This window comes from Hyperoodon ampullatus (genome assembly GCF_949752795.1).
Source record: "Hyperoodon ampullatus genome assembly, chromosome: 18".
NCBI classification, from domain to species: Eukaryota; Metazoa; Chordata; class Mammalia; order Artiodactyla; family Ziphiidae; genus Hyperoodon; species Hyperoodon ampullatus.
The window spans coordinates 54461719-54745210 of record NC_136931.1 but is presented as its reverse complement, the minus strand read 5'-3'; the positions used below and the strand labels follow the sequence as shown (position 1 = coordinate 54745210).

The 283492-nt window shown below is 51.6% G+C and overlaps 10 protein-coding genes across 14 annotated transcripts; 5 read left to right on the top strand and 5 right to left on the bottom strand.

Moving 5' to 3' along the window:
• Positions 1 to 50216: 50216 nt before the first annotated feature.
• On the top strand, positions 50217 to 75598 carry ZNF541 (zinc finger protein 541; the record flags this gene model as incomplete). 2 transcript variants are annotated; one of them, XM_079724442.1, is made up of 15 exons in its annotated part: positions 50217 to 50523; positions 54854 to 55097; positions 56742 to 58608; positions 60350 to 60408; positions 60612 to 60771; positions 60929 to 61096; positions 61989 to 62313; positions 68096 to 68159; positions 68752 to 68894; positions 69299 to 69402; positions 70636 to 70711; positions 71270 to 71358; positions 74864 to 75004; positions 75188 to 75369; positions 75487 to 75598. In XM_079724442.1, 15 exons carry the CDS (start codon positions 50217 to 50219, stop codon positions 75596 to 75598), a joined length of 4041 nt encoding a protein of 1346 aa, XP_079580568.1. The 2 variants fall into 2 exon arrangements, with proteins under 2 accessions (XP_079580568.1, XP_079580569.1); XM_079724443.1 differs by lacking the exon at positions 60929 to 61096.
• Positions 75599 to 81202: 5604 nt separating this feature from the next.
• Positions 81203 to 106711, top strand: NAPA (NSF attachment protein alpha). Its single transcript, XM_079724238.1, has 12 exons — positions 81203 to 81363; positions 92065 to 92144; positions 95129 to 95245; positions 100272 to 100318; positions 101786 to 101863; positions 102057 to 102112; positions 102200 to 102284; positions 103141 to 103245; positions 104426 to 104494; positions 104940 to 104990; positions 105947 to 106139; positions 106470 to 106711. The coding sequence occupies exons 1-11, from the start codon at positions 81245 to 81247 to the stop codon at positions 106046 to 106048; spliced, it is 909 nt and encodes a 302-aa protein (XP_079580364.1). The 5' UTR covers positions 81203 to 81244; the 3' UTR covers positions 106049 to 106139; positions 106470 to 106711.
• A 2675-nt stretch (positions 106712 to 109386) lies between these two features.
• On the top strand, positions 109387 to 116817 carry KPTN (kaptin, actin binding protein; the record flags this gene model as incomplete). 2 transcript variants are annotated; one of them, XM_079723848.1, is made up of 12 exons in its annotated part: positions 109387 to 109609; positions 110002 to 110084; positions 110188 to 110272; positions 110367 to 110421; positions 111647 to 111722; positions 111844 to 111917; positions 112131 to 112240; positions 112341 to 112418; positions 113209 to 113284; positions 114045 to 114180; positions 114267 to 114449; positions 116405 to 116817. In XM_079723848.1, 12 exons carry the CDS (start codon positions 109387 to 109389, stop codon positions 116531 to 116533), a joined length of 1308 nt encoding a protein of 435 aa, XP_079579974.1. In that variant the 3' UTR covers positions 116534 to 116817. The 2 variants fall into 2 exon arrangements, with proteins under 2 accessions (XP_079579974.1, XP_079579975.1); XM_079723849.1 differs by lacking the exons at positions 110002 to 110084; positions 110188 to 110272.
• A 6493-nt stretch (positions 116818 to 123310) lies between these two features.
• On the top strand, positions 123311 to 149529 carry SLC8A2 (solute carrier family 8 member A2; the record flags this gene model as incomplete). 3 transcript variants are annotated; one of them, XM_079723684.1, is made up of 9 exons in its annotated part: positions 123311 to 123988; positions 128780 to 129444; positions 135291 to 135713; positions 140302 to 140405; positions 140554 to 140571; positions 141968 to 142092; positions 142396 to 142495; positions 147125 to 147403; positions 149153 to 149529. In XM_079723684.1, 9 exons carry the CDS (start codon positions 123311 to 123313, stop codon positions 149527 to 149529), a joined length of 2769 nt encoding a protein of 922 aa, XP_079579810.1. The 3 variants fall into 3 exon arrangements, with proteins under 3 accessions (XP_079579810.1, XP_079579809.1, XP_079579811.1); XM_079723683.1 differs by having other exon boundaries at positions 128765 to 129444; XM_079723685.1 differs by lacking the exon at positions 140554 to 140571.
• A 13220-nt stretch (positions 149530 to 162749) lies between these two features.
• MEIS3 (Meis homeobox 3) lies at positions 162750 to 176323 on the top strand (the record flags this gene model as incomplete). Its single annotated transcript, XM_079724120.1, has 15 exons — positions 162750 to 162946; positions 163288 to 163465; positions 163567 to 163617; positions 165392 to 165573; positions 165796 to 165955; positions 166052 to 166102; positions 168395 to 168445; positions 168626 to 168775; positions 171841 to 171952; positions 172139 to 172287; positions 173228 to 173304; positions 173530 to 173601; positions 173692 to 173778; positions 174128 to 174197; positions 175857 to 176323. The coding sequence occupies 15 exons, from the start codon at positions 162750 to 162752 to the stop codon at positions 175875 to 175877; spliced, it is 1608 nt and encodes a 535-aa protein (XP_079580246.1). The 3' UTR covers positions 175878 to 176323.
• Positions 176324 to 181082: 4759 nt separating this feature from the next.
• Positions 181083 to 204465, bottom strand: DHX34 (DExH-box helicase 34; the record flags this gene model as incomplete). The annotated part of the gene is made up of 16 exons (XM_079724330.1): positions 181083 to 181639; positions 182370 to 182508; positions 182723 to 182899; positions 183902 to 184183; positions 186547 to 186671; positions 187868 to 187985; positions 188346 to 188519; positions 188780 to 189022; positions 190583 to 190684; positions 191395 to 191588; positions 192932 to 193106; positions 195598 to 195815; positions 196752 to 196854; positions 199536 to 199790; positions 201041 to 201352; positions 203761 to 204465. 16 exons carry the CDS (start codon positions 204463 to 204465, stop codon positions 181506 to 181508), a joined length of 3456 nt encoding a protein of 1151 aa, XP_079580456.1. The 3' UTR covers positions 181083 to 181505.
• Positions 204466 to 211221: 6756 nt separating this feature from the next.
• C5AR2 (complement C5a receptor 2) lies at positions 211222 to 216821 on the bottom strand (the record flags this gene model as incomplete). Its single annotated transcript, XM_079723847.1, has 2 exons — positions 216795 to 216821; positions 211222 to 212250 (listed from the first exon to the last, which is right to left on the bottom strand). The coding sequence occupies exons 1-2, from the start codon at positions 216795 to 216797 to the stop codon at positions 211222 to 211224; spliced, it is 1032 nt and encodes a 343-aa protein (XP_079579973.1). The 5' UTR covers positions 216798 to 216821.
• A 9534-nt stretch (positions 216822 to 226355) lies between these two features.
• C5AR1 (complement C5a receptor 1) lies at positions 226356 to 227827 on the bottom strand (the record flags this gene model as incomplete). The annotated part of the gene is made up of 2 exons (XM_079724119.1): positions 226356 to 227405; positions 227807 to 227827. The coding sequence occupies 2 exons, from the start codon at positions 227825 to 227827 to the stop codon at positions 226356 to 226358; spliced, it is 1071 nt and encodes a 356-aa protein (XP_079580245.1).
• A 27650-nt stretch (positions 227828 to 255477) lies between these two features.
• INAFM1 (InaF motif containing 1) lies at positions 255478 to 256363 on the bottom strand. Its single transcript, XM_079723614.1, has one exon. It carries the CDS (start codon positions 256283 to 256285, stop codon positions 255725 to 255727), a length of 561 nt encoding a protein of 186 aa, XP_079579740.1. The 5' UTR covers positions 256286 to 256363; the 3' UTR covers positions 255478 to 255724.
• An 862-nt stretch (positions 256364 to 257225) lies between these two features.
• On the bottom strand, positions 257226 to 269304 carry CCDC9 (coiled-coil domain containing 9). The gene is made up of 15 exons (XM_079723379.1): positions 269254 to 269304; positions 267474 to 267547; positions 267235 to 267339; positions 265484 to 265585; positions 265052 to 265300; positions 263525 to 263608; positions 263262 to 263435; positions 262485 to 262666; positions 260766 to 260812; positions 260518 to 260650; positions 259970 to 260060; positions 259451 to 259880; positions 259020 to 259112; positions 257922 to 257971; positions 257226 to 257358 (listed from the first exon to the last, which is right to left on the bottom strand). The coding sequence occupies exons 2-15, from the start codon at positions 267474 to 267476 to the stop codon at positions 257341 to 257343; spliced, it is 1761 nt and encodes a 586-aa protein (XP_079579505.1). The 5' UTR covers positions 267477 to 267547; positions 269254 to 269304; the 3' UTR covers positions 257226 to 257340.
• Positions 269305 to 283492: the final 14188 nt, after the last annotated feature.

The following is a 283492-nucleotide window of genomic DNA, read 5'->3' as shown; positions in this document are numbered from 1 at the left end:
TGGTCATGAGCTGCGGAAAGCTCCTAACTGGATCCACAACACCCCTGAAATCCTCCGCCAAAGGTTGCGATGTAGAGTCAAGCGTGCATTTCTCTGGGGGAAAGGTCGGAGGCCTCCGAGCAGGTTCCCCAAAGGACCTGAGCCCTCCTTCCCCCACACTAAGGACCACCTCGTGCTCTTAAGACCTTGCCCTGGAAAAGATAAAAGGCGGCTGCCTCTCGCCCTCCCAACAGCTGGCAATACCACCGGCCTTCCGCTCTCTTGCCCCCCACCTCCTGCCACCCCCTCCTGTCTCCAAGCAGGTTTGCACCGGTCTCCTGAACTCCTTCCCAACTGCACAAACATCTTTCTTCTGGCTTCACACCCCTCTCTTCCTCACCTCCTGACCTGTAAGGAAGCTTCACTCTTGAGCCCAACCCAGCACCCCCCCTCCTCCCTCTTCTTCTAGAATCTTCCTTCGCTCCTTTCCTTTTCTCTAAGCCTGCTCAGATCCTAAAACTCTCTAAGCCTGGTCCCTCACTCATGCAGTGAATACTGAGTCTGGACGCATTCCCAGTCAGCTCCGGGGGATGAATCCTCACACAGAAACAAACCGCGTGACATGGAGAAAGTTGGACAGGGTCGTCAAGGAAGGCTTCCCAGAGGAGGCGGTATTTAAGCAGAGGCCTGCAGGACAGGACGAGGAGCCCAGAGACAGGAAGGAATGGGAGAAGTAGAGGCAAGGGCAAAGGTGGGGAGGCAGGAACAAGCTGGGTGTGGGAAGAAAGCAAGGTGAAAGGGCAGGAGATGAGGTCAGGGAGATAAGCCCAGGCCAGACTAATGGGGCTCTGTGGGGGGAGGTGAGATTAGACTTTCACCTGAGGGCACTAGGGAGCCATAAAGGGTAGCGAGATTTTTTTTTTCAATCTCTGGCTGCCAAGAGCTCCATCTGCCTGCCTTCCGTCCTTCCATCCATCCATCCATCCATCCATCCACGAAGCCATCCTTCTCTCCTGACTCCTCACCATATTCCAGTCTGGCTTCCGCCCCTGCATACCCATCAAACCCAGGAAACCTTTGCTTCCAGAACAGCCTCATCCAACCCAGGAAGCCTGTCCTCAGGTCCATGGAAGTTAAACCTTTCTAAAAACTCTCCCCCTTTGTTCCTGAGACGCTGATTGTGCCTTATCCTGCTCCTCCTCCCTTTCTCTGTTTTGGCCAAAGCAGCTCCCACCCCTCCCTACACGTGGGTGGCCGCCTAAGTTGATTCTCCACCCCCTCCTGTCCTCTCCCTGGGGAATCATCCCCATCCCTGGGACTTCAGGGATCACTCTTGTCACCGCCTCTCACTCATGGTGCTTCCAGTTCATTCATTCATTCCGTCTGCACCTCACCACCAGCCGAGAGGGTGCTGGAGCTTTACTCTCTGGGGTTTGTGTTCCCCAAACTATAGACACCACTACAGCATCTCAAGAAAGGGCACCTGCATCCACTCAGTTGCTCAGGCCAGTGACTTTGGATCATCCTGGACTCCCTCCTTCCCTTACCTCCCATCAACAGAACCAAAGCACCCCAGATCTCAGCCCCAGTGTCCTGGGTCCTCTTTCCCCGTGAAGCTTCAACTGGCCTTTGTGCAAAGCATCCCAGGTTTCTCTCTGCTAGAAATGGCATGGAGCCCAAAGCCTGCCCCCAGAAGCCCTCTCCTCCAGGAAGCCTGCCCTGATGCACCAACATACCCCAGAAGCAATGCCTCCTCCTGGCCTCCACCAGCCCAGCTGACACTCCTGAGACACTGATCTCACCTTGCAGGGAGGATGGGTGTGTTTTGGGTTTACCGCCCACCCCTGTCCCGAGTGCAGAGCTCTGAGGCCCGGCACAAGGGAGGCCTGCTATGTGGGTCTGAATTAACCAGTACGATGCACCTGGATTCAAATCCCTGCTCTGCCAGTAGCTAGCTGTGTAACCTTGGACAAGGTACTTCACCTCTCACTGTAACTGGGAAAGGAAGGAAACCCGGGGGTCTGGCCCTGGGGAAAATTCTAAGCAAACCATGAAAACTGCACCGCACGGAGTCCCACAGCCAGGAGAAGCAACAGACAAGATGCACAAGTAGCAACCCAGGAGGCCTGAAAGCGGGTGTTGGGCGAAAAAGACTCAGAAGGAGAAATACAGCAGGATCCTCTGTAGAAAGCAAAAATCCACCACACAAAGCAAACAATTTGCCAGGGCACAGAACAATTTGCCAGGGCACTGGGCCAGGGGAGGGAATGGATGGGAATACAAGGGAATCTTATACAGATATATATATATATACACTTGCATATATGTGTATATAATATATACATTTACTATATGCCTATTATACTGCTAAGTTTAAATATACCACTAAATTATTACATAAAGTATAATAATATGTAACGTATATTAATGTATGTGTGTGGGTATATATATTTTACTGTTCATTTGCTTAAAGCAGACTTCTGTTAGGAACTCCCTTAAATAAATCTCCCTATTCTGCTACAGAGTCTGGCCGGGGGCTCTTCAGGCCCAGAAGTTGGCTCAGTGTCCCCTGTGACCAATGCAGACACGACTCCCTGCCCCTTAAAGGTCGCAAAGAAAAAATAGGACTGTGGAAGGGGGACGGGCTCGGGGACGGGCTCGGGGACGGGCAAGGGCTGGGCAGACGTCAGGGAATTCTGCTGGTCCAGCTAAGGAGACAGAAATCTGACAAAGGAAAACAGCTCCTCACGGAACAGCTTTGAGACTTCAGGTGGCAAAGCACAGGCAGCCCGGAAGGGCCGCAGAAACCAGAAGGCAAAGACGGAGCAGAAGTTTCCCGGACATTTTTATCAACTTCGAGACCTGAGTCTTTGCCCATTTTGGCATCTCTGTAAAAGGAGGCGTAACTTACAGCAAATGGCTTGTGTGAACACAGCATGTGTGGCTTCCAGTCCTGGCTGAGCTGAGGAGGGCAGCACCTGAGCGCCCCCCTCCAGCCTCAGTCTCCCTGCTGAGCAGTGGGCAGTCCTGACCTGTCCCATGGGCCCTGATTCACTCGGTCTCTGAAGACACTTAGGGAGCGAGTACTGGGCAGTGGGGAGGTGGCTAGGGCAGGATGGGCAATGTCCATGGACCAAGTGTCAAGTGCAGTTGGGAGACCCATGGCTGCCTGTCCTGGGTGAGGGGCCTGCCGGTGGAGCTTTGCCACTGCAGGCAGAGCCCTGCAGCTTTGAGGGCTGGGCTTCCTGAGCCAAGGAACCACTCAGGGGTCGGGCTTGATAAAAGTGGTGGGGGGATGGGCCCGGTGGGGGCGGGCAATGAAGGCAGCTGAGCCTGGCTGGGGGCCTCTCAGGCCCTACCCACCAGGACTCCCAGGAGATGCGTGGCACCCCGAGATTGGCATTTTTGGTGCTTTGGAAGCAGGTGGGTCACACTTTTTAAGAAACAGAATAGCGACCGCAAGCACAGGCTCTCTGCTCCCTTTCTCCATGCCTGTGACATGTCCATCCTTCAGTCAGTCAGTGCGTCAGGCAACAAACATTACAGGATTCCTACTGCACACCAGGAGCTGAGAACACGGGGCACATCATTTCCCTCCTTCTGTAGTTTATAGAATCTAGTGAGAAACCCAGGCCTGAAGAAAAGCTCACGGGACACCTACATCCCAATGGGGCTACGAGGGGTGGAGCAGTGAAATGGGAGAGCGTCCCTAGGCCGGAGGCTGAGGCTGGGAAGGGCACCCAGGGGAGGGGCAAATGGGATGATGAGACTTCAAGGGGGGGCCAGGGGGACAGATTTCTCTCTCCCGAGAGAAAGGAGTAAAGCCTTCCCAAGGACTCCTGCTCAGTGATAAAAAGGCTAAATCTCAAAACAGTGATGCTGAGCTGAGGTGCTCAACCCAAAGGACCGCACACGTCTGCGAGATTCAAGAAGAGGCAAGGCAGATCCACAACAGGATAAACAAGCAGCGGGCCAGTGACCCGCTGCTCTGGGAGGGGGTGTTGACGGTGAAGGGGCACAAAGGAACTTTTTGGCTGCGATGCGAACGCTCTGGATCTCGATGGGGTGTGGATTACACAGGCTGCTATGGTTTGGCAAGACTCATGGAGAGGCACCCTTAATCTGTGTATTTCATTGTATGCCAATTACACTCAATGAGAGGATGGGGGAGAAATACATATACACACACACACAAAACTTTCTGTGAAAGGGGATGCATGGGGGCTTCCCTGGTGGCGCAGTGGTTGAGAGTCTGCCTGCCGATGCAGGGGATGCGGGTTCGTGCCGCGGTCCGGGAGGACCCCATGTGCCACGGAGCGGCTGGGCCTGTGAGCCATGGCCGCTGAGCCTGCGCGTCCGGAGCCTGTGCTCCGCAACGGGAGAGGCCGCAGCAGTGAGAGGCCCATGTACCGCCAAAAAAAAAAAAGGGGGGATGCATGTCCACAAAAGCAGGAGGGCACTGGGTATGTTCTGGGGAGAGAAGTGAGGCCACCGTGGCCAGAGCCTGCTAGGCCGAGGGGAGCCTGGCCTGAGAGGGTAAAGAGCTGAGAACTCTTCCGGGGGCCCCCGTCACCTAGCCTGGAGGGCTTGGTGTTCGAAGATGGGTGAGGTGCCTTGAAGGACAGGAGGGAGGTTACAGTCTAGCCAACTGCCACAATCATCCCGTGAGCATCTGCGAGCAACAGCCTGCCCAGTACCACATAGTGGACGAGAGGCAGGGCGGCATCCATCCTCTGGAAAGGGGGCTCCAGGCACCTTCGATCTGCAGGTGTCCTGGAGGAATGGACCGCCCTTTACCTCCAAGCTGCGGAGGCCACCGGGGCTCCCTCCAGGGCCCCAGGGGTCATTAACGAGGGTCCCACAGCCATAGAGATGTTCCTCCCTCACTCCGCACCCAAGGCTGCCAGGATGGGACATAGGGGACACAGGAGGCTGGGGGGGGTGGTTACCTAGAAGTCAACAGCCCCCTCCAGCCCCTCGAAGGACAAGAAACACTTTGAAGGAGAATTATAAAGGATGGAGTGAGCAAAAGGAGGGGATTAAGACAGCCAGGCCTGGTCAGGGGCTCCAGGGATATAACCTTTCCTCTGACCCTCTTTACCCCTGGAAGGAGCATTTGGTTACAGCCTCCACGGAAGTGATAACTAACTACAGTGACAATGGTGACTGCTACCTTCTGCAGAGCGCTTACTCTGAGCCAGGCACTTGCAAAACATTTTTTCCACTCAGGACCTGATTTAACTGATGCAAAAGCTCTTGAAAGAAGCATCGATTTATTATTCCTGTACTTCTGGTTCTCTAATCTGGAATTAGAGAAAGGAAGTAACTTGCCCCCAAGTCACAAGGTTAGAAGGGGCAGAACGAGGACTCGAATCCGGGCGGCTGACCCAGTAACCCCTCACTGCCGGGGTCATCTGTCCATCCCCCGCCACTGGCCCACCTTCTCTGACTGTGATTTCTGCACAGAATATCGGAACCCACATCCAGGCATAAATCCCCAAGCCCGTGTGATCAGAAACAGCCACCAAGGTGCAAAGCCTGGGGTGGCCAAGACAGGATGGGAACACAGATCAAGGACAACCTGACCAAAGTTTACTGCCTGCAGCCTCGATCTCCCCAATCTATGAAATGGGCCTAATGTCTCTTCCATCACAGAACAGGATAGAATCCGGAGGTGATGAAACAGATTCTGGATACCAAAAATAATAACACCATTAGTAACGATAAAGATACAATTGAACTGATATGATATCTGGAATTTGCTTAAATGTACTCCAGCAGAAAAGGGAAAAGAAAGTGCAGGGTGGCGCGGGGGGTGGGGGTGGGGCGGGAGGAGGGATCAGCGGAAAATTGGTGAAGCTGGCGATGGGTACACAGGGGTTGATTATTTTATTCTCTCAACTCTCGGTGGGTACTTTAAAATTTCCGTGATAAAAAATTAAAATAATAACAAGTGAATTTTCACCGCACTCCTGCAAGCCAGGGCCTGTCTTAAAAGCTTTCTACATCTTCACTCATTTAAGCTTCACAAAGACCCCATGAGTTCTGTTACAGATGAGGAAACTGAGGCCCAAAGGGTATTTGATTGCCTTGGAACCTTCCCTCTGATTAAAATGCCAACATTGACTGCCCGGGGTTTTAGGGGAAGGAGGCAAGGACGCAGGTATCTAATTCCACGGGAGATTTCTCTCCATCATCATCATCATCATCATCACCACCATCATGACCATCATCACCACCAACACCATCACCACCACCACCACCACCATCACAGCCACTGACATTTTCTGAGCACTTGTGATATGTCAGACACTGTGTTAAGCACTGAACATCCGTGAGCACACAGGTAGGTCTCCCATCACAGCCGTTCTTCCAGATGAGGAAAGCGAGACCCAGAGCAGGACAGCCCTGTCTGTCCCCAGGGCCATGCCGCCGCCGCAGCCTGCCCTGTGCCCTCCACTGCTGTGCGGTTTAGAATGCCAACAATGTTCCCTATGTGCCTTTCAGGAAGACAATGGAGAGCTTTCAGAGTGGCGAAGTCAGCGTGGGGCCCACAGGAGAACAGTAATCATAGTGAAAATGACAGCAACATCAGATGCTCCTTCCCAAACGGCTACTGCACGCCCGGCTGGGGAGGGCAGTGCCTCCTTCGGCCCTCACAGCCCACCTGCCAGGGAGCCATCATGGGCCCATTTTACAGACAAGGAAATCGAGACCCAGAAAAGGATCGCTTGCCCAAGGTCACGCTGCAGGTAAGTGGAAAAGCCAGCATTCCCTCCCCTGCCTGCCAGTAAGGGGGCTCACAGCCCAGAATTAAGGGGTTCCTGACCCCAGGAGACAGAACTGCCATAGAATGACAGATGACACCTCCACTGAATGACTCAGCTAGGCTACCCATGCACCTTGATGGGTATTATTTAATCCTCACGACAAGCTTTCCAAAAGTAGGTACTGAGGTGAACCCATTTAACAGAGGGGACAACTGAGGCCCAGAGCCAGCAAGCCCCCTGCCTGCATCCATTCAGCCAGCAAGCGGCAGAGCCGGGATTCGAATCAACAGCGCCCCCACCCTTGACCTCTACACCAAGTGGCAAGCACAGGGTGCAGGCCACAGGCAGGAAGGAAGGGGCAAGGAGGTCACAAGAGGCAAAGACAATGGATGGACGGGTGGGATGACTTGAACAGGAGGGGAAACGATTTCCTTCAAGATACAGCTCCACAGGTGCCTCCCAAGAGTGACCGAATGACAAACCGCAGGCTCTTGACCCAGCAATCCCGCCTCCAGGAGTTTACCCCGCTGGCATACCCACTTCCCAGTAAGACAAATGGATGCATGCCCTCTGGCTCTGCACGCTGAAACTTTAGGAAACACCTCCATATTCGTGTTGAGTCAAGGAGGATTTGCCCACACTGAGGAATACAATGCAGCTGAGAAAAAGCCAAAGAAACCTCTCCACGTATTGTGCACATCTCCCAGGGAGATGAAGTAAAAAAAGCAACGTGCAGAACGACGGGAAGAGGGTGCTACCATCTGTGCAAAATAAATATTTTTTAAGACATACACAGGTATATAAATGTGTGCGCACAGAACATCAGGATTGAGGCGGTGCTCTGGGGAGGCGAGTTGGGGGCCCAGGGGTGCCCCAGAGGGTAAAGGGGGAGACTTACTATGTTTGAGATTTTGAATTTGTCCCATGTGGATGTATCACTTAGAAAAAAAGAAAAAGAGAGAAAGAAGCTGCTTCCCCCTTGGAGCCTTTGCAAACCACCCAGACAGAAGGCATCAAAGTCCCCCAGCAGCCTTGAAGACAACACTTCTCTCTAGCTTTCTCCCGGATCGGGTCCCAGTATCATAACTGGGCCCCTGGTCCGTGGCACACAATAGGCCCCCAGGAAGTTTAATCGGGAACAATTTAAGACAGATAGGCCCTCTCTCCAGCTTCTCCTGCCAACAGATCCCCCGCCACCATGATACCTGCAAACTCAGGACACAAAACTGTCGCCAAACAAGAAATGTCTTAGAAAACCTTCTCTTTTCCCGTTGGGGGATCTTGCATGCCACTGAGACACAAAGGCTTCAGTCAATGGGGATAAAACTCTATTGGTGGTACCCCAGGCAGGGGAGAAGTCTAGGGAAGGAAGGAGGAGGGAATCCTTGGGGACCAGTCAACCAAACATTTCCCATGTGTCTCTAGTGTGACACATCCTACGTTGGGGAGCCAACTGAGACAGGCCCTCCACCCTCAGAGAGCGGGGACAAACTTGGATATGGCCCGGTGAAAAAGGGGGGCAAGTCATTCTGATTGGGGGGAGAGCATTTTACATCATGGACGTAAAACAGGCAACTTGCTGTTTCCACTAAGAGTCAGGGAGCCTGGTGGGGGAAAGACCCCGAAGAGACAGAGGTGAGAGAACCATGCTCCCCCCCACCTCTCCCCTGCAGGGCGGGAGAGGGAGAAAGGCAGCCCCTCACTGCTTTCCAGGCCCAGGCCAGCTAGAAAGGAATGCCATGTTTTCCTGTTTCCAATTAACTTCCCCCCACCAGCAGCCCTCCGCATTCTTGAGACCAGGAGTCAAGACAGCCACGGGGGAGAGCTGGGAGAGCGGGCAGGAACTCTGATGGTGGCTGGGCCTGGGGCTCAAAGGTGACCCCCCCAGGACCCCGGAGTACCCACACCACACCCCAGGACCCTCCTGCCAGGCCCCCTGGGCTTGGTGCTGACCCCTGGACCCTTTCACAGCCTCTCAGAGGGGAGAGGGGGAAGACCCCACATCCCCAGGGAAGGTTGGGGAAGGCCCCTGAGGCCTCTGGGAAGGAAGCGGGCAAAAAAGGGGGGCGGGGCATAGGCCTGTCACTCTTGGGCCTCACACTTCCCCCCTTTTCCACTGCCACCCTGCCCCCCCAAAATCAGTTCCAACTTTCAGGAAGCACTCACCCTAGAGAGACCTACAGCCCCTCCCCTCCTGCCCCCACCCCACAGGAATTATGATTACTTATGATGCCTGTCACCTCAGGAAGGTATTTGCAGGGTGTCCCTCAAAGTGTTAGCCCCTCTCCAATCACACCCCCGTCCCTGAAGTCTGGGCTGGAGTCCCCTCTCAGCCATCGAGCAGGTTTCCGCTGGACTCAGTTTCCTCATCTGTAAAATGGCAAGATCGCCCATATTGCCCCCCTCAGTGGGTAAGCTGGGCCCTCCCCAGCCCTTCCCCCTCCTCCCCCCCCCACCAAATGTGTATTCGGCACCAGTAAGTGCTGAAGGGGTGGGGTCCCAGAGAGCTGGAGGCTGCTTGAAGGGGTGGGGTCCCAGAGAGCTGGAGACGGAGGGTCACCAAAGTGCAACTCCTTACTGCCTGCCCTCACCCACCACCACAGGGAATTCCTCCAAGGTAGATGCCTTTTGCCATTCACCCTAAAATACCCAGCACCCAACTTTCCTCCCCACCCCTACAGGCCCGCCATATCCCCCTATGCTGAAGGAGAAATAAAAATAACACGCTTGGATAAAACTTTCAGTCACCGCAAGGTCAGTTAAGGAAGCTCTACTGATCCCCACCTGCAGATGAGGAAACTGAGGACTAGTGAGTTGAATCTAGTGCCTGAGGTTACAGAGTGGGACAGGGAGTCTGCCACCCAGGCCGAGGGGAGAACGGACAGGGGAGTTCTCTGCCAGCTACATCACGGCGCCACGGAGGGTCACAGGGCAGAGCGACGACGAAGGTCCCCGGCAGCTCAGATTCCCTCCCAGCGGGGCTGAGTCCCAGCTCAGATGGAAGAGGAAGAGGATGACAGAGGGGCCACCGACCAAGTGCCCCCCAAACCCCAGCCAGCGAGGCCTGGGGCCCCCCTTCTCCTGACTCCACACCTCCAATCCTCAGCTCCTGCAGGCAAACGCTCTGCTCCAGCCACAGGTGAAAGCATCCTGCCCTCAGCCCAGCTTCCAGATGCTCCTTACTCCTTCCCCAAACGATCACTCGGGGGGGGGGGGGCTGGGGGGGGGGATTCGGCGGCTCCTTCCTGGTATTATCTACATTTGAGACTCAACTGAAGTCAAAGGGACAAATTGCCAAAGAGGGGTACAGGAGAACCTAAGAGTTTTGAGCTGAGTTGGAAAAACTTGAGACGATTACAGATTGGGGCTGTGTGACCCCGGGCAAGTCACTTAGCTTCTCTGAGCCTCCATTAGCTTGTCTGCAAAATGGGAATCACATAACTGACCCAACTTCCTCCTCGGGTGGTGGCCAGTGGGTAGCGCACCTAACAGTAGCCAATCCCTAATGCTCTCTGGGTAGGAGATGTTATTTCCACCTTCCAGGAGTGGGGGAGGCGGGGTGTAGCTAAGCACACCCCTTAAGGCTCACTGGACGCTGGCACATGGGAAGGGGGTGGCTCCTCAGCTGTCCTCCTCCCCTGTTCTCCCACCACCCTAGCAGGTCGGCGTTGACTGAGGCCCCCACCCCAGGTGAGGGGAGAGGTGAGGTGTGAAAGCACAGAGTACTTCTCAGAAATCTCAGGCCGTGAAGTCTGGGGGTGTTTCTAAAAACTGTTTCCCTGACAAGCGCCCTGGGAAAGGAGGTGTGAGGGAAAAGCAAACCCTCAGTACATCCCCAGATCTAGACTATCGGAGGGCTGTGTGACAAAAGGGGCTGCCTGTGCGGGCAGAAGGCCGAGCACGGGCAGGAGCCCCGGTCCGGGTACACCAGAGGGCTGGGACCTGTCACCCCGGCCTCCGGGGAGAGCTGACACAGCGGCCTCTGACCCCACCTCCCGGGAAGTTCAGCTGCTCAGAACCACAAAGCAAAACAAAGGGGTGCGGAGAGGAAGGAGCCGCCGTGCCTTCCAATCACCGCTGCCTCCCGAGCCCGCCCGCGGCTGCTCGCCCCGCTCGCCGCTGGCCGCGGACCAAGGCCTGGGCAGCCCGCGGTCCCTGGTCTCCCCGCGGCCGCCCGTGACAGGAGCCGGAGAAGCAGCCGAGGGGCAGCGAGGGATGGGAAAACCAGATGGCTCCATCCCTCCGCCCTCCTGCTCCATCCCTCCCTCCGGGTGCCCGCGGCCCGGCCGCCCTCCGCAGGGGCCCGGGGAGGCCTCGGGCCCGGCTCGTCCGGGCTCACCACAGGGAAAGGGCTGCCTTTGTCTAAAGGTCACCACCCGAGCGCGGTGCCCGGGCTGGGCCTGGTGCCTCCCATTGCTAGGCCGAGGGGGTGGAGATGGGGGGCCGCCCCAAATCTCGCAGGTGACAGGGGTAAGGCTCACCTCCCTCCTCCCCCCATCCCCCGTAGCGGCCCCCTCCGGGAACAACCAGCTAGCGGGGGCGGGGGTCAACTCCTTTCATTGCTGGGGGGTGGGGGACCAAGTCAACTCCTTTCATTGTTTCGGGGCGGTGGGGAGGAGGAGACCCAGTGGCTTCCTTCCGCATCCATCCCTCCCCAGCAGGCCGGAGGCCCCGTTTCTCTCCGGCACCCCCGGAGGGATCTGAGAAGGGAGCGCAGGGGACGGGCGAGAGGGGGAGAGGAAGGCTCGCCAGCTCCGGCCGGGAAACCACCATCCGCTGCCCCATTGCCCTCTTCTTCCCCAAAAGGCAGGCAGCAGGGCGAGGGGAGGGGGCCCCCCGGGCCGGGGGAGGGGGTCTCCCCACCCCTCCCCCCGTGGGACGTTAGGTCTCGTTTTTCCGCCGCTCCATTGTATCCCCGGCAGCCGGCGGGAGGGCCGGGGAGGCACCGGGCGCCGGGTTTGGGCAGGGGAGCCCGGGGTGGGTGGGTGGGGGGGTCCCCGCAGAATCGGGGCGGCGGTGATGGAGAGACGCGGGGGGTGAGGGGGGGCTGCCGGGGGTGGTGGGCGCCGAACAGAAAAGGAGGCAGCGGGCGATGCGCCCCGGTTGGGGGGCTAAGTGTGTGAGTGTCGGGGGGGTGGGTTCGGCCCCGGCTCCGGCTCCCCCCACACACACCCTCGCCGCCAACCCCCACTCCCCCCTCGCTTTTGCGCCCTGTCACAGCCCCGACTCGCAGGTAGAGAGAGTTAAGAGATTTAAAGAGAAATTGCTACATTGTGAGAAACTCACCCTGATGTTTGAGCAGCCGTCGGCGCGGGGTCTCCGAGACGGCCCCGCACGGGCTGCAAAGGGAGGACCCAGAAGGGGCCGACCGGCCGGGCCGGTCAGCGCACTGCCTGATCGCATGGCGGCCGCCCGGCAGCCTCCGCCAGGCCCCTGCCGCCGCCCCGCGCCGCGGCCCGGGCGCCCCGGACCCGCGCCCGCTCCGGGCGGGACCCCTCGGGTTTGCAAAAAAAAAAAAAAAATTATTTTTTAATTACATGCAAAAGAAAAAAAAAAAACCTTGCAGGTTTTGTGTTCCGCCCCCCCCTTTCCTCCTCCTCCTCCTCCTCCTCCTCCTCCTCCTCCTCCCTCCGCCCTCGCCGAGGGACGGGCTTGGGGGAGGCCCCGCCCCGCGACTCAGCAAACCAGCTTCGGCTCTGGGCGCCGAGCCTGCGGGCCCTCGAACGAATGGGAGGCTGCGAACGCCCCGGGAGGGTGACCTCCGCACCGGCGCCGCCCCCTCCCCAGCCCTAGTCCCGGGGGTTCAGGGGCGCGCCTTCCCAGGCTACGTTGGAGTCTGCCGACTGCATCGAGCGATGCTCCGGATTAGGGGGAAAGGCTAAAGGAATTCGCCTTCCCGTATCCCGGGCGCCCAGCCCGTCTGGGGAGCGGGCGCGGTGCGCCCTGGGCGCGCCCCGACGCGGGGGATGGTCGCCGGGCGGGAGGACGCGACCAGGGGGAGCGCCGAAGGTTCGAAAAGGTAGCGAGAGTCACGGCTGGAGGAGAGGGGAGGCCCCGCAGGTGGAATCGCGAAGGAGCCGGGAGTCGGAGCCAAAAGGGTGGAAGGCGCGGGGGCGGGGGGTGCTTTGGGGCTACTGGCCGGGACTCCGAACGCGGCTCGCTCACTCACCTCAATCGGTCTTTTGAGCTGCTACGCCCCGGGGAGGGCGCCGGGGACGTGGGTCCGACCTGTCTTAGAGCCTCCTCGAGGCCTCTCGGGCCGCGCAGATGGGACTCCCAGAAGCCCCGGGACGCCTCGGTGGTGTTGGGTCTGTTTCCGCCCCGCGGGGCCGTGTACGCCTTGCGGGCGTGACACTTCGATTAGCGCGTTCGTTCAGGGAACGCTTGCTAAGCGCCTGCTGTGTGCCCTGCGCCTTGCTCGGGGCCCATCGAGCACCCAGACAGCTCGGAGCTACCCTGCCGGGGCGCACAGGCCAAGGGGACTTACATTCTGGTCTTTTCTTACCTTCTGTTTCCCCGGTGCTCTGGAAAAGCCACGTGTATACCGAAGCAGCTCAATAAATGTGTGTTGAATAAATGAGTGATTGAGATCTATGTGTTTTAAGCTTTAGAATTGACCCTGGCATCTTGGTGGCACTACGCATGTTATTTAAGAGACCACAGAGGTTAAGCGTGCTGACTCAAACCAGTGAGCCTGTGCTTCACATCCTGCCACTTTCTTTGCTGTGTGACCTTGGACAAATTACTTCACCTCTCCGTGCCTCCATTTCCAAGAGGAAATAATTAATAGGCCTCATTTCATAAGGTCATTAGGAGAAAATGTTCTCATGGAGAGCAGCATCTGACAGGAACTGCCAGATAAGTGCTGTTATTATTAACTATTATAGAAAAAGGAAACTTTATCAATTCCAGAAGTGAACACGTGTTGCCCCAAACATAAGACAGTGGTCAATCTATAACTCATATAGTAGTCATCCATGGCCCACTGAGGTATGTGACCCTTCCAGGAACAGCAACATACAAGGACATTATTTTTGTGCAGCTTGTCCTTCCATTTGCTAAGATTGAGCCACTGGGCTACACCTTGGGTATTCATTTACCTGGATGCCATTTTTCCAGTCTTCACCAAGAAGAGACCTCCAGGAACTCCCATCTAGAGACCTTTAGTTATTCCCACCTTGCAGTGTAGAAAACTAAATTGGCTCAGAGAGGAGAAGCGTTTTGCCCAAGGTCACACAACCGGGAAGTGGGACCTGATCTGAGCTGGGTGGCACTGATGTCTCTTTGTTATAGCTGCCAACCCTGGGGGACTCGGAACTAGGGAACTGACTGGGGTTCAAAGGTAGCAGACCTGAGGCATTGCGGGGGGTGACTGTCCAAGTTTATTCATTCATACAGGAAGTATTGTTTATGGGTATCTAGTGTGTGCCAGGAATATAGCAGTGACCAAGAACACCCTGGTTCCTGCCCCATCGCTACCCCCCACCCCCATTCCGCAGCTCACAGTCTATTAGGGGACACAGACAATGAGCAAGTAAGCAAATCAGTTTCCCCTGCCCTCTGTAGCAGGTTCCAGGCTTCTTAGGTGCATTATGGTATCTACCCCCCCCAACCCCCCCAACACACACCCCAGAAGAGTGCTTGGCACTTAATAAGGGCTCAAGAAAGATCTGCTGAGCAATGAGACAATACCCACCCTTCCACAGGCATACCTGACCTCTTAGGAGATGGTCTTAAGGCCAGGCGGCCTGGAATGGGCATGGGTGTGAAAGAAGCCCCCAATCTAGCCATGGCTGGCAAAGCCCTGGGAGGTCAAATGTCCAAGGCCAGAGGAGGGGTCTATATGGGCCCAAATGGGAAGAGACCTGCTATTCTTTAGGGGGTGACACACCCCTGCCTTTGAAAATCAGATGTAAGTTGTAAGTTCCAGGTTCAGAATTGGGTTGGCAGTGAGACCCAGATAGGTTCAGCAACTTGCCCCAGGGATACCCAGCCAGGGGAGGGACTAATCCCAGATGTTCTGTTACGAGCCACCAGGTGAACCTGGGGCAAGTCACTTCTCCAGCTCCTCCATTTTCTCATCTGTAAAATGGGACCGTATAGTCAGACACCAAAATCCATCGCCCCCCAACATTTTATTCTGAACATTTTCAAATATGGAAAAGTGGAAGAAATACGATAAATACCCACCACCTAGATTCAACCATCAGCATCCTACTCTACTAGCTTAATCACACATCTGTGCATCTATCCATCCATCAAATCCATCTCAGTTTTTGATGCATTGCAGACATCTGTTTATCTCCCCCGAACACATCATTAAGCTGGTAATCCTAACTAACTCTTCGCTTTGATAAACACTCTGACAACTGTTAATACCAACCCCCTGGGCCAGCCGCTGACTCTCACTTAAACTTCAATTCTAACTTTTTTGTGTGGAGAAACCAGTACAGAGAGGGTAAGAAACCGGATCAATGTCACACAGCCGGGGAGTCAAACCCAGCTCTGTTTGTCCCCAGAGTCCAGACGTTATGAAGGCTATGGAAAGGATGAAATGGGACGAGGCACATAGAAGCTCTTATGGGACAGGGACAGAGCAGCATCCAGATGTGAGAAATTAGGACGGGAGAAGATGCACCCACCTTTTCCCATCTACCAAATACGCTACACCTCTGTGCTCAGCTGGGCTCTGGACACAGGGTCCTTGCCTGCCAATATGGAACTGAATCCCATATAGGTCATGATATTTTCTCTCTCCTAACATAGGTCTGGGCAGGAGACAGACACCTCACAAATATTTGCTGAATGAGCTTGGATTTCTGGGCCCGTCATCTCAACGTTTAATGGACTGTTTTAATTATAACCGTGCAGCTGAAAAGGAACAGTAGGAAACCCATTTGCTGTGGAAAGTCCAGGACACTGAAGAATTAACCTGCCCTCTCCCAGGGGCTGTGTGTGATGCCTTGTTTCACTTTTAGCCCAAGCGCCCCTGGTCCTCCCAATACTCCAGCCCAGAAACCTCCCCTCTCCCACCCCCAGTACCAGCGCATTTTCTAACCCCTCAAATGTCTAGTCCCCTCAAATTTCTAGTCCTTCCCCACCCCACCCTCAGCTCTCCCAACCAGATCCTAATACCCTTTATCTCGGACTCCTACACCTCCTACCCGTCCAACAGCCCAGTTCCTACCCTGAGGGAGCCTGACCAGAGCCTGGCCTGATTCCCGTTTCTCTACAGAGGCGTGGTTTTCCTTTTTCTTTCTTTCTTTCTTTTTTTTTTTTTAACAAGTTGTTTGTGCCTCTGAAAGTCAAAAGAACGGCCATCGCGGCTCCTCCCTCGCACCCGCAACTGCAAAGTCTAAAACTTGGCCAACCCAAGTTCTGTTTCTTGATCTGGCAAGATGTTTCCACGGGTGTTTTTCGTTTTCAGTTGAGCAGCACGCTTAGGATCCGTGCACTTTTCTGGAGGCATGTAACACTTCAATAACAAGAAGGAACAAAGCAAGAAAAAACCTTGTCCAAAACACCCCTGCGGTCCCTCCACTTCTCGTTCAATCCGACTTCAGGGGAAAGTTTTCATCAAAGACCTCTCCAGGATCCGAATTCTAGCCGCCAGGAGGGGAAAAATAGGAGGACTAGGAGAGCACAGACTCCGGAGCGACCTGCGCCCTCTGACCGCGCCCTTTAAATATGGCTCGTACAGCGGGCCACTGCTACCCCAGCACGCAGCTACGCTGGCTCGCCTGAAGCGCCAAGACCGCGAGCGGCGGCAAATCAGGCAGCTACAAGCCCACCCCGACCTTGGGTCCTCAGAGCGGCAAGTGCGGGGGGCGGGGTCTAGTCGCCCATTGGCCCACGCTGGTGGGCGGGGCCATATCTCCGTTCCGCCCCCATCCCCCGCCTAGTTAAATAGGCTTCTCGCCGGCCTGGGGAATTATTCATCGTGGGGCGGGGCCTGGGTTTGTTTACACGCTACCATTGGCTGGATTTGAATCGGCCCGACTGCGGGCCGGCCGCGGGGCGGGGCGCCAGAGGGCCCCGGCCTGCGCCTGACAGCTTCAGCTAGGCAAACCACATAAAACGCGCCGCCCAAGCACTGGAACCCTGGAGATGGGTATACCCTAAGTGGAGGCTGGCAGCGGGGGCGGGCAGGTTGAGGCTTCCGCAGGTTTCTTGATAAATGCTAACCAAGGGGGTAGGGGACATTGTTTTTGTTTTCATAAAAAAGTAGTAAGGATAAACAAACCCGAAAACAACCTAGCTGTCCATGGATAGGGGACTCATTAAATAAGCTGTGGTCTGGCCCACAGGGGGACATGAAATAACCGTAAAATGAGGAAGTAATACATGAACCGACGCGGAATAAGCTATGAATTCAGTTAAGGGGAAAAGGCAATGAAGGAAGAAGAGTGTATAATAATTTAAGGGGGAGGTGAGAAAATATAAGCTTCTGCTTGTTAAATGCACAGAATATCTTCGAAAGCAGAAACAAACTGGTAACTGCAGCGTCTGTGGGGAGGGAGACCGGGGTGCGTGGAGGGTAGATCTATTTGGACCTCTGTAAAGTTAGAAACTTGTAAACAAATATTAAGTTCTGAGAACTCTCCCTTTTCATCCACATATCTCGAAGCAACAGCCCCTAGGAAAATTCTTGACTTGGCTATAGAGGCCATGGACCCCGGCCTGCGCCCCCTACAACCCACAATGGTATTTGGGGAATTGAGCTGCTTCACGTACTCAGGACCAACAGAAATCCAGATTCAATGAAGAGTGGCTTTATTTATTAGTAATCACTGCAGGATTTAACATCCCAACGGAGAGGGAGGGGCCGCTTCCTGAGAGATGCTAAAAGGGGGATGAGGAGGAGAAACCAGCCAGGCCCTCTTAGGAGAAGAGAAAGTCAAAACTAGGAGAGGCCCCTTTAAGAAGGGAAGCCTGCCTCCTCCGGAAAACGACGCCGACGGAATTGACCTGCAGAAGGGAGAGTTGTCCGGGTTTTGACTTTTATTATTACTCTCTGTTCCAGGAGATCTGGAGCAGAGAATGAGAACGACTTCCTGCAGCTGAGATTTGACCTGTTATGGATCTTACTTGTCAAGACTTCCTCTGTATAAGTTCGCTACAGGGTTTCTGAAACATTGTTTTTAGATGGCTGGGAAAGTCACCCAGGCCAGGAGTGAAAACTTGACCGGCTACGAGATGATGTAGTTCTAAGTTAACGCCTACCAGAGCTGGCGCTGCCGGCCCAGGTACATAGATAAACTCGGTGAAGCCCAGAAAGATCCTAGCAGGTTCTAACAGCATCCCGTTTTACGCCCGTGGAAACTGAGGCACAGAGAGTTATAGAATTGCCCACATCAGGCGTCACAGGGATTCGGACCCAGGCAGCCCTTCTCCAAAGTTCATACTTTTTTTTTTTTTTTTCGGTACGTGGGCCTCTCACTGTTGTGGCCTCTCCCCTCGCGGAGCACAGGCTCCGGACGCGCAGGCTCAGCGGCCATGGCTCACGGGCCCAGCCGCTCCATGGCATGTGGGATCCTCCCAGACCCGGGCACGAACCCGTGTCCCCTGCATCGGCAGGCGGACTCTCAACCACTGCGCCACCAGGGAAGCCCCAAAGTTCATACTTTTAACCACCATATTACACTTGCCCCTAAAAACTTTTTTGTCTTTTGATGCATTGTTTTAAAAGCTATAAGAAGCTTAATGCAAATTTTTTTTGAATCTTATTTATTTTTTTATACAGCAGGTTCTTATTAGTTATCTGCTTTATACATATTAGTGTATATATGTCAATCCCAGTCTCCAAATTCATCACCGCCCCCGCCCCGTGCCTCTTTCCCCCCTTGGTGTCCATACGTTTGTTCTCTACATCTGTGTCTCTATTTCTTAACGCAGATTCTTAATGAAGGTGAACTATTTTGTATGCTTTCTGTCGTAGAGGAGTTTTGTGGGTTTTTCTTTTTGTTTCCTTTTTTAAATTGAAGTATAGTTGATTTGCAATGTCATGTTAGTTTCAGGTGTACAGCAAAGTGATTCAGTCCATATATATATATATATATATATATATATATATATATATATCTTCTTTTTCAGATTCTTTTCCCTTGTAGGTTATCACAAGATATTGAGTATAGTTCCCTGTGCTATACAGTAGATATTGAGTATAGTTCCCTGTGCTATACAGTAGATATTGAGTATAGTTCCCTGTGCTATACAGTAGGTCCTTGTTGGTTCTCTATTTTATATATAGTCGTGTGTGTGTGTTAATCCCAGACTCCTAATTTATCCCTACCCCCCTCCCCTTTCTCCTTTGGTAACCATAAGTTTGTTTTCTATGTCCGTGAATCTCTTTCTGTTTTGTAAATAAGTTCATTTGTATTTCTTTTTTTCTTTTTAGATTCCACATATAAGCGATATCATATGATATTTGTCTTTGTCTGACTTACTTCACTTAGTATGATCATCTCCAGGTCCATCCATGTTGCTACAAATGGCATTATTTCATTCTTTTTTATAGCTGAGTAATGTTCTTGTGGGCTTTTTTTAATAAAAGAATTTCTGATGGTGTTTCCTAAAATTCTGTATCAGGGCAAGCTTTTAAATTTTATTTTATTTTTTCACCCTCCAGCTTTTTCATTTTTTTCAGTACCTTTCACGAGGAAATGTTCTGCCCTCAGCCTTCCTACTCCTCTCACCATTAAAGAATTCCCTGATCGTTACTATGTAATCATCAGGCACACTTCTAAGCTCATTGAATTGTTACAACAACCAAGAAGTCGAAATAGTTAGCGGTCTCATTTCACAGATGAAAAAACCTAGGCACAGAGAAGTTAAATAACTGGCCCAAGGTCCCACATCTCTCTCCAGAAAAAGAAGAGGAAAACCAAGAATGGGTAGGTCATGGTGGGAGAGAGAGGAAGGCATCCAGAGTTGCTGAGAGACAGGAAAAAATGGGAATTAAGATAAGCCAGTGGATAAACAACAAGGTCCTACTGTATAGCCGAAGGAACTATATTCAATATTCTGTAATAAACCATAATGGAAACAAATATGAAAAAGAGTATATATATATAATATATATATATATATATTATATATATATATCACTTTGCTGTACAGCAGAAATTAATACAACATTGTAAATCAACTATTTTTCAATAAAATAAATTTTAAAAAAAATTTTTAAAGGGAAGCCAGTGGACTGGTGAATATGGAGAAAATGGCTTTAGCAAGGTGGTGGGAGCTGAGGTCAGTTTGCAAAAGGTAGTGAGAAAATGATCAAAAAGCACATAAAAAGATGTTCAAGATTATTAGTCGTTAGGGAAATGCAAGTCAAAACCATGAGAGGCCACTTCGCCCTTGCTAGAATGGCCATAATCCAAAAAAGGGACAATACCAAGTGTTAGGAAGGATGTGGGGAAATCAGAATCCTCACACACTGCTGGTGGGTAAAGGGGCCACCAATATGGACAACAGTTTGCTGTTTCCTCCATAAGTTGCACCTGGAATTACTACATGGCCACACCTATGTGTATACCCAGAATAGTTGAAAACAGGTGTTCAAACAATAACTTGTACATGAATGTTCCCAGCAGCATTATGCACAATAGCCAGAAGGTGGAAACAACCCAGATGTTCACCAGCAGATGAATGAATCAATAAAATGTGGTCTATCCACACAATGGAATATTATTAAGCCACAAAAAGGAACGGATCCATGCTATGACATGGAACCTTGAAAACATGATGCTAAGTGTAAGAAGTTAGATCCAAAAGGCCACATATTGGGTGAGTCCATTATATGAACTGTCCAGAAGAGGCTAATCCATAGAGACAGAAAGCAGAGGTGGCCAGGGCCTGGGGGGAGGGGGGAGTGGCTATTAACTGCTACATGGGCATAGGGTTTCCTTTGGGGGTGATGGGAAATTTCGAGAATTAGATAGTGGTGATGGTGGTACAACACTGTGAATGTGCTTAATGCCACTGAACTGTACATTTTAAATGGTGACAACAGTCAATTTCATGACACAAAAATTGTTTTTAAATTTTAAATGGTGAGAAAGCAGTGGTGTTAAGCACACGATTTTAAAAATAATACACATGGCAGTGTATATGAGGAGAGGATCCAAAAACAGCTAGGGAGGGGCTGGTGGAGGAAAATAATGGAGGGAGATCTGGGGACATGGCAGTGGAGAGAGGTCCAGTCAATGCACCTGCTCTGGAGTGGCTCCTGAGAGCCTAGGGCAGAACTTGTGGAGATCTCACAAGTCTCTGGAGGATACAGACCCACCCCCAGGGTAGACAGGGCTGGGATGGGGGAAGGTGGGGGATTGTGGAAGCCCAGAGCAGGCACCTGACCCAGCCTGCAGTTCAGGAAGTCTTCCTGGAGGAGGAGAAGGGTAAAGAGGAGTCTGATAGGAAAGGTCAGAGGGGGAGGAATGTGGATTTTCCGGGTCCAAAGTAGAAAGGGGGCCTGGAATTTCTAAAGCACAGATCAACCTTGACACTCTCCTGATTGAAACCCTCCTAAGGCTCCCTAGTGCCCTTGGGGGTAGTCCACAGTCCGGAACAGCTTGGCCTCAGTTTATTCAGCACACCCTCTCTGAGCACCTGCTCCGTGCCCCGCCCTGCGCGGGCAGTGCTAGGGAAACAGCGGGGAAGAGCCAGGCCCAGCCCTGCCTTCATGGGACTCACACCCCAGTGCGAGAGACAGACATAAAACAAATCATTTTGCAGTGTGACAGATATTAGCCTGACGGCTGCTATGGGAGGTCAGGTGGAGTTAACTCAGCCCCCCGGGGTTTCCCCACTTCTATTATTCCTAAAGGTCTATTTCACAACTTTTGCCGAGTACTGCCTCTATTGTCTGTACCTTGAAAACGTGTTCTCTCATAAACAACAAGGTCCTCCTGTATAGCACAGGGAACTATATTCAGTATCCTGTGATAAACCATAATGGAAAAGAATATGAAAAAAATATATATGTATCACCAAATCACTTTGCTGTACAGTAGAAATCAACACAACATTGTAAATCAACTATACTTCAATAAAATAAAATAAAATTTGTTCTTTCAACCAACTTTTTTTCTTCCTTTGATGGGTTCCCCTGGGGCTACCTTAGGCTGATCCCAGGGAACAATAGTCATGAAGTCACAGGTGTGAAGGGCCAGTTCCTTTTTTCCCCAACGTGCTTTAAAATAAATGCATAACAATTAAAATGTCACCTGGAGGGCTTCCCTGGTGGCTCAGTGGTTGAGAGTCCGCCTGCCGATGCAGGGGACATGGGTTCGTGCCCCGGTCTGGGAAGATCCCACATGCCATGGAGCGGCTGGGCCCGTGAGCCATGGCCGCTGAGCCTGCACATCCGGAGCCTGTGCTCCGCGGCGGGAGAGGCCACAACAGTGAGAGGCCCGCGTACAGCAAAAAAAAAAAAAGTCACCTGGAAATCATCCCAAATGCTACTTTGGGAACCCGGTGACTTAGACTCTGGGGATTAAGGGACAACATCGTGAAGGAAGTCAATTGTAAGCTAAGACTTGCAAGATAAATAGAGTTAGTCAGACAAGGTTGGAGGGGAAAGGCAGGTGCAAAGCCCCAGAGGTGGCAGCGGCAGGGAAAGAAGGCAGGTTGGGCTGCTGGAGTCTTGAGAGCTTGGCTGAGAGAGGCTTAGGGACTGGGTGACCTTACACCGGGGATTTGGGGTTTGATCCCAAAAGCCATACACAGTCATTGAAGGGTTTGTTGTCACTGTCGTTATTACTTTTAATTGCTATGCAATTCACATACCATAAAACTTATTCATGTAAAGTGGACCATTCCATGGTTTACTGTATATTCACAAGGCTGTGCAACCATCACCACTATCTAGTTCCAGAACATTTTCATCACCCCAACAAGAAATCCTGTACCATTAGCAGTCCTTCCCATGTCCCCCTCCCCACCAACCCTAGGCAACCACGAATCTGCTTTCTATCTCTATGGATTTGTCTATTCCAGACATTTCATGTTAATGGAATCCTACAATATATGGCCTCTGTGTCTGGCTTCTTTCACTTAGCATGATGTTTTCTTTTTGGCCACCCCTCATGGCTTGTGGGATCTTATTTCCCCAACCAGGGATTGATCCCAGGCCCTTGGCAGTGAGAGCGCAGAGTCCTAACTGTTGGACTGCCAGGGAATTCCCAGCATAATGTTTTCAAAGTTCACCCATGCTGTAGCATGAATCAGAACTTCATTCCTTTTTATGGCTGAATAATATTCCACTGTTGGGTCTCCCAAGGCAATAGAGATAAAAGCGAAAATAAACAAATGGAACCTAATCAAACTTATGAGCTTTTGCACAGCAAAGGAAACCATAAACAAAACAAAAAGACAACCTATGGATTGGGAGAAAATATTTGTAAATGATGCAACTGACAAGGGCTTAATTTCTAAAATATACAAATAGCTCATACAACTTGATAACAAAAAAACAAACAACGCAATCAAAAAATGGACAGAAGACCTAAATAGACATTTCTCCAAAGAAGACATACATATGGCCAATAGGCACATGAAATGATGCTCAACATTGCTCATTATTAGTGAAATACAAATCAAAACTACAGTGAGGTCGGGGACTTTCCTGGCAGTCCAGTGGTTAAGACTCCACACTTCCAATGCAGGGGGCGTAGGTTCGACCCCTGGTTGGGGAACTAAGATCCCACATGCCACATGGTGCAGCCAAAAAAAAAACTACAATGAGGTATCACTTCACACTGGTCAGAATGGCCGACATTAAAAAGTCTACAAATAATAAGTGTTGGAGAGGGTGTGGAGAAAAGGGAATCCTACACTCTTGGTGGAAATGTAAATTGGTACAAGCAGTATGGAGAACGGTATGGTAGTTCCATAAAAAACTAAAAATAGAGCTACCATATGATCCAGCAATCCCACTCCTGGGCATATATCCAGAGAAAACTGTAATTGAAAAGATACATACACCCCAATGTTAATTGCAGTGCTGTTTACAATAGCCAGGACATGGAAGCAACCTAAATGTCCATTGACAGAGGAATGAATAAAGAAGATGTGGTACATATATACAATGGAATATTACTCAGCCATAAAAAAGAATGAAATAATGTCATTTGCAGCAACGTGGATGGACCTAGAGATTGTCATACTGAGTGAAGTAAGTCAGACAGAGAAGGACCAATATCGTATGATATTGCTTATATGTGGAATCTTAAAAAATGGTACAAATGAACTTATTCACAAAACACAAATAGGGTCGCAGATGTAGAAAACAATCTTATGGTTACAAGGGTGGAGGTATAAATCGGGAGATTGGGATTGATATATACACACTACTATATATAAAATAGATAACTAATAAAGGCCTACTGTATAGCACAGGGAACTCTACTCAGTACTCTGTAATGACCTATATGGGAAAAGAATCTTAAAAAGAGTGGTATATGTACATGTATAACTGGTTCACTTTGCTGTACAGCAGAAAGTAACATAATATTGTAAACCAACTCTACTGCAATAAAAAATTTTTAAACATAAAATAGATAAACAACAAGGTCTTACTGTATAGCACAGGGAACTATATTCAATATCTTGTAATAACCTATGATGGAAAAGGATATATATATATATAAAACTGAATCACTTTGCTGTGCACCTGGAACTGACACAACGTTGTAAATCAACTATACTTCAATAAAAAATATTTCTACTGTTGGGATACACCACATTTGGTTTATCCAGTCATCAGTTGATAGACATTTGGGTTGTTTCTGCTTTTTGGTTGCTGTGAATAATGCTGCTTTGAACCTTCGGGTACAAGTATCTGTGTGGACATAGATTTTCCTTTCTCATGGGTACCTACTGAGGAGCAGAATGAAGAGTGTTTTTGCTGATTTGTTTTTCACCTGAAATAAGATCAAACTACAGAAAACTCTTTTACAGTTTACTCTTCTCAAACAAGAAGAGTGACAAGAACTCCATTCTCCCAGGTTCATCAGTCAATAATATTTAACCACATGTGTTTTATCTCACTCTTTTCTGAACATTTGAGAGGCAGCGGCAGACATCCTGTCCCTTGATCCCTATAAATACTTCAGCATGGAGCTACAGAACAAAGACATTCTCTTCAAAAACCCCAGGACAGTTATCAAAATCAGGAAATGTAACACTGATACAGTAATACTGTTGTTTAATCCACAAATTCAAATCTCTCGCTTCCCTTCAGTAATGTCCTTTATAGCCATGTTTTCGCCAGTATAGGATGCAATCTTGGATCATGCATTGGACTGAGTCATGTTGCTGAAAAATCTTAGGAAGGGGGAGACTTGATTAGCTTGACCCCTTCTTTGCCTCCCTTTGGCTGACTGGGGAGCAGAGACTGGGGGGTCAGAGGGGAAGCGGGGAGACAAGGGAGAAGCTGGTGCTCACAGTCAGAAAGAGAAACTTAGGAATCAGATGGATCTCACTTCAAATCATGACCCAGTTATTCAGTAACCGTGACCTTGGGCAACCGTGACCTTGAGGCTCTCTGAGCCTCAGTTGTCTCATCGGGAAAATGGAACTAACCCCTAGGCTCACTGGGAGGACCAGTGACATACTGAGCAGAGACCTAGCACATCGGATGGAATCAATCCCCCCACCCCCATCCTATCATCGCCATTTATCCCTGTCAATTTCCAGGACCAGAACAGTCCCAAGTGCTTCAGATCTTCAGATGAGGTTGCTTTTCGGATCCTTACAGCAAACAACCTTATAAGCAGATACTATTATCATCACTAATCTATAGAAGTGAGGTGTCTTATAGAAGAGGTATTTTAGTCTGTTCAGGCTGCTGGAACACAATACCATAGACTGGGTGGCTTATAAACAACAGAAATTTATTTCTTACTGTTCTAGAGGCTGGGAAGTCCAAGATCAAGGTGCTTCCTGGTTCACAGACAGCCATCTTCTTGCACGTCCTCGAGTGGCAGAAAGGGTGAGGGAGCTCTCTGGGGTCTCTTTTCTAAGGGAACTAATCTCATACATGAGAATGCCACCCTCATGACCTAATCACCTCCTAAAGGCCCCATCTACAAATACCATCACATTGGGGATTAGGTTTCAACATATAGAGTTTGAGGGCTGGGGGGGAAATAAACATTCAGTCTCCAGCAGGAGGAAACTGAAGCACAGAGAGGCAAAGTCAGTTCCCTGAGGTCACCCAGCAGATCAACAGCAGAACCAGGATTAAAAACCAGACACCGGGCTTCCCTGGTGGCGCAGTGGTTGAGAGTCCGCCTGCCGATGCAGGGGACACGGGTTCGTGCCCGGCTCCAGGAAGATCCCACATGCCGCAGAGCGGCTGGGCCCGTGAGCCATGGTCGCCGAGCCCGCGCGTCCGGAGCCTGTGCTCTGCAACGGGAATGGCCGCAACAGTGATGTTAGTCTAGGGCAAGAGATAATGGTGGGGCCTGGACCGGGGTGGAAACGTGGGGATGGAAACAAGAGGACTGACCCACAGGGAGGTAGAAGGGTGACTAACTCGGGGGTGGGGTGGGGGGGAAAATCTGAGAAAGTGGGAGGAGTCCAGTTTGAACCCCTCCCTCATGAGCATTCGAGAACAAACACCTCCCACAGGAGATGGAAGAAATAAACAAAAGGCAGGGAAGCTGGAATCGGCCTTATCCTGAAGTAGGAGGGGGATTCATCAGCCTCCAATGACGGGTGGAGGTGGGGTTGGGGGCTTGGAGAGTAAGGAATGGGTTAGAGCTGCCCCAAAAGAGACCTAAGGGACTCACAGAAAGAAGTGAAGGTTAAAGTCAGAAAACAGGACTGTGGGGCAGATGAGGCAACTGTGGACAATGGGAATCAGACTTTCGTTGGCTCATGGGAGAAGCAGACCATTCTTCCCTGCCTTGAGGCTGCCCTTCTCCACCCCTCCCTTTATCCGGGCACTTTGCAGTGTGCTTTCGCAGCTCCTCCCATCAAGACATGGAGTCTCTTGGGACTTCCCTTGTGGTCCAGTGGGTAGGACTTCACGCTCCCAATGCAGGGGGCCCGGGTCCGATCCCTGATGGGGGAACTAGATCCCAAATGCATGCTGCAACTAAAGATCCCGCATGCTGCAGCGAAGATCCTGCATGCCGCAACTAAGACCCAGCAGGGCCAAAATAAATAAATAAATATTTTTTAAACATTAAAAAAAAGAGAGATGGAGTCTCTTTTCCCATCCCCTGAACTGAAATTTACAACTTGCTTTAGCCGGTAGAATACAGCGGGAGTGTACAAATTCCAAGGCTAAGCCTTAAGAGGCTCAGATTATTTCTCTTCTCTCTCTTCTTCTCCACCTTTGCCATGAGAACATGCCTGGGCTAGCTTGCTGGAGGGATGTGGGGGAGAGGTAAAGAAGAATTGAGTCATCCCAGCTGAAGTAATTTGAAACCAGCCAGCCTCTAGTTAACCTGCCAGAGGATGATGGCAGATTCACGAGTGAAACCAGCCAAGGTCAGCCAAGCCTGGCCCAGATTAGCAGAACTGTCTAGACGACCCATACACACGTGAGAGAAAAAGAAAAAGTTGTTGTTTTAAGCTACTAAATTTCAAGATGGTTTCTTACACAGCTGTAGCTAACTGATACAAAGGAGAGGCTAAGCGCTAGGATAAACGTGTGGGCATCCCCAACACCCAGTATTTTAGTATTTATTGAATGACAAAAGAAATCCAAAATTATCTCTCACCTTTCCCTCAACAACTTCCTCTTGAAACTCTTATTCCGATATTCAGCTCGTAGCTTGCTGCTAGTAATACAAAATATGTCCCTTCCAGGGATCCTGAATTAACATTTCAAGAGAGAATGGCACGGCCAAAGAATAACAGCTTTGAAACTTGGACCATGTTTTGGTGAGAGCTATTATTATCATTGAAATCAAGGAACAATGGTCTTGATTTCAGAGCAGTTGATGATCTTGCTGAATCTCAGGAAATAAGGTGAGAGGTACTAGTGGAAGGGAGAGAAGCACGGTTCTTCAGCCACCCACGTCACCTGCACAAAGATGGCTTTGGCCAAATTGCCTTTGTTACACCCTTTCCTCTTTTCTGGACCCCACACAGGGAAACTTCAACGACTTTGGTAAGGAAGGGACAGTATCTGTGAATCTGGATTTTTCTGTTAGGAAAATGAATATCCTGGGTGGCTTCAGACATAGGACACACTTGAATTTTTTTCTTCATGGAAGGAGCTGCACTTTGGAATCTTGGAGCCTTGTGCCCTAAAGGACCTGGCATGGCAGAGCAGGGACCCATCTGTCAGGCTGGCCCAGTGCTACTCGTGCTCAGAAAACGCATTCTGTGAAGGCTGGACGTTTCCCATCATTGAAAAAAAACCCAGCAAACAAGACAAAAATCCCCCTTTAAAGGATTTTAAGTAGAGGGAGCTGAAATGACCTGGAACACATTTCCCAAACTCCCCACCCCCAATCCTCTCCACACCCTGCAGCGTTAACTCATTCAATAAATTTTTACTGCAGCTTCTTCTGTTATTTGTTTTGTTTTGTTTAAGGAGAATATCTTTATTATTATAGTCTCAAAGGATTTCTTTTTTTTATTGAAGTATAGTTGATTTACAATGTTGTGTTAATTTCTGCTGTACAGCAAAGTGATTCAGTCATATATACATTCTTTTTCACATTCTTTTGTGATAAACTCTTATGGTTTATCACAGGGTATTGACTATAGCTCCCTGTGCTCTACAGTAGGGCCTTGTTCTTTATCCATCCCATATATAATAGTTTGCATCTGCTAGTTCCAAACTCCCAATCCTTCCGTCCCCCACTCCCCCTCCCCCTTGGTGACCACAAGTCTGTTCTCTATGTCTGTGCATCTGTTTCTGTTTTGTTGATAGGTTCATTTGTGTCATATTTTAGATTCCACATATAAGTGATATCTTATGGTATTTGCCTTTCTCTGTCTGACTTCATTTGGTATGATCACTTTTAGGTCCATCCATGTTGCTGCAAATGGCAATATTTCATTCTTTTTATGGCTGAGTAGTATTCAATCGTGTATATGTATTGATACCACCTCTTCTTTATCCATTCATCTGTTGATGGACATTTAGGTTGCTTCCATGTCTTGGCTATTGTAAATAGTGCTGCTATGAACATTGGGGTGCATGTATCTTCTCGATTATGGTTTTCTCCAAATATATGCCCAGGAAAGAGATTGCAGGAACATATGGCCATTCTAATTTTAGTTTTTTGAGGAACCTCCATACTGTTTTCCATAGTGGCACTGCAGCTTCTTTCTTTCTTTCTTTTTGAATTTATTTATTTTATTTATATATTTTTTGGTTGCATTGGGTCTTGGTTGCTGTGCGCGGGCTTTCTCTAGTTGCAGCAAGCAGGGGCTACTCCTCATTGCGGTGCACAGGCTTCTCACTGTGGTGGCTTCTCTTGTTGCAGAGCACGGGCTCTAAGCACGTGGTCTTCAGTAGTTGTGGCTCATGGGCTCTAGAGCGCAGGCCCCGCAGTTGTGGCGCACAGGCTTAGTTGCTCCGCGGTATGTGGGATCTTCCCAGACCAGGGCTCGAACCCGTGTCCTCTGCATTGGAAGGCAGATTCTTAACCACTGCGCCACCAGGGAAGCCCTGCAGCTTCATTCTGAAGCCAGGGAGTATGATATTGAAGAGTGCAGGCTCTGGAATGAGACCTCCAGGTTCATATCCCAGCTCTGCCACCTACTGGCTCTGTGCCTTGAGCAAGTTAGTTTCCTCTCTGTGCCTCAGTTTCCTCATCTGTACAATGGGCATAGCAGCAACCCTCCTTGTTCAATGAGGGAGTGGATGTGACATGCTAGAACACTACCTGGTGCTTTTATATTATTGTTACTGGAAGGTCCTCTTAGGTACTGGAGACACAGTGACCAAGACCTGCATGGCCCCCCATCCTCATGGAACGAGCAAAGGAGATGCGTACTTAGTCATTAGTTACACGGTGAGGGATTGATTTCATTGCAATTAAACCCAGAGTCATCATCTTTGACCACCTCCATTCTGACTACTTGAGTTCAGGCTGCTATCATCTCTGACGTGGTCAACTGCTGGGAAACGTTGTTCCAGGCGAAGGGCAGAATGAGATGCCAACATCCCTGGGGAAAGGTTGGTGGGGTGCAGGATGCTCACACGGTCTCAAAGCATCACGTCTCAGATTGCGGTTCGCAAAGGAGAAGAGATTCCTTTACTACGGAGGGAGTCACCACAGTCACCACCTAAACACCTTTAGACAAGAGAGTAGTAGCTAAATCTGTCTGCAGTACTGTGACCCTTCTTCCCACCAAGAGGCGGAGGGTCCCCATCTGCCTTTTAGAAAGGATTGCAGCAGCTGGCATGGGGCCAGATTGTACAGGAAGCGGGGAGGAGGAGGAGAATTAGAAGGAGGAGAAGTAGAAGCAGCAGCAGAAGAGGAAATGGGGAAGGAAGGAAAGAAGGTAAAAAAGAAGGAAGAAAGGAAATAACCTCAGTCCTTGAGAAACAGGATGGAACCCAAGGGTTGCGGGACTGGTAGCCAACGGGAAAATGAGGGGGCTTGTGCTCTCGGGCTAGGCAATGAGAGGGTTCCCTACTGTCAGCTTCAGTTTGCACAGAGAAGCACGGGACATGGCCATCAGCTGGATGGCAGGGGTGGGTGGGTGGGAGGCCTGGAAGGAAACAGTCCTATTGTGATGGAGCGAAAGCAAGCTCCCCAGAGACACAGAGAGAGTGCCCTGTGCCCCCTTGAAGTCTGTGATTTCTGTGATTCAGGTAAAACATGCCAGGCTGGCTGGGTGGTTTCCTTTCGCTGTGTTCAGCTGGCTTGGAGAGGCAGATGGCAGAGTTTGGCCACGTGCCTACTGCAGATTGTGAGGGGCATGGGCTTTGAGGATGCTTGAAGGAAGTGATTCAAGGGATGAATGTGAGGAAAGGAAAGCGGGGTGGAGAGGAGAAACCGGTGGCCAGGGTGGACCCCTCATTCCTTCTGGAGAGCATCTTTTTCCTTTGCTTCACCAGGGCTTAATTTTTCATGGTTTTCCTTCCACTTCTCTGGTTCTTCTTTTTCAGTGTCCTCACTGATTGACTTCTCTTCAAATGCCTGCACTTTTCCGAGTGCAAATCCGGGCACCCCACCCTCATCCCCCCCCCAACCCCTTGACTCTCCTTTTCTGCCTGGGCTTCCTAAGCATTCTCACGCCTTACAAAGTTTCGGTGACCAGATAACCTTCCTGATCCCAGTATCAGAAGCACTGTCATGACCTGTTGAAAAGAGCAGGTGGTGTGCATGCAGGTCAGGCAGTGGTGGGAGGTGGAGAGGACCCCAGGGGCAGCTTTATCCACCAACATCCCAGGGAGAGCATGGTGAGGATTTGACTTCTGAGACAGGCAAGTTTTCCTGCAGCCACAGCAGTGATTCCCAAACCAGGATGTACGCTGGGATCACCTGGGGAAGCTTTAAAACCAAACAATGCCCTGGTCACGGGCTTGTCAATTCATTCACAATCTCCAGGCATGAGACATGCATTTCCCATCACACCATTCCATTTAGGGCTGGTTGTGTAAAATTTGGTCACTCCAAGGGGAGAAACCATTGGAAGATGCTGTTTGCCACCCCTAACAGATTTTTTTTTTTTCAATTATGTATGATCAACCTTAGGACAGCTCTAATTGTCACCGGGAATATTATTCATATTAATATTATTAAGGTGAGATATTTGGACGATGATTGGGAAATCTGAATATGGGTTAACATTAGATAAAAGTCACTGAATGAGGGGCTTCCCTGGTGGCACAGTGGTTGAGAGTCCACCTGCCGATGCAGGGGACACGGGTTCGTGCCCCGGTCCAGGAAGATCCCACGTGCCGCAGAGCAGCTGGGCCCGTGAGCCATGGCTGTTGAGCCTGCGCGTCCAGAGCCTGTGCTCCGCAACGGGAGAGGCCACAACAGTGAGAGGCCCGCGTACTGTAAAAAAAAAAAAAAAAAAAAAAAAAAAAAAAAAAATCACTGAATGAATCTTAATGTTGTGTGGATTTCTCCTCTGGCCAAGCCTAACCCAGACCATATATGGAAGGGCATTCTGAGAAATGTGGTTCCAGCTTAGCTAAGTTGTCACAGTATGAAGTCCCTCAGGCCCAGAGGGACATTTTTGTAAATGCCCATCAAATTGTGTCTCTCTTCACATATAGCTCTTCAGTGGATTCTGTTGATTTCACATGCTACCCAAACTCCTTCCCAGGGCCCACCAGGCTCTGGTTGGCCCTCATCCACTTCTTTAACCACATCAGTATCCTCAACTTGCTTTCCATAGCCACACGGGTCCTCTTTGAGCTCCTCAGACCTCTACTTGGTATAATGACCTTTGTACTTGAAGTTCCCTTTGCCTGGAATTCTTGCTCCAGACCTGTGCTTGACAGCCCGACTCTTAACCTTCAGGTCTCAATTCAAATGCCACCTCCTCCGAAAAGTCTTCGTGGATCATGCGTCTAAGGCAGTTCTTCTCAAAATTCAAGGTACACATGAATCCCATGGGAATTTTGCTAAAATGCAAGACCTCCTGCCTTAGGAGGTCTGGGATAGGGCCTGAGCTTCTGCATTTCTAACAGGCTGTTGATGCTGCTGGTCTGGGTACCATGCTTTGAATAGCCAGGTTCTAAAGCACCCAGACCTTCTCTAGCACACTATCGTGTTCATTTCTTTCATAGCTCTCATCTCATTTTGGAGTTAACTTGTTATCTCTTTCCTTGTTTATTGCTTGTCTTCTGCACAAGAACATAAATTCCATGAGACCAGGGAGATTGCTTGTTTACTGCGGTATTCTGGCACAGAGCAGGTGTTCAATATTTGTTAAATGTTTGACTGCAGGAGACTCAAAGATAAAAAGAGATGGTGTCCATCTAGAAGATACTGAAGGGCAAATGCACTTATAAGATGATGGAGGTGTGGTAGAGTACAGCAAAGACTTGCCTAGTGTTATTTTTAATCATGGCCAATCCTAACCTTGATAATTGTTCTTTATTATTTTATGTGTCTCTTTTTACTTCTCCAACCTTATCTGACAACAATTATGAAGTTGGTAAGGGTGTGTCTTAGTCCATTCAGGCTGCTATAGCAAATATACTACAAACTGGTGGCTTATAAACAATAAACATATACTTCTCATAGTTCTAGAGGCTGGAAAGTCCAAGATCATGGTGCCGGCAGATTCAATGTCTGGTGATATTGCTTCCTCGTAGACAGCTGGGGTTTTTTTTGCTATAACATCGCATGGCAGAAGGGGTGAGGGAGCTCTCTAGGGTCTCTTTTAAAAGAGTACTAATCCCATTCATGAGGGCTCCACCCCCATGATCTAATCGCCTCCAAACATGGATGAGCCTAGAGATTATCATACTAAGTGAAGTAAGCCAGACAGAGAAAGACAAATATACGATACTGCTTATATGTGGAGTCAATAAAAAGATACAAATGAACTTATATACAAAACAGAAAGAGACCCACAGACATAGAAAACAAACTTATGGTTACCAAAGGGGAAAGGAGAGGGATAAATCAGGAGTTTGGGATTAACATGTACACACTACTATATATAAAATAGATAATGAACAAGGACCTACTGTATAGCACAGGGAGCTATACTCAATATTTTGTAATAACCTACAAGGGAAAAGAATCTGAAGAAGAACATTTTATATATATATATATATATATATATATATATATATATATATATATATATATATGTATATATATATATGTATATCTGAATCATTTTGTTGTACACCTGAAACTAACACAACATTGTAAATCAACTATACTTCAATAAAAATTTTTTTTAAATAAAAAATCAATTAAAAGGGCACTAATCCCATTCATGAGGGCTCTACCCCCATGATCTAATCATATCTCAAAGGCCCACCTCCTAATACCATCACATTGGGGGTTAGGTTTCAGCATATGAATTTAGGGGGGACAAAAACATTAAGACCTAACAAGGTGGGACAATTTCTTGGGTCTTTGTCTATAATCTCCTTTGGTGCTTAGCTTACTGGAGATATAGTAGAGACTTAGGAAATACTTGGTTGAATCATTTATTCAGTAAAATGGCTGAATGTCAAACTTAAAAAAAATTTAATAGCACGGCGGTTGTTGTTTACTGTCAAGGCAAGCACCACCCAATTCTCCTTTAGTGCAATATGGCTGGCAGCTCCCCTCCCCTGCTCCCATCTGTGCAATTCATGTGAATACCCAGACACTCCCATACACAAACCTGGGGGAGAGGAAAAAGCACAGGTCCAGGAGTCAAGATAGCTGCATCTGGCCCTGTTTCTGCCACTGACTTGCTGTGTAACTTTAGGCAAGTCCCTTGCCCTCTCTGGGCCTCAATCTCCTGATCTGCGTATATTGAAAGGGTTGGACCAGATGACATCTCTGGTCCTTTCCAGTTCTACAACCTATTTCACTTTCCTAAATTGAGGTGAGTTTTCTCTGGGGGTTTGGGGGGAATTCTGAGACTCCACCAGAGATAATGGGACATGTCTTCAGGGTGGGAGGCCCTGACCCAAGGAGCTGATCCCCTCAGAGTCACACTGCCTCCACCCATGGGAACCAGCATTACCAGAAAAGTGCCCTGCCCTGTGGCCACCAAGTGGCACATTCACTGAGCACCAGAAGGAAAAAGCCTGCTCCAGGAGGCATCCAAGATTCAGGCACAAACACACCTCACTCCCCATCTCCTATAGCAACTTCCACACAGCCATACTGGCCCGGCCTTCAAGGTGAGGCCTCAGTACCTTTGCTCCTGCCTTTTTCCCTGCCAGGACTGCCAGCCTCCCTCCTGGCTGTTTAATCATTCACATATGTTCAGCATATGTTATGATTCAGTGAGGGCTTTCTTCCAAGTATTCCCATTTTCTCTTTGTGACCTCCAACGCAGTGGGTCGCTGTCCTCAATCTGTGGGGCAGAAACTGAGGTTCGACTGAGGCCATATAGCTTGTGGGTTAGGCTGGGTTCAAATCCAGGTCTTTGGATCCTGACTCCTCCATTGATTCGATGAGTGTCTCTGTGCCTCAGTTTACTCATCTGGAAAACGGGGATAAGAATAGTATCTGCCTCATAGGGTGCTTATAAGGATTCAAGTGAGTTCATATATGTAAAGGGCTTCAAACAGTGCCTGGCACATGGCAGGTATGCTGCTGCTTCTGATAAATATTTGATTCAGAGCTCATGCCCCTTCCACCATGGCATGTGGTCTCTGGCAAGAGGTTAGCATCCCCAGCTTCTAAGCCTGAGCTCACATCCTACCTCGAAACTCACCCATCAGAACATCTCCCATGTACCAGGCCCTGCGTTTGGTACCTTCACACACATGTTGCATGAATTCCTTTCATTGTACAATTAAAATTGTAAAACATCATCTGCAGAAAATGTAATTTTATAATTTAAAATTTAATTTTAATTCACTGTTTACTTTTATTTACTACATTTTAATCAAAATTTAGTAAAAAAGTATAATCTAATCACTAACATTTAAGTTTAATGTGACTACCGAATTTTAGTTTAACTTTCATCAATAATTTAATTTTTTTTTCTTTTTTGGCTGCGTTGAGTCTTCGTCGCTGCATGTGGACTTTTCTCTAGTTGTAGTGAGCGGGGGCTACTCTTGGTTGCGGCGCGCAGGCTTCTCATCGCGGTGGCTTCTCTTGTTGCAAAGCACAGTCTCTAGGTGCGTGGGCTTCAGTAGTTGTGGCACGTGGGCTCAGCAGTTGTGGCTCGCGGGCTCTAGAGCACAGGCTCAGTAGTTGTGGCACACAGGCTTAGTTGCTCCGCGGCATGTGGGATCCTCCCAGACCAGGGCTCAAACCCATGTCCCCTGCACTGAATTTCAGTCTTTAAGATTTCACTAGTTTTTCCACTAATGTCCTTTTTCTGTTCCAGAATCATCCAATCCAAGTTGGTTTTTTTGTTTGTTTTTGTTTATTACAAACCTTGCTGCTTATGACTATTCTTGTGCACATCTCCTAGTGCATATGAGCAAGTTTCTCTACCATCAATCCCTGGATTGCTGGGGCATGGGACACATCACATCTTTAATTTTATTCAATATCTTCAATTTGTACTCCACTGTGATTGTACCAAGTTTACCCACGACCAGTACTGTGAGTTCCCCTTGCTCTGCGTGATAGAAAAAATGTAAAAATTTGCCAAACTGGTGGGTGTGACCTAATATCTGTGGTTTTAATTTGCATTAAAATCTCGCTATAATTAGGCCCCTTTTCCTATGTTTCCTCTTGTATGAAGTGCCTCTTCATATCTTTTATTTGTTTATTGGGCTGTCGCATTAACTTGTAGTCTTCTAAAATAATTTCTGAATGCTACTTCTTTGTGTTATGTGTTGCAAGGATCTTGTCTCTGTCCATAAAGTGATCAATGTTTGTCAAAGGACAGGAAAATGTCAGTTTCCTTCAGGAGCTTAAGTCCTGTTCTTTAAACTCTCATCTACCCATTGGCCAGGGTCCTCATTTCTTCCACCACTGCTGAAACTCAGTATTTTTTAGTGTTTGCTATATAAATGAAGGATCCCTCCTAAAACGAAGGCAGGTTTTTAATCCCTGTCTTTGCATAACCTAAAAGGCCCTACATAATCTGCCCCTAGTTTACGCTTTCCTTTACTCACATCGTTCTAACCACACTGGTCACTGCTGTTCAAATGGATCCCACATCTTCCTGCCTCAGGGCCTTTGCACTTGCTCCTCCCCCGGATATTTTTATAGCTCCCTTCCTCATGGCTTTCCAGTCTCTGCTCAGTGTAACTTTGCCAGAGAGGCTTTTATTGACCTATAGAAAATGGAATCCTCGGACAGTCTCTACCTTCTTTCCTTACATTTTTCAAAAAGGATAACCACATTGCATTCTAAATGTATTTGCCTGTCCCCCACTAAAGGTATGCTTGCTGTTCAGTACCAAAGCCGTTAGCTGCGTTGGGCTATGGAGCCTTTGAAATGTGGCTGGTCTGAACTGAGATGTCCTGTAAATGTAAAATATTCACCAGATTTTAAAGTCTCCCCCAAAGTAAATTATCTCATTAAAAAATTTTGTATTGATTACCTGTTGAAATAATATTTAGGGTTAAATTGTATTATTAAAGTTAATTTCACTTTTTTTTAACCTATAAAAAATATGCCTACTAGGAAATGTAAAACTTTGTGACTGGCACTTGGGGCTTGTATTATATTTCTACCAGACAGTGTTGCTCTAGAACATAAACGAGAGCAGGGATGTTTGACTCATATACTGCGGTATTTCAGAACAAAACGGAAACTCAATAAACAATATTTGTTGAATGAAGGAATCCAAAAGTGGAATGCCAGTCCTTTTCCTCTCCTCTCTGCTCTACTTACCCCAGGGATCAATTTTTTAAAACATCAAAACTTTATTGGGATATAAGTTACATGAAAGTCACCCATTTGAAGTGTAAAATACAAGGATTTTTAGTAAAGTCACCACGTTGTGCAGCCATTGCTACAACCCACTTTCAGAATATTTCCATCACCCCAATCAGATCCCCTCGAGTTTGTTTACTAGTCGATACCCATCCCCGCCCCCAGGCAACCACGAATCTGCTGTCTCCATAGGTTTTCAGTGCGCAATTTCTAAGGAATGAATTCCCCTTCTAAGTCGCTCCACGGTTCAGACTTCTTGGCCGATCAGCACGCCCCCACCTTCCACCCCGGGCCATTGCTCTTCCCGGTTTCCTTCTGTCCGGCAGCACAGCTCAGGACATAGCCTGACCCACAGATGGTTCAGGGTTTGCTTAAAGAAAGGCGGGGCAGATCGCGTCCCGCTTTGTGCTTCTGCAGCCCCACATCTTCCCAACCCACTGCCAGGAAGGCCTCGGTGGCCCCTCTGGAGCACGGGGGACTGCCCCGCTAGGCCCCACGACAATGCGAGGGCGGCCCCTACTCTCAACCCCCTCCCCTCCATCTTGGGAGGCTGCAGCTCAGAGCGGCCCGCGGGGAGCCGGAGCTCCCCATGCTGCGTCCGAACGACGCTCTCAAGGAACAATGGCCGGAGCTGCCCGACTCTCGGCCTCGGTGTGTGGGTCGTGGGGGGCCGGCCCCTCCCCCCGCAGCTCCTTTCCCGCTGCGCCTTCACACTCTCCCGCCTTCAACCGCCCTCCTTCCAAAATGGCGACCAACCGCCTCCTTTCCCGCCCGCCACTGGTCACCTGACCACGCCAAGCCCCGCCCCTCGCGTGGCCCCGCCCCTCGGCGGCGGCCTAATAGCCTCAGAGCATGCGCGGCCGGGCGGCACGCGCCGGAAGCCCGGGCGGCGCGAGGCGTGCGCGCGAGGCCTCTCTGGGCGGTGCGAGGCGGCCAGCTCGGGCAGCCCCAGGAGCGGGCCCGGCAGCGCGTGCGCGCCCGGCCGGCTGGCGGGCGGCGTGGGGGAGGCGGGGGCCGCTGGGAGGCCCGCAAGGCACGAAGCCCGGCGCGCGAGACCCCAGGGTCGGGTAAAACCCGGTTGCTGCTGCCCCTGCCCCCCTCCCCTTCCTCCCTACCCCGTCCTTTCCCGCCCCTTCCTCATTCTTCAACCCCTTCCCCCTTTTAAAATCTAATTCGTTTATATTTTTTCTTCAGGGGGCCCCAATCTCCCTTTCGAGGGGCGCAGCAGGCGCGGCGGGTGCCCCTCGCACCGCGTCACGCACCTTCTGCATCCCCTCAGCCCCTTCCCCCTTGGAGAAGACTCTCCTTAGAGGCCCGGGCCGACTTTTCTTTCCTCTCCCGCCCCCCCAGGCCCCAACTGCCCCCTCACAACTCCCCAGCTCGCGCCGCGGGCCCTACCCGACCTCCGCACTTTCTGCATCTCGGCCTTGCATTCGCCCTCTGCTTTTTAGGCCCCTGGTGCTAAAATCTCCTTTCCTCCTGAAGAGACCCCCCCCTTTAGGGGACCCAGATTTGTTTCCTTTTAGGATCTTCCAGCAAAACCAAAAAGCCCTCCCAGACTCCTTGATTACGCCCCTCCCGCTCCTTTTAGGAGCTTCCTCTGGCAAAAAAATTATTTTTTCTTTCCCAGATTTCTCCTCCATTGAGGATCACTTTCCAGCAAAAATTCTTTCTTCCCACCAAGAGTCCCCCTGTTTGGAAGATCTTTCCACTGATAACAAACCAGCTCAGTCCTTCGATTTTCTCTCTCGTCTAATATTTATTTTTCCAACCGCCTACCCCAACTCTCCATCGAAAACCCCTTTTCATCACCAGTTCCACCCCTATTAGGCTTCTCCCAGCAAAGCTCTCCAGGTTCCTTCCCAAGGGAGGAAAAATACGGAAAGAAAGAAGATAACTCGTCTAACAACAAAATCCCTTTTCCTACCTAGATCTCCCCAGTTCAGTATTGCTTTCTTCTTTCTTCCAAAAATTGCCAATCTCCCCCAGTTTTACACCTGTGCCCTTGCTTTGGCGACCCAAGTTCTGATTGCCCCTGCCTTTCCACCACCTGCTTTCAGGGCAAAAGAAGTTGGATGAGTGTCCCGAATTTATTATCCAGCATTCCAGGAGGAAACATCTAATGGTCTGTCACCTGAACCCCCTTCACTGTGCGACCTAAACTGGGCCCTCCTGTCCCTCGAGGTTCTTTCACTCACTCGCACTTCTGGTGAGTTTCCTCCCTTTGCATTTGTCTGAGGACATCCACTTTGTCAGATGGATTCCTTTCTTTCTCAGAAGGGTTTCTCATCAATGCAAGGGTCTCTGTACCAATGGTGAAACCATTAGAAGTTGCTGCTTTGGGAGGTCAGATGAGGAAAAGGGTTATTTATTGTACATGTTGACTGCTCTGTAGGAATGCAGACATTGATTAGATTGGTGTATGTTTTATCATTTATTGCAAAGAAACCCTTTTTTTTTTCTCTAGCTCAGCAACTTAGATACCTGCAGGGGATGGGCAGGTAAAGGCCCAGACTGGCGAACCTAAGATTGTGTTCCCCATCTAAGCGATGCCATCCAGTGGAAATGGCCAAGTGGAAATGTCAGGGCAGTGTTGCCAGAACTTTTACTTTCTTTTTTTTTTTTTCCAGAAGAAACCAGAACACTGTCTTTATGTGAAGCTTTTTGATCTTTAAATGTTGACAACCAATTTAATAAGTATTTAAAGACCTTTATTTAAATATAAGTATTTAATATATTTATTAAAATTATTAAATTTTAAATTATTAAAGTATTTAAATATAAGTACTTAAAGACCTTATTAAAGACCACACCAAGGTGTGGGACCTTGCAAAACATGTTACTGGCCACCAGTTTGGAATTTGGGGTTTAGGTTAGACACATATACACATCTGTTTGGGCCCATGCGTACATGCTGGACTTTTTCTCTTCAGAGCAGCAGTTCTCAGACTTTTTTATCTTAGGACCCCTTTACACTTAAAAATTATTGAAGACCTCAGGGTCTTTTTGTGCATGTGAACTGTATCTGCTGATATTTGCTGTATTAAAAGTTTAAACATAAATTTTTAAAAATTAATTCATTTAAAAATAGCAATAGTAAACCCATTATATATTAACATAATTGACATTTTTATTAAAAAACTATATTTCAGAAGATAAAAAGTTTAGCAAGAATAGTGGCATCGTTTTACTTTTTTGGGGGGGTGCTGCGTTCGGTCTTTGTTGCTGTGCGCGGGCTTTTCTCTAGTTACGGCGAGCGGGGGCTGCTGTTTATTGCAGTGAACAGGCTTCTCATTGCAGTGACTTCTCTTGTGGCAGAGCACGGGCTCTAGGCACATGGGCTTCAGTAGTTGTGGCTCACGGGTTTAGTTGCTCTGCGGCATGTGGGATCTTCCCGTACCAGGGCTCGAACCCGTGTCCCCTGCATTGTTAGGCGGATTCTTAACCACTGTGCCACCAGGGCAGTCCCGTTTTACATTTTTAGAGTCATCTGGAGTCTTATATCTGCTTCTGCATTCAGCCTTTTGAGATAAGTCCTGTAGCCCCTGGAAAGTTTCACTGAATAGGAAGGGCAGATAACATCTAAATATTGTTATGAAAATAATTTTGACCTCACAGGCTCCCTGAAAGACTCTCGAGGACCCCGGGGGTCCTCTCATTGTCCTCACTACGAAAATGTCTATTCTAGATTTTAACGATTATCTGCATTTTCTGGTAGGAAGAGCTTGTGGAGTGAGAAACTTTGATGTCTCTTTTCCTCATTTAGTTAATTCTATGTAAGAAGTCTCTCTGGCAAGTGCAATCATAGCCTTCTGATTCCTCTATGTTGTTCTGTTTTCCAGCATAAGCTTTATATCTGCTTTTTAAATGAGCTATCAGAGGAAATGAGTTAAACTTATGGTTAAAATTATATATTGGTTACATGGCTAGAGGAGGAGTTTTCCTTGGTTGTTCAACTGAAGAATGTAAGTGCAGAGTATAGGGCAGGAATCCCAGCGTCAAGCGTGGAATCACAGCACAGTGAGTGGTTAAGGGTGAGGGCTTTGAAGTCAGACTTCCCAGGGTTGAATGCTAACCTTGATTTGGGACAAGTTACTTAACTTGTGTGGACTTTATTCACCTCATCCGTAAAATAGGGTCAATAATATAGTTTATGCCTCAATGGGATGTTATGGGAATTAAATGAAGTGATATATAAGTGACTGCAGTGATGCTTGAAACATGATAACGCTTTGGTAACTGTTTGCTGCTATTCTTAGTATTATGATGGTGGTTATTATGGGGGCCAGGCCAGAAGGTAAGTGGGGACTGTGGGACCTGGAGGCCATTGCCCCATCCAGAGATGGCCGTTGTCCCTCACTCTATCCTATTATTTATTACCTATCCGGGAATATCAAATTAATCATTTTCAAGAGAAGCCAGAAATTCATATCTCTAGGTGTAATCTCCCCATTAAAAAAAATGTTGGTGGCTGATCCAATTTTTATTTATTTTTTATTTTTTGGGTATTCAGGCAATCTGATCCAATTTTTTTTTCTTTTCTTTTTTTTTTGATCCAATTTTTAAAAACACTGTGTAGGTTAAACAAAACAAGCCTGTAGTTTACAACAATGTTTGGAGTGGGAAAATAAGGAAAGAATTGGCGTCGGCGGGGTAAAAGCTGCAAGTCTCTCCTACCTCCCAGCTCCCAACAACCTGATGTTACTGAGACATGATCACTGTCTCCCTGGTAACACTGATGCAGAGAGAGGAAGAGAAGGTGGCTCTTGGTGGGGAGGTGGAGGTGGCAAAGCTGACACACCAACAGGTTAGGGCTGCTCAAAGAGGAAGAGAGGTGGCCCAATGGAATCCTGTCACTCATAAGGAAAGGGATGCTGAGAGCCTTCTTTGATCAGAGTTCTGTGACCAGCAAGATGCTATAAGAAGTATAGACACATAAGGCAGAGTCAAAGTCATCCTAGAGCTTATAGTCCAGGGGAAAATAGAAGAACCTGAAAGATAATTAAATTTTGAAGCCATTCAGGATGAGTGTTACATGGATTTTCAGACAAGTGCTTATCAGAGTTCAGAGGAGGGGGAAATAATCTCAGACTTAGTTATGTTGGGAGTATTCTCTGCAGTAGAGGGGGCGTTTCGGTCTGATTTGGAAGCGTTTCATTTGGTAAAGCCGAGTAAAGAGAAGGTTGTCAAGGGAAACGGCACAAATCAGTGTCATAAATTCAGATGTCTCGAGGGGCTGGGCAGGGCATATAGATGAGTGGTATGGCCAGGTGTGAGAGGTTAGGGAGTGGTGAGGACTGTGGCAAACTGGAGAGTGCATGCTGTGTCTAAAGGCAGCTGTGGCTTCTCAGCTCCAGCCAGTTGTTGCTTTGTGGACTCAGTGTTGACAGAGCATCAGATATTTTTCCCCAGGTTTTTAAATAGAAGTTGGATAACCTTATTTTCAATGCAGTGTCCCAGGTGGTAGCCACAAGCCATTTGTAGCTAACTTAATTAAAATTAAATAAAATAAAGAACTTAGTTTGTCAGTTGCACTAGCTGCATTTCTAGCTGCTCATTAACTGCATGTGCTGAGTGGCTATCATTGGACAATTCAGATTTAGAACATTTCCAGCAGTGCAGAAAGTTCTTTTGGACAGTGATACTCTGTCCAAAAAAACTCTGACAGATTTTTCAACTTGGTAACTAATTGAAAAATATTGAAATTTACTGCAGGCTGAGTAAAACATTTTTATAGAACAGGTAAATATTGAAATTGTTCTCTCCCTTCCCTCCAAACAAGGCCTCAGTAAATATTATTTACCTAATTGTGGATTTATGGCTGCGGTCTAGAATCTATGGTGGGTTACTTTCCCAAGAGGTTGTAGCATTTCACAGGAGAATCTCTTTCTCCTCCTACCCCACCAGTCGTGGAATGATAGGCCTTTTTATTATTTTATTTTATTTTATTTTATTTTTTTGCGGTACGTGGGCCTCTCACTGCTGTGGCCTCTTCCGTTGCGGAGCACAGGCTCCGGACGCACAGGCTCAGCGGCCATGGCTCATGTGCCCAGCCGCTCCGTGGCATGTGGGATCCTCCCGGACCGGGGCACGAACCCGTGTCCCCTGCATCGGCAGGCGGACTCTCAACCACTGCGCCACCAGGGAAGCCCCGATAGGCCTTTTTTAAAAGAAAAAAAATTAAAATTGCTTTGGTTCCCCAGTGTTGACTTAAACTGTTTTTTAAACTATTAAGTAAGGCCTAAATGATGATAAAATGAGACACAAGTTCCTAAAGCTTACAGCTCTCGTGCCACCATAAAGCCAAAGTCAATTTGCCAATCAAATAGAAACAAAGCAACCAAACTAATGTAACTCAAATTACAAACATTAATTTAATGAGAGGGCTGCTATTTTGCTGGAATTTAACTGCTTCCTTGAAACAAATACTTTGCAGACTGCCACACTGGGCCCTTTTGGGTTTAGCAGACCCTGTGGTATCTCAGATCTCCCATCCCTTTTTTAGTTTGAACTGCAGCAAAACCTCCACTTGTACCATGATGTCTGCTGGCTTTAGTTGAGCCCAAAAGCATTATCATGAGCTAAATCCACCTCTATCCTCTTCTCATTAGCCTGCAGCAATTAAAGTAGTCCTAGTCAGCGTTAGTAGCATTAGTGCAATTATAAACAAACCCAGGGCATTGAAACCAAATGATAGTATTACTGGGTTATAAAGTGGTAATCCAATAATCCAGATATACAGATTTTCTTGTTTTAGATTGTTCTCAAAACGAAAGCACGAAATTACAAAATTCTTGTAAAGAGTAGTTGGTCGCTTGGGAATGTCTCCAGGGGACCAGAAACCCTGCCCTACAGGGACTAGCGGGGAGCTCTGTGCATAGAAGGTGCTAAAACTTGTTGAATTGAATTGATCTGTTGACAGAACAAGAGCAAGTTCAGTACTGGTTGAGCGGGGGGTCGCTTTACTATCTGGAAAAGGATGTAAATATCAAAGCCCAGCCTTTGGACTTCTGGCGTGCCTGCCTGAGGTTGTAACCGGACCAGTTTGTTCTATGGACTGTAGGAGTATGTTGGAAGGAAGGCAGTTTCGGCATTGGGGAAATCCTGAGACATAATCCTGTCTCCCACCCCGCCCCCATTGGCACCTTTTGTGTTTTCTAGTATAATTGGTGCAGTGCAGTCTACAGATTAATTTATAGGGAATCAGTATTGTGCAGCGGGTAAGAACACACGCTCTAAAGTAAAAATATCTGGGTTTGGGCTTCCCTGGTGGCGCAGTGGTTGAGCGTCCGCCTGCCGATGCAGGGGACACGGGTTCGTGCCCCGGTCCGGGAAGATCCCACATGCCGTGGAGTGGCTGGGCCCGTGAGCCATGGCCGCTGAGCCTGTGCGTCCAGAGCCTGTGCTCCGCAACGGGAGAGGCCACAACAGTGAGAGGCCCGCATACCGCAAAAAAAATATATATTTAAAAAATATATAATAATAATAATCTGGGTTTAAGTTCTGGTTCAACTACCTGTTAGGTGTGTGACTGTGGACAAATGATTTACCCTCTCAGAGTCCCTTTTCTTCTCTGCAAAGTGGGAGTAATGATAGAATTGACCTTGGGGTCGTTGTGAGGGGTGAGTGAATTAAGGCCCGAAGAGCACTTGGTGTGCTACCTGACAAGGAGAAAACGCTTACAGTTTTACTTTATAAGATGTTGCTTTATGTTACTTTTAAGTAATGCTTTATGTTTTATATGATTTGCGTGTTTTTATAGTTGGGAGGTGAAGGAGATGGGTTCTTTTCCCCTTGGAGTGCTGGGAACACTTTAGAGCAGCACTGTAGAAGAAACTTTGGAATTGGCAGAGAAATTCACTTTGCCTTAAAATATAAACTTCTGTCATCCACGTTCCCTTGTCTGCAATTTAGAATCCCCAGAAGCTCTGAAAATGCTGAGGTGGCTCAGACCTCTTTGTGGCCACACCTGAACTCACATATTGCTCTTTCCTGTCTTTATTTATTCTGTTTACTCTGAGCTGTCAGGGTTTCAATGCAGAAAGAATGATTTGGTCACCAGGTGCTGCCCTGGACCCACTGGCGGTTACTTACAGTGTGGCGTATGCATTGATGTACCTTTCTGAACCCCTCAGATTGTGAATTCTGAAACTCACTTGGGTCCCGGAGTTCTGGTACAGGATTTCAGACCTGCACTGAACTTTAATTTGAGCCCCCTCAGTAGGCTACTTAACACAGACCCACAGGTGGACACATAATGTGACACTCAGACATTGCACTTGCAGCTAGTCTATTCCATTGCAACATGAAAGGTTTAAAAACAGTCGAAACCTATGGCCTAGGAAACTAGCCCAAACTCCAGTTATTCTAGGATCCACTCGATTTATCAGTGAGTCGTCAAGTGTTTATTAAATGTCTAGCTATGGACAGAATTACGTGTGATAACCCAGAATGGAAACAACCCGAATACTCATCAGCAGATGAATGGATGAAGAAAATGTGTTCTATCCACACAGTGGAATAGTGTTCATCCATAAACGGGAATAAAGTGATGATATGTGCCCCAAGGGGGGGATCAAACTTGAAAATGCTATGCTTAGTGAAAGCAGCCAGACAGAAAAGGCTGCATATTGTTTGATGCCATTTATGTGAAATGGATGGCCCTCTCCATACTTTGCATACGTCATAACTTTTTGTTGAAAAACTGGACATTTTGAATATTATAATATGGTAACTCTGGGAATCAGCTTCTGCCCCGCACCTCCACCCCAGGCTTTGCTGTTGTCCACTGTGGGTTCTAATTGTTTGTTCGTTTAGTGACTTCTGTAGGCTATTTTTATAAAGACTGTATTTTTTGTCATGCGTGGTCAGTGAAGTCTCTCTTCTGAGATTTGACAGAGATTTCCTTAAGTGTCCAAAGAGACATTTGACAGAGATTTCCTTAAATGTCCAAAGCAAAACAAACAAACAAACCCCACATGAAACAACTCACAGTCTCTGCAGTTGAGATCTGGGTGAGTGTTGGGACAGGCCTTCAACATTCAGCAGGCAGCTTACAGCTTACATTGGGTCTTCATTGCTGTGCGCAGGCTTTCTCTAGTTGCGGCAAGCAGGGGCTACTCTTCGTTGCGGTACACGGGCTTCTCATTGCGGTGGCTTCTCTTGTTGTGGAGCGTGGGCTCCAGGCACGCGGGCTTCAGTAGTTGTGGCACGTGGGCTCAGTAGTTGTGGTGCACGGGCTTAGTTGCTCCGCGACATGTGAGATCTTCCCAGACCAGGGATCGAACCCGTGTCCCCTGCATCGGCAGGCGGACTCCTAACCACTGCGCCACCAGGGAAGTCCAATAGCTCTTTGCTTTTTATTGCTGGATAATATCCCATTATATGATGTACCGCAGTTCGTTTATCCATTCTTCTGTTGAGAGACATCTTGGTTGCTTCCAGTTTTGGGCAGTTATGAATAAAGCTGCTATAAACATTTGTATGGACATAAGTTTTCAGCTTATTGGGGTGGATACCTAGAAGTGCGATAGCTGGATGGTATATGTATGGTAAGGCCCTGTTTATGTTTAGCTTTGTAAGAAACTGCCAGTGTGGAGACCTTTCAGAGCCCTTGTTCCACAAAGCATCTCACTCTCCAGCTTTTCTCCCTGGCTTTCAGTGCTGTCTGTTGTCGGCCTCAGTTAATATCCTTTGCCCCAGGCTGCAGTGACTGGTTGACTGCCTTGATGTTTTTGACAAATGCCTTCCCTATGGCCACTCTCTGCTCTGAGCAAATTCTGAGTTAGACACAACTCAGAAGGCAACTCACAAAGGCAACACCTTTTCATTAGACCTTCAGAAGCTATTTGACAGGTCAGGACAGACAGCCTCAGTTCTTTGAGAACAAGGTCCTGTCTGCTCCCTCCCACACCAGGAACCCACAAGAGAAGGGGGGTGCTGTCTTCAGAATCACTGCTGAGCTGGAGAGTGGGGAAGTGGGGGTGGTTCATTCACCTTTCTCTTGATAAGTGTTTGCTTGGTTGCTGTAAACCTTACTATTTTCCACAGTTCAGACAAGGTAGATTTTTTTCACTGTTTCTATGCTGGCATGGGTGGGAAGTTTTTAAATTAGTAATTCAAGCTTTTTACCCTTATAGGTCTTTTCAGATAGTCTGTTTCCTCGAGTCAGTTTTGGTAATTTATATCTTTCTAGAAATCTGTCCGTTTTTCTCTGAGTTGCCTAATTTGTTGGCATGCGGTTGTTTATAGTATTCCTTTACAATCCTTGTAATTTTGTAAGATCATGAGTGATGTCCCTTCTTTAATTTCTGATTTTAATATTTTGAATCTTTTCTCTCTTTTTCTTTTTAGGATAAATTCTACTAGTTTACATGTTACATAGTTTATTCCTTTTCTCTTGTGGTTACGGTTAGATTCTTACGGTTACGGTTAGTGTGAATACTTAAAGTATGAAGTTAATCTTCATCTTTCTTTTTGTTTTTACTAAATGATTCAAAACCTGTGGTAGTGTTTGAGCCAAAGTCTACAAGGTACAGTCTTATGCCTTGTCTGGAAAAGTCTGTGTAGACTCTTGAATACTGGTTTTCCTGTGCATTGAGTTCTGCGCTGACTCCTGCCTTTCCTCAGTCTGCAGGTGGTGGTAGTCCTTGTCTTCTAGCCTCGTTTCTGTTGAGAAGTTGTAAATGATCTGCCTGGTCTTCCTGGTAGCCTTTAGGGTTTTCTCTTGGTCTTTAGGGTTCTGCAGTTCTGCTTGTGTGTCGAGGAGTGAATTCATTTTTTTTTTGTCCTGCTCTGGCCTTGCAGTGCTTGTTCATGATTAACCATATACCTTCAAGAATCATATCTTTAAGTCTGGAGTCCTGTGTTTCTGCAGTTCTGGAAATCCCTCCGCCATCCTGAGATACCATGTCTTCTCCATCTTCTCCTCTGCCCTTTCAGGACCCCTTTTAGGCATATGTTGGACTTTTGCATTTGCTTCTTCATTTGTATTTTCCATTTGTTTCTCTCTCTGCGCTGAATTCTGGGGGGGAGTTATCTTCAGATTGCTCTGCCCGTTCATTATTTGTCTCTTCAGCACTGTTTATCTGCTGTTTAACCCTCCCAGTGAGTTTTAAATTTAAAAGTCTTTCATTTCTACAAGTTTCATTTGTTTCTTTTTAAAAATGTCCTTGCCCCTTGTGTCTTCTTTTCTCTGCTAGGTTTTGTTGTCTCTCGTCCTGTTTTTAACTAGTTCTTGTGATGCTTTTTTTTTTTTTTTTTTTTTGCGGTACGCGGGCCTCTCACTGCTGTGGCCTCCCCTGTTGCGGAGCACAGGCTCTGGACGTGCAGGCTCAGCGGCCATGGCTCACGGGCCCAGCCGCTCCGCGGCACGTGGGATCTTCCCGGACCGGGGCACGAACCCGTGTCCCCTGCATCAGCAGGCGGACTCTCAACCACTGCGCCACCAGGGAAGCCCCTTGTGATGCTTTTCAAGGCTTGTGTGCGGTGTTTTTCTTTCATTTATTTAGTTTTCCTGTGGATGGCTTGGCTCTTCCAGGGTCCCAGGTCTCCCTTTCCTGTGAACTCAAGTCCCTGTTTCCTTTTCCATGTGTTTGTTACAACCTCAGGTCCCAGCCTCCAGGGTAGTGCTCTTTAAGAGAAATATAATATGAGCCATGTATATAATTTAAAATTTGCAAATAGCCACATTAAAAAATAAAGAGGTAGATGAAATTAATTTTAATAACATATTACATTTAAGCCAGTAGATCCAAAATATTATCATTTCAACATGTAATCAATATGAAAATGAATTATTTTGGGTACTAAGTCTTCCAAATCCAGTGTATTTGACACTCACAGCAGGTCTCAATTCGGGGCCACATTTCCAGTGTGTCATCACCACATGTGACTGGTGGCCACCATATTGGATGACAGTTCCAGGCCCTGTATTGGAGTCTGACTTTCCCCTTGGGCCAACTTGTGCTCGCACCTGTGGCTTTGAGTTTCCTCATCGTTGCTGGCACTTGGGGTCTTACCTGTCTCTTGAGCTTGACTCTGTATTAAAAATGGTCTTTTCTCATATCTCTATGTGTTTATAGTTGGAGAAAGAGGTCAGTTTAGTCCACCATGTTGCCAAAATCCTTTCATTTATTCCTTACAACAATCTTTTTTTTTAAAATTTTTATAGGGGTATAGTTGATTTACAATGTTGTGTTAGTTTCAGGTGTACAGCAAAGTGAATCAGTTATACATATACATATATCAACTCTTTTTTGAGATTCGTTTCCCATATAGGCCATTACAGAGTATTGAGTAGAGTTACCTGTACTATACAGTAGGTTCTTATTAGTTATCTGTTTTATATATGGTAGTGTGTATGTCAATCCCAATCTCACAATTTATGCCTTCCCCCCACCATCCCCTGGTAAACATAAATTTGTTTTCTACATCCATGACTCTACTTCCGTGTTATAAATAAGTTCATTTGTATCCCCCCTTTTTTTAGATTCCATATATAAGTGATATCATATGATATTTGTCTTTCTGTGTCTGACTTACTTCACTCAGTATGACAATCTCTAGGTCCATCCATGTTGCTGCAAATGGCATTATTTTGTTCTCTTTTATTGCTGAGTAATATTCCATTGTATATATGTACCACATCTTCTTTGTCCATTCCTCTGTTGATGGACATTTAGGTTGCTTTTTCCTTACAACAATCTTATGATGGAGGTACTCTTACGCTCAGTTTACAGATGAGGAAACTAGGGCTCATGGAACTTAAGTGACTTGCCCAAGGTCATGTGGCTGTTAAGTGGCCGAGAACAAACCCCCATACAGGTCTGTTTGAATTCCAAGTCCACGCTCTATCCACCATGTGTGTTGCCATCTCATAATTGTGATTCCTCCTCGTTCATTCTCAGGAAATAAACACCACCAAGAGCTCTCTCCTCCCTGACTCCTTACACAGCCTTGCTTGTCTAGAGAGTAGCTCTTGGCTGAGACCTGGTAGTGGAGAGCCATGGACCAGTGCAGCCTGGGGGACAAGGGCACCCTTCCATCCGAGATGCACCTCCCTTCGTTTCCCAAGAGCCAGGCGCTCAAATGCAGCGACACCCTCAACCAGGATCTGGGGCCTGGCTCACGAGACCTGCTGTACGAGAGCCTGAGCCGCTTGGACCTGGACCCCAGCCTCCTGATACCTGACGCGCCCAGCGAGATGCTGGAGGACAACTTGGATGCCCTGTCCGTGTATTCAGGGAAGGACAGTGACTCCATGAAGCTGCTGGTGGAGTATGCAGATCCAGAATCTCAGACTGCCTTACAAGGTGAGGCTGTCCACCAGGGGCCCCGGCCTGGCGGGCTGTTTGAGAATTCCTGTGGCTGGTGAGGGGTTGAGTGTACCCGGAATGGTTAAGAACATTTTTCTCTTCCACAGGCGAATAGGGAACAGTCACTTTTTTCCTACTTGGAAATTGTTCCCAACTTCCTAGTCAAGGGAACTGAACACTGATCCTGGGGAATAACGTTGAGAAACTTGGACGTTTGGGGGTATCCTAATCTCGTGTGTGGTGTGGGCAGACCTTTGAGTTGATGGGACACTTTCCCATCCATCACCACATCTCAGAGGCTCCTTTCGCGTGTCCAGAATGACCCAGTATCCTGTCCACCCGCTCCTTGGCTGTCTCACCTTCCTACACCTCATTGTCTCCATCTGTAAAGTGGGGGACAATAATACCCACTCTGCTTTCCCCCCAGAGCGACAGCAGTAAGAAGCAAAAGAAGAAATGAAAGTAAAAGCACTTTGCAGGCTGTGAAGCACTGGACAGATGGTAGTGATTTTTACCAATACTGTTAGAATACCTTCCCACAGTCCATTGATGCAGTTCTAAGTCTTTCTCTTCCGCAGTGGAGGAGCAAAGGGAGAACTAGTGGAACAGTCAGAGACCTTGGTTACATCACCTTTTGGTTTACCTTCAGACTTCCCCCATAGGATAAATTTGATTTTTGTTTTTAACCCACTTCATGGGTTCTTGGGTAAGTTGCTTAGACGAGTTGACTTAGAGCTCCTTCATATTTATAATCACCACACGTGTGGAAGGCCACATCCGGAACAGCCCTGCAGAACAAATGTCAATGTTAATTGGTATCAGCAGCTCAAGAAATGTCCTGCATACTCGCTAGAATGAAAGACTGCCGAGGCCCGCACTCCACACAATGTAGACAAGCCGTTAGCCTTGTCCCCGTGTTGGAACCATGGCTAAATGTGAAATCCTAGAAACCAAGGACATCCTTGGTATTGCAGGTGCTGGGCCAGGCCTGGCTACAGTAATTAAGGTTCTCAACCTGAACCACAGAAATTACCTAAAAATGCTGCTAGGGTGAGTACGTGTGCGTTTTGCTGGGCAGAGAAACTGTGATATTTCACCAGATTTTCATATGGGTCTGTGCCACCCAGCGAATGTTACAAAGCATTAATCTAGTTCAATTTTTCCTAATTTGTTTTAAACTTGAGGATTTTTTTTTTTGGTTACCTTATTTAAAAAAATCCACTGAACGTTAAATTTTAACTCTTTACACTTCTCTAACTTAAATTCAGATTCATACAAATGGATATGCTTATATTTTTAATTAGAAAAGTAATATATATTTATATAGAAAACTTAGAAAATAAAGAAAAGTAATAACAAGAAAAATCCCCACCATGGCTCCCACACGTGGATTTTTAAAAAACGTAGGTGAGGCCACTAGGGTACACGTGGTTTTGCAGAGATGTATTAAGTGTCTAATTCATTTGAAGTTTCTAAAACTTAGTGAGTCTGCTTTCTTATATGAAGGTAGACTATTCGGTTGTCATTGTAATGGTTATTCCATTGTATTGTCGGACCATATTCTTGCCTGATAGACTGTTACAGTGGATCTGTGAATAACTTTTCCATTGACTTTTCTCTTGGATGAGTTCTTCGCACATATTCCTCCCTGTAGGCTTGCTGGTCGGAGAACACACACAGTTTTAGAGCTTGTGCACATGCTTTCTGGGAAGAACAAGTGGCTTCCTGGGCCAGTGACTCAATGTGCCTGTTTTTCAGTGTCCCTGCCAATTTTTTTGAAACCACATTTTGTTTTCTAGTTTAACAGTTGCTTTAATAAGCATTTTATTTATTTATTTATTTTTAGAGAAAAACTTCTGTTTATTAGGCTGCGTTGGGTCTTCGCTGCTGCACGCAGGCTTTCTCTATTTGTGGTGAGCGGGGGCTACTCTTCTTTGTGGTGCGCGGGCTCTTCATCGCGGTGGCTTCTCGTTGCAGAGCACGGGCTCTAGGTGCACGGGCTTCAGTAATTGTGGCACGTGGGCTCAGTAGTTGTGGCTCGCGGGCTGTAGAGTACAGGCTCAGTAGTTGTCGCGCACGGGCTTAGTTGCTCCGCGGCATGTGGGATCTTCCCGGACCGGGGCTCGAACCCGTGTCCCCTGCATTGGCAGGCGGATTCTTAACCACTGTGCCACCAGGGAGGTCCTAATGAGCATTTTATTTTATTTTATTTTATTTTATTTATTTTAAATACTCATCTTTTTTAAAAAAAATTATTATTTATTTATTTATTTGGTTGCACCAGGTGTTAGTTGCGGCAGGCGGGCTCCTTAGTTGTGGCATGCGAACTCTTAGTTGCCACATGCATATGGGATCTAGTTCCCTGACCAGGAATCGAACCCGGGCCGCCTGCATTGGGAGCGCGGAGTCTTATCCACTGTGCCACCAGGGAAGTCCTCTAATGAACATTTTAAAGTAAGTTAGCAAGGCAAGGACTTTCCCACATGGGAGTCCTATTTTCCCTCATTTAAACTGTTAGAATCATTCGACCACTCGACACAGCAGCTTTTCATATGAAGAAGATGTAGACCAGACAGGTTAAGTGACAAATGGCCAGAGACAGAGTTGGGATGAGAGTCGAGGTTCCTTTCTGCTGTGTCTCTCAAGCTACATCTCAGCCACAGAGAATTAGCATTTGGGGTCCTTTAGTGCAGTATCCATGCCCTGACCTGTTGGATTCTTGGGTCCAGGCTCTGCTGCGTCCTAGATGAAGGGCAGTTTCTAAACTTGCTGTCCCGTGAGGCAGTCTAATCCATCTTAAGGGGTAGAAAAATCTTCCAGGATTCATCCATCCAACAGTTACTGTGTGCCTACGAGTACAAGAATGGGAATCCCAGGAGCTGGGAACACAGCAGCAAGCCTGCAGAGTTCTTAGGTCTTGTATCCACTGTCCTTATGTTTCTAGTCATTTAAAATCAGCTTCCCTATACTTTTTTTTTATACATCTTTTTAATATAAATTTATTTATTTATTTATTCTTGGCTGCGTTGGGTCTTCGTTGCTGCATGTGGGCTTTCTCTAGTTGCGGCAAGCGGGGGCTACTTTTCATTGCGGTTCACGGGCTTCTCATTGAGGTGGCTTCTCTTGCGGAGCACGGGCTCTGGGCGCGTGGGCTTCAGTAGTTGTGGCTCGTGGGCTCTAGAGTGCAGGCTCAGTAGTTGTGGCACACGGGCTTTGCTGCTCCGCAGCATGTGGGATCTTCCTGGACCAGGGCTTGAACCCATGTCCCTTGCATTGGCAGGCGGATTCTTAATCACTGCGCCACCAGGGAAGTCCCTCCCTTTACCTTTATTCATCAAATCTAGCTCTGCCCCTTGTAGCAAGACACAAGCAATGTGCTCCCTCCTCCACATCCTGGCCCTTCAGCTACTTGAAGACATCTCCCTCTCCCACATGGACATTCCCAGCCTCTTCACCTGTTCCTCTGATGACGTGATTTGTGGAAATACCTTTTATCATTTACCCAAGGAATACAGAAACATGGAAAATTCAGATATACAGGGAAAGGAAAATTAAGTTGATCCATGATACTACCAATCAATCCCATTCTGTTTGTTTGTATTCAAATTTATTTTTCCCTTTTAAAGACTAGATCATTCCGTTTTTCAACAATCCTCTTGTTAGTGGCACAGCACTTAGTGGTACGGCATGAACATCCTTTCACGTCATCGGATATTTTCCTACAGTTGTATCTTAAGTGCCTGCGCCATAGACCATTGAGACCAGAATGCAGTCATCCACCTGCCCTCGTGTCAGTTATTAGGTGGTTTCTCACATTTCACCAGGAAAAACAATGCTACAGTTAACTCGCTTGCAGTTAACTGCGAGATCTCCGTTAATTTGTACAGATCTGCGTTAAATTCCTTAATTAAAAAACCCAGAGTGGAATTGGCTGGGAGAAAGGACTTAAACTTTTCTAAGGTTTTGCATTGTGCATTTCTGGATTGCACTTGCAAGTGTGCTGTTGATGTTACCGTCACGAAGTCCTGCCTGTCCAGTCACTCTGTCCTGGAAGCTCTCAGACTGTTGCTGTCCCCTCCCTTACCCCCCAAGTGTGGCTTCAAGATTGGGTGCCGCCCTGGAGGTGTGGCCTGGCCAGGGTCCCTTCTCCCCCTCACCTGGTGCTAAGCCTGGTCTTCTCTGCGAGTGAAGCTGCTGAAGTTGGGGTTCTCGGCCAACTCCCTGAGTTGGACTCAGCTGCTGAAGTTGGTCTGAGGGTGGTAGAGTGCTTCCGCCCGGGCTCCGATGTCCCCGGATGTCATAACCTGTGCTTTCTCCCTCTGTCTAGACCTGGGGCTAGGCGTGCTCAAGGTGCCCAAAGAGGCTAACAAAGGAGGCAGGGCCACGTCTGGGAGCACAAGGAAAGGAAAGCGGCAGCACAGGTCCCCTCAGAACCCACTCCTGGACTGCAACCTCTGCGGGAAGGTGTTCAGCAGCGCCAGTTCTCTCAGCAAGCACTACCTGACGCACAGCCAGGAGAGGAGACACGTGTGCAAAATCTGCAGCAAGGCCTTTAAGCGTCAGGACCACCTGTATGTAGGAGTCTGGTCGGGACGTCTGTTGAGGGGGCTGCTGGGGGCTGGGCGTGTTCCTGGTTCTTTTGCATCCCCTCCCATCCACCTGCACCGCCCCCCACCGTCGGGTGTCCCAGGTGTGTGCAACCTGTGCTCCTCCCACGGCCAGTGTTTGGGGGAGGGCAGGGCCTACACTGCCCCGGACAGCCCGCCCTCCCCAGCCTCCAGATTCACTCCAGTGAGGAGAGCGCCGCTGCGATTTGCAGACAGGACCCGTGTGCTTTAAAAACACACTCCAGAGGCAATTTTGTCATGGAGGGAGTTGGGCTAACTCTGTAGAGAAAGTTTCAGAGTCCCTGGTAGGTGCTGAGCAGAACAGATATGCACTCCATGAGGAATATATGTTGGGATAACACCAGGGCGTGAGGGGTTCTGAAATGCCTGTTTCTAGAACATGGCAATGCAGTGTTCACTCTTTTTTTTCCTTTTTTAATTCCCTCTTTTATTAACTCAATTTTTTAAAAAAACTTGACTTTAAAAAGCAAGCTCAGTGTAAGAGGAGCAGAATTCCGTTTGTTCTTCATGTCTTAGAAATGATAAGCTTTCCTTGCTGCCGAGGGAGGAGAGACAGACTTTCAAACTGAGAGACTCGTAAGCGGGAGAGGACGATCCCTTGCATGTTTACAGCTCGCCCAGCCTTTACTGAGGCTGCGATGGATCCCACTTTCATTGTATCCTCTCCCCTCTCGCCATTAAGGATGGGAAATGATTTACTCCTGTCACAAGCTGGTAACACTTAGGGCTAGAAAGTGGGTCTCCGGATGCCCTCTCTGCTGCTTCCCTCAGATGGAGGCCAAGGGTCCACGTTTGGGAAAGGGTTTCATTATTTACTGGGTCCCATTGATTAGAACCATCCGGAGTAGGATTTTTGGGATCCAAAGGGTGATTTACCCATTTGTTTATATGTATAATATATTAATGCAGGTATAAGTATGATGTAAATATAATACATACTTGCATTCTTTTATATTTGCAGAAATTATAGGCACATTTGGCTTTTTGTTGTTGTTGTTGTGGGGCTCCCAGGTAGCTGTCTAGAGGACTCCTGTGGGAAGGCAAAGACTTCTTTGTTCAAGGAAGGATCATCCCCAAGTTAGCATTTCCACAAGTGCGTTCTCAGAACTCTGGTTCTCTGGTTCTCGGGGATGCTAAAAGGGTCTATTTAAAAAAATGGTTTTGTGGGCAAATAAGTTTGAGAGACATGGAAAGTTCAACAGATCTCTCTTTATCTGCTCTGTGGCTTTTCAGTTTGCTACTATGAACCTCCAAGAAGTAAACAGTGTTTTTTCCAAACTTCTTTGCCAGCTGAGCCCAAGTCCTCAGGGAGCAACTCTGGAGACTGGTGTTCCTTAGGAACCCACTTTGGGGAACTCTGACTTGGCTCCCACTGATTTTTTTAATCTCAGACTAGGGGTTTGCTTAGGGGTGAGGGCAAGAGCTCCCCCTTCCAGACGGCTTTGGCCATAGCAGGGGTCTTTCCTCATAGGGTCTGAGCACAGTTTCTGAGTTGCGATGCTGCTGCCCCCTGGGGACACGCCTGGGTTCCTGCAGTGGGTGACCCACGCCGAGACACCCGCTAACTTCCTCCTCATGTGATTCCAGGACCGGGCACATGCTCACCCACCAGAAGACCAAACCCTTTGTGTGCATTGAGCAGGGCTGCAGCAAGAGCTACTGCGACTACCGCTCCCTGCGCCGGCACTACGAGGTCCAGCACGGCCTGTGCATCCTCAAGGAGGCCCCCCCGGAGGAGGAGCCCTGCGGGAACTCACCCCACGCACACGAGGTGGCCAGCCAGCCCGCACCCGCGAGCCTGTGGTCCCTGGTGCCCCCGGAAGCCCCATCCCCCAGCTCCCTCTTGCCCAACCGAGACCTCCTGCGCCGTATCGTGAACAGCATCCTCTGTCAGAAGATCCCTTCTCCCAGGCCAGCCCCGGGAGGGCCTTCAGACAGCGGCGAAGGGAGGAACACGGCCTGTTCCTCTCTGCGCTCGTCAGGGTCCTCCTTCTGCGGCCCAGCCAGCACTCCGGCAGCCCCAGGAGCCCTGGGCACTGAGGTTCCCGAGGAGCCCCGGCCCCCACGGAAGGAGCCTGCCACGGACGTGTTCACAGCCGTCCAGTCGCGGGCAGCGGAGAACAGCGGCCCCGACACAGCCGAGCCGGAGCTGCCGCTGCTCCAGCCCCCGTCATCCCTGGAGGGCTGGCCCGAGGGCGCTCCCCTGCCCGCCTGCCTGCCTCTGTTCCGTGGCCAGACGGTCCCCGCCAGTTCCCAGCCATCAAGCCACAGTTTCCAGTGGCTGCGAAACCTGTCGGGCTGCCCTAAGAGCAAAGGAAACAGTATGTTTGTCGTCCACAAGCCCTCTGCAGTGCCGTCCCGGGAGGGCTCCGAGCCTGGCCCCGGGCTCAGCAGCGACTCCCCTGCGGGGGAGCCCTCATCCAGCCGGGGCACCGGTCTGGAGGACACATCGCCCTTCCCTCCCACGCTCCTGAGGGCACCGGGGGAGGCCTCGGGTGACCCCAGATATGCCAGCACCAGCGGGGAAGAAGACTCCTGGGCTTCCAAGAAGAGCAAGTTCGACTGCGACTCCTCGTGGCAGAACCCTGGTGAGCCTGGCCCCCAGGACGGCCAGAAGTCCAGCGGCCTCCCGTCAGATGCCACGCCGCTCCTCCGGCAGCTGTTCCTGAAGTCTCAGGAGTCTCTGGTGAGCCACGAGCAGATGCAGGTGTTCCAGATGATCACCAAGTCCCAGCGGATCTTCTCCCACAATCAGGTGGCCGCCGCCTCCTCCCAGCTTCCCACACCCGATGGCAAGCAAGTTGCCCTGAAGTCACTGCAGGGGCCGTGGCCGCAGCAGCCCCCACCTGTGGCGCCCACTGTTGACTCTCTCCATGCTGGCCCCGTGAACCCTGATCCAGAGGGATCCCTAGCCCGCAGGAGAAAATCCACACCCGCTTTCCCCACAGAGGCCTCCCCCAGCAGCGTGAGCCGGGACACAAAGGGAAGACCAAAAGTGGCTGCTGCTCCACCTGCCCTCACAGCATCGTCCCTGGACCCTCCTTGGAACCCAGACATCTCCTCTCTGACCAAGCAGTTGAGATCCTCGAAAGGGACCTTGTACATGGGGGACATCTCCCACAGGGTCCTGCGTCAGACCCAGTTAGGAGGGGAGGAGCCATCCAGAGCCCACCTCCCAGGGACGCAGGCCCAGGCTGAGAATGGCACGGCTTCCGGGGCCACAAAAGTTGAAGAGGGCCCGGCCTGCTCCCGGGTCGGAGGCTACAGGCTCTTCTCTGGCAACTCCAGGGCCCAGCGCTTTTCAGGCTTCCGGAAGGAGAAGGTGAAAATGGATATGTGCTGTGCGGCTTCTGCAAGCCAGGTAGCCATGGCCTCCTTCTCGTCGTCGGCCGGGCCTCCAGCGGATCCCCCCTGGGACTTCAAGTCCAAGCTGACGATACTCAACAGGATCCAGGTACCAGGGCCCTCTCACGGGACCTGACCATGCGGGAGGCAGAGTCTCGTCCTTACCTGTGTCCGTGTTTCTGACTTGTCCAGGCACTGTATTTAATCCTCAGATGCAGTTTGTTTACAGAGGGGGGAATGAAGGTCCAGAGGAGTGATGGTTCCTCCCATCACGCTCCGCCCTGCAACACACACACACAAAACAGAACAGGGCTTTAGAGTTGTCAGAGACACTTTGCGTCACGTTTCTTCACTAGACTTTTTCTATTTGCTTTCTTTCTGCCTTTCGCTTCCTTTTGGATTTGCCTCCTTCACTTCTTCAGAGAATGAAAGGCAGAGCTCCTTTGCCCTTGATATTTGTAAATGAAATGCTGTGTCTTTTCTGGTTGTGAATCACAGGTCCACAAGTCCAACTTGGCCCCTGCTGCAGGCCTGGCGCTGGTCCGCCCTTGTGGAGCAGCTTGGGTCCTCCCACATCGTGCCCACGAGGTCCTGGGCGCAGAGAGCTCGGCCACGTCTCTTCGTGATGTTCCGAGGTCCAGCATCCTTCCTGTCACACCACCGCTACCTCCTCCTCTTTTTTTTTTTTGAACAGCTTTAATATTCACGTGCCTTCTAATTCGCCATTTTGAAGTGCACCATGAGTGGTTTTTAGTCTGTATACGAGGTCATGCACCCATCGCCACTTTTGCCAAAACACTTTCATCACTGCAAAATGAAACCCCACACCCTTGTTTGTCACCCGCAATCTCTCCATCCCTCCCAGCCCCTGGGAACCATGCATCTACCTTCTGTCTCCATGGATTTGCCCATTCTGGACACTTGATGTGATTGGAATCATAACGCTGCGTGGCCTTTTGTGTCTTTTGCTTCTTTCACTTCACATGATGTTCTCAGAGTTCCTCTGTGCTGTAGCATGGGTCAGAACTTCAGTCCTTTTTATCGCTGGTAACTTGTCCATTGTATGGATACACCATATTTTATTTATCCATTCATCAGCTGATAGATATTTGGGTTATTTTCCCTTCTTGGCCATTGTGATAACGCTGCTATGAACACTTGTGTGCAGATTATTATTTAGACATATGTTTTCATTTCTCTTGGGAAATACCTTGGAGGGGAATTGCTGGGCTATAGGATAATTCTATTGGAGAAAGTGCCAGACTTTTCCAAAAAGCTGTGCTGTTTTATATCCCTACCCAGAGTGTATGAGGCCTCCAGTTTCTCTGCATCCTCACCAACCCTTGTTATTGTCCAGTTGGTTCTTTTTATTACAGCCACCTTAGTGGATGAGAAATGATAATCTCATTATGGTTTAATTTGCATCTCCCCGATGGCTAATAATCCTGAGCATCTTTTAATGGCCATTTGTATATCCTCTTTGGATAAGTGTCTATTCAGACTCTTTGCCCATTTTTAAATTGGGTTGTGATTTTACTTTTGAGCTGTGAGAGTTCATTATGTATCACAGATACATAAATATACATAGTCCCTTATCAGATACATGATTTGCAACTTTTTTCTCTTATTCTGTCTTTTCACTTCTTGATGATGTCCTTTGAAGCACAGAAGTTGTAAGTTTTGATGAAGTCCAGTACGTATGTCTTTTGTTTTGTTTTGGAGTCATCCAAGAAACCACTGCTTACTCCAGGGTCACCAAGAATTATACCTGTGTTTTCTTCCAAGTCTTATAGTTTTCACTCTTGCATCTCATTTCTGATATGTTGGCTCAGATGTATTTTCGTCTTCAGGGTGGAAATATCTACCGGCTCCCCCACCCGATGAAGGAGGAGAACATGGCGGGTGGCTGGTAAGTTCAGAAGCCCCTCGGGAGTCCTCTGGAGGCTTTGATGTGCTGGCCCTGGGTGAGCGAGCTCTGGATGCTTCACTCCTGAAGGGGCGAGCACCAGGCCACGGAGAATCGGGGGCATCATCTTTAGGGTTCGTCCAAAGCTGTCTGTCAGAGGATCAGTGTTTGGGGACGGAGTCCCATTCTCCCTTTCTTCCCCACAGGAACCAGCACAATGGTGGTCCCACAGACTGGGCAGAGCCAAGGAGCACTTACGTCTGCAAGAATTGCAGCCAGATGTTTTATACAGAGAAAGGGCTGAGCAGCCACATGTGTTTTCACAGCGACCAGTGGCCGTCACCTCGAGGGAAGCAGGAGCCGCAGGTGAAGGGGCGCGAAGCTGCCATTCATCTCAGGATGGAGCCGTCCTCCTGCGGGGAGCCTGGCTGGGGGCCGGGAGTCAGGGCTGTGCTGCTCTGGAGGGGCCCCTTGCTCCCTACCTACTGTGTCTCTTGAAGGGCTGGCTCTTCTCTGTGTGTAGGTGTGTGGCATGGAGTTTTGCAAGCCACCAAGACAGGTGCTGAGGCCGGAGGGGGACAGGCAGAGTTCCCCGGGAGCCAGGAAGTCCTTGGACAACATGACCGCAGCCCCTTTGGTGGTCCCTGTGTCGGTGCCTGTGGCTCCAGCGAACCATCCCCCGGGGAGCAAGGTGGGTGCACTTCCTTCCAGCTGCTTTCCAGCTGCCAGTGGGAGCTGTGAGAAAAGCCCCCAAATCCTGACTCCAGAAGAGCTTGATTTGCGTGTTCATTCATCCGTTCAACCTCCAGTGAACTTCCTTTGTGTCTGGCCCTGTGCTGGGCAGGGCTGGGGACACTGCAGCGACCACAACAGGCCTGCCCCCGTCTCCTGGGGCTCCCATCCCAGCGGAGTAGATAGACCCATCCCCGGACACTGATGACCCAGCACGAGCCATGCTGGGAGAGGGAGCTGTGGGAGCCCCGGGGGCACCAGAGACCCTGGCTGAGGAAGGGGGCGTTGCAGCTGAGAGCTGGAGGATGAGGAGGGGTAAGATGGGCATTGAGGAGGGGAGATTGCGTGGTGGTAAGAGAGAGTGTAGCAAGGTCAAGCCGTCGTCTCTTCAGCCTGTGCTGGAAGGCCCCACCTGGAGACGTTCATGCTGGACTCGGGTACGGGGTGCATGGAGCCCACTGTTTGTCTCGCAGGAGCTGCTGTCATTTTGAGGGCAATAGGTTTTCCTTTTGTCATGCTGTTGCATCCGTCTGGCCCCCACACTTTAAGTGCCAGTCACTTTAACAACGGACGTGAGTTTCCAAAATGGTCTGAGTGAGGGCCTCTCCTTGGGGGGTGTGGGTGCCTGAGAAGGCCCCAGCATCAAATGTCGCCCGGCTTAGGGTCTGGAGTCTGGCTCAGGCGTGGTGGCCCTGCCCGGCTTCCTGCGCTGAGGACTCTGGGTGCGGCCATGCTGGGTGTGCGTCTGGCTGGTCAGTACCCTTTCCCACTCTCAGGCCATCTTGAGGTCTGAGCTGTGGGGCCGGTGGCCTCAGGTGACCCCCGTGGTTCTGAAGTCTCTTCTTCTCTAGGGACAGGAGAAGGAGGGGGAAGAGAGAGACAGTAAGGAGAGCAGCCAACACAGGAAGCGGAAGAAGCTCCCCCGGCCCAAGGCACTGCTCATCCCTCCTCCGCCCTCCATGTCTGGGGAGCCGGGCCCGGGAGGATGCCGCCAGAGCTGCCTGCGCTCGCCCGTGTTCCTGGTGGACCGCCTCCTGAAGGGACTGTCCCAGTGCCCTCCCTACACGCCGCCCCCGATGCTCAGCCCCATCCGGGAGGGCTCTGGGCTGTATTTCAACACACTCTGTTCCACATCTGCCCGGGCCCGTCCTGATAGGCTCATCAGCACCATGCTTGGTGAGTGAGCTTGATCACCCCATGATGGGCCTGCGGGGGGCCAGACCCCCACCCCCTGTAGAATTTGGTCCAGCCATTCTCTCTGGCCTTCGCCTGGGTCTGGTCTGGGGGTCCCGTTGCTGTTCAGAACTATCCCAGGACCATCTGGGACCAGCAGCCTTCTAGGTGCTTATAACTGTAGCCAGAAAGAAAATAGACGCCATTTATCCTAACCACCCTTCTGCCTGCCCTTTCGAGTAATTGTTTAAACAGCTTTATTGAGATATAATTCACATGCCATATGAATCACCCACTTAAAGTGTACAGTGATTTTTTAGTGTATTCTTAGGATTGTACACCCATCCCACAATCTAATTCTAGAGCATTTTCATCACCCCAGAAGATTATATCCACGAGCGGTTACACACAGGCCCTGTAGCCCCCAACTCCTCAGCCCTGGGCAACCCCCAGTCTACCAACCTACTTTTTCTATGGGTCTCCCTATTCTGGACATTTCATATAATTGGAATCATACAATACGTGACATTCTGTGTCTAGTTTTCACTTAGAATAATGTTGTCAAGGTTCATGTTGTAGTATGCATCAGTGCTTCATTTCTTTTTATGGATGAATGATATTCCATTCTCTGAGAGACAACATTTTATTTATCCACTCATCAGTTGACGAGCATTTGGGTTGTTTTCGTCCTTTGGCTATTGCAAATAGTGCTGTTAAGAACATTTATGTATAAGTTTTTGTTGGACATAAGTCCTCATTTCTCTTGGGTATATAACTCAGAGTGGAATTGCTGGGTCAAAGGGTAACTATGTCTAACCGCTTAAGTTACTGCCAGACTGTTTTCCAAAATGACCGGGTCATTTTAAATTTCCACCAGCATTGTATGAAAGTTCCAGTTTCTCCACATCCTTGCTAACACTTCTTAGCTGTCTTTTTTATTACACCCATCCTAGTGGGTGTAAAGTGGTAGCTCATTGTGGGTTGTTTGTTTGTTTGTTTTGTGGTACGTGGGCCTCTCACTGTTTGTGGCCTCGCCTGTTGCGGAGCACAGGCTCCGGACGCACAGGCTCAGTGGCCATGGCTCACGGGCCCAGCCGCTCTGCGGCATGTTGGATCTTCCCAGACCGGGGCACGAACCCATGTCCCCTGCATCGGCAGGCAGACTCTCAACCACTGCGCCACCAGGGAAGCCCTGTCTTGCTACCTTTGTGGAAAATCAGTTGACCATCTGTGATTTTTCTTCTTTTTTAATACAGACATTTTACAGCTATAGATTTCCTTCTGAATATTGCTTTAGCTACATTTTGTAAGTTTTAGTATGTTGTGTTTTTATATTCATTCAGCTAAAGTATTTTCTAATTAATCATTCCACTTCTTATTTAATACACTGATTATTAAAAAGTGTGTTGCTTAATTTTCACATATTTGTGAATTTTCCAAATTGCTGCCTTTTATTGATTTGTAATCTAATTTTCTTGTTGTCAGAGAACATACTTTGTTTCTTTTTAAGTTTAATTTATTTAATTTATTTTTATTTTTTTGGCTGTGCTGTGCGGTTTGCAGGATCTTAGTTCCCCCACCAGGGATCGAACCCATGCCCCCTGCAGCAGAAGCGTGGAGTCCTAATGACTGGACCGCCAGGGAATTCCCTTAAATTTATTTTAAAATTTAAAATTTATTGAGGCATGTTATATGGGCTAGAATCCGGTCTGTCTTGAAGAATGTTCCATGTGAATTTGAGAAGAATGTATTCTACTGATGTTTGGTGGAATGCTGTATTTTGTCTGTTTTGTCTAGTTAGTTTCAATTTCCTTGTTGATCTTCTGCCGAGTTGCCCTATCCACTGTTGAAAGTATTGAAATCTCCGACTATTATTATTATTATTATTATTATTATTTTTTGCGATACGTGGGCCTCTCACTGTTGTGGCCTCTCCCGATGCGGAGCACAGGCTCCGGACGCGCAGGCTCAGCGGCCATGGCTCACGGGCCCAGCCACTCCGCGGCATGTGGGATCTTCCCAGACCGGGGCACGAACCCGTGTCCCCTGCATCGGCAGGCAGACTCTCAACCACTGCGCCACCAGGGAAGCCCTCCAACTATTATTTTTTAATGGTTTATTTCATCCTTCAGTTCTGTCGTTTGTTGCTTCGTGTATTTTGGGGGTCTGTTTTTAGGTGTGTATATGTTTGTAATTGTCACATCTTCCTCACGGCTTGACCTTTTATCATTATGATGTGATTGTGACATCATTTGTCGTTATTACAATAATTTTATCATTATCTCTAGTAATATTGTTTTGTTTTAAAGTCTAATGTGCCTGACATTAGTATAGCCATTCCATTCTCTTTTTTGGTTGTTGTTTGCTTGGTATATATTTTTCTCTTCTTTTACTTTCAGCCTATTTGTGTCTTTGAAAATAAAGCATGTTACCTCTAGACACCATTAGTTGGATCATGTGTTTTTTATCCAGTCTTAGAAACTCTGCCTTTTGATTGGTTTGTTTAATCCATTCTTGTTTAATGTTATATTGATATGGTTGGATTTACATCTGCCATTTTGCTTTTTATTTTCTGTACGTTACATGTCTTTTTCTCCCTTTGTTCCTCCTTTCCTGCTCTCTTTTGTATTAAGTGAGTATTTTCTAGTGTAACATTTTAATTCCATTAATTTTTCACTTTTTCTTAGTCATTTCTTAGTGGTTGCTCTAGGACTTAAAATATATGTCTTATCAGAATCTGTTAGCATGTGTAATAACTCATTAACAATGAAATATAGAAACACTGCTCCTATCTAGCTCTATTCCTTCTAACTCTTTTGCTATTATATGTGAGAGACCCAGTAATACCTTACTGGTCATGTTTATTGCTTTATATAATTTTATTTCGTGTAAAAACACTGAGAGAATAAAGGAAAGCAAGCATGATTTATAGAGGTTATTATATTAACCTTCTTATTTACCATTTCTGATCTCTTCATTTATTCTTGTGGATTTGAGTTACTGTCTGAGGTGATATTCCTTTACTCCAATGCAGCTGTGCTCCTTGTGCAGTTACTGTCACATATATTATATTTCTGTATGTTACAGGCCCACAATACATATTGTTTTATGCAGTTATTTTTAAGGCCCTTAAGAAAAGAAATATGTAATCATAGTGATTTTTATAGTTACCCATATTTACTAGCGCTTCGCTTTTTTTGGTTTGGATTCAAGTTACCATCTGATGTCATTTGCTTTCAATCTGAAGAACTTTCTTTAGTATCTTTTTATTAGGGATATATAATTCACATGCCATGCAATTCATCCCTTTAAAGTATATAATTCAATGGTTTTTAGTATATTCACAGAGCTGTGCAACCATCACTACCATCAGTTTTCAGAAATTTTCATCATCCCCAAAAGAAGCCCTGTACTTATTAGCAGTCCCTCCTTTCCATCCTCCCCATCCCCAGCCATGGGTAACGACTAATCTACTTTGTCTCAATCGATTTGGCTATTCTGCATATTTCATAGGAGAGGAATCATACAGTATGTGGTCCTTTAATGAATGCCTTCTTTTAGTTAGCATGATGTTTTTAGGTTTCATCCACGTTGCAGTACGTATCAGTACTTTGTTCCTTTTTGTAGGGCTGAATAATATTTCACCTTTAATATTTCTTGTAAGACAGGTCTGCCAGCAACAGGTATCCTCAGTTTTTATTTATCTGGGAGTGTCTTTATTTTACCTTCATTTTTGCAAGATACTTTGCTGAATATAAGATACTTCGTTGACACTTTTTTACTCTCAGTAATTTGAATATATTATCCCATTGCCTTCTAACCTACATCGTTTTGTTAAGAAGTTAGCTGTTAATCTTACTGTGGTGCCCTTGTATGTAACAAATTGTTTTTCCCTTTTTGCTTTCAAGATCTTATCTTTATTTTTGCTTTCCACATTTTGCCTATGTTATGTCTGGATGTAGAGCTCTTTGTGTTTAATCTTTCTTGGAGTTTGTAGAGTTTGCTGGATATACATATTGTTTTTCATCAACTTTGGGAAATTTTCAGCCATTAATACTTTAAATATTCTGTCCCTTTCTCCCCTCTTTCTGGTACTCCCACTACATATATATTGTTGCATTTAATGACATCTCACATTTCTCTGAGGCTCTCTTCACTTTCCTACATTTTTTTCTCTCTGTTCTTCAGATTTCATAGTCTTCATTGTTCTATCTTCAGGTTTGCTGATCGTTTCTTCTGCCAGTTCAGATCTACAGTTGAGCCTTATTTTGGTTATTGTACTTTTTTAACCCCTGAATTATTTCCATTTGGTTCTTTTTTTTTTTTTCTTTTGGCTGCATCGCACAGCATGCAGGATCTTAGTTCCTCGACTAGGGATCAAACCCATGCCCCCTGCAGTGGAAATGCGGAGTCTTAACTCCTGGACCGCCAGGGAAGTCCACATTTGTTTCTTTTTAAAAAATAATTTCCATCTCTTGATGGCATTTTCTCTTTGATGAGAAATTTTTATTTTATCTTACTTTAATTCCTTAAGCATGGGAGCCAGGGGAAGAAGAAGCCCCCATCTCCTTGGCTGCACCTACCTGGGTAGAGCTTCCATTACAAAGAGCTGGGGGCTAGGTGGGTAAGGGAGTGGGCCATGGCTCCAGTGCCACAGACTCTCACTGTTCTTACCAAGATTTAGTAGATTTTCTTGAATGAGTATTTCTTAAAATGCTGTATGCCTTTAGGACAACCTGCAGAGACTTTAGCTTACTGTTCTTTTTTTTTTTAATGATTTTTGTCAGTAAATTTGTTGTTTTGCCGAGTTCCTTACTCTACTTTTTCAGAAGTCTTATCCCCCTTCCATGCAATCTTTTTATTTTATTTTATTGTGATGTGAACAGGTAATCTGTGATCTACCCTTTTAACATATATTTAAGTGTGCAATACAGTATTGTTGACTATAGGTACAGTGTTATACAGCAGATTTCTAGAGCTTGATTAATTGAAACTTTATGCCCATTGATTAGTAACCTCCCATTTCCCACTCCCCCAACGCCTGGTAACCCCTATTCCACTCTTTGATTCTATCAATATGAATTCAACTACTTTAGATACGTTATATAAGTGGAGTCATGCAGTATTTCTCTTTCTGTGACTGGCTTATGTCACTTAGTATAATGTCCTCAATGGTCATCCATGTTGTTGCATATTGCAGAATTTCCTTTTAAGGCTAAATGGTATTTCATTGTATGTTTATGTCACATTTCCTTTATGTGCTCATCTGTCAGTGGACATTTAGGTTGTTTCCACATCTTGGCTATTATGAATAGTGCTGGAGTGAACATGGGAGTTCAGATATCTTTTTGAGGTCTTGACTGCAGTTCTTTTGGATGAATACCCAGAAGTGGGTTTGCTGCATGATATAGTAGTTCTACTTTTAATTTTTGAGGAAACTCCATACCATGCAATCTTTTTTGTTAATTTTCAATTTTATATTGGATTAGAGTTGATTTACAATGTGTTAGTTTCAGGTATACAGCAAAGTGATTTTGTTATACATATTCACATATCTATTCTTTTTTAGATTCTTTTCCCATATAGGTTATTACAGAGCATTGAGTATAGTTCCCTGTGCTATACAGTAGGTCCTTGTTGATTATCTATTTTATATACAGTAGTGTGTGTATACCATGCAATCTTGAAGAGCCTGCTTTTAGCTGCTCTGGAAAGGCAGGCAGAAAGGGCCTCATGGGTCAGTTCTAGCCAGTCTCCTTGAGGCTCTTCTTTGGGTGTTTTCCAGATCACATGGACGGCTCTTTCGGCACCTATGTGGTGAAGGACAACACAAAGATCAGCACTGAACCGTAAGTTGGAACAGACTTAGAACCTGAGGGTCCTTCCAATGTGGGGATGTTTTTACCCTCCTTGCATTCCAGTGTCGGTTTTTCTTAAGGGAGCCTTCAGCACGGGAAAGTCAGGTCTAGACGCAGAGCCTCTAGGAGAGAAGTGGTGGATTTTTCCAGGTGTTTCCCCACTATTCCTTCTGTCCAGACATACCATAGTTGGATCTCTGTGGACAGAATGCCCAGCACCCTGGGGTTCTAGATAGAATTGGTGATGGCACAGTGAGATACTCTTTTGTAGCTTGGATGTTACCTTGGATACAGAAGAATGCCAGGTATCAGCACATACCTCCCCTGTCCTAGACCCCAAGCGCCTGAAGCCAGAAACCTGGCGATAAAGCAAATTGGAGGAAGGAAGGAAGTATCCCTCAAGAGGTCTCTGGAATACCTGCGCGTGTCTACTGGGCTGATGAGCACTCCCTGTGTCTGAGAGATGGCCAAAGGGTGGGTTCCACAGCCCTGGTGAGCAGGGCTCACCGCACATCTCTCTTTTATTTCCCATCTTGGTCACACACATATGTGTTTTATGTCCGTGTGTGTGGCCTCATTTCAGACACATCAACATAGGAAGCCGGTTTCAGGCTGAGATCCCAGAGCTCCAGGACAGATCACTGGCTGGAAGTGACGAGCATGTAGCTACTCTGGTCTGGAAGCCATGGGGAGATGTGATGACCAACCCGAAGACGCAGGATAGAGGTGGCTGGACTTTGGGGCCAGGTTCCCGAGGGCCCTCCTCCATCTCCAAGGGGTTTCTCCTCCCAGTTCTCACCTTGACCAAGAAGCAGTGATCCCCAGGCGGGGGTGGGGTGGGCAGAGCTGGCCTTCAGCGCAGGACTGCTTTGCTGTGCTGCAGTCCCTTGCCCCACCTCTCCTCTCACCCAGTAGCTGGCCAGGCCATCCAGAGCAGGTGCCAGGAGCAGGGTTTCTGCCCGTCCTCCTTGTCCCTCCCTTCCCTCAGCCTGCTTGTAACAGAGAGGTGAGGGAGATGGCGACAGGAGCCCCCCGCCCCATCTGTGCTGTTGGGGAGGTTTCCTCTCTGGCACTTGCTGACCCTCTGTGTCTCCTCTCCTTCCCGCTGCCGGGCTGCCTGCTGGAAACAGTGACCGAGCTCTGCAACGTGGCCTGCTCCAGCGTGATGCCGGGCGGGGGCACCAACCTGGAGCTCGCTCTGCACTGCCTGCATGAAGCCCAGGGCAACATCCAGGTGCGGTGCAGGCGAGGGTGGGCTCAGGAGCTGTGGGAAGCTCTCTGCTCTCTTAGGGCCAGGGGCTCTAGGTGCAAGACACGTGCCTTCTACTTGGGGCTTTGCAGCTCACGAGAACCAAAGGCTGGCCACCCACCCTTCTCCCTGGTCGCTTTGGGACTGGTGGTGTCCTTTTGAACGTAGGGGAAATGCACACATACGGGCTCAATCAGTTATTTATCTGGGGTGACAGCAGAGCACCAGGGTTCCTCCAGCGTTACTTCATCTCAGCGCGGCACTGGGGAGGCGGTGCCTAGCAGAACCAACTCAGGGCTTGCATTAATCTGGTTTATTTACTGAACATTGACTTTTTGACTAAAAATGGTGTATGAAAACCTCTGATGCAACAGAAATACCTCTGCCTCCTCCAAGGACCCTCCTCACAATCCTGAAGTTTAGAAAATGAAGAAGTCGAACTCTATGTAGTGGGAGAGGAAGTCACGTCACCCGAGTTAGAGACCCAAGAGTCAGGGCTACATGGTGCTTTTTCTCAAGCTGAGAGGCAGTGGCTGGCACGTGGTGGGTGCTCAGCAGAGTAATCACACATTTACTGGGTCCTCCTGATACCTGGTGATGTCATGGTATCAGGCTGGGGCCAGCTCAGGGGCCCATTCTTGGTTGAATGCTCTGCTGCCACCATCTTGAAATTCTTAATAGTTTCTGAGCACAGGGCCCCGTGTTTCCATTTTGCGCTGGGTCCTGCAAACTGCATAGCTAGTCCTGACCGGGGTTACGCTGTTGAGCAAGACAAATGCCCTCTCTTTGCAGGGCTTACATTTTAGGAGAGTGAACACATGAAATACATTTTTTAAAAGTGATAGATAATGTTTAGTGCTCTGAGGACCATAAAATGGGGTAGGGTGGGGGCAGTGCCACTCCAAATGCTGCTCCCTGAAGAAATAAGGAGCTTGTGCCAGAATAAGTCCACACACTGTTTCCTCATCAAGTAAATCTTGCTATGAAAAAGGTAACGTCAGCTGCACTCAACAGTCCGCTTAGTGCTGTAGGCAGTGTGTCCCAAGTGGTTCACAGCTGGTGGCCAGTCCACAGACGACCACACTTTGAGTCGCCCTGGGGTAGGGGTGGCTTTAGGGAGGGCTGCATATATTTTCTGAATGAATGAAAGAATGAAGGCGGGCCTCTACCTCACCTTCCCTCCCATCAGAGAGTTGCCCACCACTCCTCTCGTTCCAGGTTGCCCTGGAGACCCTCTTACTGAGAGGACCCCAGAAGTCACAGACTCACCCTCTCGCCAACTATCACTACACAGGTAACGAGCGTGGCTGCCCGTGTGGTTTTGGCCTGGCTGAGGCCCCTGCGAGCCAGTGAGTTGCCATGGCAAGCTCTGCACGTGCCTCCCGGAGTTCTCTTGGGGCCTGCACCTGCCCTCCCAGAAGGGCCCGTCCTCTCTGGGGGACTCAGTGGGTGCTGTTCTCTAGTTGGATCCAACCTTCCCCTTTCCACTGGTTCCCTCGTGGGCTCTTCGTGGCCAGAAGGGGGGTGCCAGGTTGGGGTGGGCTCAGGTTCCACAGCTGAGCACTCCAGCGTTGGAGTCAGGCAACCAGGGGCCCACGCTTGCCCTTGGCAAGTCTCTTAACCAGAGGAAGCCTCAAGTTGCTGCACCTGTCAAGTGGGGATGGTAATAGCCCCTACCTGCTAAGGTTTTTGTGAGGATTGTGTGAGATAAAGCAAGTAAGGGGCTTAGCAGAAATCTTGGCATATAATTGGCGCTCGGTGGCCTGAAAAAGGAGGGGAGTCTGCACTTCAGCCGTGGCTGTGGTCCCAGAAGGAGAAACATCCTTCCTCCTCTTGGCTGTTTCTCCAATAGGTTCGGACATCTGGACCTCCATGGAGAAGAGGCTCTTTAAGAAGGCGTTCTGTGCCTACAAGAAGGACTTCTACTTGATACACAAGATGGTAAGGCGAACATGGCAGGCTGGTGTAGACAAGACTCCTTCACACGGCTGAGGCGCTAGAACTGCAGGGCCTGTCAGGGGCGATACTCTGCTCATGCTGTGAACAGTTGACAACTGAAATGCCATTGCTTTGAACAACCCCAAACAGTACAGAAATGAATCCCATGTTCAAAATAAAGCCCTCCAGGCCCCTCCCCACAATCCTACTTCTGATTGATAACCTGACAGGTATTTACTGCCCATACGGATTTTACACACCTATATGCACTTTCTCAAAGAAGGATGACATCATATACTTAATATCCTGCTGATTATTTTGCTTTTTTTTAACTTGATGTATGCAAAATTGCACATAATCAAAGTGTAAGATTTAATGTTTTTGACATATTTATACACTTGTAAGACCACCACCATGATCAAGATAATGAGAATATCTGTCACCCCCAAAAGTTCCCTCCTGCCCCTTTGCAACCCTTCCTTCCTGCCACCCGGGTCCCTAGTCAAGTCTTGTCTACTTTCTGTCACTCTAAATTAGTTTGCATTTTCTAGAGGTTTATATAAATGGAATAATCATACAGCATGTGATCTGCTTTGTCTGGCTTCTTACACTCAACCTAATGATTTTGAGATTCATCCATGTTGTCGTGTGTACCCATAGTTCATCCCTTTATTGTTGAGGAGTATACCACTGTGTGGACGGACCACCGTTCATTTAATCATCCACCTGTTGGCGGTTTCCAGTTACTGATGACTACAGATAAAGCTGCTCTGAACATTCACGTACAAGTCTTTGTACGGACATGTACTGGGTTCTTTTTTTTTTTGCGGAGATGGGGGTGGGATTATAAATACCTAGGAGGGGAATGAGGGTAACTTATAGTAGATGTATGTTTAACTTTTTAAGAAACTGCCAAACTGTTTTCCAAAGTGGCTATACCACTTCCCATTCCCACCAGCAGGTTATGAAAGGTCCAGTTGCTCCACACCCTCGTCGACACTTGGTATGCTAAGTCTCTTTAATTTTAGCCATTCTAATGAGTGTACAGTAGCATCTGACTCCATTTTCCTAATGACTAATGATGCTGAGCATCTTTGTGTTTTTTTGCTATATGTGCACCTTCTCTGGTGAGCTGTGTGTTCATATCTTTTGCCTCTGTTTTTATTGGAGTGTCTGTGTTTTTATTGAGCTGTAGGAGTTCTTATTTTGTTCTGAACACCAGTCCTTTATCCAGATATATGCTTTGGAAATATTTTCTCCCAATATGCAATTTGTCAGTCTCCTAACAGTGTCTTTTGAAGAAAAGTTTTTAATTTTGCTTAAGCATAACTTACTAGTTTCTCTTTTATAGACTGTGCTTCTCGTGTTGTATCTAAGAAATCTTTGCCTAACCCAAAGTCACAAAGATTTTCCCCTATGTTTTCTTCTGGAGGTTTTATAGTTTTAGGTTTTATTTCTAGATTTATGATCCATTCTAAGTTTATTTTTGTATGGGGTGCGAGGTGAGTTCATTTTTTGCATATGGATATTTATTGTTCCAATACCTTTTGTTGGAAAGACCATACTTTGTCCACTCAGTTGCTTTTGTACCTTTGTTAAATATCAGTTGGCCATATATATATGCATCTACTTCTGGACGCTGTATTCTGTTCCATTGATCTGTTTGTCTTTTATTAAGCTATTCCCATACTGTCTTTATTACTGTAGCTTTATTCTAAGTCTTGAAATAAGAAAATGTTAGTCCTTCAACTTTGTTATTCTTTTTCAAAGTTATTTTTTGTATTCTAGATCCTTTTTATTTCCCTATGAATTTTAGAAATAACTTGTCAATTTCAAAATAAAAATTCCTGCTAGGAACTTGATTGGTACTGTTTTTGACTCTATAGGTCAACTGGGGAGAGTTGTTACCTTAACAATATTGAGTCTTCTGACTCGTGAACAGGGTATATCTCTCTATTTCAATCTTTTTCAGCAATGTTTTGAAGTTTTTAGTGTACAGTTGTTGCATACTTTTTGTCAGATTTATTCCTAAGCGCTTGGTTTTTTTCTGTTGGGGTTTTTTTTTTGCGGTACGCGGGCCTCTCACCATTGTGGCCTCTCCCGCTGCAGAGCACAGGCTCCGGACGCGCAGGCCCAGTGGCCATGGCTCACGGGCCCCGCCGCTCCATGGCACGTGGGATCCTCCAGGACCGGGGCACGAACTCGTGTCCCTTGCATCGGCAGGCGGACTCTCAACCACTGCGCCACCAGGGAAGCCCAGTACTTGTGTTTTTTATGATGTTATAGAGTTCTTTTTTATTTCAGTTTTCAATGGTTTGTTGCTACTATGTATAGAAATAAAATTGATTTTTTTATATTGATCTTGTGTTCTGAAATGTTGCCAAACTAACTTACTAGTTTTGGTAACTTTTTTGTGGATTCCACTGAATTTTCTACATAGACAGTCATATCATCTGCAAATAAAGACACTTTTATTTCTTCCTTTCCAACCTGGATGCCTTTACTTTTTTTCTTGCCTTTTTGCACTCTAGAACCACCAGTACAGTATTGAGTAGAAGTGGTGAGAGTGGAAATCCTTGTCTTGTTCATGATATTTGAGGGGAAACCACTCCACCGTTAGCTGTAGGGGTTTTGTAGGTATCATTTATCAGGTTGAAGAGAAGTTCCTTCTATTCCTAGTTTGCTGAGAGTTTACATCAGGAATGGACATTGGATTGTATCAAATGCTTTTTCTGCACCTATCAAGATGCTCATATGATTTCTCTTTTTTAAGTTTAATATGATGAATTACATTGATTTTAGATTGTTAAACTAACTTCACGTTTCTGGGATGAGCTCCACTTAGTCATGGTATATTGTCCTTTATATATATATATATATATATATATATATATATATATATATATATATTGTTGGATTCTGTTCGTTAAAATTTTGTTTAAAATTTTTCATCTATGTTCATCAGGGACATTGGTCTGTAGCCTTGTTTCCTTGTAATATCTTTGCTGGCTTTGGTATCAGAGAAATGTTGAACTTATGGACTGAGTTGGGAAGTATTCCTTCCTCTTCAGTTTTTTGGAGGGCTCTGCCTAGCTGTCGCATAAGGCTATGAGGTATCCACCACATAAGGACACTCTGCTTTAATTAGTCCCAGTCGGTAGACATGTGGCTCCACGTGATGTCACAGTGAGCGTCCTCGTGTGTACCTTTGTGTGCGTTTTCCTGGAGAGAAGCCTTCCTGGGCCAGCCTTGTTGCTCAGAGCGTGCAAAGCTTAGATGGTGTTGACTCTGGTGGCTTCTCTCTGAACTCCTTCATCCCCAGGAGGACTTTGTGATTCTCTGTCCCCCGTAGCAGAGGAGCATACCAAGCCGTAGGAGAGAGACGTTTCAGGAGGGCTTTCAAAAAGTGGCGGCTGGCCCCATGGGGAGGGGATTTAGGGCGTCAAGGCCATACTCACTGCTGCTCCTGAGGCACTGTCCTTAGCCGCCTTCTGTCTTCCTCCACTAGGTCCAGACAAAAACAGTAGCCCAGTGTGTCGAGTACTACTACACACAGAAAAAAATGATCGAGTTTGACTGCGGCCGAGCCCCAGTGCCGGAAAAGAGGGTCAAGAGAGAGCTGGATGAAGCAGACAGGACAGAAGCGAAGGTAGAGGGTCTCGGGGTAGGGCTTCAGGAGTTCAGCACGGATCTGGATGCCCGGTGCCCATCCAAGCTGGGTGGCGGTTGGGGGGTGCACCCCACGACGTCTGGACGCTCTGGACACCTGCTTCTCCCTTAGAAGGGCGGTGGGGCGGTCAGCACCCTTTCATCATCTCTGCCCCCTCTGCAGGTCACTCGTAGCCCTCGGAGGAAACCCAGCCACCGTCCAACCCCCGAAATACAGAGGACTACTGAGAGTTACAGGAGGGAGTCCATCCCCAACTCCAGCCCAAACACTGGCTCGAAGCGGACCCCTGAGCTGCCGGGGAGCAGGAAGGGCCAGGGCTTCTTTCCCTGCCGGGAGTGTGAGAGGTACCGCCCTTTCCCTGGATGCTCCCACACCGCCTGCCCTCAGCCCCCTGGGGTGCCCCCCTCAGGGCTACCCGCCTCCCCCTGCTCTGACCCCTGTGTCCTCTGGTGCCTCCTCAGGGTGTTTGGCAAGATCAAGAGTCGGAATGCCCACATGAAGTGGCACCGGCTTCAGGACCACGTGGATCCCACCATCAGGGCAAGGTGGCCCGTGGAGCCCTTCCAACTGTAGGAGGAGGAGGACGAGCTAGGGGCTGGCATCGGCCCTCTTCGTGGGCAGCTAGTTGGGACGGGCACCTCCAGCCCTGTTGCGTCTCCTTTGTTTGGTTGTTTTTGTACGTTTTGAGTTGTATGTCTTATTAAATTGGGTTGTTAAGCAGCTGTCTTCTGGCTTCCCTGCCTGTTGATCCAGCGAAGGCTTTTGAGCCCCTGCCGCTCCCAGAAGCCACAGTGACTGAGTCCCTGCCCTGGAGGAGCCTCATACATTAATGCAGCCAGCATTTATCAAGCACCTGCTGTAGCTGTGCCAGACAATGCCCAGTCCACGTGATGGGGACATAGTGATGGAGGGACAGGCCCCTCCCCTCACAGAGCTTACATTTTAGGAGCGGGAAGGTAGCAGTGATAAAGCAGCAAAAAGGTGAGTTTAGATATCTATAGTGCATATGCTTTTGGCCGTAATAACAGAGGAGTCAGCGTAGGTTTAAGCTCTCAGGACACGTGGTGGTGCCAGTGGCTCCTCGGTGAGGTCAAGGCCTGCCAGCAGTGGCCAGCGTCTGCAAGTCGGCTGCAGCAGCAGCAGCAAGAATCCCCTCTTGTACGCCGAGCACCCAAACCTTCGGAGGGTGCAGGGCAGAGAGCAGCTCCCTCCCTTCCTTGTTCCCCTTTTTAAAAGTGAGGAAGGCTTGTAGCAGCGCCCAACAGAACGCCCCTCACGTCTCCTCGGCCAGAACTGTAGCCCGTGCTCTTTCTAAACTGATCCCTGGCAGTGGAAAGGGAAGTGGCCACCGTTATCCCGGACCCTCAAGATTTGTCTCCAGGACAAAAGCATAAGTTGTGTTCCCCCCTGGTTCTCCCCAGTTCCAGGACTGGGCAGAACCAGTGTGTTCCTTCAAATTTGTTGTCACCCGATCCAAACTGGAATCCCATTTGCCAGGAAAAGAAGAGGAAGCAGAAAAGGCCACTGGGGAGTCAGACCTTGTGTCCACCACAAAGCGACATGAGGAAAGTACAGCAGGGGGCCAAGTCCGAGGGAGTGACGGAGTGACAGACGCTGGCAGGTGGATGGCGTGGGGGTGGGAAGCCACACTGAGGAGGCTGCTGAGGCTGAGACCCACTTCCAGGCCACGGTGTGGCAAAGCACAGACTCTGCCACGGGAACCAGGGGAGGCTGTGCAAAGCTCTAGCTGCGGTGTGGGGACCGTGGGCGGCAAGACAGGAATCCTGGAGAGTAGCTGGAAGGCTCTCAGCGGAGATGGTGGCCTGGGCTGGAGTAGCAGTGAAGAGGCCAGAAGCGCAAGGATTAGGGATCACGTTAGAAGTAGATTCAGACTTGCTGATGGGTCACACGTCACAGGGAGAGCTGGTAAGGAAAAGGACAGATGGAGGTTGGCATCGCAGGTTGGGGTTTGAGCAACTGAGTAGATGCTGTTAACTGAGATGAGGAAGAGGGACACCTCAGAGGATTGATGGCTTAAAGGCGTGACTGTGTCTGTAACTGTGTGCTGCCTTCGGAGGGCCTGGCTAGGGGAGCAGGGCAAACGGTGGTGTCAGGAGGCTTCACAGAAGGGCCAGGTTGCAGCTCAGTACATCTGAAAAGACGGGGAGGGGGGAGGAGCAGAGGAGGAAGTGGAATCGGAAGCGGTGCGGGCACTGTGCTTGGGGAAAGGACTCTGGCCTCAGATGAACCAGAATCTACAGCCTGGCTCTTCTTCCTTCTTTGCCACCTTGGGCAAGTCATTTTCCCTGTTTGAGTCTCAGTTTTCTCATTCTGTAACTGGGATGGAAAACGCCTCCCCCCATATATCTGGTTGGTTGGTTTGTTGTTAATGCCCTGTAACTTTTTTTTTTTTTTTTTTTGCTGTGTTGGGTCTTCGTTTCTGTGCGAGGGCTTTCTCTAGTTGCGGCGAGCGGGGGCCACTCTTCATCGCGGTGCGCGGGCCTCTCACCGTCACGGCCTCCCGTTGCGGAGCACAAGCTCCAGACGCGCAGGCTCAGTAGTTGTGGCTCACGGGCCTAGTTGCTCCGCGGCATGTGGGATCTTCCCAGACCAGGGCTCGAACCCGTGTCCCCTGCATTGGCAGGCAGATTCTCAACCACTGCGCCACCAGGGAAGCCTTGATGAGAAAAATGTAAATCGGATATTGGCAGGTGCCCCGTATGACCTGAGCACTCATGCTGTTGCTGTCACCGTGTGGGTCCCACCCTCCATAACAAGCGAAGCCCAATGACACTGGAAATGAAAGTCTCTGGCTTCATGGTCGGGTGGTATATTAGTTATCTATTGCTGCGTAAGAAATTAAGCTGAAACTTAACAGCTTTAAACAAATGGAAACTTTTACAATAGTGCTGCTTAGAGGGGCAGGGAACCCAAACTGTTTGTGGTTATCCAAACTCACCCCCATCTTATCTGCGGTCAGAATACAGTGGCAACCACAAGTGGGTGGTCCAGAAGAATTTCTGAATGTAAGAAGAGAGTTGGGCAAAGGTTTCTTGTGAATTACCTCCCCCCAGCCAAACTCCACCCCCAGAAAACAGTGTTTTCTCAACCCCAAATTATCTGCATCGTAATCATCTAGGGGTACTGTAAAAAATGCAAATTCCTGTACCCCACCACAGACTTTCCTAATCTGAATCATTGGAGGTAGGGCCCTGGAACTTAAATTTTTTAAAGAAACTTTCTTAGAAGACTAGTTTTTAGATATGCATAAAAGTTGGGAAGATGGTATAGAGAATTTCCATATACCCCACACTCAGTTTCCCCTATTATTATCTTACATTAGTATGATACATTTGTTACCATTAATGAACCAATATTGCTATATTATGATTAACTAAAGTCCATCCTTCATTCAGATTTCATTAGTTTTTACCTCATGTCCCTCTTCTGTGCCAGGGTCCTCCCAGGACACCACATTACATTTAGTTGTCACATCTCCTTAGGCTCCTCATGGCTGTGACAGTTTCCCAGACTTTCCTTGTTTTTGATGACAGTTATGAGAAGTCGTGGTCAGGTATTTTGGAGAATGTGCCTCAGCTGGGGTTTATCTTATGTTTTTTATGATCAGAGGGGGAGGAAGACCACAAAAGTGAAGTGCCACTGTCGTCACGTGGTATTAAGGGTGCACAGTATCAGTGTGACTTGTCACTGTTGACGTTAACCTCCACCACCTGGCTGACAATGTTTGTCATGTTTCTACGCTGTAAACTTAGTCCCCGCCCCCAATACTGTCATCTGTGGAAGGAAGTCACTGTGCACAGTTCATGCGTAAGGTGTGAAGAGTCATGCTTCAACTTCTTGAGGGCAGAAGAGCCACATAAATTATTTGGAATTATGCACGGCCATTTATTTATTTGTTCAGTCATTCATTTATATCAGCATGGGCTCACGGAGATTTTATAGACTGGGTTATTATCCAGTGCTACTTTGTTGTTCAGATTGTTCCAGCTTTGACTATTGGGAGCTCTTTCACTTGGCTCCTGTGTCTCTTTGACATACCCCATTTGTGTGTGTGTGTGTGTGTGTGTGTGTGTGTGTGTGTGTGTGTGTCTATGAGAGAGAGAGACAACGAGATGGAGGCTGAGAGACTTCTGTTCTGGAACTACAAGATACTCTAAGCACATCCTGTATAATTTCCTGCCCAGTCCTAGAACCAGCCATTTATCCAAGGAGCCCTGGTTACTTTGATTGGAGAACAGTATTAAAAACTAAGATCTGGGCACTAGGTGTGTTTGAACCTGAATTTTTAACACAGTCTCACCAGTTATTTCTTAATGAAACCGGAGTTAGAGAACCTCTGCTCTCAGTTTTGACTCCCGTCGCTCAAGTATCAGCATACCTCAGAGGTACTGCAGGTCCGGTTCCAGACCACCACAATAAGGCCAATCATAGGAGTTTTGTTTGTTTCTTTCCCAGTGCCCATAAGTTATGTTTACACTATACTATAGTCTATTCAGTATGGAGTATCATTATGTGTAAAAAAAAAAAAAAAAAAAAAAAGTGGGGCTTTCCTGGTGGCTTAGTGGTTGAGAGTCCGCCTGCCGATTCAGGGGACACGGGTTCGTGCCCCAGTCCGGGAAGATCCCACATGCCGCGGAGCGGCTGGGCCCGTGAGCCATGGCCGCTGAGCCTGCACGTCCGGAGCCTGTGCTCCGCAACGGGAGAGGCCACAGCAGTGAGAGGCCGGCGTACCACACACACACACACACACACGAAAGTACATATCTTAATTTAAGAATACTTTATTGCAGACTTCCTTGGTGGCGCAGTGATTAAGAATCCGCCTGCCAATGCAGGGGACACAGGTTCGAGCCCTGGTCCAGGAAGCTCCCACATGCCGCAGAGCAACTAAGCTCATGCGCCCCAACTACTGAGCCTGCGCTCTAGAGCCCGCAAGCCACAAATACTGAGCCCGCGTGCCACAACTACTGAAGCCCGCGAGCCTAGAGCCCATGCCCCGCAATGAGAAGCCACTGCGATTAGAAGCCCACGCACCACAACAAAGAGTAGCCCCCACTCGCCACAACTAGAGAAAGTTCGCGCTGCAATGAAGACCCAAAGCAGCCAAAAATAAATAAATAAATAAATAAAAGAAAAAAGAGAAAAAAGTCTTCAAGTATATGGAAACTAAATAACACTCTTCTAAAATAACTCATGGGTCAAAGAAAAAAATCAAAAATGAAATTATAAAAAAAACTGCTAAAAAATGCTAACCATCATCTGAGCCTTTAGCCAATCGTAACAGTAACATCAAAGATCACCGATCACAGGTCACCCTAACAAATATAGTAATAAAAAACTTTAAAGTATTGCAAGAATTACCAAAACCTGACAGTGAGACATCAAGTGAGCCGACGCTGTTTGGGAAATGGCGTAGCTTGGACAGAGTTACTCAACACAAGGTTGCCACAAACCTTCAGTTTGTAAAAGCCATAATTTCTGCGAAAAGCAAGAAAGCAAAGCACGATAAAATGATGTTCGCCTACTTCACTGGCCTTCCGAAACCAATTTCAGCATAGGTCGACAGAGGGCGCAGGAAAAGGGATACCATTTTCCGTCTTACCACTTATGCCTTTCGAAGTGAAGGAGAACGTCAGGAGGTAAAGAGCGAAGGCGGGGACTAAACTCGGCGCAGGGGAACTGTCAAACCCCAGGCGTGGATTGGCCGTGTCTTCCGGCATGGACCTGTCACGTGAGGATCAACGGTCAACTGACTACGGTCCAAATTCCGCCGGGTAGTGCAGACGGAGCCAAGGGCTGATGTTGATTGGTGGAGGAAGATCCAGCAAGATAGCATCTCAAGGCGGGTCCTTGGCGGTGAGGACTACGATTGGCTTATGCGGAGTCACGTGGTCTGTCCCGGTAGCACCAGGAAGAGAGTAGGGTGCCGTACGCGGATGCATACGCATGCGTTAAAGCATCGGGTCGCCAATTGGAGGCCGTGACTCACGGGGCGGCGTGCGGCCGTGGGCGAGGGCGTGGCCGACGGGGCGCGCGCCGCGCTACGACGCCTCTGGTTGGCCAGTGCGAATCACGTGGTTCTGGGCCGCAGGAGGCGCGCGCCGGTGCGACGTCAGCGGAGACCACTAAGCTCACCTGACCTGTGTATTGCGGCCCGGCCGCAGCTGAGTCCTCCGAGGGCCCGGGTCGGGCGGTTTGATGAGTACCTTTGCGGCCGCCATGGACAACTCCGGGAAGGAAGCGGAGGCGATGGCGCTGCTGGCCGAGGCGGAGCGCAAAGTGAAGAACTCACAGTCCTTCTTCTCGGGCTTATTTGGGTAAGAACCGCGCCGAGGGGTCCGGCCGGGACCTAGACTGAGAGAACAGAGGAGTCATAGACTGGGGCGGCGATAGAGACGAAGGGCTCGAGCCTAGAGGACGGGGGGGGGGGGGCGGGATTACGTGACATGGTCTAAGGCAGCAGAGGTGACACCGGCCGAGGGCCAGGGTGCCCGGGTTGTGGCATTGGCAGAATTGTTTGAGGAGAGTCTGTCCAAGATGGTAGAAGGGCCCTGGGCTGAGGACACCCAGGCCGAGGCGACACCATCTGGAGGCAGGAAGGGGACCCATGCTGAAGGTGGGCCAAGGGGCTGGAGGAGAACCTGGGCCGAGGGAGTATGGTCTCAGGCTTTGAAGGGGACCTGGCCTGCGGGGACTGAGGGAGCCTGGGAGGGCAACCAGGTCAAGAAGCCTTTTGGAGCTCTAGGAGAACCTATTTGAAGGATCCCAGACGGCCGTCTTGGGTCCCTGGGACTGAGGACCCCTGCCCGTGGGCTTCACCTTTCCAAGCCCTGGGGCGGTGGATTTGTGTGAACGCAGGCTCAGGGCTCAGGGCTCAGGGCTAAGGTGATCCTGGGAATGATGAGCCCAAGTCTGAGATGTGTGAGGTGTCTGGGATGGGTATGGCCTTGGTCACGGGTGAGTAGTGTAAGGGGACCTGACACCCTGAGTTCTGAGCAGAGGAATCCCTGGGGTGATGGAGTTACAGCTTCTGAAGAAGCCTGGACTGGGAGGCTGGAGACTAAGGTGGGGTGAGGCTTGATTTGGGAACTGGAGGGATAAAAGGGAGAGATGAGTGAGATGAGAAAACCAAAAGGGGCCGAAGGCCTGCTGTGTGATCCTTGAGTAAGGATTGGGTGGGCATTGTGAGTAGGATGAGAGTGGCGTGCCCAGGATACCGCTGAAGGGGTCTGGGAGACAGAACCAACACCTGCAGTGTGGCAGACATTTCACATAAAGTTCATGTTGGCTCGTAAAAGTTGTTTGGCTGGCCATCCTTTGAGGAATTTTAGTGGCTTAGGAGTATCAAAAGCCCTGGTTTGAAGTGGTCTCTGCCATTTCATGACCTTGGGTAAGCTGTTTAATTTCCCTGTTACAGGGGGGCTTAGTGAAATCTGTCTCAGGTGTTTGTTACTAGTATTGAATAAGAATGCAAGTAAAGTGCTTAGAATTGAGCCTGGGATGTGGTTATCACTCTGAGAGTGCTAGCTACCATCAGTGTGACTTACAGGAAGGAAACAGGTGTGGAGCCTGTACGGGGCTGGTGGGGATCAAGGTAGGGGTCTGAGGGGAGAAGTGGGGATGGGGGGTCAGAGCAGGGAGAAACAGTGTGATGAGAGAGGAGCTGAAAGAGGTTGGGAACGGAACTCCGGGCCGTGGGGACTTAATAGGGTGAGGGGAGGGGGCTTGAGGCCCCGGGTGGAGGGAGAAGAAGGCCGCGGAGGACTGAGGAGGGTTGTGTTGCTCATCGGCCTGGGAGGAGAGCTGCAGCGGGCCGGGTGAGCTTGTAGTGAGCTAGGGGGAACCGTGAGGAGGGGGCCGCCTGGAGCCTGGCAGCAGAGACAGGCAGAGGTTGGGGAGGGCTGTGAGGCAGGGAGAGTCGTCCAGAAGGCTGGGGAAGGGGCTTGCGGGGAGGACCAGGGATTGGGAGAGATGGTGTTAGGAGGTTGGTAAGAAATGAAGTAGGGGAGGGTTCTTTCCAGGAAAGGAGATGGGAGCCGCTCGTTGTTATTTGAGGGTGGATTATGTTTAGTGAAAGAACTTGAGTAACCTGGCTGAGAATTGCCTGGTGTGGAGAAACATCCGGGGCTGATGGCCTGTATTGATTAGGTGAGAAATGTTTTATTTTGGAGGCTAAGAGTGGGGAGAGGGTATATGTGTGTCTGCTTCCTTCACAAGGGGAGAAATTCAAGTGCAGTGTTCTGGGGTGGGGCTAAGAGCTCAGTTTTCGGTAATGGTTTTCCTGGGTGGCTTTTGGTGTCTGGTCCCTTTGGACTGGGGGTTAGTGTACTGTTGGGCCGTGCTTGGAGGGAGCAGCTGAGTGAGACCCTGAAACACCTGCCACCTGGTTGGGAAGAAGATGAACGCTTGCTGAAACACTAGTAAAGCAGAATTGTCAAATGTGACTAAGGGCTGGATTCTGTCGTTTGTGGGAGGTTCCTGACCTGACAGGAAGCTGCATGAGCTGAAGGGAGGTTCTGGTGAGGTGTGAGCTGGGCCCCAAGGAACCCTAGGTCATGCTAAGCGAGTGGGAGCTGGGGAAGGTGTTCTAGGCAGAGAGAATTGTGTGAACAGAGGTCTAGTGTGAGGGGAGGTTCTGCCCGAAATGATGGGGAACCAAGATCTAAAGGGAACAGGGATGACTCCCCAGAGGAGAGACCTCCATGTGGGAGGATGAACAGGAGTTCCAGGGGTACCCTCTGGCGGGGGAGCACTGCTTCAGGCAGAGGAGACAGTTTGAGCAAGGCCCAGATGAAGGTTTAATGCAGGGGGTTCCGTGTTAGCCCATAAAGGTAGAATGGGCAGAAGGGGGTGAGACTGAACAAGAACCAGGCCCATTCCTGGAGGGTCTTCTGACAAAGGGCTTGGATTTGAGGAGGTGTTGGAGAGTATTGAGGATTTTAATGGGGGCCTGTCTTAGTCTGTTTGGGCTGCTGTAACAAAATACCATAGACTCGGTGGCTGATAACCAACAGAAATTTATTTCTCACGGTTCTGGAGGCTGAGAAGTTCAAGATTGTGGTGCTGACAGATTTGGTGTCTGATGAAGACCTGCTTCCTCATAGACAGCTATCGTTTCACTGTGTTCTCAAATTGTGGAAAGGGCGGTGGAAGGGGTGAACTAGCTCTCTGGGGTCTCTTTTATAAGGGCACTAATCCCAATCATGAGGGCTCCACCCTCATGACCTGATCACCTCACAAAGGCCCCATCTCCTCATACCATCACCTTGGAGGTTAAGGTTTCAACACATGAATTTTGGTGGGGGACCCAAATATTCAATCCATAGTAGGGCTAGTGCTGGAGGGTTCCCATCTGCCTTGTAGAAAGGACTGCAGCAACTGGTGTTGGGGAGAGTGAAGACAGTGACAGTAATAATAGCTGATAACGTTTATTAAGTGCTCACTCTGAGTCTGAGTCCGGCCTGGGCCAGGCGCTTTACCTGCGTCCTCACATGTTGTCCTCACGACATCCCCGTGGAGGTGGACAAATGGGGGCTTAGAGATGTTGGTATATTTGCCCAGTCCTCTGGTGAGTGGGAGATCGTGTTCACACACAGGCCTGTCTGATCCCAAAGCCCTCTTGCTGCCACACGAAGTTTCTTCTTGATGCTCGGGCCCATTTCTGGGCACTCCATTTAGGGAAGATGTTGGCAAACTAACTAGGCGTCTTAGGGAGCTTCCTTCCTCTGGTTCCCCCATCTTCCCCACCCACGTGGCAGTTTTCTCCAAACATCTGAAAGAAAAAGCAGGTGCATTCATCCCAGACCCTTCAGCTCTAAGAGCGGTTGCCATGGTGCAAGGCTAGCACACAGGACAGCGATGTAGACGGAGACCGAGACCCGCCTGACCAGAGCCTGTCTGACCAGAGCCGGAGGGGCCAGCCCGAGAGGACTTGCCTCATGGGCGGGAACCATTCCTGACCCCTTCCCTCTGGAGCCAGGGTTGCTGGGGTTCAGCGTTTCACACACCCCTGTGGCTTCCAAGGACTGGAGGGGGGAGTGTCGGGGCTCAGCTTGTCCCTCTTGCTCCTCCTTCCCCTTTCAGGAACCTCAGTGATGACAGCAGCCCAAACTGAGAGGTCTCTGCTCATGTCAGAAGGACCAAGGCGGGTTGCTCCCGCCTGGGATCGGGGGCAGCCCCGTCACCTTGGCTGTTAAGGCCTTCTTTGCTCTTCGTTGTTTCTGGGCTGCCAGACACTAGGGGGCTTTGGTGCACCAGCAGCCTGGGAGGGAGGCTGTACCAGCCGGCTCGCAGATCCCAGCTGCTTCTGTACCTCCCTCCCCTCCTCAGCTCCCCAGCCGGGCTCAGGAGATGGGAGAGCAGCCCAGACTTCTGCTCTGGAAGCAGAAAGGTGGCGATTTCCCAAAGACGATGCAGTTGTGGAGAAGGAGAGGGGAGATGCAAGATGCGCTTTTTCTTCCTTCCTGCTGCCTGTCTCCCGAGGGATCCAGACTTCTTGCTGTACCCCTTCGGGATTGCGCAGATTCCAAACGGTGGTTCTGTTCCCGGTGCTTTTCCTCGTCCCTGACATCTCCCCCGTGACCCCTTCCCCCAAATCCAAAATAAAAACAACTTTCCACTCAGATACCAGTGTGTTTAGCAAGTTTTTTCTTCTGTGAACTGAAGATCATAGTAACACCTACTTTGTAGGATTGTCCTAAAGAGAGAATGAGGTTATGCACGTGAAGCGCTGCGAGCTCGGTGCCTGACCATGGTGAGGGCTTGTCAAGTGCTTACTTTTACCAACAGTATTAGTATTAGGTATTATGATTGGAAGTTGAGCCCGAGGCGCTGGAGGACTAGAGGTAACGGGGTGCTTTCTGTGCACAAACAGCAGCCTGCAGATCACATGTTGACACGGTTCCTGCTTGAACCACTCTTGGGCACCAGCAACCCCTGGGAGCCCTGGAGGCTGGCTTTCCTGAGGCAGAGATTGCGGCCAAGGTCCTCCGGGTAGGTGTCCCCCATCCAGGACCCCCCCGGGCCCTCGGCTGAGGAGTGCCGGCTTCCAGACCACCCTCCACCTGCAGAGCACGCAGGACCCCGGGGTGCCGGTGAGCTGGGCACCGAGGTGACTCGCTGTCCCTTGCCAGCTGCCAAGATCCACAACTTCAAACTCAGCCTCTCTTGCCCGGGCTCAGAGTGGAGGCTTTCCTGAGGGGACACAAGGCTTCCAAGGAAGCCGGCCGTCATCTCGCCGCAGTCTGAGGGTTCTGCCTCTCTTTTTTTTTTTTTTGTTTTGCGGTACGCGGGCCTCTCACTGCTGTGGCCTCTCCCGTTGCGGAGCACAGGCTCCGGACGCGCAGGCCCAGCAGCCATGGCTCACGGGCCCAGCCGCTCCGCGGCATGTGGGATCTTCCCAGACCAGGGCACGAACCCGCGTCCCCTGCATTGGCAGGCAGACTCCCAACCACTGCGCCACCAGGGAAGCCCCGATTCTGCCTCTCTTGATGGATGGGACCCTGCTGTCTGCTCACACAGAGGTTTCGACACTCCTGTTTGGAGTGGGGCTACTGAGAGGCAAGGGTCTTTCCGAAACATCTTTTAAGAATAGGAACCGGGCTTCCCTGGTGGCGCAGTGGTTGAAAGTCCGCCTGCTGATGCAGGGGACACGGGTTCATGCCCCGGTCCGGGAGGATCCCACATGCCACGGAGCGGCAGGGCCCGTGAGCCATGGCCACTGAGCCTGCGCGTCCGGAGCCTGTGCTCCGCGGCGGGAGAGGCCACGACAGTGAGAGACCCACGTACCGCAAAAAAAAAAAGAATAGGAACCATTGGGCGCTCTGGCTGAGATGAAGGAATCCTGTTGGGTTGCAGAGGGCATCCGTATAAGAACCACGGGAAGGCCTGCTGGTCCATGTGGCAGGCGTGGCCTCTGCCTTTGAGCTCACGGGCAGGAGGGCGATGTCCCGGGAACCAGCCCCATCAGTGTGGTGTGTAGGGGGTGGGGTAGGTGGGAGGCCCCCGGCTCTGTGGAAGCCAGGGGAGGGGCGCCACTTAGCTAATCTGGAGGTAAGGCGATGAAGCCCACACTGAGATGCGAAAGGAGAACATTTCCAGAACCTGCACTCTCCGCCCGCCTGAAGCGAGTGATGCTCTCGTTGGCTGAGCACCTGCTGTGTGGCAGGCGCTCTCCTGGCTGCTGCCCGCAGGGGCAGGGGGTGTTCCTCGTGCCTCCAGCCCGCCTGCCGGCTATGGCGTCTTATCCCCACTTAGAGCTGAGGAAGCAGAGGCTGGGGCGCCACGAGCCAGCACTGGAATCCAGGCCTGGCTGACTGTGGTCCTCGATTTTTCCACCCACCCCGAGCGACTCTAGAATTCCCATTGCCGGGTGGCCGGCAGCCCTTGGGGTGTATTTCTCCTCCTTCATATAATAGCAACTGTTCGAGCGCCTGCTCCAGGCCTCATTGTGCTGTGTGCCAGGTACTGCGCCTTCTCATCCTCACGAGGACGCCTCCCAGGTCAGGCTCATTGTCTCTGTGTTACAGATAAAGAAACCAAGGCTCAGGGATCACTAGCCCAAGGCCACACAGCTAGCAAAGTGCCCAAGGCTGACTTCAGCCCAGGTCTCTCGGCCCCCAAGTGCATTCTCTCTCTCCCCATTGGGCAGCATCTTCCTGGCAGCATCGGCTTGGGCGATCCCCTTCACCACTATGAGCCCCAGCTTCCTCCTCTGTAAGCCAGGGTCATACCTAGAGGGTGACTGTGAGGTTCTCTGTGCTGCTTCAGGTGGCACCTGGCAGGCCGCTGTAATGAGTCGTGAGGATGCACAGCAAAGGAGAGGAGGTTGGGGCTGGACCAGCCCTTGGGTCCATTCTTCCCCACCCAGGGCGTGGACGGAGAATCAGGGCGGGGACCTTCAGGCCGAAGAGGGGGCTGAGGGCAGGTGTCTATGGCACCGCAGAAGGACGGGTTTAGGGAGTGTCGGGGACCTAACATGGGAGTTAATCCACCTGCCTTGCCTTCTGAGGCCCTCAGGAGACTGCAGGTTGGGTGGGGGGCTTGTTTCTGGGAGCCGAGAAGTGCCCAAGGGATGGAGAAAGGAAGGAGGGAGGCTGAGACTCTGCCCTGCAGACCCCCTGGCCCGGGTCCCACCGGGCTATCTGTGCATGCCTGGCACCGCAGCCTTCCCTCCTCCATATGGCAGCCGCTGGAGGATGGTGGCTGTGCCTGGGAGACCTGAGACTGCTTCCTCCGCCTTGCGGAGGGGAGAAAGCAAAGCTGAGTGGGGTAATTATAGACAGCCCTGCACCAGCCCGGCCCAAACCAGTTGCCTCTATTCCCGGTGTGGCTCGGAGCTGTGTGATGGGAAGGGCGGAGCAGAGGCAGCTTGGGGGGATCAGTGCGGGGAGGGACAGTCAGCTGTCACAGGCGCTGCCACCTGGGCTCTTCAGAAGATGCAGGGCCAGCTAGCCCCTCTGGCCCTTGTGCAGGGGTCCGAGGGAGGCCTGGTTTCTTTCCCTCAGTGAGTTTGTGGGTTTTGTTGGGGAGGCCACTCTTAGATAAGTGACATGAAGTGACCTGACCAAGGAGAGAAATCCTGTAGTAAACCATGCAGGTTTATCACATGGGGAGACAGCTTGGAAAAGCAGAGAAGCTGGGCTCTTCCTCCTTCTGCCCATTCTTTCCTTGCAGAACGCTCCTTATTATAAGGCCTAAACCCTTCTCCTGGCTTCCAGCATGGGGTCCCCCGTCCACCTCTCCTGCCTCAGTGCCTGCCACTCCCTGGACCATAGCCATCCTGGTCCCCTTCTCTTCCTTGAACTGGCCAAGTTTGTTTCTGTCTCAGGGCCTTTGCACATGCTGTGACTGCTGCCTAGAATGTGCTTCCCGCTTCACATGGATGGCTCCTTAGTCATCTTTGGGGACTAAGCTTAAATCTCACATAGTCACAGCAGCTTCCCCTGACCTGCCCATTCAGAGAAGCCCCTCGTCCCCCAGTCCCTCTGCAGTTGTCTTGCTGATGTCCTGTTTACTGAGGGTCAGGTCCTTCTCCTTTGTTTGCTGCTGTTATCTGCAGTGCCTGGCACATAACAAATGCTCAGATATTTGCTCCCCAGTTGAATAAATGGCTATGTGAATGGCTTCTGCTTCAGGATTTGCCAGGGACCTGAGCCATATTACTTTCCCCTTTGATGACTCCACTTTCATCTCTAAAGAAAGAGGCTGGAGCTCCAGAGATTCTCCTGTCATCACCTGGTCATGGGAGTGGCCAGGACCCGAGCTTTGAGGGGAAGGAGAAGGCAGGCCTGGAGGCCTGAGCAGATGTTAATCCCTCTGGCTTTTCACCCGAAGTTAGAATCAGTGAGCCAGCATGGGGTTGGCCCAGCTTAGTGGGATCATAGGATTTCAGCCCAGCAGCTGACAGGCCTTGTGTTCTGAGTCCACCCCGTCCCACTGAGCGGCGACAAGCCAGCCGAGGCTGACTCTGCTCATTGTTACCACCCGGCTTTGGGCCTCTCCGTGGCGGGGCGGGCCATTCCTGCTCCTCCGGGAACCTGAGCTTTTTCAGAGAATGTCTGGGTCTGGAGAGGATTTAGTTGTACCCACGAGGAAGGGAAGGAGGAGCCAGGGGATCCGTGGGGCGGGCAGATCTATGGTTCGGCCTGTGAATGCACCTGACTCCTTTCAGAGAACCTTCCAGAGAAGATCCCCCAGGGGGTTTTGTAGCCTGGCCCCCAGGGACCCTTCTGAAATCTCTTCTGCCCAAAGCTTGTGAAAGTCCCTCACCTCTCCAGGGCCGGGAGTGGGTTCTGAGGAAGTCACTCCAAACAGGGGCCCCAGGCCCAAGGCGTCTTGTGCAGCTGTGGTGGGAAGATGGGGGAACCCAGCAGGGTGAGTGTGGGAAGTGTGCATCACCACATCCCTCAGGGCTGCTTCCTGGGGACAGCAGAGGGTGGGTGCAGAGTGTCAGCACAGCCCCAGAAGGCAGAGGGGAGACTTTTCATCTAAAGAAGAAGCTTACCTGGTGCGATTTGGATTCAGGAAGCCGGGATTCCAGTCCCAGCCACCCTGCCAGCCCGCCCTGGGGGTATTGCCTTCCGAAGTTACCTGACATGGGACAAGTCACTGGTGGCTGCTTCCCAAGAGGTCAGTCTAGGTCAGCTTTTTCCCTCCCAGACTCGCTTGATCATCTGAATCATCTGAGGCCATTGTTACAAATCTTGATTGCAGGCCCCACCCAGACCTGCTGAGTGAGATCTCCAGGGAGGGTGGCTCCGGGGCTCTGGTTTGATTATTATAACAAACATCTGATGTGCACCGAAAGCATGGGCAAGCTGGCCCTACCTCACCAGCAGTGCAGAGGGCAGGGGTGCTCCCCATACTGTGTCCAGAATTACATCGGAGGCCCTCACCCTCTGTGACTGGTGTCGGCGAGGTTCCAGGGTCGCTTGACACAGGGCTGAGGGGTAGGACAGTGAAGATGATTTATTTGTGTGGCTTTATTTTTTTGGGGGGGATAGGGGGCCAGTGAGCACCCTCACAGCTTGCGGGATCTTAGTTCCCCAACCTGGGTTGAACCTGGGCCCTGGCAGTGAAAGCACCGAGTCCTAACCACTGGACCGCCAGGGAATTCCCATTATTTTGCCATTTTAAATAATCTTGTGCTGAACACCCTCGTAGCTTCTCTGCTTAGTTTCTTTCTTTGTTTTTTCTTTTTTTTTTTTTTTTAGTGTATTTATATATTTTTATTTTTGGCTGCGTTGGGTCTTTGTTGCTGCGCGCGGGCTTTTCATTGCAGTGGCTTCTCTTTGTTGCGGAGCACAGGCTCTAGGTGTGCAGGCTCAGTAGTTGTGGTGCATGGGCTTAGTTGCTCCGCGGCATGTGGGATCTTCCCGGACCAGGGCTTGAACCTGTGTCCCCTGCATTGGCAGGCGGATTCTTAACTACTGTACCACCAGGGAAGTCCCTCTGCTTAGTTTCTTAGGATAAATTGCTAGGAATGTAATTCATTGCTGGATCACAGAACCCAATGTAAATGCTAATATTTAAAATATATATATAGTTTTTCTTGAATAGGTAAAATATGCAGACGATTTTAAAATCCAGACAGTACTAACAAGGGATATGAGTCTGTCTCCCACACCTGGCACCCAGTTCTACAGACCCCACCTTAGAGAAAAATACTGTAACTATTTTTTGTGTGTGTATTTTTCCAGAAATCTTCTATGTTTACATTATGTTTCTGTTCTCACCCTCTTTTTCTGTTTTGTTTTAACACAAATGGGAACTTTCGGTGTACACATTTAAAAACAGTATTTGTTCATACGTCTGTATTATTATATGTCTGCCTAGTCGTGAATTGGCAGCAACGCGCTTTTAGGGTTGAGACGTCTTCATAGGACAGCTGCAGTGTGCAAGGGACAGGGTTAGGGCATTGAGGAAAGGACAAGGTGTCCAAGGATGGACTCTTCCCCCAGAGTGCTTTGCAGTCTCGTGGGGAAAAGGGATTTGCAGAGAGCCTGGGATCCAGTGGTCAGCACCGAGCATCTGAGCAGGAAGTGGAGGAGACTGTCAGAGGCAGGGCCCCTGGGGGTGGTCGGGAAGGGCCCCCCCCCGCAATGAGGGTCCAGCCCAGGCCTGCCCAGCGAGGGCCTAGCCAGCCTTTGCTTGGGGGCTGGGGGCCACCGACTCCATCTCCCTTGAGCCCAGGCAGAGGCCTGAGCTGTAGCTGGACTTGGGAAGCTGGCTTCACGGGGACATGCTGGGGCTGGGGCTGGGGCCACCATCCAGCAGCGATGTAAGGACACATCTCCACTGTCGCTGGGGCAGAAGGCTTGCTTTTCCCTTTTTGTTTTTGGGCCTCACTGTGCAGCATGTGGAATCTCAGTTCCCTGACCAGGGATCGAACCAGTGCCCCCTGTATTGGAAGCTCAGTCTTAATTAACCGCCAGACCCCCAGGGAAGTCCTGGCTTGCTTTCTCTTTGATACCAGATTAGATCTTTTTCTTACCTGTCTTTCCTTTCCTTTTTCCCAGAGGCTCATCCAAAATAGAGGAAGCATGTGAAATCTACGCCAGAGCAGCAAACATGTTCAAGATGGCCAAAAACTGGAGTGGTATGTGATCCCTGCTAGAGCGCCTCCATGGCTCTTTCTCCTCTTTCCCTTCAGCTTCCAGTCCCAGAGGCCTGGCTGAGGCCTCAGCCTTGCAGCTCCCCCACCAATGCCATCTCCAGCTTTACAAACCCACTGGCCTGCCATCTGGTCATTCCGAGCCCACTGGGTTATTTTACAACTTGGGTCACAGGGCCTTGGAATGAGAACTTAGAGGATAAGGATAAATAGATTATTGAATTCAGATAGACCCATGTAGATGATGAGCTCTCTGAGGGGTTTCTCCTTAAATTCAGAATTTCAGGTTTCCAACAAGGACCTACTATGTAGCACAGGGAACTATATTCAATATCTTGTAATAACGTATAATGGAAAAGAATCGGAAAAAAGAATATATATATGTAAAATTGAATCACTGTGCTGTATACCTGAAACTAACACAATATTGTAAATCACCTATACTATTAATAAAAAAAAAAAAAAGAAAGAAAGAATCTCAGGTTTCCCTGGAAGCAGTTCCCTAATACTTCCATCAGAGTCTGAATTCTGGGCTGGGGATCATTCAGGTGGTTCCAATAATAACATTCATCATGGCTCCATTTATTGAGCACTCTCCTAAGCACCAAGCTTGCATTATTTAACTGAATCATCACAGCAACACCATGAGGGTCAGTACCATTAACATCCCCATTTCACAGATTTGGAAACTGAGGCTTGGCCCAGCCCTTTGCCCAACACACCACGACTAGTGAGTGACTGAGGCAGAATTCAGAACTCTGACTCTGGAGCTGGAGGGCTTAACCTGCCCCATGTAGCTTCCTGACCTTTGGAGCCAGAGTGCCTTGGATCTGTGTCACAGCTCAGGCTGGCCACGTGACCCCAGGGAGGTTACCTGGCCTCTCCAAAACTGTTTCCTCCTTAGCACGGCAACAGGGAAAGGAACGGTCCTGACCCTGCGGGGCTGTCATGTGGGTTCATGGAGATCAGTCGTCCCCACGCAGGGCAGTCAGCACAGCACAGTGGCAGCTGCGAGCTCCATTTCCCACTCCTATTAGCAGCACCCCTCCCTCTAGAGTGGGAGGGGAAGCCCTTAGAGGACTCCAGTCAACAGACTGGCAGACTGCAGGAGCACTTACAAGGTCCCCAGCCATCTGTGTGCTCTCACTCCAGTTGGGGCAAGACAGACACACACACAGACAGTATCATAGTATACTGGAAGAGCCTCTTCCCGGAAGAGGGCATCCCAGGTCACGTGCCTCCTGAGACGCTCACAGGCTGTGTTGGTGGGCGGAGTGGCCCTTCTGACTTGGCCAAGAGGGGTATGGTCAGACCCTGGCAAGGCTGGAGCTTGGGCGGCGTCCACCAAGGAGAGGTGGGTGGGCAGGGAGGGGCTCTTTTTTTAATCTTTTGGCCGCACCGTGCGGTGTGCGGGATCTCAGTTCCCAGACCAGGGATTGAACCTGTGCCCCCTGCAGTGGAAGCACAGAGTCTTAACCACTGGACTGCCAGGAAAGTCCAGGGAGGAGCTCCTGGAGGTCCAAGGGGCCGAAGATCTGTTTGGGAGCTACCTGCAGGCCTGGAAGAGAGGTTCAAAAAGCCAGTGCTCGAGCCCTTTGGGGGCTGACTTCATAACATGGCTTCAAACATCAGGAAGATTGGATCAAGAATATCAAGCAAAGACAGTGTTGAAAGTTCCAGGGAGGAACTTTCTGACTACAAAGGAAATGAAACCTGGGATGGGGCTGTGAAGGCAGGGTGTGGAGGCACAGGGCAAAATGGACTATCGTTTTCTGAGAATATTTTTGGTGTCCTGAAAATTAGAAGAGCTTTTTCCTAAGCTTTCACAGCATGTATTGTGCCTAGAGCCAGATCCTATGTGTATTTTTATATGCTCCTAAGGTACCAATACCATTAGAGAAAGAATATTTATTTTTCAATCGCATAGATGGTGCTTCTCTCCTAAAATTTGTCACCTCCCTCCTTCCCCCAAATATTCAAACAAAAGTCTTAGTCCTTTTTAACTTTTCTCCCAATGATACTACTTTTCTGGAAATTCTGCACTCAAGTTTGGAGCCCTTAAAAACAAGAAAGAAATCATACATGGTGAAAACCTGGGTGGCTTTGTCTAGCCTCCTGCTCTAAAGGTACAGGATGGGGGCCAGGCCCTCTTGTCCTCTTCCAGCTCAGGAATTCTGTGACTCGGACTCAGCTGGAGGAGGATGAAGGGCAGGGGGCTCAGGACTGAGCTGGCGTTGGCCACTGGAGCTCCCAGTTAGCACAGCCCCTACCCCTTGAGGAGGAGGGGTCCCGCTGTCTCCCACAAGTCAGATAGATTAGGAGCCGGAGACGTGGGAACAGGATGGCTTGGGGCACCTGGAAGGTGGCAGTTCGCAGCTGAGTACAGGACAGCCTGGGCTTCAGGTGTGGTCTCCGCCTCGCTGCACCCATGCGCATTGGTCCCCATGCTCTCAAGTTCGTGGCATCTCCATCCTGTTTCCCCTTCTGGACGTGAAGCCCTGGGGGAGTGGACCTCGTGAGGCCTCCTTGCCACTCAACCTGCCACGACTCTGGACGAGGGACCGGCATGTGGACAGAGGCAGGGGAGCCGGGGAGTTAGATTGGAAGGGCTGGGGGCCGTGTGGGGAGACTTCAGGCTTGGAAGGGGAGAGGCAGTGGGGGATCTGGGGTAGCTGCATCCTGATCGCCACTCTCTTCCCCAGCACCCCCGAGCAGCCCCATCCCACGGTTCAGCCGGCACTCTGCCGGGGATGCTGTTTGCAGGCTCCCCTGGGCCAGGGATGCGGGCAGCAGCTCCGGGTCAGGAGGCCCGAGGTCTAGGCCTGCACCTCGGCTCACCCCGGCCAGGCTCCTCCTCTCTCGGGGACTCTGTCTGCCCCTGGAGAGCTCGACCACCTCCCCAGGCCCTGTCTGAGCGACCTAAAGCGTGGAGCCCCCCCTAAGACGGGGATCCCCCTTTTCTGTTCCAGCTGCCGGAAACGCCTTCTGCCAGGCAGCCCAGCTGCACCTGCAGCTCCAGAGCAAGCACGACGCGGCCACCTGTTTCGTGGACGCCGGCAACGCGTTCAAGAAAGCCGACCCCCAAGGTGAGGGCCTCTGTGGGCCACTGGAGCTGGCAGCCCAGAGCGCCAGCTGAGCCCCAACCCAGAGAAGGCCTCAGGTTTCCGGCCCAAGGTAGTAGGCAACAGGCTGGCCTGGAGGCGCTGGCGCTCTCACTTCAGCGTTGGCTCCCTTCTGGCGGCGTTTGCATCCCGCTCCGAGCCTCCGCCTCCCCTTCTGCTCTGTGCCTGCAGCTGATGGCTCCCCTCCCCTGCTGGAGCCTGCGAGCATTTGGGAGTGGGAGTTACATTTCAGACCCACCGCATGCCAAGGAGAGAGGAAAGTCTGTTCTGTTGTCAGAATTAACACGCGAGCGGGGGTGGGAGGGGGTTCAGAGACCAGCCAGGTAGGAGTTGCTGCCGAAAAAGGAGCGGAAATTATCCTAACCTGGCTTCCCTACCGCTGGGCGTGGGGGATGGGGTCAGAGAGAACCGATCCCAGAGATGTAGCTACAGAGAACAAGTTCCTTAAAATGAGGGCGTGCTGGGGACAGAAGCCCAGTTTGGGACTAACTCACTGTGAGGAAACCGTTTTTGTCCCCTGGGCTCATCCTGAAGTAGAAGCGCAACCCAGTGGGTACCAGACTTTTGGATTTCGTGGAGCTGGAATTTTATTTTATTTTTTTGCGGTACGCGGGCCTCTCACTGCTGTGGCCTCTCCCGTTGCAGAGCACAGGCTCCGGACGCGCAGGCTCAGCGGCCATGGCTCACGGGCCCAGCCGCTCCGCGGCATGTGGGATCTTCCTGGACCGGGGCACGAACCCGTGTCCCCTGCATCGGCAGGCAGACTGTCAACCACTGCGCCACCAGGGAAGCCCGGAATTTTATTTTTTAATCATGGTGCCAGACATCGGTTGCCAACTTTTAATTTTAAGAAGCTCATTTTTTTTAAATGACCATGTACTATCACTATTCACTCATAAGAGAATGGGAAATATATGAATATTAATTTTTTTTAAAGAAAGGAGATGCATCACCTTGGAATAAAGGCCTATCCTTCCCAAGAGAGGGCAGTTGGCACCAGTGCCCGGGGGTCTCTCCAAGGATCTGTGAGCACTGGTTCACACACCAGCGCTGGGGAATTGGTGGCAGATTCGTTATCGCCATCAGGACATCTAGTTCCCAGTGGAGGATTTGACGTCTGTGTGGACCAAGTAGCTGTTCTCTGTTCCCAGACTTGACAGGTGGCTCCTGTGCAGCCGGGTGTCTCACACATGTGAGCTCAGGCTCAGCAAGAACCGAGGGGAGGCCTTGTGACTGGGTGGGCCGTCGTCGCTCTGCACAAAGCCAAGTGCGCCTGGCTGGCAGCGCTGGGCCACGGCAGGCCATGTGGTGATGTGATGATGACCCGGGGTGACCTTGGGTTTGTTTTCAGCTCGAATCACCCAGGGAAGTCTGTGCGTCCCCCGCAGAGGGCCCCCACCCCCAGCCTGCCTTCTCTCTGGGGAACTGGTCGACCTGCAGATGCTGCCCTAGCATCTGTGATGTTCAGCTGCTGCTCCAGAGTGACTGGAAGGGCAGATGTCTGGGGCGGGAGCTGAGGCCAGGCTTCATGGCACGTGCACAGCGCCACTTGCTCTTCAAACAAGCCCCCGCGCTTCCGGGGGACAGGCCCCACCTGGCACCGTGATGTCGTGTCCTTCCCCAGCTTTTGACCTGAGCCTTTTCAGCTAGCAGCAATGCTCTGCAGGGTGTGTGGGGGGTGCTAGGGCCCGGGTCAGGGGTGTGGCCTGGTGCCTGGCCTCCGGAAGCGTGGAGGGTGGCTGAGGCATCGGTGGGAAGGCAGTAGTGGTTAGGTGTGGTGACGTGCCCATCTTGGGGCTCAGAGGCCAACTTGGTTTCTCTAGGGATCAGATCAGCGAGCCTGGTTCTCTGCCCTGGATGCTGAGGGTGGGAAGGGGTGGATCTGGTACTGGCGGTGGCTCTCAGGGAACAGGAGGCACTGTGGCACAGGGGAGAGCCTAGTGTGGGCAGAGCCGGGAGCGGTGTTGGAGCGGCAGCGTCCCGGCACCACCGCATCTCGACTGCCCACCCCAGTCAAGGAGGGTGGGGCTCACTGTGGTCTCTGAGGCCCGGGGGAGCCTGCTCCCCTGTGACCTCGGGGAGACACCTAATCTTTTGGGTCTCCATTTCCTGGTCTGGTAAAGCAGAGACCACACGTGAGATAAAGCACAGACGTGCCCAGCATGGCCCCTGGCATGTGATAAACGTCTGGTAAGGGGCAGCCCTCGGCTCCCATCAGATGGGAGCCTGGCCTGGACACCCCCTGCCTCCACCCCTGGCCGCTTGCCTTGTGAAGCAGAGCCGGAGGGCCCAGTGGATCACTGCCCGCTTTCCCCAAGCAGGTGGCCAGCTCCCTGGGGCCTCGCTGCTTGCCTCACCTGCCTCAGAGGCCTCGCCCTGTGTCAGCACTTCGTACAGGAGTCCTGGAAACGCCCCCCTCCCCACCACCGACAGGCAGCTGAGCCTGTGCCTGGGACTGCCAGGGCGGAAGGAAGCGATTGGGCTCCTGTCACCGCTCTCCCTCTGCGCGTCTTCCCTGAGTGTGGGCCGAGGGTGGCCTGCTGCCTCCTTGGTGGCTGAGGGCAGAGGCGGGAGGTGATGACCGCAGCTGTCACTGGTTCCCAGCCACTGCCGGCCGCTATGGGTAGACTCAGGCCAGGGAGGCCTCTTACCCTGCCCGCCTGATAGCTGGGCCCAGGGGTGCGTGTGTGCGCACACATGCACCCAGGGCAGGGCAGTGGCCAGACCCCCGCTTGCCCTCCCCCGTGTGCTCCCCCAACCTCACTGCCAGCCTCACTGGGTACCTGCTGTGTACCAGACACGTGGCGTCTTCCTTCTACCCATTCCGCTTCTTCGTAGGGTTCTGCGATTTGCCCCCTTGTACTGAGGAGACCTGTCTCCCTAAGCCAGCGCCTTCCCCTCTCTGGGCCTCAGCCCTCCCCGCCCACCTTCTGGGGCTGGATCATTCCCAGAGCCCCTTTCTGGCTCCCGGTTTCTGCAGGTGACTGGTCGGGGGCTGGTGTGCCAGGGTGCGCGGGCTGTTCGTTCCTGGGGTCTTGGTGACCAGAGATAAGCTGGTTGTAGCCAGTATGTCAGCAGGTAATCCTCTAGTGCTCTGGCTGGGGTGGCAGCTGGCAGCCTGCCGCTTTCAGGGACAGCTGTCCTGGAGCGAGGGGACTCAGCCTTGTGAATCCACGCTGCTGCCTGTGGGTAAGCCTTCTTCCCCTACTGCCACCGCAAGGGCCGTCTTGCTGACGACACTCCAGGCCAGTGCCAGCAGGCCCGGGGCGGCCGCTGCAGGGGAGCCCGTCCTGCCAGGGGAGCTTCCGGCCTCTCCCCGTCCAGGGCTGCGAACCTCACCGGGGCACCCTTTGCCACTCTGCCTGTAGCTGGCTGCTCGTGTGCCCCTTCGTTCCAGGAGAGGGAGCCTGTGAGTCGCTTGCAGGGGGGACCTGCTGGCCGCATCCCCACCCCCCACCCCCCACCCCCGGGTGGAGAATGCAGCAGGGTGGGGTGTACACAGCTCACGCACTGCAGCCGTAACCCCGGTTCCTTCTCCTTACCACTGGGTTGCCAGCTCATCAGTTACTTCCAGAAATGCTCCGTCACAAAACCTGTGTGTCTGTGTTAAAGTAACACTGCTTCAGGCCGTATTTGTTTGTGGTGTTCTCTCCCTTTTCTCCTTCTCTGCCCCTTTTTGCTTTCTTTCCCTCTTCCCTACTGCCTCAGGCTTCCCCCATCAGCCTCAGAACCTTGACCCAGTGGTGTACGCTCTCTGAATATTTTAGGGGTCCCGAGGGGCCTTTCAGAATTGGACCCGACCTACCAATCCTCCCTCCCCCAGAGTAGTGCTCACAGGCACCCTCTTTTGGCCTGTAAATTTGGGGAGGGGGCTTGTGGACTCCCTGAAGGGCCAGCCAGGTCTGGGCCTAAAAGCCTCTGTTCACATGTCTCCCTGCGTGGTGAGACCATTAGCCCCTTGAGAGCAGACACCGGGCCTGCGGCTTCTTTGCAGCATCTCAGCCCAGTGGGCCCTGCTGACTTTGGAGACCCCGGCGGCAGACCAGGGGGCTTACGAATGCCGGACTGCGGGGTGAATTTTCAGCCTTGCCCCAGCTCAGAGCCCACCTGCTGTGGTCTGTCCAGGCTCTCTGTCCGTCTCCCTCCATCTCCCCCAACACTGTTTCCTCCTGAGATGCATTAAAATGGTGTTTAAAAAAAATCCACCCGAGAGCTCATCTCTATCTGCTAGAAAATGCCACCCACTCATGCTTCTCTCTCTCCTCCAAATAACTTATCAAAAAAAAAAATGCCTTTCCCAAATTTCCAAATTTAAAAACTTGCAAAAGGTGGTACAACAAAGGTACCCCAATTCTTCCTCCCAGGTGCCATCCCAGTGTGTGTGTTTTGTCGGTGAAACCTGTGGCTTGAGGAGCCAGCAGGCAGCAGTGCCAGGTGGAGGAGGGTTCAGAGGGCTCTGCTGCAGGCTGGGATGTGGGCAGAATAGTGGAGACCCCAACCGCACGGGCCGCAGCATCACGGCACCCAGACGCCTCCTGCCGCAGACGGAGGCCGGGGCATGCAGCTGGTTCAGGGTCCCACCATGAAAGGGTGGCAGAGCCCAGGTGGGACCTGGTCGTTCCTCTGATGTCAGCCTTTGCCGCCTCTGCCGGCAGCTCATCCTCAAGGGCAGGGCCTTGGCAGGTCTGGCCCAAAACACCCACGGGAGTCTGGCCACCAGCTGGCTATGCCCTGTCCCAGGGGTTGCTGGGAAGGTGGTGGCCCGAGGGAGGGGGCAGCTGTATCAGCAGGGCTCCCCCGAAAGCATGTGCCCGGCAAGTCACAGTCAGCAGAATAAATTAGCCTGACCAGGTTTCCTGCGGCTCACGGATCCCCTCACCTTCCCTCCCGCTCAGGAGCGTAGCCCTGCCCCTTCCTCCTCTCCTCCGCCTCTGCTGAAATGACTTCACCTTCTCATTTCTCCTCCTCGCCTTCCTTTTTCTCTCCCCAGAGGCCATTAACTGCTTGATGAGAGCAATTGAGATATACACAGACATGGTAAGAGTCACTGCGTGTCCTGTCCACCCCGTTCCAAGTCCTACCATGTTGCCCCAGCCTCCCCTCTCCTCCTCCGGCCCTGAGAGCAGGCGGGAGACTGGCAGGGTGAGGGGTGTCACCGGAGCCGGGCTGGGCTGTCTGGGTCCTCACGCAGCTCCTCACCAGCCTGGCTCCTGGTGTCAGCTCCCAGCATGTCACAGGGGCTGACGGCCCCTCCCCAGGTCCTGCCTCTGGCCCCCCACAGGCTGTCATTGTCCTCACTCGTAGATGTCACTGCTGTTGGGGTCCTCGCGTATCCGGTGCATTTCCCCTTACCCAGACACCCCCCGCCAGCATCCCATTTGATTTGGGGAGGGTAGGCAGGGCCCAGAGTCAGCTCAGCCCCTGCCCTGCCCCAGGGAGCATCCCCGTCGACAGATGAGGTCCAGAGAGGCAGCTGCTGGTCTGAGGCCAGGGAGCCAGGCCAGTGGACCAAAGCCAGGCCCTGGCTCCTGTCGACTCCACTTTTTGCCCCTTCGCACTCTACCTTTATCAGACCCCTCCCTCGGGCAGGAGCATGGGCCCTGCCTCCTGCCGGGTCCAGGGCCGTGCTGTAGTAGTGTCGTTACAGCAGTGGTAGCAGCTGCCATGTGTTGAAGCAGATGCTCTGAGCTGGATGGTTTAGTCTCCCCTACAGCAGCCCTGTGAGGTGGGCACTGTCATCCTGTTTGACAGTCAGGAAAGAGGGTCCCAGACAAGAGACCTGACTCGCTCAGGGCCCCACACCTACCAACAGGAGTCGCTGAGACCCAAAACTAGTCCTGGCTGAGCCCAGAGCCTTGCCTCTTCCTGCTGCCCTCAGCAAGGAGGTAGCCATGGACCAGGCTCGTGTGTGAGTGGCGGGCCAGGCATCTGGACCCCCACCGGGTGGAGGCAGGTAGGAGGTGCTCAGCCCCTCTGGGAGCTGGAAGGCATCCTTGGGGAAAGCGCTGGGCGCCTGTAGGGGAAGCTGGAGGGCAGGGGTTGACGTGTGAGAAGGGCTGTGTGGCCACATGGGACAGGGAGGCCGGGAGGGAGGCTGTCTCTTAGGCAGCGGGGAGCCTGTGCCAGGTGACTCTGGGCTGGTCCTTCCGCCTCTCTGGACCATCTGTCACATGCCTCCTTGGGCCAGAGCTTCTGGCAAGTCCCTGTGCAAACGTTACCTCGGTGTTGCTCCATCTGCCTGGGCCCCCATGGAGACTGGATATGGAGGGACATGCCTGCCATCACCCAGTCAGGGCAGCACTCGGACCCAGGCCGCTCATGCTAGAGCCTCCCTTTTAAGCCCCGTGCCCCTCTGTCTCTTGGGACCTTCTGCGCACCTCCCCTCCCAGGGGCCGCTGAGGGCTGAGGATCCAGCTTCGGGGACCCGGAGGGGTGTGGTTGAGCTGGGACGGGGCACTCAGGACGCCCTTCGTCACTGAGGGCTCCTTCCCACGTCTCACCCAGGGCCGGTTCACCATCGCGGCCAAGCACCACATCTCCATCGCTGAGATCTACGAGACGGAGCTGGTGGACATCGAGAAGGTCAGTGGCAGGTGGGGCCCGGCCAGTGGCCGGGGAGGGCTGCCTCGGCCAGTCCTCTGAGACGAGGACAGGAGCACGGGGCACCGCCAGAGCCTGGGGAAAGGGCTCTGGTGAGTCCCAGGCCATATCGCGCCCGAAGGTGATGAGGGCTGCATTGGCCCCTCGCCCTCCCCCCCCGCCCGTGTCTCCCCAGGCCATCGCCCACTACGAGCAGTCTGCAGACTACTACAAAGGCGAGGAGTCCAACAGGTACCCCTCCTGCCCGCCCCGGCCCCTCGGTGAGGGCCCCGGGCCCGGCTCCCACCGACCTCCCTCCCCTCTCTCTGCCCCATTCAGCTCTGCCAACAAGTGTCTGCTGAAGGTGGCTGGGTACGCGGCGCAGCTGGAGCAGTATCAGAAGGCCATTGACATCTACGAACAGGTGGGGGCAGGCGGGGCTCCGAGCCCTGCTCTCTGGGGCGGGCACGGTGCCCCATCCCGCCTGCCAGTGCCCCTCGTCTGTCTCTCACCCTCTCCAGTGCCCCGCCCTCCGCCCCCATTCTCTGCACTTCCTCGGTCATCCCCACGCCCTCACCATGTACTCAGCCTGGATGAACACTCTCCACCCACGACCCCATGCGGTGTCACCGCCCTCTTCCTAGACAGGCCCTTCCCACACTCCTCACAGGGCACTTCCCAGGCGGCCCCAGAGTGAGGCCAACTCTGAAGAACCAGAGTCAGGGAGAGAGTGGAAAGAATTGCGAGGCCCGGGGTAGCCAGAGGCAGCTGAGGAGCCTGCTAGAAGGGGCCCGGGAGGGAGCGTCCCCTGGGTATGCAGGCTCCCCTCTGCTGGGCGGGGAGGGCTGGCGGGGGGGCCCGGCCTCCCTGGTGGGCTCAGCCTGCCCAGGAGAAAGGCAGGCAGCTGGCCTCGGAGGAGAGTGGGGCGGGCACCGCCTCTCATGTTCCCGCAGCCTGCCACCCCTCTGCCCACCGATGTGCCAGCCTCCTGTCGGGCCTGACAGCAGGGCCGCCTCTCCCTCCACCATTGTGGGTGCTTTGGGAAGCCCACGGACACCTGGCCTCAGCCCTGTGGCCACACCCCCACTCCCCATCATGCCCTGGTCCTCGGTCACTCACAGACCGGTTGCTGACTGCCCCAGGGCTGGTCTCTCTTCTCCCTGCCCTTGGGGTCCTGGGTTAACAGGGCCCCACTGGAGAACAAACCCACTTCCCAGCTGGCCCCCAAGTGCCTGGCAGTGGCCCTGGCCCTCTGGCTGCCCGCCTCCTCGTGCCTGCAGGTGGGGACCAATGCCATGGACAGCCCGCTGCTCAAGTACAGCGCCAAGGACTACTTCTTCAAGGCGGCTCTCTGCCACTTCTGCATCGACATGCTCAACGCCAAGGTGAGCCCAGGCCCAGGGGCCCACCCAGAGCTTACCCCACCCCCACAGGGTGACTGCCCTTGGAGCACAGTGTCTGTCACTAGGCCGAGTCACCTCTTAACCACTTTGGAGGGTAAGCCCCTCACTCATGTCTGGCCCCTGGCATTTGGCCTTTGGGCAGGAAATGCTTGTTTCTATCCCTGATTTCACTCGCTCAGTCCCTGTAGCCTTTGAGTTTCCAATTCCCGACTTGCTCAGTTGCCAGGCTTTTTCTTTTGTGGGAGCACTTTTTGAGTCCTTCCCGCACCCCATGAGGTTGATACCATGGTCGCCCCATTTTACAGATGAAGACACTGAGGCTGAAACCAGAGTCCCTTGTTCAAAGCACGTGGCTAGTAAACTGCAGCCCCAGAATTCCGGATCTTTCTGACTCCCAGTGTCATGATTTGAACCAGAGCCTAAATGCCAGCCCTGCTCGTTCTCAGGGCATCTTAGCAAGAGAGGGGTCAGGGCTGGGTGAGGGTTTGGGGAATGGCCAGGGAGAGGAGCTGGGTTCTGCTGGCGTCTGGGATTTCTTGGGGTCTCCAGCTGCCCCATCCTCAGCCACATGGTGTGTCTGAGCCCCACCCTTTCTCCCTTTGCCAGCATCCAGCAGGGCAGGTGAGAGCTTGGGCTTTGGGGTCAGGCCAGTTCAGATCCCCAACACGTCCCCTGTGCCCTGAGCGGGTCACTACCACCTCTGGATCTGTTTCCTACTTTCAAAATAGGGTCACCATCGTTTGACCCTCTCCAGGTCCTCGTGAGGGTTAAACGTGAGAAGTGCCTGGCGTCAGGCCTGACACATAGGCTGTGCTGCTGTGAGGCAGTACCAGGCAGTTGTTGCCATTGCCCCTACCCTGGGTGGACCGGGTGCAGGAGAGGCACTGAGCACCAGCCTGGGGAACCCTCCTCCCTCCCCCAGGCCCCCGCCGCCCCCCGTTCCCTGCAGCTGTCTCTGCAGCCAGGCTTGCACTGAGCTCAGCTCCATGAAGCTGCCGCCAAGCACAGAGCCTGGTGTCACTGGAGGCTGTGGGGTGCACAGACAGCTGACTCGGGGCCAGAGCGGTCCCCGATCCCCTCGGCTGCCGGGCCAGCTGCTCCGAGGGCCCTTCTTTATTAACTTGTCCCCTTCGTCCTCCCCTACACCCTCGCCAACACTCAGCTCGCTGTCCAGAAGTACGAGGAACTATTCCCTGCGTTCTCCGACTCCCGGGAGTGCAAGCTGATGAAAGTGAGTGCCAGGGGCTCAGGCCACCCCTTTCCTGCATGTGCGCTTGGAGCAGGGCGTGTGGACGGGCGTCTGGAGGCTTGGCTCCGCTTAGCACGATCGCTGAGATTTGTACAGTACTTTTCAAGGGTCTTTTGTTTCCCCCTCATCTGCCATTTGGGTCACCAGTTTCTGGATGAGACAAGTACGATTCAGTCAACGATGGAGCTGGGGGCAGAACTGGGAGGCTGCGGGATCTCACACGCACACAGGCACGCGTGCACACGTGATGTTCTGTGTTAGTGACTTTCTGATGCGGACGGCAGGGTTGGAACATAGCCCCTTTCTTCCCGTCAGCGTGGGGGTCCCCCCGACTGTCACTCACCCGGATAGTGTGTGTGTGAATCTCATCCAGGTCAGGCCTCAGGCCAGCCTGGGCCCCTGAGCCCCGCCTGCCATTCTCTTGCAGAAATTGTTAGAAGCCCACGAGGAACAGAATGTGGACAGCTACACCGAGGCGGTGAGTGGCTGGCAGGGGTGGCTGCCCTTGTCAGATGTGGTCCCGTGAATTTCACCCTTTTTTATCTCCAGCCCCGGCCCCAGGCCATGAACTCCTTTCTCCAGTCGCTCCAGAATCCTCACAAGTAGCCCCAAGAGGTGCGGGGAGTGTTCTCCCCGTTTTAGAGATGATGGCACTGAGGCCTCTCGGGGCCAGAGCTGGGGTTGGAGCCCATATCTGTCTGCTCCTGAAGGCCAAGGTCTTTGCACCACTCAGAGTCCCCCTGGGTGAGCAGTTAAGGCTGTCTCCCATCGGGCACTTTGGGTGGTCCTGGACGTGCAGGGAAGGAGGGAATGAGTCGCATCATTCCCCCTCCCCTCCCTGAAAGCAGGAGGGAGGAGGAGCAAAGGGTGCCGGAGAGGCAGCATTGGGAGGGTCCCCCTTTCCGGCAGCTTCTCCGATAGAACCGCCCCACGGAGATGTTTCTCCCTTTTTCCTTACCCTGTTCTGAACTTTCTGGAACTCAGTTACATCCAGCTCAGGCCCACATTAGGTCCTCCAGACTGTATCTGTCAAGCACGTCTCTCCCTGGGTACCCATCACCAATCGTAGGCCTCTGAATGATGACAGAGACCAAACTCGTCAGGTCCACCCCGCCGCTTCTTCATGTCTCCAGGCCTCAATTTCCCATCCGTAAAACAAGGAAACTGGACTTTTTTTTTTTTCAGCTATAAAATCTTTCTTCCCTCCAACGGAAGCCTCACACCCAGGCCAGTAAACACACAGAAGGGAGCCGCTCCAGCTTGGGTCGGGGCCCACGCCTCCCCTTGCTCCTCCTCAGGGACTGAGGCTGACAGGGACACACCTGGAGGATCTCGGGAACAGAGACCGTGGGCTGGGATTGGTGACAGGGCGGGAGCCGAGGCCAGGCGCAGGGTGGGCCGCCCCTCCTGACACCGGTTCCCCGGCGCACGCAGGTGAAGGAGTACGATGCCATCTCCCGGCTGGACCAGTGGCTCACCACCATGCTGCTGCGCATCAAGAAGACGATCCAGGGCGACGAGGAGGACCTGCGCTAGGCCCGCCTGGCGCCCGTCTCCCTGCCCCGTCCGCTCTCCCCGAGCCTGGCCCTCCAGTGAGGATCCAGAGGATCGCGAAGAGCCCAGAGAGGTGGGGCCCGAGACGCTGGCTGTGAGACCTTCCCTCCTCCCCGCCAAGGGGTCTCGCAAGCCACAGCGCAGGCTCCACACTGCTTCGGGGGCCCCTGAGGCCAGGCCCGCTGGCCAGACGGTCACCTCTGTTCCCGCCGCATCCCTTGCCCCCTGCCCCTTTATTTAAGCCCCCGGAGGTACCCTTCTCCCCGCCGCCGATACGCAGAATCTTTGATGCAGACCTATTTGCTGTGGGTGCTGCCGGGGGTCAGGGTCAGCATCTGGCCCTCCATCTCCCAACCAGCTGAGTCGTGAGGTTGGTGTCTGTCTCTCCACCTTTGTCCCCCAGCCGAGCTCTGAGCCCACGTAGCCACCATGATTTGCTGTCACCGCTGGGGGTGGGCTCCTCCCCAACCCAGCACGGGAGCCTCCCAGCCTCCTGCAGCCCTCACCTCTCAAGGTAGTCCCAGGCCCTGGAGCTCCGAGGGTCATCCCCATGCCCACCCCTCCGTCTCCACCCTGCGCTTCGCGGTGTTGGTGGGAAGCTGCAGCTGCCTGAGGAAGGAAATAAAAGACAACACTTGTGCATGAGTCTCTTCCTCCTCACCTGTGCTCCCTCCTCACCCTTCAGAGCCTGTGTCCCGTCTCCCTGGCCCTCCTGCCTTGGGCTCTGGGCATGCTTTGTGGGAAAGAAGAGGGCAGGCTTAACCAGGAGGATGGGCTGGGTCAGGGCGTAGAGAAGGGGAGGCCCAGGGCTGGTGGGTTTGGGAGCCATGGGCTTGGGATCTTTGAGCTCTGGGCTTTCTGGTCCTTGGTTTCCTCAGCTGGGATGGTGGGTGCCGGTGCCCCTCCCCCAGAGCTGGCGGGAGGATGGATGCATCACCGGTGATAAGAAGGGGTGGAGGAGGCCCACCAAGTCTTCCAGCCTCACACCCCACGTCCATATTTCCCTGCAGGGAGGGCTGAAAGCCCCAGTGGCACTGTTCCATCTGCCGAAGGGTGGGGGAGGGAGCGGCTTCGGCGGGCGGAGTACAAGGAGGACCGAGTGGGTATGGTGAGTGGGAGAGGAAACAGCAGGAGCCCTTTGCCCGGGAAGGGAGGGCAAGAATCAGCCACCTCCTCCACACTCCAGCACGTGGGCCTGCCAGTCAGGTGGACAGTCTGATGTGCCTGTGCTTCCACCCGGCACTGGGCTGGGCCGGGCGCTCCCCACTTTGGAGTAGGGGAACAGCTGGAGGAGGGTCAGTGCCCAGTTGCAGACTCAGTGTCACAGTATGTGGCATGACGTCAGGAAGTGAACAGGGGCTGCAGAGGAGGTGCTGCCTGGGAAACCAGGGCAGGCTCCTTGGAGAGCTGTTCCAGCCTAGAGCCTGGAAGGAGTTCAGGAAAGGTTCAGGCTCAGTGTGTGTCAAGAGAGTGGCCTCTATATGACACCCTGTCCTGCCCCTGTGTCCCTTTCAGCTTTTCCCACAGCTCTAATCGATTGATAATGGCTGCCTAGAGCTCAGTTAAGACTCCTGAGATCTCAGATTGATTACCAGTGTCTGCCATGGCACAGGCTGAAGAGTAAGTAGTGTGGGAATCTGTGCCACCCAGGACCTAAATAGTGATTCTCAACCCTGGCTGTGCTTTAAAATCATATTAAAAGTGCTCAAGCTTGGGTTGCACTCTGATAAATCGTGATTTGATTGAGGTTCCCCACCCGTTTGGTTTTGGAGTTTTTTTCCATAGGTGATCCAAATGTGTAGTTAGGGTTGGAAACCACTGAAGAGGACTGTTCTTTCCTTTCCGACCCCATTTGTTTATTCATTCACTCAAATATGAAGGGAATGTGGTTTCGTGGTTACCAAGGGAGGTAGAAGAAGCCTGAAGAAAACATTGTTCAGAAGCGGCAGAACCAGACCCCACCCCCATTTACTAAGCAAGTATCCACTCAGCACCTACTGTGTACCACGCCCTGGTTCAAACCCTGGGATTACAGCACTAAACAGCATAACCAGATCTGGAGTGGACACAAACTCCTTTCTTTTCACCACCCTCCAGATCCAGTCTGCCTTTGAGAACTCTCCACTCAGGTCTCTTATGCAAGTGTCCCAGGTGCTTGGCAAAGGGCCCGGTACATAGTTTTGGGTTCTTAACATATTTACTAAATGCTCGTTCCATGTCAGGCCTTGTGGGCCAGGCGTCGGGGATTTGACTGTGACCAAGGGAGATCCAGTTACTGCCTTCACAGATCTTGCAGTGTGTGTGCGTGTTTCTGCATGGAAGGGGGTGACAGAAGATTACTCAAGGTGGCCAGGACAGCCAACTCATGTCTTCTGGAAATAACATACAGGTATACATAGAGTCCCCAAACCCTTGATGCCCTTCTGGAGACAAAAAAGTATATACAGGAATCCCAGAAGACCTCACCCTGTCTCCACCACTTCCTATCGTATCAGTCAAGGGACTTATTCTCCCCGAGCCTCAATTTCATTCTCCAGAAACGGATAATAAACCTCTTTCCAAAGTTGTTGCAACAGTTTATGGAGATAAATTCATACAGTGGTCAATAAATGCTGAATAAATGAACGCGGGGTAACAAGAGCAGCGTAGTTGTGAAGATTCAATGAGATAATCAGCCAACATGACTGATAAAGTAGGCTTTCAGTAAAGAAGGTGGTGGTGATTGGCCAGGACAGATAGCTAGAACTTTTTCCTTGGGGGTAAGAAGAATGCATTTCACCATTTTAAAGGTGATGTGATTAAAACAAACTATGGAGCTATTGTGTTTGGGGTCCAATACTGACTGCTGCTTCTAGCTGTGTGATCTTAGACAAATTACTTTACCTGTCTGTGCCTCAGTTTCTTCATCGGTAAAACATATCATAGTACCTACCTCAAGCCTGCCTGTGAGTTTTAACTAAAACTTGATAGTTGTAAAGCGCTTAGAACAGTTCCTGGCACGTAAGGGCTATATTGAGCATTAAGGTTCTTATTCCGCCTTCCGCACCGCCCACAGCAGGGGCCACCACCTCCCAACTTCAGGCCTTAATCTGCCGGCGGTAGTCACCTCGGCCCTGAAAAGGACCAGGCAGGAGCGCGCAGGCGCATTGAGGCAAAGTCTGGTGGGAAGCCCAAGCGGCCCGGCTGGCAGCCATCTTGGTAAAGGGCAGCGTCGACAGCTTCTCTACGTAATCAGTCTGCGCGACCGGCCGGTGCCCGCCGGTCCATGGCGTAGAGCGGGCAGCTGCGGGGGCTACGGGGACCAGTGTTTGAGGGGCGTGATGGGGGAGGCGGCCGTGGCCGCGGGGCCTTGCCCGCTGCGCGAGGACAGCTTCACACGCTTCTCGTCTCAGAGCAATGTGTACGGGCTGGCGGGCGGCGCGGGCGGGCGCGGGGAGCTGCTGGCCGCCACCCTTAAAGGCAAGGTGCTAGGCTTCCGCTACCAAGACCTCCGACAGAAAATCCGGCCCGTGGCCAAGGAGCTGCAGTTCAATTACATTCCCGGTGCGTGGCGCCATGGGGCTGGGGGCTTGGAACGTAGTGCTGAGAAGGCTTCTGAGGCTCTGTCTGAGCCAGGTCACCAGGATGGGAGAATGGGATCAGGGTGATGGTGATCGAAGGGGGTCAAGGCTGGTAATCTGGAGGCATTGGGGTCAGAGGACAGGGCTAATAGGGGCCTGAAGTAGTTAGCGTTCAGGATTCCTCAGACTCAGAAACCAGGATCCCTGCTACCATGGTGATGGTGATGGTGATCAGGACTCACACCGTCCCAGAGGTCATGATAATTTGCGGTGGTCAGAGATGACTGAGTCCTAGAGGTCAGGGCTTACTGTTGATTGGGAATATTGGGATCACGGGTCTGCCTGAAACGTGAACTTTGAACTATCCTCTCCCAGTGGACGCAGAGATTGTCTCCATCGACACCTTCAACAAGTCACCCCCAAAGCAGGGCCTGGTGGTGGGGATCACATTCATCAAGGTACCCAGAGCCCTCCACCTACCCATTTTCTCCTCCGTACTGAGCCTGACTCATATCCCTCTTGCTGCCCTTACTCTCCCCTGAGGCCAGTTTCCTCTCCCAGGATTCAGGGGACAAGGGCAGCCCCTTCCTTAACATCTACTGTGACTACGAGCCTGGCTCTGAGTACAACCTGGACTCCATTGCCCGTAAGTGTGGCCTGGAGGGAAGGAGGGATGGGGAAGGGGGTTGGGGGGGGGCTGTCAGGTCTCCTGTGCCCATCTGCCTGTGCTCCCCCTGCAGAGAGCTGCCTGAACCTGGAGCTCCAGTTCACTCCTTTCCAACTGTGCCACGCAGAGTAAGTAAGCCACAGGTGTGATATAATAGGGAGTGTGTGTGTGTGTGTGTGTGTTGGGAGGGCAGAGGCTGTAGCAAACTGGAGACCACAAACCTGCCTATAGACAATCAGACTAGTTTGTGTTTTAGAGCATCGTGCATTTAAGGTAGCCATGGACCAGACTTGGCTGATGGGCTGCCATTTTGTTATCCCTGAACTAGATAATTTGAGAGTGAATTGAGCACCTGTGCTCCAGATGTGTAGAATTCTCCAATTCTAACGATCTAGATTTGGGCATTCCAAGACCCAGAAATGCCAATTTTTTCTAGAGTTATAAGCTCTGGGATTCCAAGATTTGAACGTTCTACAGTTTGATGATTCTGAGATTCTGTAATATTAAAGCCCTAACATTGTCATATTCCAAGGAGATAGAATACAGATCGTCTAGAATACTGATGTTCTAGAATCCCAAAGTATAAGAATCCCATTCTAGAGCTCTGAATTCCAGAACACCAGTGTTCTAGGAGAGGGGTTGGCAAACTTTTTCTTTTAAGGTGCAGCTTCGGGGTCAAATATCTCTATCACAACTACTCAAGTTGGCCACTATAGCAAGAAGGCAGCCATTGACACTGTGTAAATGAATGGGTGTGGCTGTGTTCCAATAAAACTTTATTCACAAAAACAGGCCGTGGGTTTTGGATATGCCCTGCAGGTCATAATTTGCCAACTCTGGTCTAGCAGATGAAAGTTCTAGAAACTGAAGGTTCTAAAGCACTAATGTTCTGGGTTCTACGATCTGGGTATTCTACCAATTCTATAAATCTGAATATCCATGATGGCAATTTCCAGAAGTTCTAGCATTTCAAAGAAGACAGAAAACAGAAGTTCTAGAACACTGGGGTTCTAGGGTAAAGAGGCGCTAGTGTTCTGAGGTTCTGCAGCCCATTCTAGAGCTCCATGTTCATTCCTGAATCCGCATCCAGAATGAAGATTCTAGCAAGTGAGGGCTCTAGAAACAGAAGGTTCAAACATGCTGAGTTTCTGTGATTCTGAGACTGGAAAGTTCTAAAATCTGAGATTCTGTGAGGGCTAGTTTCTAGAATTCTACATCCTGAGATCCTAGCTCTGGATCCAGTGTCTAGAACCCAGAATGTTAGGGTTCTCGCAGGCAGGAGTTTCTGCAAGAGGAGGGTTTTAAAACACACGGACTCTACCACACTGGCATTCTAGATTTTTCTGCTTTCAGGGTCCAGGTCGGGGATCAACTGGAGACCGTGTTTCTCCTGAGTGGGAATGACCCGGCCATTCATCTCTACAAGGAGGTGAGGCAAGGGGGGAGGCTTGGTGGGCAGAGCCCTGCTGGGGCCACCATGGGCTGGCACGGGGCGCAGTGTGTGAGGCTGGCCACTGACTCCAAGCTGGGGCGGGTCTTGGTTCCCCCAGAACGAGGGCCTGCATCAGTTTGAAGAACAGCCCGTGGAAAACCTCTTCCCAGAGCTCACGAACCTGACCAGTAGGTAGGAGAGGCCCTGACAGAGGCCAGTGGGAACCGGGGCAGGCAGCCTCAGAGAAATCAGGTGCTGGGAATTGACCCCTAAAGAAATCAGGCCCAGCGGAGGCCCAAGGCTCTACCGGAGGTGGGGTGGGGTGGATGCTTCTAGGGAGGTGGAGGTGGGGGCTGGGGCCTGGTGACGGCCCTCAGGCCCCTCTGTCCACCCGTCCACCCCCAGCGTCCTCTGGCTTGACGTGCACAACCTGCCTGGCACGTCCCGGCGACTCTCAGCTCTCGGCTGTCAGAGCGGTTATGTCCGTGTCGCCCACGTAGACCAGCAGAGTCGAGGTGATGGCTGGGGCGGGGGCCCAGACACAGGGGGCGGGGCGAGGCCGGCCTGGGGTGCGGGTGCTCGGGGCTGGGCCCTGAGTCCTCGCCCTCCACACAGAGGTTCTGCAGACTTGGACGATCCTGCAGGACGGCCCCATCTCCCGAGTGATCCTGTTCAGCCTCTCGGCCCCCGAGGGTGAGCTCCGGGCAGGGGGAGGCCGGGCTGCGGGCTCGGCTCCTCCAGCCGCATTTGTACCCCTCTCCCCACATGCCTAGCTCCCCACCGTCCCTCCCTCCCCGCTGTGTGCCCCACTCCAGCCCGGGAGCTACCGTGTGCCCATTCCCTCCCCCCGATGCTCCTGAACTTCAGCTCCAGCTCCTTGCCCCCGTGGTGGTCTGACTTGAGCTTTTACCCTGGAGTTGAACTTCTGCCTTTCCCTTGGTGGTCTGACCTTCACCGCTCACACTGTGACTTCCTCTGACCCCCCCGTCTGTGGCCTCTTCACTCTGTCTCTTGCTGCCATCCAAGTCCAGGCTTTTCTCACGGACTCAGCGCTGTCCCCCGACTCGGGGTCTCCCCTTTCGCCCCACATGTTGATCTGTTCCTCTTACCGCGGTCTGTCCTTCTCTGGCGTTTCTCGTGGCCTGACCTCTGCGGTCTGTCTGCTGCCCCTTCCGCTGTGGTTTATCCCCTGATGCTCTCACTGTGGTCTAACCACGGACTTCTCTGCTGTCACCTAACCTTTGTCTCTGCTACCCTGGTGGTCTAACCTTGGACTTTTTAAACTGTCATCCAACACCCCTCCCCCCTCCTGGCATCTGACCTCCGTCATTCGCTCGTGGTCTAACCTCTAACCCTCCACCTGTAGCCCAATCTCAGGGGTCTAACGTGTGTTCCTCTCAGGAATGGACGGATGGGGGGGAGGGAGGAGGAGCCTGGAACCTGGCCCCTCACGCCTCCCCCGCCATTCACGTTCCTTCTCCAGAGACCGAGGACAGGCCACAGCGGGAGGAGTACAGCGTGCTGGTGGCCAGCATGTTGGAACCAGCGGTGGTGTATCGGTGAGGGCCACGGGGCACGTGGGTGTGGGCTGACCCCGTGCCTTTGCACGGTGATCTAACCTTGTCATTCTCCACAGAGAGTAAAGCTTTGGGTGCAGTGGTTCAGGGCTGGGCAGGTAAAGGTGTCCCAGGGAGAGGAGCATGAGTGTTTAAGTCTAGAACTTGTAGGGCATGTGCTGAGGCCTCGGGTGGGAACCGAGATGTCCAGTCCCCCTGGGGTAGGTGGACAGAGCATGTTGGCACGTGTTTAAACACAGGCTCCATGTGGGAGAAAGCCCTGGTTTATAGGATCTGCCCGTTTCCGTGGTGTCAGCACTCCCACCTCAGTGGATTTTGAGCCACCAACGTGATGCCAAGCCGCTCACAAAGTTTCTGAAAATTTCCCAGTCGGCTCCCGTGAGCCAGTGTGAGCCAGCTGTGCCCAGCTGGTGGGCGGTGAAGGTGTCCGGGCTGGGGCTGAGCTCTCAGGCTTCAGGGGGCCTCGTGGGTGTCCAGACTGGAGACAAGGGGGTCACCAGAAGGAACGGTGTGGGTTTCCATTTGGGAGTGAGACGGTCCCACCTCCAGGGGACGGTGTGGGTGTCCAGATCAGAGACAGTTTGAGCTCCCCTTGGTGGATATGAGGATGTCTAACTTGGAAACGAGGGTGTCCAGGCTTTAGGAGGAACAGCACGTCCAGACCTGACCCGTGAGGGTCCGGTGCTGAGGGTGGCAGGCACCGCGGTCGACCTCAGTCTCCCCGCCGTGGTCTGACCCTCAGGGATCTGCTGAGTCGGGGCCTCGAGGACCAGCTTCTCCTGCCTGGCAGCGACCAGTTTGATAGCGTCCTCTGTGGCCTGGTCACCGACATCGATTTGGATGGGCGGCCGGAGGTCCTGGTGGCCACCTACGGACAGGTGGGACCGGAGGGATGGGGCTGCCGTGGCCTGTGTCCTCTGCCTCCTGCCTCTCCCCGTGTGACCCCAATCCCCTGCCCCTGCAGGAGCTGCTCTGTTACAAGTACTGCAGCCCAGAGTGCGGGCTCCCTGGGGCCCAGCGTGGCTTCCGCTTGCTGTGGCAGCGGAGCTTCTCTAGCCCCCTGCTGGCCATGGCGCACGTGGACCTGACCGGGGATGGGCTGCGCGAGCTTGCTGTGGTCTCCCTGAAGGGCGTGCACATCCTGCAGGTAGACGGGCCCCTGAGACGGGGCCTTAACACCCGTCTTACTGAGGGCACGTTCTCACAGGAGAGGGGCAGTCAGGCCTCGGCCCGATCCCTCTGGAAACTGGAGCCTGGGCCCCCCTCGGGCAAGGGGATCATTGGCTGCAGGCCCCCTCTTGGGGGAGGCAGGCGGTTCCTGCTGGTCAAGGAGAAGGGAGGTGCTGGGGGCACTCACAGCCACGGGTGAAGGGGGCTCAGCCGCAGCATCCATCACCCCCAGGCCCCTGGCCTCCCTCAGCCTCCCGAACGTCTCTACTTTGTTCCGCCTGCTTTGACCGTGTCCCTTCCCTGTGGCCCAGCCTGGATCTGCCCCCGGGACCTGACCTGCACTCTTCCACTGCGCCCTAACCTTTGCCCTCCTACTGCATCCACCCTTTCTTCCACCTGTGGGACCGGCTTCATTCTGCCTGTGGTCTAACCTTCAGCCTCCTTCTCCAGCTTTCTGCCATAGTCTAACCTCAAACCCTTCCCCTTTGGTCTAACCACTGAACTTTCTACTGTGGTCACACCCGTGACCTGTGGTCTCATGTCCAGCCTTCTCCTGTACTTTGACCTCTCACCCTCCGACAGCAGCTTAACCGCCCTTACGGTTTAATATCCAGCCATTCCAATGGCCCAGTGTCCAGCCTGGAACCTTCCGTTGCTGTTTAACCTCCAACTAGTACGTCTGACCTCTGACCTTTTCACTACAGCCCGGCCCCAGCCCTTCAGCTATGATGTACCTCTGTTTCCTGATCTGGTGTTTGCCCACCCCTTCCCTCTGGTGTGACTCTAGGCCCCTTTCCCATGTGGTCTAACCTGGGTTCTTTCTACTGGAGTCTAACCTTACTGTCTCCGCTGCAGGCTTTGCTGGGGCCTTTTCCTTCAGTCTAGTCATCAGCAGAATGGTCCAGGTTAGACCTCATAGAGATAGAGGTTGGACCCCAGTGGAAAAGTCTGAGGTTGAACCACAGTATGTGGGACAAAAGTTAGACCCTCGAGTAAAACGGAATGAGGAGAGGTCTGAGGTTAGACTGCAGTGGACAGGGCTGTGGTCCATCTGTGGGAGAAGGGGCTTCCCTTCTGCTGTGGTTTCAGCCTCCCAGCATCCCTCATTGTCATCTGTTTCAAGCCATTCCACTGTGATCTCCCTTCCATCCCTTCTCTCAGGGGCTAACTTCAGACCCTCCAACCAGGGTCTGGCTCCATCCCTTGTGTGGTGACATATTCCTCTCTTTTCCACTTTGGTTTGCTCCTTCTCTGTCTTGTGGGGCTAACCTTTTCTGCCAGGACCTCACCTTTGTTCCCCCTGCTGTGGACTAACCTTAGCCTCTCTCGGGTGGTCAAGCCTCACCCCCATATAATGCGAGCTCTCTTTTATGTTTTTCTGTTTGTTTGTTGGGGTATAGTTGTTTTACACTGTTGTGTTATCTCCGTTATGTTTTTTTGTTTGTTTGTTTGTTTGTTTGTTTGTTTTTGCGGTATGCGGGCTTCTCACTGCTATGGCCTCTCCCGTTGCGGAGCACAGGCTCCGGATGTGCAGGCCCAGCGGCCATGGCTCACGGGCCCAGCCGCTCCGCGGCATGTGAGATCTTCCCAGACCGGGGCACGAACCCGCGTCCCCTGCATCGGCAGGCGGACTCGCAACCACTGCGCCACCAGGGAAGCCCCTCCGTTATGTTTTGATCCATCCCCGTCTCCTCCACCGAGTTCTAACCTCAGACCCACACATCTGGGGCTGGGCTTTGTCCCTTCCACCAGAAATTCACTGAAGGCCGTCCCCCTGGGTCTGACCTTCACCCCATCACAGAGACCCATTCTAACCCCACACGCAGACCTCCCACCATGGCTGCGCTCTCAGCCTCTGTGGGTTGGGGGGGGCGTGTAACCTGCACCTTCCAGCTCTGTCTCAGCTCTGCCCTCCTCTCTCGTTCCCCACAGCACAGCCTGATCCAGGCCTCAGAGCTGGTTCTGACCCGGCTTCGGCACCAAGTCGAGCAGAGGAGACGTCAGCCACAGAGGCTGGGGGACAGGGTGGGTGGCGGGCCTGCTGAGACCCCGGCCTCCTGAGCGCCCACCCGCTGCCCACCCCAGGCCTGCCACAGTTCCTTGGGGTGCCCGCCTCCAGCTCTTCATGGCGGGTGGGTGCATCCTGAAGGAGGCACTGGTCTCCCCAGACACCCCAGGGTGGTGGAGCGGTGGGTCCTGCTCTGGCTCCGCCCCAGCGTGCCCTGTGACCCCCACTCCCCTCTCTGTGCCTCAGTGTCCCCATTTGAAAATGGGATGATCCCACCCCACCCCGCCTCTATCCCCTTGAGACTCGGTCAGTGGTGATTATTTCTGTGTCCAGAGGAACCAAATTTGCACTTGTCTCCATTCTTTTGTTCGGCACACGTTTGATGAGGAACAACTGTTGCCAGGCTCTGTGTGGGGCGCCGGACTCACCCGGAAGCCGGACTCACCCGGAAGCATGGAGGGAGGGGACTTTGGGGACGGGGGATCCAAGGTCAGACCCAGCCGCGGACTGAAGTGGGATCGTAGTGTAGATTTCAGAGGAAAGAAGGGAGGTTAGGCACTCCAGGTAGTTAAACCTCCACAGGAAAGACTGTAGAATAGAAGGGAAAGGTCTGCAGGGTTAGACCTCCGCAAGTGAACTGAGGTTAGACCCCAGTGGAAAGCTCTAGATCTGAGGTCAGGGCTCAGTGGGAAAACAAGGAAATTGAGCCTCAGAGGAGAGGATGTGGGTGGAAAGGACTGTCGTGGGGAAGCCATGGTCAAATTGTAGCAGGGGGTCTGAGGCCAGACCCCCTGTGAGTAATACTGAAGTTGGACCCTAGCAAAAATTACTATGGTTACACCTTGTGCCAAGAGCCAAGGTTAACACCCAGCAGAAGTGATCAATTTAGATCTCAACTGGGGGGTCCTGAGATGAGCCCCAGGCTACACTGTCCTGGAAAGGGCTAAGAGTGGGCCTAGTTGAAAAGCCCAGGGGATTGGGGGACCAGGAAGTGGGAGACAAGGCTAATTCCCTGCCCTGTGGCTGTAGCGATCGCCCCTCCTGTGGCCACTTCCGTGGCACCAGGAGAAGGAATTGAGGCCTACATCACAGGGACCAGTGGAGGGCGGGGACAACAGAAGAAATCTTGCCAGGAATAGAATCGGGTCGGGAGGGTGGGGGAGCAATTCCTGAGCGGGGTCCAGGCTGGTTGTGGGAGGGAGTTCCTTCCTTGCTGCTGCAGGGTTTGGGTGGGACCCCTGCTTCCTGGGGGGGAGGGGCAGGCACCATGGTCGTTCTAGCCATCTGTCTACCTCCTGCCATGGAAGCCCACCTGTCAGTCTGACCATCTGCACCAACAGTGAAGACTGAGCTACCAGTGCCCCACAGTGGGTCTTCAGGAGCCTGGAGCCCACCAATTCTTGGCCACCCGTGTCTTCACCTCACCTCCCAGAACCCAAGCGTGGGAAATCGCAGGGAGCCGGAGCTGGGTCGTCTCCCTCCTCTCCTGGCAGTGGGCATGGGCCACTGGCAACATCAGGGTCTCCTTCCTGCTGCCCGTCTGCAGAGGCTGAGTGCTCCATCGCCTCCTGTCCTGGGCAGGAGTGGGACCCTAGGGTGGGATTTGGGGCATTTAAGTAGTGATGTTCTGGGTCTGTGAAGTGTGTGCACGTGTGTGTGTGTTCACCATTTCAGGACTCGTGAGTTTGTGTTCCCGGTGCCTGCCCGGTCCTTCGCAGCTCGCTGCCTAACTTCTTGCCAGCCCCTTAGTCTGGGACAGTATGTAGTGTAGCAGTTAAGGGTAGAACCTGAAGCCACACTTCACCACTGTGCCTCAGTTTCCCCATCTGTAAAATGGGGCCAGTAGCATTTACCTCACAGGGTTTTTAGGAGGGTCAATTGTGCCAACATGTGTCAAGCACTTATTAAAAATTTATAACAATGCCTGACACGTGGTAAGGGCTGGAAGCCCCTTGTGAATGGCAGCTGTTGTTATTATTATTAATGGGTGCCTTTGTGGTTGTTTCTGGCTGGCTTTGTCAGCAGGCACAGCATGTGAATTTGGATCTGACTCTGGCTAAAAACATTCTTGCCCTCCCCCCAGTTCTGGGAGCCTGTGACTATTTGTAGCTGTTTTGCCTCGTTGGCCCTTGTATGGATCAGCAAGTGTGTGTGTGTGTGTGCGCGCGCGCGCGCGCGTGCGCGCCCTCCGCCGCTGTCCCTTACCTGTGGTGCTGAACCCAGAGGGTGAGTGGGAGGGTTGGGCTGCTTCGTCTCCCCCCACCCCACCCCCCGTCCCTCCTCTCTCCAGGCCCCGCCCCGGCTCCCCGCGCCGGCCTCCCCTCCTCCCGCTCTAGCCGACTCCCCCTCCCCCGAATCCCTCCCCCCTCCTCCTCTCCTCTCCTCCCTCTATCCCCTCTCCCTCCCCTCCTCCCTAGCTCTCCCTCTCAGTCCCCAGCTCATCCCTCCCTCTCTCTCCCTCTCTCCCTCTGTCGGGCGGAGTCGCCCACCACTGCCAATACAGTGCTGAGGGAACCTGTTCTAGGCTGTAGCTGCAGGTAAGAGACCCCCAGTTAGGAGGGGCTTGGGGGAAGGATGGTGTTACCTCAGGTGGGTGCAGGGGGGCATTTGAGGAGCCCGGAGCCGCTTCTCCCTGAGCTCCGTTATAGGGGATGGGGGGCTGCCTATCCCGGGCGCGGGTACCAGGGCCCTAACGTGCGGTAGGGGCGCCACCAGCAGTCAACATCCTCAACCCCTCCTGCGCTTCAGGGAGCATGGCGGGCTGGGGAGGGGGTGCCTCCTGGGCACTGAGGGGGTGAGAACACCCCACCCTGTCTGGGGCAGCACCCGCACTCCAGTTCTCCGCCCCCGCTTTCCTGTGTCTGGGTCTCGTCTTTCTGTGTCTCCACATCTCTCAGGGGTCTCTGTCCTGCGGAGTCTGGACGCCTCTCCGAGTCCCTTTCCCTGTCTCCCTCAGTCTCACTCTTGTCTCTGTCTCTCTCTGTGCCTGGGTCTGTTCCGGCTTTCTGTCTCTAAGTCCTGGTTCCTCTCTGCTTTCCTCTTTCGCCGTCTCTGTGTGTGTCCCTCTGTCTCTGTCTCTACTGTCTCAGCTTTCCCGTGTCTCTGTCGCTGTCCATCTCCTCGTGTATCTTCCTCAATCTTCCCTGTTTCTCATCTCCATCTCCGTCTCTAGGACCTGGTCTCTGTTTCTCTCTCTCTCTCTTTCCTCTCCGCTTCCTCTCCCTGGTTAACTGCCTCCTACACACATTTGTCTCCGCCCCTGGCAAGGGGAGACCTGGGGGAAGAAGACCCGCCCCGCCCCTGCCGCCGCCGCAGAGTGGGCTCCCGCAGGAGGCAGGGGGTCCCCCAGACTCCTCTTCCTTCCTCAGCCGAGCTCCCCGCATCCGCCCGGCTGGCATCCGCCCGTCCCTCCCGTGAGGACAGAGCTCCTCTGCTCTCCCCTGCCTTATCTCTGGCATCCTGAGGCCAGTCCTTCTTGCAGTCTAACCTGTACCCTTTGTAGAGGAGACTGAACCGGTCCTGTCTGCAATCTAACCTCCCATTCCTCTTCATATTGACTGGACCAGTCCCTGCTGCAGTCTAACTTCCATACCTCTTTTGCTGTTTGTCCATTTCTTGACTCATTCATTCTTTTGACAATTACTGAGCACCTTTCCTGCTCCAGGCACAGCTCTAGGTACTGGGCCAGGCCAGTCCTTCCTGCAGTCTCGCCTCCATCGTCTCATGGTGTGCCAGCCCCAGACCTGTCTCCCAGTGGGGCTGGAGCTCCAAAGCTTCTCCACCGCCCCTTGGGGGCTCTGAGAGGGCCCTTCTGAGTCTAGAGTTCCGTGGCCGATACATCCTCTTCTTTTCTGTTGGGAAGGGGGCCCCAGAGAAGGCGGGAGAGATGAGAGGTGTGGGGCTGAGCATGTAACCCACACTGTGATGGGGTGAGGTCCTCGAGCGCCCACGTGGGATTCCAGGTGGGTTAAAAGAAGCACCAGCTTAGGAGCCCCACACCTTGAGTTCCATCTCTTCTCTGCCCCTGACTTGAAGTTGCATGACTTGGCCAAGCTCTTTGCCCCTCCAGACCTCAGTTTACCCATCAGCGTATCATAGCCTGAACACTGAGACTGTGTGTGTCTGTGTGTGATCCCCAGGCTGGGACATTGTGTGCAGGCGGGAGAGCCTGGCTTACCCTGGAGCAGTAAGCGTGCGTGTTTAGAAGGCCGTGTCCCCACCGACAGCAGGCAGCGGGCACCCCCTGCGCCCAGCCTGATCGCAGTCAGGAACCATCACCCCCCCTTACCGATATGAGAGACTTGAAGGAGGGGGTCCCACCTGGCCTGCCAGACTGACTGCCCCGCCCCGCTCAAGCTTGCAGTCCCGCCCTACAGTTGAGGTCTCCGAGGCCCCGAGAGGTGGGTGAGGCAGAACTGGGTCACTCACCACTGACCCAGCTGGCCACCGGCCCACGGGGGAGGGGAGAGATGGCCCCAGGAGATGGGGCCCGCCATCTGCCCTCCAGAGTCCCACCCTGGCCTCCACCTGATGCTTTTGCCCCTGGATTCTAAACCCAGATTAGGTTTCAGGGCTGCTCATGGAGCGAGAGAGGCAGAGGCAGGAGCCACAAGAAGAGGGAGCCCAGCTGTCCCCAGTGACAGGGCTCAGGCCTCTTGGTGGTTCATTTAACAGATATTTATCTAGTGCTTTCTCTCCCTGACTCCTTCTTCCTCAAGGCCCCAGGGAGAGGAAACCAGGTTTTGCAGGAAAAGGCATTGAACCAGGCTTGAGGACTGAGGCGGGAGGGACAGGTGGCTGGACTTGAGGGAGGACTTCCCAGGCCATGGCCCTTCCCTGAGAGAGGGAGTGAGATGCTATAGATGAATTCTTGACTCCCAGGTGGACCTGGTTTCTCCTGAAAGTTGGGGGGAGGGGAGGGAGGGAGAAGAGAGTGTGAGTCTTTGCCTTGGATCCTGGTGGGTTTGTAATTATGCCTAAGTCGTTGCTAATTAGGGGGCTGCTAATTAGATGTATCATTAGGGGCCTTGCCGAGGGGGCTAATTGTGTGGTGGCCCTTTAAGAATGACCCCCGCCCCCTGCCCCCCTACACACACACACACACACATTCTTCAGGGAAGTTCTGCCAACATTTTGCCTCCATACCCCAAAGGAGCCAGCTCCCAATCCGTGAGGACATGGGTGTATGTTGGGGGCAGGCTGTGAGTTAGACCGTGAGAAGAACTTTTCAGACAGAAATGGACGTTACCGGGAGAACTGAGGCTGGTGGCCAGGAGAAGGGTCGGGGAGGGTGGAGGCGCTGAGGACTCCTGCCTTCCTCTCTCAGTCCCATTTGATAGGCTACGGGGTTACCATGACAACACAAGGGTGGGGCAGAGGAGCTGCAAGTCAGGACCACTCTTGGAGAGAAAAACTGGGAGCTGCAGAATGGGTGCTGGGGAACGTTGGGCAAGTTATTTAGCCTCTCTGAGCCTTAGTCTTCTCATCTGTGAAATGGCTGGGGACTCCCCAAAGTGGGATGGTGTCATTTCAAACAGTGGCCACGGAAGGTGACATCTGAGTGGAGAGCTGAAGGAGAAGAGGGAGCGGATATGTGGGGAAGAGTGTCCCAGGAAAGGGGAACAGCAGGTGCAAAGGCCCTGAAGCAAGAACTTGCCCGAGGAACAGCAAGGAGGTGGTGTAGCTGGGGCCAAGTGAAGGAGGGGGAGAGAGAGAGAGAGATGAGGCCAGAGAGGGAATGAGGGGGCCAGATTGTGCGAGACCTTATGAAGCGGGGAGGGGACTTTGATGTTCTGAGTGAGACCAGAGCCATGGAAGGTTCTGATCAGAGGGGAGGATGTGAACTGATTGGCATTTTTAAAGGAGACCTAGATACAGAAATAGCCACTCGAACGCAGGACCAGAGGCAGGAAGAGAAGTATTCACCCCACACCCACAGTGTGGGGTCCAAAAGCCCAGCCTAGGACCTCATGTCTCAGCTTCTAAGGAATCCTGCACCTGCCAGAGACCCGGGGATGCTGGAGAGAGACACCTGCCAGCATTGCGGGGAAGGATGTGAGTGAGAGACCCTCCAGCAGCCCCTCCCCAGCCCTACCTGAGACAAACAGACAAACACCCCAGCACCTGCCACAGCCCAAATCCCAAGCAGGAGCCCTCCGACACCAAGTTGGAAACCATAGGAATCACAAAATGAGTTGAGGGCCCCCCAGCCCCTTGCCTCTCCCACTAACTTATTCAGTCTGTGTTCTTTTGCACCTGACTTCACTCTTCCACGGCATGTCTGTGAGATTCAACTGCACTGTTGGGTGTATCAGTTGCCCGCTCCCTTTCCAGTGCTGTATAATATTCCACTGCATGACTATTCCGCCATGTACTTCTCCATGTTCTTGCTGATAGGCATCTGGGTTGTTTCAAGAGGGGAGCCATTATAAATGAAGCTGCTGTGAACATTTGTGTATGTGTCTTTTGACGAACACTTGACTTATTTCTCTTGGGTACATACCTGGGAGTGGAATTGCTGAGTCCTAGGATGCTTGATGTTCAGCTATAGTTTCCTGCAGTGGTTTGACTCCCATCAGCAGTGCATGACGTCTTTATCTTTCTGTGTCTTTCTCTCTTGGTCTCTGCCTGGCGCTCTCTGTGTCTCTTTGTGACCCTGTCTCTTTGAATCACTGTCTCTCTTTGGCTCCCCCAGTCTCTCTCCTCCCTCTGTTAGTCCTCAGCTTCTCCCCCATCCTCCGACCCCAATGAACCTTGACTCCTGAGCAACAGGGAGGGGTTTGCTCCCCTCACCCAGACTTCCTCCTCCCCCACAGGACCTGACCCCCTCCATGGCTCCCCTGGCCTTGGTGGGGTTTGCACTCCTCCTGGGGACTCCCCCATGCTCAGGGGCAGCCACCCCGACCCCCTCCCTGCCACCTCCCCCAGCCAACGACAGCGATGCCAGCAGCATGGAGGGCTGCCAGGGCTCCAACCGCTGCCAGCCAGGGGTCCTGCTGCCCGTTTGGGAGCCTGATGACCCGTCGCTGGGGGACAAAGCAGCGCGGGCCGTGGTCTACTTTGTGGCCATGGTCTACATGTTCCTGGGTGTATCCATCATTGCCGACCGCTTCATGGCATCCATCGAGGTCATCACGTCCAAGGAGAAAGAGATCACTATCACTAAGTCCAATGGCGAGACCAGCGTGGGCACTGTCCGCATCTGGAACGAGACCGTGTCCAACCTCACACTCATGGCCCTGGGCTCCTCGGCCCCTGAGATCCTGCTGTCTGTTATTGAGGTCTGCGGCCACAACTTCCAGGCGGGCGAGCTGGGCCCGGGCACCATCGTGGGCAGCGCTGCCTTCAACATGTTTGTGGTCATTGCCGTGTGCATCTACGTCATCCCAGCCGGTGAGAGCCGCAAGATCAAGCACCTGAGAGTCTTCTTTGTCACCGCTTCTTGGAGTATCTTCGCCTACGTCTGGCTTTATCTCATCCTTGCCGTCTTTTCCCCGGGTGTGGTCCAGGTGAGCAAGGACCCACAGACATCTCCTTGGTGCATGTATGTCAGCAAAATCCAGAGGGGTGGCTCCCCAGGCTTGGAGAGTCAATGCTTGTATTTGCAGAAATGCATGCTCACATCTGAGAGGGCCGCCAGGTATGGTTGTGCAGGTCGCGCACTGCACAAAGGCATTGGGCCAGAGAGGACAAGTTGGGACTGGAGTCCAGTGGGTGCCCCCAAGCCAGGTCTGGATGGCACTGCAGGTCCTGGAAAGGGCTCACCTGCGCAGTATGGGGTGCCATTTTGCAATATGCCCATCCAGAACTCTCACAAGGGGGCCATATGTGCTAACAGAGCCCTAGTGATCTGTGTAATGCATACGACAGTCTAGCCAGGTATTTGCCAGGTATGGTCACACATGTTTTCCTATACTCCCTGCCTTTTGCATAATTTATTTCCACTCTGGCAGTAAGACATCCCCCATTTGCATAATTCGCCTTGCACTTGCATAATCCAGCCTTGTGTCTTCTGACAGTGCCAACTTGGGTAATTTGGTGTAACTTGGTGCAACTTGCATAGTTTACCCATGGACTTTGCATAGATCCATGCCCACATCTGCGTAATCTAGCTCTGTATTTGCCAGATATGCAGTCGTGGTTTGCATAATTCATTCATTATTAATAATTGATTTCTGATGTTAGGATAATTTATGCCACTTCACTGTAATTCATACTCACATCTAATCCAACCTAGGTATAAACCCAGCCCACTGCAAAGACCACTTTGCATAATTTAGTCCAATAGTGAGACAAAATTTAGACCCACAGCTGCATAATTTACACCCACATTCACATAATCATTTGCCTCTCATTTATCCAGTGTCTTAACGGGCATACTGCTTAGTCTTCCTTTAAAACATTTGCCCAATTTATTTCCCACAGCCCCCACGACCACCACCTACATTTGCATAATGTATTCATGGGCCTGGCTTAATTCACACACGTGCATAATTTATTTGAGCCTAACCAGGATTCCTTCACACATGCGTATAATATACTCATCCATATCTGTCATGTTTTGCCAGTTATAGTTTCTTTCCAGGAAGGATCTAAAGTTAGAGCTATAAAAATTCTTTGCAGATGATATCAAGGCAGATCCGGGGGATTAGAAACCACAGTGAGGAAAAGGGGAGATGGTAGCACCAGAAAACAGGGATGAGACAGTTATGTGATTGACTCACTACTGTAATGCTGAGTTTCCTGGCTGCCATGGCAAAAAGTACAGAACGATGCTTCACACGGTTCTCAGGCACTATTAAAAAAGGATGCTAGGGCTTCCCTGGTGGCGCAGTGGTTGAGAGTCCGCCTGCCGATGCAGGGGACGCGGGTTCGTGCCCCGGTCTGGGAGGATCCCACGTGCCGCGGAGTGACGTGGCCCGTGAGCCATGGCCGCTGAGCCTGCGTGTCCAGAGCCTGCGTCTCCGGAGCCTGTGCTCCGCAACGGGAGAGGCCACAGCAGTGAGAGGCCCGCGTACCACAAAAAAAAAAAAAAAAAAAAAAAAAAAAAAAAAAAGTTGCTATTCCGACTTAGGTTTTCAAAGTGGTCCCTGACAAGGATTTACACCGAAACTGTGAAAGGAATTTTAGACACCATGGGTGGGAGGTGAGATAGGGATGGGATAGGGAGAGGGAGAGATTTCCCCTGAGAAGGAGCTGGCTCAGACATAGGGAAGACAGTGTAAAATGCCACAGCTCTGGGTAGAGAAGTGGCTATGGAGGATCCCTTCAGGAGTAAATGGAGACCAGACTTTTGGGATGTTTTCATGAAATGGCCAGACTTATGGGATGTTTTCATGACATAATCGAAAGAACGGGCATGAGCTAAAGATGATGCCAGTCCCTCCTAGAGGCAATGAACTGGAGTAGTGAGAGATGGGTCTAGCTCTGGGTTTTCTCCGGAAATGCTGTGTGACGTCAGGCAAAGCCTGTACCCTCTGGACCTCCGTTTACACATCTGGACCATAGAAGGGGTTGAAGTAGACCATTGGTTCCTGACCCTTCATATCCAATCCTCCCTTTTTATAACAAATTTTTTATATCCCCTTTATTCTGCTGGTGTGAAATTCTTAGCTAATAGGAGAGAGGTTTTCTAGCCTCAGAGTTTGGTGCCTGGACTCTGGAACCCGAGGCCTGGGTTCAAATCCCATCTCTGTTGTTTCCTAGCTGTATGACCTTGGGCAGGTTCCTTACCTGCTCTGTGCCTCAGTTTCCCCACCTGTAATCAGGGGGTCATCCTAGTACCAGCTTCAGAGGGCTGCATGAGGATCAGTTGAATTGCTACATGTGGAAGGGCTTAGAGCAGCGAGCCTGGGACAGGGTAAATGTGAGCTCGTCTTCCCGTTAACAAACTTCCCTACACTGGTTGGCTTCCCAGAAGTCAGTATAATGCCCAGACCGTGATATAAAGGAAAGTAATATCTAATAGAACAATCTGCATTTCTACATGTAAACGCTTGGGCATGACTACCTTCAAAGGCATGACGAAGAGCCAGATGGTGGCATCTACTTACATATAATGAACAAGTTGGGGTTTAAGAGAAAAAAAAAAAATCAGAAACCATTCCCAGGCACAGAGACCAGCAGAGGAGCGGGTAGCCATGAGATTGAAATCAGGCATATTCAGCGTACATTAAACCATACAGGAAAATACTTCATACAGACATAAAACAGAACGGAGTGTAGACTCCAATGATCATAAGCAGGGTTTTCGCCGACGTGAACGTCCAGTGGGAGGTTCTGAAGTCAGGCAGGACGTGGGACAATTCTGCATTGTGTGGGACTGTCCCATGAGTCGCTGGATGTCACCAGGCTGGGACCATATCCCCCTCCCCAATTATGGTGGCAACCCATAAATATCCCTAGATCTGTGACAAGCCCTCTTGGGGGCGTTCTAGCCACTGAGACCTGAAGGTGTGTCTCGGTCCCCTCCCAGGGTGGGCAAGCCGGTGAGCCCATTTGCAGGGGATGCCCTAGAAAGCAGATGTGAATCTATCAGAATCACCTTTTGTTTACCTGCAGGGAAGAAAGCCCATCTCAGGCGTTTGAGATCTCTCTTCTGATTAAGAGAGAATCGCCCACAGCATATACAGTGGCCAGTTCAATGAGCACAAGGCAAGAGTTCATTTTACAGCTTGCGTGGAAAATTCAGTTTCTTTTCACAAACCTGCTTGGTGGCTTTGTGTGGTACCATTTCCAAGTCCTGCTTTTCCTCTGAACCATCAGTAAACACAGCGACAAGGGCCTGTGGCAGTCGGAGCTTAAAGATCGTTCCCCTACCAGGCTCATTTTAAATATACCTCTGGGGCCATCTGATTTGTAAATACTCTTTAACCTTTTCTTCCTTATCTTTAATGAGAAAGGTAACATATGAGTCTTTACATGAATATTTCAAGGCGAACTGTCAGGTGTTGGTGGATGTTTCCCGCACATGCCTGGGCCTGTGCCAGACCACAGGCAGACTGAGTCCCAGACCTCAATGAGCCCAAGATAATAGCGCTAGTAATAATAATAATGGTAATGGTCATTTCATGTTTTGTGTATTTGCCATGTGTCAATAACCAACAAGGCTAAGTGCTAGGGGAACATAAGCTCATTCAATCATGGGGATGTCCCCATTTTACAGACAAGAGGCTGGGCCAGGCATTCCTCTTCTAGAACCAGGATCTAAACTCAGCATTGCCTTGTCTCTCTGGGGCGGTAGCATGTAAATATGGGAACTCGCTTTATGAGGCTGTCAGACAACGAGCCAAACGTGGGCTTCTTTTAGAGTCAGAGTCCTGTCCCTAAGGGCCAAACAAATCCTAAGGAAGGAGAATCTGGCAAGGGCTGTATGCACTGGTGGGGTGGGGTGGGGGGGAGGGAATACGACAGTTTGGGGAGGTGAACAGAGGGCAGACCCTGGGTGATGGGTAGGCTTTGGAGAAGTGGAGGCATCCCGGGTGAGGAGGGGCAGAGGGGAAATGGAGCAGGGAGAGAAAAGATAGAGGGAGAGAGAGGCAAGAAGAGACACCAGCTCTGCCCCTGGACAGGGGCTGGGACCACACGGTGGGGACGTGCCTCTGGCTTGGTGATGGCTTAGTATGTCTGGGGATAGGATGTCTGGGTTCCCGGCACTGGGGTAGCTAAGTGTGGCTCTCAGTGTGACAAAAGGTGGATGGATGGATGGATGGATGGATGGATGGATGGATGGATGGATGAGACCAGGAGAGAGACAGGAAAGGCGGGGGAAGGGGGGGGACATAAAGAGAGAAGAAGGGTGGGGTGGGAAACTGTGAAGAATTTCATGAGAGAGAGAGGTAGGTATCTACAAAAGATATGAAAGAGAGACAAGGATTCAGCGGCAAGAAGACAGGAAGACACAGAGGGAGAAAGATAAAAAACCAACTGACATAGAGGATGAGACAGAGGCAGAAAGAGACAACGACCTAGAGAAACAGAGAGAGCGAGATATGGGGAGAGGCAGGGAGGAGCAGAGACAAGAGCCAGAGAGAGAGACAGAGACAGAGATGGAGGGAGATAAGGGAAAAGGGGAGAGACAGAGACACGAAGAGAAAGGGGGAGAGTCAGAGATGAAGAGAGACAGGAGAGAAGCAGAGACAGAAAGCCAGATGGGGACAGATGCAGGAGAGAAGGACGCGGGGAGCGCCGGGTGGTAGCCGGGACGGGGCTCTGGGAAGAGAGGCGCCGGGAGGCGGCGGGCCGGCTGCGAGCGCGCCCCCTCCCGGAGCGGCGGTCCTGACCCGCGGGGCCGCCCGCAGGTGTGGGAGGCGCTGCTGACCCTCGTCTTCTTCCCGGTGTGCGTGGTGTTCGCCTGGATGGCTGACAAGCGGCTGCTCTTCTACAAGTACGTGTACAAGCGCTACCGCACCGACCCGCGCAGCGGCATCATCATCGGCGCCGAGGGCGACCCCCCCAAGAGCATCGAGCTGGACGGCACGTTCTTGGGCGCCGAGGCGCCGGGCGAGGTGGGCGGCCTGGGCCCGGGGCCCGCCGAGGCCCGCGAGCTGGACGCCAGCCGCCGCGAGGTCATCCAGATCCTCAAGGACCTCAAGCAGAAGCACCCGGACAAAGACCTGGAGCAGCTGGTGGGCATCGCCAACTACTACGCGCTGCTGCACCAGCAGAAGAGCCGCGCCTTCTACCGCATCCAGGCCACGCGGCTAATGACGGGCGCGGGCAACGTGCTGCGGCGACACGCGGTGGACGCTTCGCGCAGGGCCAGCCCGGCCGAGGGCTCCGGCGAGGACGAGGACGACGGCGCCAGCCGCATCTTCTTTGAGCCCAGCCTCTACCACTGCCTGGAGAACTGTGGCTCCGTGCTGCTGTCCGTCACCTGCCAAGGCGGCGAGGGCAACAGCACCTTCTACGTGGACTACCGCACGGAGGACGGCTCCGCCAAAGCCGGCTCCGACTATGAGTACAGGTGGGTCCCGGGCAGCGCTCCCCGGCCCGCCTGGGGTGGGTGGGCAGGGAGGGCTGGCTGTTCGAAGGTCATAGGTTCCGCCACCCAGTGGCCTCCAGGCTCCCCAGTCTCCTGGCTACCTCTGGCGCCCATCCTTACTTTGCTATGGGCAGACCTGCAGTATTCATTCATTCATTCATTCATTCACTCTTGAGAGTTTACTTTGTACCAGGCACTGTTCTAGGCATTTGGCAAACGCTGCTGGACAAGGCAGACAGCGGTGGCTGTCCATCCACCACAGGCTGCTCCTCCCATGTCCATGCTCTACCTGTGCATTCTTCTGCTTGACACTCCACTGTGTTCATTATTATAGCTCCATTATATGTATCATACCCGGTAGAACAAGTACCCTCCCACACACCAATTAAAGTAAAAATGTTTATTGAGCACCTACTATATGCCAGGTGTATACCCTGGTGAACAAGACAGCTAAGGTCCCTACCCTCAAGTTGCAATAAGGTTATAAACTATGAAACATATAAAAACGTCAGGTGATGGGGGAAAATGAAGTGGGATAAGAGGACAGACAGTGTCCAAATTGTCTTTGGGTCTTTGGTTCCACCATAAAGCTACGCACTCTTTGCACCCTCCTGTGTCTCACTGCCCCAGTCCCTCTCCTCACCCCTCTTTGAGCAGAACTGTGATCTTGTTCAGCAACTCCTACTGCACGCCTACTAGGTGCCAGATGCTTTTTAAAAAAATTTTATTGAAATGTAGTTGATTTGCAATGTTGTGTTCATTTCTGCTGTACAGCAAAGTGACTCAGTTATATATATATATATACATTCTTTTTCATATTCTTTTCCATTATGGCTTATCACAGGATATTGAATATAGTTCCCCGTGCTATACAGTAAGACCTTGTTGTTTATCCATCTGACAGATGCTTTTTTAAGGGGCTCGACAGAGAACAGTAAAGAAGATAGGTAACTTCTGTGCTCTCATGGGACCACGAAATTCTTTATGTATTTGTAGTTCTGTACTACACAGTAGTTCTGTAATACCACACTCTTTCAAGAATTATAGGTTTACAGTATGTTTCGTTATGTTAACTGATGTGCAAGTCTCCCATGGTTTTCTATAATAATAGCATTTATTGTGTGTCTTCTATGTGCCAGAAACGAATCTGGGCAATGGAGACCAGCAGTAAACGAAAGACGTAAAAGTCCCTGCCCCAATGCAGCTGACATTCTCATGGGAAAGACAGGCCATTAGAAAGTATACATTCAACACATTAAAATATCAGGGAGTGGTAAGAACAGTGAAGAAGAATAAAGCAGAATATGGGGGAGAGTGTTGATGGCTGAGCTTTTCATGGGTTCCACCTGCAAGTTGAAGCTGAACTGTTCACAGATCTTTGGTTCTGCCCTCAGGCAGCAGCCAGCCCCTCATCCGCGAACTCTTCTCTTTCTGGGATGGAGGTCCCTGTTTCACAGATCTTTACTTCCACCACTGTGCCTCAGCAAAGACCTTTGGTAGCCCAGGCTCCCCTCTGCCCCGTCATATCTACATATCTTTCCACTGCTTTGGGCATTTGTAGGTCTTTCCCTCCACCTCAGTCAGTCCAGGATCCTTTAGTCTGCCCATCCTCATCCACCTCTCCTACCCTGCCCCTCCGCAGCCTTCCCTGAATGGAGCACAACTGTTCACGGATCTTTGTTCCGTCATCCTGTAGCATGGGATCCCTTTGGCTACCCATGACCTCCTCCCTCCATCCTCTCTGCCCATCCTACATCTCCAGCCTCCTTCGACTGAAGAAAAGGTATCCACTATTTGGGGGCTTGCTGTGACTCAGTCTAGCCACCATTCCCCTCCTACCCACACCTCTGGGTCTGCATTGCCCCCATCAAAGCCCCAAGCCTTTGCAGAAGGAAGTGAGTACACGTGTCACCTGCTGGGATCAGAGGCTGCCTTCTCACCTGCCAATGACGTCATGAAGGAGATGTTTGAAGTGAAGGAGTAAATGCTGTTCAGTGGTCGAACCAAAGAGCCAGGAAGAGTTGACACCTTCCTACCCATCCCTGTTCTCCCAATGCAGTTGATATTCACAGGCCTGGCATTGCTTATCAAGGCAGCTTAGGTCCAGGACTGGGAGGGAGGACACCTGGGCTCCAGTCCAAGCTTAGCCCTGCCCCCTGTTCCTTGTGTAAGTTCCTGCCTCAGTCTGGGCAGACAGGGCTGTCATGTACAGTTGTTGAGGTTGTGCAGTGCACAAGAGCAGCACATCTAAGAAAGCGCTATTCATATAGTGGACATTGTAGATTTCTGTGTCTATTATGACAATTTCCAGATTCGTGGAAATAGTGTCTTGAAGAAGGGGAGCCGTTTTCTAATTTGCCCACAGGTATCACTAGACTATGGTGGTCCTGTGGGGTCTTAGTTTCTCCAAATTAATAATGATCTCTGAGGCCCCCAAACCGCACAGCTCTTCCAAGACTCTGAGATTTAAGCCCCTATAATCCTAACACGCTAAGGGTCTAAAATTCTAAGATTCCAGGTTTCCCACATTTTGATATTCTAATCTGTACCCCAACCAGTCTCTGATCTGATGGTTCTAAGATTTTCATTTTCGCAGATTTTGTGCACCCAGTATTGGAACATGAGTCTTGTGAACCTAGCCTTCTATGATTCTGATATCTGGTTTCTAAAATCCCCATGTTCTTTTTCTCCCCAACTTTCTTTCTTCTTCATTTATTTATTTATTTATTGGCTGCATTGGGTCTTCGTTGCTGTGCGCAGGCTTTCTCTAGTTGCAGCGAGCGGGGCTACTCTTCGTTGCAGTGTGCAGGCTTCTCGTTGCGGTGGCTTCTCTTGTTGTGGAGCACGGGCTTAGTTGCTTCGCGGCATGTGGGATCTTCCCGGACCAGGGCTCGAACCCGTGTCCCCTGCATTGGCAGGTGGATTCTCCCCAACTTTTTATTTTGAAAAATTTCACACCTACAGAAGGGCTGCAAATATAGTCTGGTGAGCCCTCATGTAACCTCCACCCAGATTCACCAACTGTTCCTATTTTGTCCTGTGTGCATTCACTCTCTCTCTTTAATATATAATAATATGTTTTTTGAGATGCTACTCTATTTTTTAATTTTTATTTTATATTGGAGTATAGTTGATTGACAATGTTGTGTTAGTTTTGGGTGTACAGCAAAGTGATTCAGTTATACATATACATATATCCATTCTTTTTCAGATTATTTTCCTATATAGGTTATTACAGAATATTGAGTTCCCTGTGCTATACAGTAGGTCCTTGTTGATTATCTATTTTATATATAGTAGTGTGTGTGTATATTAATCCCAAACTCCTAATTTATCCTTCCCCCTCACCTTTCCCCTTTGGTAACCATAAGTTTGTTTTAGAAAAATATATAATAATATTAATAACTGTGGCACCTTATTAGAGTGAGTTGCAGGCAGCATGGCCATTCCCCCATAAACATAAGTGTGCATCTGCTAAGAATAATAATATTCTCGTCCATCATCACAATACGATGGTCACGCTTAGGACATTGGATACTGAATCAATATTATGATCCAATCTACAGTCTATGTTTGCATTTCCCCGGTTGTCCCTATCTCACCTTTCATGGCTGTGTCTTCACTCCCTCTCTTCCCATCCAATCTGGAACCACGTGGTGCATTTGGTCATCATGTCTCTTTCACCTTCTTCAGTCTGGATCGATCCCTCAGCCTTTCCATGACTTTCATGACCCCGACACTTTTGAAGGCGTTAGACCACTTACTAGAACAAGACTCAATTTGGGTTCATCTAATATTTCCTCATGATTAGATTCAGGTGATGCACTTTGGCAGGAAGGACTCCATGGAGGTGATGCTGTGCCCTCCTCGGCGCATGGTGCCGGGAGGCACATGACGCCCACGTGTCCCGTTACTGGTGATGTCCAGGTTAACCGTTTCGTAAAGATGGTGCTAAAAGCCCAACATTCTACTATCCCTTAAGTTTCCGCTTCTAACACGCCATTACTTTAGGATTCACTAGTTAGCTAGTGCAGGTATCACTAGCTAACTTTTGTTGAGTGTTTCCCCCGTATTAACTCAATCCTTATAACACTCCCATGAGGTAGACAGGGTTATTACCTCCATTTTACAGATGAGGAAACCGAGGCTCAGAGGGCTGCAGAATCCTAACTGCCTGGAGATCACACAGCTGGCACAGGTCGGCCCACCCAGCTGGGTGCCTTAGCCACCATGGATAGCGCCCCTAGGCTGACGGCTGCCCCAACGTTGAGGCCTTGTTCGCTCCATCCATCCAGGTCTTGTCATCCAGTTCTACCTCTGCCAGAATCTTGGGGTCTCTCTGCCCCTCCCACGGGGGGATAGGGGGGATATTATAGATTTTTGACATCTGTTAACATCCCAGAGTCATTTTGATGTCTGCAGCCCTGCCAGGAGGAGCCCACTCATTCCCTGTTCCCTCAAAGTTTCACCCTGACTCAGGCCCTGCCTCGTTCCCTCCCCCACCCCATAACAGAACATCTTGCACGTGCTTTAGAGAGTTACACAACTGACGCTCTTTTAAACCTAAGCCAGTTCACGTCCCTCCTCTGCTCGGAGGCCTCCCATGGTTCCCATCTCACTTGGAGTAAAGGCCAAAGTCTTCACCGTGGCCCACCAAGGCCCCATGACATCTGCCCGTTCCCCTGCTCCCTCAGATGCAGCCACACTGGCCTCCCTGGTGTTCCTCAAACACTCCAGGCTCACTCCTGCCTCAGGACATTTGCACTGGCTGTTCCCTTTACAGGAATACTCTTCCCCTGATATCCTCCACGTGGCTCCCTCCCTCAGGCCTCTGCTCAGATGTCACCTCCTCAGAAAAGCTTTCCCTGACCACTCTAACACAGCCCCTTCTCCTCACTCGCTACCCTCTTTCCTCTATTTTCTCCAGAGCATCATCACCACCTGACATTATATGTTTTATTATTCGTCTCCTGCACTGGAACAGAAGCTCCACCAGGGCAAGGATTTTTCTCTGATCTGGTTTGCTGCTGTTTCCCCGACACTAAGAACAGTGCCTGGCACACAGCAGATGCACAATACATATTTGTTGGATGAATGAACTGTAATTAAATCCCTAGATGTGTAGTTGTCACTGTGATATGGCTCTGCCATGGGGCTGTTCCCAGCATTGCCCAGCAGTGTATACACTCTGGGAGTGTATGTTGAATGACTGATGATGCCAAGTTGAGGAGTGTGGGCTTTCTCTTGGGTATACCTGGGAGCACAGAATGGTTTTTATGAGAAGCATGGCAAGGTCAATTCTGGGCCCTATGTCCCTGCTACTGAAAGTGTGGTCCATGTACCAGAACCATTCACATCCCTTGGGCGCTAACTAAAACCGCAGAGTCTTGAAACCCAGGCGCTACTGAACCAGAATCTGCATTTTAACAAGATGCCCCAGGGAATTCGTGTGCACCTGGAAGTTGGAGAAGCGTGGCTGTGGACCACTCCACGCTCCCTCTCCACCCTGGGACTTTGCATGTGCTGTGCCCTCTGCCTGGAGCTCTCCTGCCCACTAAATCTTCTCCCATGAAGCCTGCCCTGATCTGACCTGCATCATCAGATGATGATGTCGGGAGAGGCCAACTCTGTCTTGTTCTCCCTCTGCATCTCCTGCCCCGGAGCCCACCCTCATTCACCCTCAGTATTACTTGCCTGTCCACCTTTATATCTGTAAGTTCTTCCGTGGTGCGACCCCCTCCTCTAGGAGGCCCCCCCCGACCCCTCCCACCTCCCCCACAGCCTTTGAGCGACCTTCTCCCCTTTCTTTCCTCTCTCCTCCACCGCAGCGAGGGCACTCTGGTGTTCAAGCCGGGCGAGACACAGAAGGACCTGCGTATCGGCATCATCGACGACGACATCTTCGAGGAGGACGAGCACTTCTTCGTGCGGCTGCTGAACCTACGCGTGGGCGACGCGCAGGGCATGTTCGAGCCCGACGGCGGCGGGCGGCCCAAGGGGCGGCTGGTGGCGCCGCTGCTGGCCACCGTCACCATCCTGGACGACGACCACGCGGGCATCTTCTCCTTCCAGGATCGCCTGCTGCACGTGAGCGAGTGCATGGGCACCGTGGACGTGCGCGTCGTGCGCAGCTCGGGCGCGCGCGGCACCGTGCGCCTCCCCTACCGCACAGTGGACGGGACGGCGCGCGGCGGCGGCGTGCACTACGAGGACGCGTGCGGCGAGCTCGAGTTCGGCGACGACGAGACCATGTGAGCGCGCCAGTCGGGCAGCCCGCGGGCCGGGGCAGACCGCGGGCCGGGGCAGACCGAGCGCGGCCCGCGAGAGGGGCGGGACCAGGACGGGACTGTGCCCGGGCGGGGCGGGGCCTGGATGGGCGAGGTCGAGAAGTGGGTGGACCTCGGAGAGGCGTGGTCTTGGAAAGGGGTGGGGCCTTGATGGAGCCTTGCTCTTGAAACGGAGAGGTCAGGGGAAGTGGGACAGGGCCCAGGGAAGAGGTGAGACAGGGGAGAGGAGGGAGGAGACTGGAGTGACGGGGCGTGGCCAAGATGTTGGGACGGGATGTGGGCGGGGCTTGGGAGAACTGGGCTGGTTTGGGGAGAGGAGAGTGGGACCCCAGGAAGAAAGGCCAAGTGAGGAGAGAGGAGAGGAAATGGGATGGGGCCTGGGGAGAGGAATGTGGAAGGCTTAATTTGTAGAAGGGAGGAGTGTGGCCTGAGGTTCCTTTCGAGGTGGGAAGGTGTCTGTGGAAATGGAGGGCGAGTGGGGTCTGGGTAGGGACTCAGGGAAAAGGACAAGGACAGCGGAAGAGGGCGGGGTCTAAGGAGATGGGGCGGAGACTGAGGAGGTGGATGGGGGAAGGGGTGAAGCTATTGGGTAGGCGGAAGAACCTGGGGGAATAGCAGGAGACCTAAGAGGAATGTGGGAGAGGCTTTGGGAAGAGGCCGAGTAGGAATATGGGGGCCTAGGAAGAGACACGGGAAACTGGAGGGCTGGGATTTGGGAGGGTGGGGTGGAATCTCGGGAGGTGAGCTGGATACACATGAATACGTATGTAGACACACAGACACAACCAACACGCACACCAGCACATACGGACACACACAAGTCAAAGACAGAGTCAAGGCTGTTCTCACGCCCAGACACCCGGCCACCCCTTACACAGATGCCCGAGTCCCCCCCCATGTGTGCTTGCAGCCTCACATCCCCCTCCCCCTCCCCCCCCACCGGCCGCCTGCCTGGGAGGCAGAAGGTGCCTCCCCTCCTTTGCCCGCTCCCTTCCGCCCCCGCACGCCAGTCTGTCTCTCTCCTGCGGCCGCCCACGCGCCTCCCACCTAGCAGAGCCCTCACCGCGCTCCCCTTCCCTCTCCGCCTCCCAGCTTCTGTGGCTTGGCCTCCCGCTCAGCTTCTCACTGCTCTATCTCTCCATCTCTCCGTTTGCGTCTCTGCGTCTCTCGCTCCTGGCACCTCCCCTCCGGGTTTCTGTTAATCTCTAGATCTCTGTCCCCAGTATCCAGCTAGCTCTCTGACTCGGGTTGTATTTCAGTCACGAACTCTCGATACCTTTCCATCTCTCTCTCTGTCTGACTTGGGTTGAGAACTTAGGTTGGGGGCTGAGGGCACCATTCCAGGCCCCATGTCTCCCACCCAAGAGGCCGAGGGGATGGAGGGCGTTATCTTTCTACTTGTTCCAGTCCTTCTTGTAGTCTGTCGCTTCCAACCAACTTCCCGCCTGCCACCACAAACCCACAGGCCCTCTCCTCCCCCGCATGACTTCCTCAGGCTGGGACACCCTCTGTCCCCCACCCCCGCCCAAGCTTCCAGCTGTGGCTTCGGGAGACGGAGAACAGGAGGCTAATTAGCGTTTAGGGAAACACATCCTTCCTCTGACAGGCAGGCGCTAATTAGAGATGCTTCGAAGAAGCTGGGCTGGAGGGTTGGCCCCAGGCAGGATCAACACAGAGATGGAAGAGAGACACCCAGAGATGGGGTGGCGGGGAGATATGCAAGAGAGAGAGACAGACAGAGAGGCACCCAGAGACAGAAGAGACCTAGCGAAAGAGAGACAGAGCCAGAGTAAGGGAGAGTCAGAGAGAGAAACAGAGAAGAGAGAGAGAGCACGACAGACAGAAAGACACAAACTTAGAGATACCAGGGAAGCCAGAAACTGAGTGACAGAGGCCCATCAAGAGAGGGAAAACGGGATTGGGAGACTGAGATGGAGGAAGACCAAAAGGAAGAGACATGCAGGGGAGATAAAGAGAGACATTCTTCTCACTGAGAGGAACTCAGTGGGACTCAGGGAAGGAAAGGTCCTCCTGATGCTGCAGAGAGAAAAGAGTTTGGGTCAGCAAGAGAGGATGGGAGACAGGATAAGAAAGAGACTGGGTCTGCAATTAGAGTGGAGTTCCCAGGAAACGAGGAGGGCAGGCGTGAGGATGACAAAATGTCAGGCTGGGGAGGAAGACTGTTTCCTTTTTAAAAAATAATTAATTAGTTTTTATTTGAACTATAGTTGATTTATGATATTGTGTTAGTTTCAGGGGTACAGCTAAGTGATTCAGGTACATGTATATGTATATATACGTATATATATTCTTTCTCAGATTCTTTTCCATTATAGATTATTACAGGATATTGAATATAGTTCCTTTGTGCTATACAGTAAATCCTTGTTGTTTATCTATGTTATATATAATGGTGTGTATCCGTTAATCCCATACTCCTAAGGCTATTTCCTTTGATCTCAGGAAGTCCTGCCCTTGTCTAGCTCGAGTCCCTCTTGCTGTCCCTTGCTACTTGGGTTTCTCCTCCTTTTGGGTCCCGTGAGGGCACACTTGTCTGGGCGCCAGTTGGCGCGTGTGTCACTGCGTGTCAGTCACTGCGTGTCAGTGGATCACGGCGTGTCTGCGAGAGAGTGAGCGTCGGAGGTGTGTGTGTATCACCCTGTCAGTGTGTCAACGTGTCAATAGCTGTCTGTGTGTGTCAGGAGACCCCCTCCTTGCTCTGGTGTTTCAGCACCGCGGACAGCTCGCAGCCCACTCCTGAGGTGGGGGGCACCCAGTTTTTCCACCCACAGAAAATTTTAAATATCTTGAGACTGGGAGTGGGTGAAGGTGGAAGTAGGCGTATGTCTCCACGTGACCGTCTTGTGTGCGTCTGTCTTTGCATGGGTGTCACTGTGTCCTGTGCGTTCGTGTGTTGAGATAGGTCTGTTGCAATCAACAGACCCCTTTGCTTAGATTGTGTTGACTTTGGCTATTCCATTCTGTTCCATTCAGTCTCTCCGACACTGACAGACGGAGATGGGGAGAGGAGGACACAGAAAGAAAGGCAGAGAGCTGGGGAGAGACTGAGACAGAGAAGGTCAGAGAGATGGAGAGAGAGAGACACAGAGAGGCTGATAGATGGGCAGAGAGACAAAGGAAGATTGAGAGACTGTGATGCAGAGAGACGTTGAAGGGAATAAGCAGACACCAAGGGGCATAAAGAGCGAGGTGTAAGGAAGGAGAATCTACATGGAACCACAGCAGGGGTCTTACACGTTGGTGATGTCGCCCAGGCTGTGGAGGGGGTGTCGTGCTAGTTGGCATCTGGTCCGTGTGATTTTGCCACTGCATAGGGAATGGCTGCGGGGTATGATGGTGTGTGGGTGTGGGCGGTGTGATTGGCTGTGCTTCCACTGCTGGGTGACTGTGTGGGCTGGGTGTTTGTGTTTCTGGGTTCTGGGGCCAGGCCTTGTGGTTCCTACAGCTGAAAGAGCTGCTAGTGGCAGAGCTGTGGGCTTTGGGGGGTTGTGGGTCTTCATAATAGAGGGGGGTCCGTTGTATGCCTGAAGGGGATGGATAACTTTTGGCTGTTTCTCCCCGCCCACCGTCCTGGTTACCATGGCAGCGGGGATGCAGAGAAAATCAATCAGCCCTCTGTTACACCGAATGTGGTCAGGACAGGGAACAGGAAGCCAAGGGTCTCCCGGACTGAAAATTTTGAGTGAACAGCTGTTTATGGGGGGCACACTATATGGCAGGCACTGTTCTAGGCGTTGGGGATACAGCAAAGAACATAAATGAACAAAGATCACTGCCCTGGTGGAACTTACATTTTAATGTGACGAGGCAAATGGCAAACAATAAACAAAATAAACACATTAGACGGTGTGTTAGAAGATTATCTGGAACAAGGAAGCCATAGAGCAGGGGAAGGGGGCCAAGCGTGCTGGGGTAGGGGTAGGGATGGATTTCAATATTAAAGAATGCGGTGGGAGTGGGTCTCATTGAGAAAGAAGGTAAAGTCTGAACAGAGAACTGGAGGAGCTGAGGGAGTGAGCATGGGGAAACGGTGTTCTAGGTGGAGTGAACAGCCTGTGCAAAGGCCCTGAGGCACAAGCAGGCCTGGTAGGTTCAAGGAAGAGCGAGGAGGCCAGCGTTGCTGGAGGGAGTGAGCGAGGGTGAGAGGGCTGGGAGGCCAGAAAGGGAACAAGGGCCAGATGGCAGGGGTTCTTGTGGGCCATTCTTGGGTCTTTGGCTCTTATTCTGGGTGAGATGGGAGCCAGGTGAATGTTCTGAGCAGAGGAAGCACCCAATCTAACCTAGGTTTCATCGGGATGCCCCCTCAGCTTGATACTTAATACAAACTCAGTTTCGTCCGATGCTTCTGAGCTTGTTTCTGTCAAATGGGGATAAAAAGAGAGCCTCCCCCTCAGGGGTTGTTGTGGACATTGAATGAGATTCCAGAGCCTGAGATGGAGCGAGTGCTCAAGAAACTGGGTGGCTAATGGGCGGGTTATTGGCGATTCAGGGGGAGGGAGTCTTACGCTGCGTGCCCTCCCTCTCTGCTCAGGAAAACTCTTCAGGTGAAGATAGTTGATGATGAGGAATATGAGAAAAAGGATAATTTCTTCATCGAGCTGGGCCAGCCACAGTGGCTTAAGCGAGGGATTTCAGGTACGGAGTGATGGGTGGGCTGCGGGAGAGGTAAGGGGTCCAGGGTGGGGGGACCCTTGGAGGCTCAGTTGTGGGCAATCCTTCAAGCTCGTGGATCTGAGCTTCCCAGGGAAGATCTCACCTTCTCCCTGTCTCTGTCTCTCCCCAGCTCTGCTACTCAATCAAGGTGAGTGGAGTTACTTCCAGACTTTGGGGGGGGGGCACTGGAGGGAGGGTCTTGGGGGTGGGTCAGTGCCTCAAGTTCCCCTCAAGGTCAGGTTTGAGGCAGGCAAGGTCAGGTTTGAGGCAGGCTGCAGGTGAGATAAATTTGGTGGAGCCAGTGTGAATTGGGGGTGACAGACGTTTAAAGGCCAAGATCATGTTTTGGTTGTAGTTAAGATGGTGGTGGGGAGTAAGTATAGAATCCAATTTGGGTTTGTGGTGGGGTCAGAGGGAACCAGGTTTGAGGTTGGTTAGGACTGGGTTGAGGTTGGGATTTGGAATCAAGATTAGGAACTGGGTCAAAGCTAGAATTAAGATGGAGATTGGCTTCTGGGTTTGTGGTGGAATCCGATTAGAACGGGGGTCAGATTTAGGTCAAAGCTAAGGTCGGAATTTGAGGTGAGTTTGAGGAATTTGAGGGTAGAGTTGGGGCCAAGGTCAGAGATTGGGTGAGAGTCGGGACTAGGGTCAGGGGCTTGGAGATAGTGACAGAGTAGTTTTGGAGCTGAGATCAGAATTGGGGTTTGAGGTTAAGATTAAGGATAGACTGAAGATTATATTAGTCAAGGTAAGTAATACACGCTACTATAACAAATAGGCCCCTAAATCCCAGTAGCTTAACACAATAAAAGTCATTTCTCACTCAGGCATAGTTTTCTGAGACTGTTCCTGGTTGGCAGGTGGCTTTCTTATGAGAGTTAGGATTGGGTTGGTGCTGGGCTTGGAGCAAAGGATCAACATACTTCGGGGAGGTCAGTGAGCCCAGAGCCAACTGTAGATGGTCTGGGTCCAAGATTTGTACCAAAACCGGGAATCCCCCTGTCTCCTCACCACCTCAGACACACTCTAGGATGTTTTCAGAGCTTGGATATAAAGACCAGCCCTCTTCCACAGGGTGGTGATGGTAAGGACGATAGTGGTGATAATAATAAAGTAACATTTTTGGTTATTGTGTGCCAGGCACTCTTCTAAGCACTTCACATGAATTAACTCCTTTAACTAGGAGTTAATAGGAAACCACCCTATGAGGTAGGTACTGTTATTGTGCCCGTTTTACAGATATGAACTCTGAGGCACAGAGAGACTAAGGTATTGTCCAAGGTCACACAGCCCCCACCACATGAACCTCAGAGCCCACCAACTGAACTTCGTGGACCAGCCCATGGGAGCTGGCTCTCAGGTTGGGGAGGGTGGTGGTGATCAGATGGGAGGCAGGGGCAGGGTGGGGAAGCATCACCAAGGAGGCGTCCCAGAGAAGAGCAGACAGGGTTTTCTTTATCAATGGGAACAGGTAGTAAAGGCATCGCAGGCCCAGGTACGTAGGTCTCCTTGGAGTCTAACTCCCATCCCTCATGCTGCAGGGGATGGGGACAGGAAACTGACGGCTGAGGAGGAAGAGGCTCGGAGGATAGCAGAAATGGGCAAGCCGGTTCTTGGGGAAAACTGTCGACTGGAGGTCATCATTGAGGAGTCGTATGATTTTAAGGTGATTTTCTGGGACCTCACCTTCCTGGAGTCTTGCCTGGGTCATTTCCTCAGGGAGAGTCCAGGAGGGGATCAACCACGAGGGTCGCAAGGGAAGGGCACCCAAGGTCCGAGGCCACCGTCTGTGTCCCTCCATTAGCACCATGGACAGCACACGCTTCCCTTGTCCCTTCTTGCTAGAACTGGGATGTGGGAGGTTGAGGACCCCTGGGCATGGGGTGTGAGCCCGCATCCCCAGTACCCTTCGTGGGGCTGCCCTGGGGTGATCATGGGCCACGATCTCTCCCCACCCTCTCATCCCCAGAACACAGTGGATAAACTCATCAAGAAAACGAACTTGGCTTTGGTGATTGGGACCCATTCGTGGAGAGAGCAGTTTTTAGAGGCAATTACGGTGAGCGCAGGTAAGTGGGAAGGGAGGAGAGAGGAAGAAACAAGGGAGGGGTGGAGAGACCAAGAGACAGAAGAAGAGAAATGAAAGGGAGAGGGAAAGAGGGACATGGAGAAAAGGACGGAGAGCAACAGAGAAGAGAAAGAAGACAGGAAAGACACAGGGATACTCAAAGAAAAAGACTAAGAAACAGATACAGAAAGACAAAGGAAAAGATAGGGAAAGTATACAAATAGGAGAGATAGACACGCAGAGAGGCACACAGAATCCCAGAGAAGGACAGAGATGCGGAGAAAGTACGAAAGGTGTAGAAAATGAAGACGCAGTGGGCCAGAGAGAGAGAGAGGCAGGTAGACACACAGACACAGAAAGTTGGTGGAGATGGGCAGAGGTGGAGAGCTGTGAAGCGGTGGAATCCCAGCCCGGGCTTTCTCCTGGCCTCAGGTAATTGGAGGGTGGAAACAGGTTAAATGGCATGGCCCCTCCACACAGCCTGGGTTCCTCTGTTGCTATGGAGACAGTCTCCAGGGCACCCAGCTCTCCCACCTGAGCGGGTTCGCACCCCCTTAGGCCTCAGACAGGCTCACACTGCCCCCCTGTGGCCAGATATATGATGACATGGATTCACAGACACAATCTTGGAGATCAACACTGGCCATCTGCGATAGGAATTGGGGAAACTGAGGCCAAGAGATATAAGTGGGACCGGCCTGAAGTCCCTCAGGGAATCCAGAAAGGACCAGGGTGGAACTCAGGACTTCTTTCCCTTGAATAACATCAGGTTTCCTTCAGGGAGGCCAAGCTGGTGGGAACTGAAAACACACGAGGAATTGTGGGTGGAAAGAAACTGGTCGGTGGGATCAAAAGAAACCAGGCGGGCTTCCCTGGTGGCGCAGTGGTTGAGAGTCCGCCTGCCGATGCAGGGGACACGGGTTCGTGCCTTGGTCCAGGAAGATCCCACATGCCGCGGAGTGGCTGGGCCCGTGAGCCATGGCCGCTGGGCCTGCGCGTCCAGAGCCTGTGCTCCGCAAAGGGAGAGGCCGCAACAGTGAGAGGCCCGCGTACCGCAAAAAAAAAAAAAAAAAAAAGAAAGAAACCAGGCATCAGGGATGGAAAAGTACCCGGTAGCAGGCCTAGAGACACCAGATTGTAGGCCTAATAGAAATGGAGTGGCATCTCCCTCTGAAGCCACATTCTTTCAACATCTACTTCTGAAGGATCCTCTGGACCCGGTCCTATACAGGGCCATTGCTGGGGACAAAGAAGTGATCATGACAGCTCGGGACCTGTCCTGACAGAGCTCACTGTCCAGTGGGGGAAACAACCTGTCACAAGAGAGTGACAACCCAGATCGGGCAGGACTGGGACGGGGTCCCCAGGGAGCTATGGGAGACCACATCGGGTGTCTGACCCAACTTGAAGGTCAGGGAGGGCTTCCTGGAGGAGGAGCCTTCTGATCTGAGTCTTCAAAATAGGAATAAGAGTTAGCCAGGAGGAGGGAGCCAGGCAGAGGGAAAACCAGAGTCTGGAAATGTGCAAGATTATGGCACATTTAGGGAGGGTGACTGGTTTCAGGCATGAAGAAAAGGCATGCGATGAGGCATGAGAGATGAGCAGGGTTCAGACCCCAAAGGCCTTAGAGGCCACAGGAGAGGGCTTGGGTGTCATGTTAGGTGCAGTGGGGGAGCCATGGAGCTTTTTTCTTTTCTTTTCTTTGTTTTCCTCATGGAGTGTGTTTTGAATGAGGGGAACTCCTGGAAGTGGAGACAGCCTGTGGGAGGAAGAGGGAGAGGGTGGGATGGGGCGTGAGTTGAGGCTGTCAGAACTGGCAGGAGATGCGTCATGCAGGGTCTGAGAGGATGTGGTGAGGAATTTGAGCTTCAAGAACAGTGGGGAGCCAGAGAGGTCCCTCTAGGGGCTTAGTGAAGGTAAGAGGGTTGCATGAAACTGAAACTGTGGGTGTGAGATGGTGGTCGTGGAGGCCAGGCGTCTATAGAAAGCAAGTGATTAGATCAGAGGAAGTAGTAGAGGAAGAATAAAACCATTATGGTAATAATAACAGTAATAATCATCGCGATGATGACAACGATGAAGACAGATTGAGTGTCAGGCAGCTTTGAAGTCCACTTCCTGTACGAACTCATTTAATGAATGTGTCCCGAGTACCTGGGTTGGGGCTTGATCATTTTGTACTTTGTTCCTTTTGGTTCCTCACGTGAGCACAGAGCTTTTTGAGGTGCTGAACAAGGGTGGTTCTCGCTTCCTTAGGGGATGAATCATGTCCCATCTTGCACTTAGAGGTGATTTTGTATTTCCTTTACCTCCCGATGGAAAGTTCTTTGCAGGCTGGACTTGGTTTCAGGCATCTTTGAATTCCCCCGCCCCAGGCACCAGAAGGGGCCTTCAACAATGGCTGCAGCAATGACAGTCACAGTGGAGATGTGTCAGGCCCCACAGAGAGCACATTATATGGCCCGACTCGTGCAGTCATCACAGCCCCCTCCTGAGGCAGGTCTGATTATTATTCCCATTTCTCAAATAGACATTCAGAGGCTCAGACAGGTTAGGACACTGATTCAAGGTCACACAGGGTTTGAGACCAAAGAGTCGGCTCCAGAGCCACAGGCATACCCGTGAGGCTCCCTCTAGATGGGAGAGGCTGGAGAAGTCAGCAGAGGCCAGAGCCTTTGGGTACTGGAATGCCAGGCTCAGGAGTGTGGGCCTGGATCTGAGGGCAATGGGGAAGCCAAGGCAGGATTTGGAGCAGGCAGGAAGAAGCCCCAAGAGACGGAGTGATAGCAGCCCCCTCCCTCCCAGGGGTGTGTCCTCCCTGCTCTGACCTCCCCCATGTCTCAGTATGGTCAATTAGGGATGCGTTCAGTGGCAAACAACGGAAAACTCGACCGTAAGTGGCTTAAGCACACTAGACTTTATTTTTTCTCACGGAACAAAAAAAATCTGTAGGAGGCAATCAAGAGTTAGCAGCAGGGGCTTCCCTAGTGGCGCAGTGGTTGAGAGTCCACCTGCCGATGCAGGGGATGTGGGTTCGTGCCCCGGTCTGGGAAGATCCCACATGCCGCGGAGCGGCTGGGCCCGTGAGCCATGGCCGCTGTGCCTGCGTGTCCAGAGCCTGTGCTCCGCAACGGGAGAGGCCACAACAGTGAGAGGCCCGCGTACTGCAAAAAAAAAAAAAAAAAAAAAAAAAAAGAGTTAGCAGCAGCTCAGTAATGTCATTAAAGGCCCAGGCCCCTTCTTTATTTCTCTTTTCCATTCCCAGCTGTTGTCCTCGTGGTTGCAGGACGGCTGCTGTACCTCCAGGTGTCAAGTCCACATTCCAGGCAGGAAGAAAGGAAGCAGGGAAGCAGGAAGGGGAAGAGTGCCTGTTGCGTTTGAGTTTCCAGTTCTAGTTTCCAATTGCATTTTACTTGGGGTCGCAGCAAAAACATTTTCTTTGTGATGCAACATGCAGAACCGAGAAGCCTCACAAACCACGTAGTTAAGCATTTACAAATTCAACCATTTATTTCTTTAACAAGCCAAGTGGCTAAGTGAGCTAGAAAAGTGGGAAAGGGATATATCACCTGAATCCCCAAATCCATCAGTCTCTCTCTGCCTCCACTGCCACCAGCTGTCCTATGCTCCCTGACATTCTAAGGAACCATTGGGTGGGACCGTGGAAAGTGGCTTCATGATTTGGTGGCTGGTCTGGCTTTTATTTCCTGACTCGCTGTGAGCAACTGGTCAGGGATTACAATGTTTCTTATCAGTATCCTTCCAGATGTAATTCGTGGCACACTCAAGTGTGTTCATTGCTTCTCATTCATTGCTTTCTGCTTATGTTTCAGGTGAGGTAGGAAGACATTTCACTTGCACTTTCCCATTACACAAGTCACTGCAGGTCAAAAGTGGGTCAAATTCGGTCACAGTAGGTGACACAAACAGCTCTAAGGATGATGCATCCTTTACAAATCTCAGAAAACACATCTATAACAACAGTCCCCCTATCAGGAAAGCTAGAGCTTTCCAGAAGCCCTCTGTTTATGTCTCATGGCCAGACTGGATCACACGACCACTGCTGCAAGGTATTCTGGGAAACCAAGTATTTAGCTGAGGACCTGGCTGCTGTTGGCTGCATGGAATTCTGGGAAAGTGAATATTTTTATCTGAGGACAGTGCTGTTGCTAGCCTCAAAGGATTCTGGGAAAGTGACTAATGTTAGCTGGGCACATGGTTCTCTCTAAGCTCAGGGGATTCTGGGAAAGTGAGCACCTTTAGCTGAGCATGTGGCTACTGTCAGCTGCAATGAATCAGAGGAAGTGAATATTTCTAGCTGCAGACCTGGCTGTCAGTAGTTGTAAAGGCTTCTGGGAAAGGCATATCTTTAGCTAGGGACATGGCCACCCCTAGCAGAAGGGATCCTGGGAAACTGCATATTTTTATCTGGGCACATGGCCTCCTCTAGCTTCAAATGATTCTGAGAAAATGACTATTTTTACCTGGGCCCATACATTCTCTTAGCTGCAAGGGATTCTGGGAAAGCAATTCGTTGGGGACTGGCTGCCTAGAAGTTGAACAAAAGGGAGGCTCTGTAGGCGAGGAAGGAGGCATGGGTGTGTGCCCCAGCTGGGTCGTGTGCCCACAGGGGACGAGGAGGAGGAGGAGGACGGGTCCCGGGAGGAACGACTGCCGTCATGCTTTGACTACGTCATGCACTTCCTGACGGTGTTCTGGAAGGTTCTCTTCGCCTGCGTGCCCCCCACCGAGTACTGCCACGGCTGGGCCTGCTTCGGTGTCTGCATCCTGGTCATTGGGCTGCTCACCGCCCTCATTGGGGACCTCGCCTCCCACTTCGGCTGCACCGTTGGCCTCAAGGACTCTGTCAACGCTGTCGTCTTCGTGGCCCTGGGCACCTCCATCCCCGGTAACCCCTCAGGAGACCACTTGTTGGGGGAGTGTCTCAGAGAAGCCAGGCAGGTGGACCCTAAGAGAAAGGCCCTGCAGAAATAAGGTGGTGGAATCATACAGAACCCATATGGTGGGTCCCTTGGAAATAGGCAGGTGGGTATAATAGAAACAAGGCAGAGGGAACCCATGGATTCAATATGTGAATTGAATCCTCCCCAAAAGCAAGCAGGTGGAATGTCCCATAGAACTAAGATGGTGGGAAATGGTAGAGACCAGATGATGGATTCCAGGGAAAGAAAGTGGCAGGACATTGAAGAGACAGGTCTTGGAAGGAGGGTCCCATAGAAATAAGGTGGGAACTTCATAGAAACCATGCAGTGAGTTCCACAGAAACAAGATGTTCATTTTCCCTTTCCTCCCCCTGCCAAGCAACCAGATGAAAGATTCCATAGACCTTTGTTGCTGGGCATGATAGGAACCAGGCCAATGAATCTCAGAGCTTTAACTAAGATGAGAGTCAGAGTAGAACCCACATGTTGGAGGAGGTGCCATAGAAAGAAGATAGTGAGGCCTCAGAGACTACAGTGTACGTGATGCCCTCTTTCCCCAAAATCTGAGGGAGCGTCCCTTAGAAAGCAGGTGGAGGAGACTGAAATTCCTGTAGGAGGGAGGAGACCACGCGTGGAGGCAGACGCCTTGCTTTTCCACATCAATGTGTTCACCAGCCAGGTGGCGGCGCTGTAGGCCCAGACAGCAGGTGATGGGTCCTGTAGAAAGCAACCATTGGTGAATGGGTCTGTGAAGCCTGCCCTCCACACCAGAGACTTGCAGTCTTGGCAAGATGTTCAGGAATGGGTGGAGGCCAGAGAAGCGAAGCCGTATGCTTGACAGAAGCCAAGTGGGGAACTGATGGGCAAGGGGTGCCCCGTGGCTGGGGCCTAACATTTATTTTGTCCAGCCGGGTGGCAATGGGGTAATTGGGCCGGTAGAAACACAGACAGTGGGTTCATGGGAAACAGCTAGTGATTCCCAGCAAAAGCAGGCAGCAAGCCCCATAGAATAGAGTGGATTCCACAAAAATCAGGTAGTGTGTATGTCCCACAGAAAGCAGATTGAGTCCCACAGAAAGCGGGCAACAAGTCTTGTAGAGAGCAAGCAGCAGACCCCATAGAACATAGGCAACGGTGCGGAATAATAGAAACTAGGCAGGGGGGCCCATAGATACAACATGTCAACTGAATCCTCCCCCAAAGCAACAAATGGGATGTCCTGTAGAACTAAGGCGGTGGGAAACGGTAGAAACCAGACGATGGATTCCATAGAAAGAAGGTGGCAGGGCATTGAAGAGACAGGTGATGGGAGAGGGGTCTCATAGAAATAAGGTGAGGACTTGATAGAAACCATGTAGTGGGTCCCATAGAAGGCAGGCTGAGCAGGCCCCATCGAGGGAGGCGCTGAGTTCCAGAGAGTAGGTAGTGGATCCCACTGGATGCAGACACGTTCCATAGAAAGCAGGCAGCGGGGCCTGTAGCCAGCAGGCACAGAGATGGCGATCGACTTTGCCCCCTGGGTGGGGTCAAGGGCACAGAACTCCAGGAGTGGGAGGCGAGGCCCGCGCGACACTGGGGCGCGGAGTCTGGATCCTTGGGCCAGCGGGGTGCTGGTGGGTCTCTGGGGAGCAAGTGACTGACAAAGCCAGGCGGATGCTCGTGGCGGGGGGGGGCCCGCAGGGCCCCCCTGACCCGCGGTGTCTCTGCCCCTGCAGACACGTTCGCCAGCAAGGTGGCGGCGCTGCAGGACCAGTGCGCCGACGCCTCCATCGGCAACGTGACGGGCTCCAACGCCGTGAACGTGTTCCTGGGCCTGGGCGTGGCCTGGTCGGTGGCCGCCGTGTACTGGGCGGTGCAGGGCCGCCCCTTCGAGGTGCGCACCGGCACGCTGGCTTTCTCCGTCACGCTCTTCACCGTCTTCGCCTTCGTGGGGATCGCCGTGCTGCTGTACCGGCGCCGGCCGCACATCGGCGGCGAGCTGGGCGGCCCGCGCGGCCCCAAGCTCGCCACCACCGCGCTCTTCCTGGGCCTCTGGTTCCTCTACATCCTGTTCGCCAGCCTGGAGGCTTACTGCCACATCCGGGGCTTCTAGGGTCCTCCCCAGGGACTCGGCCTGCCCCCCGAGACCACCGCCTCCGTGCTGGACTGGCTCTCCTCTGTCCTCCAGAGATTCAGCCTCCTCTCCTGGGACTCGGCCTCCCTTCCTCCTGGGAAGCCATCTCCCCCTCTCCTCGGTCCCCACTTACAGCCTCCTCCCTTCCCCTCGGGAGCCTCCCCAGGGCCTCCTGCGAAGAACAGCCCCCTCAGTTACCTGCAACTCCAGCCCGTCCGTCCCTGTGCGTTACTGACTTTGTTACTGGAGCAATTTCCACCTCTAGGCCCCTCCCCAGAGAACCCTCCCTCATCCTTAATCCTCTATAGAGTCTCCCATGTGTCTCCCTAGACACCCAGCCTTGCTCCATGCCATAAGTCCCCCTTCCTCTAGAGGACCGCCTCACCACTTCCACGGACCTGTGCCCCAGGGCCTCAGAACTCAGCCCTGCCCGGGGGGGCCCTTGAAGGAGGCTGATCCATCCCAGGAGGTCACAGATCTCAGCCCTTTCCCCCAACCCTCAGGGAGCTCTGTGGACTTCGGGGGATGGGGGAGGAACAGATGGGCATGTGCACAGGGGGGGCACACCTTCCCTGATTTCTCCACTCAGGCCCTTGGGAGGACACTAATTCTCAAGGCTTGGAGAAGGGAGGGGGAAATTTGGGGTTCCAGAGCTGGAGGAGGCACATTTTGGACCTGTAACTTCTCACCTTCCAGCGCCCTCACTTGCCTCCACTACCTCTGAGAGCCCAGCCACGCCTTGGAGGTGGTGGTGGTGGGGGGCTATGTGTGTACATAGTGTGTTTGGGGGAGCGGGGACGTGGGAGGGTGCATGACTTGGGGAAAGGGTGACAGACTTTTCTACTGAGAGGGCAGCAGACTCCCCCAGCCGTGAGAACTGGCTTTGGGGAGGAGGCCAGGAGTCCAAGGGAGTGCAGCCAACCTCCCCTGACTATCTAGAAGGCTCATTTTGCCCTCAGTGCCAGCCAATCCGGGCAGGACCCTCGAAGAGGAGACCGAGGGTCCCAGAGGACCAATGCTACAAGCCAGCAAATGCTGCCACATCTCTGCCTGATGGGGAGCAGGGGCGGGTGGGAGGGTGGGACTGGGGCCAGGGGGTCTGGGTGGGCATTTTTAACTTTGGAGGCCACCTGTCTGTTGGTCGGCCATGTGCGTTTTCTTACTGTTGATGTTTCCTGCCCAAAGGACACACTTGGGGTGCGAGGAGTGCTGCCCACTTCTTGGGACCCTGAGGATGACCCCGCAACCCCCGTAGCACTCTTCTTCCCACAGGTTTTTAGAGTCCTATCGTCCTGCTGTGCATCAGCCCCAGCATCCCAGCCCTGTTGCCCACTTGCCTTCTCTACTCCTAGCTCATCAGCACCAGTTGCTGTCTCTTTTCTTTGTGATTTCTGTAAAAGTTGCCATAAAACTTTGAAATTCTGCCTGGAAATACAGCCTCCCCGTGGGAAGTTGGGATTCACGAGGGGAGTGCTAATGAAGTCTTTGGTGGAGATTTGGGCAACTGTGAAATACACCAAATAATCTGGGTTTTTCCATGCATCCTCTGCCAGGACACACCGGCATGCACCAGCCACTCTGAAGATCAGCCCTAAGCTCCCTCTAGCCACACCCCCCACTCATTACCCAGGAGCGGCACTAGCCACGCCCTCATCCATCACCCAGTAGGTTCCCTAGCCACACCCCCATTCCCTCAGCCACAAACTATTCCGCTTCATATGGTATCCTGGGAACGCAGAAGAGGAGGACCCTGAGTCGCCTGAGCAGGAGAGCCGGGGTTGATGCGGGTTTCCTAAAGAAAGCAGGTAACTGTCTCAGAGGAGGGGTGTGTGTGTGTGTGTCCGGGTAAAGGGCTCAGCCTATGTAAAGGTGTGCAGCCTTGTGAGTTAATGACTTTATTTCATAGTCTTGCAAGTGGTTGAATCCTGCAAGCAAGAATGGAGTGTGGGCACGTGGGGAGTGTGGAGTGGATCTGGGAGGGGGTGGACACTGTGGACAGTTTCCAGCCCAGAGAGTGAGGTCTCCCCGGGGCTTGGGGGGCCAAGTGGGGGGCAAGTAGAAAGAACAGGTTTGAAGGATATGCTGGATTCAGGTGAGTACATGCCGAACGTGAGATGCCTGTGGGACATCCAGAGGAGACAGCCAGGGGACACCTGGAGCTCAGTAGAGGAGGCTGCACTTGAGAGAGATTTGGGATTTGTTGGCAATGAGGTGTCACCGAGCCGCAGGAGGGGTTGGGCTGCCCGGGGCGTGGGTAGTGTGAGAAGAAAGCAGTGCCTTGAGCAGCCCCAATATCTAAGGGGCACGTGGAAGGTGGGAGACCTGCGGATGGAGAAGAAGCCAGAGAAGTAGGTGGGAAGCCAGGAGACTGGGGCACCTGAAGCCGAGAGAAGTTTCCAGAATGAAGGTGTGGTCAACAGGACCCAAGGCCATGGAGAGGTGGAGGCAGATGAGAACTTAGAGGCTACCCTTGGGTTTAGGTTTTGATGTGAGCAGTTAGGGGGAGGGTGTGGGAGCAGAAGTCAGGCTGATACAGAGTGAGGAGGGGGTGGAAGTTGGGGAAACTGAGTCAGAGCATATAGACCTCGCTTTGGAGAATCTTGAGAGAAAGGGAGGAAGCTACGGGACCTGAGAGGGCTTTTCCTGCAAGGTGGGGAGACGTGTGAAGCAGGAGGGCACTGAATGCAAGGGGGCCGAAGCTCTTGAGAACAGTGTCAACGGCAGCGGGCAGTTAGGGAGCACCCACGATGCCGGCACTGTGCTGGGCTTCCCAGGGCACAGCCTCGTCCAGTGCCCTGCCAGTCCCCGGAGTACCCCCCTTCTACCAGTGAGGAAACTGAGGCTCAGAGAGGCGAAGCAACTTGCCCCGAGTGTCACAGCGAGGAAGGACAGAGATGGAAGAGGATGACATCCAGGGTGCAGAACGGGACCAGGACACCTTTATTTTACCAGACGTGAGCAGGGAAAGGTGCGAGTCTGGGGACAGGGAGAGGAGTGAGGTCTCAGCTTCCAAGAGGGCCGTCTCCAGAGCTTGGGATGTGGACGAGACAAGGAACATTACAAATGCCCCTTCATCCCACCCCAAATGCCATGATCCTCACCGGGATGCAAGGCGATCCAAGGGGCAGCTTGGGAGTGATTTGAATTATTTGTCATGGGATGCAACATAACATAATGATTTACTTTCTGGGTGCTTCAGTTCCCTCATCTGGAAAACGGGGATAATAATAATTATAGGAACTAATAGTACCTGTTTCACAGGATTGTTGTATTAAATAGATACATATATATTTTTAGAATAACACCTGGCACATAGTAAGAGCTTAACAGATGGGAATAGTTCTATTTTCCAAGTATTTCCCCCTTACTTGCTCACTTACACACACACACACACACACACGCCCCTCCATTGCCATCCTGTAACAGACAGCCTCAGAAGGACGGAGCAATGCAGATTCCCCATGAACTGCTTTGCCATCTGAGTCCCAGTTGCTAAGTCACCAAACCCAGGGGACAAGAATTAGACAAGGGGGAGTATTCCTTCCTCTCTCTCCGGACCCTGGGTTTCTTTAATTCACTTTTCCATTGGGTGCCCGCCTTGTGTCTGGCGCTGTGCTGGGTACACTGCAGTGACCACAATGTCTCTGGGCCCTGTTCTCCCGAGGCTTACACAGTAGTGATAGGACATACGCCAAACAGGGTGCCAGAGGTGGTGGTCAGAGTGGGACTTGTGAGGGCCAGAACTCTGTAGCGAGGCACAGCAGGACACTGATGGCGCTGAACTGGGTGACTTAGGCAAGTGTAAAAGGGGATATTAACGAGGCTGTGCAGAGTGCAGGGAAACAGACAAGGGATGGTGGGGCACCCTGTGGCTAGCAGAGGTGGGAGCTATTACTACCCCTAGCCTGCTGGGCAATAGAAGGGGGTGATTTCCAGAACCTGAAGAGGGTGGGTGTATGTAAGACCTCGTAAGAGCTTCCTAATCAGATTTTTATTAATAGCAGTTAGATATGGGTTTAGATGTGAATAACAAGGATCCAAAATAATAGTGGTTTAAATAAGATAAGAGTTTCTTTCTTATGTAACAGTTCACGTCTGGTATGGCACCCCTATTTCAGGGGAGCAATACAGAACCTGCTTCTACCTTGTTGCTCTGACATAGCTAGAATATGACCCGCATCTGTTTAGTCCAGGATGGTGCACCTCCATGTCATCATCCTCCAACCAGAAGGATGGAGAGGGAAGGAGAGGTCCCGGATCCACCGTCCTCTGTAAGGCTTTGACCCAGGAGTTCCACTTAACGATTCCTGCTACATCTCAGTGTCCAGACCTGAATCATCTGGCCACACTGAGCTGCAAGAAGAGCTGGGGGAAATGTACTTTTAATTCTGAGTCATTATGCTAAAATCATAGAGAATTTTTAAGGAAAAGTGGGAAATTGGAGGTTATCAGGCAATGAACAGTCTCTTCTGCAAAAAGGTTTGAGGCAATTCACAGAGCTGATGCTCCAAAAACCAATCAGATTGTGGGTACTGGATGAAATCACCACTGAAATCAACGCCAAGGGGCCCTAGATCCTCTGCATCATCTGTTCTGAGATCCAGGTCCTCATCTGTATCCAGTCCTGATCCTCTAACCTTCCCCAAATTCTGAAATGCACATTTCCTCTGCTTCATCTTTCTAACAGTTTCCCAAGTTCTTAATCTATTTCCTCCAACTAAATCTTCAGCTTAAAACCTTCCCCTACTCCCCCAATTTCCTCACTTGCCTTTCTGTGACACTCCATGCATCCTGTTCTGGGTATCTGTTGCTACATAACAACCATCCAAAACTTGGTGGCTTAAAATGACAAGTTATTGTCTCATGGTTATGTGGTTGGCTCCAGTTGACTTAGGCTCTACGGGTTGACTTGGGGTCTCTCACGATTGCAATCAGCTGTCAGATGAGCCTACAGTTATCTGAAGGCAACTCACTAACTCGTAAGATAACTCACTCACGTGGCTGACAGTTGATGCTGGCTGTCAGCTGAAAGCTTAGCTGGGGCTGACAGGAGCACGTGTCTTTCTTTTTTCTTTTTTTTTAGCCCCTGTCTTTCTTGACAATTTCTGTTTCTCTCTTTTTTTGTATCTTGTCTGTGCACCGCTGTCTCTCCCCTGACCCGTCTCTTTCCAGAGGTCTCTGTCTCTTTTTGACCCTTTCACCTCTCTCTCTTTCTCTGCTTTGCTTCCTCGATCTGTGTCTTCCACCCTCCACACCTTATCTCTCTGTTTCCAAATGTCAGTGGCCCCTGCCTGCTGCCCCTGTGTCTGTGTCTCTGTGTGTTTATCAGTTATCTATTTCTGAGTGACAAACCACCCTGAAACTTGGTGGCTTAAAACAATGATTTTAACGATTCTGTGTGTTGGTGGTGGTGTTGGCTGACGTCATCGTGTGGCTGCAGTCATCTTGGAGCTTGGCTGGGGCTCAAATGTGCAAGGTGCCCTCGTTCATGGCTGGCAGTGGGCGCTGTCTGTGGGCTGGGCCACCTCACTTCTCCCTGGAGCCCCCCTTCCTCCCCTAGCTGTCTAGACCAACTTCTTTGCAGCATGGTGGCTGGGTTCCAAGAGAGCCACCGTGGAAGCTGTAAGGCCACGTCTGCCATATTCTGTGGGTCAAAGCAAGTCACAAGATTCAAGGGGCAGGGTAATAGACACCACCTCTCGGTGGATGGAGAGGGCACCCTAGAAGGAGGGGAGGAATTGTCGGTGGCCATTCATGGTAGGCTGAATAATAGCCCCCAAAAGTATCCACATCCTAATTCCCAGAAACTGTGAATGTGTTCCCTTATATGACAAAACAGGATTTTGCAGGTGTGATTACATTAATGATCTTGAGATGGGGAGATGATCCTGGATCATCCTGGATCACAGGGATCCTTAGAAGAGGGAGGCAAAGAGGAGATTATACTACACACAGAGGAGGAGGCCATGTGAAGACGGGGCAGAGATTTGAGGATGCTGGCCTTGAAGATTGGAGCAATGTGGCTACAAGCCAGGGAATGCCACAGCCCCCAGAAGCTGGAAGAGGCAAGGAACTGATTCTCCCCTAGAGCCTCTGGAGGGATTGCAGCCCTGCTGACACCTTGATTTTAGCCAGTTGGGACTGATTTTGGACTTGCAGCTTCCAGAACTGTGAGAGAATAAATTTGTGTTGTTTTAAGTCACTGAGACTGCACTAATTTGTTACAATAGCAGCAGGAAATTGACACACCATCTCTAGAGCTAATTCACCACCGCCTCTTGTCTCTGGGTTTCTATGGATCTCTACATCTTGAACTCTTTTTTTTAATTGTGGTAAAATACACATAAAATGTACCATTTTAACCATTTTCAGGGCACAATTCAGTAGCATTTAGTACCACCACGATGTGGTGCAACCATCATCACTATCTAGTTCCAGATCTTTTTCACCTCCCCCAAAGGAAACCCCATACCCATTAGGAGTTACGCCCCATTCGCCCCCCACCCCACCCCCAGGCAGCCACTAATCTACTTCCTGTCTCTATGGTTTTGCCTATTCTGGACATTTCACATAAATGGCATTCTACAATGTGTGGTATTTTTTGACTGGCTTCTTTCACTCAGCATGAGTAATGTTTTCAAGGTCCATCCATGCGGTAGCATGGAGCAGAACTTCATTCCTTTTTATGGAGGAATAATATTCCACTGGAGGAAAATACCACATTTTGCTTATCCATTCATCTGTTGAAGGATGCTACATCTTTTTTTTTCTTTCTTTCTTTCTTTTTTTTGCTGCGTTGAGTCTTCGTTGCTGCACGCGGGCTTCCTCTATTTGTGGCGACTGGGGGCTACTCTTCGTTGCGGTGCGCGGGCTTCTCATTGTGGTGGCTTTTCTTGTTGCGGAGCATGGGCTCTAGGCCCGCGGGCTTCGGGCTTCAGTAGTTGTGGCTCGCGGGCTCTAGAGCTCAAGCTCAGTAGTTGTGGCGCACAGGCTTTAGTTGCTCCGCGGCATGTGGGATCTTCCCAGACCAGGGCTCGAACCCGTGTCCCCTGCATTGGCAGATGGATTCTTAACCACTGCACCACCAGGGAAGCCCCGAAGGGTGCTACATCTTGAACCCTTATGTTCTTTTTATTTCTTTGTCATGCCTCACATGCTCATAGCAATTTAGATTTTGGCAGTATATTAGTAAGGGTTCCCCAGAGAAATGAAACCAATAGGATGTATAGATAGATAGGTAGATAGATAGTAAAGGATTTATTTTAAAGAATTGGCTATGTGATTGTGGGGTCTGGCAAGTCCAAACCTGGGAACCCAGGGAAGCACTGAGGTCGCAGCTCAAATCTGAAGGCAATCTGGAAGCAGAGTTCCCTCTTTCTCAAAGAACCTCAGTCTTTTCCTTTTAAGACCTTCAACTGATTGGGTGAGGCCCACCCTCATTGTGGAGGATAACCTGCTTTACTCAAAGTCAACTGATTTCAGTGTGAATCTCATCTGCAAAATACCTTCACAGCAACATCTAGGCTGGTGTTTGACCAAACAACTGGGTACCATAGCCTAGCCAAGTGGACATATACAATTAACCATCACGGGGCCGGGGGGCGTCTCTTCTCGCCTTGTCCCCCTTGCTGCCCGTCCACCATGTCCCTGGCTGGCCGCTGTCTCAGGCTGGGCTCCAGAGAAGTCAGCCCAAGGCAAGTGGCTTGTTTGGGAGGCGATTCCGGGAAACACTGGCGGGGAGACAGGGAAGGAAACCATTAAGGGGTGTGTTGACAAACAGGTCACCCCCTGTGGACAATGAGATCCAGCTGGGGACTCTGTAGAACCCTCTTTGGGGGCCCAACCCGGGGTGAAGAAATTGGGGCGTTTATTTACTAACCCCCGGCTGCTGAGGGGGACGGTCGCTTCATTCAGTGGGGGCCATCCCAGGTGGCGGCGTGGGGACTGCTATTGGGTCAGAGGGGTGTGAATGGGGCATCCCTGTTCCCGTGGGAAAATCTGTGGGCACCAAGGAACGAGGGGAGGCACAACTGTGCCCAGGTCTCCCCCTCCGCTTGCCCCACGCCCCCCAGCCCCCCTTCTCCATGCCTCACACCTGGGAGCACAGAGCTTCTGGTCCCTCCAAGGAACAGGGAGGGCTTGCTCCTGGCACCTCGTCTGCATCCTGCTGTCTCCCTGAGGACTGAAGTCAGACTCTAGGGAGGACTTCCAGGCACTCAAGGCTGGCGGTGGGGGGAGAAGGGACGGGCCTCCCAGGGCACCCGTCCTCCTCCCCCTGCCTTCTCCCTGCAATTTTCTCCCCCTGCGGGGGGAGGGAAGGAAACGTCTAGGATGATGGATTGAAAAGGGGCAGCTGGGGTCAGGAGAGGAGAGGAGCGGGGGAGGGGTGGTCCAGAACATAACATCGGGTGGGGGGAGGGCAACAGAGACAGGAGAGAAATAGGTCCCCAGAGATGGAGAGAGATGGGGAGGGGGAGGGGGGAGAGACAGAGAAAGGAGAGGAGAGATTGAGAGCGAGAGAGAGAGAGAGATGGAAACAGAGAGAAAAAGATGGAGGGAGAGACACATGAGACAGACGGATGGATGGACTGACACACACACCCAAGACAGGGAGGGACACAGTGAAAGAGGAATGGGGGTGGGGGTGAGGGGACGGGCAAGAAGAGGAGTGAAGAGGGGAGACAGGGAGGCGGATGCGGAGAAAAAGGAGAGAGAGGCCGGAGAGACGGGAAGTGGGTGGGGAGTGGCGGCCCTGTGCCCCTCCCCCGCCCGCGCCAGGCCCGGTCCTCCCGGTGGCCTCTGGCCAGCCATGGCTAATGGTATGATTGCTTGGTGGGGCGGCAGGCAGCGGGTGACAAATGAGCCTCCGGAGTCACCAGCTGTGGTGATGGATGGGCCTGCGCGGCAGGCGGAGGGCCGGCCTGGGGGCGGAGGAGAGGGGCTCACCAGCATAAATGTTTCCTTCTCCTGGAGCCAGGCCAGGCACAGGGGGAGGAACTGGGGATTCGGTGCGATGCATCTGTGGAAGGCCTGGGCAGCCAGGTGGAGGAAGGCAGACACCCGGGGACAGGGATGGGGGTGCAGAGAGGTGGAGAGACAAAGGCCCAGAGACACAGGTCCCCAGAGACGGACTGGAGGTGGGGGAGGGAGGGAGGCCTGAGAGAAAGAGAAGGGGAGAGGCTGGGAGTGAGAGTGAGAGAGAGAGAGAGATGGAGACAGAGACACAGAGAGATCACCCAGGGAAAGAGAGACACAGAGATAGAGAGACAAAAAAATAGAGGGAGAGACACATGAGGCAAACAGCTGGAAAGACAGACACCCAAGACCGAAACAGAGACACAGAGGCCCCCTCGTATAGGATCCACTTTTCCCCACCCCCGAGATACCCTTGGAGAGAGACGGAGTGGGGGAGGAGGGAGAGGCGAACACAGCTGATGAGAAAGAGGGGAAACTGAGGAGGAGAGCTCGCAGGAAGATGGGGGGCCCTGAGCTGGTCCTCGCTCACTCCCTCGGCTCCCACAGCCTCGGAGCGCAGACCCTGGGGACCACTGGGGTTCCCTGGGGGTCGCCACTGCCTGGTGGGCACAGTCCCAGTGGCCCGCGCTCCAGTGGGGGGACCGAAGAGAGAAAGAGGGTCCCGCCCAGCTACTGAGAGGTTGGTGGCCACGCTGGGGGAAACTGGTGCTGGGGAGACCTGTGAGGTCCCCCAGATCTATTCATGCAGGTCTCAATGGGGTGGGCTAGGCTTGGGGTCTTCCCATCCATAAAATGGGGGCAGGGTGGGGCTAGGGGGTGAGACCCCATCCTGGGGCTGGTGTTCATGTGCGGGTCTGTGCCCCCGCTGAGATGCACACACACACACAGACACGCACAGACACGCACACACACACATGCACAGACACTCACACGCAGACACACACACATGCACGCACAGACACACACACACACACACCAAGAGACGCACCCAGATACACGCACCCAGTGCACTTGGGATGCTTCCAGATTCCTGCACATAGGGGCCCAAACATCACCTCACAGATGCAACCAACGCGGGACCAGCAATTACAGGCCACCTGCCAACCAAAGGGCTGGGCCTGGACCCATCTGCACCCTGTCCTGCCTGAGACAAAGGGTACAAATGTCTAACCAAGGACCAGTTAAGGGAGACAGCTCTGCAGAGGAGGCCTGAGGTCGGAGAGAGAGACGGGCCAGGGTGTGTCTGCGTGTGTGTCAGACAGAACGGGGGCAGCAGAAGTGAGAAAGCCGGCTTCCTGCCTCCTCCCTCCAGTGTCTTGCCTTCCCCAGCAGGTTCTCTCCCAGACACTCCTACTTTCCCCTTGCTCTTCTCTTTAATTAAAAAGATTTATGCCCAAGAGTCCAAGCCCCTCTTCCTTGTTTGGGGGCTGAGCGATGCAAGGAGTAACTCTGGTCTCTGCCTCCTGTCTTCTCCGTCTCTGTCTCTCCCTCCCTCTCCCCCTCCCTCTCCCCCCAACCCCCTCCTCTGTCCGGCTCGCTCTGGGCCTCAGTCTGACCCCCTTTCCTTCTTTCCCTCTTCGCGCCACTCTGTTTCTGCCTTTCCCCAGCCGCCCCGCCCCCACTGGCTTCACCAAGGCCGCCACCCAGTTAAGACACAGCTGGTTCCTCCCCTCCATCCACTTACCGCCCCCCACCATCAGATCAGGCCACCCTCCTTGTTTTCAGAATCAGCTTCGGCCAGGGGACCTCAACACCCCCCCCCAAAGACCCAAAGAGAGGCTGGGGGCCCAGACCCCTGGCTCCGGCACCCTAAGCCTCGGGAGGGGAGGGGGTGCACCCAGAAAAGCTTTGCATCTTTAATTAAAAAGTGATTTAAATAAATCTTCTGCTCCAAAACCCCAAAACCCCTATCTGGGGGGCGGGGCGTGCGTGGCAGTGATTAAAGGCTCTCCCCTGCCCCTCCGCCTGCCTTAAAGGGCCAGCGTCACCCAAGGGACAGTGCGTGGGAAAGTTTCAGGGGGAGCACCCATTGGCTTGAAGACCCCGGACTCAGACAAGGTGCCCAGAGTCCTGGCACCTACCAGTTTAACCATTTCACCATCACTCCTCACTCCTCAAGCCCAAGGCTCATCCAGCTGATGGGGAGATTGAGGCTTAGAGAAGGAAGAATTGGTGTGAGGTGGGTCTGGACCCCAGATTCCTGGAGGAGACCCAGGCATAGCCAGGGAGGAAGGTTGGTGGTGTGCCGAGGGGGGGTCAGAGGACAAGAGTCAGGGACACAGAGAAAGACAGGGATAGAGATCCTGGATGAGACCGAGAGTGAGGGCCGGCGAGAAAGAGATCCAGGGAGAGACAGAGATGGAGGGGTGGGCTGGAGGTGAAGCGGAATCCTGGGTGGACGAGGAACGGCCTTCCCCAGGCCTGAGGGGGACCAGGGCCATCATCCTCGTCCTCAGCCAGAGCCCTCCAACTTGCCCTCTCCCTCTGGGAAGTGCTGCTGCTGTCCTAACCTCAGTCCTTCATGCTGTAGCTCTAGCTCTCTCACCCACTTCCCTGGCCTGGGTGGTTTGGTTTAATTTCCACAAGCTGGGAGGAGGTAAGAGTAGCAGGGTGTGGCAGAGGTGGAGCTGTTTATGAGGGTCATAAAAATATCCTTAGACAGCCCAGCAGGGGTGGGTGTACGGCTGGCAGCCTGCCCTCTCAAGCCCCTTCTCTCTCTCTCTCTCTCTCTCTCTCCCTCGACTCTGTCTCCCCCTCCCATCTCTGCCCTCCTTTCTCTGGGTCTTTGTCCCCTCCTCCAATTTCTGTCCCTTTCTCTCTGGATCTCTGTCTCATTTCTCTCTGGAGCTCTTCCTCTGGGGTGATGGTTTGTAACTTTTAGGGGGTCAGGTATCCTTTTTGATCATAGGATGAAAACTATGGGTCATCTCCCTAAAAAAACACACAAGCACCAAGACCATAATTTGCCAGGCAACCTGAGGGAGTTCACAGGCCTCTTGATACCCACTTATACATCCCTTCGGGAATCTGCGGCCACCAGAGGCTAAAGACACTACTGTAGAAAAGCCAGTGAGAGAATGAATCCCAGGGGTCTCAACCTCCCTCCCCCCAGCACCATGCCCTCTCCTGCCCTTGCTGGCCTCCAAAACATTCCTGCCCCAGGGCCTTTGCACCTGCCATTCCTCTGCCTGGAATGATCTTCCCCAGACATCAGTGTGGCTCCCTCCCTCCCCTCCTTCAGGTCTCTGCTCAGATGTCACCTCCTCTGAGAACTTGCCCTGTGCAGCTTTTGTCAGCCCCCTGTCCTTATTCTGCTTCGTCTCAGAGCACTTATCACCTCCAGGCATGATTTTATACTTACACATTTATTTACCGGACTAATCTCTCTCCCCCACACCATCCCCAGTAGCATGTGAGCACTGGGAGACCAGGAACAGTAGGCTTTTGTTCCCTGCTACATCTCCAGAACGTCACCCAACACACAGTAGGCACTCAATAAACTTTTGTTGCAGAAATCTTTATTTCATTAGAACACCAGTTTCAAAGGCTGCCTGGGTCCCAGGCTCCTCCAGGAATCAGATCAAAGCTGTGAACCTGCTCTCCAGCAGATGTGTACCCAGGCACATCGTTTACCCTCAATTTTGGAGATTTCATCACAAACTCCCTGAGAGCTGTTGAGGGGGTTTCAGGCTAAGAAACTTCCAAAAGGCAACGGTGAAAAACTGGCAGAGGGGCAGAGTGATATTTCCAGGCACGTGCACGCATGCGCGCGCACACACACCACTTACACACCCACTATATTCAGAAACAGAAACAACACCCACACCAGGCCTGATCCAACAACCAGACACGCAGACAGACACAGCTGGGGACACACACACACACAGAGATGGCTTCAGGCAAGCGCACAAGTGTCCTTGTCTCCCGGGGTGGGAAGTTGTGGGGGGCGGGGGGCGCTGGAGAAGGAAGAGAAAGTACAGCATAGGGTTTGGTTACTTCCAGCCTCTGGTTCTCTGCTGAGCTGTGTCTCCCAGTCAGAGAGAGAGAACAGGGAAAAGGGGGAGGGGGAGAGGCACTGATCAGAGGGCCTGAGTGGGAGCGTGGGCGGCCAGGAGAGGGGCAGAGATGGGAGAGAGACACAGACACAGAGACAGAGAGAAAAAGAGAGAAAGAAATGTAGAGAGAGAGACTCGAAGACCTAGAGAAAAGAGGGAAGCAGGGAGATGGAGAGAGAGAGAGACGGGGACCTGGGGCGGCCGGGAGGGGGACCGGCGGAGAAGACCCGAGCGCGGTGGGAGGAGAGCGCACGACGTGGAGAGAGGAAGGCAGGAGGGGTGGGGACCGAGGCAGACCAGACGCTGCGAGACTCCGATACAAAACACCGCCCCCGGAGCGGCCGCAGCCCCCGGGAGCGGGGAGGGCGAGGGGAGGGGAGGGGGCTCCGGACGCTCCCGCCCCGCCCCGCCCCGCCCAGCCCCGCCCAGCCCCGCCAGCGGCCGAGCCGCCGGCGGACAGTGGGTTAAGCATCTCCGCTGTGGAACTTCCGGATGTGACCACAGAGAGAGGGAGAGACCGGGAGAGGGGGAGAGGGGGAGAGAGGGAGAGACGGAGCCGCCAGCATCCCTCCGGCCCGCCAACGCCGGGACCCCGCACCGCGCTGGGAGCCGCCGCCCGCCGCCCGCCCCCCGGGCCGGGCCCCCTCGCGCCCCCCTCTCCCCCGCCTCTCGGTCTGTGGATCTCGGGCTGGTTCCATCCTCCCAGGACCCGGGGGAGGGACTGGAGGCCCCGGGGAGGGGGCCTCGGGCGGCCCTCCCCCGCCTTCTCGCCGCTGCCCTCGCTGGCAGGAGCCCCTAGCTGTGACCCCCGCGGGGGCAGGAGGCTGGGGGTCCATGCTCGGAGCCTCCGTACGGCCCGGCGCCTGCCGCTGACGGCGGTGGGGGTGGGGGGGCCGGGCACCCAGCCTCCTGCCCCACCCCCTGGCGTCGGCCCCGCGGGCCATCTGGGGCCGCTGCCCCTGGCTGCGCCCTCCCCGCCGGCCAGGCCCTGGAGGGACCCGGGAGCTGCCGCCGGCATCAGCCCATGGCCCGGAGGGTAGGTCTGAGGGCGGACGATCCTGTGCCCCGGCCGGTGGTCGCATCCCTCATCCTTCCATCTCCTCCCTGGGGGGCTCTGGCCCCCATCAGCCCATCCCGCTCTCTCCACCATCTCTTTCTCTGCCTCCGCTCTCCCTGCCCCTGAATCTCCCCTCTTCCTAACCCCGGCTCTCCCCTCTCTCTGCCCCTCAGTCTCCCCTCTCTGCCCCTGGTCTCCCCTCCATCTCAGGCCCTTTATCCTACCCCCCGCCCCGCTTCTTTTTCGTCCCTCCCCCATCCTTCTCCCTGGTCTACTTTTGTTCCAAGTCCTCCAGAGGCTTAGGCGTGGGGACAGTGCTGGGAGAGGTGGGTCTCCCTAGGCAGGGCCAAGGGATTCTCTTCCGCTGTCTTGGGGTTGGGAAGACAGGCGAGGAGGTGAGCAGGCACCTTTGGGGGTGGAGGGGGGCGGGAATACCGCAGGATTCGAGGACACCCTGAGATGTGCGATGAACAGTGGGGGGCAGTTGGATTCAACTTCAGTGCTCAGGAGAAGTTAGGAGGAAAGGCAAGACACACACACACACTCAGAGCCCTCCGTGCGCACCCCCGCGACGGCGGGAACACTGGTGCCTCCCCCTCTCCAGTCCCTGTGCCTCTTTGAACCTCAGTTTCTTCATCTCCGAGGAAAGGATTGGACGTGGGTGACTTAAAGGTCCCCTGGCTTCACCGGTGCGTGTGCTTCTGTGATGACAGGACACAGAAATCTCACGCGTGATTTCTCTTTGGGGCTGTTGGCACAAGTGCGTTTGTGTGGTTGAGCCGGGTTATACTTTGGTTCAACAAGTGTTTATTGAATGTGTGCCAGGCACTGTGCTAAATGTCTCATGCATTGATTGATTCATTCATTCCTGCGCCTGGCTTTTGGCTGTGTGTGTGTGTACGTGTGTGCGTGTGTGGTGGGTCCACATGGGGAGTGGAGTGTGATAAGTTAACATGCACTCAGACGTGCATATTCATCTGTGAAATGAAATTGAAGCGGGGGAGACTGTATGCGTACATTTGTGTACAAACAATGCACTGCTTTGATGGGCAGTGCCCGTGAGCGAGAATCAATTTCTCTCCCCTCCTCTCTCTCCCCTCCTCTCTCTCTCTCTCTCTCTCTCTCTGCCCCCTGTCTCCCTTTGCCTGTTTCTCCTGTATCTTCTCTCTGTGTGTCTCTCTCCCTCTCTGCTCTTCCCTCTGACTCTACATCTCTCTTTATCTCTTGTCTCTTTCTCCACCTTTTTTGTCTCTCTCACCGTTTCTCTCCCTCCCTCTCTCTCTCTCCCTCTAATCTCTCCTCCCCTCTGTCTTTCTCTTGCATCTCCCTCCCAGTCTCTCTCTTCTCTCACATCTCTCTCCCTCTCTCTGAATCTCTCTCCCCCCAACTCTCTGTGAGAAGCTGGCAGTTACCAGCCAGCCACTCCCTGACCCCCCAACCCTGACCCTCAGATCCAAGACCTGGGTCAGTCTCTCTCCCCTGGACCCTCCTGCCCACACACTGGGAATCTCTGATGGGACATTTTTCACAGTCCACGGGTCCAAGGGAAGGCTTGAGGACAGGGCCTTCAGTCCCACCCAGACAGCTCCACGGGACATATGGGGCCTAAGGGAGCAAGGCTGGGACACTTGGGGACCGTAGGGCAGGTGACTGGGGCAAGGAGGGGGCATTTCCTGGGTGCGAGGGTAGGGAGGTTTCTTGTTGGTGCTGACACCTCCCTGGGGCTCTTCCCCTCTCACCTCCCCCCATCCAGTACGATGAGCTGCCCCACTACCCCGGCATCGTGGACAGCACTGCAGCCCTGGCTGGCTTCTCGGAGGCAGTGTCCGCGGCACCGAGAGCCCCCGGGCCCTACGGCCCCCACCGGCCTCCCCAGCCCCCGCCCCTGGGCTTGGATAGTGATGGCCTGAGGAGGGAGAAGGATGAGATCTACGGGTGAGTGGGGACAAGGCTGACGGCTCCACGGGGTCTCGGGATGTGCCCCCCGCCCTGTTTCTTTGTCTCTCTTTATATGTTTCTCTTCTGTGACTCGGTGTCACTCTGTCTCTGTCTCTCCACCTCTTCCCTCTGGGTCTCCTCTCCACCTTCCGGTTGCACCATACTTCCCAGCCCCCCTGCCCTCCCCTCATGAACTCTCACCTCTCCTGCTTTCCCCAGACACCCGCTTTTCCCGCTGCTGGCCCTGGTCTTTGAGAAATGTGAATTGGCCACGTGTTCTCCCCGTGATGGGGCTGGGACTGGGCTGGGCACACCCCCAGGCAGTGACGTATGCTCCTCGGACTCCTTCAATGAGGACATTGCAGCCTTTGCCAAGCAGGTGGGCACCCACCACCCGCTGTGCGCCAGGAGAACCAGTGAAGTGGGGTGGGCAGGAGACAGGATATGCCCTTCCTGGCCTCTCTCTTTCTCCCAGGTCCGCTCCGAGAGGCCTCTCTTCTCCTCCAACCCGGAGCTGGACAATCTGGTGAGACCTGGGCCCTCCCCAACTCCTCCTCCTCCAAGGGGGTCTCCTGTTCCACCCTCCATAGCCCTGGGATTGCTTGTGGGAGCAAAGAGGAGACCGCCTGGCCCACGTCCTCAGATAGTGATAATTGTTGTCCATTTGCAATGCAGTGTAGCCTAGAGTTTGAGAACAGGGACTCGATGGCCTGAGTTCGAATCCCAGCTCTACACTTACTAGTTCTAAGAACGAGGGCAAGTAGTTCCATCTCCCTGGGCCCTGTTTTCCTCATCTGTAAAGTGTAGCTGGTAATAATTTCTATCTTGTAGGGCTGTTGTGAGTGTATAATGAGTTAAAGAGAGTCAAGCATGTAGCACAATGCCTGGCACTGAATGGGGACTCGTTAAGTGTTCGCTGTTCTATCACTCAGAACAGGGCTCACACCAAAATGAATAAAAGCAGTTAGCTGTAAAGGAGAGAGGAGAGGAGAGAGAAGAGAGAGAAAGGGAAGAGAAGGAGGAGAGGGAGAGAGAGGGAGAAATACCCCGGCTTGTCCCTTCCTTTTGCTTTCCAGCTCCCAACAGAGCTTCCTATTGGCTGAACCCTTTGGCAAAGGACTCTGGGAAATGTAGTTTTCAGGTGAAGGGTGGGAAATGGATCCAAGGGCAAGCAGGCAAAGGATGTCGTGTTGTTATTAGAGCATACCTTAGCTCACGCCTCTTGTGATGGGTCCTCTTTTGTCTCTTGCACCTCTTGCTTCTCTTTCTTTGTCTCTGATCTCAATCTCACACTCCCTTGTTCCTTAATTCTGGGTCTCCATCTCTGTTCTCTATTTCTCTCTGCCCCTGTCATTTTGTCTTTCTCTCTCTTTGCACTCTTTTTCTGTTTGTCATCCAATGCACTTTTTCTGTTTCTCTCTCTTCTTCTTCCTCCCCTTCTTCTTCTTCTCCTTCTTCCTCTTCCTCTCCTTCTTCTCCTTCATCCTCTTCCCCTTCCTCTTCTCCTTCTTCCTCTTCCCCTTCCCCTTCCTCCTCTTCCTCTTCCCCTTCTTCCCCTTCCCCTTCCCCTTCTCCTTCTCCTTCTTCCCCTTTCCCTTCTTCTTCCCCTTCCCCTTCTCCTTCTTCCCCTTCCCCCTTCCCCTTCTCCTTCTTCCCCTTCCCCTTCTTCCCCTTCCCCTTCCCCTTCCTCCTCTTCCTGTTCCCCTTCCCCTTCTTCCCCTTCCCCTTCCCCTTCCCCTTCTTCCCCTTCCCCTTCCTCCTCTTCCTCTTCCCCTTCCCCTTCCCCTTCTTCCTCTTCCCCTTCTTCCCCTTCCCCTTCCCCTTCCTCCTCTTCCTCTTCCCCTTCCCCTTCTTCCTCTTCCCCCTCCCCTTCCCCTTCCCCTTCTTCCCCTTTCCCTTCCCCTTCTTCCCCTTCCCCTTCCCCTTCCTCCTCTTCCTCTTCCCCTTCCCCTTCTTCCTCTTCCCCCTCCCCTTCCCCTTCTCCTTCTTCCCCTTTCCCTTCTTCTTCCCCTTCCCCTTCTCCTTCTTCCCCTTCCCCCTTCCCCTTCTCCTTCTTCCCCTTCCCCTTCTTCCCCTTCCCCTTCCCCTTCCTCCTCTTCCTCTTCCCCTTCCCCTTCTTCCTCTTCCCCTTCCCCTTCCCCTTCTTCCCCTTCCCCTTCCTCCTCTTCCTCCTCTTCCCCTTCCCCTTCCCCTTCTTCCCCTTCCCCTTCCTCCTCTTCCTCTTCCCCTTCTTCCCCTTCCCCTTCCCCTTCTTCCCTTCTTCCTCTTCCCCTTCCCCTTCTTCTTCCCCTTCCCCCTTCCCCTTCCCCTTCTTCTTCCTCTTCCTCTTCCCCTTCTTCCCCTTCCCCTTCTCCTTCTTCCCCTTCCCCTTCTCCTTCTTCCCCTTTCCCTTCTTCTTCCCCTTCCCCTTCTTCCCCTTTCCCTTCTTCTTCCCCTTCCCCCTTCCCCTTCCCCTTCTCCTTCCTCCCCTTCCCCTTCTCCTTCTTCCTCTTCCTCTTCCCCTTCTTCCCCTTCCCCTTCCTCCTCTTCCTCTTCCCCTTCCCCTTCTTCCTCTTCCCCTTCCCCTTCTTCCCCTTCCCCTTCTCCTTCTTCCCCTTCCCCTTCTCCTTCTTCCCCTTCCCCTTCTTCCTCTTCCCCTTCCCCTTCCTCCTCTTCCCCTTCCTCTTCCCCTTCTTCTTCTCCTTCTTCTCCTTCTCCTTTTCTTCTTCTTCCTCTTCCTCTTCTCCTCCTCCTCCTTCTTCTCTTTTTTCACCTTCTCCTCTTCCTTCTTCTCTGTCTCGCTCCCTCTCTCCCTCCCCTCTTGTGTCTCTGTTTTCAGATGATACAGGCCATTCAAGTGCTCCGTTTCCACCTGCTGGAGCTGGAGAAGGTAAGTGCTTCTCACTTCCCCTCACGCCCTCACTTGCCCCCCATCCCTTCCCTTCTTGCCCCCTCCACCCTTCATTCAGGCTCTCTCCCCACCAGAGTTGGAGCAGAAGGCCACCCCCATCCCTATACACCCCAGCCCTGGCCCCCGGGTGGCCCCCCCAGTACCCCGGTGCCCCCTCAGGTCCACGACCTGTGCGACAACTTCTGTCACCGCTACATCACCTGCCTCAAGGGAAAGATGCCCATAGACCTGGTCATCGAGGATCGGGACGGCGGCTGCAGGGAGGATCTCGACGACTACCCGGCCTCCTGCCCAAGCCTCCCAGATCAGGTGGGCCCCAGGATGGGGCAACAGGCATTGCCCTGAAACCAAAGGCATGCCCAGAGAGCTGGGTTCCAGCATCAGGGCACACACAACACACCACACGGCCTCAGACAGCCACAGTCAGACATGGTCTGACCACAGGACATGCACCAGCTATGCAACAGCTACACAGACTGCAATACAGATGGATGACAGCACACATATACACCCCGACAGCTGCAGATACCACCCGTAGACTTGGCTACACCCACATAGGTTCACAAACAGCCACAAAACCCATTACATTCACAGTCAGGTGATAGCATATGCCACATACTTAAACACTCACAGCCCAGCGGCATAATAGCATCATAGATCACAGCCTGATTGACACGCTGCTGTTCTAGAGTGTGTGTGTGTGTGTGTGTGTGTGTGCAGTACACACACCTCAACAACATGACAGCCACCCAGCTGGAGATGGAGCCAAATGGCCCCAGATCCTATGACATAAGCTCAGCTACAGTCACACTTAGACCCAGAGCAACCACAGTGCCTGCACACACACACACACACACACACACACACACACACACACACACACACACACACGCTACCCTAACCTCTTTTTCTTTTTTATAAATTGATGTCTTTATTTTTGGCTGCATTGGGTCTTTGTTGCTGCATGCAGGCTTTCTCTAGTTGCGGCGAGCGGGGGCTACTCTTCCTTGCAGTGCACGGGCTTCTCACTGCAGTGGCTTCTCTTGTTGCGGAGCACGGGCTCTAGGCGCGCGGGCTTCAGTAGTTGTGGTGCACAGGCTTAGTTGCTCCACGGCATGTGGCATCTTCCCAGACCAGGGCTTGAACCCGTGTCCCCTGCATTGGCAGGCAGATTCTTAACCACTGCGCCACCAGGGAAGTCCTACCCTAACCTCTTAACAATTGGACTACTGTAGGTGTGAGCACACACCTTGCCACTCAATGGCCACGTGGCCCCAGATTCATCCAGTCTCAGATACAATCAGACTATAGTTTCATAGACTTAGGCACCCAGGCAACAATCACACAACAGCTGTGCAGATCCCAGTGAGGCCCATACCCACAAGGCGGTCACACTATCAACACAGCAATTATACAACATGACACCCACACCCAAATACAGGCACGTGGCCGTACCACAACTATGCAGACTCGAGCATGTGCACACAGCAGTCACAGATGAGCCTCAAGGACCCTCTGCCCCACAACCCGTATTATGCACCTGCTCAGTAGCACACCATGTGCGTGTGCTGATCAGTTACAACCCCCTTGGAGGCATAGCCATATTCTATATCTTCACACAGCTGCCAGCACACTCCTATGGCCATCATCCCCTGCCAAAGAATCACGGAGCTGCCTGCCCACTCATGCAGGACTCAGGATAACCACGCACTATCTCCCAGATAGGACACCAACCCCTAGAACTACAGCCACAAGCTTAGAAAAATAAATGTAGCCTTGCATTTGTCAGATGTAGCCACCTGGCCGGTTGAGAGAGTGACACAACCATGCTCAAATATGGCTGCGTGTCTTAGCTCTGCCCACGTGACACCTCTTCTCCAGGGACAACCTTGCCTTGTCGGGCACGGACGTAGGCACATTCACACTTACATGCTGCATGACAGTCTCAGGACAGCTTCAGGTACACTGACATGGACGCTCATCCGATCAGATCCAGTGCCAGAAGGGCAGGGTGACAACTCCAACAATGCTCAAAAGCCTTCAGACCTAATGATTCTGTCGCTTGCACACAACCCATCCCCAATGCCCTCAGACTCTAAACTCCACACAGATATTCTGAGCCCGGAGAAAACTTCTCTAAGGTGCCGTGTCTCAGGCTGAGCCCTGGAAGGACACAAATGATGCATCCACACTGGGTCATTTGCAGGGGTGGGGGACTAATTACAAAACAGAGGGCAGGGTCTAGGACATTCAACAGGGTCAGGGGTGTACCCCAGGGCTCAGCAACAGCAGGTGGCTGTTGCCATCCCCACTTCCACCCCATCTGCCTCCCAACAACTGAAGAACCTTAAACCAGGGCTTCCCTGGTGGCGCAGTGGTTGAGAGTCCGCCTGCCGAGGCAAGGGACACGGGTTCGTGCCCCAGTCCGGGACGATACCACATGCCTTGGAGCGGCTGGGCCTGTGAGCCATGGCCGCTGAGCCTGCGCGTCCGGAGTCTGTGCTCTGCAACGGGAGAGGCCAAGGAGGTGAGAGGCCCGCGTACCGCAAAAAAAACCCAAAACAACAACAACAACAACAAAAACATGTAAAAGAACCTTAAACCAATGACAAAGAAATGATGTATCTATACAGGTGGGTAGGCCTCCTGGGACACAGAGCTGGGGCAGGGGGTGAATTCAACACATTGTCAAGTTCCTCAAAGTGTGTAGGAGTTTGGATAAAGAAAATACAACCCCCGACTCCCTGATCTGCAATTTGGAGACCACCAAATCTCTGAAAACTAAAAGTTGGTGTTTTTTTCCCCATAAGTTTAGCACAGACTCATTTGGCAGCAAAATCTGACCTGAACTAATGAGAGGCTATTTATAGCCTTTATTTATTCCACTTAGTTAAATATTCATCCATTTTGCTGCAGAAATGTTAATGAGTTTGATGACGAGGTTATGCTCCAGACACTGTGGAGGTGTCAGGAAATACATGGCGTGTGCACTGATTTACATCTTTTGCCTAAAGATGTGAAAAGTTTTGAATTTTGAAAGAGCGCTGGCTTCCAGGGATTTCTGATAAGGTGCCAGAGATCTGTACAAGCTCATCTTTCTTGAGTGATTGCTGTGTGCCTTTACGTAAATTAACTCATTGAATTCTTACCACACTCTGTGAGGTGGGTGGGGATGGCTATTGTCCTCCATTTTTGCAGTTGAGGAAACTGAGGCACAGAGAAGTGAAGTGACTTGCCCAAGGTCACACACAGCCAGGAAAGAGGCAGACACAGTCTTCACACTCAGGACTCCTAGCTCCAGAGCCTGTGGTCTTAGCCACTGTAGTATATTACACCCCAAGCCTTGGCACTGACTTCCAACTCCTATTTTCCAGAATACTACATGGATTAGAGACCATGAAGACAGTGGGTCTGTACATTTGGGGACCCCAGGTCCATCCAGCGGGGGCCTGGCCTCCCAGAGTGGTGACAACTCCAGTGACCAAGGTGAGGAGCTTGAGAGGTGGAGGGGAAAGGTGGGAGTCAGTCTGAGGATTGAAGTTAGACAACAGGTAGGACTTCCAGAGGGACAAGGATGACTGGGGTGTGGAGTGGTGCCTTGGGGGAGCGTTCTGGGTCCCTCTGGTCCCCCACCTTTCCCGTCCACAGCACAGCATGCCTCTCCCTGCTCAGGAGATGGACTAGACACAAATGTGGCCTCTCCCAGTTCTGGGGGAGAGGACGAGGAGTTGGACCAGGAGCGGCGGCAGAACAAGAAGAGAGGGATCTTCCCCAAGGTGGCCACGAACATCATGAGAGCCTGGTTGTTCCAGCACCTCTCGGTGAGAGCCCTGGGGCCCTGGGGCGGGGTGGGCAGAGAGAGAGATGGAGAAGGATGGCCACACAGAAACTGAGGCCGGAGAGAGACCCAGAGACGGGAGACTGAGGCAGCAGGGAAATACTGAGGGAGAATCTCAAGCAGATGGGGATTGACAAGAGCAGACAGCCATGAGCACTACCTGGGTGCCAGGTGCCACTAAGGGCTCGTGAGTCATTCAGTCCTCTCCCCCACCCCCGACCCTCCCATCCAGTCACCCACCCATCAGTCATCCACCATCCAGCCAAACATACCCCGTGAGGACAGGGATGTTGTTAGCTCCATTTCGCAGATGAGGAGACTGAGGCCCAGAGGTCTCACAGCCAGAAGTGGGTTCAAATGCAGGCAGTTTGGCCTTAATCACCAAACCACCCTGCCTCAAGGAGACAGGAGGACAGACAGGGAGAGGCCAAAACAAAGATAGAGATGGGGAGTTATGGAGAGCCTTGAGTCAGAGCAAGAGAGACACAGGGGGAGACTGAGTCACATTGGGGGAGAGACAGACAGACAGACACAGAGAAAGATAGAGATTGGGACGGGGAGAGACATGCCCAAGGACCTAGCGGACTCAGAGCGGGCTGGTGCTCGGCTTTGCCTCCTTTCCCCAGGGCGGTGGAGTTCCCCCAGTTCCCCCCTCCCCCAGCTCCACCTCCCTGTTGAGAGCTGGCCAATTAGCCTCTAATTGCTGGAAGAGGTGGGGGGACACCCACCGGTGTAATTGCCCAAAGCGTGGCTCTGACTCCCTCCACTGGGCCCCGGGGAACACGGAGAAGCTCAGACACGCCGCCGTCTCTCCTGGCCTTGCCTCAGCCTGGGCTCACCAACTCCCTGGGACCTGGGCAGGCCAGGCCTTGGGGATCAGAGGGCAGCCAGGCAAGCAGGGTGACTCTTGCTGGTGGCCACAGCACCCGTACCCCTCAGAGGAGCAGAAGAAACAGCTGTCCCAGGACACGGGGCTCACCATCCTACAAGTCAACAACTGGTGAGTGACACAGGAGGCCTGGGCGGTCCGTGGGCCAGCCCGGGGTGGGAGGCCGGGCGCTGTCCGCGGTGCTGAAGGAGGCCCCAAAGCCCCTCGGAGCCTCTCTTCCTCCTGCCTCTGCTTTGCCGCCCCTGTGCCCGTCCTCTCTCGCCTGCCGTCTCTCTGTCCCTGTGTATTCATTTCTGCCTCTCTGCACCCTCCTCCATCTCCATGACCCCCTCCCAGGTTCATTAATGCCCGGAGACGCATCGTGCAACCAATGATCGATCAATCCAACCGCACAGGTACAGGGAGAAGGTGGGAAGAGAGGGTCTAGTGTTCCTGGGGGAGTATCACAGCCTGAACCAGGCATCCTGGGGCTCAGCCTGCACCCGTTAACTCCCCTAGCAGGGCAGGGTGCAGCCTTCAGCCCAGAGGGCCAGCCCATGGGGGGCTACACGGAGACTCAGCCACAAGGGACTGTCAGGCCCCCAGGTAAGCCCCGCCCCCTAGCTAAGACACACCCCCAGCACTCCAGGCCCCTCCTCCAAACAATGTGCCCCACCTTCTGGGATTAAGTTCTTGAAAAACACCTTGCTTCATTTGCTTAAGAGGGGAGTCGAAGATGCAAATGCAGATTTCCTGGTCCCCACCTTTCCTCCCGGAGTTTGCTTCTTCCAGGCTTCAACCACCCATTGGAAAGCTCTTTTCCTTAAAGGACCAGCACCCTCTTAAAGGATGGCTCAGTTTGTCCTGATAGAGGAGTCCCCTGGGGAAGGAAGGGGGAGTGGGGCATATGGGGGTGTCTGGTGAAGACCACTAACACTCCTCTTTTGTCTTCCAGGATCAGTGGGGATGAGTTTGAACTTAGAAGGAGAGTGGCATTATTTATAGATGCTGGAGTCAGGAGAAATGTGAGTGTCCGAGGTCTAGGAGCACCGGGGTGGAGATTGTGCTATTCTCAACCCCTCGTAAGACCTCCAGACTCCAGCAGTGAGCCCACCCAGGGCAGGGTCAGCCTGTGTCCCTGAACTGAGAGTTCTCCAGTTCATCCATCCATCCATGAATTCACCCATACATATATTTATCCATCCATCAATCATCCACCAACCCACCATCCATCCAAACATACATTCACCCACTCATTCATTCATCTATCCACCCACCTATCCACTCATCCATCCACCTCCAAACTGATCCACGCACCCACACATCCACCCTCTTATTCATGCATTCATCCACCTACCTACCTACCTGCAGTGACCATGACAGCCCAGCCCTGTGCCCATGAGGCTCACAATCCAGTGGGGGAGACAGATCTGTCCCCAGACAGTAATGACCTACAGTGGACAGGGCTGGGAGGAGGGAACCCAGGAACTGGAAGAACCCAGAGGGGCCATCGGGCCCAGGCTGGGGGTTTCAGGGAGGACTTCCTGGAGGAGGGCACTTTGGAGCTGAGACCAGGAGAATAAGAGGAGTGAGACAGGAGAGGAAGGAACAGTATATGCAAAGGTCCCTCACTACATACACACACATACATACAAAGGGACTGGGCTGGGCTGAGGCTGGTGAGTCACATGGGTGAGTAATGAAATCAGGGCCCACAGAAAGGCTGGGATATGAGAGTGGAGACCTGCGAGGGCTTAGGCTTGGAGAGCACTGGAGGCCGGAGCCTGGGAGGAGAGGTTTGTTCAGTGCCCGGCAGGTCCATGGGGGGGTCTCAGCTCTGCCCTGACCAACTGCAGACAGGTGAGCCCCGGTCCAGAGTCAGGGGACCTCTGGGACCAGGTGTGATGGAGGGAGCTTCTTGTTCTGCTCCCCACGCAAGCTGCCTTTTCTCCCTCCACTTCTCTCTCCACTCTTCTCTGTCTCTCCCAACCCCTGCCTTTTCCTCTTTGTCTCTCCCTTTATTTCTGTCTCTCTCATTCTTTCTCTTTCCACATCTCCATCTCTGATTATCTCGATGTCTCTTCTCTATCCTGCTCTGTCTGTCCCTCTCGCCTTATCTTTTTTTTTTTTAATTTATTTATTTGGCTGCGTTGGGTCTTTGTTGCTGCACATGGACTTTCTCTAGTTGCAGCAAGCGGGGGCTACTCTTCATTGTGGTGCATGGACTTCTCATTGTGGTGGCTTCTCGTTGCGGAGCACAGGCTCTAGGTGCGCAGACTTCAGTAGTTGTGGCATGAGGGCTCAGTAGTTGTGGCTCACGGGCTCTAGAGCGCAGGCTCAGTAGTTGTGGCGCACGGGCTTAGTTGCTCCGCGGTATGTGGGATCTTCCCGGACCAGGGCTTGAACCCGTATCTCCTGCATCGGCAGGCGGATTCTTAACCACTGTGCCACCAGGGAAGTCCTCCTTTTCTTTATCTCTTTCTTTGTCTTGACTGTCTCCTTGTCTTTTTTTCATTTGTGTCTGTCTCTTTCCCTCCATTTCTGTTCTGATTCTCTGCCTCTGTCTCTGTCTCTCTCTCTGTGTCCCTCTCACTGTGGGGCTGGTGGGGACAGCGCAGAAGGCCTGATGTAGGTCCAGACGCCCTCCCCATCTCCTGACTTCGCCTCTCCTCTCCTCTCCACAGACCCCAACCTCTGGACTGTGACTGCCAGGCTCATACCTGCTTCTGGTCGACGCCCGGCCCTCTGGCTTCAGGACCCCACCTCCTATGGCCCCCCTAACTCAATGCCTACCTCCCTGGGGCCCTGCCGGGACATGAGGGGCCTGAGTGCCCACTCAAGGGTCTCTCAAGGACAAAGACAAGGCCTCCAGGCCCTGTGCCCCACTTCTGCCCTCAACTCTGCCTGGAACCCGAGCTGAGATCCTGGGCCTGGGTGTTCAGAAGATGGCGGCTGGGTAACCCCCCACCCCTAGGACAGAGAAGGGATTGGGGGTGGGCTGGGGCCATCAGGGAAGGAGGGTCACCCAGATCTGACATTTAGAGAGGTTTCCTTCATCCTCCCAGCCCACCCTCTTTCCCCCTCCCCCACTCCCCTCTTGTGTTGTCTTTTACCTTTTTTTTTTAAGCATAAAGTCTTAAAAACAAAAGGCTACCAATCTGAGTTTGTGGGTCTCTTCCATGATTCAAATTCTCATCAGTTTGAAGCTCATGAATCAATAATTATAATAATAATTGATGCTCTTTATCCTGCTCTCTCCTCAGGCCCTCTGTATGTATCAGTTAGCTATTGCTGTGTAACAAACCATACCACAGCTTCATGGTTCAAAAGGCCAATGAATTTTTAGCACATTAATCTACAGGTTGATGTAGTAGGCTGAGCTGGGCAGTTCTTGTGGCTTCAAAAGGGCTCTCTGGTGTATCTGTGGCCAGCCACAGGTCAGCAAGGGGGCTCTGCTGGCAGGCAGTGGGGACAGCAGGAGTGACTGGGCTGCATGGTAACATACCCCAGCAGGCTGACCTTGTTTGTGGAAAATGACCAGCTCAGTCCCCCTTCGGGGTGTCTGTCCTGGCTGTTCCCCTTGCCTGGGACACCTTCCTGGCTCAGAGGTCACCTCTGCAAAGACACAGGAACGGCCAAACCAAAGCACCCGGCTCTGTCCACCACTCTCTCACCTCATTCCCTGTCCCCCATCACTTATTTGCCTATTCATTATTGGCTGGAACCTCAGCACTACCAGAAGGCAGGAGTTTGTCTCTCTCTGTCACCGTAGTGACCTGGGGCCTCAGACAGCAAGCACCCTAAACCCAGCAGGTGCCTGGGAAACAGGTGGAGAACGGAGGAAGAAATTCCATAGTTCTGAGACTCAGCCGCCTTCACCTCGTCGTTCATTCCTCCTGGCCACGGGTATGCCCTGGACACGCACCCTCTGCTCGTCCCTGCACTTGAGTGAACAAACCCAAGACCCTGTCCTGGGGGAGCTGACGTCCTAGTGGGGAAGACCCGCGATGGACCAAATAAATGAGCACATCATTTAGTCTGTTAGACGCTGACAGTGTCATAAAAAGCAGAGCAGGGTAGGGATGGGAGTACAGGTGCCTCTTTTACACATTTATTTACCCTTTCTCTAGTTTGTGCTGTGCCAGGCTCTGTTCCAGGACCTTTATACCTATCAATCTGGTAAACACTTACCACTTAGCCCCAGGAGGAGGTATGATCACTGGCCACATTTCCCAGATTAGGAAACTGAGGCCCAGAGAGGTGAAATCGTTCGCCCGGGGTCACAGAGCTGGAGAGTGGGTGTTCCCATTAGAACCCAGGCAGGCTGTGAGCTAACCACTTGCCTCACAACCTCTCTTTTTTTTTTTTTTTTTTTTTTTGCGGTACTCAGGCCTCTCACTGTTGTGGCCTCTCCCGTTGCGGAGCACAGGCTCCGGACGCGCAGGCCCAGCGGCCATGGCTCACGGGCTTAGTTGCTCCACAGCATGTGGGATCTTCCTGGCCCGGGGCACGAACCTGTGTCCCCTGCATCGGCAGGCGGACTCTCAACCACTGCGCCACCAGGGAAACCCACAACCTCTCATTTTTACAAATAGAATTCTAAGAGTCTGTGATTTCTGAAGGGCCTATATCACCGATTGTTTTCTGAGTTACATATTGTTTTGGTGACTATGATTACAGTTTGTCTCTCCCCAAACTCCCAGGGACTGAAGTGGGATGGATGAGGGATATACAGCAAGAAGGACTTCCAACACCTCTTCTCCCCACTTTTAAAGGCGGGTGGGGGAGGGTTATGGGGGAAGGGGCAGGGCTGGGCCAAGGCCTGAGGTCTACATCAAGGGGAGGGCTTTGTATTCCTGCAACCTGGCCTGGCTGGCAAAGGGACACTGGCAAGTGGGGGAGGGGAAGCTCTCCTCTCCCCCTCCCCCACCTGGTTGAAAATACCTCTCATTTAATCCTCTGTAATTAAATCAATTGGCTGTGCCATGGGGGAGGAGGGAAACTGGGCGGGAGGTTAATTGTAACTAAAAATACCTCCCCCACTTCCTGGGGTGAGGAACCAGCTGGACCTGGAGTTCTGAGGCTGCCTGTGCAGTGCGTGGGTGTTGCTGAGTGGAAGGGGTTAGAGAGGTGGGGACTCTGATGGGTCTGCAGGGTGGCCCGTGTGGGGCTGGATGGCAGGGCCGGGTGGTCACCGGGGTTGGTGCATGTGCGTGTGTGTGACAATTGCATGACTGCTGAGGCCATGGACTTAGGATGCTGGGGTCGACGTGCCATTGTGGGGAGGGGCGTCGGTGTAGCGGCCACCTCCAGGAGTGTGTCCGCCGCCGAGCCTACTACTGAATGGGACGTGTGTCTCTGAGGAAGGGCTGTGGCTGTCACGCTGTGCCTCATAGGTTGTATGTCTCCGTGTGAGTGCGTGTCCATGACTACAAGACAGTGGGTCTTTATAACTGGGGACCACTTTGCGTGTGTCCAAAGCCTGGTTGTGTCTCCACGGCAACTCTTCTCTGCAGACCAGACCTCACGGTGGCCGCCCCTGAACTGGGAAACAAGTGCAGCGGGGATCATCCGATCCGGGGGCGACAGGGGCTAAGACGCGGCACTGAGCCGCCAAAGGCCAGGTGGGCGTGGCCACCACCACGCGGTGGGCGTGGCCACCATAAAGGACAGCCCCGCAAACAACAATCAGAAGAGACCATGGCGCTGGGAGTTGATCATGGCGCTCCTAGGAGGGAAATAGATGTCCTCTCCACTAAGTTCTGGCTTGGTCTGTATACACGGAAGAGTTCTGGGTCTAGTGAACCAAAGTCTAACCTGAATCCTAAAACCAGAGAGTCACGGGCCCTCCATCAATCACCAGACTTGAGCCAGGTTACAGACCCAAGGCCCCTTGAATGAGGGGAGGCCGGGTCCCCTCGAGGAAGGACCCCAGTACACTGCCCCAAATTCATACTGTTAATCTTTCTACGGCTCTTCCCCAAAGGGACCTACAGCCTTTGATCAGGGTCACTGTGCACTGGGAAAAAGGAAATAATCGGACCTTTTGCGGACCGCCAGACACCAGCTCTGAACTCATGCTGATTCCCAAAGACCCCAAACTTCAACGTGGCCAACCAGTCAGACGGGGTGCTCATGGAGATCAGGTGACTAATGTTTTTTTTCCACTCAGGTCCGTCTCACCGTGGGCCCAGGGCATCCCCGAATCCATCCTGTGATAACTTCCCCAATTCTGGAATGCCCAATTGAGATAAACATACCTGACAGCTGACAGAATCCCTGACAGACACCACCTTGGTGTCTGGCTGGGATGGTGGGCGAGACCACTGGGCCACCCGGTACGGTCTGGGGGTGTGTCTGGGTGGGATCGTGTGGCAAAGTGAGTCTTTACAACTGGGGTCCTCCCTATATGTGTCCATGGCAGTGTCTTCTGTGTGTGGCTTTGCAGCCTCTTGTGTTACGTGTCCACAACAGTGTGGGGTCATCCCGCGCAGATGCATCAGGACGTGGGGCCGGGCAATGAGGCAGGGCTCCCTCCAGAGGGCGCTGGGGAGCCAGGGAAGTTGTTTGATAGCAGTTTTATTGAGATATAATTCAAATACCATAAAATTCACCAATTTAAAGTGTGTAGTTCAATGACTTTATCTTCACAGAGCTGTGCATCCATCACCACAGTCGGTTCTAGAACATTTCCATCACACCCAAAATAAACCCTCTACCTCTTACCAGTCACTCCCGATTCCCCTCCCCAACCCCAAACCCAAACCCCAGGCAACCACCAATCCACTTTCTGGCTCTGTAGATTTGCCTATTCTGGACGTTTCTTTTTTTTTTTTCTTTTTTTTTTTCGGCGGTACGCGGGCCTCTCACCGACGTGCCGTCTCCCGTTGCGGAGCACAGGCTCTGGATGCGCAGGCTCAGCGGCCATGGCTCACGGGCCCAGCCGCTCCGCGGCATGTGGGACTTCCCGGACCGGGGCACGAACCCGTGTCCCCTGCATCGGCAGGCGGACTCTCAACCACTGCGCCACCAGGGAAGCCCCTGGACGTTTCTTATACACGGAATTATACGAGGTCTTTTGTGTCTGCCTTCTTTCACTCAGCATGATATTTTCAAGGTTCATCCGTGTCATGGCAGTGCTTCATTTCTTTTTAGGGCTGATAATATTCCATTATCTTGGAAGAACTTTGAGCAGAGAAAGGACAGAGTCGGTTTGTGCTTTGCCCCTTGGGCTGCCACATGGAGGGTGGAATAAAGGGGGGTGTTATGAGTGGAATTCTGTCCCCCAAAGAGATATACTGAAGTCCAAACTCCAGGACCTGTGAATGTGACCTCATTTAGAAGTAGGGTCTTAGCAGATGGTCAAGTTCAGATGAGGTCATTGGGTGGGCCCTAATCCAATATGACTGTTCTTTATAAAAAGGGAACATTTGGACATGCCCAGACATGCCAGAAGGAAAAGACAGCCATGTGAAGACGGAGGACTGCAGTGATGTATCTACAAGCCAAGAAATGCCAAAGATCGCCAGCAAAGCACCAAAAGCTGGGAGAGACAAGGAAGGCTTCCCTTGTGGGCTTCAGGGGTGACAGGCCAAGGCAGGGACGTGGGGAAAGAATATTAGGAAACAGAGCCAGACTTTTTTTTTTTTTTTTTTTTTTTTGCATTACGTGGGCTTCTCACTGCTGTGGCCTCTCCCGTTGCGGAGCACAGGCTCCGGACGCGCAGGCCCAGCAGCCATGGCTCACGGGCCCAGCCGCTCCGCAGCATGCGGGATCCTCCCAGACCGGGGCACGAACCCGTGTCCCCTGCACCGGCAGGCGGACTCTCAACCACTGCGCCACCAGGGAAGCCCCCAGAGCCAGACTTTTTATTTTGTAAAATAGATTTATTTATTTTTGGCTGTGTTGGATCTTCGTTGCTGCGCACAGGCTTTCTCTAGTTGCCACGAGCGGGGGCTACTCTTTGTTGTGGTGTGCGGGCTTCTCATTGCGGTGGTTTCTCTTGTTGCGGAGCACAGGCTCTAGGCACGCGGGCTTCAGTAGTTGTGGCTTGCAGGCTCTAGAGCGCAGGCTCAGCAGTTGTGGCGCACGGGCTTAGCTGCTCCGCGGCATGTGGGATCTTCCTGGACCAGGAGTTGAACCCATGTCCCCTGCATTGGCAGGCGGATTCTTAACCACTGTGCCACCAGGGAAGTTCCATCGGTGAGACTTTATTCACATATTTATGCTCCCTCCCCGCGGGGCTGGGCCCAGACCACAGCTCCGCGCCTAGGCCGGGGGCTTGGGCGGGAGCCCTGGCCCTGGCCCTGGTCCTGGTCCAGGACTGGCTGGGCTCACACATGCTGCTTCCTGTGCCGCAGCACCTCCGTGGGTGTGAAAAGAAAGTCCTTCTGGCAGACCTCGCAGTGGTAGGGCCTCTGCAGGGCGGATGCCTTCTGGAGGGGTTCGGGGGCAGCTTCCTCAGCCCCTAAGGGAGAGGAGATGGGAGGCTGTGAGGGGGACGCTCCATTGCATGCTCTCACCCCCACCCAAATCCCAGAAACCTGGCAGTGTTAGGCTCTCTTCTGGCCTCTGGGGACTCCAGCTCTGTGTCCTCCAGGAAGCCCTCCTTGATCAATACACACACACAGGCGAGTCTTTACTCTGTGTCCCAGGGGGTGAGAGGGACACAGAGAAAGACACAAGCGGAGACACAGAGACTGAAAGAGACAAACAGAGCCCTGGGGTGGGACCACGTGGCCCTACAGCCATCTCCCCAGCAAGCGCCAGCGTGTGGTGCGTGGGGCACCGCAGAAGACTCTGTGCCCGGCTCTGCCCACTGCAGCGTCCCCTGGCTGACAACAGGATGGACGTGGCCAAGGCAGAGACAGCTGCGGGACAGAGGAAAGAACAAGAGACACGGCAAGAGAGAGACAGAGAAACAGACAGGAACCCAGAGGCCGCCCGGACAGGCAGAGACACAGAGACCAAAGAGAGACAGACACCATGACCTGAGAACGAGGTGGCTGCAGCACCTCCTGGTCCCCGGCTCTGGGTCCTTGTGACGGAGTCCGCACGTGGCCCCAGCCAGAGCAGATGGCTGAGGTCGTCAGTCCCCAGAGTGTCGAGCAAGTGCCCAGACGCACAGTCAACAACCACAGGCTGGACGGACAGCTGGGCAAACACAGGCGCCCCGGCCGCCACCGCCCCAGCCTCACCTGGGGGGCCGTCCTGTGGGGCCTCGGGGCAGGTGCTCTCGTGGGCGATGCGCTCCAAGGGCGTGAAGGGCATGTGCAGGTCGCAGTGGGGGCAGGTCCAAAAGGTGCGGAGACAGTCGCTGTACAGGTCCGCGTCGCTCTGTGACAGGCAGGCTGTGTCAGGCCTGGCTCCCCACCGCCCCCCGCAGCCAGCCTGGGACCTTCCCAGAACCCCTCGGGGCTGGCAGGCCCCTTTCTGAAACTGCGTCCCTGGACTAAGCTGGAGTGCGGTTGCGGGCAGAGTGGGGGGGAATCACTGACATCGCATTTTCAGGGGCAGGAGGATGAGGGACCAAGGTGGGGTCAGTGCTCACCGTGAGGCAGCTGTAGGTGAGGAAGTCAGTGACTGCGTAGCCCCCTTTGGTGGGATGGGGGGACGGGGTAGAGCAGCCAAAGAGGCCAGGGAGGCTGGGGGCAGCAGTGATGGTCTGGGGTCCCACATAGAGGTTCTGGATTTCCAGCGCTGTGAGCCGCCGGAGGCTGTAGGAAACCTGAACAAAGAGAGACAGGAAATAGGGGAGAGAGACTCAGGCAGACATGATCGGAGCACCTGGATCCAGCCGTGCCGAAAGTCCACCCCTGGGCTTTACAGTTATGGGGGCCAATTGCTTAATGCCAATCACAACACGGTTTCAGATACTCATGACCACAGGCTTGTCTAGAACATTCCCTGATGCCCCATCCCCCACCTCACCTGCCTTCGGCAGACCCCTTCTCTCCTTATGACTGCTGGGAACACATCCAGACCTTAAGTCTGGCCACCTCGCCCCTTCTCCTCCAGCACATCAGCCTGTTCCCCTTTCCCTGGTCCGCTGGGTCGCACCCCATCCACGTGTAATAGCAATAGAATCAGGAACGATTCTCAACCCCCCACCACTTAAAGAGGTGGGGGAATCAGGGGCTTCCCTGGTGGCGCAGTGGTTGAGAGTCCGCCTGCCGATGCAGGGGACACGGGTTCGTGCCCTGGTCCGGGAAGATCCCACATGCCGTGGAGCGGCTGGGCCCGTGAGCCATGGCCGCTGAGCCTGCGCGTCCGGAGCCTGTGCTCCGCAACGGGAGAGGCCACAACAGTGAGAGGCCCGCGTACCGCAACAACAACAACAAAAAAAGAGGTGGGGGATCAGTTTCAAAACTGCTCCGTCCGAATTCTTCCCGTCTGTTCTCCACAAATAGACGGATACCGTACAGCTTCCCTCTCACACCCTGCACGCCCTTAACTGCTAACAAGGGGTAACCTGCACCACACGTGCAGCATGTATTCATAAACATCTGTTGAATGAAGGCCGAAGGGTTAATGGCATGGCTCCTGAGGTCAAACCCTGGCTCCCCCCTTACCAGCTGTGTGACGTTGGTCTTGTCATCAACCTCTCTGGTTTGAAAACCCCCAAATGTGTGCATATTGATGAGCTGGAAGCCGGGCCTTCCAGAGCTTTCATCCCTATGGCTGATGGCCCCTCTGGCCAAGGGGGTGCAGGTGCCCAGGAGGCGGGTACCTTGGACGCCGTGAACTGCAGCAGCTCCCTGCTCAGGGCCGCCACCTCCTTGCGGTTGACTGGGGCCTCCTCCTCCTCGTCTTTGTCCTCCAGCCGCCACCGGGCCTGGTGGGCCAGCTGCTGGTCCAGGGTGCTTTCCCAGTGGGCCCGGAGCCGCAGGGAAGCCGCCAGGAGCCGGACAGCACTCTCACTGTCCGCAAGCTGGAGCTCCAGCCAGCCATCGGCCACCAGGCGGCAACAGTCACCATTGGTGTCCAGGGACCGGCTGAACAGCAGGAGGGACTGGAAGAGAAGGAGCAGGGGACAGGCAGTGGCGGGAGGGGCAGGACGCGATCGTAGAGAGGCCCCCGCCTGGCTGGGCTCCTGCCCACCCCCGACTCACTCACCCACCCACCCATCCCGACGTCCACCTGTCTCTCCAAAGCATCCACCCACCCACGCAGCCGTCCACCCAGCCCTGCAACAAATACTGACCACACGCTTACTCTGTGCCAGACACTCTTCCGGTGCCAGAGACACAATGTGAACGAGATGGACTCAGTCCTCGCCCCACGGAGCTGAAATTCTACTCGGAGAAAGAGACTAATGAAGACTAAAGAGTAAAATACAGAGCAGGTTCCAAGAAGTCAGGGGAGTCATGACCTGCGCTGGAGGCCAGCGGCCGTCTCTGTCTTCTCAGGGTTGGGGCTACACGTGTGTGTCTGTCAAAACTCGTCAAACGGCGTGCTTAGTATGTGTATGTGTCACTCTCTATAACTTTTATCCTCAAAATATATAAACAAATATTGAATGCTCGTTAACGGGAAGCATGCTGAAGTGCTTACAGGTGAAGGGTACTGATGCCAGAAACTTACTTTAAAATGCATCAAGAAATTCAAAAGAAAGCCCACCTATTAAAATAGACTGATGAGTGGAGAGGTGATAAAGCCAAGACCGAATGTCAGCTGTAGGACTGGGGAGTGGGAATACTGAGTGCTCACTCTACACTTCTTTCAGCTTTTCTCTTTGAAAACTGTCAAGATAACGCGTGGGGGAAAATTCTATGGGATGGGGCGGGGGTGAGTGGATAGGGCAGGACTCGCCACGGGTCGAGGGGCTGTGGGGCTGGTGATAGAATATGAGAGCGCAGTGTGCTCTTCTGTCTACTTTTGTGCATGTTTAAAATCCTCCATCATCAGAAACTACGGGGCAGGGGCAGCGCGGGGGGGACTGAATATGAGGCAGCATCTCAGCCAGCAAAGCCGTGTTTCCGTCCGAGGTCCTGCTGACCACCAGTACTCCGGCCCTCACCCCACTTCATTCCTCCGTCCGGCACTGGTACAGCATCTGCTGTGGTCTCTTACATTTGCGCTTCTCCTTACCATCTGCCTCCCCCACTTATACATGAGCCCCACGAACACAGGGAATCTCGTCCATTCTGATCACGACTGCGTCCCCAGCGCCCGGAAGAGAACTTAGCGGCTGGTGCCAGGTGGCTACTCAGTACATGTTTGAACGAAGACATAACGGAGCAGATCAGAGTTCGCTTTCTTGGTGCCAGTGGAAATCAGCGTCCACAACATCTCCCAGGGCTCTAGGAAGGGTTTCTCTCTTCCCTCTATGTTCCCTGGGATGGAAGCGAGGGGGTCGGGGTAACGGGGACACCCACCTGATGGGGGGAGGCCTTAGGTGTGGCCTGTGACCCTGAGCTCAGGCTCAGCCACTTGCTCACTGTGTGGCTTAGTCAAGGGACACGCCCTCCTCCTCACTGCCCCCTGCACCCAGCCCCATCTTCTCCCCTATAAAGTGAGAATTGTGGCCAGGCCTGGAACCACGGGGTGGCCACAGTGGGCACACAGGTGTGGCAGCTACTGCTGTCAGGAACCCCCCTTCCTGGCTGCAGACACATATACGCACGTACATCTGCAATCTGAGCACATCCTCAGCCTCCAGCACCATCCGCTCCTGCCCTACGACCACAGTCGCCTCCTTGCTGGGCTCCTGGCCTCTGCCCCGTGTCAGACCCTGTCCCAGCTCTGCTCAGAACCCTCTGGTGGTGGGGGGCGGGGGATCCAGTCTCACCTGCCTCCCTGACCTCTTTTCCAGCCACGCTCCCCCTCACTGACTCTGCTCCAGCTGTTCCCTGTCCACACCAGGCACGGGGTGCCTCAGGGCCTTTGCACTTGCTCTTCGCTCTGCCCAGGACACTCTTCCCGCAGAGATCCCTAAGGCTCCCTCCCTCCCTCCCTCCCTCAGGTCTTTACTTGACTGCACCTTCTCAATGAGGCCCACCCGGATCGCCTAATTCCATACTAGAACCTGTCCCTTCCCCTGCCCCCTCAACCCACCCCTCCCCAATCCCCTTACCAGTTCTTTTTATTTTCCCCGAAAGCTTATCGCCCTCTACCCTAATCAGTTAGTGCTGCACTGCGTTTAGTGCTACTGCCCGCCCTCCCCGTGAGATGGGAGCTCCTGGAGAGCAGGAACCGGGTCTGGCCTTGTGCACCTTCCACAGGTCCTGGCACCCGGCAGGCACTCAGCGAGTCATGAATGACAGCAGGCAGCCTGGCGGAAGACGGCTCCCCCAGGCCCACCTGGGGCCCCTGCCCCGGGACACAGCCATGGCAGCGGGACTGGGAGGCAGGGAGGCTGGGGCGGGGACCCACCTGCAGAGCGGGGATGCGGACACAGTTCACCAGGTACACTTTGTTGGTCTCCAGCAGGGACACGAAGCTGAGGAGCTGGTGCGTGCTGCTCCTCTTGTCCTTGTCGCTCCTCTTGTCCTTGTCATCTGGAAGGGTCAAGGGGACAGCTCAGCTCCCCCCCCCACCCCACACCCATCATCCCCCAGTGGCTGCCTGTCCCACCCGGGCCATGCACACGTCCACACAAAGAATACGCTCACGTGTGTAACGATAAAATGCCTGTGGCTTATTCTTAAATATTCTGCCAGGCTGGATGTGATTTTGGCTATTCAGTGATACTAAGAACTATTGTTAATTTTGTTAAGGGCGATGACAGCATCGTGGTGATGCAGAAAAACAGTCCTTATGCATATGATTTTTATTATTATCGCTAACCGGTAAGATGTCTGGGACCTGCCTGAACAAGCTCCAGCAAAAAGGAAAAAACAAAAATCAAGGGGACAGACGAAACAAGGATGGAAAAATGGTGACAGCTACAGCTAGGCCAGACCACGGAGGGCTCCTCACACACTCTCTACTTGCGAGATGCCTGGACTTACAAAATGTTTCCAAAAAGGAGTAAAGCAATGTAATAGGAAGAGGGTAAATTCACTTGGAATTTACAGCACTTAAAGATTAGAGAGAAAATTTCAAATTCTATCTTTGGTATTTAAAATCATAAACCTTACCTTTGGGGGTTACTGTTTACCATTTTAGTGCAGTGTGTTACTTTCTTTACAAACAGAAGGATGAGCTGTGTTTCAGCTCAGGCAGAGCACACAACTAGTCCTTCACGTTACAGACGTGAAGCCCGCTCCTGAGGGCAGGCCCTGCACCTGGGGAAGGGCACCCTGGTGGGACTGGCCTGGCCTGAGTGCAACCTCAGCTGAGGCGACTTTTGTGGCCTGGATCCCACTAGAAGGTAGACGGAATCCAACTGCCTGAACGCTAGGGCTGGGGGAGCCCCCCAGGCAGGACCAAGCCCTGAAGTTCACGGGGCTCCCGGGACAGGTCTCCCAGCAGGCGCTGCTCTAATTGCTAAAACCTTAGGCCTTGGGACGGGCTCGGGGCAGCCAGCACCTAGTGGGAGGACGAGGCGCAGCAAGGGGTGGACTCGCCAAGGCCACCCAGCCAGGTCTGGCTCTTGGGACCTGCAGGTCCCACGTCAGCAGCCCCAGCGAAGCTGAATGTGGGGAGGAGCGAGGGGGTAACCCCGATGGCGAGGGGCACCCTGAGGTCACGGTCCCGCCCCTCACGTCCCCGATGGAGGGCTTCCCCCAACCCCGGCCTGGGCTCACGCTACCTCGGCTCCCGTCGCCGCCCCTGGCCTCCTGGTCCTGTGTGTGCAGCACCTCAGGGTTGCTGGCGAAGATGCAGGTGGGGTGCAGCACGGCGCCCTGCTTGGTCTCGGTGTGGAAGATCTGGAGAAGCCAAAGGTGGGCGCCCGTGACAGAGGCCTCGAACCTGCTCTTCCCGCTGCCAGGTTCCCTCCTCCTCATCTCAACTCAGAAGGCTCCTCCTCTTCCTCCTCCTCCTCCCTGACCTCCTCCAAGGCTAATTAGGTCCCCCTCAGCCCCTGGGTCCCCATCCCAACCCCAACCACTCTGGTCATCTGTCTGGGAACGAGTCTATCCCCCGCCCCCGCCACTAGACTGCAGCCCCACAAGGGCATGGCCAGGGCTGTTTCAGTCACTGCTGTATCCCCAGCACAGAGCAGGTGCTGGGAAGGGGTGACAGACGACAAAACACACACAGGGACGGGGAGAGGGAAGGAGACCCACCTGGTCCGAGTCCTTGCGGCCGCTGTTGAACGGGTCCGGGATGGCAAGCTGGGGGTAGAGGCCCCGGCCCAGCACCAGCTTGAGCAGGGCCATCTGGTCCCGAGTCAAGGCCTGGGCCGAGCTGGCGGCCGCCTGCAGCTGTTCCAGGTTGTGCCGGAGCTTAAACTTCACATCCTGGTGGCAACACGGAGGAAGGTGGGTTCCTGAGGGCCCTCCCCACTACCCCAGGGGCTTGTACTGGAATCTGTGGATCCAAGGGTTTCTATAGACTCCTGTCCATGGAAACCTGCCTCCTGAATGAGGGCAGGGCTGTGTCCTCTCAGACCCCAGAGCAGGGCCATGTCCCATAAGAGCCCCAGGGCAGCCCACATCCCCACTCTGATCAACTCCATCCCCACCCACCCCAGGCACCAGTCAGCCCCACGGCGCCTCACCTGGATGTCCACGTTGTCGCCGGCCCCCTGGGAGGCTGTGCCGCCCCGGTCCTCATCGCTGGAGCAGCCGTCCTGGTCCTCCTGGAGCCGCAGCACCTTGCGCCTGTGTCCCTGGCCCTCCTCATGCTGGCGCTTCAGCTGGTAGAGCGCCTGGCGCTCCCGGCGCTGCCGTAGCCGACTGTAGCTGTCCCCCGGCTTCGAGGCCTGGGCCCTGGCCAGCAGCCCGTGGTCTTCCAACAGCTCCTGGGGGCGGGTGGGGCCCGAGTGAGGGACACGGGGCAGGCCAAGCATGCTCTGGATGCAGACGCATGTTCCAGTCTGGGGCCTGCTGCTGGCTGGCACGAGACCTCACCCTTAGAGCCACACTTTTCCTCAAATGAAAAACAGGGACCTTCCTGGGGCCTCCCTGCTAGGGCTGTTAGGGCTGAAAGGGGCTGTATGAGAACAACTCTTTGCACGGTGCTGGGCACATGACTGCTCCGGGAAAGAGCCGTCTCTGTCATCGGCCAACGGAACCCCTGGGCCAGCCGCCAGGAGGGAGGAGAGGAGGCCGGGCGATCACCACCCAGGGTCCTCCCCGGGGCCTCCTCTGCACAGTCGTCACCAGGCTCCGGGTATGCTCAGAAATGCCAAGACCTGGGCCCCATCCCAGAATGACTGAATCAGAATCTCAGGGGGGGTGGGTGTGGAATCTGGATATCACGGACCCTCCCCGTGATTCCAATGCACATTAGAGACCTACTGCCCACGCCTTTGGAAGCAGTCTCCCAGGGACCTACTGCATTGGACCTTCTGTTTCTCATAGAGCCCCGACCAACGAGGAGAGACAGGATATCATACGTGACTCAGAGTGAGAGAGAGAAAAGGACCCAGACTTTTCATTAGTTTCTCAGCATCTGGGGCTCAACAAAGGTTGAACTGCCGCTCTTTAGAAAGTCAGAGATGTTGAGAGATGCCGAGAACAGCTGGGATGTTGGTGGTCCCCGACGTGGAGACCCCTGTGATTGCGTGGGAGGCCTTGGCGCTGACCGTCCACTCTGGGCTGCAATCTGCCCTCCTGCAGCCGAGAGGAACGGTTACACCAGGGGCTCTTTTATGTTCGTTCCGCGGCACGCTACACGACCGCAGAGAAGTACTCGGCACTGGATCTTTTTGTGCTCAGATGCAAAGATGCCCGCGGAGTATTAACAAGACAAGCAAGCTGTAGAACCACGTCCTCATAAAGACGATGAAAACTGCAAACACTTGTATGGGAACACCTGTGTGTCAGGCCCTTCTAAATGCTCTAGGTGTATTAACTCATTTAATCTTCGTGGGAACGCTGGGAGGCAGGGGCTATTTTTAGCCTCCCCGTTTTCAGAGCGAGAAGCTGAGGCCCCGAGAGGCCCAGTAACCCGCCCGGGGTTGCACTGCTAGCAAGCAGCAGAGCCCAGATTCACTGCTGGGACGTCCGGCTCCAAATCTGGTGCCCCATGCGGCCTGCTGGCACTCGGCCAGCTCGGTTCCCCCACTCCAGAGAAGGCGGCTTTTCGTGAGGATGCGGCTTGTGACCCTGTTCACCCCTCCAGGAAACCCTCCTGGATCTCTATTCCTTTGCCCGGGCCGCACTCCACACCTGGTGATGTGACGGGAGGGGAGGCGGGTGTAGGGTGGGACTCTGATGACTGTCAGAGGATGGGAAGCCGTGCCGCAGAAGGCGTTCATGCACACCCCACTCCAGCGCCCCCACCCCCGCTCACCAGGTCTGTTCCTGGCCCTGTCTGCCTGGGCAGGCCGGCCCTCACCCCTCCTCCCAGGCCTCACCTTGAACTGGCGCCGCAGGTTGGCCATCTCATACAGCCGATGCTCCTCTATGCCCCGGTGGCGGCACCACCTACGAGAGTTTCTGCTCCGTTCAGATTTCACCTGGGTGGAGGTCCGGCCACCAGAGGGTCAGGGCCTGGCCAGCTGGGAGGAGGGATGGGGGGTGCCGACCCACTGCCCAGACGAACCCAGTGTGAGCCCAAACACCAGCCTCTGGGCAGATGGCACGCAGACCTGCCGGCCCTCCCTCAGCGCCACCTGCTCTCCTCCTCCTTCCAGGTCCCAGCCCCACTGCCCCCTCCTACAGGAAGCCCTCCCAGATACCACGTGGGGTCAGACACCCTCCCTGGGCTCTCCCAGCCCCTTTGGACTCCCCATCACAGCCCATTCTGGGTGGTCACTGTCCAGGGACAGTCTCTCTCCTGCACTGAGCTGGGAGCCCCAGGAGGGCTGGACCAGGTAGTTTTAGTCACCACTGGGTCCCCAGCACTGCCCAGAACAGGACCCGGCCCGGTCAGGGAACGTGTGCTCGAGATATAGCCCCCACCCTAAGGCATCTAAACTTTCTCCAGATGGCACTGGCTTTCGTCAGTGCTTTAGAAACCTCAGGCTCCCCCTCAGGCGGGGGCCTCTGCACGTGCTGGTCCCATGAATGGAGTCGGGGTCCTCCGCAGACAGGCCCGGCCTGCGGAGGGCTCGGTGGTTGTCCCTGGGGTGGGGGTGGGGCACACACAGAGGAGCCACAGCCTCAGGGAGGCCCTGGCCCCGTGCAGAACGACAGCCAGACGGGGGCACCCTGCTGCCAACCTCACCTGCACCCAGGTGTTGAAGACGTTGAAGAGCGTGAAGGGGTCGCCCTGGTCACTCTCCAGGGGTCGCCGCGCCGCCGCACACTCGGGGTTGTTCTGGGCGCCGCGGGTGAAGGGCGACTGGACGCTGAGGGCGGCGGCGATGGTGAGCACAGGCTCCGCCAGGTGGAACATGGAGCCCAGGATCAGCATCTTCCCTGGGGGCAGACACCACGCTGAGCCTCCTGGGCACCTGACAGCGTCCCCAGCCCTCTGGGACCCCTGACCCACCCTCCACCTCACCCACAGAGGGCCTCGGGAGCCAGAGGGACAGAATCAAACCCAGAATCGGATCCCAATGTGATGGAAGACTGTTTCCACCTGCCCCAAGGTCAGTAGCCTGCATGTCACACACCTGACTCACCCTCACTGTTCCCCTTGCCTACCTTTCCAGAAAGTTCCTGTTACACATGTAGCCTCATAAGATAAAGTAGGGCAGTAAAACAAGGCTGTCCCAGAACCCCTTAGCTCTGTCACCTCAGGCAAGTCTCTCCTCCTCTCTGTGCCTCTGTTTCCCCATCTGTGAAATGGGTTAACTGCAGCATCTACCTGCTGTGAGGATGAACTGTGTCTCACCTGTGAAGCACTGGGAGCTCCACCTGGCACAGAGCAAGAACGGTAACTGAGCCACCGGGGCCCAGAACTGCCCGGCACTGCATCATCTGTGTCGCCTGCTCCGCAGGGCCTGGGGACCCACAGTGCCAGCCTGGCTGGGGCGTGCCTCCCTGGCGAGCGAGTGACAGCCTTTCTCTGAGCCTTGTTTTCCTCAACTGTACAACAGGAGTGCCCAGAGGCCCTCCCCTCACCAGGTGAAGATGAAATAAGGGCCACAAAGTCTTCCACTGACAGAAAGCAAATGCTCACAGACTGTTCTCTTTCTTCTCAGATCTGATTCTCCTTGCACTAGCCCTGTTTCCTTCTAAAATAAACAAAAATAACCATCTCCATAGCTGTGGGTGGCCCTCAGGGTTGGTGGTATACAGGCTGCTGCCCGTACTGACGCTCCAGCGTGTCGCAATGATGGGGACTTTAACGATATTGACACAGGCAGAAAGCTCCCCTGAGAATTATGCCTGGGAAGTGGTGCCCCAGGTGGTAGAACTCAGCTAGGAATATTCTCTGGGCCGTGGATTGTTGGTAGACACAGAATGTCTCAAGTCAGGAGAATTGGGCAAGATAAATATGCCTCGGTCAGCAAGTTCCTCGGGAGGGGCAGGGATGACTCAGGATGAGCAAGAGGAAGAGGCAGGCGGTTTTGACATCCAACCACAAAAGAGGGGGTACCACGGTGGAGCTGGGGACAGGCTGTGCAGAGGAGGGAAGTGTCTGTTTTGTTTACTGCTATATCCCTGGCGCTAGAACAGGACCTGACACAGAGGACCTGAGAATGAATGGACAGGTCCCAGAGAAGGACCAGACTTGCCCCCGGGTCACTCAGAGCAAGCGGTGTCCCACACCCATTCCCAGGACCCTGTGTGATCACCCAAAGGGGGGTCCTCACCAATCACGACGTCCACAGGCAGCTGGGCCAGCAGGGACCCGATGGGGGTGAGGGCCTCTGAGCTGTCCAGGGCCCCCTGGTCCCGGAGGTAGAGGATGGCCGTTTCCAAGCTGGTTGGTGGGGGGGGCTCGATGAAGGGAAAGGTTCGGGGGTCCCCCACACTCATGCCCTTCATCTGGAATGAGAACCAAACCCTGTCAGGAATGGGGAACACATGAGCCACTGTGGAACACCGGGCGGCTCAGGGATCACAAACTTGTGATACTTTAAAAGGCCCAGTGTCAAGGCCCATTGTACAGAAGCAGGGAAGGAGGGCCATTATCTGTCTGTCTGCCTAGCGGCTCTTCTCCACACCCTGGCCATGGAGCGAGCAGACGATCTAAGCTGGACCAATTGAGGTTTCTCAGCCCCTGGTCAGAGCGACTGACTAAGGAATGAGCACATGACCTGAGCTGGGCCATTCAGGATCCTTCCCTGGGACTTTGCAGACTGGAGCTGAGAGACAGAAGCTCCAGCATCCTCTCTGGCTGTGAGGGGCCAGGATGGAAGCCCAGAGCTGTTGTGGTTAGTTTCTCCACTGCCTGGAAATTAGCCCATTCACAGCAGATGGAGAAATCCTTAATTTTTCCTAAGCTAGACCTCCCCCCAACATGGACACACAAATCCATAAAATCCCCTTTTCTGCTAACAACCGTTTGAGGTGGGTTTCTCTCACTTTTGACCAAAGCATCCTGACTGATTCAAAGGCCCAGAGGGGTAACAGGTCATGGGGAGAAAGCAGTGAAACATGTACCATCACCAGGCCTGGCATGGCATAGGGAAACAGCAAGTCTCTGCTGAGTGGATGAAGGAAAGGCTGGCATGGTGGCTCACATGGCCATGAGAGAGTGAGAACAAGGCTCAGAGATTAGGGGTTCAGCCGAAGCCTCTGGGTAAGGTGACCTGCTCTCCTGGGCCTGATCTGGAGGGCACCAGACGTTCTGGCATCCACCCAGCAACCAGTGGTACCACCTTCCTCCCTGCTCACTAAGCTGTGGTGTTGTCTGGGAGATCACTAATACTCATTAAAAGATCTTTAAATTAGAAGCTCTGGGTGAGGGGTAGGGCACGGATGTTTTTTGTTTTTTTAAGCGCTCTCGTGATTCCAAACTGTAGCTGGGACTGAGAATCACTGCTCTGATCCAGTCGGGCAATGCCACCCGTCCCACCTTGGAAAATTACAGGTCACAGAGTGGACACGTGACCTAGTTCTGCTGACAAGACAGGATGGGAGACCAGCCAGGGGGCTTCTGGAAAAGGTTCCCACGGCCTTAAAAATGAGACCAACAAATTGGGAATCCCCTGGCGGTCCAGTGGTTGGGACTGCGCGCTTTCACTGCCGTGGGCCTGGCTTCAATCCCTGCTTGAGGAAATAAGATCCTGGAAGCTGCTCGGCACGGCCAAAAAAAAAAAAAAATGAGACCCACAAAGAGGGGCAGTTCATTGCCTCTGCAGCCAGATAATAAAGGAGGAGGAGGTGCTGCCCATGGCTACCAGAGCCAGGTGGCATTCATGAGGCACGCTCTGGAGCTTGACAGCCTCAGATGGAATCCGGGCTCTGCCACTTGCCAGCCATACCACATGGATCAGGCTACTTAACCTCTCTGCATCCTGTTTCTCATCCATAAATTGGAATAAGTTTACCTACTACAGAGATTGTGTGAGGAGCAAAAGTTATATACGTAACTCAGGCACCCAGAACAGAGGTACCCGAGTATTGGATGTTGTTTTGTTTTGTTTTGTTTTAGTCATATTCCATAATAAAATTTATCAGCACACCTGTTGTAAGAGTTGAAGAATTCATACATTTTCCAGCTCTACAGAGTCACACATGATCATACATTCAACATATTCCAAGATAATGCTTAATAATATGTAGGAAGATAACATTCCTTACAAACTTCAATATATTATGAATAAAATATTCACATTATTTTATATGAACACAGAAGTCTTGAGAACTCTGTTGTGATTTTCTCTTAAGAGCAAAGGTAAAAGTTGCAGAACCTCTAATTTAAAAAGAGGACTATTTCAATTAGTCCATATTCAAGGAAATATATTTATAAAATGCCTACATGCTTCTTACACTAGTTATGTCTGCTTTAATTTCTCTAGTTGCAGCAGGCAGGGGCTACTCTTCATTGTGGTGCGGGGGCTTCTCACTGCAGTGGCTTCTCTTGTTGCAGAGCACAGGCTCTAGGCACACAGGCTTCAGTAGCTGTGGCATACGGGCTCAGTAGTTGTGGTTCACGGGCTTAGTTGCTCCCCGGTACATGGGATCTTCCCGGACCAGGGCTCGAACCCGTGTCTCCTGCATTGGCAGGCAGATTCTTAACTACTGCGCCACCAGGGAAGCCCCAAACCCTGGTTTTAAAAGCCACTTCTTGATGGGCTTTCTGTTACAGCTGAAAGCATTGTGACTGAGTCACAAGGTTCTTCCCATGACCCTGTGGATTTGGGGGAACAGTTCTCCCCTCAATACGGCATCTGACATTTGGAAGGAATGAGTTCCACTCCGTGGCCTGGCCAGCCCTGCCCTTCCTGACCCTGAAACCACGTCTAAATGCCTCCTGGGTTCCTCTCGGGCACCAGCACTCAGGATCCAGTCCCCTACCAGCCCGCCTCACCTGCAGCACCAGCGCATCCAGGGCGACCCTCCGAATCTCCGGGACAGGGTAGGGGGCGAAGGCATCGTAGTCCGATTCGGCATAGAGGCGGAAGCAGACACCAGGGCCCGTGCGGCCCGCCCGGCCCTTACGCTGCTCAGCACTGGCCTGACTGATCCAGAACTCCTGCAGCCGCTGCAGTTTGGCCTGTGGGTCATAGCTCATCTCCTTCACCTTCCCTAGGTGGGCAGGAGGGTAGCAGGGAGGGAAGGGAATGTGTGTGCAGGAGCCACGTGGGCCCTCCATGCGCCTGGCCCTCTACCCAGCCGTTCACTCACTGACACCCTCACTTACTCCTTTGTCCCAGTAACACTAACTGAGAGCTTACTCTTGGCCCCACCCTACCATTTTGTTCATGTATTCTTTAGTTTCCTCATTCACTTATCTTTTCATTTATTTTCTCAAGCCTTTTCTTACTCAGAGGTTCAGTCATCCAACATAAAATTATGGAATCTTTTATCATCAGTGGCATCAGATTCAATACAATAAGATAACCGCTGACATTTATTGAGCATTCACCCTGTGCCAGATTCCAGCCTCAGCCCCCAAATGTATTAACTTCTTTAATCCTCAACACCTGAGGGAGGTGCTGTTATTACTGCCATTTTACAAATGAGCAAACTGTCACACTGAGAGTCACACAGCCGGCAGTGTACCTGCAGGCTGGCCCCAGTGTCTCCTCGCCACTGGGCTATGCTGACTTTCCAGAGAACAGTCTAGTTGGGAAGACAGACAATAAATAGATCAAGATATATAAAATATAATGCCCATACTACGAAGAAAAATAAAGCCTCATAAAGGAAGTGACAGTGAAAGGAGATCACTTAGATAAAGTGAACAAGTGGGCTTCTCTAATGGGGAGACATCTGCGCAGGTCCTGAAATAAGGTGAGGGAGTGAGCCGTGTAAAAATCTGGGGAGAGACAGCTCTCAGCAGAGACGACGGTAAGTGCAAAGGCCCTGGGGCCTGAGCACGATTAAGATGCTGCCACTGCTCCACAGCCCTAAACACTACCTCCTCCCTGCTGTGGTCCAGAGTTCCCTCACTACATGTGCACAGCTCCAAACCCCACACTTCTCACCAGGTCCTTGAGGTAGCTGGGGGGCAGCGCTTACCAGAATCTACAACAAAGCGGATCCCATCAATGGTGACTGAGGTTTCAGCGATGTTGGTGGAGAGGATGCACTTCCGGACTCCAGGTGGGGCCACGTCGAACACCTGGGGTATAGTGAAGAGGTGGCATCAGTACCTTGTCTTTCTCTCACCCCAGGCCCTTTGCACAACTAACTCGGCACTCACTAACCCATGTGTCCAGTGGCCTCCTGGATGCCTCCTGGATGTCCCACAGGTACCTCACAGCCATATGTCTAAAACAGCCTCAGCACCTTCTACTGAACCCTTCCCTACTCGGGCCCCCATCTTAGAGATGGCTCATCATCTACTGCATCACCTGGGCCAGAAACCTGGGCTGTCCTGGATGTTCCCTCCCTTCTCACCCACCCAGCCACACCAGATCTCGAACATCTCATGAATTCACTCCCTCCTCCCCAAACCCACAGCCCCTACCCTGCTCCACGCCCCTCCTTTCCCACCCCAATCCCACTCCAGCTTCCTCCCTGGTCTCTAGTCTCATCCCCTCCCATCCAGCCTTCACATGCAGCAGAGGGATCTGCTAAAGCACAAACTGGCACTGCCCGCCACCTTGCTCAGAACCTTCCCATGACCCCCGCAGTGCCCTCAGGACAAAGCCCACCACCACACTGGGTCTTCAAGGTCCTTGGTGGTCTAACCCTGCCCACCTCTCCAGTCCCATCTCTCCTGACTTCCCCTTCACAATCTGGACCCAGCCACTTTGAGTGCAGTTTCCCAGCTGTCCCATCTTTCTCTCACCCCAGGCCCTTTGCACAAGCCCTTCTCATGGACCCAAGAGACAGCCAAGCACAGTGGTTAAGAGTGGCTGTCAGCAACTGCAGCCTGCAGGCCAAATCCACCCTGCCACCTATTTTTGTAAATCAAGTTTTAATGGAACACAGCCTCACCAGGTCAGTCTACAGCTGCTTTCTACCTGTAATAGTACAGTAGTTACCACAGAGACCATAGAGCCCATAAAAACTAAAAATTTGCCCTCTTCACAGAAAGTCTGCCAACCTCTGGTTAAGAGTATGGGCTCTGGTACCAAATTACCAAATTCTACAGCCTGGCTCTGTCAATTATGTGACTTTGCATAAGTGCCTACGCCTCAGTTTCTGTATCTATTGAATGGGGACAACAGGACCTGGCAGACAGGGCGGCTGTGAAGATTAGAGACAAGCAGTACACAGAGCTCAGGACTCTGCCCAGCACAAAACAAGTGCACCACACACCTTAGCTGAGACACGCTTCTCCTTACCCCCTTCCTAGAATGGGGCTTTCTTAGGTCTCCACATGCAGAGTCCCTTCCTCCAGGAAGCCTTTCCTGAATCCACCAAGACTCTGCTCTCAGAGTATCCAGAGTTCTCCTCTACCACTTGTGGGACTGTCAATTGCTTGTCTATCCCCCCTCAGCAGACCAGCAGCTTGAGGGGAAGAACCATATCTCAGCTCCCACTGTGTCCCAAAGAGGCCCCTTGGAGCAAGGGGAGCACTAAGGAGGTGCTCAAAGCTTGTTTCTTTAATCACTAAACAACCAAGTCTGACCTGAAAGGATTCTTCCAGAGGTGACTATGGTAGTCAGCCTCCAGGACAGCCTGGGGAAGTCTCAACTCCCGGGATTCACACGCTCACCCAGTACCTTCCCCCTGAACAGGGCAGACCGGGTTAAAAACTAAGGGATAGGGCTTCCCTGGTGGCGCAGTGGTTAAGAAACCACCTGCCAATGCAGGGGACACGGGTTCAAGCCCTGGTCCGGGAAGATCCCACATGCCGCGGAGCAACTAAGCCCGTGCGCCACAACTACTGAGCCTGTGCTCTAGAGCCCGCGAGCCACAACTACTGAAGCCCGTGCTCCACAACAAGAGAAGCCACCACAATGAGAAGTCCACACACTGCAACGAACAGTAGTCCCCACTCGCCACAGCTAGAGAAAGCCCGTGCGCAGCAATGAAGACCTAATGCAGCCAAAAATAAATAAATAGAATAAATAAATTTAAAATTAAATAAATAAAATAAAACTATCTGGAAATTAAAAACAGAACAAAAAACAAAAAAACTAAGGGATACTGTAGAAATGATGGTTTGTGATTTCCAAAGCTAGGTCATAAAAGATGTTGTGGCTTCTACTTTGGTCTTGGAACGAGCCAGCCACCATATTGTGAGGACACTCAAACAGCCCCCTAGAGAGGCCCCCAGACACCAGTCAGCTCCATCTGAGAAGATAATCCTCCAGCCCCAGTCAAGCCTTCAGATGAGAGCATCCCCGGCTGACATCTGACTGCAACCTCATGAGAGACCCTGAGCCAGAACCATCCAGCTAAGTTCCTCCCAGATTTCTGATCTACAGAAACTATGTGAGATAATGCACGTAACAGTAAACGTGCTGCTAGGTTTGGGGGTAATTTGTTATACGGCAATCAATAACTAAGACAGTGACCCAAAGGCCTCTCTCCCAGCACCCTTCCATTCCAACCAGGCGGCCTCTTCACCTTTCCCCACACCCCACTCACAGGTTCCCACCTCCAGGCCTTTGCTCAAGCTGGTTCCCCCCACCTGGACCGCCTTCCTCCCTCTTCTCCTACTCAAAAGCCTCCTTGTCCTCCAAAGCTCACCTCCAATGCCTCCCACCTCATCAGGAACTCAAAGATGGGAGCAGTCCCTCTGCAGCCCACAGCCCTGGCTTGTGGGGTCACATCTGTCCTGCATTAGCCGCCCTCAACCCCTCCCAGACCCCCCTCTGCCCCACGTGGCCTGGTTGCATGCGCCACCTTGTCCTGGTCGGCCACAGAGAGGGCACTGTGCAGCGGCAGCACCGCCCAGCGCTGGGTGTGGCTGGCGTAGGTCTGGGCGGCCTCGAGCACGGCGCTGATCTCCGCCATGCCACTGAGGAAGACCAAGAGGTCACCCCGCTCCTCGGGTGGGTACTTATTGTCAATGGCCTCCAGCACCCTGAGGAAGGGCTGCGGGTCCAGCTTCTCTGACTTGGACGTTGTTGGCTCGGCCTCCTGCGGCTGGTACACGACCTGTGAGGAGATAGCCCCAGGCAGGAGCATACCTTGTCACTCCAGCTCCCAAGCAACGGGGCGAGGAGGTCACAGGCTGACAGAGAAGACACAGATCAGTCAGGCAGCCGACAGCACACTCAAAGGCGATAATTTGAGAAGGATGCAATAAAAGGTCAAAGGATCAAGGTAATTGGAAGGTTTCTAGGGTGCTGGTAATGTTCATGTTTTTTAATCTGGGTGCTGGCTCTATACAGGTATTTAATTTGTGAAAATTAATTGAGCTGTACACTTGTGCTATGGGTACTCTTTTGTATCTGGAGTATAACTCCAACAAGAACAAAATTTTAAGGGGTGGAGTTGGGATTAAAACCCTAGAAATCACTTCTCTGAAAGCATCCTCACTGTTTCTAATGGCTACTTAGAAGAGAGACTGATGGGCATTTAGACCCAGAAACCACAAGGGACAGTGCATCTCCTGCGGCTAGGGACCTCAGAGTGCTTATCAATTCTTGGGCCCCAAAACAAGAGGAAGTAGTAGTTATCAAAACCATAAAGGAGAGAGCTGTGTGGAGAGACATCTCGAAAAGGAGCTGTGATTTCGGGTGAGGGTCACAGTTCACTGGAGACCTCAGGGGAGGGGGCTGACTCTCCTTTTCCCACTGGCCAACCAGAAGGCAGAGGGGAAAGGGGTCCGTTTGTGCCTCCCAGGGAAAACAGGAAGGTGGGGAAGGGACAAGGAGATCTGGAAGGGCAAACAGAAGCTATCGAGCACAGGGCCATGTCTGTCTGTGAGTGGGATTCAAGTCCCGGCTCTGCCACGTCTGAGATACCGCTAAACACCCTGTAATGCACAGGGCAGCCAAGAATTATCCAGACCTGAATGTCAAAAGCGCTGAGTCTGAGAAACCCTGCCCTATGAGATGGTAGAGCAATAGAAAAGAGGAGCCTGGGTCCCTGAATGACCACGTAGAACAGAGCTGCCCATCAGCCTGGACCAGCCACACCTGGCTGGCTTGGGTTATATAAGAAAAATTTATTTCTATGTTATTTGAGCCTTTAAATTTTGGGGTCTCCTCTGACAAGCACTTACACGCTATCCAGCACACTGTAAATGCTCCAAAAACAGCAACTTTAAAAAAGAGAGAGAGAGAGAGAGAACGTCATTAATCAAAGAGATGGGAAACAGAGAAGAAGAGAAGAGAAGGGACATGTCCAGGGTGGCCAGAGACCAGGTGGGAAGTCTGGGGAGGGGCACGGGGGGCACTGACCGTGATGGGGAAGAGCCTCCCGGGCACCTGAACCACGGGGGCACCGCTGAAATAGCTGGAGAAGAGCGAGATGTTGATGGTGGCTGACATGAGGATGACCTTGAGGTCAGGTCGCTGGGGCAGCAGGCGCCGAAGGATACCCAGGAGGAAGTCGTTGTGGAGGTGCCGCTCGTGGACCTCATCCACGATCAGGACCTGGTACTGCGGCAGGCCGGGCTCCCGCTGGATTTGCCTCAGGAGCAGCCCCACTGTCAGGAACACAATCTTGGTGGCCGCCGAGCGTGTGCTCTCAAAACGGATCTGGTACCCGACCTGGGGGTGGGGGGCAGTGGGAGCGTGTGGTCAGGAGAGGACCTGGGCCTGGGCCACAGTCCCTCGCCCTCCCCAAATTGAAAATCTGAGCAAATGTCCCACATCAGACTCTGGAGTCCAACAGGCTTGGGGTCAAATGCCACCTCTGCCACTTAGTGCTGTTGACTTGGGCAATTCCATCCCACAGATGCATATTTTTTCCTCCTAGATGCTGTGAGAATTACATGTGCTAATGCACATAAAGTACTTGGCTCAGAGCCTGATGTATGATACTAATTAATTATAATAGTAATGCTTAACCTTTCTTTGAGTCCTTTCTATGTACCAGGAACTACTTTAAATCTTTATGTTTATCAACTCACTTCATCCTCACAACTACCACACAATATAAGCACTAGTATTACCCTCACCTCAGAAATGGAGAAACTGACACCAGTCAACCAAAGTAAAACCGCTAAAAAGTGTTATTGAGAGGAAATGTATCTTAACCCCTACCTCACATCATACACACATAGATTTCAGATGAATTACAGTCCTAAATGTAAAGGTTTTTAGAAAAAAACAGAATATCTTCATGACCTTAAAGTATGCAAAAATTCCTCACACAGAACCCAAAGAGTGGCAACCATAAAAAGAAAATGACAGACTGTGTTATATTTAAATGAAAAGACACCATCATCAAAAGACACCATTCAGAAAATGAAAGGAAACTCACAGAAGATTTACAATACATAAATCCTACAAAGGCGTCATATCCAGATTCTATAAAGACATATAAATCAAGACCAAAAGCACAGAAAACACAAAAGCGAAATGGGAAAAAGACCTGAACAGACACTTCACAAAAGAAGATCTCCAAATGGCTAATACATACATGAAAAGGCACTCAACATCCTTAGTCATCAAGGAAACACAAATTAAAACTCACAATGCAGGGACTTCCCTGGTGGTCCAGGGGTAAAGAATCCGCCTTCCAATGCAGGGGACACGGGTTCGATCCTTGGTCGGGTAACTAAGATCCCACATGCCGCGGGGCAACTAAGCCCTCTCGACACAACTAGAGAGAGAAAAACCTGCATGCCACAACTAGAGAGAAGCCCGCACACCACAAGGAAAGATCCTGCATGCCTCAACAAAGATCCTGCATGCCACAACTACTACCCAACGCAGCCAAAACAAAGCAAAACTCACAATGCAAATTAAAATGTGATATCACTACAGACCCACTGGAAAATCTAAAATGAAAATGATTAACCATGACAAGTATTGGTATGACCCAGTGATCCTACTCTTAGATATGTACCCAACAGAAATATGTACCAAAACACACCAAAAGGCATGTTATAGAATGTTCATAGTGGTACCATCCACAAGAGCCTAAAACTAGAACTCTCCCCAATGCCCATCAACAGTAAAAGAAACCAATATCTGTGGTGCCTTCACAATGGAATACCATACAACAGTGTGAATGAATGGTGTACATCTACACGATAATACTACAGGTGAGTCTCACAAAACTAATATTGAGCAACAGAGGCCATAATTGGCAATAGTGAGCAAGAGAACATACTTTTTGATTCCATTTATAAAAGGTAAGAAAAAGAGGGACTTCCCTGGTGGTCCAGTGGGTAAGACTCTGCGCTCCCAATGCAGGGGGCCCCGGTTCAATCCCTGGTCGGGGAACTAGATCCCGCATGCATGCTGCGACTAAGAGGTCCGCATGCTGCAACTAAAAGATCCCGCGTGCTGCAACTAAGACCCGGCACAGCCAAAACAAACAAATAAATAAATAAATAAATCTTCAAAAAAGTAAGAAAAAGAGGAGAAAATAATCTGTGAGATTCTATCACTAATGCAGGTCTGATAATCTAGCACTAAAATGATGATCTATCCCCAAGAATAGTGATGACTCGAGGCCTCAAGGCGGTAACTGGGAGGTGAAACGAGGAGGTTTCTGGGGTGCTGGTAAGTTTGACTCTTTTACCTGAGTGCTAGTCACACAAATGCAGTCAACTTATGAAAATTCACAGAGTTATATACGTATGATACGTGCATTCTTCTGTGTTGAGAGTAGGACAACTTCAATAACAAACATTTGTCAGTGGCCGAGCCAAGATTAGAGCCCTAGAACTCATCAGGAGGAAGCATCCTCATTCTTCTTTTGTGACTGCCTAGAAAAAGACTGATAAACACTGAGGCATTTCTGATTTTTGACTGTTAAAGTGCTATACTGGGTAATGTTAGTGCCTTTGTCATTTGGACCATCTCCAGGCCAATCGATAGAAAAATTTCTAGAAGAATCATCACTGGGTCAAAGGGTAAGTGTTTTCGTAACGATACTGCCATAGGGCAACCAACTTATTCCGAGGTCACTGGGAAAAACTGGAAACCTGTTCTGTCCCACTCACCTGTGAGCCATACTGACTGAGGCTCTCAAAGCCAACCCGCTTCGCCAGTGAGATGCAGGCGATTCGCCGGGGCTGGGTGCATGCCACGTAACTGAAGCCAGCGGCCAGCAGGTACTGGGGCACCTGAGTGGACTTGCCGCAGCCCGTGTCACCTGCCACCACCACCACCTGGTGCTCCTTCAGCGTCTGCAGGATGCGATCCCCATACTGGGCGATGGGCAGTGCCATGCGCTCACGCTGCAGTTTGGCCAGCCGCCCGAACGCCTGCTTCTGGCCAAAGTCCAGGTAGTGCAACAGGGCTTGGCGGAACTCAGACACTCTCTCCGGGTCCAGGCGCCGGCCTAGCCCCTGAGAGCGCCGAGTGTCGGGGCCAAGGACGGAGAGGTTGATGCGGTAGCGTGGGTCATAAGCGCGAGGTAGGTCGGCCAGTACCGGGATGCTGTGCTTGGGATGCCTAGAGTCTTTCTCCTCCTTCCCGGTGGTCTTGAGATTCTGGAATCTCTGCAAGCGTTCAAAGAATGTCCAGAACTTCTGGCACTCCTCAGAACCCTGCCGGATATAACCCTCATCACCGAAGAAGGCGTCCTCAAAGAGGCGACGTGTCTCTGGACAATTCCAGTCCCAGTTCTCCGGGTCCTCTTCCTGACTGGGAGCCGAGAGTCGGTCTCGCGGACCCCTGCCCTCTCTTGTTCTGGGAGGCGGCATGCCGTGGCTAATCCCAGTGTTGTCACAAAACTGGCCTCAGTTCTGATCACCCAGACCAGATATTCTCAGGCATTCCCCACCTCCTGCAGTGAGAGGCCAGTGCCTGCAATAAGGAAGCACTTTCTCTTCAAAGAGCTAATTTCCTCCTCAGGGGTGGGATAGGATCACGGCAGGTGCTGGCAGAGTAAATGGCCTGTGGCCTGGGTCAGGCTGGTGACACACGGGGCACCTCATGACTCCTGTGGTGATGTCTGGGACGGACACAAGTTCATCCTGGGATTTCGGGCCCTGAATGTTTGCGGGAGAGAACAGAAGACATTCATTCATTTCTAGAAACATTTACTGAGAGCCTGCTGTTTTGCAAGCACTGGACTGGGGGGAGGGACAGCAATGAGTAGGACCACACAGGTGGTCATTTCGCCAGACTCTGACAATCCTGAGACGGAGGCTGTGATAAAGGAAGCCCAGGGGGTTGCGGGAGCCTTCCTTGACTGTGCTTGGGAGTCAGGGAAGGATCCTCAGAGAAGGGAACGTTTGACAGGAAGGAATGTAGGTCACGTGGCCAGTCAACAGCAGAACGTGGTCCTGAGAGGTGATAACATGACAGAGGTGTGGTCCACTGAGTTTCAGGACTCCTGGGAGCCCTTTGAAATCCAGTGCACAGTTTTACAAGTGTTGCATTATGTATGTTTTGTTTGTGCCTGCCCAGCACTTTTTTTTTTTTTTTTTTTTCAGAAAAATGTATGCACTTTCCTTTGGAGAGCAGCCCTTCTTGGAATCCACATGGTTCCCACTGCCTTTAAGTGAAGAGAATTCCTACTGGTTGGGCAAGTGACAAAGGCCTGGCCAATCACAGTACCCTACTCCCCCTTTAACCAGTGACTGGTCTGAAGAGTGGACACGTTGGCCCGAGGAGGGCCAATCAGGGCCTTTCCCTGGAATTTACACTATGTTATTAGGAGAGGAAAGCTTATCTACTGTGGCTAAGCAAGGGCAATATAAACAGGGAGTTGTCTGTAGTAGCTCTTACATAGTCTTTCCTAGAAATCTATCCTACAGAAAAGCCTGCACGTGGGCCCAGTGAGGCACCCACAAGGATGGTCACCGAGCCACGACACGGAGAGAAGTGCAAGAGGGACGGGGAGAAGCTTGGCAACATCATTTAGTGCCCGAGGCTTAGTTCCCTCCAACCCCCCACTTCATGGCTACACAAGAAAACGTCTTTTTCTTAAGGTTTGGTTTCTGACTCTTAGCTGCATAAGTCCTAACTAACAAAGCACATCCCCGCGTATGTGCAATTTTCTGGAGGGAAGCCCGTCACTCAGATTCTTAAAAGAGTTTATGATCTTAAAAGGGCCCTGAGACTTCCGTGGTAAAGACTTCATGGTCAAACAGATCTGGGTTTGAATTGCAGCTTTATCCTTTATCAGATGTGTGACCGCTGGCAAATTAAACCCTTTGAGGTTTTCTTCATCTACAAAATGGGGACAATACCCATCTCAAAACACTGCAGTGTTTATCACCTAGCCTGGCACAGAGAAGCTAAACAGGTAACTGGTATACAAGTCCAGTGCTTTCTCTCCACCATGACTAAGAGCAAAAACAGTGAGGGGAACCACAGGCATATAACCTGGAAAAAAATTACACCCAGATGGCGCAGTGGTTGAGAGTCCGCCTGCGAATGCAGGGGACGCGGGTTCGTGCCCCGGTCCGGGAAGATCCCACATGCTACGGAGCAGCTGGGCCCGTGAGCCATGGCCGCTGAGCCTGCGCGTCCAGAGCCTGTGCTCTGCAACGGGAGAGGCCACAACAGTGAGAGGCCCGCGTACCGCAAAAAAAAAAAAAAAAAAAAAAAAAAAAAATTACACTCAAATGGCCACAATTCACCTTGGTTCATGAGCAATGCTTTCACCTACTCTGTCTTCCGTCTCTGAGGGCCGTCACAGAAGAGTTCAGAGGTTCCACCTCTGTAGCCTCAGAGGGACCCAGACCAACCCTGGGAGTTATTAGAGCCAGGTGAGGGTTTCAACTGAAGAACCTGTGAACTGGCAGAGCTGTTTCCCACAGAAGGAGTATCCACGTGTGGGGATGTGTGCTAACTGCTAACTGCCTATCCTTGCGTGTGGGCCGGAATGAGAGCATCCTCATGACTCTCAAGGAATCCATTCTCTTAAGACTACCTTTTAGACTTCCTGGATCTACTAGTTTCTCTGTAACTGTGTCTCGGACCATCTCTTGGTCTCTTGGCCTGTATTTCCTAGGCTTAAGGCTTTTAGAGGTTTTCTCTGCTTCCCTATTTCTCTCCTGTCTGGCTCTCCATCTTCAGGTCTGTTGTCTTTTTTGGTCTATCTTGCTCACCACCCTCATCTCTCTTCCCTTTCCTTTGCCTGGTCCCATCTCTTTTCATTTATCTAATGCTCTCCCATTCGGATTCTGTTCTTTAGTCTGATTTTCTCTCCAACTGTCTTTCTCCATTCGACGCCACTCCACTTCAGTTTTCCATCTGACTGTCTCATTTTCTGTTTGAATGTTTTTTTCTGACTCTCCGTTTTCGTCTCTCTCCATCACTCTCTTCCTCCATCGTGACTCTCTCATCTCTCCATTTCTGCCTAAAATTTTGTCACTCAGTTGTCTGAAGCTTTAACAACGATAGCTAACATATACTTAGGGCTGATGCATGTATCAGGTACTATTCTAAATCACTCATATATACTTATATGCATACCTATACATCATACACACATATACACACTTTTCTCGCAACCTTCGTTTCCACTCTCATCTTTCTACGTTTCCCCCCATTTCCCAAGTTCCCGGTGCGATCACATTTCTCTCGTACTCCCTCTAAGCCTCTCGCGGTAGGACCCATCAGCCTCTTGCCCTCGATCTCTCCAGTTTTCAGCTTCCCTCCTCTCTCAACCTCCCTGTCTCTCGGTCCCTCAGTTTCTCGAAGCTTCTTTCCGTGCCTCCATTTCTTTCAGCCTCTCTGACCCTCAGGTTCTCTCAGCAACGCTCAGGCTCCACCTCGGTCTGTGTCTCCCGGCTGCTCAGCCTCCTCCAACACACTGCCTCATCTCGGGATTTCCCTCCCCGCCTCAGCTCGCTCCCAAGATGTGCCCGGACCCGATCGGACTCCGGTAGCCGTCGCCACCACCCTGCGCAGCCGCCCCGCCCCTCACCTCGTTAATCGCCGCGAACGCCTCAACTTCCGGTCCGCACTGTCCCTCACGCGCCGGAAACCGTTCCTGCGCCTGCGCGCGCCATCCTCACAGCCCAGCCCCGCCCCACTGCAGACACGAACCAGTGAGCAGCTGCGAGCACCCAAGACTCACTCTGCGCCTGCGTACAGCACGCTCAGGCCCCGCTCGCTTCGGGCGGAGCCTCGGGTGACGCTTCGCCCTGTAGGGGGTAGGTGGAGGCGTCGTGACGGTGGAGAGTTGCTCTACGTTGCGCTAGAACAGCTAGTACTTGCATCTGGGGATCGCCCGGACGCTGGGGTATTAGCCGAACTAGACTAGGAGTCCAGACACTATTAAAACAGTCCCGTTATTTATTTATTATGATTCATAATTATTAATACATAATTCTATCAATGTATAATTCACCCTATCAACTCACTAATGAATAATACAACTCAACTTCCCAGCTTTCTGTCTTGGAGGTCCTATGTTTTCCAGCGACAACCACAGGGATTAGATAGTCGTTAAATGTTTGTTGAATGAATGACTAAATGAACAAGAAAAGTCAGTCCTCTTTAGTCCTAGATGGGCCAGTCATTGCAGCCCTGAGCCTCAGTTTCCCTCTTTATAACACGAGGATAATACCTACTTTTCAAGGTTGTTGGGAAAAATAAATGCAAAAGTATACATAAGGTACATAAACTTTTTTCACTACATATAAGGGCTTCATAAATGTTAGATCTTTCATTTTTATTTTTATATCCTTCCTGTCATTCTCCTCTTACCTTTGGATAAGTTTGCAGTTAACGAGGGACAGCCTTCATTTCTGGAATCGGTTCTAGGCACTGAGAATACAGAAATGAACAAAACAAAGGAGCTCATATTTGGTGGGGGAGACAGACACATAGATTAAAATAAATAGACTGTCAAGCAAAACTGCATCCTCTATGGAGAAAAACAAAGCAGGGAAGGGGCAAGGAGTGATGCTCTTTGGCCCAGTGACAGTCAGAGAAGACAACTCCCAGAAAGTAGCATTTGAGCAGAGAGCTGAAAATAGTGGGGCTGCAAGCCATGGGGATCCCTGGGCGGGGACGTTCTAGGTAGAGGAAGCCCCAGAGGCAAAGACTGAGATGACCACAGACTTGGAGGGTTCAAGGGCCAGCAAGCAGGTTTGTGTGACTGGATGAAGGATAGGGTAATAGTAGGGAGAGAGGAAGAGGATAGATCGTACACACCAAAGTGAGGACTTTGGCTTCCAACCTGAGTGAGATGGACTCCATGGGCAGAGTTCCATGTGACTTAGATTTTAACAGAATCCTCTGGCTCCCATGTGGGGAACAGACTATAGGGAATCAAGATGAGAAAAGGGGACCAGAGAGGAAGCAATAGGTGGCTGGACCAGTACGATGGCAGAGAAGATGGATATTTTAAGATAGAATCTGCAGGATTGGCTGCCAGATTGGCCATGGAATGTGAGAGAGAGACGGCAAGGATGACCCCAAATTTCTTGGCCTGAGCTCCTGGAAATGCGGCATTGCCATCAACTGAGATGGGGAAGATGCAGGAGGATGGCCGAGAGAGAAAATCCAGAGTTCCATTTTGAGCAAATTGAGTTATTTATTGTACATTGAGTTGGAATGTCAAGTGGGAAGTTACATGTAACTATCAAACCCTTGGGAAACAGTTTGAACATAGGCCAATTCTTGCCTCATTATCAAAAGAAGAAGAGGAAGAAATTGACTAACGTCTGCTTAAAGTGTACAAAAGAGAACTACAATTTTTTTTTTTAAAAAGGAAAATGGGAGGAAGTAAACAACAAATATGAAATCAGGAAGAAAATCACAAACTACCGTCACTAAGATTGAGTAGCAAACTTGAAACTAGTTATTGGAAAAACTATTAAGACCTAGTTTTTTGGAAACCTAAGGAACTCAATATATCTATGCTAACAATAAACAAAAACAAGGGAACAAACTTGAGAACAAAAGGGGGAAGTTACAACAAACAAAAAGCAGGATTTTTCTTTTTTTAAATAAATTTATCTATTTATTTTTGGCTGTGTTGGGTCTTCATTGCTGCGCGCGGTCTTTTCTCTAGTTGGGGCGAGTGGGGGCTACTCTTCACTGTGGTGCGCAGGCTTCTCATTGCGGTGGCTTCTCTTGTTGCAGAGCATGGGCCCTAGGCACACGGGCTTCAGTTGCTGTGGCATGTGGGCTCAGTAGTTGTGGCTTGTGGGCTCTAGAGCACAGGCTCAGTAGTTGTGGTGCACAGGCTTAGTTGCTCCGTGGCATGTGAGATCTTCCCGGACCAGGGCTCGAACCCATGTCTCCTGCACTGGCAGGTGGATTCTTAACCACTGTGCCACCAGGGAAGCCCACAGGATTATTTTGAATGATTAAGGGACTTCCATGGAAAATTCCACAGAAATACATCTGAAAGCTTTCATGAAATTGATTCTTCTTAACAAAAAATAAGGCTGATGCAATAAGAAAGGAAAATAAATTTCAAAAAACAGAAAAGACTCTTTGTAAATGTATCAAAGAAGAACTCTCCTAAATGGCACCTGGCCCTAATGGATTATCAGCAGGATTTCTCCCAACTTTTCGTGAAGTTATATAAATTGTCACAGGACATAATTCATTCTACAAGGCAGTCTTGGTCTTAATAATTCATGCATGAGAGTCCTGAATAAAATATCAAAAAATAAAATATGTCTTGTTGAGGATCTACTAAGTGTCCCTGTATCAGATAAAGAAAAAAAAGATAGCAAGAAAGAGATCCTCCCCACAAAAAAATAAAAATTAAAAAATTAAAATGGGCAGAAAAAGAAAGAAAGAAAGAAAGAGTTCCCCACCAGTGGGAAGCTCACAATCTAGTTGGAAAAAAACAAGGTGTAGACAAATATAGTTTGTCTCTTTTTAAGGCTTGGGATGGGTGGAGGAGAGACAGAAATTAAATTGGCTCAGATGTTGTCCTTAGGAAATTTACAGTTTAGCTGGGAATTTTTGTTCCAGAAACTTGGAGAACAGAACACTACTTCCTCCCTGGGAGGGGAATGAATCAGGAAGAGCTTCCTGGAGGAAGTATTATTTGAAGGCATTGAAGGAAAATTTTGGTGATCAAGAGCATGGGCACTGGAGTCAAGTAAACATGGGGTCAAATCTCAACTCTATGACTTCCTTGCTGTGTGATCTTGGGCAAACGACCTCTGCTCCCTGGGCCTCAGCTTATGAGAAGAAACATCTCCCCCTGCCTGCCTGGGTTGTTGTAAATATTACCTTAAAGGAGAAACTATGTGTAAAGTGCTATCCTGGAGTAATGGCTCTACGTGAAGGTGTCACTGCTATGTGATTTTAAGATCTGAGCAGGTGAGATTCTAGAGCAGCCCTGTCCCATAGAACTTCTTGCAATGATGGAAATGTCCTATATCTGCACTGCACATGGCAGGGGGCATAATGAATGTTTGTTGAATGAATCAAGGAATAAATGACAATATCATTAAGCCCCTGGATCCAGCTATGCCTGAAGCCAGTCTTGTAAAGTGGGATAGGAGGATACAAACCAATTTCCCTCTAGCTTACACTTCCACCTCTGAGACCAGGTCTTGGCCAGTGGATTTCTTGCTGACCACACTTTCATCGTTGCTCTGTGACTCCTTCAGGGCCCAGCGACACGAAGCTGGCAGAGACTTTCGGAGTTGAGACCGCCCGAAATACAGGAAAAGCATGGGATTGAGACAGCTGTGAGCAAGGGCCAGGCCCACGACCAAGGGTTCAGCCTGCAGGGCCCGGGCCAAGAGCACGGAGTGTGGGGCAGCCAAGGTGAGTACCAGCCCCAGCGTGTGGTAGGGGGACCAGCAGACAAAAAACCCTACCACAACGGCCACGCCCAGTGGCCAGCGGCGTCGGGTAGCACAGCACAGGAGGGCACCATGGCAGCTGGCCACGACCACCAGCGGCCCCAAGAAGCCGAAAATAAACCGGGTGGCGGTCACTGAGTTCTCGGCCACAGTCGAGCCACCATAGTCTACCACGCACTCCAGCCGGTGTGGGAAATGCTCCTGACGCAGCCGGCGGTAGATGGCTGAGGGCACAGTGAGCAGCAAGGCCAGCGTCCAGGATGCCCCACAGGCTACCTGCACCCTGCATGCCCTCCCTGCTGCACCCCACCAGGTGGGCCCGAAGGCCAGCAGGCAGAGGTCAGCGCTTAGAGTGGCCAGGAGGAGGACGCTGGCGTACATGGACAGCAGGATGACGGCGGGCAGGGCCCGGCAGCCCACAGCCCCATACAGCCAACGGCCCCCGTGGGCGACGGACACCGCTAGGATGGGGAGAGACAAACAGCAGAGTAGGTCCGCCATGGCCAGGTGGAGGAACCAGGTGGCACCGACCCTCCGGCGGGCCTCTTTCCAGGTCACCCAGGCCACCATGGCATTGCCTGGCAACCCCACCAGGAAGATGGCGGCATACAACAGGAGTGGGGCCACGTTGAGGGGGTCAATGGAGACGCAGGTGCCATCAACACAGTCCACAGGGAGATCTGGAATCTCGCTGTAATCCCCATACTCGTAGCCGAGAGAAGAGTTCTCCATCCAAACCCCAGACACCTGGACGGGCGAGAAATGGCATGAAACCTCAGAGATAAAAACCCTCAGGCCCTTGGAATCCTAGATGCTAGGAACCTAGCATCTCGATCCTGGATCCTAGATCCTTGGAATTCCAAGATGCTAATGGGCTGGGACTTGGGCTGGGGTCCCAGCCCATTAGCATCTTGGAAACCAGAATAGAATAACGTTAGAACTCCAGTGCATTAGAATCTTGGAATTCTAAAATATTCCAGTGTTAGAACCCCAGCTTCTTAGCGTCCTGGAATTCTAGAATATTACAGTGTTAGAACCCCAGCTTATTAGCATCTTGGAATTCTAAAATATTACAATGTTCCATATCTACCGTCCAGTACAGTAACTGCCAGCCACATGTGGCTACCGAGTATTTGAAATGGCAGCCAGCGTGACTGAGAAACTAAATTTTCAATCTTATTTAATTTTCATTGATTTAAATAGCTACACGTGGCTAGTGGCTACCTTATTGGACAGTGAAGTTCTAGAGCATCAAAATGTTAGAACACTAGCCCGTTAGTAACCTGGAATTCTAGAATCTAAACTATTGGAATCTGAATATCCATCAAGATGGGAAAAGGTTAATATGTCTTCACAGCAAAAGTGTTTGTCTTGGTTCTTCTTCATCTGGATTTTCGAATCTTGGCGTAACAAAAATGTACCTCTGAAGCAATTTTGTCATCTTTGTTTTTTTTAATGTAAACTAGATCATAGTAAAACATGCAGATGGCAAAGTGTTCACATCATGCAGGTACACCCACTGAGCTTCACCCCAACACATCTGTGTCACTGGCACCCAGAGGGGGGAACAGAACATTTCTAGAATCCTGCTAGAGCAATTTTTAAAAGTAATGACTGTGTTAGGAAAACAAGAGGAATAAAATTTTGAATTCTCTATAATTCATTCATTCATTTATTCATTCATCCAGCCATCCTTCCAGCACAGTTGCTGTTCCAGGCACTAGAAGCACAGCGGGGGCCAAGACAGACAAAAACCTCTCTCCCTTTGGAGCTGACATCCTGGTGGGAGGAGTCAGACAGTCCAGGAATAAATAAGCAAAATACACAGTATTTTAGAAGGTGATCAGTGCTACGGCAAAAAGAAAAAAAAAAAGTCACACAGGGAATTTTTAATTCCCTATGTTGGAATTTTAAATGAGGGGTCAGGGAGGGCCTCTCTGAGAAGGTGATATTTGAGCAAAGCCATAAAAGAGGTGAGAGAGGGAGCTGTGTGGGGATCTGGGGGAAGAGAGTTCCAGGCAGAAGGAAGAGCCAGTGCAAAAGCCCTGAGGTGGACACATGATGGTCGTGTTGAAGGAAGACCAAGGGCACCAGTGTGGAGTAGATGGGAGGTAAAAACAGAGAGATATCAGCGGCCACATAGGTATTGTAAGTTCTTTATCTTTTATTCTGCATGAGATGGGAGCCATGGGAGGGTGCTGAGCAGAGAAGTGACATTGTCTATCATAGGAATGATAATCATAACTATTACTACTGCTATTATTATTATTATTATTACTATTACTATAAGCCACCATCTATTGAGACTTTGTGTTTTGTGCCAGGCTTTGCTCCAAGCCCTTTAAATGTTATATCATTTAGTCCTTATTACAAGCCTCTAATTTTCATACCATTGTTATACCCATTCTGCAGATGAGAAAACTGAGGCCCAGAGAAATTAAGGAACTTACCGAGGATGACTCAGCCAAGCAAGTAACAGACCTGAGTTTCAAGCTGTGTTAGTCCCACTCTGGAACTCTGGGCCCTAGAACATCATCATCCAAAAATCTGAGGTTTGGGAGAGTCCGAAGGCAGGACAGCCAGTGACCATAAGCAGAACTGGGCTCTGTGACTCTGGGTGAGCAGTTTCGGTTGGCTTTCTCTCTCTAGGTTTCCTCGTTTGAGAAGTGAGTCACGGAGGTGAGCCTACCTCACCAGTTTGGGGAGGCCTTGAAGAGTTAATATGTATAAAGCACATAGCACAGAGTCAGGACTTGGTAGATGGTAGACCGGTCCCCATGATGTCCCCATGATGTCATAGTAACCTGACCCTGCAGCTCTCTGCTGATTCTTCGGGGCTGACTGGTGCTGCCCAGAGCACCAGCTGGAGTTGATACAACAGGAAGGGCAGAGAGGAAGTTGGGGCACTCCTCCCTGCCAAGCAGATGCTAAGGGGCCAAGTCGTTGTGTGTGTGTGTGTGTGTGTGTGTGTGTGTGTGTTTGGAATTTGGCACTCTGCTTTCATATTATTTTCATCACTAAAGTGAAATGTGTGCAGGTTTTAAAAATTCAAACCCCCATCAACTGTGTGGCCTTGGACAAGCCACTGAACCTCTCTGTGCCTCAGCTTCCTCATCTGCAAAATGAGAATAATACACTCACCTTGGAGGGTGTTACGAGAATTCAAGTTAATAGGCTGAGTGAAGTGAAGAGCTGAGCACGGCGCCCAGTCCATTGTGAGCATTACACGTGTGTTAGCCACCGGTACAGAGACACACACACCCTCTCCCTCCACCCTGAGACCCCGCCCTTTCCAGCTCTATCCGGTTCAAATCTGAGTTTTTTGTGTGTAAGCACCTCAGTCGGTCTATGGTATTTCCCTCTTAATACATTAAACAGAAATGGGAAAGTTCAACACCCCCTGTGCTGTCTCTTAATCTTTTCACTTTAATGTCTTAGATCTGTTTCCCCATCCGGACACACCGACTCCTTTCTTCACAATAACTTCAAAATCAATCCACAGGCTGGGCGTTTTGTGCTTATTAACTAGCCTCAGGCTAAAGGACATTTAAGGATCATCATGGGTAGCATTATTATCTTCTTATTATTTTATACACCAAATAAATTATATTTCTATATGTACGTCTATAGATAAAACAATTACTATTATTATTATTTTATAAGCATTCAAATAATAGATGACATTTATCAAGCTTCTATCATGTACCAGGCATTCCCCTTAGAACAACCCTATAAGGTAAGTACAATTATTATGCTCATTTTCCAGAGCGTCAGCTGTTCCCTGCTTTGGGCTCTGCTGTGTCCCCGGCACCTGGAGTAGCATGTGGCACACAGCAGGTGCTTAGCTGATATTTATTTGTTGAGTAAAAGAATGAAGAGGGAGAATCTGAAAAGAATATATATATATATATATATATATATATATATATATATGTATAACTGACTCACTTTGCTGTACACTTGAAACTAAAACGACATTGTAAGTTATACTTCAACAGAAAAAAGAAGGAAAAGGAGGGAGGGAGGGAGGAAGGAAGGAAGAAAGGAAGAAAAGAAGAGTTAGTTTTGCCTTTAATGGAAGAAGCTGAAAATACCATCATTTTATTTTTAACGCAGTATGTAATGATGTATGTATTAACATGAAAATACATTCACGAAATACTATTTTGTGAGAAAAGTATGTAATAAACTTCTAATATTTTTAAATAATGCATTCGTTTTACAGCCAGAAAATCAACAATAAAGATACTGTCATTAAAAATACAAACAAAAAGAATGAAGAGGGAAACTGAGGCACAGAGAAGCAAAGGGGTCACTTAGATTTCTTTCAGTTCCTTGCGATCACAAGGGCCCTTGTGTATGCTCTTAGCACACGTGTGTTTGTGTATCAGACAGTCTGGCTGGAACTTCTGCCCTGGGAAACCGTGGGGAGCATCTACTAAAGCCAAGCATATGATAACTTTCCCCTTCCCAGAGAAGCATGCATATGCTCACCAAAAGACATGTACCAGAATGTTCCCAGTGGCCCAAGACGGGACACCATCCAAATATTCACTCACAGGAGAATGAATGAACATATCGCGGAATATTCTTTAACAGTGAGAATGAACAAACCACATGCGAGAATGTGGATGGACTTCACAAATACGATGTTGAGGACAGAAAGGCAAACGCACAGGAGAATTTACTGAATGATCCCTTTCTCCTCAAATTCAAAAATGGGCAAAAGAATTCTATGGGGATGGGGAGTGAGGGCAGGCGGAGGGAACTCTGGGGCTGGGCTCGGGCTATTTCTTAACCCGGATGCTGGTTCCCTGGGTGTCCTCAGCTTGTGGAGATACGCAGAACTGCTCAGGTCTCATGTGCGTACTTTTCTGTGTGTGTGTTCTATGTGAAAATAAAGTTAAAGGATCTTTCTTAAGAAGGGGAATCGCTGAGTCAAAGGGCTTGTTTGGTGGATTCCCCAGAAGCTGCAGGTTTGGGAAGGGCTGTTTTCCTACACATCTGAGTGTGGCCATGGACGGGACCATTTGACAAAGGCTTTTTCTGTTGTACTGCCCAAGTAAATTCCAAGAGTCTGGGATTCTGATGTGGATTCCAGTGTGATGGCAATAAGTTTCCACTCCTGAAATTCTAGTTCTGATTCCCAGATTCTGAAAATAATGAGTCTAAAAGGCCAGGATTAAAAAATGAATAAATGAAAAAATTTTTAAATAAAAATAAAAGGCCAGGATTGGGAAATGCCCCCCGCATAACGCCACCATTCCCTCCCTCCTTCCCTCCATGCTTACCATCTCTTGAGGAATGGTCCCCAGTTTGGCCAAACACCACTTGGGAGCACGATCCAGGCCCACAGCAGGACCTGGGACGTCTGAAGTCTCTCCCCCGAGTCTGGCAGTTAGTGGATTCCTGCAAGCTGGTCCCGTTTGCCAGGGCTCCTAAGGAACTCCACTGGGCACTGTCACCTCACAGGTCCCAGCCAATGTTCTTAAGCAGAAAAAAACAGGAATGGCCTTTTCCTACTCCCAGGGTGTGTTTGTCCTGGATTCTTCCCATGACTCACACATCCCAAAATTACCGGGCAGCAGGCAAGACTGGAGCCGGCTCGGGTGGGTGGAGGGTTGACCCAGGGTCAACAACAACAATCTCAATGTCACCAGCTTCCTGGAAGCCAGATCTACAATGTGGTGTGACCTTCAAGGCCTGGGGGCCTTGGCCTAGACTCACTGTCCCTGCAGGGCCCTCTGAGGTCTTCCTCACCAAGTCCCCACTGTCTGCTACCCCTATCCCCGCCTCAGACTCCAACTGTGCACCCAGCCCCTCCCTTCTGCCTTCTGCAGAGCCTTGAAGACAGATGAACATTCCTCCCACCTCACATGTTCTGAGGGAGACAGCTCAGGGTCACAGCCTCCACCAAAAGGCCAAGGGTGCCCAGCACAGGGCCTAAGGCTTCGGAGGCAGACAAAATACAAACAAGTCCTATCCGCTCTGTGGAGCCTCTGTTTTCCCTCTTTAAAATGGGAAGATTTGGGGAATTCCCTGGTGGTCCAGTGGTTTGGACTCTGCGCTTTCACTGCCAAGGGCGTGGGTTCGATCCTGGGTCAGGGAACTAAGATCCTGCAAGCAGGACCAAAAATTTTTTAAATAATAATAATAAATAAAATGTGAAGATTTTGAGCATAGTGGTTCCTAACCTCCTTCCAAGCATAGCACGGAGGCTGAGAACATGGATTTGAGAGCCACAGAGATAAGATACATATTCTAGGTTTCCCACTGATGAGTTTCTGGGCCTCAACCCTTCTGAGCCTCAACTTCCTCATCTGTGAAATGGACATTTTAGCTATGGGCATTAAATGGATAAAGAGATTTAAAATACACACAGCAGGGCTTCCCTGGTGGCGCAGTGGTTAAGAATCCGCCTGCCAATGCAGGGGACGCGGGTTTGAGCCCTGGTCCGCGAAGATCCCACATGCTGCAGAGTAACTAAGCCCGTGTGCCACAACTACTGAGCCTGCGTGCCACAACTACTGAAGCCCACTCGCCTAGAGCCCGTGCTCCACAACAAGAGAAACCACTGCAATGAGAAACCCGCACACCACAACCAAGAGTAGCCCCCACTCGCCGCAACTAGAGAAAGCCCGTGTGCAGCAACGAAGACCCAACGCAGCCAAAAATAAAAATAAATAAAATAAAATAAGTTTTAAAAAAAGAAAGAAAATCACCTTTAAAAATAATAATAAAATAAAATACACACAACAGCGCCTGGACAGGAGATGCTGTATACATGTTAGTTAAATTAGCAGTAATAAAAAGCATATGCTATCAATTTTTTAAACTTACACTTTAGGAAGACAGACTTAGCAAGAGGAAGTGGCCCTTATTTATTCCAACTTCGGAACCCTTTATTCAGCGGTTTTTGGTGTTTGCGCCACTGTGTGTGTATGCTTTAGAGGTTGAGGGGACACATTTATACATTGCTTTTATTTTTAAATTTTATTGATTTAGTTGCGGTGCACGGGCTTCTCATTGCGGTAGCTTCTCTTGCTGCGGAGCACGGGCTCTAGGCACGCGGGCTTCAGTAGTTGTGGCTCACGGGCTCTAGAGCGCAGGCTCAGTAGTTGTGGCACACAGGCTTAGCTACTCCGTGGCGTGTGGGATCTTCCCGGACCAGGGCTCGAACCCATGTCCCCTGCATTGGCAGGCGGATTCTTAACCACTGCGCCACCAGGGAGCCCCATTTATCATTTCTTTTGTTGTTGTTTGGAGAATAAACTCATGTTGGTAAAGGAAGTTATTTTTGTGCCAAGAGACTAGAACTCGCAGCTTGGGCTGGGGTGTCTCTGCGTGACCCAGTCTTGGCTGAGACTGGCCCCAGACCACCCCCTTCCACCATGTTCTGGGGGGTGCCTCCTCATCCCTACTTCCCACCAGCCCCAGGCCCCTGTGGGAACCCACCCTGGTCAGAAAGAGAAACTAACATGGGAGAAGCACTGGGGGGGTGGGCATTGGAGGGGGCGGGGGTGGTGTCGAGTGAGACACTGTCTTTTATCAGCTCAAACTTTCTCTGATCTTTTTGATCTGGACCATTTTTAAAGTCTTTATAGAATTTGTTTCAATATTGCTTCTATTTTATGTTTTGGTTTTTTGGCCGCAAGGCATGTGGAATCTTAGATCCCTGTCCAGGGATCGAACGTGCACCTCCTGCATTGGAAGGCGAAGTCTTAACCACTGGACTGCCAGGGAAGTCCCAGACCTTCTCTGATCTTGAGTTTACAGGGGTGTGTTTCTCAGATCACTTGATCTTAAACTCCTCAGTCACTGAGTCTCGGGGTGTTTCTCAGATTCTGGGAAGCTAAGGCTTTCTGGTGTCTCTGGAGCTGGGGGATCTTACCTGGGGATCTGGGGGATGCTGTGAATGGGGACAGGGACACAGCTGTTATAAAAAGTGGGGGCTGGGCTTCCATGGTGGCGCAGTGGTTGAGAGTCCGCCTGTCGATGCAGGGGGCGCGGGTTCGCGCCCCGGTCCAGGAGGATCCTGCGTGCCGCGGACCGGCTGGGCCCGTGAGCCATGGCCGCTGGGTCTGCGCATCCGGAGCCTGTGCTCCGCAGCGGGAGAGGCCACAGCGGTGAGAGGCCCGCGTACCGCAAAAAAAAAAAAAGTGAGGGGCTTTTGGGGGAGTGGGATTCGTTTTACAGATACCCTGCGAGATGCTGAGTACCAGCCCCTCAACAATGGAGAAACTTACAATGAGGACATCATTAGAAGGTTATTAAATTGACCCATGTGAAATTGCCAGTTTTGTGAGTCAAAATAGGTTGAAGTCTGGCAAATCGTGGCAAGAGAAAACAGATTAATGAAGGCCAGGGCCTGAGGGGAAGGGAGGATGTGAATGGAAAGTAACTGCTTGATGGGAATGGGGTCTTTATTTTGGGGTGATGAAAATATTCTGGAACTAGTTACATAGTGGTGACAGTTGCACAACACTGTGGATATACTAAATGCTACTAATGGTGAGTTTTATGTTATGTGTATCTTACAAGTTTTTTAAAGTAATAAATAAACTGTTATACCCCCTCACCCTAAAATAGGATGAAGTCTGGTAATTTCATGGAGTGCAGCCTAATGGAATTCTGGAAGCCCAAGAGAGTGGGTGGCCAAGATGGGGAAACCAGTCTCTTTTGAACAATACATATTATTACGTGATATCTGATGCATAGAAAAGAGTGCCTGTAACTTGTGTCAAGTACAAAGTACAACAAATTAGCATCTGTAAAATCATCATCCATCTTAAAATCTTTGAATATCTAGATCAAGAGTAAACTTTTTCGGTGAGAGAACTGAGAGTAAATGTTTTCGTTTTTGCTGGTCAAGAGGTCATTCATCTCTCTGCTAGAATGAAAGCGGCCACAGATTGAATGGCATGGCTGTGTTCCAATAAAACTTTATTCACAAAAACAAGCAGTGGGCTGGATTTGGCCCACAGGCTGGAGTTTGCTAACGCCTGATCTAGTTCAAAGACTCTGAAGGCTGAATTGTTGGCAACACAGACTTTCAGAAAGTTGGAATCATAGGTGATTTGACCCAAGGGATCCTACAACATTAGCCACAGACTATTTGAATCACAGGATTCTAGAATGTCACACCAGAATCTTCGAGTGTTAGAAGTCTAAAACTCCAGCTGTTAGATGTTACAATTTTGTAGATGATCTGAACGTTAATCAAGATATTCTAGCCCTGAGCTGTCCAATATGGTAGCCACTGGCCACATGAGGCCAATGAGCATTTAGAATGAGCTGGATCGCTCATGCAGCTCAATATTAAAAAAACAAACAACCCAATCAAAAAAATGGGCAGAAGACCTAAATAGACATTTCTCCAAAGAAGACATACAGATGGCCAAGAAGCACATGAAAAGCTGCTCAATATCACTAATTATTAGAGAAATGCAAATCAAAACTACAATGAGATATCGCCTCACACCAGTTAGAATGGGCATCATCAGAAAATCTACAAGCAACAAATGCTGGAGAGGGTGTGGAGAAAAGGGAATCCTCTTGCACTGTTGGTGGGAATGTAAATTGATACAGCCACTATGGAGAACAGTATGGAGGTTCTTTAAAAAACTAAAAGTAGAATTACCATATGACCTAGCAATCCCACTACTGGGCATATACCCAGAGAAAACCATAATTCAAAAAGACACATGCACCCCAATGTTCACTGCAGCACTATTTACAATAGCCAGGTCATGGAAGCAACCTAAATGCCCATTGACATACGAATGGATAAAGAAGATGTGGTACATATATACAATGGAATACTACTCAGCCATAAAAAGGAAAGAAATTGGGTCATTTGTAGAGACGTGGATGGATCTAGAGACTATCATACAGAGTGAAGTAAGTCAAAAAGAGAAAAACAAATATCGTATATTAACGCATATATGTGGAACCTAGAAAAATGGTACAGATGAACTGGTTTGCAGGGCAGAAATTAAGACACAGATGTAGAGAACAAACGTATGGACACCAAGGGGGGAAAGTGACAGGGGTGGGGGTGGGATGAATTGGGAGATTGGGATTGACATGTATACACTAATATGTATAAAATGGATAACTAATAAGAACCTGATGTATAAAAAAATAAATTAAATAAAATTCAAAAAAAAAAGATAACCGGACACAGGAAGAAAAATGTTAAGTTGAAACCAGAGATGAAAATAAACAAGACAACCAAACAACTGTGTGAAAACAGAAATAGTGCAAAGAGGTAAAGAAAAAAGATTTATTATAATTAATAAATTATAATTAGAGAGTTAAAAGAATATATTGCATAAGAACCAGAAGAAAAAAATGAGCTGGATCTGAGATGAAAGATGCTGTGATACACACCAGATTTTGAAGACTTGGCATGAAAAAGAAAAGAATGCAAAATCTCTCAATCACTTTTTATACCAATCACATATTGAAATGACAGTGCTTGAAATATATTTGGTTCAATAAAATATAGCACCAAAATTCATTTTACCTGATTCTTTTTATTTCTCTTTGCTTGTCTCTTGCTTGTCTGCTGAAAAATGTAAAATCATGCATGTGGTTTGCATTATATTCCTATCAGACAACAAGAATTTGGAGTAATACCATCCTGGAGGTTGGAGATGGGGTGCTTGGGAAGGTCACATGGCACAGATGCAGGGCGGGAGTCTCTGACCCACCAGGCCTTGGGGAGCCAGATCTGAGCAATGGGTGGGGCCGTGACAGGGGACTTGGGTGGGGGGGGTGCGGAGGTAGGAACACTGCCAACTCAGCCAAACCAATCATTCCCTTCCTTTCCCCCCCACTTCCTCTTTAGAACTTGTTGACCTAACAGATTTCCCAGGCTCCAGATTTCACAATCGCCTGGCCCTTCAACCCACTTCCCTCCTGGGCAGCACTGATCAACACCAGGCTGAGGATGCCTTGAAGAAGACACCTGGATCCCACATGTTGGCCTCCAAGTGTTTCTAGAAGACCACTGTGGGACCCAGCTTCTGGGAAGCATCTCCTTTCCAAATCAGTGTGAAGGAAAGACCCCACTGCCTGCAGCCCACTGCCCAAACCAGGAAAGCCAGAGGATGGTCTGGAACAGAGATGGAGCATAGGGGTGGGAAGTCAGGGAGGACTTCCTGGAGGAGGCTGCACCCTGAAGGAAGGTAGAATAGCGACAGGGGTGGTCTTTTAAAAACAGACCAAGCAGCTGGGAGACCAGGCAGGAGAAGGAGCAGGGACCCAAGTGGGAGAGGATGGAGGGCTTGGACCATGAAAGGCATGGGGTGGGAGGAGGGTGGCATCCAGCATGGGTCCCAAGTGCAGGCTTGGGTGACTATATGGACGGTAGGGCACCCCCCAGGTTGGGGAATGCAAAGGGAGGGGGAGGTTTGGGAGAAGATGCTGAGATCATTTTGGGCAAAGTAGGTAGGGAGGCCACACCCTGAAGAGAGAGAGAGAACTGTGAAGGTATTGGATAAAGTCACAAAAGTAGGAAGCCTGTTCAAGAGAACTCTAGAAAGCCAACATTTCAGGGCAGAGGAAGAAAGTCTGCAGAGGAGGCAGGGAAGGATCGCACTGAGAGAGAGTATAACCAGCCGGCCTGGAACCAGCCAGGGAGGAGGCCCAAGCAGCTGGGAGGAGGGTGAAGGAAGGATGTGGGCTGACCAGGTAGAAGGGATTGCCAGCATCTTTACGGAGGGTATCAGACCTGAAGGTAGCTGGAGCTCAGGTCTTCCCCCAACGATCTTGCTGCTAGAGCGTCTGCACAGGTACCAACATTTACTATCAAAAACCACACACAACCTCTTCTGCAAGTCCTGCAGAGCACCTGTCACTCTAGGTGCTGAGACAGCATCTTTAAATAAAAGTTGTCCCCAAGGCAGACATGAGAACACTGTAGTAGCAGGATTCATCTATGTTTCCCATCGGAATTAAGCAAAATCCCAGCCCAGCGCCCCATGCTGAAGGCTGTTCCCTGGACCCAGCCAGCTCTTGCAAAAAGAAGGAGGGAGTCGATATCTATGTGGTTGTTGAATTCAGGGGCCACCAGCTCTGTGTGGCTCCCTGGGCACTTGTAATGTGTCAGTCTGAATGGAGATGTGCTGTGACTGTAACACACTCAGGATTTTGAAGACAGTACCAAAATAAAATAACAAATGTAAAATGTAGCAGCCACTATGGAGAACAGTATGGAGCTTCCTTTAAAAAACTCAAAATAGTGTTACCATATGACCCGGCAATCCCACTCCTGGGCATATACCCACAGAAAACTCTAATTAGAAGAGACACATGCACCCCAATGTTCATAACAGCACTATTTACAATAGCCAAGACATGGAAGCCACCTAAATGTCCATTGACAGATGAATGGATGAAGAAGATGTGGTACATATATACAATGGAATATTACTCAGCCATAAAAAAGAATGAAATGATGCCATTTGCAGCAACATGGATGGACCTAGAGATTATCATACTAAGTGAAGTAAGTCAGAAAGAGAAAGACAAATACCGTATGATATCACTTATATGTGGAATCTAAAAAAATGATACAAATGAACTTATTTACAAAACAGAAATACTCACAGACATAGAAAGCAAACTTATGGTTACCAGAGGAGATAGCGGGGTGAGGGGATAGATAAATTAGGAGGTTGGGATTAACATATACACACTACTGTACATAAAATAGATAAACAACAAGGACCTACTGTATAGCACAGGGAACTATACTCAATATCTTGTAATAACCTATAATGGAAAAGAATCTGAAAAAGAATATATGTATAACTGTTCACTTGAAACTAACATAACATTGTAAATTAACTATACTTCAATTTAAAAAAAGAATAAAAAAAGAAAAAAAAAGAATGTAAAAGACCTCATAATAATTTTTCACACTGATTACATGTCAAAATAAAAATATTTTCAATATATTGAGTTAAGCAAAATATATTATTGATTATATTATTATTATTTTATCAATTTATATTAGATATCTCTATATATAGTAATATATAAATATATTAATAGCACTAATATTACTATAATATATTTATACATATATACATTAATATAGTATTGATATATGTTATATAGTTTGTTATATTACATATTTATCTATTATATAATTATAAACAAAATTATTATATATTATATACTACATAGATATTCATGTAACATATAATCATATAGTATATAATAAATTATTATAATATAATTAATATAGCATTCATATCATTGTTGTTAATAGAACATATAATTGCATTCCATTATTAGGGCTTCCTTGGTGGCGCAGTGGTTGAGAGTCCGCCTGCCAATGAAGGGGACGCGGGTTCGTGCCCCGGTCCGGGAAGATCCCACATGCGTGGAGCGGCTGGGCCCGTGAGCCGCGTCCGGAACCTGTGCTCCGCAACGGGAGAGGCCACAACAGTGAGAGGTCCGCGTACCGCAAAAAAAAAACAAAAACCAAAAAAACAAAAAAAACCAAAAAAAAAACATTATTAAATATATTACTATTGTTTCATCCTTTTCATTTAAATTTTTAACGAGGCTAGTAAAAAGTTTTAAACTACTTACGTGGCTCACATCATATTTCTGTTGGTCTGTACAATATTTCTAGCCAATGTGGACACACACACACACACACACACACAAAACACTAAGCAGGAATATTTCCAAGTCAGTTATAAACAACGCAACATTTCAACATTTATTATTTTTTATTTTCATTTTTCAACTGGTGTTTACTAGCTTTTTTGACAGTCCAAAGGTTACATGCTTTGTATGTTATATATGTATGAGTCCATTGATATAACATTCTTGAAAGGACCAAATCACAGAGATGGAGAGAGGATTCATGGTTGCCAGGGGTTTGGGACAAGGCTGGGGAAGGTAGAAGGCAGTGAGAGTGGCTAGAAAAAGGTGTCACGAGGGATCCTGGCAGTGACGAAAATGACCTGCGCCTCGACCGTATTCATGTCAACATCTTGGTTGTGATGTAATGTCATTTTGCAAGATGTGCCTATTGCAGGAAACAGGTCAAAGGTACCCAGGATCACTCCGTTTTACTGCTTACAACCCAACGGCATGAGAATTTAAATGAGGTCAAAATAAAATGTTTAATTTTTTTTTCAGCGCAAACAAAACAGCAGTTGACAACGTAAAACAGCAAATTCCCCTGGGACCCCATTCCCTGGAGGGGCCCAACCAATGTTTCCCAACCCTACGTGTCTTCCTCACTGCTTGCTTTTTGCCATAACTATATAACATCTTTTTACTTAATACTTTTTTTTTAACCCAGTGAAGTAACATACTAACTTACTGTTTTTCTTTAAATCAACTCAATTCCAAAAGCTGAGATAGGTCCATGGACTTTTGCTTTGTACTAAACAAGAATAACTTCTGAGATGCCAGTTACATTTTTTTTTTGCCAACTCTCCATAAAATAAATATAGAACTCTTTTTTTCAAGGTTTGAATGTTTCTGTTTGTCTGGGGTCTATGTATCTAACGTATTCACACTCTCTGCACACAAACGTGTTGTTCTATGGAAGGTCTCCAGGTATATTGGTTGCTGTTTGTTTTCCAGAGTCCTCGGATGGAAAGAAAGGTTGGGGGTCCCTAGAAGGACGTGCTAATCTTGGAAATGAGGAGTGATGAGGAGGGTTCGCCTGGAAGAGGAAGGACAAGTCCGGGAACGATGGACGGAATGGAGGCGAATTAACTCAACCACCACCCACCTCGCCAAGATCCAATAAGCAAAGTGAATGCACCGGAAGTTTGGTGGAGCGCCGGAAAGACGGTGGCCAGAGAGGCCTCCCCTTACACCTCCTGGGTCTTCAGGGCCGGGGTGTCCACTGTGGAGAACGTGTTGGACTTGCTTTCCCTGCCCATGGAGTCTTCGGCCAACACATCCCGGAGCCTGGAGGGGAGAGACTTGAGGAACCGGGCATGAAAGCCCTGGGCAGCGACCACGTAGATGATGGGGTTAATACAGCAGTTGATGTAAGCTATGGAGACACACAGGGCATCCAAACTGGACACGGATTTGAAGTTTGTCTTGTGGGAAAAAAACAGCATCATCCCTGTCACCTGGTAGGGCAGCCAGAAGACAAAGAAGCTGGTCACCACTGCCACCACCACCTTGAGAGTCTTGGTGGAACGGGTGGCACTGCGGCTCCAAGCCCGGATCAGAAGGAAGGTGTAACAGACTGTAAGTGTGACCAGCGGCCCCAGGAAGCCCACGACCAGCCGGATGATGGCCACGGCCCTCTCTATATATAAACGGTCCTTACCATAGTCAACCACACACGTCACCTTGGGTGGGAAGTGTTCCACATGGACTTTACGAAACGCAAAGGAAGGTATGGTCAGCAGTAGAGCCAAAGCCCAGGCCACAGCGCAGGCCACCCAGGCCATGCGGGCCCCTCGATAGTTCTGGCACCAGATGGGATTAAACACCAGCAGGAAGCGGTCGGCGCTGATGGTGGCCAGGAGCAAGATGCTGGCATACATGTTGAGCAGGATGAGAGAGGGCAGGATTCCACAAGCAGCGTCACCGAAGGGCCAGTGGTTGTGCTGGACGATGGATGAAAACAAGACGGGCAGCGCCAGGCAGGAGAGGAGGTCAGCCACTGCCAGGTTGAGAAACCAGATGGCATTGACGGTTCGCTTGACCTCGGACCCCGTCACACAGACCACCAGGGCGTTGCCTGGCACTCCCACCAGGAAGACGACTGCAAAGATTACCAGGGCGATCACATCTGGTACATGCAGCCTGCGGATTTGGGAAGAGTCATCCACCAGTATGTGGGGGTTATCGGTCCAGTTGCTATAATCGTAGTAATCAGGGGTGCTATTAGTCATGGAGTCCTGGGTGGAATCAGAGAAGCAGGGATGGTATAAGTCTGCAGACAGGTGGCAGGGGGGCCCATCAGAGCTACTCAAAGCCCATCACTCCACTTCTTTAAGTCTTAGGTTTCTCCCAGGGAAATGGGGATGCTGAGGGCTGAGAGCCAGCTGGGGTGTCATACCACTTATTAAAAATGGTAAAAACCCTTCCATGCTAATGGGTCTCCGTGCCATCCTGCCACCTCCCCCTGAAGTCCCTGGACTTCCCCAGAATCTAGCAACCGAATGGTTAAAGCCTAGGCCTGCTACAGTACTGTGGTCACTCTCCACTCTGGCCAGTACCCATGACACACTGCTTGTTAAGACACCTTTAATGTCACCAACAAACTGAGATGATATTACTGAGTAGGTAGTTCCCCCACCAACACCACCTCCAGCAGCATCACTCCCTTTGGCTGCCTCCCGCCCACTGAGGCAGCTCTGTGCTCTGCCTGGGAGCAGCTACCCAGAGTCAGCAGTGTTTCAACAGGGCCTCATGTACTCAGGCATAAGGGGTAGACAGGAAGCACCAGTCATCAAGATACATAATATCATTTTTTAAAGTTAATTCTGCACTTTAATACTTAGAGGAGAATAAGCTAATAATCATATGAACATAAATCCGAAATTGATAGCCCAAGTTCTGAGCTATGCCCTAAATTTTATTTTTTATTTACTTATTTTTTAAATTTTCATTGGAGTATAGGTGATTTAACAATGTTGTGTTAGTTTCAGGTGTACAGCAAAGTGAAGAGACATAATATCTTAATGCAATATTTTAAAGAATCAAGATGAATGCCCCCCCACCCCCCCCAGAAAACAAACCACAGTGCAAAAAAATTCTAATTTTAAATGAAGGCAACCTGCTGCAGTTGTTTGTTTGGTTTATGGCCCTGCATTATGATGCAAGAGGAACCTGCAGATCAGCCCACAGTTTTCATTCCCAGCTGGGTGGGTTTTTGCAGGTTGACAATGGCGTGCAAACATAGCAAGCAATGTGGGGCTTTATGTATAGTCATGGGGTCTTAGGAGGGGTTGTTTTGGAAAGGGGGTTGGTAAAGCTTTATTTACTTTTTCTACTTGGTTCAAACTATGGAAGGATATTTTCCTAAGTGTAGATAGGGGCACACATGTGTCCTTCTGCCCTGGGTACCAGGATGGCCCAGCACGACACTAGGACCCAGATCCCAACCGTCCTACTTGAAGCCTACATGGCCCTCTGCAAGTTCCATTACTGCTTCTTGCCTCCATTTCATTCCTGGTTAACTCCTATAGCAGTCCTTCAGTTTTAGCTCTCATTAGCCCAAAACCTCAGTCTCAGAGCAGAGAGAAAATATTTAGGGGCAGCAAGAGGAAGAATAAGAAATAGACTTGGGCTTCCCTGGTGGCGCAGCGGTTGAGAGTCCGCCTGCCGATGTAGGGGACACGGGTTCGTGCCCCGGTCCGGGAAGATCCCACATGCTGCGGAGCGGCTGGGCCCGTGAGCCATGGCCGCTGAGCCTGCGCGTCCGGAGCCTGGGCTCCGCAATGGGAGATGCCACAACAGTGAGAGGCCCGCGTACCGCACAAAAAAAAAAAAAAAAAAAAAAAAAAAATAGACTTGTACCTTGCCAGAGGCAGGGCAGAAGGAATGAAAGGAATAGAGAAGGATATGAGTTCAAGAACAAAGGGTATCTTGGTGCACAGATTATGGTCTTTAATTACCACCTGGCATTCAAAGGAACCAGGGCTCCTTGGAGAAAGGCTGATTCCTGTTCTGGGACAGAAAATATACAAGATGAGCCCAGAACATCTCACACTAGAAAGTAAGAAAAAATTTTAAATAATGATAGGGACATATCACAGAGACAGCCTGAAAAAGCTCCCACTAGGCAAAAGATGGCACAGGGCTTCCCTGGTGGCGCAGTGGTTGAGAGTCCGCCTGCCGATGCAGGGGACACGGGTTCGTGCCCCGGTCCGGGAAGATCCCACATGCCGCGGAACGGCTGGGCCCGTGAGCCATGGCCACTGAGCCTGCGCGTCCGGAGCCTGTGCTCCGCAACGGGAGAGACCACAACAGTGAGAGACCTGCGTACCGCAAAAAAAAAAAAAAAAAGATGGCACAATTTGAGTATATATTAATAATAAATAATACCTGTGATGCAATAAAATACATTAATAATAAAGATCTATGAGTTCATAATGGTAATAAAAGCAAATAAACCCATTGGTCATATTTTTATTCTGGAAAGGGAATGAATCAAGCACTTATCCTGGCATTTCTGTACAGAGTATATTTCAGGGAAATAAAGAGTCAATGTGGGAGGGCCTTCTTTAGAGAAGAATCTAAAAATAATACTTGCAGAAGGAATGATAGACTTAAGGAAACATGGATCTGGATGACAATCAACAACACCTAATAAAACCATCAGGTGAAAAACAGACAGTAACTTTATAATAAATAGGTTGAGCTGGCACCGCAAGGCCTCCATTCAGCCTCAGCACCTTGAGAAGAGAGACAAGTAGACATTTGCTCTATCTGATGTGATGCAGTAGAAAGGATACGGCACCACCTATGAAGTAATTTTTGCCAAAAAGAAAAAAAAAAGAAGGTAAATCTAATCAAGATTCTAGATCTAAAACTACCAGTTTACAGGAAAAGCAGAGGAGAGAGGAACGCGATAAATAACACCACAGGGACAAAATCAGCCCAATCAGAACTCAGGAAACTCTACAGGACAAATGGTCTTGTTACTCTCACAAATAAATGGCATTTTTAAAAAGGAAGAGGAGGTACTTCCCTGGCGGTCCAGTGGCTAAGACTCCGCGCTGCCAATGCAGGGAGCACAGGTTCAATCCCTGGTTGGGGAACTAAGATCCTACATGTCGTGCAGCGCGGCCAAAAGATTTTTAAAAAGGGGGCAGGGGAAGGAACCGGAAGTGTCATGGATTAAAAGAGATTTAAGAAGCATATCAAGCAAAGGCAAAATGGAGACCTTGGTTGGATCCAATTGGAATAATCATATGAGAAAGAAGATATTTTAGAGACAATCTGGGAGATTTAAAAATGGACTGGAGGGGCTTCCCTGGTGGCGCAGTGGTTGAGAGTCTGCCTGCCGATGCAAAGGACGCAGGTTCGTGCCCCGGTCCGGGAAGATCCCACATGCCGTGGAGCGGCTGGGCCCGTGAGCCATGGCTGCTGGGCCTGCGCGTCCGGAGCCTGTGCTCCGCAACGGGAGAGGCCACAACAGTGAGAGGCCCGCATACCGAAAAAAAAAAAAAAAAAAAAAAAGTGGACTGGATATTTGACGATAGTAAGGAATTATTGCTAATTTTATTGAGGGTGATATGATACTGTGCTTATGTTTTCAAAAAGTGGGGGAAGGCTATTTCTGATAGAGATACTTAGCAAGTAAAGTAGGATGTCTTGGATTTGCTTTAAAACACTCCAGAAAAAAATAGCTAGAGGGAAGGAGAGAGGAAGGAAGAAGGAAGGGAAGAAGGGAGGACCAAAGATGACTTAGAATAGCAAAGTGTTGATAACTGTTGGAGGCTGGGTGATGGGTACATTGGGTGTTCACAATATTATTCTCTCTATTTTTGTGTGTTTGAAAATTTCCATAATAAGATAAAGAACAGAAAGGTCTTGAGCACTTCTTCCCCAGACAGAGCTACCTGGAAGTGTCATACCCCTCCGAGAGAGAAAGGGTAGCAGCTGAGCTGGAAACAGCCTTGGATGCAAAACTGTAACCCAGAGGCACCAGACACGGCAGAAAAATCCCCATGCAGGACATGGAATGATCATACTAAAGTAGACAGTATTGATTGAGCATCTACTATGCTCCAAGCACAACATTAGCTCTTTCAGTCCTGACCACGACCCTACAAGTAGGTTCTATTAATATGTCCATTTTATTGATGAGAAAACAGAGGCGCTAGAAGATCAAGTAGCCTGTTCCAGTCACGTAAATGGGAATTCAACTCTGTTTAGATTGGGATGCAAATCCAGGCAGGCTGCCCCTGAACATCTCCAGGGGAGCTGTCAATGGGGTAAGGACACTTGAGGGGTGAGCTCTGTGGCCCTTGGAACCCAGCTCTGAAGGTGACTTCGTCACCAACCCAGGGAAAGGAGATAGAGAAAAATAGAAATCATTATTACAGAAATAATAAGAGCTGGATTTTTAGGGCACCTAAATTTGCAGGCTGAGGTTGATACCCACTAAACACCCAGCTTGCGGATTAAATAAGATGAAAAATGTTTAAGCACCTGGCAAGATGCCTGGTACACTAGAGGGAGACGAGAAACGGCAATGCTCCTATTATTTATTGATCTTACAATTATTGAAGAGCTCAGATCTTTCTCTGAACAACTGTTTTTTTATTTCTAGTTCCTTTATGTTACCCTACAGTCAACTGGGTCAATCGGGCTGATGGTCCAGGGTACTTGCTGGTAGAGCCATAGCAGTGATTAAATTATCCAGAGGGAAAATGTCAATGTCAGCTGATGAGTGGATGAACAGGGTATGCTATACCCATGCAGTGGAATATTATTTAGCCATAAAAAGGGATGAAGTATTGATACAAGCTACAACGTGGATGAAGCTTGTAAACATTATGCTGAGTGAAAGAAGTCAGGCACAAAAGGTCACAGATCGTATGGTTCCATTTACATGAGGTGTCCAGAAGAGGCAAATTCATAGAGATGGGGAATGTGCTAGTCATTGCCAGGGACTGGGGGAAGGGAATCAGGGAGGGAGTGCTTAATGGGTACAGGGTTTCTTTTGAGGGTGATTAAAAGGTTCTGGAAATAGATAAAGATAGTGATGGGACAGCATCTTGAATGTACTAAATGTCACTGAATGGTACACTTTAAAATGGTGAATTAGTGTGTATGGCTGATTCATTTTGTTGTGTGGTAGAGGCTAACACGACATTGCAAAGCAACCATACTCCAATAAAAATTAATATAAATAAATAAAATGGTGAATTGTATGTTACGTGAATTATACTCAATTAAAATTAAAATGCCAGTGTCATAGAGACAAGAAAGGACCAAAGGACCGTTCCAGATGAATGGGAACTAAAGAGCCAGGACAACCAAATGTAATGGGACATCCTGGACCAGAGTCTGGAGCAGGAAAAACAAATTCACTCTAAAGGGCATTATTTGGACAATTGAGCAAGTTTGAATATTATCTAGTATTGCAACGTTTGGATATAGATAATAGTATCTCACCAAACAGTAAATTTCCTGACATTGATCGTTGTGCTGTGCTTGTGTAAATGAATGTCCTTGTTCTTGAGAAGGAGACACCGAAATATTGGGGGGACAAAGGACATGATGCCTGCAACTTACTCTCAACTGTTTCAGGAAAAAAGACAGTAGACGATAGATAGATAAATAGATAGATAGATAGATAGATAGATAGATAGATAGATAGATAGATAGTAGACAGACAAAGCAAACTTGGAGAATCTGGGTAAAGAGTATATGGAAGTTCTTTGTATTATTCTTGTAATTTTTCTATAAGTGTGAAAATGTTTCCAAAATGTTAAAATTGTTGAATTATTTCCATTGATAACGAGCCCCTGCCCTGAGCCACCCACCTGTACCATCCCCACTCCCAGCACCCTGGCCTCCCATTTTCTACTTTGGGACGCCCCACTCCCAGTTCCCATGCACCAAAGGGTTAATGCCGGGCATGGTAAGAGGCCCCAGACCCTGCTCAGGGGGGCTCTGCACCTTAGCAGGATGTTAAATATTTTAAATGTCCACCTCAGACATGATACATGAAGCTAACTTTTGTCCCTGCTCGTTTCACAAGCTCTCGGCCATGCTTAGCCGCAGAATAACCCAGACCCCAAAAAAGAGGAGCCTCCCCACCCCCTGCTCTCACGCTCACCACTACCCCTTTCATCAGCTGACAAAGTTCCTTTTCTGGAATGAACTCACGAGGCCCTTTCCTCTCACTGACTTCACAAGTGCAGAAAAAAGATGCTGATTCCAACCCTTTGTGATGTCTAGGATGCTCCCTATAAAACAGGCTTGCAAAGTTTTGCCATTGCAGCATCTCTACAAAGAACAGAAATAGCCGAAGCATCCCGCAAGAGGGGACTGACTAAATTAACGATGGCAGATCCAGGCAAAAGAATACTATGCAACCGTCAAAAGAATGAGGAAGTTTACGTAAGGATGTGTGTGGAAAGAGCTCCAAGATCTAGGGTGAAATAGAAAAAGTAAGAACTGAACAGTGTGTGAAGCACGCTACCTACAAAAGAGGAATCTCTCTCTCTCTCTCACTCTCTCAGTTTTTCTCTCTCTCTCCCTTCCTTCCTCCCCCTCCCTCCCCTCTGTCTCTATCATTCTATCTCTCCGTGTGTGTGTATGTGTGTGTGTGTGTGTGTGTGTTTGCTTGTGTATGCACAGACTAGTTCCAGAAGCAGGCAGAGGAAATCTGTAACAGTGGTTTCCCCTGGGGAAGGGAAGTAGTGGGTTGGAGGGCAAGCATTGGAAGGAAGCTTTTACCATATTTGCTTTTGTTCTTCTTATATGCAGAGCCATACCAGTGAACGCACCGCCCTTTCCCCCCAGAACGGATGTTATATAGACTATACAAAAGTATTCATGGTTCTACCATTCTAGGAGTCTAGGAAAGATTCTAATAATATTTCTTCATTGCACAAATACTAACAGGCTCGGGGATTTGTTCCTGACATACATGGCACCTGCCCTCGGAGAGGTTATGGTCTACTGGGAGAGAAATTAATCCTCAGGGATGGGAACTGAGTGTGTTCAATAGAGAATCCAGCCTGGTGTGGGACCAGGAGAAGGGTCTTGGTGAAATAAAACCACAGCACCGTTCAACAGAACTCTCTGTACTGATGGAAATGTTCCAGATGTGCACCATCCAAGATGGTAGCCACCAGTCACCTGTGGCTGTTGAGTGCATGAAATGTGGCAGATGTGTCTGGGAACTGAACTTTTACTTTTCTGTCATTTTAATTAAATTTCACCAGCCACATGTGGCTTGTGGCTACCGTCTCAGACAGCACAGGTCTTGGGGCTCCTAAGTGATTCCTAAGTGCCGGGCGCTGTTCTCCGTGCTTCCCAGGCATTAGTTCGTCAATTCCCTAACCACAGTATTTATGCCACAACAACCCCAAGGGCAGGGTACTCTTATTGTTCCTAAGTTCACAGGCTCATTTCAAGAGCCCTTGTCTGTTGTGTGGAGAAAGGGCTCCCGATCAGAAGCTGACAAGAAGAGGAGGTTGGGATTGTCTAGCTGCGGTGAGGGATGATGGTGGCTTGCACTAGGGTGGTGGCAGTGAGGAGTCATGAATGGATCGGAGGAGAACAGGGTGAAGAAGATGCTTACGAGAAACGAACTCAGAATTGCCAAAGCTCTGTTCTAAATCCTTTTCACATATCAGCTTGCTTATTTATTTATTTAGGTCATGTGGCATGCGGGTTCTTAGTTCCCCAACCAGGAATCGAACCTGCGCACCTTGCAGTGGAAGCGCAGAGTCTTAACCATTGGACCACCAGGGAAGTCCCATGTATCATCTCATTTAATCCACAGGATGACCCTATGAGCATTGTTGCCATTGCAACACCCATTTTACAGATGAGAAAACTGAGGCTACAGAAAGCTTAAGAGACCTTTCCTAGTCCTCGCAGTTAGCAAGTGGCAGAGGTAGGAGAGAACTTCTGAGAGTCCAACTCCAGAGCCCTCTCTGAGAGGCTACCAAACCTCAAGTGTGTTGGGAGTGAGGGGCATGCATTCAAGGCAAAAGGCCACAAGGTAACAGGGAGGAGTGTCCACACACCAGAAAAATGAACGAACATCAGCGTGGCTGGCAGGTAGCCAAGATGAGGTTGGAGGAGCCACAGGTGCCATGTTAAAGGATATGTATTTTATCCTGGGGTAATGGGGAGCCATGGATGGTCTTGGAGCTGCAGAGGGACTAGATGAGAGTTTCTCTTTAGAAAGATCCCTCTGGCTGCTGTGAGGAGGTAAGACTAGAGGCAAGAGGACCAGAGAGGAGGCAAGGGCAGGGACCCACTCCAGCGAAGATGGGGGCTTGGATGGGGTTGATGCTCAGGGGAGGAAGAAAAGTGGAAAGACTTAAGAGGCATGACAGGGGACTTCCCTGGTGGTCCCGTGGTTAAGACTCCGTGCTCCCAATGCAGGGTGCCTGGGTTCGATCCCCGGTCGTGGAACTAGATCCCACATGCATGACACAACTAAGACCCAGCACAGCTAAATAAATAAATTTTTTTTTAAAGAGGCATGACATGGCTACAGTCAAGCAGCTGGTGGGTGGTAAACTCTGCCCCAGCCCCTCCCCTCCCTCACTGGGCTTCAGTCTCGCCATCCTCACAGCAGGAAAGTCCTGCCAACTGTCCCCTCCATTACAGTGGAAATAACACACTCACTTAGGAATGCTGTCAGAACTAGTAAATACGCAGAAGACACAGTTTGCTTTTTTTCCGGGACATCCCTCTCCCTGTTCCTACATGGACACAACGTCTTTAAACAATTCACCCACAGAACCAGTTGAAACCAATATAGCATCCTCTGAGACATGGGATACAAGGGTGGAGGTGAGCATCTCGACTCAGATTTACCTTCTTGAATTTGCAATCTTTGTGACTCAACATCCCTGAGCACAAAGGAACATAAGCACTTGCATTTTAAAAACCACGAGAAAAAGACAAGCCTTCAGATCCTTTGAGGATGCAATGAACTGCCTTTCAGGTTGGCAAAAATAAAAAAGTTCCATATAACTATGCAGATGGGGGTCTAGACAAGTAGACACTCTCATGCTCTGTAGATGAGGAACGTAAATTGGTACAAGCTTTGTCAATATCTGTTAAAATAAAAATTGCCCATGCCTTGGATTCAGCATTTGCAGTTCCGGAAACCCAGATGTGGGTCCAAAGATGTAATTTGGGTTTGGTTTTGGTTTGGTTTGGTTTTGCCACGCAGTTTGTGGGATCTTAGCTCCCTGACCAGGGATCTAACACCGGCCCTCGGCAGTGAAGGCACTGAGTTTTAACCACTGGACCACCAGGGAATTCCCTAATTTTGGTTTTAAAAACAAAGTATTGGACAGCCTAAATCTCCTTTGATAAGAGATGGAAACTCCCACTGGCATATCACATAGCTGATAAAAGGAAAGAGGCAATTTCCCTGAAATACATGGGGATGATACCTTCCTCACAGATGGTTTAAGTCAAAATTCATAAATGTCAAGTGCCTAGCATAGTGCCTGGCATGCAGTAAGCGCTCAATAAATGCTGGGCAATAATATAATGTTATTCATGAAAGAAAAAAAAAAGACGTAAGATAATGTGTAAAAGAGACTTCCCTTTATAGGGTGGGTGGGGGAGAAAGGATAGACACGTCACAAGCATTGAGGGCCAACTGTATGCCAGGCACCGCTGTAAGAGCTTTCTGTGTATTATCTCATTTAATTCTCCCCACGACCCTATGATGTAGATTCCGCTCTGTAGGGTTACTATCCCCATCTTCCTGATAAAGAGAAGGAGGTTCAGGGCTTCCCTGGTGGTGCAGTGGTTGAGAGTCTGCCTGCCGATGCAGGGGACACGGGTTCGTGCCCCGGTCCGGGAGGATCCCACATGCTGCGGAGCGGCTGGTCCTGTGAGCCATGGCTGCTGAGCCTGCGCGTCCGAAGCCTGTGCTCCGCAACGGGAGAGGCCACAGCAGTGAGAGGCCCGCGTACCGCAAAAAAAAAAAAAAGAGAAGGAGGTTCAAAAAGACGGGTCTCGTCCGCTATTACACAGGAAAGGCAGGGTTTGAACCCCATTTCATTATGACCCTCGTGTCAAACTACTCCTTACTTCGTTCCCTACGCTGCCCTGGAGCACCTGTAGACTGTTTCCAGAAGGATCCACCACAAACTGGTGCCCACCGTTGCCTCTGGGGGAAGCTACAATGAATCTGAAGCTCTGGGGAGGGAAGGGAGTTTCACTGAATACCCTTTAGGGATTTGGAGCTATTTAACAGAAAGAAAAAGAAAAAGTCGAAGCTAATCGTGGGCCATATAATCCCTTGACAATCTAACTCTTTAGCTGCCTCCCAGACCTGGAGTGGGAGAGTCTGAGATGAGAAAGAGGAGAGAAGGCGGGGGGGGGGGCGGGCCCAGAAGGGAGAGCGCGCAGGTAGAGGGTGTCTGCCCCCCACTCCCCCCGCCAAGACTCACCATATTCAGGTTTCTCCCGGGTTCTCCGCTGATCAAAGGTTCCCTCCTGCCTGAGGGCTGTGGTTTTTAAAGCCCCAAGTGAGTCTGCAGATAGGCGAAGAGGAAATGATCCGTCTTTTCCCTCTGGGGTTCTCATTGGTCTAGGGCTCCTTCCGCGGGGCACACACCCAGAGAGACCTGATCACCTCCTCCCAGCCACAGGAAGGAGGCAGGGGCTCCGAAACCCGAGGAAGTTCCAGGTCCCAGGAGGGAGGAAGCCAGACGAAAGAGACCCCCGCTCCATCTAGGCTCGGCCCCTCTCCAGGCCTTGGTTTGACCCATTTGAGATGATCTCTCCCTTTCCTTCTATGGCCCCAGGTAGCAGTGGAAAATCTCAGGGATCCAACTGGCTTAAACCTGGGAAACAGGGATTGTGAGACCCAGCCTCCCAACCAGGTTCCATTGAGGCCCAGAGAGGCAAAGCAAGTCTGTGGAGGTGGCCCAGCACTTGGGGACTGTTCCATCTTCCTCCCTAGAGGTTTTTTTTTTTTTTGCAGTACGTGGGCCTCTCACTGCTGTGGCCTCTCCCGTTGCGGAGCACAGGCTCCGGACACGCAGGCTCAGTGGCCATGGCTCACGGGCCCAGCCGCTCCACGGCATGTGGGATCTTCCCGGACCGGGGCATGAACCCGTGTCCCCTGCATCGGCAGGCGGACTCTCAACCACTGCGCCATAAGGGAAGCCCCTCCCTAGAGTTTTGAAGTTGGCAAACACACCCAGAGCCACTACCATCCTTTCCAGCCCCATTCTGGGTTCTTGTGGAAACATGCTGGAGTCTGGGGCAGGGAAGGATCCTACCTGATTTAGTTTCTTATTGCTGCTGTAACAAATTGCCATTAACTGAGTAGCTTAAAGCAACAAAAATGTATCCTTTCACAGTTCTAGAGACCAGAAATCCGAAATCAAAATGTTGCCAAGGCCACACTTCCTCTATAGACTCCAGAGCAGAATCTGTTCCTGCCTCTTCCAGTTCTGTTCTCCGCCAGCATTCCTTGGCTTGTGGCCACATCACTCCAATCTCTGCCTCTACAGTCACATCTCCTTCCCTCCTACTGTGTGTCTCAAATCTCCCTCTGCCTCCCTCATTTAAGGACCCTTGTGATTACATTTAAGGACCCCCTAGATAATCCAGGATAATCTCCCATTTCAAGATCCTTAATTTATCTGCAAAGTCCTTTTTCCTATATAAAGTCACGCCCTGGGTTCCAGGAATTAGGATGCAGACATCACTGGGAACGATTCTTCAGTCTACCACAATGAGCATGATTATTACGACAGGTGCAGAAACAGGTTCATTTTTCCCATGCTTGTCTGCAACTCTCCTGTAGACCACCCACATCATTCCTCCACAAATAGTATTTTTCTCCAGCAAGCTTCAATTTGTGAAGATCTAGCTTTCTTTTTATTGCAAAGATGATCCATGCACCTTGTAAACATTTGAACAATCCAGAAAGACCCTCCTCATCCCCACCCCCCCAAAAAAAGCATTGAAAAATCCCCTGACAGCTAACCTTCTGAAACTCCTATTAGCAGTTTGGAGTGCATTCACCCAGACTTTTACAAATGTGGTGTTTGTGTTTGGGAATGGATATGTGAGTGCACGATGTTCGGCAAGTTTCTGTTCTACTAAATGAAGCCATGTGTTGTGGACGTGACTCGGGGAGGATTTTGTAGGTCTAGTGTTGGGGATTTGGTGCTGGTAGGAATGCGTGGTTATTGTACCAACCCTGACCTCAAGAGGGCGTCTGAGGCACTTTTCTGGTGGCGCAGTGGTCAAGAATCCGCCTGCCAATGCAGGGTACACAGGTTCCAGCCCTGGTCCGGGAAGATCCCAAATGTCGTGGAGCAAGTAAGCCTGAGCGCCACAGCTACTGAGCCCACGTGCCTAGAGCCTGTGCTTCGCAACAAAGATAAGCCACCGCAACGAGAAGCCCATGAACCACACCAAAGAGTAGCCCCTGCTCGCCCCCAAGTAGAGAAAACCAGGACACAGCAACGAAGACCCAACACAGCCAAAAATTAATTAATTAAAAAAAAAATAAGAGGGCCCCTGAGCTGTGGGAGACTCAGGAGGCAAGGTCACACCCTCTTGATTTTTTTAAGATTTTTGGACCAAAGTTGTGCATTGCCTCCAAATCTTGAGTTCTTAACATTTTCTATGTCCTGGACCTTTAGCGAAGTTATGAACTGTCTCTCAGAATAATTCTTATAACTTTTCATGTTGATGTAATTTCAAATTTAAAGGGAAGTGGCTGGGATAGTAAAAGCAGAAAGGAAATGTGATACAACACCTTATGTAAGCCACCATCCTCATTCACATTTCATCAATTGTTCCAATAATGTGTTTTTATCACTATTTTTTCAGAATAATGTTTTTGTAAGTACATTTAAACACCTCGTGTTTTTGTAACAGCATCGTAAGTCCACTGTTAGTTTGAAACCTGTTTATTTGATCACTTCCCTGTTGGTGGAACTTTAGGTTGTTTCCAATATTTTTGTCCATATCACAGTGAGCACCCTTGCACATACATCCTGGTGCCTGTGTATGAGGACTTATTGCAGATAACTCTCTAGAAATGGACTTGCAGGGCAGAGGGGGTACATACATCGTTCTCAGTATTAGCAACCTTTATGCTGGTGTCTCTTCATCCTCTTCCTCAAGACCCGACCTGGGCGGCTCAATACAGCAGCCAACAGCCACATGCAGCTACTGAGTAACTGAAATGTGGTGAGTCCAACTTGAGATGTGCCCTCCCTGAGTATAACACACACACCAGATTTCCAAGACTTACTGGAAAAAAAAAAAAGATTATAAAACATCTCAACAATTTTTATATTGTATTACATGTTCAAATAATAAAATTTTGGAGAAATTGTGTTAAGTATAATATATTATTAATTACAGTTGACACCCGAAGAAACTGGAGGTTAGGGGCACTGACCCCCACGTGGTCGAAAATCCTAGTACTGCTCTCTCTGCCTCAAAAACAAAGGAATTGATAAATGACTCACCCAAGGGCAGGAAGTGGCCTCTTACTGTTGTGGCCTCTCCCGTTGCGGAGCACAGGCTCTGGGCGCTGGCCCAGCAGCCATGGCTCACGGGCCCAGCCGCTCCGTGGTATGTGGGATCTTCCCGGACCGGGGCAGGACGCATGTCCCCTGCATCGGCAGGAGGACCCTCAACCACTGCGCCACCAGGGAAGCCCAAACTCTAGTTCTTTTGCTTCCACATATTGTGATCTCTAATCGAATACAAACTTTTCCCCACACTTAGTTAATTTAAAAATCTGTAAAATGAAAGTACAGGTACTGTATCTATTGGAAAAAACCCGCATATAAGTGGATCTGCCCAGTTCAAACCCATGTTGTTCAAGGGTCAACTATATATTATCGTTATTGTTACATATTAAAGATCATTATATAAAATAGATAACTAATGGGAACCTATTGTATAGCACAGGGAACTCTACTCAGTACTCTGTAATGACCTATATGGGAAACTAATTTAAAATATAGTTGGATAGATGTATATGTATAACTGATTCACTTTGCTGTACACCTGAAACTAACACAACATTGTAAATCAACTACACTCCAATAAAATTTTTTTTAACAATTTTTTTTAATTTTTAAAACATCATTATATGTTACAATATAACTATATAATATTAACATCTTACTATGACTATAATTATTAATATATGTTTATATTGTTGATATTAATCTAACATATAATCATATTATTAAATATGTTATTATTTCATTTGTTTCTTTTTGCTTTTCTAACACAGCCACTTGAAAAATTAACATTACCTATGAGGCTTGCATTTATGGCTTACGTTATATTTCTATAGGATAGGGACTTCCCTGGTGGCGCAGTGGTTAAGAATCCGCCTGCCAATGCAGGGGAAATGGGTTCGATCCTTAATCCGGGAAGATCTCACATGCCGCGGATCACCTAAGCCCGTGCACCACATCTACTGAGCCTGCACTCTAGAGACCGTGAGCCATAACTACTGAGCCTGCGCGCCACAACTACTGAGCCCGCGCACCACAACTACTGAAGCCTGCATGCCTAGAGCCCGTGCTCTGCAACAAAGAGAAGCCACTGCAATGTGAGAAGCCCACGCACCGCGACGAAGAGTAGCCCCCGCTCGCCGCAACTACAGAAAGCTGAAGCACAGCCACGAAGACCCAACACAGCCAAAAATAAATAAATAAAACAAATAAATTTAAAATATATATTTCTATAGGATAACACTGCTCTGGAGCCACCATTAGCCCAGCCAAAACCTTTGTGAATTATAAAGAGGCGCCCTTTCCAGACAGCACTCCATGCCAGGGCACACACATAATTTGACCAGGAGACCCATCTCTGACTATTACCCTTAAGTTCATTTCTCTCTCACAAACCAGTGTAACTCATAGCTTCCACTGTGGGGTCTAAGGTGGCTGTGCCGGCTCTTACCTCATCCGAGCAGGGAGGGAAAAAAGAAGATGGGGCACAGATGCCCGAACCATTTTTTTTTTTTTTTTGGTGGTACGCGGGCCTCTCACTGTTGTGGCCTCTCCCGTTGTGGAGCACAGGCTCCGGACGCGCAGGCTCAGTGGCCATGGCTCACAGGCCCAGCCGCTCCGCGGCATGTGGGATCCTCCCAGACCGGGGCACGAACCCGTGTCCCCTGCATCGGCAGGCGGACTCTCAACCACTGCGCCACCAGGGAAGCCCCCGATGCCCAAACCTTTAAAGGATGAGACTCAGAAGTGGTACCCTTGGCCTCCCATTCACAACCCATTGTCTGAAACATGGTCACCTGACCACACCTAACTGCAAGGGAGGCTGAAAAACCTGGTCTTGAGCTGGATGTTCCTGTGTCCTGTTAAAACTCTATTCCAGTGGACAAATGGGAAAATACATCCTAGAGGACAATTAGAAGTCACAAACAGCATCAGGAAGGGCTGCTTTAATTTAAGAAAGATGGCATCTACTAAAACTAAATACACACCTAACCTATGACCCAGCAATCCCACTACTAAGTATTTACCTGATAGAGAACTCAACATGTGTCCAGCAAAATAATGTACTACAATGTTCATAGAAGCTTTATTCATGATAACCAACAACTGGAATCCAACCTAAAAGTATCCAATCAGCTGTAGAATGGATAAATACTTTGTACATTCATACAATGGAATACTATATAGCAGCAGAGAAGAATAAAAAAACTAATATTTAAAAAACTAGGGGAAGGGCTTCCCTGGTGGCGCAGTGGTTGAGAGTCCGCCTGCCGATGCAGGGGACACGGGTTCGTGCCCCGGTCCGGGAGGATCCCACATGCCGCGGAGCGGCTAGGCCCGTGAACCATGGTCGCTGAGCCTGCGCGTCCGGAGCCTGTGCTCCGCAACAGGAGAGGCCACAGCAGTGAGAGGCCCGCGTACCGCAAAAAAAAAAAACTAGGGGACTTCCCTGGCATTCCAGTGGTTAAGACTTCATGCTCCCAATGCAGGGTGTGCGGGTTCAATCCCTGGTCAGGGAACTAAGATCCTGCATGCCACACAGGGTGGCCAAAAGAAAAGAAAAGAAAAGAAGAAAACTAATACATGCAACAAACAACATGGCTGAATCTCAGAGTGATTCCGCTGCATGAAAGAAGCCAGACACTAATGTGTACATACTGTATAATTCTGTTTACATGAGGTCAACAGCAGACAAAACTAGGCTTTGGTGTCATAAGCCAGGATAGAGGTTATTTTCGAGGGGTAGAAATTGTAAGGGACACTGGGGCAGAGAAGAATCTGGGGGCTAGAAACATTCTTTTTCTTGATCAGGATGTTGGTCCCACAGAGACATTCAGCTGTGAAAGTTCATTAAGCTGCCCCTTTATGGTTTGTGAACTTTTCTGTCTGTGTCTTATATTTCAGTGAAAGGTTTTCTCTTTTAATATTTATTTATTTATTTTGGCTGCGCCGGGTCCTAGTCGCGGCATGCGAACTTTTAGTTTGCAGCACGCATGCGGGATCTAGTTCCCCGATCAGTGATCGAACCCGGGCCCCCTGCACTGCAAGCGTGGAGTCTTACCCCCTGGACCACCAGGGAAGTCCCAGGTTGTTGTTTTTTTTAAGTAGCCCTGAGAGGCTTAAAATTTACAGAGTGGAAAGGGAAAGCAGAAAAGGATTGTGACCAAGTGGCATATAGACTCGTAGTTTTTGACCCCAAGTCCCTAGGGTCATTCAGAGCTGACCCCATCTGGAAGAGCAGGACTGAGCAGGTGGCTGCAGCCACCACACCCCAAGGAGGGATAGCTGTGCCCAGCCACCAGCCTGCCAGCAGCCACAGGAAGCCCAGAGCCAGTCAGATGGTAGCAATCCATGCCGAGGCTCTCAGCTGTGGGCACAGTGGCTTCTGAGGCAGGAAGTTGTGAATTAGCAGCAGGTCCACACAAGCTTCTGGTCCTGGCTAGACTGGCTCCCCAGAACTTTCGGCACTGTGGAATTTGAGACACAGGAGGTGGCAGTAAACACCACGGGGAGACTGGGAGGAAAACTCTGGAGGATGCATCAAGGAGAGGGCCTCTCAAAGGCTGGCGGAAAACAACACCACCAGCAGTAATAATAATAATAGCCAACGCTCATCAAGCCATTGCCTGGTACCAGGGGCTGTTCTAAGCATTTCACAATAACCTGAACAGATTAAGATACAAAGTGCTGGGGCTTCCCTGGTGGTGCAGTGGTTATGAATCTACCTGCCAATGCAGGGGACATAGGTTCGAGCCCTGGTCTGGGAAGATCCCACGTGCCACGGAGCAACAAAGCCCGTGTGCCACAACTACTGAAGCCCGCACACCTAGAGCCCGTGCTCCGCAACAAAAGAAGCCACTGCAACGAGAAGCCTGCGCACCGCAATGAAGAGCAGCCCCCACTCACCGCAACTAGAGAAAGCCCGCACGCAGCAACAAAGACCCAATGCAGCCCAAAATAAATAAATTAAATAAAGAAATTAAAAAAAAAGAAATATGTATGTGAAACCATCACTACAATCAATTTAACTAACATTTCCATAATACCCAGAAGTTTCTCTGCGGCTTTTTGTAATCTATCCCTCGCTCCCTCCACCTTCATTTTCAGGAAACCACTGATCTTTCTGTCACTATACATTACTTTGTATTTTCTAGAACTTCATACTGATGGAAACATACAGTATGAGGATTTTTTTTTTTTTTGACCCAGCTTCTTTCACTCAGTAAAATGCTCTGGAGTTTCATCATGTCATTGCAGGTATCAGGAGTTTATACCTTTTTCTTTCTAACTTTCCTTTGTACAGTGTGGTAGACAGAATAATGGTCCCTGGGTTCTTCATGCCTATGTGACTGACCCCCAATGAAAACCCTGGACACCGAGGCTCAGGTGAGCTACCTGACTGGCAATACTCCATGCATGTCATCACATGACGTACTGGAAAGAAATAAGTACTGTCCTATGACTCCACTGGGAGAGACCACTGGAAGCTTGTGCCTGGTCTCTCCTGGACTCTGCCCTGTGCACCTTTTACCTTTGCTGATTTTAATCTCTAGCCTTTCACTGTAATATACCATAAATATGATTATGACAGCCTTTCTGAGTTCTGTGAGCCCTTCTAGTAAGTCTCTAAACCTGAGAGTTGTCTTCGGGACCCCCAACACACCTGTCTAGGTGTTTCTCAGTTTACACCTCTCAGAATTCCAGCGACTTCATCTCCGCTTGGTCTCTATCTCAATCTCCATTTCCATTTCCCAAACCCACATATTATCCATCTCCCAGGTCTTTCCTTGTCTCATCTTTCCTGTCTCTCCCTCTTCTCCATTTCCTTACAACATCTGCTGTTTCTGTCTATCAAGTTGACAGCCAGAATTACAGCTGCCTCTTCTCTCTTGACGAAAACCACACTTTGATTATTTTTATCACAATAAAGTGGGAATTTTAGAACATCAGAAAACAGAGAATAGATAACAAGGAACACTCTCCCCTTGTTCCCTATCAAACTCAGTGTCAAGCACTTCCTAGGCGTTTACCATCATTGCTCCCATCCTCTGCCAGAAAGTGGAAATCATCCACAGTCCTGAGCCCCAGGCTTCCTGGGCAGTGGGGACAGACAACAAAAAGATTTCTCATGCTCTGCACAACGTTCTGAAAGAGGACTGGCTGACAGAGTGTTAAAATGTTCCAAGACCTTTACTGTCACACTAAGAGAAGAAATGAAGAGCCCGTGGTGTATCAGTTAACTATGGCTGTTGTTATAGACTGAATGTTTTTGTCCCCTCCAAAATTCGTATGTTGAAACATAATCCCGAATGTGATGGAATTAGGAGGTAGGGCCTTTGGGGTGAATAGGTGATGAGAGTGGAGCTCTCATGAGTAGGATTAGCGCCTTTATAAAAGAGACCCCAGGGGCTTCCCTGGTGGCGCAGTGGTTGAGAGTCCACCTGCCGATGCAGGGGACACGGGTTCATGCCCCGGTCCGGGAAGATCCCACATGCCGTGGAGTGGCTGGGCCCGTGAGCCATGGCTGCTGAGCCTGCGCATCCGGAGCCTGTGCTCCACAATGGGAGAGGCCACAGCAGTGAGAGGCCCGCGTACCGCAAAAACAAACAAACAAAAAAAGAGACCCCAGAGAGCTCTCTGACCCTTTCTGCCATGTGAGGACACAGCAAGAAGGCAGCCGTCTACAAACCAGGGAGTGATCTCTCACCAGACACAGAATCTGTTGGCATCTTGAACCTGGACTTCCCAGCCTCCAGAACTATAAGAAATAAATATTTGTTGTTTAAGCCACCCAGTCTATGGTAATTTGTTACAGAAGCCCAAATGGACAAAGACAGCTATGTAACAAATATCTCCAAATATTAATAGTTTAAAACAATAACTTTTCTTGTTGCTCACAGATCCATGGGTCAGCTGAATGGTTCTTTTGGTCTTGGATGACCTAACCCATGCATCTGAAGTCAACTGTGGGTTGGGTAGGTGGCCCTGTTTCTGGGAGTTGGATGGGTGCCTGTGGTCTGCTTGGTGCAGGCTCTCATCCTCCAGCAGGTTAGCCCAGGCTTATTCCCATGGCAGTGGAAACTTTCCAAGGAAGCAAACGGAAGACACAAAGACTCTCAAGACCTAGACTCAGAACTAACACAACATCACATCTGCCACATTCTATTGGTCAAGGCTAGCCCAAATTCAAGGGGTGGGGAAACTGATGCTACCCCTTGAAAGGAGGAGCTACAAAGTCAAATGCAAAGGGCGTTAAGTGGGGAGATTTGTGGCCACTTTTTACTTGTGACACTAGTGGGCAATGGTGATTCTATTCCATTATAAAGAGAAAGCAAGCCCAATTTTGAGTCAAAAATGGTGTCTTTCACAGAAGATCTGCAGAATGTGTGACTCGTGTTTCAGAGCAGGAAACAACCCATTTGTGACAGTCATTAGAGACGGTCTCACATACTGTGGCTCTCCTGGGCACATGGTAGGCTTCCACCTATTGGAGGTTTGGCAGGGCCATGTGACTTTCCCTGCCCAGTGAAACATGAGAAGAAGGAATATGTGCCACTTCAGTCTGCAAAGTCTAAGAATTAGTACACGCTTGACCATATTTTTAATTTTCCCTTGGCCAGTTGGATGCTGGCTGGGGCTGTACTCATCTGAAGGCTTGACTGGCTGGATGTCCCAGGGGGCTTACTCACATGACTGGCAGTTGATTCTGGCTGTCAAGTGGGAGCACGGCCAGGATTTTAAACCAGAGTGTCTGCACGTGCGCTCTCCAAATGGTTTGGGCTAAGAAGCAAAATAAAACAGTGAAATGAAACAGTTCAGAGTCAGATGGCCTGGTTTTTCATTTTTCCCACCCACTCATCCCCCCAACACACTCACTTACTGCTCTGCAAATTACTATTTAACCTCTCTGAGGCACAATATTAATATTCATGCCGTTCTTATCACCCTTACTGGATGCTCATACTTTGGTTCTCAGTTTCAGGTTTGAACACAACATCCAGGCCCTTTCCCCACCCCCCCTCCTCCCCCGCCATGGTGGCCTAGGCTGGGACATGACCACCTGTAGCAGGTTGGATTACTCTTCAGAAGTCTTCATTCCATCCACCTCATCTCCTTGGAAGGAATGTATAATACTTCCACCCCTTTATACTGGGCTTGGCCATGTGACTTGTTTGGCCAATAGTATGATGGTACACAGAACACAAACAGAGGCTTGACATGTACCTGTATAGTTAAGTTCACACCTCTGCCATCAACATGAGAGATCCTGGGATAGACCGCTTGTCCCAAGCATTGAATGCTCCAGCCAAGGCCAGCCAAGATCAGCCCATCCACAAACACCTGAGGCAGCCCAGTTAAGATCAGTGAGGCAGCCCGCCATGCCCAGCCCCAATCAATCATGCCCCAGATGACCTCAGACATATGGGATGGCCCAGCCAAGATCAGAAGAGCCATCCAGCCACAATCAGCTAGGTGACTTTCAGCATGAGCTAAATAAATGTTTGTATTGAAACGGAGCAAGACCCTAAGGTCCTTCCCCCTCCGCATGTCCTCCACCTGCCTTTCGTCTGTGGAAAAACGTTAGCCAAAGAATAAGTTTAATCGGAGAAGTGAGAAAATGAAGAAACAGAGGAAATCAGTCCAACAGGACTAAATAATAATGATAGTTTAGTCATTAAGCAAAGTCAAGGAACTTTTAGTTCCTTCTCAAGGGCTATAGATAATATTCTGAGCCTATCCTGTGAGCTGTCTGATACTGAAAACCTCAGCAAGTAGAAGAAGTTAACAACATGTTGACCAGATTGTAGCCATGACATAAGCTGCCACAATTCTGAGAACTGGCCTCAAGGAAATGGGAACAAACCAACCCTGGAACTGAAGATTAACCGTACTTAAAACAATCAAGATGATGCTAATCAGACCACTGATGACCAATTTCAAGACGACTGTCAGAGCTGATTGTGTTGTTTCTGCATGGAGCCCCCTCCCTCTGTCTATAAAAGCTCTTGTCCCCTGATTGTGGGGTTGGGGGGGAGTCAGCCTTTGAACAGGTGTCCACCCTCCCCCCACCACCACCAGTTGCCGGCATCCAAAGTAAAGAAAACTTTCCTTTCCACCAACCTTGCCTCTTTATCGGCTTTTGAGCTGTGAGCAGCTGGACCACACTTTCGGTTACAATGTGTGTACATCACACACAGGTTTTGATTGTTTGTTACCCAACTATAGTGAATTGATACATTCCCAGCAGTATATCCACAGACTCATCATCATTACATAGCTGCAGTGTGACTGTATGACCACCAGATTATTTTTATTTTATTTATGATCCATGGACCACATAGCAAGATGACACTGGAAAAGTCATAAGTAATTGTACCCAGACCAAATGTTAAATGCAGATGACATGGAAGGCTAAAGGCAGTTTTACAACCACATAAGTTTCAGGGTAGTGTGGTTGGCAGTTAACAGGCTGGAAAAGCCCACGCTCAGGATTTCCCATGACTTGGCTGGACTTCATCCAGATTTTTCCAGAGGCCAGATGACTTGTGATGTTGCAACAGATCAAATGAAAAAGCAACTCTGAAAATCCAGTTGTCTTCTCTTGAACTGGACATTACTTATTCTCAGAAATGTAAAATAATGCCATTCTTCTCATTAAATTTTTTTATTTTGGAAAATATAGCATTTCTCATTTAAAATGTTATTTATGTTTAAATGCGATGTTTCAAAATGTCCATCAACACATGAATAGATAAACAAAATGGGGTATCTGTGTGCAATGAAATATTACTCAATCTTAAAAAGGAAGGAAATTCTGACACATGCTACAACATGAATAAACTTTGAAAATATGATGCTAAGTGAAATGAGACAGGCACAAAAGAACAAATGCTGTATGATTCCATTTACATGAGGTACATAGAATAGGCAAATTCATAGAGACCTAAAGTAGAATAGAGATTACCTGGTGTGGGGGGGATGAGGAATTATTGTTTAGTGGGTAGAGTTTCAGTTTGGGAAGATAAAAAGAAATGCTGGAAATGAATGGTCATAATGGTTGCACAACAGTGTGAATTTACTTAATGCCTCTGAACTGTATACCTTTTTTAAAATTTATTTATTTTATTTATTTATTTTTGGTTGCGTTGGGTCTTTGTTGCTGCATGCGGGCTTTCTCTAGTTGCAGTGAGCGGGGGCTACTCTTCGTTGCGGTGTGCGGGCTTCTCATTGCAGTGGTTTCTCTTGCTGTGGAGCACGGGGTCTAGGCGCGCGGGCTTCAGTAGTTGCAGCATGTGGGCTCAGTAGTTGTGGCTCTCAGGCTCAGTAGTTGTGGCGCACAGCCTTAGTTGCTCCACGGCATGTGGGATCTTCCTGGACCAGGGCTCGAATCCATGTCCCCTGCATTGGCAGGCGGATTCTTAACCACTGCGCCCCCAGGGAAGCCCTGAACTGTATACTTAAAAATGGTTAAAATGGGGCTTCCCTGGGGGCGCAGTGGTTGACAGTCAGCCTGCCAATGCAGGGGACACGGGTTCGTGCCCCAGTCCGGGAAGATCCCACATGCCGCGGAGCGGCTAGGCCCGTAAGCCATGGCCGTTGAGCCTGCGCATCCGGAGCCTGTGCTCCGCAATGGGAGAGGCCACAACAGTGAGAGGCCCGCGTATCGCAAAAAAAAAAAAAAAGGTTAAAATGGTAAATTTTATGTTATGTACATTTTACCACAATAAAACCGCTGTAGAAACGCAATGGCTTTATCATGGTTATTATTTTTTTTTTTTTTTTTATTATTTTTTTTTTTGCGGTATGCGGGCCTCTCACTGCCGTGGCCTCTCCCGTTGCGGAGCACAGGCTCCGGACGCGCAGGCTCAGCGGCCATGGGTCACAGGCCCAGCCGCTCCGCGGCATGTGGGATCTTCCCAGACCGGGGCACGAACCCGTGTCCCCTGCATCGGCAGGCGGACTCTCAACCACTGCGCCACCAGGGAAGCCCTATCATGGTTATTTTTAAATGACTTACTAAATAATTTTTAACTTCTCAATCTTAATACTTAAATATATTTTTTAAAAATATTAATTTAGGCTATGCCAGGTCTTAGTTGCGACATGCGGGATCTTCATTGAGGCATGCGGGCTTTTAGTTGCAGCATGCATACAGGCTCTAGTTCCCTGACCAGGGATCGGACCCTGCCCCCCTGCATTGGGAGCGCAGAGTCTTACCCACTGGACCACCAGAGAAGCCCCTTAATGCTTAAATATCGATAGATATAACACACATACCAAAAAACTCTTTGGGTCCTCAAGAATTTTTAAGGATGTAAAAGAATCCTGAGACCAGTAAGTTTGAGAACTGCTGCTCTATGTGCAGCTGAGGCAAGCCTGAGCTAACTGTCCCTGGCACTTCTCTGCAAGGATCTACAAACTCCCAGGAAGTAAAGTTTCTTCTGGCCCAGGTGGACAGGCGACCTCTAGTGGAAGTATAAGGTATTGCTTGACAGCTCAAAATTTGAGTCATTTTGTGGAGTTCGCTGAAATTCTAAGACAGAAGCAGAGATGGTCACGAGAAATGAGGATTTTATTTCAGCATATTAACTTTAAACCGTGAACCATGTTTCCTCTCCTGCACATTCACACACATACACACACAGACATTCACACGGAGATCAACGATCACATGCACACACACAAAATTACATACAGACATAACTAGATGCTCACACAGTCACAGACACTCAGACAAGATCAAACACACACTCACACACACCATCTCTCCACAGACCCCCATATGTACACACACAGAAATACTTTCACACACACAGACACAGCTTCACACATGGACACACACTCATATAGTCATACACACAGACACACTTTCACATGCACAGACACACACACACACACTAAAATAGCATATCGTTAACAAAAGGGATTTAGTAAATGAACGTCATTCTCTATTTTTAAAAAAAGATCGTAATGGAAAATGAAAATGGAAAATGGCTTCCCAAAGCCATTAAATAAATGTTGAACAAATAATTAAGATGAATCTAGGTTTGGCAGCGTGCCCAATTAGAGGTCCACAATCCCTTAGCTGAAGTCTTTGGGGACAGATGCGTTTCAGAACTCAGAACTGTTCCAATTTTAGAAAGGTAATTCTGAGCGAATGCCATATATTATGTAACGCTCCCAGGGGCTTGAAGCAGACCCTGCTCCATCAGACATGTTAATATATTTGCAGCAAAATGTGTGAAAATTCACACCAACGGAGATAAATAGTGTTAAGAACGTATATTAGCTGATTTGCCGCCATGTGAGACTGGGCCAAAATGACCCCCTGAAGAAACTTTTTTTTGGTTTTCAGAGCTTTTTGGAATTCGGAATTACGGATAAGGGATAGGGGATTCTATCGGCAGGCCCTTCACACGTCATCTACCTATACTCCTGCTCTGATTGTTGTAAATTTTCGACTTCAGCTTGGACGTGGGAGAGGACGGCAGGATCCTGGAGGACTGCGACTCTTTAGCGCCCCCTCCTGGTAGCCCCAGTCCTTGCAGTTTGGCTGAGGATTTGTCATGTCTGCCGGCTTTGGCCAGATCCAGCAGTTGGTCCTGATTGGTCTAACCCTCCTGGCACAGGCATTGGTTCCGGGGTTGTCATGTGACCCAAGCTGATCCAATCAGACTGAAGGCAAGCCCTTTGGCTCATCAGTAGGGTACCAGGCCTCCCTCTCTCTTTAGGATGGGAATGAGGAGCTCACAGGTGCCTGGATCTGTGGGCACCAGGTGAAGCCGCTTGGGGATGAGGCCAGAAAGAACTAGAAACAGTTAGATCCCTGCGGTGGCCATGGAATGGCGCTGCTCAGATCTCCCTTTAAGAGATCCTGCTGCTGACAGCACAGCTGTCTGACAGCCCCACCTCATTGGTGCCAAGGCCGCGCCTCCCTTGGGCAGCTCCCAATGAGAGAACACAGTGGGTACTAGTGCCAGCCCACTGCAGCCCCACCCAGGACTCCTCTGATGGGCAACCTTTGCTCAAAGACCGCCCCATAGACACACACACCCCACCCCCACCCCACAGACGTACAGCCAGAGGCTCCTCTGACCCAGTCCCTCTTTCCCTCTCTCCTTTCACAGCTGTCAGGCTGATGGATGGTGGTGACTGTCCACTTCAGAATGGTTAAAATAGTAACTTATGTGCCATGGGTATTTCACACACACAAATTTGACCACCCACCTCTCCTGGCCTCTCCATCACCACCCTGGTCTAGCCGCTATCGTCCCTCACCCGAATCACGGCTGTGGCCTCCTTACTGGGCTCCCAGCTTGCACCCCCGTTCCCTGCAGTTCATTCCCCACGTGGCAGTCGGAGGGTCCTGTTAACACCTATGTCGGGCTCAGAAGCCTCCCACTTCTCCACCTCACTCAAAGTAAAAGTCCTCACCCTGTCCCATGGGGCCCTGCACAAACTACCCCCATTCTCTCTCCCCCAACCTTCTCCTGCCCTCCCTCTCATTCACTCTGCTCCAGCCACACTGACCTCTTTGCTGTTCCTTGAACAAGCCAAGCAGCTTCAGCCTCAGGGCCTTTGCACTTGCTGTTCCTGATTCCTGGAGCACTCTTCTCCCAAGACCTGCATGTCCTGCCCTCACTTCTCTTAGGCTTCTAGCCAGTAACCAGCAACTTCATCACTCCCTATCCCCTATGCCCTGATTATTTTTCTCTTTTGTGCTTATTCCTACCTGATAGTAATAACATATACTTAAGTTATTCATCTATATTTCTTGTCCGTCTCTTCACTGATATGTCAGCTCCATTGAGAGCAGAAATTTCTGCCTGTTTTGTTCCCTGCTGTGTCCCCAGTGCTTAAAATAAGACCTGGCACATAGTAAGTGCTGCATAAATATTTGTTAAATGAAAGGTTAAGAGATAACGACCAAAAGAGAGCCTGCGAAAAACAGGGAGAAGGGAAGAGAAACACACAAAAAAGGGTGGGGGGAGGAGATAGGGGAGTGAGGGAGGCTGAACTAGGGGGAAAATGAGAAGGGGGGCTTGGATCAAGATGGGGGGAGAAAAGTGAGGAAGCAGGATGAAAGAGAGAGCGAGCTGAGGCGAGTGAGTCAGAACAGAGTGAGGGACAGAAACAGAGATAATGTTGACAGACATCAGACAGAGAGACAAAGATTGAGAGACAAAGAGAAAAGGGGTAGACGAGACAGTGGTGAGGGAGACACACAGATGAGAAACCAAGAGAGCAGGAAAACGGGCTGGGAGAAGTGAGTTGAGAACTAGAGAGAAGGGGGCCAGTGGGAACAGAGATGGAGTCCCTCCCTCTAACTCACCATTGGCTGGTGTCCAGGGCTCTGGGCTGACTGGATATCCCTTGGGATCCAAGCTGTGGGTTTTAAAACCCCGAGGGACAGAGGTGGAGAGAAAGAACATGTCATGCTTTTCTATGGGCTTCAAATTGCCAGCTTCTTTAATCCTCAGAGAAAACTTTATGAGTTAAATACTATGATCATCTTCATTTTACAGGACCAAAGAGGTTGAGTTACCGGCCCAGTCACACAGCTAGTGAGAGGAAGAACTAGGATTTGAATCTGGGTATCTTGGCCCAAGGTCAGTGCCCCTAACCACCATCTACGCTAACTGGAAAAAGGTGCTGGCTTCCTGAGTTCCATTCAGTCTGGAGACACCCTCTGGGAAGTGGTGCTGGAGGGGTAGGGGAAGCACAGGAGGTAAACAGATGGACATTCCTAGCCAGGGACATATCCACAGGTGTCCCAGTCTAGGAAAGAGGCTCAGCTTCACCATCCTGGGAAAGTCTCCAGTTCAAGGGAGGTAGATGGACAGGAAACCACTTCCTGCTTGTAGGGTCCAACGCCCTGCCCAGAGCTAGGCCTTAGTAGTCGGGATGGGAAAACGGACTCTACCACCTCTGACTCTTTTTTTTTTTTTTTTTTTTTTTTGCGGTACGTGGGCCTCTCACTGTTGTGGCCTCTCCCGTTGCGGAGCACAGGCTCCGGACATGGAGGCTTAGCAGCCATGGCTCACGGGCCCAGCCGCTCCGCGGCATGTGGGATCTTCCTGGACCGGGGCACGAACCCGTGTCCCCTGCATCGGCAGGCGGACTCTCAACCACTGCGCCACCAGGGAAGCCCTACCACCTCTGACTCTTTTAGCAGGACTGGAGTTCCTCTACCTTGGTTTGCGGGCAGCACTGCAGACCAGAGAGGTTGCACTGATCTTCAAAGGCAGCAGCGTGCTTTGATAACTTCCTCTGTGATTTCCAGAGGGGCAGAGAAGCTCTACCACCACCCCTGTCCACGCTCATCTCTCAGATCCCAGGAAGAAGGCCTCATTCTCTCCCAGCAGCGCTCTTCCATCTCCAGGTGACTTAGCCTCTGTCCCCGACATTATAATTATACGAATCACAACTCCCAGAAACCCAGCTCTTGCTGAGATCACCCCATCTCTCATCTCCTCTGCTGTAACAGGAGGCCGGACCCTTTGCTCCCCTCCAGAGGAACTTGACCTCTGCCCCAAGCATGCAAAAAACTGCGAAGTCCTTCACACTGCCTGACCTTCAACTGCCCTGTTGCGGACAAGCCTCTTCTCCTCACCCCAACCCAGAAAATACATGATACCAATGGAAGAAGAAAAGGGCCCCCCTAGGGAAGGGGAGAACCCACACAGCCCACCTAGGAAGAGAAACGAAGATCAGATGCCAGGAAGGACTTGCCTTCACAAACTTGAGAGGGGCGGCACCTCTGTAGACAACACGACAAACACAGCACGAGGCAGCTGGGGCTGAGTTTATTGCAGCTGGAAGATGGATACGGAGATTCAGGGAGAAGGGGGGCGAGCTGAAGACTCTGTACTCAGAATACTAAAGAGGGAGCGTCAGGAGGCAAAGATCAGTATGCGGTCGGCCAGATGGTGGAGGACCAGCCTGACGGCAGAGAAGCTGCGAGGGGCGAGGCCCAGAGCCAGCCCCTCTTCGCCCCCCACTCTTCAGGATGACGGCTCCGGAGACACCAGACGATGTCATGAAGAGGGAGCCAGACCCCAATCCGGGAACGGCGCATCCGCGGCGGGGGCGCCGGGCTCTCGAGGGCCGGCGGTCCATCTTGGGTGAAAAGGAGGGTTACCCGGGTCCTCGCCCTCCGCGGCCTCCGGCGTCTCCCCCGGCGTCTGGAGGTTCGGGAGGCGGCTGGGGTCGCTGTGGTGGCGGCTGGGGTCGCTGTGGTGGCGGCGGCGGCGGCGGCGGCGGCTGTGCGGCAGCTCGAGGTGGGGTCGCGGCCCGCCAGGGGCTCCCAGGAGACAAGAGACCGAGGCAGCGTCGGGCACCGAGGCAGGCAGAGCACCCGCGCGGGCGCCGCAGGGAGAGGACTGCGCGCTGGGCGGCGGGCCGGCTGGGGCCGCAGGAGGCCGCGTGGGAACCCAGATGAGACCGTAATAGACAGCAAGCAGCACGGCAGCCAACGAGACGCAGAGAAAGTAGGCGCAGACAGGAGCCAGGCGCAGCCAGCGGCCCCGCGGGCCTTCGCTCAGCCCCGCGCCACCCGGGCTCTCGCCGCCGCCACCCACGCAGCTCGTGCCCCGCATCGCCGCAGCCCACTCGGCCCAGCGCCACACCCCGCACAGGACCCGCCCCCTGGGCCCGCCCCCTCCAGAGGACCGCCTTCGCACTCTAACCCTCCCTCGTCCAACCCCGCCCCCGCCAGCGTGGTCACGCCCCCGCGCGGGCGGGCCTCCTCCGCGTTGTAAGCCCGCCCCCTCCTCTGCCTCCGGCCAACCATCATCAACCTAAGGCTTAACCACAGCGTTCTGACCCCGCCCCCCACTGGCTCTGGGCCCGCCCCAAGCACGCAATACCTCGATTTTTCTCAAACGTAGGTCTCGGCCCAGCCGACACCCGCCAGGCTGGCCAGGCAGATGTTATACCTGTCCCGGCGCTTAGCTCCGCTCTCCCTTTTCTGTCCTCCTCCCTGCGCCCTAACCCCGTCCCCTTTCGGAACTCAGGCTCCTTCCAGGCATCTAGCTCCACCACTCCCTTGCCAAGCTCAGGCCTTTTAAGTCCCGCCCTTCCTTAGCCGCAGTCCCGCCCCACTTGTAACTTGCGTTTCTCCAAGCTAAACTCTACTCCAACATTCGATCCCACCCTCTCCTCCCCCTACCCTCACCCATCTTCGGTCCAGGCTCCACCTCTTTTCTCCACTAGTTTGAGCACCCCATTCTAAACCACGCCCTCCGCCGCTGGCTGCGCCCCACACCGGCATAAGGGATTCCCATCTAAACCTGCTCTCGTGGTTCCATCCCACATCCTAACATCCTCCGTCCCATGGTTTAACTCCGTACACCAGAATTCTGGCCCCACCCAATCACCCTAACCACGCCCCCTCACGGGACGTGCCTCCTTCTCCACTCTGTGTCCTGAGGTCTAAGCTCACACCCCGAAGCTCCAGATCCGCCCCACACACCAGTCACGCCCCCTCCCCATCTCCTCCCCCACCACCCTCAGTTTCTCCCTCTCTAAAACCATGGGGTCCAGAGTGGGCTCGGGGGAGGAGAGAGCACAGCCCGGAGATCCAGACTAAGCCCCTCCTGCCTCCCCCTCCCCATCAAGGAGGGGAAGCTTCAGTCCCCTCCCAGCAGCGTCTTCAGGAATTCGGGGAGGCCTGTGGGAGGGGGGGAGGGAAGACGTATCAGGGGGGGTGGAGGAAGAAAGACCCCCTTCCTCCCGCCTCTTCCGCCACGGAAAAGCCCGCCAAGCACAGCAACCCAGCCTGCCCCCGCCAGCAACACAGTTCAAAGGTTAGCGGAAGCACTGCGTTTAATAGAGACCGGGCTGGCGGCCGAGGAAATCAAGTCCTTCAGGAGTCACCGGCTATTCGCCATGCCCCAGATGTAAGCTCCTGGAGGCGGAAAACGGCCCGACAACTGGCACCTAGACCCCCATGGCCTCCATAAGGCGGTAACTCGTGGGCGTCTCAGCCACCCCGGTGCCACAGCGCCCCCCATTTGTGAGACTGAACTACTGCCCTGGCCCAACCCGGTTCACTATCCCTGGCTCCTCCCCCCTTACATTTAACCCTCTCCTGGCTGGAGTGTGGCGGAAGCAGAGGACAGAGGAGCGAGGCGGCAGGAGGTTAGTGCAGAGCGCGGAGGCCACTGTCGGCGGGCGCGGTCAGCGGGCGGCCCCCGGTGGCGAAGCGGCCGCCACCACTTTGCAGAAACGCACCCTCTGGAAGTCGGTGATCTCCGCCGTCTCCTGGCCCTCAGGGTCCGCCTCTGGAAAGAGAAGGGGTGGTCACTGGAGGGCAGCAGTAACCCCTACACCCCTACCGCCGGACCCGGGACGCTCTAGCCCCGCCTCTCTGCCCCACTGAGCCAGGCTGCCGCCCACCCCGCGTTAAGCGGTTTACGAGTCTCAGGCTCCTTTAATCCTCGGAGTGGACCCACGCAGCAACAGCCACCCCAGCAGTACCCTGTTTACAATCGAATACATAATCTGATATAACGAGATCGCAGTCACGTGACCCAAAGGCAAAGCGCTTGGGCACCCCGGCCTCAGCCACCACCATAAACTCTGTCCTCTCGGATCGCGGCCCCACCCCACCGCGGGCCTAAGCCAACCTCTATCACGCCTGCCCTACAGGACCCACCCTTCACTTCCCTTGCCCACCTTCTGAGTCCTAACCAGACCTTCCTTGGCTCTGCCCCGAAATCCTAATCCTACTCCTGGGGGAGGTCCGTGGTTCACAACCCAGCTTCCACCTGCTGGAGGTGGAGACAGGGTTGGCCTCTTGCTCCAGGTCCGGTGGACCCAACATTCTATTTTACCCCAATTTTTTTACCCCACTATTTTACGTATTTCTATTCTAATTTACCCCAGTTTACTAATTTACACCTCAAAACTCTAATCCCGCCCACAACTAAATCTATTACTCTGCCCCTCCCCATTCTTATTTTTGACCTTAAATTTCTAATCCTGCCCTTAACTCCTCCCCCTGAACCTAGCCCACCCCCTTATTTTTAGATTACTTTCCAGAATCCCTGGGATGGGCCTCTAAATCCTAATCCCATCCTGGCTCCACCTTCTCACCCGCAAGCCCCATCCACACTCAATTCCTAGCGGCTCGGCCCGGGGGAAGTCCTTCCTTTAGCCCCACCCCCTTCACGCCCACTTTTCCCAGCAGCGTAACCCCACCCCCCGTCCAGCTGCTCCCCACACCCATGGTGGAGACCCACTCCACCACGTTCTACTGCCCCCAAACCTCTTCCCCTCGACCCAAGAGGAAGCGGAAGGAAGAAGGCCACCGCACAGCCGCTCCCCCACCTGGAGCTGCCTCAGACCCCTCCTCTTCAGCTTTCTGGGTTCCTGGGAGGCTGGGCCCACTCTTCAAGGAGGCAGGGGCTGGCTCGTCACCTCCTGGAGAAGGAGGAGGCCCAGTCAAGCCCCTAACCCCTCCAAGTATCCCCCCACCCAAGACAGAAGGCCCTGGGGGAGTGAGAGGGGGGTTGAAGGACACACGTGGGGAGGGTCATTGGAGAAAGTGAACTCTTTATTGGGGAGGACGCTCTGAATGGCTCACAGTAGGGCAGGATCTGAGGGTGGGCATTCCGGAGGCAGGCATGGCCCATCCTCCCTAGCCACCAGGGCAGTGGGACACATGGGGTCCTGGGGCTCAGCCTAAGGGTCCCCCATGCACCCCTCAAGCACACACACAAGCAACCAGCTTCATGCATTGCCAAAAGGCCAGGCCTCACCCGGAGAGAGGGCGTCAGCCGGATGGCCGGTCCGGGGAGAGTTCAGCTCCATCTCTTCACCCCAGTCGGACACAGGCTGGTGGCCCCCGGTGGGCGAGAAAGGGCTGGAAGGCGTGGCAGGGGCCTGGGGGAGCGGCAGGGGCTCCTCCGGCCTAGCGGGCTCCTCCGGCCCAGCAGGCTCTTCATCGCCACGTTCCTCGGTGGGGCTCCCGCTGGGCTCAGCCTCGTGGGGCCGGTGGTCTCGGGCTGGTTCTTCTCCCTCCTCGTCAGCCTCTTCTTCTTCCTCGACCTCCTCCTCCTCCGCATCCTCACTCATGTCTTCCCACTCCTCGCCCTCCCCGTCCTCACCCTCGCCCTCCTCGCCCTCGCCCTCCTCACCCTCGTCCTCGTCCTCGGGAGGCCGATGGGCAGGGGCCGGGCTCTCGGGCGGCTGTGAGGAACACAAGGCAGGTCGGGGAGAGGGTGTGGGCCCTGGGCACCCTCACACCACCACCTGCCAGAGATGACACGCCGCCCTACCTGCGTGGGCGCCTCCTCAGGGGGAGCGGGCTGTGTGGGCTCAGGGGCTGCGGACGCTGCCTCTTGCGTCTCCCAGCGGTCATCGTGGTCACTGGAGGGAACAGAGGAACGGGGTGAAGCCCAGGTGGAAAGAGGAAGGGTTTCCCACCCCCAGCGCCCACCCCAGAGACAGAGCTGCAACATTCAACTGGGTGGGGGGAGCAGGCTGCGAGATGTCCAGACCGGGAGGGAGCTGGCACGGTGGAGCACCCAGGAGGAGGAAACGGTGGGCGTGTCCGCCGGGACGGACAGATGGAGGAGGGCCAAGTGGCAGAAGAGGACCCGGATGGGAGCGGGGGAGGAGACAGATGAGGGCAAAGTGGAGAGCCAGGCCCCAACACCCCCAAAACCAAGTTCCTGACCCACAGGGAGACGAGTGCCCGAGGCAGGCAGGGTCAAGACAGGACAGACAGACACACCCTCCCACACACAAGCCAGAGAACGGCCATGGGTAGAGCCACACAGCCCCGCTGGGGTTGTGCACATGCCAGGGGAAGGGGTGCCCCCACCTGTAGGCACGGGGGGCTGCCTTGGCCTGGGGTCGGCCGCTCTTCCTCTTCCTGCGGCTGACCTCAGTTTTGTGCTGGGACAGGAACTCCCTGAAAGTGGGGGGCTTGGGAGGCCGGGCCCAGGCCTGGTCATCTGCAACAAAACCCAGGGGGAGTTGGAGGTGGAGGGCACGGCACAAACCACGCCCACCCCTCCCCTGGCCCCGGCCCAGCCAGCTGCCTCACCCCAGCCAAGGACTCCCACTCACCGTAGCGGTGGGATGGTTCCAGGGCCACGGCAGGGCCATCCTTGAACCTGGGGAAAGAGAAAGGGGGTGAGCAGGCAGCTGGGGGCACAGGGAGGACAGGAGGGTGGGAAGAGATTAGGGGGAGAGATGGGGGCCAGCGTCAGAAATCAAGATCATAGAAGGCAAGGTGGTCAACCAGAAGCGGGCAGAGGTGAGGAATGTCACTGACTAAAAGGAGGACAGGACCAGGTGAAGGACAAGGGGCAAATTTGACATCATAGTGACAAATACAGAAGAAAAAAAATTCAGTATTTGACAGCCTGCCCACCCGTGAACAAAAATTTGGAAAGTACATGATCCCCAGCTCCCTGTCCGGCCTCATTTCCTATCACTCTTTCTCACCTCCCCAGCTAAGCAAGTTCTCCTACCACATGGAGCTCCTGCCTCAGGGCCTTTGCTCTTCCTCAGATCTCTCAGCGACTCAGTCCCTAACCTCCTTCAGCCCTCAGTCTGGAGGCTTTCCTAAACTTCCTAATCACATATTATTACATATATTATCTAAGTCCAGAACAGTAGCCTCCAACCCTCTCCGTACTCTGCTTCATTATTCTTCAGCATCTGACATGAGCTCTATTCATTGCCCATCTTTCCCACTGGACTCTACGTTCCATGAAGACAGAAGCATTTTCCTCACGGCTATATCCCCATCACCTAGAACCTTCCATGACACGTAAGAGGGACTCAATAAACGTTTGCTCATGAAATCATTGCACATGTGCAGTAGTGAGACTTGTTGCCAGCTGCTTTGAGGACATAAGAGAAAAACAATTACTTTCTCAGTCTTAACCCTGAGAACATCTCCCCAAAAGCCCCACCTGTCTACACCTTAGAAAGATCAGCTACAATATCTGTGCAAAACATTTCTCACGCTGGCACAGGCTAGCTCACAATCCAAAAATAAATGCTCCGACCGCCAGGCACACAGACAAGATCCTCTTTCTTCAGCCAGCGCCACGGCAGAGGATAGGGGATGATGCAAAAACTACAGCTGTCGACCTTAAGACTGCCGTTGGGCGGCTCTGCCAGAACCTCTCTGTCTTCGCTATGGAAGTCGGTGCTCCTGTGGATGATGACTTTGCTTTAAGTTTGACTAACGGGATGTTTCCTGGGACCCGAAAGGGGACAGAGTCAGACCTGAGGATAATCATGCTGCCGGGATAAGGAGTCTGGGTTGGTGGGGAACAGGTTAGAGGGATGAAGGGAGGATGCAGAGGTGTAATCACTGTAAGTAACTCTTCATGCCCTCCCTGTGTGAGAATTCACATCTGTGCCCTTGGCCACGTAGCCCCTGCAGTACCACCCACTAGAGTGGGCAGAGTTGAAGTTCCTGCCACAGCGATGCAGGGTCTGCTGGCTAAGAGAGTAGGGAAATGTGTCCACTCTCCCTCCTGCACATCTGCCAGTGCCATGGCCAGCACGTCCCCGGGGAGCCCGAAGGGAAGGCACACCCAGGTAGACCCACAGCTTCAAGTCCAGCCTGGATCAGCCCAACCCAGGAGACCTGTGAACACGTGAGAAAGAAATGCTTTCATGTGTCCCTGAGATTTGGTGGTGGTTATGCAGCATTACCTAGCAACTGCTAACTGATACACAGGGTGAGAAACCAGAGACGGGCACAGGAGTCAGAAGTCAGGGCCGAGGTCGAGAAGCCAAACAAGGGCAGGCAGGGCGGAGACTCACATGCCATCAGTTTTCTCAGCATCCCACTCCCTCCGCCACTGGCCGGTGGGCTTGCGGTGCCGCTGCAGCCGCTCCTGGTCGATCTTCTCCCGCTCCTGCTTCCAGCGCAGGTACTCGGACCGCTCTCGGCCCGTCATGGAGAGCGTCATGTCCCCAGTGCCACCCAGGCCGGCCCGGCGGCCCTGCCCCCAGCAGACAGGCAGTCAGGGCCCAGCGACAACTCTCCCCCGCTACAGCCCCTCCCCCAGGCCCTCTAAGCTAGGGGGAGGGGGCAGAGCCGCCGGCTCAAGGTCACACGTGGAGAAGATCAAAGCCACACCTGCCCACCTGCCCATGTGGCACCTCCTCAGAGAGGCCAGCCCAGGTCTCTGTCTCTTAGCAGCATCCCTCTCTCCTCTGTCCCCTGACCCGGCTGGGCTGGAGTTTTCTTCTCTACACTTACCATTACCTGACACCTTATTACATGGTCACTGATTTAGCCCCAGCACCCAAAACAGTGCCTGGCCCCGGCAGGGGCCCAGTAAATATCACTGACGTTGGTAATGAGAGAACATCGCCAAAACACCAGAAAGCTTCGGAAGGAAAGCAGTGTGGTGTTGGCTCAAGAACCGACAATCACTTGCGGGGGCGAAGCCTGAGTGCAGGGCTGCCGCCTCTCCCTGCTCTGTTTCCCCTGCGGCCGCATCCGGCCCTCCGCACACACCCCATCCCCGAACCCAGAGACTGGCTGCCGGAAGGAATGTCGTGGCCCCGGGAGCCCCGGCTGCCGGCACTCACCTGCCGCTCCTGCTCGAGGCCGCAACGCACCCGCTCGAAGTCGGGGCCCCCCCAGTTGCGCCCGTGCCGGCGGCTGCCTTCCCGACGGTCCCGCTCAGGCTCCTCCAGGGGCCCGCTGCGTCGCCGGGGGTCGTCCAGGAAGTTCCGCACTGGGTTGGGCTCCAGCACGCCTTCCTGCGGGTACACAAGAGGTGGGGGGTGTCGGCGGGCTCCCGGGGCCGGGCGGCTCCGCCCCACCGCCAGGGGGCGCCCGAGGCACTGACCCGCTGGTTGCGCTCGTACTCTGCAATCTTCTCCATCTCTTCGTTCATCTTCTCAATGTTCTGCTTGCGCCGCTCCTCCCACTCCTTGTTGGGGGAGTGGGGGGACAAAAAGAGACACAGGGCGTCAGAAAGAACCACTCAACCCGAGCGTCTGTCACCTTCTGAGGCTCTCTTCTTAGGCCTGCGTGCGTGGCAGCCCCTGGCTGGAAGCTGGACATTGGCTCTCAGTGTGTCCCCGGTCAACCGATAAGGGGGCTCAACGTACCTCGACTGTTTGTGCAAATACAGCGTGTGCTGACCGCCTGCTTTCCGTCTGGGGTCTGGAGTTTGTGCGTGTACTAGGCAGAGGGCACCTCCATGACCAGCCCCGGATAAAAAGCCTGGGCACTAGGTCCCTAATGAGTCCCTAGTCGATGACCTCTGACACGTATTGTCAATGCCGGAGGAATTAAGTGCAGCCCGTGTGGCTCCACTGGGCGAGGACTCTTGGAAGCTGGCACCTGGTATCCTCCAGACTTCAGCCCCACGGCCCCTTCTTTCCCTTTGCTGATTTTGCTTTGTATTCTTTCCCTGTAATAAATCTTAGCTGTGAATCTTTCTAGCAAAACTCTGAACCTGGGAGAGGGGTGGGAACCCCAGCACACTATGGCTGGCACGGTTAACAATGCCACAGTAATAACTCGGCACACGGCCAGGTGACCCCCACAATCCATTCTCCTCTCCTTCCAAGGTAACAGAATTTTAGATGAGCACGTGGCATTTCCAGGACTCAGCATACAAGAGAGAAATGAACTTCCATTTGATTGACGCCATGGCATTTTGGGGTCTTTCAGTTACAACAGCTTAGCACCTACAAATAATAAGCATCCTTAAATAACACGCACTGAGCGCTTACTCTGAGGGTTTCAATGTCTGATGTCACATGATGCTTACAATAACCTTTAAACCTGATTTTCATTCCCGTTTAAGAGAGAGAACCAGGAAGTTCCCAGAGGGGAAGTGAGCTGCCCAAGGACAGGGAACTAACAGAAGAAGGCTGACCCCTCAGCCACCATGCCAGACAGCCTCCCACTCTGCTAACCTGCGTGGTGGGGCACTGGGAGCAGTTACAGTAAGAACATCACTGTTTCCCACGAACAAATCCGGGGAGTGACACAGAGAGAGCACGTGCGTACGCACACATGCAAGAGAAAGCGTGCGCGCATGCGCTGCTGGACAGAGCCCACCGGACGGCACCAGAAAGAGAAAAAAGAGAGACGGGCAAGGGAAGGCAGGTGGGCAAGCACACAGCAGACAGAGAGCAAAACAGGAGAGACAGAAAGAGACAGGGAGAGTACCTACAAGCACTGGTCTGGAGGAGGGAAGGAGGGAGGGAGGGAAGAGATGAGGAAGAGCTGAAGAGAGGGGCCAAAAAAGAAGCAGAGAAAGATGGATGAAGGAGACAATCCGTTTGAGAGCAGGAACAGAAAGAGAAACAGGACAACGTGGAGCCTCGCCAGAGGACTCCAGCCCCTGCTCGGCTCCTACCTTGGATTTGCGGTCGGCATTTGAGGCATCTCCAGTTCCAGAGAGATGAGGGGACCCCCTGCCCCGCCCCCTCCGGCGGCGGCCCCCAGCTCCTCCTCGAGGCTGCTCCCCGGGACTGTCTTCCCAGCTGCGGGATGCCCGGCCCATGCCTGCCCGGCCTCCATGCTGAGGGGGGATCCGGCCTCCCTTGCTGGCCCCTGGGGGCCGAGGGGTCCCAGGAGACCTCCGGGAGGGACCCAGGTTCTTCTCCTGGAAAGGGGGGAGAGGAGGAAAGTACAGTCACTGGGGCAGGGAGACGGGGACATCCCAGGCCCAGAGGGCAGCTGCCAGGATCAAGGCTCCCACAGGTCTGGGGCAGCTGGGAAGGCCTTTAGTTCTCAACCCTCGCCCCCGCCCTGTACTCACGAGTCCCCACCCCGGTGTGGAGCTCACCATTTCCATTGCCACATTCTCCTTCTCCACGGAGCGGCCCTTCCGGGGAGCTGTCACCGCTACTCCCTCGAGTTCAGCTTTTTTACGGTCCTCCTCAATCTCCTGGGAGCAAACAACAGAGCTCGGGAGCGTCAGGGGTCCTCTGCACCAGCTGGATTCCCGCAGCCCCCCGAACTTCTCCCAGGTCTGCCCCGGCCCAGACCTCTCTCTGGAGCTCTAGATAAGAAAGCTGGTCACTTCAGCATCTTCCCTCAAACTCCACCAGGCTGTTCCCCTGCTCAGAACCCTCCTGTGTGCCCATCTCTGAGGCAGATTCAAAGGCTTCCCCACAGCCGACGGGGCCCTACAGAGTCTGGTCTCGTTACCACAATGAACCCACCTCCCACTCTCTCCCCTCACTCTGACTTCCTCACTGTTCCTGGAACCTACCAGGCTCAAACCTGCCTCAGGGCCTTTTTCACCTGCTGTTCGCTCGGACGGGAACACTCTTCCCCCAGAGATCCTCCAGTCCCTCACCTCCTTTAGATCTCCGCTCAAAAGTCCCCTTCTCAGGAAGGCCTTCCCTCACCAGCTCCCCTGCCAGTCTCTCACCCCTCCCCCTCCCCCCATCACTACCCCACATTATGTGTATTTTGCTAATCGTCTGCCTCCTCCCCGAGAGACAGAATCTGCCCCAGGACAGGGACATTTGTCTGTTTTGTTCACTGATGTAGACCCCGAGCCTAGAACACTGCCTGGCACACAACAGAGGCTCAGTATGTTTTTGTTTTTGTTTTAAATGAACGAACACATGAAGAATGAATAAATGAAACCCACTCCTCGTCCCATCTCAGGGACAGCCCCACCACCTACTCTGTCACCTGTGACAGGGACCTGGGCCTCGTCCTGGACCCTCTCTCCTAACCCAGCACGGCCCGTCAGTCACTGAGTCCCTCCCCAAAGCCCTGTCCCAGGCCGGGCACCTCTTCTCCACATCCCCCACTGAAGTCCCTGCCCCAGCTTCCTCCTTGTCTCCAGTATCCCCTCCTCCCACCCACCACCACACAGCAGCGAGAGGGGTCTTCCTAAAAAGGTATTCTGACCTGGCCCCACTCCCCCTCAAAGCCCTCCAGGGCTCCGCAGTGTCCTTAGGAAAAAGTCCAAACTCTTAGCCTGGTGGTGTTCTGGGCCCTGCATGGCCTGGCCCCAGCTGATCACTCCAGGTCAATATCCCCCAACTGACCCTCCAACTTTAAGCTCCAAGTTTTTGCACAAACTGTTCCCTCTGTGCGAAACGTGTTATGCTTTCCTTTTCGACTGGCTAACGGTCTACTCACCTTTTCGGTCTCAGAATCCCCTCCTCCAGGAAGCCCCCTTAGTATCCCCCGGGCTGGGTGAAGAGCCCCCTCTGGGCTCCCACAGAACCCTGAACTCCTCCATCCCAGCCTTGCCCATTCTGGGTCATCACTGACTGAAGCCACAGCTGGATCCCTACTGGCCTGTGAGGCCTGGGGCCCGGGGCCATCACCATCACTGCTGCTTCCCCAGCGCCATTCAGCAGTGGGCCTGGTGCAGTGAAGACACTGGAGAATACTTGTGAACAAATGAATGAATGAATGATGCAATGAAAGAAGGGATCCCAGGCTAAGGCCTTTGGCTTTTATCCCGAGAGTGATGAAAAGTCATGAAAAGGTTTTAAGGAAGGGAGAGGTGAGGGAAACTCACTGCGGGGAGGAGAGGGGATGGGGTCTCCCAGGGCGGGGCTAGGGCACCTGGTAGCGCCGGATGAGGGCCTCATTCTTCCGCCGAAGAGCCTCGATCCTCTTATCTAGCTCAGCATCCTTCTCCTCCTTCGATTTCAGATCCAGTGTGGCCGACTGAGAGGGGTAGACAGTTCAGAGACAGTAAGAAAAACCTACAGCCACCCCAGGGCCATTCAATCTGGTGTCTGAGAGTCAGGAACCTGGGTCCCCTCCTCCCAAGGCCCCAGAGACCCCACTTTCCTTCTCACCATTCCGCTGGCAGGATGGGACCAGGGTCCCAGCAAACCTTCCCTGCAGAATCTGGACACAGCACTCGGGGTTCCTGAGGTCAGAGGGAACAGAAGGACTAAGGCCAAAGACTCTACCCAATCTGTCTCCTCCTCTCCCATGACGGGGGCTCCTCTAACGCACACACTGCACGCGCGCACACAAACACCTGCACTCCAAGGTAATGTTAGCCCTCACTCCCACATCTTCTTGAAGTGCTAGCCCGTCCCTTACCTGGAAATGTTTAGACTCAGTCCTCTCCGAAACGTTTTGGACCCACCCATTTCCCATAAAAACAATGTAATCACACCCACCTTGGGAAAGTTCTGGTCCCGCCCCACCACTTAGGAAAACATCCCATACTGCTCCCTTCAAAACGAAAATTCTAGGTCAGTCTCCACACCCCTGTGCTGGGAGTTTAAACCCGGGCCTCTATCCCAGGGGAGCTTGAGGTAGAGCCTCTGTCCCAACCTGCACAAGAAAGTTCTAGGGCCAACTCCCTGTGCCCATTCCGGTGCCGCCCACATCCCCGTTAACAGTCTAGATATGCCTCTTTCCCAGGAGTTTCACAAACGCCTTATAACCCCACAGTCAATACAGTTCGAACCCCACTCCTATTTGCTGCCCCTACTCTCAGGAATGTTCTAGCCCCACCCCCAGCATCCTAAGAAAGGTGCCGCTGCCTCCCCGCACTCCCGCAAAGATTCCGCCAACAGGCCCGGTACCCACTGGAGAGACTTCCTGGGTCTGGCTTGACCTCCCAGGGGAAACTGTACCCGCCCAAGCGTGGACAAAATTGCCCCGCCCGCCCGCGGCTTTCTAGGGAAAAGCTTCAGTCTCCACCCGGTAGAGAACGCCACGGGCCCGCCCCGGGCCAGGGCAAACTTTCTGGCCCCGCCTTTCCCGCCAAAGCTGTGGCCCCGCCCACATGCTCGCGTCATTAATCCCCCCACCCCCGGCTTCCGACTTTCCCAGCCAACCCTCTGGCCCCGCCCTCTAGATCCCCAGGCAACAGCCTAAACCCGCCCCCTCCTTCTCGCGTTATTACACCGGCCCCGCCCCCGGCTCAAGAGCCAACACCCTGGCCCCGCCTCCGATTCGCCCTTCCTGGTCACGCCCCCTGGCTCCGCCCCCTCCTAGTCAAGTCAAAATCTGGCCCCGCCCCCCGGCACCCCTAGGTTCTGGCTCAGCGGTTAGCTTCTCCATCACACTCTGGCCGCGCCCCGGGCTCCCGCAAAACTTTCTGACTCCACCCCCAGCATTCTCTGCCAGCACTCTGGCCCCGTCCCCAGCTCCCCAGCATCTTTTTGGGCCCCGCCCTCACCCTCGGGTCAGCCCCTGGGTCAGCCCCTGGATCCGCCCCTGACTTCAAGGACCCACTTCCAGGGCAGGCAAAACTTTCTGGCCCCGCCCCCAGAGTTTTCGGCCAGAGTCTCGGCCCCGCCCCTAGCTCTCCGGGTAACACTGGGCCCCGCTCCCAGCCCAAGCACTACTTTTTGGCCCCGCCCCCAGCTGACCACCCACGCTCCGGACTCGCCCTCAGCCCGGCCCACCCTGGCCCTGCCCACCCACCGACGTCCCGCCCCTCCAGTACCCCTCCAGCTTCCCATGTGGGCGTCCAGTCCCCGCCCCCCGCAGAGTACTCTGACCCCGCCCCCGCGGGCTGCTCGCTAACCCGCCCGTACCCGCACCCGCTCCCTGTACGTGGGGCGTCAGGCCCCGCCCTCTCCGGGCGCGCTCCCGGCCCCCTCCCCCGCTCACCTGTCCCGGAGACCCCGCGACGTCCGCGACTCCGGCTCCGTCGGCCTCCGCGTCCGCAGCTCCCGGGCCGCGCGCGTCACTTCCCCCCCGCACCACGTGAAGAGGTGCACTAAAGCGGGTCACTTCCGGTCCTGCCGGCCGTTTCCGGGAGCCTTAAAGGCGCCGCGCCCCCCCGGGTGAAGGAGGGAGTGGGTTGAGCCGGTCCGCTAGGGTGTTCAAGGGTGTTCTGGAAGCTTGTGTTACTGCTTTATGCCTGAATTACATTCTTTCACGGAAAGGAGATACCATCCTCTCTCTCTGGCCTCTATCTGCTTCTCCTCTTTTCTGGTTCCGATAGATAGATGCCAGGCACTGGGCAATGACTCCTGGAAGCCTGACCTGCCAGCTTGTGCTGGGGGTGGATGGGGGATGCCCCACCCTCCTGCCAATGAAACCTTACAGTTAGTTGTGGGAGCTTAAAATTTTCAACGGAAAGAATCGTTTCTTCATCCTCTAAATCAGAGTTGAGTGACAGGCTGTGTGCTGGGGGGTGGGGGGTGAAGGGTGTTAAGGTGATGAAAAGGCAGACCCTATCCCTGTCCTCGTGAGGGAAGGCACAAGTACACGTGAAATAACAGAAAACAGAAATGTGGGCGATGTCTTGCAAGAAGGACTGGAGAAGAGGCTGAGGGTGTGAGGGGGTGGCTGTCCAGGCAGAGGGCACACAGCCTGTGCAAAGGCCCTGTGGTGAGTGAGCTTGGTGCATTCTAGGAACTGGAAGACGCTCAGAGAAGGACCTGCTGAATTTGGCTACAGAATCCAGAGGGTTACGTGCATTAATCAAAACTTAGACATAATTAATCTGTTTTTATAAGTGGTGCTAAATGTTATGGAACACGCTTACAGGAGGTGATGACACTTATAAGTGGGCAGACCAGATTCCCTGAGGTTGCTGATAATTTTATTTTGTGATTTAAAGCATGGAAAGGGGAGGTACCTTGCCCCTTATGTGGTTACGGTTAACAGCCTTTCAGAGACCTTCTCTACACATACAACTTAATTCTCTTAAAATTCCCCAGGAATTCCCTGGCAGTCCAGTGGTTAGGACTTGGCACTTTCACTGCTGGGGCGCAGGTTCAATCCCTGGTCAGGGAACTAAGATCCCACAAGCCATGTGGTGTGGCCACAAAAATAAATAAATAAGTAAATAAATAAATAAATATAAAATGCCCCAAATACCTGCTAAATTCAGGACACCCTTGCTTCAGCTCTTTATTCAACTGTCACTTCCACTTCGGGGCCTTCCTTGAAACCACCCATTTGACAATTTCAAAGTCTCTCATCCTTTCCTCTTCCAATTTTATTCCTCCATGTTACTGTTTACCCTCTAAACTACCATGTTTCACTCACTTCTCTTGTTCACTGTCTGTCTCCTCCACTATATTGTCTGTTTTATGTTCCCAGTGCCTCCAACTGTACCTTACACATAAGAAGCTCTCAAAACCTATTTGTTTAGTGAAACTTTTTTTTTTGGCCACACTGCGTGGCTTGTGGGATTTTAGTTCCCTGACCAGGGATCGAGCCCAGGCCCTCAGCAGTGAGAACACAGAGCCCTAGCCACTGGACCACCAGGGAATTCCCTGAGTGAATCTTTATTACTACTATTTTCTTCCTTTTTTATAAAACAAAAAGTATGTGTACTGCTCTGAAATTCTATACCTTGAACTTAACAATGGATGGTTGGCCACCTTTTAAACTGCCATGTGACGTTCTATCCCAGAGATGAGCCATAATTTGGCCCAACTGGTCTCATGGACTTTCGAGTTGTTTCCAGTTGGGGAGGTTGCCAACAATGCCGTATTGAATTTCTTCTTCTAAAAAATATTTAGTTAGTTAGTTAGTTAGTTAGTTGCACCAGGTCTTAGTTGCAGCATGCAGGATCTTCATTGCCACGTGTGGGATCTTTAGTTATGGCATGCAGGCTCTTAGTTGTGGCATGCGAGATATAGTTCCCTGACCAGGGATTGAACTTGGGCCCCCTGCACTGGGAGCATGGAGTCTTAACCACTGGACCACCAGGGAAGTCCCCACATTGAATTTCTATAGGCACATATCTTTACAAGTATATGATCTGTGACCTTGCTCAAAAAGGACTCACAGGAGCTTCCCTGGTGGTGCAGTGGTTGAGAATCTGCCTGCCAATGCAGGGGACACGGGTTCAAGCCCTGGACGAGGAAGATCCCACATGCTGCGGAGCAACTGGGCCCGTGAGCCACAATTACTGAGCCTGCGCGTCTGGAGCCTGTGCTCCGCAACAAGAGAGGCCACGTTAGTGAGAGGCCCGCACACCGCGATGAAGAGTGGCCCCCGCTTGCCACAACTAGAGAAAGCCCTCGCACAGAAACGAAGACCCAACACAGCCATAAATAAATAAATAAATAAATAAATTTAAATCATATGGGCTTTAAAAAAAAAAAAAAAGGACTCACAATGTCATGATTAACACTCTGAAGCCAGGAGACTTTCCTGGTGGTGCAGTGGTTAAGAATCCGGGGACACGGGTTCAATCCGTGGTCTGGGAAGATTTCACATGCCTTGGAGCAACTAAGCCTGTGTGCCACAACTACTGAGCCCACGTGCCGCAATTCCTGAGCCCACATGCTGCAGCCTGTGCTCCGAAACAAGAGAAGCCACCACAATGAGAAGCCCACACATCGCAACAAAGAGTAGCCCTTGCTCGCTGCAACTAGAGAAAGCCTGTGTGCAGCAACGAAGACCCAACGCGACCAAAAGTAAATTAAAAAAAAAAAAAAAAAGACTCTGAAGCCAGAAGTTCTGGCTTTGAATCCTGGCCCTGTCATTTACCAACTGTGTGATCTTGGGGAATACGTATCTAAAACTTCTCTGGCCTTCATCTTCTCCATCTGTAAAATGGAGATCATAACACCTCCCTACCAGTTTTTTGTGCAGAATTCAATGGATTAATCGATTAATACACATCCAGTATATTAGGCCTGAACTATTGTACGTTCTCAATAAATGGAGACCAGTCTTATGACTTCTAAGAAGGCAGATTGCTGGATCAGAGGTTAATTCACATTTTTACTTTCCAATAAAAATGAACAGAGATGGGCCCAGGATACGTAGAGCCTGAAGTTTATACCAAGTTGGAAACCCCCTTGAAGAAAAAGGGTAGGGGGCTCCCCTGGTGGCGCAGTGGTTGAGAGTCCGCCTGCCGATGCAGGGGACACGGGTTCGTGCCCCGGTCCAGGAAGATCCCACATGCCGCAGAGCGGCTGGGCCCGTGAGCCATGGCCGCTGAGCCTGCGCGTCTGGAACCTGTGCTCCGCAACGGGAGAGGCCACAACAGTGAGAGGCCCGCGTACCGCAAAAAAAAAAAAAAAAAAAAAAAAAAAAAAACAGTGCCAGGGACACAGGAGGTGCATTTAACTGCCAATATTATATTACTGTTACTTGAAAGACCCTTGACCACATAATACCAGCTGATCGCCTATGAACATGACATGAATGTTTGCTAATTTATTGGTTAAAGGGACACTCTTTTTGCCTTTGCATCACAGTCCTAAAAGGTAAGTGCCTTTGTTTATACTCACATTACAGAGGGAGAAAACAGGCTCAGTGAGGCTTCTCTGTGCAAGGTGTCACAGCTGCTAAGTGGCTAGGTTGATGTCCAATAACAAATGACCGCAAACTGTGTGACTCAGAATAGCAGAAATGTATTCTTTCGCACTTCTGGAGGCCAGGAGTCTGAAATCAAGGTGTCAGCTGGGTTGGTTCCTTCTGGAGGCCCTGCCTCTCTCCCAGCTTCTGGAGGCTGCTGGCAATTCTTCGCATCCCTTGGCTTGTAGACGTATCACTCCAGCCTCTGCCTCAGCCTTCACCAGGGCTTCCTCTCTGTGACTGTGTGTCTTCTCCTTTTCTGTCTCTTATAAGGACATCTGTCACTGGATTTAGGGCCCACCCTAATCCAGAATGATCTCAACTCGAGATCCTTACTTTCACTACATCTGCAAAGACCCTTATTCCCAATAAGGTCACATTTTGAGGTTTTGGGTGGACATATCTTGGGGGCCACGATTCAACCACTACAGCGGCAGGGTCACAGTTTGAACCCAGGGACTTCCCTGGTGGCACAGTGGATGAGACTCCGTGCTCCTGATGCAGGGGGCCCGGGTTTGATTCCTGGTCAAGGAACTAGATCCCACACACATGCTGCAACTAAGAGTTCGCATGCCACAACTAGGGAGCCCACCTGCCACAACTAAGACCCAGTGCAACCAAATAAATAAATAAATAAATAATTAAAATAAATAAATAAAAAGTTAATTGTACTAAAAAAAAAATTTGAACCCAGTCCCCAGGCCTTGCCAGCCTCCACGTGGCCCAGTCCTCCATAGTGTCCCTCAGACAGGAAGTGTCCCTGACTTGCTGGTGCCCATCCCTCTGCTGACCCTTCCAGCCACATCTTTCCCTTTCTCCCCTCCTCACACTGCCCATTCTCAGCCCCTAGTCCTCAACAGGGATGATTTTGCCCCCCCAGGGGACATTTGACAATGTCTGGAGACATTTTTTTAAAATATTTTTTTAAATGTATTTATATTTTTTTTATTTATTTAATTTTGGATGCGTTGGGTCTTTGTTGCTGCATGCGGGCTTTCTCTCATTGTGGTGAGCGGGGGCTACTCTTCGTTGCGATGCGTGGGCTTCTCATTGCGGTGTCTTCTCTTGTTGCGGAGCATGGGCTCTAGGTGCGCGGGCTTCAGTAGTTGTGGCACGTGGGCTCAGTAGTTGTGGCTCACAGGCCCAGTAGTTGTGGCACACAGGCGTAGTTGCTCCGTGGCATGTGCCATCTTTCCGGACCAGGGCTCGAACCTGTGTCCCCTTCACTGGCAGGCAGATTCTTAACCCCTGTGCCACCAGGGGAGTCCCTGGAGACATTTTTGATTGTCACAAGTAGAACCTCAAACTGTGACCTTGTTTGAAATGAGGGTCTTTGCCGATGTGGTTAAAGCAAGGATCTCGAGCTGAGATTATCTTGGATTAGGGTGGATTAGGGAAAGGGTCCTACTGGCGTCTATTGGGTTGAGGCCAGGAATCTGCAGAACATCCTACAATGCCCAGAACAGCCCTCACAGCAAAGACTCGTCCAGCCCCAAATGTCAACAGAGCTGATGTTGAGAAATCCTGCACTAGCCACACTGAATGATACTTTCAGTTCCTTGAAAACAACATGCTGTCCCTCATCTGGGCCTTGGCATAAGTCATTCCTCCTGCTTGGAAGACCCTTCATAGCCTCTTCCTCATCCTTCCAGGCTCAGCTCAGGTTAAGTCTTCCTCATCCTTCCAGGCACAGCTCAGATGTCACCTCCTCCAGGAAGCCCTCCTGGACCTCAGGCCAGGTCAGATGCACCTCTGGGCTGTCTCTGGATCCCCACATCCCATCTCTGCCCATTCAGTGTCCTCACTGTCCAGGGACAGTTCTGTATCCCCCACTGGCCTCCGAGCCCTGTAGGGGAAGGGCTGGAGTTGTCTCTGTCACTGCTGTGTCCCCAGCACTGTCCAGCACAGGGCCACGAACACAGTAGGTCTCAATACATGTTGAATAACCAAAGCAACCTGGTTCTCACGGAGCCTTCTCAGTCTCCCAAACCAATTAGACCAACACGTCCCAACCCCAGGGGATCCCAAACGCCTTTTAGGACAAACACTATTTTCACAACACCCCTTTTCCTCTCCTGAAATGAGACGCATAGATAGATTGTCCTACCTACATAATCTTTTTTTTTTTTTTCTTTTTTTTCGGTACGCGGGCCTCTCACTGTTGTGGCCTATCCCATTGCAGAGCACAGGCTCCGGACGCGCTGGCCCAGCGGCCATGGCTCACAGGCCCAGCCGCTCCGTGGCATGTGGGATCTTCCTGGACCGGGGCACGAACCCGTGTCCCCTGCATCGGCAGGCGGACTCTCAACCACTGCGCCACCAGGGAAGCCCCCATAATCATTTTTTTAAATATTTATTTATTTATTTATTTGGCTGCACTGGTCTTAGTTGCAGCATGTGAGATCTTTAGTTGCGGCATGCATGTGGGATCTAGTTCCCTGACCAGGGATCGAACCCGGGCCCCCTGTATTGGGAGCGTGGAGTCTTACCCACTGGACCACCAGGGAAGTCCCTACATAATCATTTTTTTGCAAATCAATTTAATAACCTAACTGCAATATAAAGGAGAAATTAAAAGAAAGTAATTTATGTTAAATCAGTACATATGTAAAGATGCATTTGTCCAACTACACTGGAAAACATACAGAAATAGTCAAATGCTTTCACCTACTTATAATGAGTGGGTTTGAGTATAAAAGAATTTGAAAAATCACCAGCAGAATATTGTCAACAACCTTTCTATATCTGAGATTTTGAGAAACGGCTAAGTGTGTGTGTGTGTGTAAACTCAGCTTGGATGCAGCAGCTGAGACAGCAGCCTGACAGAAGATGCTGTGGTGAGACACTTTTGATGTGACTTTGATACCAGAAGTGGGATTGCAGTGGTGACATGAACCCTGGACAGATTTCTGAACAAAACAAGGTACAATTTTCCCTTGAAAGAAGTAGTTGCATCCCTGGGAAGTTCAGGCTATATGAAAACCATGCAAATATTACTTTACCACGCAAATAATACTTTGCGTTTACCAACAACAGAATGGCTCAAATTAAAGGGCCTGACAATGTCAAATGCTGATGAGGACTTGGAGCAACTGGAACTCCCAACCCCTGCTGGAGTGGAGCAGGTAAAATGCTCCAGTCACTGTGAGGTACCGCTGGGCAAGTTCTACTACAACACAGCGCACACACGTAACCTATGAACCAGCAGATCCACTCCGGGGGATTTACCCAACAGCACTGCATACACGTGTTCCCAAAAGACATGCCATGTATAAGAACATTCATAGCAGATTTATCATAATAGCCCCTCTTACGGGACTGGTTTGTGGCCCCCAAAAATGTATCGATATATGAAAAGTGCTAAACCCCCTCAGGACTCCAGAATGTGACCTCATTTAGATATAGGCCCTTTGGAACTTCCCTGGGGGTCCAGTGGTTAAGACTCCATGCTTCCACTGCAGAGGGCACGGGTTCGATCCCTGGTCAGGGAACTAAGATCCTGCATGCTGTGCAGTGTGGCAAAAAAAAAAAAAAAAACAGAAACGAAAACGTAAGCCCTTTGCAGAGGTAATTAAGTGACAATGAGGTCATTAGGATGGGCCCTAGTCCAGGATGACTGGTGTCCTTATAAGAAGAGATTAGGACACACACGCACAGAGGGAAGACCATGGGAAGACACAGAGAGAAGGTGGCCATCTACAAGCCAATGAAAGAGGCCTCAGGAGAAACCAACCCCACCGATACCTTGATCTAAGACTTCTGGCCTCCAGAACTATGAGAGAATAAATATCTGTTGTTTAGGCCATCCAGTATGTGCTACTTTCTTATGGCAGCCCTAAGCAAACTAATCCAACCCCAAACTGGAAACAAGTCAAATGCCTGTCAGCAGCAGATTGGATAGTCATACTGTGGTGTCTTCACACCAAGGAATACTATACAAAGATGAAAATGAACGACGGTCTCTAACCGTGCACAAAAACACGATGAATCTCACAAACATGAGGCTGAGTGACAAATGCCAAACAGACACAAAGGAGCACATACTGCATGGTTCCATTTGTATGAAGTTCTAGAAAAGGCAAAACTAATCTCTGCTGTTAGCATCCACGATAATGATTACCCAGGGGGATAGTGACTAGAAGGGGGTCTGAGGGAAGGTCCTAGGGAGCTTGTAATATCTGTTTCTTAGACCACCACCCCCCGCCCCATGCCTTCAGCCCAGGTAAGCAGTGATTACATGGAGCTTTACATTTGAGATTTCTGGGTCTTACAAAAGTATGGAAGTTATGCCTCAGTTGAAACAACGTTTTAAAGTAGTTTAAAAGTAAAATTTGGAAGTTCAAAAAATAATCGTAAACAATACTTTGTGTTTAATGTGAAATGGAGTTCAGTTCTAGTATTAGTACATAGGTAATATCGGGCTACCTGAAGATCTGTACGAAATTTGCTAGCCGTGCAGGCGACTTTCGCGGTGCGAGTTTCCTACTCGCCACCAGGGGGCGGTGTAGCGCACTCCCTGCCGCTTTAGACCCCAGACGCATTCATTCAACAAATAGTCCTTGAACTATGAAACCTGCTTTGCAGAAATTTGGTCTGGTGTTTCACTCTGTGAAATGGGGATTAGAAGGTACAGCTATGCTGGAGGCATGTCCCTGCCGCCATGGAGCTCACTTTCAACAAAAGGAAACAGACAGTAAGTAGCTAAACAAACGAATATGTAAAAGGAGAGCTGTGGAGCAAAATTAGGCAGAGTGAGGGGACAGAGGTGGTCCTAGAAGCCGTCTCTGAGGAGGTGACATTTCAGCAGAGACCGGAGTGAAACATGGGGGCAAGCTAGGTGAATACAGGCATGTCCCAGGTGGAGAAAGGGAATATGGCGGCTGCATTCCCCAGCTGTAAGACAGAAAGGGAGGCCGAGGCAGGCCCAGCCAGGCCCAACAGGAGGCAAAGGGCGACACATTCCCTGACACAAGCAGTGCAGGCTGAGGTGCAGACAAGATGAGCTCCTATGAGCCTGGGGAAGCAGGGGGGGCAATCAGGGGGTCCTGCCTGGAGGAGTCATCACAAGGCTCAAACCTTGTAGGCCCTATGAAGTGACTAAATATTTGTTTTATCATGATTGTGTTCAGGTCCTGCCTATCTCAGTAGCCCCAGCCCTTAAAGAGAGTCTGTACTAACATTTAAAGAGCATTTTCTACTTCTGGGGTTCACTTTTGTTCTTCATGAACTCATCACAAAACCCTAGTGCTGGGTTTCCCTGGTGGCGCAGTGGTTGAGAGTCCGCCTGCCAATGCAGGGGACACGGGTTCGTGCCCCGGTCCGGGAAGATTCCCACATGCTGCAGAGCAGCTGGGCCCGTGAGCCATGGCTGTTGAGCCTGTGCGTCCGGAGCCTGTGCTCCGCAACGGGAGAGGCCACAGCGGTGAGAGGCCCGCGTACCGCAAAAAAAAAAAAAAAAAAAAAAAAAAAAAAAAAGCCCAGTGCCAACAGTACTCTTGCAATCTCCATTTTACAAAGCGGGATACCAAAGCCCAGAGTCCCTGTAAGCTGTCCAAGGTCACATGTCCAGCCGGGATTTTTTTTTTAAACATCTTTATTGGAGTATAATTGCTTCACAATGGTGTGCTAGTTTACGCTCCATAACAAAGTGAATCAGCTATACATACCCAGCCGCCGGGATTTGAACCCAGAGAGATCCTTCTGACTCCTGGAGCCCATTCTACCACGTCTATAATAAATTATTGTAATTATTAATTGCATTGTGCTTAGGCAAGGGACTTAATCTTTCTTGCCTCGGTTTCCCCCTGCGTAAAATTCTGCTAATCATGGCAGTCTGTGAGGATAAAATAAGATGATATAGTTAAAGCGCTGAGAACATGCCAGACACACACTCTATTTGTAGGTTATTATTGTTACTATCCATCAAAGCCACACAGAGTTACTGAGCAAATCATGTAGACTCTACCTGCAAAATAAAATCTCAGTAAATCCAGAATCCTACATCACCCACCTCCAGCTCTGGCCTCTCAGGATGGTCATAAGGATTTAACGACGTCAGGTGTGTAAAGCAGTGAGTTGGCACAGAGCTTCGCACATAGGTGCACAGAATGTGAGAATTGCCATTATTATTATTATCATCATCATACTGGCCCTTTTATCCTTCCAGCTGCTCAGGCCAAAACCGGGAACTCCCTAAACTCCTCTCTTTCCCACACATCTGCACCCAATGCCTCAGCCAATCCCATCGGCTCCACGTTCAACCTGACCCCACAGTATCCACTCTGGTCCAGTCTCCAGCACCTCAACCTATGTTATTAAAATCTCCTCCTCCCTGGGCTCGCAGCTCTCTCTGCCCACATCCTGTTTCCCACTTGGCCGCCAGGGGGGCGCCTTAAGAACTAGGTCAGCTCACGTCCCTTCTGCTCTCCAGTGGCTCCCACCTGACTCAGAGTAAAAAGTAAAGTCCTCACCACGATCTAATCCTGTATCGGACTTCACCTCCCTCCCGCCTTGCTCACTCCCTTTCAGACCTTCCAGCCTCCAAAGGGCTCCATTCATCAGCAATGAGACCTCAGACGGCCGACCTCAAGTTTCTGACCTCAGTTTCCCAGTTGTAAATGGGATTTAAAATAATCTCTATCTCATGGGGTTGTCGTGAGGGTGAAATGGGTTCATATTTGCAGCGCTCGTGAGCTGGTGACATCGTGAACTGCAGAGGTGGGATTTTTACGCGGCGCCTGCGCTTCCTCCTTTCGCCGCTGGGCGGCAGCAGGCTCCCGGCGGATTCGTCCGCACGGCCCGCGCGGGACGAGGAGCGGGGGCAACTCCGGCAGAGGAAGCTGATGAAATCCAAGCCAACTTGCAGTGAGCTCATCCCGCCCGGGCGCCTCCGGAAGCCACGGGGCCTCCGGGGCTCCGCCTGGCCCGAGCGATAAAACTCCGGTGCTGAACCAGGGCGGGAAGTCCTTCCTGAAGTCTGACCTGCGTGAGGCCTGCTGGCAGAAGCCTGGGCGTGCGGGGAAGGGCGAGGGTGAAGTAGCGAATGCTCCCCTGGCTGTCTCCGCAGAATGAAAAGTGAATTCTGAGCCTGGCTGTGGGAGTGGGAGAAAGAGGGGACGGGGAAGGGAGGGAGACAGGCCAAGAAGCGGAAAGACACAAAGATGGGGAGACTGAGGCAGAGGAGCGGGAGACAAAGACAGAGAGACGGAGAGACAGCCCGAGAAAGTCTCTAGACGGACAGAGGTGGAGAGACACAGAAAAGAAGAGAGAGATGGGGAGAGAGATCAAGGAGAGACAGAGATGGTGGAGAGACAGGGAGAGAAAGAGCTGGGACGTGGGAGACAGAGACAAGAGAAAGAGACAGGCAGGGACACAGAGATAGGGAGAGACAAACAGGGGTAAGAGGCGGAGAGAGAGTGCTAGCGAGTGGCAGAGATGGGGAAGCAGAAGCCGAGAGGCAGAGGTGAGGGAGAAGGAGTCAGGGATGTAGAGACGGAGGTGAGGCTGGGGAGCCGGTGGGGTGATGGAGATCCGGGAGAGGCACACGGGGTTACGGTCGCCTGCAGGGGCGGGCCCTGCAGGATATGGGCGGGGCCCCTCCCAACCCCCCCATCCCAGCAGCGGCGGCGGCGGCGGCGGCGGCGGCCGAGTTACCGAGTTACCAAGTTACCGCAGGATTCGGAAGCTTCTCACTGGCGAGGCCGCAGCCAATCAGAGAGCAGCGTCGCTGTTCTCGGGCAGGAGGCCTGGAGATGCACCTTCCCCCGACACCCAGCGAAGCACGCTGCCACACAATCACAGTGGCTCACACACACTGTCCCAGGGACACGCAGCATCACCTCACACACACACACACACAATCACAGTGACACACACAGTGTCATACACAGTCCCAGGAACACGCAGAGACACACAGCATCACACAGACACACAAAATCTCAGGGACACAGACGTTGTTCCAGGACACACAGCACTGCCCAGACCCACAATCACAATGACACACAGCATTACCCTAACACACAGCCACAATGACACCCAGTGTCGCCCAGACCCATGCAATCTCCATGACTTAGGCCCTAAGACACACAATATCAGTGACACACACAGTCTCAGTGACACCTCATAATTCCACAGCCAGTTGGTCCTGATACACACACTATCACAGTGACACACACAATCACAACAATGGCTCACTCAATCACGGTGACACAAAACATTGCACAATCTCATTAACATACAGTCCCATGAACACACATCACACTGACAAACACAATCACAGTGACACACAATTACAATGACACACACAATCACAAGAACACATAGCACTGCACAGACGCACATACTCTCAGTAACACACAGTCCCACAGACACACAACGTTTGAGATACAATGACAGTGTTACACACACAATCCCACTATACACAGCATTGTCCAGACACAATCATAGTGACACAACCACATTGACACATGGTGTTACACTGATACATACAACCACACTAACACAACAGTACGACACAGCATGTCCACAAACATTTCTGCTAGCACACAACATCATTCCAACCCTGTCACACAAACACAATCACATGGACACACATCATCTCACCCATGCACACAAGCACATTGCACAAAAGAGCACATGGACACTAACACACAGATACACCATCACACTCACATACAGCATGACCAACTGTCATACATTAGCACACTGACACACAATCACATAGGCAGCCATCCCAGGGGACAAATGCTGACACACATCATCCCACTGACACAATCAAGTGATACACAGCAGTACACTGACACAACCACACACCGCACCCTGACACAACCACAACTCTCATAAGTCAACCCCCTGACACACAGCACACTGGCCCAGCAGACTTAGAGAACTCTCCGGCACACACACAGTCACACAAACACGCACACACTCATCCCTGCCCTTGCCCCAGTAAGATGTGTGTGATGTGGGATGCTGCAGGGGGAAGCGGGGGATGCTGAGTGGGCTTGTGTGTGTGTGTGTGTGCTTGTGTGTGTGTGCTTATGCCTCCCTCTCCCGGCCCTTCGGGGGGTGGGGGGGCAGGGCCATGCAGCAGCCGCTGTTACCGGGTAAACTTCCCCGCCCCCCCCCAGCGCGGCCGTTAGTCAAACCCCCCCAAGGATGATGTCATCGCCTCATTCTGGAGGCTGAGTAATCCTCGACTCCGCCCCCCCACCCCCCCAGGTACCAGGGTAGGGGCGGGCCGCACCTGGATTCAACCAGGGTCTGGAGCTGGGGGCTCTGCTGCCTGGGTCTCCCGGGGGTGGGGACTGAGGAATCTGAGCCTCTCTGGAGTGGCCTGGGCGCTCACATCAGGACCCCTTGAGGCTGGAGGCTCCCAGTCCTGGATCCCTGGTGGCCAACTAAAGGCACTGGGAGACTGGATCTACCAGATCTAGGGTCTTGGGCATCCCAGGGCCCCAGGACGGGGAAGGGGCCCCCTGCACCACGGTGAGGGGCTGGGTCACCTCACAAGGTGTCTGGATGGGGGGTCCGAGACACTAGGGGCTTAGACTCCTGGGTCCTTGGCATGTGTGTGGGCAGGGGGAGGGGTGTGGGTTGAGTACCAGGGAGGAGAGGGAGTAGCTGTGGGGTCAGATGCCTGCTTCCTGGGAGATCAACAAGCTAGACCCTGGGGGGAAATGACTCAGAGGGGAGGGGAGCTAGCAGTCTACACCTTGGGGCTGGGCAGGTGGTCCTCTGGATGAACTGGACACCTGAGGGGCTGGTAACTGGTGTATGTGTGGGGTCTTCCAGTATCAATATGGTGAGGGACCAGGATGCCCAGGGGCTCTGAGGCATCTTATGCTTTGGGGCCCAAAGGCTTGAGCCGCTGTTTCCTCTGGGGGTGGAGTGCTTAGTTCTAACTTTCCCAGAATCAGACCTGCTTGGGTCCCCTTCTGGGGGCATCCTCAACCCTTCTTTCCAGGGACTGGGAAACTAGCATCCCCTTGGGAGAGGTGGCTCATATCTCTGTTGTCACAGGACAGGACACCCCGAGTCCTTTGGGGAGGGGGTACCCCTATTTGTATGGGCTCAGGACGCCCGAGTCCTTTCCTGGTGGGGGACCCTCAGCCCCTGTTTTTAAAAGTCACGATGCCTGAATCCTGTTTGGGGCGCGTGGTGGTGGGCGTGTTGTGCAGACAACCAGCCCCTGTCTTCACGAGGTCAGGATGCCCAGGACTCCTTCTGGGAGGGGAACGCTTGCTCCCTGTTTTCACAAGGCCATCTCTAGCATACCTTGCTGGGGAGGGATGGGAGGCGCAGCCTCTCTTTCCAGCCCACCCCAAGTACCCATCCTCGCCCAAGAGTGCGAGTATGGGGCAGGGGAGGGGGGCGGCGGGGGAGGGGGGACAGTGCCCAGTCCGGGCCTCACCCCAGCCGGCCGCAGGCTTGCAGGCAGTGAGCCTGGCAGCTCCCCGGGGCCCGGCTCCCCGCCTCCCGCGCCGAGGGCTCCCCCAGATCCGGGCGGGCGGGCGGGCGTTGCGGCGGCCAATGAGCGCGCTCGCCGTCTCCGGGAGCCGGGCCGGCTCTGCCCGCCTGG

Bases quoted from the DNA above. Each gene is read 5' to 3' on its own strand.
- NAPA (XM_079724238.1), top strand. From the start codon at position 81,245: ATGAGTACCTTTGCGGCCGCCATGGACAACTCCGGGAAGGAAGCGGAG. The intron at 95,246-100,271 runs GTGAGGGCCTCT...TTCTCTCCCCAG, and splicing joins CAAGAAAGCCGACCCCCAAG to AGGCCATTAACTGCTTGATG. The intron at 103,246-104,425 runs GTGAGCCCAGGC...GCCAACACTCAG, and splicing joins TCGACATGCTCAACGCCAAG to CTCGCTGTCCAGAAGTACGA.
- INAFM1 (XM_079723614.1), bottom strand. From the start codon at position 256,285: ATGCGGGGCACGAGCTGCGTGGGTGGCGGCGGCGAGAGCCCGGGTGGC.
- CCDC9 (XM_079723379.1), bottom strand. The intron at 263,436-263,524 runs GTCAGTGCCTCG...GTGTACCCGCAG, and splicing joins AGTACGAGCGCAACCAGCGG to GAAGGCGTGCTGGAGCCCAA. The intron at 257,972-259,019 runs GTGGGGGAGCGG...TTCTCTTTCCAG, and splicing joins GGGGTCTGAGGCAGCTCCAG to AGGCGGACCCTGAGGGCCAG.